The 243,793-nt window shown below is 36.8% G+C and overlaps 6 protein-coding genes and 1 long non-coding RNA gene across 11 annotated transcripts; 4 read left to right on the top strand and 3 right to left on the bottom strand.

The window, feature by feature from the left end:
- The first annotated feature begins 489 nt into the window (after nt 1-489).
- Nucleotides 490-35,464, top strand: SLC35A3 (solute carrier family 35 member A3). Of its 2 annotated transcripts, XM_060139514.1 has the most exons (8): nt 499-968; nt 14,061-14,265; nt 16,847-17,001; nt 17,079-17,201; nt 19,391-19,562; nt 23,553-23,671; nt 25,480-25,613; nt 30,990-35,464. In XM_060139514.1, the coding sequence occupies exons 1-8, from the start codon at nt 696-698 to the stop codon at nt 31,078-31,080; spliced, it is 1,272 nt and encodes a 423-aa protein (XP_059995497.1). In that variant the 5' UTR covers nt 499-695; the 3' UTR covers nt 31,081-35,464. The 2 variants fall into 2 exon arrangements, with proteins under 2 accessions (XP_059995499.1, XP_059995497.1); XM_060139516.1 differs by lacking the exons at nt 25,480-25,613; nt 30,990-35,464 and adding an exon at nt 23,983-24,293 and having other exon boundaries at nt 490-968.
- Nucleotides 35,465-43,558: 8,094 nt separating this feature from the next.
- MFSD14A (major facilitator superfamily domain containing 14A) lies at nt 43,559-82,132 on the top strand. Its single transcript, XM_060139510.1, has 12 exons — nt 43,559-43,787; nt 57,298-57,393; nt 64,627-64,689; nt 65,421-65,548; nt 67,566-67,680; nt 70,677-70,895; nt 71,183-71,296; nt 72,038-72,109; nt 77,060-77,172; nt 78,322-78,419; nt 79,495-79,658; nt 80,750-82,132. The coding sequence occupies exons 1-12, from the start codon at nt 43,704-43,706 to the stop codon at nt 80,954-80,956; spliced, it is 1,473 nt and encodes a 490-aa protein (XP_059995493.1). The 5' UTR covers nt 43,559-43,703; the 3' UTR covers nt 80,957-82,132.
- Nucleotides 82,133-82,142: 10 nt separating this feature from the next.
- On the bottom strand, nt 82,143-134,289 carry SASS6 (SAS-6 centriolar assembly protein). The gene is made up of 19 exons (XM_060141904.1): nt 134,227-134,289; nt 134,000-134,118; nt 128,246-128,306; nt 126,456-126,535; nt 125,945-126,049; nt 123,062-123,233; nt 122,107-122,172; nt 120,925-121,044; nt 108,707-108,898; nt 105,704-105,898; nt 105,483-105,572; nt 105,225-105,404; nt 104,751-104,832; nt 103,915-104,051; nt 102,935-102,970; nt 101,989-102,117; nt 86,284-86,381; nt 84,424-84,518; nt 82,143-84,319 (listed from the first exon to the last, which is right to left on the bottom strand). The coding sequence occupies exons 1-19, from the start codon at nt 134,287-134,289 to the stop codon at nt 84,213-84,215; spliced, it is 2,127 nt and encodes a 708-aa protein (XP_059997887.1). The 3' UTR covers nt 82,143-84,212.
- Nucleotides 134,290-134,312: 23 nt separating this feature from the next.
- Nucleotides 134,313-159,943, top strand: TRMT13 (tRNA methyltransferase 13 homolog). Of its 3 annotated transcripts, XM_060139511.1 has the most exons (11): nt 134,313-134,557; nt 138,613-138,659; nt 138,747-138,813; nt 147,071-147,133; nt 147,309-147,378; nt 147,535-147,641; nt 147,991-148,158; nt 149,889-149,961; nt 154,178-154,252; nt 157,055-157,487; nt 157,815-159,943. In XM_060139511.1, exons 1-11 carry the CDS (start codon nt 134,411-134,413, stop codon nt 158,008-158,010), a joined length of 1,446 nt encoding a protein of 481 aa, XP_059995494.1. In that variant the 5' UTR covers nt 134,313-134,410; the 3' UTR covers nt 158,011-159,943. The 3 variants fall into 3 exon arrangements, with proteins under 3 accessions (XP_059995494.1, XP_059995495.1, XP_059995496.1); XM_060139512.1 differs by lacking the exon at nt 147,991-148,158; XM_060139513.1 differs by lacking the exon at nt 157,815-159,943 and having other exon boundaries at nt 157,254-157,434.
- LRRC39 (leucine rich repeat containing 39) lies at nt 157,528-177,913 on the bottom strand. The gene is made up of 9 exons (XM_060139517.1): nt 177,794-177,913; nt 172,425-172,612; nt 168,852-168,957; nt 167,529-167,685; nt 166,824-166,960; nt 163,814-163,959; nt 162,744-162,896; nt 161,666-161,802; nt 157,528-158,292 (listed from the first exon to the last, which is right to left on the bottom strand). The coding sequence occupies exons 2-9, from the start codon at nt 172,535-172,537 to the stop codon at nt 158,237-158,239; spliced, it is 1,005 nt and encodes a 334-aa protein (XP_059995500.1). The 5' UTR covers nt 172,538-172,612; nt 177,794-177,913; the 3' UTR covers nt 157,528-158,236.
- Nucleotides 177,914-195,401: 17,488 nt separating this feature from the next.
- Nucleotides 195,402-238,092, bottom strand: DBT (dihydrolipoamide branched chain transacylase E2). Of its 2 annotated transcripts, XM_060139508.1 has the most exons (11): nt 238,030-238,092; nt 229,594-229,717; nt 226,352-226,427; nt 224,619-224,800; nt 210,007-210,128; nt 207,179-207,395; nt 206,022-206,188; nt 201,685-201,762; nt 199,594-199,785; nt 199,384-199,455; nt 195,402-196,089 (listed from the first exon to the last, which is right to left on the bottom strand). In XM_060139508.1, the coding sequence occupies exons 1-11, from the start codon at nt 238,078-238,080 to the stop codon at nt 195,922-195,924; spliced, it is 1,449 nt and encodes a 482-aa protein (XP_059995491.1). In that variant the 5' UTR covers nt 238,081-238,092; the 3' UTR covers nt 195,402-195,921. The 2 variants fall into 2 exon arrangements, with proteins under 2 accessions (XP_059995491.1, XP_059995492.1); XM_060139509.1 differs by lacking the exons at nt 226,352-226,427; nt 229,594-229,717; nt 238,030-238,092 and adding an exon at nt 225,207-225,340.
- Nucleotides 238,093-238,329: 237 nt separating this feature from the next.
- LOC132516058 (uncharacterized) lies at nt 238,330-242,478 on the top strand. Its single transcript, XR_009539243.1, has 4 exons — nt 238,330-238,476; nt 238,758-238,848; nt 238,968-239,079; nt 242,293-242,478. It is a non-coding gene; the product is annotated as an uncharacterized LOC132516058 (long non-coding RNA).
- Nucleotides 242,479-243,793: the final 1,315 nt, after the last annotated feature.

Below are 243,793 nucleotides of genomic sequence, written 5' to 3'. Positions count from 1 at the left end.
AATCTTAGAATAGTGCCTAGCTATTATTATTATGCACCAGGCACATTATACTTCCAAAATATATGGACAAACATTAAGATCTGATATATATTCCACCATCCGGGGAATTTCTCAAGATCATATTACAGAACAGTTTAAAGCCAGTTATTCTACTCTAACACAGTTATTTAATTTTATTTTACTGCTCTCTCTCCGTTTGTGTTTCTTGGACGTAGTTTTACTCATTTGCAATATAAAGCATTGTGTTAAGAGGAAAGGGACAATCCTACTCTATCTACTATTTGGCTGCGCTGCTTTGGGCGCGGCTCTGCCTCAGGGTCTAAGCCAGGGTGGGAGAATTGGTTGTTTCCAACCGAACTAGCTTTCCAGATGACTGGGTGGCAGCCTGCGCCACAGCGAATCTCTTTGGTTTTCACTGTCAGTGACAGTCATTTTTAGAAGCGGGTTTGTTTCCTTCCCGAATCCACCTCCTCACTCCCTCTCCGGGTCCTTTGCCCCAAAAGGAGTTTGACTTTACTTTCGCAGTCTGACACCCTGGCGCCCTCCGCCACCGGGCAGCCCGGCAAAGGCCCGCCACTGGAGTTACTCTGTCCGCCAGGTCCCCTCAGGACACACCCAGCAGGAGGCACTGCCCCGGACGGTGAAGCCGGCACCGGGGGTCGCCCGTGGGGCCGCCCGGGTGCCTCGCCTTCGGGATGGAGCCGGCCAGTGCAGAGCTGCGGCCACCAGAGCGGAGCCGGGAACGGTATTCGCCCGGGTCGAGGAGGAAGCCGGAGCATTTGGGGGACTGGACCGCGGGAACCCGGAAACGCCTGGGCCGCACCGGGCCGGCGGCAGCGACGGCGGCGGGAGCGGGCGCCGCTGCGCTTCTGGGGTCGCGGGGGACCCGGCGGGCGCCGCAGCCTGGGGGGCCCGGCGGAGCTGAGCCGCCGCCCCCAGTGCGCGCAGCCGGCCGAGCGGCGCGGGAGGTGAGTCTGGCGCGCTCCTGGGCGGCTGCGGGCACGGGGAGGCCGGTGACCGTGGCTCCGGCCAGGGCAGTGATGTGAAATCCGTCTGAGTGAAGGGGACGGTGTGGATAGACTTTAAGTACTAGCTAAGTAGGGGTGGGAGTGGATGAAGTGACACGTTGTTAAGTCCGAGGGAATATATGAGGAATGTGCTGGGTGGAAGAGGAAAAAAGGGCCCGGGGAAAGGGGTGTGTCAAGCGAATGAAAAACGCAGTGTTTGCCTTAGAGGCTGGGGCGTGGGGAGCCGCGGCCGGAGGGCCAGGCTGGCGGTCATTCCGTCAGCGAACTTCCCCGGAGCTCCTGCTCGGTGTGTGGCCCTGTGGCAGGTACCGAGCCACCAGACGGGGACGCTGCGCTGAAGAAGCCGCAGGGACTTCAAAAAATGGAAAAGCAGTCCTTGGTAAGGCTAATACATAGGCAAGGGCTGTCTGAGGCCAGGTGGGATTCCTATCAGAACAGGTGTGTGTGTTGGGAGAGGGTTCTGAGTGTTTAGGAAGGGAGCATTTTAATTAACATTTATTTAAACCAACTAAACTCCGGGGAACGCTGGTTCAAATGAATTAAAGGATAATAATATTAAGTGTAGTACTGGGCCTTGCTTAGTAAAACACGTGTCATTACTTTATGGTAGAAGACTGAGTCTTTTATTATGTTCTGTTACATGTAGTCTTTGAAAATGGAACCAGAGTTAAGTTTTTTGTTTTCAATCAACATTCAACTTTGGTAGTTAAAGATGAAATTTTGGTACAGTTTCTCACTTCGTGCGCTTACTCATTTTCACTGGTGAACTCAGGTTGTTTCCTTTAAAGGCATGACTTCTAAATTTATATTTCTGGTCCTAACTTTCCTCCCAAGTATTGATTCTACTTTTTCAGCATCTCAATTTGCTTCTTCCCTTTTTCATTCCTGTGCTTAACGTGGCTTCTCTTTCCTCTTCTTACTTATGCTATAGCAGTGGCTAGACTTGCTGCCCTCAGCCTGTCTTCCTTCCAATAACTCCCCCGCCGATACTGCTTTTTAAAGCCAGAGGTCTTGTGTATTATTTTCCCTCACAAATACTCGGTGACTCTCTATTGAATCCAGAATAAATTTAAAATTATTTAGGGTAGTATCCAAAACTCTTCAAAATTTGTAGCTGTCCATGGCTCCAATCAGATCCAAAATCAGAAATCAGTATCATTGGGCTGATATCAAAGTGTCAAAGGGACTATGCGCCCTTTGGAGGCTCTAGGAGAGAATCTGTTCCCTTTTTCATCCAGCTTTGGTGGCTGCCAACATTCCTTGGTTTGTGGGTGCATCACTCCAGTCTTCAAGCCCAGCATCTTCAAATCTCTTTTTGCTCCATCTTTACATTGCCTTCTTCTCTTGAGTATCTGTATTTTCCTCTTCTGTCTCTTATGAGGACACTTATGTTGGCGTTTAGGCCTCACTTAGCTAATGCAGGATAATTTTACCATCTCAAGATCCTTAACTTAATTTCATCTGCAAAATTCCCTTTTCCAAATAAGGTAACATTTACAGGTTTTAAGGATTAGGACCTGTTGCTCAGTAGGGTTATCAGCAGTTGGGAAGAGTTGACCTAAAGCAGGGAAGGGAGGATAACTGGAACCTGCCGGCACCTTTGCTTCTGTTTCACCACATTTAACTGAGAATCGTCTGGAGTAATGGCTGTTGCTTCACTTCTGCCTTCCAGATCTTGTGCAGGTTTTGTGTTTAGCCAATTCTGACCTGGCACCATATAGAGAAGGGGATTTGCGGAAATGTGTTTGAGTTTAACCAAATTGATGCAGTAAATACAAGGACCATAATAATACAAGGATCATAATTTTCCTATGATATTTTCCTGTTATACACCATGTCATAGCAGTTTACACCCTTATACTGTTTCTTAAATTATTTGAATAATATGTGTCTTCCATGCTAGAGGATAAGCTCTATGAAGAAACAGATTATATTTGTTTTGTTCATCATTGTGTATCAGTGCTCATCATAGTTCCTGACCATAGTTAGTATTTAAATATTGATGGTGAATTGTGTGATACCTTTATTTTCTACTTCTGACCGCATCTCCTGAATCTTGAAACCTTACTAATGGTTAGTGCCTGTGGACCTGTCATGGAGGAGGAATTTTTCCTCTACTCTTCTAGGTTCTTCTGGCCCGTCTAAGAATTAAGTTGACATGAGACAGATTGAGGAGAAAAATCACACAAAAGTTTAATAACACGGATACATGGGAGAGACCCAGGAAAACTGAGTAACTTGTCAAAATGGCTGAAACCCTCACCTTACATACCATCTGCAGCTAAAGACAAGGATGTTGGGGGTAGTGGTTTGAGGCTTCAAAGGGGAGGAAAGCAATTGACATGGAGATGTAAAAGCAAAAGTTTGATAAATAAATATTTGCTGGGCCATGCAGAGACAGTGGGACACAGAGTGGACTCTGATCTCTAGGCTCTGCCTAGAGTTTCCCTCCACTACACATAGCCCATATTCTTAATTCTTTGCAGATATCTCTGGTGATACTGTGGGAAGAGGCCATCGATCTAATTTTTTTTTTTTTTTTTATCAGTTAGGGGAAAGGTCAAAGATCTTGCTGAGTCTTTAGGGCCTTCACTGTTTCCAGCTTGAAATAACCCACATGCCAAAGAGATATTTTGGCATGACAAGTTTTGCTACCCTACAGATCCTACCCAGATTGTACAGTAGTCTCTGTTCTTTATAGAATACCTTTAACATCAGCCTTTAGCTGTAAGTGGTGGGAAGTGACCATAGCAGAGTGGTAGAGCAGAATGGCACAGGGATGGGGAAATGAGAGGGTGAGAAAGGAGTACGTTTTTACATGACACCTCACATTAGAAGGGGATCTTAGGGCTATATTTATTAGGTCTTTATGTTTTCCCAGTCACTGACATTATGTAAAGAGTACAATAATATTGAACAATTTATAATCTAAAAATTAGAATGCAGATAGGTTTTATGTTTGTTAAGTTGAAGAAATATTTGAGTACTATTGATTTTATCTGAATGTAGGAGTGGAAATTCTGCAGTCTGTAAAAGAACAAGTTAAAAATTGACACAGTACTCTAACTTACATACAAGTGATATTGTCTTATGTAAACAGATACCTGATACCTTGAGGAAGAAAAGGAAGGAGAAACAATGAAAAGTTGTTTAACTTAGAATGTAATAGGAGTCATAGAATGTAAAGAGTCGGTTGTTAAGTGTTGTCGAGCAGGATTTTGCTTTTCTTAAGCACTTAAGAGTGAACTTAAGTTTACTAACTTAGTGGAACTTATTATTTTTATCATAGAAACAAAATTGACTATGTCAATAATGTAAAGTACCTTTAATTCATATTTCTTTCGCTTTTATAAATAAGATTTTGGGTTTTCCACAGGATTATTATGGACTTCAAGTACAACATATTGTTGCTACTTTTGGAGAATACTGTCTCTACTTCTGAGATAGTTTGGCAGGAAGATATATAAATGCCAGTGTCAGAAGTAAAGCCAGTTGTGATGAATTTTGTCATTATTTAGTACACAGTTATAGGTTGCAGTTTTAAAGTTTTGGCATCATGGAAGATAATGAACAAAAAGTTGCAGCTGAGGTCAGCATTACTTTTTCTGTTCATTTACTTGGAAAAACTTTAAAAGGTTTGTTTTTATACCAATAGCTGTTTCTGACTAGTGTAATGTGAATTTATATTTGCATAGCACTTTAAAATGTGTGTGTTTTCATATGTACTCTGTTGCGTCATTAACCTAAAATAGATTATAATATTATACTTAGGGAGTATATTTCAGAACTAATGTTTAGAAAATGTAAATATAGCTCACTCTAAAAACCTTAAGTTAGAAATTTAACCTTTTGTTTTTATAATAGAAGGAAAATTGATTTGCAGAATTACTTAGGTACTTAGTAGTCTTTAAAAATCTGTATAAATTTTTTTTTTTTTAAGTTGCTAGTCTCTTTCCTGCCTAAAGGAGTTCCTTTAGCATTTGTTGCAAAGCTGGTCTGGTGATGCTGAATTCTCTTAGCTTTTGCTTGTCTGTAAAGCTTTTGATTTCTCTGTCAAATCTGAATGAGAGCCTTGCTGAGTGGATTATTCTTGGTTGTAGGTTCTTCCCTTTCATCACTTTAAATATATCATGACACTCCCTTCTGGCTTGCAGAGTCTCTGCTGAGAAATAAGCTGATAACCTTATGGGAGTTCCCTTATATGTTATTTGTCATTTTTCCCTTATTGCTTTTAATATGTTTTTTGTCTTTAATTTTTGTCAATTTGATTACTGTGTGTCTCTGTGTGTTTGTTTCTCCTTGGGTTTATCCTGCCTGGGACTCTGTGCTTCCTGGAGTTGGTTGACTGTTTCCTTTCCCATGTTAGGGAGGTTTTCAGCTATTATCTCTTCAAATATTTTCTCAGGTCCTTTCTCTCTGGCTTCTTGGTCTGGGACCCCTATAATGCGAATGTTGGTGTGTTTAATGTTGTCCCAGAGGTCTCTTAGGCTGTGTTCATTTCTTTTCATTCTTTTTTCTTTATTCTGTTCTGTGGCAGTGATTTCCACCATTCTGTCTTCCAGGTCACTTATCCATTCTTCTACCTCAGTTATTCTGCTATTGATTCCTTCTTGTGTATTTTTCATTTCAGTTATTGTATTGTTCATCTCTGTTTGTTTGTTCTTTAGTTCTTCTAAGTCTTCGTTAAACATTTCTTGCATCTACTCAATCTTTGCCTCCATTCTTTTCCCCAGATCCTGGATCATCTTCACTATCATTATTCTGTATACTTTTTCTGGAAGGTTGCCTAACTCCACTTCATGTAGTTGTTTTTCTGGGGTTTTATCTTGTTCCTTCATCTGGGACATAATCTTCTGCCTTTTCATTTTGTCTGACTTTCTGTGATTGTGATTTTCATTCTGTAGGCTGCACGATTGTAGTTCTTGCTTCTGCTGTCTGCCCTCTGGTGGGTGAGGCTATCTAAGAGGGACTGGGTCTTGCTCTGGTGGGCAGGGCCATGCTCAGTAAAACTTTAATCCACTTGTCTGCTGATGGGTGAGGCCATGTTCCCTCCCTGTTAGTTGTTTGGACTGAGGCAACCCAGCACTGGAGCCTACAGGCTGTATGGCAGGGCTAATGGTGCTCTCTGGGAGGGCTCATGCCAATGAATATTTCCCAGAACTGCTGCTGCTAAGTGCCCTTGTCCCCACGGTGAGCCTCACCTGCCTGCCGCCTCTGCAGGAGACCCTCCAACACTAACAGGTAGATTTGGTTCAGTCTCCTATGGTGTCACTCCTCCTTTTCCCTGGGTCCTGGTGCACACATGAGTTTGTGTGTGCCCTCCAACAGTGGTGTCTCTTTTTCCCCCAGTCCTGCATAAGTCCTGCAATCAAATCCTGCTGGCCTTTACAGTCAGAGTCTCTGGGGATTCCTACTCCTGTTGCCAGACCCTCAGGCTGGGAAGCCTGAAGCGGGCCTCAAAACTTTTGCTCCAGTGGGAGAACTTCTGTGGTATACTTGTTTTCCAGTTTGTGGGTCGCCCACCCGGCGGGTATGGGATTTGATTTTATTGTGATTGCACCCCTCCTACCATCTCACTGCAGCTTCTCCTTTGTCTTTGGATGTGAGGTATCTTTTTTGGTGGGTTCCAGTGTCTTCCTGTTGATGGTTGTTCAGCAGTTAGTTTCGGTGCTCTCGCAGGAGGAGGTGAGCACATGGCCTTCTACTCCACCATCTTGAGCCAATCTCTCTATATAAATGTTATTACAATTTAAAGACATTGACTGAAGATTTAGTTTTGTGGAACTTTTAGTGGCTGAAGACATAACAGCAAAATACAGATATTATTGTCTCAGTAGAATAATGGGCTTCATACACAGACCTAAAGATTATACATGTAACCTATTGGATATAATGTAGCCAGACTGATTTTCAGGTTTACCTTCAAGTACCTATCTCTGTTTGAAAAGATAAATAGAAATTATTAGTATATAGTGTTTTGAATATTTCAGAACTTAGTTAATGCATATCTAGTGCAATAATGATGGTATAAACAACTAATTTCTCACTAACCCTGATTAATATAAGGGTGGAAGTAGTAGTAGTGTGCATTAATGATATATATACTTTGTGTAATATATATTTTTTAAATGTTTAAGGCCTGTAAAGTATCTCAGAATTGGCTGACAAAGCATTGTAAAGGCAGGGATCTTAGGGAGCGACTTTAATGGAAATGAGGGATATGTAATTAGCATATAAAATGTACTTAAATGATACCTTCTAGCATGTTTGAAAAACCTTTTTTTCCCCCTTAAGAGTAATAAATAATTACTGAGAAATTTTTTGAACTCTTAATAAGCTTACTAATATTTTTTGCACACAATTCTAACCAAGTCATCATCAAATCCAAATGAATGGAGCTTATTAGATGAATGAAGTTTTTGTTGTACATTTTTCTTTCAAGAGGTGAGATGGCATTTAAAAATAATAAAATTCAACTTTGTAAATACCAAACTTATCTAACAATTCAGGAGAAAAATAATGATTGGAAAGCAAGTACAAGATCTTTTATAGTGACTAACCAAATCCTGAAATATTCCTGTGCAAAGGACTTTTAGAAGTACTAGCAGTGTGACTGTATCGAATAAGTATGATTATAGTATACACACACATACACAAAAATTATAATTATACATTATTATTATGCAATAATTATACACTAATAGTTTTACAATAGTTAATGATTATATATGTTATGTATTACTATATGTATACTCAAAGTTTACAATTTAAAAATTGAGACACTTTTAGATGAAAAAATTGAAATTACTTTAATAAAATTGTGTGTGTGTATTAGAATTGGAAGAGACCTGAGAAATCATATACAATATTAAATTTTAGCAAAATGGCTTGAAATATTTGTAGCTTATATATTTAGTAGCTACTTGTTGAAAAATTTTAAGAAAACTTTTAAATAAATCTTTAAAAGGAAAAGAAAGGATCTTAAATGTTTATCAGTAGGAGAATGGGTAAATAGAAGGTCTGCTTATTTGTTGGAACAACAGAGTTATTTTTTTTTTTTTTTTTTTTTTTTTGTGGTACGCGGGCCTCTCACTGTTGTGGCCTCTCCCGTTGCGGAGCACAGGCTCCGGACGTGCAGGCTCAGCGGCCATGGCTCACGGGCCTAGCTGCTCTGCGGCATGTGGGATCTTCCCAGACCGCGGCACGAACCTGTGTCCCCTGCATCGGCAGGCGGACTCTTAACCACTGCGCCACCAGGGAAGCCCCAACATAGAGTTATTAAAAGCAATGAACTAGGTCTGTATATCAATGTAGATGGCAAAACAATGCTGAATAAAGTAAGGAAGATGCTGAATAATGTATACAGTTTGATACCATGTATGTATATTAAAATATTTAGGCTTACGGATATTTCTATATAGGTGTATAAAATTTTAAAAGTGCACTGAAATACATACTCCAAATGTATGATAATAGGGGAGGGGAAAAGGAATAGGACTTAGAATTTGGCTTAAAGGGGACTTTAACTGTTGTGTTTTATTCCTTTAAAAAAGGAAAGGTAAGCAAATGTGACAAGATTGACAATTGTTAGTTCTGGGTGGTAGAATCATGGATGTTTGTTATATTCTTGGTACTTTATTGTATTTTTAAAATCCATTTTTTTCCCTCAAGAAAGATCTATTATTTTTCAGGAGAATTTGGAACTTTGTGATTACAAGACTAGTTTCTATATAACTAAGAATTCCCAAAAGTTGCTGAAATCCTTTCAGTGGGAGTATGAAATGGTCTAGGTACTTTATTTTACCTTTGCTGCTAGTGTTCTTGAGTTTAGAGATTTCCAAAAAACTTAATAAAAATTGACAGAATCTATATCAAAATATTATTAGATGTCTTTGAGTGGTGAGATTATGGTTCAAATTTTTACTTATTAATATAATTTTTAAGTTTATTAATTTTTTCTCACTAATAATATGCTACTTTTTAAAGTAAATAAAATAATAAATGCTTTTTTAGAAAAACCAGAACAAACGAAAACAAAGGAAAGCAATCCGAATGAAATAGTGCCATTTACTCTAGTGACCAGGAAGAATACATTTTTCAGGTCTTAGCTGTTAAGGTAGAAGTGGAGCATCTAAGCATCCTGTCTCTTTGACATTGCTATAAATCTGAGAGCCTCACTGAACTCCAAGTGGGTTTACGGAGCTTAGTAATCGGGGTCTTTAATGGAACATGGGTAGTAATTTGTGGACTGGTTCATGACGTTTTTGAAAGTAAACTGAATGAGGCTCCATTTGTGAAAGAACCTAACAGTTTCTTATTATTGATATAAAAGTTTCTTGGATAGGAAATTTTTATGAAACAGAATAATCTGGAAACCAGAAGATTGGCAACACCTGAAAGGATAAAAGAAGGGGAATTCAGCGGTAAGAGAAAAAAATGTAGGAGAGACTGAAATTAAATCTTAAACATGAAATTGGTAAAAGATTGTTTTCAGTTATAATGAGAAAATATTATAGACTTTACAAGGAAGAAAATGTTACTCTTGTAAATTATAGAGGTGGAACATAATCTTTTTTTGGTCTATTTCGTGTTTATGTATTTGCTTTGCATTTAGGGGTTGTATTAAGTGAAAGTACTAACTTTTACCTATATTGTACTAAGTGAAAGTACTAACTTTTACCTATATTGTACTCCAACCAAACTAAGTATTTGTATATCTTAGAAATGCTAGTATTTTGAATTTTTTCATTTTGAGTTTTTTCTTCCCTTAGGCAGAATTGTAAATTAAATTGTAATTCTTTACATGTGATCTAGTGCAAATGAGCATGTGTTTGCATGTATTTTACTTCTCAACTTCATATTAGAAAAGCAACGCCGTTCTTTCCTCCTGTGTGTCTCCTCTACTCCTCATACAGAATACTTCACTTCTGACACTTCTGGTCATCACATGTATGTGAGGTTTTTCCCCACACCAAGCAATTCTCTGCAACACCAGCTGGATGTCCTACTTCAATTCTCACACTGTCTGTCTGGAGATGGTATCAGATCCCACACGTTAAGGGCTCAGTCCCACAAGACTGCTCCCACCCCACGTCATATGCCAATCACAAGTAGTAGGTCCTCAGGTTATGCACAACTTCTGTCTGACTTGGACTTGGCTACAAATCAGAGGTTCTCACGACCTTCTCCTCATGTTTGATTAAATTGCTATAGTGGCTCACAGAACTCAGGGAAACACTTATGTTTACCGGTTTATTAAAGGATATGATAAAGGATACAGATGAACAGTCAGATGAAGAAATACATAGGGCAAGGTCTGGGAAGGTCCCCAGCACAGGAACTTCTGTCCCCATGGAATTGGGGTGCCTCACCTTCCCTGTGTGGATGTGTTCACCAACTTGGAGGCCCTCTGAACCCTATAGTATTGTGATTTTATGGAGGCTTCATCATGTAGGCAAAATGGATCATTAACTCCATTTTCAGCCCTTTTGCCTTCTCAAGAGATGGGGAGTAGGGGAGCTTGGGGGATGGGGCTGAAAATTCCAAGCTTCTAATCATGCCTTGTTCTTTCTGGTGAGCAGCTCTCTTCAGAAGCCATCCAGAAGCCTGCCCAAATTTGCCTCACTAGAACAAAACACACTTCTATCACCCAGAAAATTACAAGGGTTTCAGGAGCCCTGTGTCAGGAACTGGGGTCAAAGACCAAATATTAGAACAAAAGATGCTCCTAGTGCTCTTATCACTTAGGAAATTACAAGTGTTTCAGGAGGCCTGTGTCAGGAGCCAGCACCAGAGACCAATATATATGTTTTTCTATTATCTCACAGACTTAGAAAAACAAAACAAAACATTGTGAGAGACTAAAAATATTACAAACTGTATTATCACAGTGAATGTTTATATTGATGTTGTATGTACTTGGAAATGGAAAAGCAAAATTGTACAAATAGTGTATCCTGGCTTAGAATCTGACCTTTAAATTTTCATTTGAAAAGAAATCAGAGTATTGCTGTTGTAACACATACATTATGGTCTTAGTTGTACAGAATAAACAAAAGACTTTCTTGAACAGGTTTGAAATAATTGTTTGACATTTCCCAGGAAAATCAAAGGCATGTGCTAAATGCAGATTGCTGGCAACTTGTCCTCCTTTTATACAGAGATAAAGGCCACCGGGAAGTCATTTGAAATTCTACAGTAGCTTGTAATGGGATCTGCAGAACTTGATATTTAACTTTATAACTGTTATTTTCAATTAATAATTATAAGACCTTGAACAAGTCATCTAACTTCTCTGTTCACTATTTTCTGTATTTTAAAATGAAGATATTGTACTAGATGATTTCTAAAGCATCTTCCACTTCTAAAATGCTATAATTTTATTTCACACTAGGATTCTTCTGCTAATGCAGATTTATAAAAATGAGATAGTTGGTTGATAAAGTGGTTGTGGCATTTTACATTCCCACTAGCAAAGTTGAGAGTTCTATTTGCTCTAAATCCTCTTCAACACTTGGTAGCATCAATTTTTAAGATTTCAGCTATTCTAATAGGTGTATAATGTTATCTCATTGTGACTTTAGTTTGTATTTCTCTAATGACTGTGATGTTGAACATCTTTTCATGTGCCTATTAGCCATTCATTTATCTTTTTTTGGTGAAATATCTATTGAAATCTTTTGTCCATTTTAATTTGGGTTGTTTGTCTTCTACTCATTGTGTCGTAAGAGTTCTTTATACATTCTAGGTACAAGACCATGGTCAGATTTTTGTGTTGAGAATATTTTCTCCCATGATGTGTTTTGCCTTTCATTATTTTTACAGTGTCTTTGGAAGAGTAGATTTAAATTTTGATGATGTCCAATTTTCCCATATTTTTCTTTTGTGGTTTGTGCTTTTTGTATCCTAAGAAATCTCGGCCTATTTTTATTTGGCTATGATTTTCTCCTATGTTTTCTTCTTGAATATTTATAGTTTCAGCTTTTTTAAAAATAAATTTATTTAATTTATTTTTGGCTGTGTTGGGTCTTTGTTGCTGTGCATGGGCTTTCTCTAGTTGCAGTGAGTGGGTGCTACTCATTGCGGTGGCTTCTTTTGTTGCGGAGCACGGTCTCTAGGCGCGTGGGCTCAGAAGTTGTGGCACATGGGCTCTAGAGCACAGGCTCAGTATTTGTGGCGCACAGGCGTAGTTGCTCCACGGCATGTAGGATCTTCCCGGACCAGGGCTCGAACCCGTGTCCCCTGCATTGGCAGGCAGATTCATAACCACTGCACCACCAGGGAAGTCCCTGTTCTGGACTTCATTCTATCCCATTGACCTATTCTGTCCTTATGTCAATATCAGTCTTAATTACTAGGGCTTTATAGTAAGTCTGGAATTTCAGTAGTTTAACTCCTTCCACTTTATTCTTCCTTTTCAAAATTGTTTTGCTGGTCTAGGTCCTTTGTATTTTCCTATAAATTTTAAAATCAATATCAATTTCTACCAAAAAAGTCCTTCAGAGATTTTGTTTGAGATTGAATCTTTAGATGAATTTGAAGCAAAGGATGTGACCTGGGGTGGAGAGGCAGTTGAATGATCATGCACACTACATTTAAGTCCTTTCTTGAAGGAGGATCTTAGTGGAGCATCTCCAAGTCTACATACAGTGGTTGATAGTGTTGTTCAAATCTTCTGTATTCTTACTGGGTTTTGTGTGTGTGTATATTCTATGAATTACTGGGAAAGGTGGGTTAAAATCTCACATTCTGACTGGATTTACCTGTTTTTCTTTTTAGTTGTCAGTTTTTGCTTTATGTATTTTGAAGCTATGTTATTAGCACATATACATTTATAATGGTTATATCTTCCTGATGTGTTGATTCTTTTATCATTACAAAGTGTCCTTTAATTCTAAAAATAATTCTTATGTAATCTGTTTCGCCTGATATTAATCTAACCCCTCCAACTTTCTCATAGTTATTTTCCTCATGGCTTTTATCATTTTCCATACTTTTACTTTTTAACATATTTGTATCTTCATATTTAAAGTGAGTCTCTTAGAGTTAATATTAAATTGCTTTAGGAAAAATACAGAAACTTTGCTACTTTTATTATTGAGGGAAGCCAGGTGGAGGGTACATGAGAACTTCTGTTCTATTTTTTTCAATTATGTAAGTCTAAAATTATTTCAAGAATGTTTATAATTGCCTGTTGGTTGCTGCATTTTTGTAGTAACTTCTCTAAAATTCTTGTCTGATAATTCCAACATCTGTATCAACTATATGTTGTTGTTGTCTGTTGATTTGTCCTTATTCATCTTAGTTGAGATTTTTTTTCCTGTCTTTTGGAATGATGAGTATACTCATTTTGGATTGTATCCTGGACATTTTGAGTGTTATGAGACCTTGGTTCCTACTTAAATCGTCTATATTAGTAGGCAGCCACTGGAGAGGGAGGAATGGTGCTGACATTCACCTTATGTAGGGCAGGAATGGTTGGCAGGGCTCTGCCCCCATAGTCTTTGTGGCTGCATCCTGGTGGGGGATGGGAGGGCCACCACCTCTGTTGTCATTTTTGCAGGGTTGGGATGGTCAGCAAGGCTCTGCCCCATAGATTATACAGCACCCATTTGGGAGGGTTGCATCCTTCAGGGCTGCTGTCTTCCCAGTCCTTTGGTTGGAGACAGTGGGTTTTTTCTTATGGCTTTTTTGTTGTTGACCTACACCTGTTGGTGGTTCCAGGTTGTAAACTGCTGTCACACCCAGGGTGAGATACATGAATGGCAAAAAATCTCAAGATTTTTTAATCACTCAAGATCTGCAGTCTCTAGCCAGTCTCTTTTCTACAAGAGTCTCCTTGTAGTTGCTTTGTCTTTGGTCCAAGGTTTATAGTTGTAATTAGCAGGAAGAATAGGATGGAATGCACTTTATCTTGTTTGGAACCAGACATCTCTTACTGGTTTTTTTTGTTGTTGTTGTTTTTACTGGTTTTTAAAATATTTATAATTTCTGTATTTTCTATTTATTTGCCCTGTGTATTTTGTTTTTCAGGCAAATGAAGATAAAACAATGTCAGCCAACCTAAAATACCTTTCCTTGGGAATTTTGGTCTTTCAGACTACCAGTCTGGTTCTAACGATGCGTTATTCTAGGACTTTAAAAGAGGAGGGGCCTCGTTATCTGTCATCTACAGCCGTGGTTGTTGCTGAACTTTTGAAGATAATGGCCTGCATTTTATTAGTCTACAAAGACAGCAGTAGGTATCTAGGTTTTTTAAGTCATTGCAATTTATTTAATTATTTTGGAGTTATTCACATGTGATATATATATATAGTATATATGTATAGATACCTATATATATGACATATATATATAGGTAACTACACATTTGAACACTTGCATTATTGAAGAACATTTCAATTTTCATTTTATTAAGATGGTTTTAGTCTAGTAATAAGGGTATTTTATTCTTATCTATGTTATGATTCATGTCCTCTGGTTAATGCTGTAAATATGAAACAAAGTTTCTTGCATTAATAAAAATTTGAGAATAAGTAATTTAGAGGAGTAATAATTTTTTACTAAAGTCAAGGCTTTTTTATTTTATTTGCTGCATGATTAGTCCAGCAGTGACTAATTTGATATAGTTTTTTTAAAAAAAAATCTTTATTGAGGGAATTCCCTGGTGGTCCAGTAGTTAGGGCTCCATGTGGTTAGATTATTTGGGGGTACATTAAAATGAAAAACAGACTTTTTCATGTTTTTATATATCAAACCAAATGAGAAGACAAGCAACAGATTGAGAGAAGATATTTACATCACAGGTAATCACTAATAATTAATATCCAGAATGTACAAAGAACTCCCACAACTCAATAAGAAAAAGATAAGAAACTCAACAAAAAAAGGGACAAAAGATATAAATAGGCAACTCACGGAAGAGAAAACCTGGGTGGCCAATCAATGTATAAAAAGATGTTCAACCTCTCTAGCAATCAGAGAAATCAGATTAAAGCCACAAGACTCAATTCTACTACCCTCATACTGCTAATGAGAAAAATATGTGACAGCATTAATTATTTAAAAATTTAATTTTAAAGATGAGCTTATATTTTATATTTTTTCTGCTAAAACTAAAATAATCTTTTGGTAAATTTTGTTTTACTTACATAATTTTTTTACCATTATTTTAGTCAGGAAAGGCTGAATATCAAGTAGCATTCTTTAGTTATTTTCATTTTGGAAACTAACACAACATTGTTACTCAACTAAACTCCAATAAAAATTAATTTTTAAAAAGGTATTTTCATTTTAAAACAGTTTTCATAAAGTTTGCAAGTTTTATGTTGCGAGAGAAAATCATCTGTGAAGTGTATTGTTGGTAAGGTGGTAGGGTTCCTTAGAATTTCTCCCTTCTTTGGGGATTTATATATCTCTTAAAGTTCTTTGGACATTTTTTTGTGATTGATACTGTGGGTTGGCTAGCTCAGAGTCCATTTTTAACTCCTTTCTCACTTTCTTATATCTAATGTGGAGAATATAAAAGAAAAGAATTGATTTTCCAGCTCCCTTGCAGCAGGGAGTAGTTATGCAACACACAGTCTTGGTCAGTGAGAGGGAAGAAGATGCCTGCTAGGCCACTGTTTCCTCCTCCTCTTTCTTCCTTCCGGAAAGAAGAACCAGAGGTGCATCAGTCAGTTGGCAATCTGTAGCAAAAAATCACGTAGACAATACATGAAAAGCATGAAAATAAAAAGCCAATATATATACAGAGAGAGCTAGGTCCCTGATGTCATCACGGAGCTGCTGTGGCAGCTTTTGACCTGAACTCATGACATGTGAGACAAATCCCTATGGGTTTGAGCCACTGTTGGTTGGGTTTTCTGTTGTTTGAGCGAAACCCACCTCCTGATATCCTTCTTTTTATGATTAAAGTCTTCATAATTATTAATTGGCATTAATGGCTGATGATAAAATACATTATAAAATACAAGGTATCAATATTATAATATTGCTATGATAAAGTAAGAATACTTGGTTGACAAATGAATACTTTGAGGTTTTGGTTATCATAAATACATATGTGTATATATAATCAATTTGATTTATTTCCCAATGAAATATATATTTAATATTTGAAATATTAGCATCATTAAAGGTATAGGTATACCTTATTTTACTGCAGATATTGTGTTTTTTATAAATATAAGATTTGTGGCAACCCTCCATTGTCAGATGATGGTATTTTTTTTAGCAATAAAGTCTTGTTTCGTTTTGTTTTTTTGCGGTATGCGGGCCTCTCACTGTTGTGGCCTCTCCCGTTGCGGAGCACAGGCTCCGGACACACAGGCTCAGCGGCCACGGCTCACGGGCCCAGCTGCTCCGTGGCATGTGGGATCTTCCCAGACCGGGGCATGAACCCATGTCCCCTGCATCGGCAGGCAGACTCTCAACCACTGCACCACCAGGGAAGCCCTAAAGTATTTTTTAATTAAGGTATGCACATTATTTTTTTTATACATAATCTTATTGCCCAGTTAACAGACTACAGTAAAGTGTAAACATAACTTTTATATGCACTGAGAAACATAACTTTTATATGCACAAAAAAAATTCTTGTGACTCACTTTATTGTGATACTCACTTTATGGCAGTGGTCTGGAAATGAACCTGCAATATCTCTGAGGTACGTCTGTATATTTTAGACCTAAAAGGATCTTAACATGTAGCCAAATTTTCATTTTTTACAGGTGAAAAAACTGAGGACTTCAGAGAGAGTATGTAACTTATTTGGAGTTACTTAATTATTGATTTTGTCCATTTCATGTTTTTTCTAGAATGTAGTCTAAGAGCACTGAATCGAATACTACATGATGACATTCTTAATAAACCTATGGAAACACTTAAACTTGCTATTCCATCAGGGATATATACTCTTCAGAATAATTTACTCTATGTGGCACTGTCAAATCTAGATGCAGCTACTTATCAGGTATTTAGAATACATTTCTAGTAGTGTTTCTAAGAAAGAAAGAAACAAACAATAATATTAGCTGTTTTCTTTTTCAGGTCACATATCAGTTGAAAATTCTTACGACTGCATTATTTTCTGTGTCGATGCTTAGTAAAAAATTAGGTGTGTACCAGTGGCTCTCCCTAGTAATTTTGATGTCAGGAGTTGCTTTTGTACAGGTAACTATTCAAGATAAGTATAACTTTTACTTTTATCACAGTTTCAGACCTCATTTTGGAAAATATGGTTCTGTTATTTGTTGAAGAAAATGCTTATTCTTACAACTGACATTTTTTTTTTTTTTTTTTTTTTTTGCGGTACGCGGGCCTCTCACTGTTGTGGCCTCTCCTGTTGCGGAGCACAGGCTCCGGACGCGCAGGCTCAGCGGCCATGGCTCACGGGCCCAGCCGCTCCGCGGCATGTGGGATCCTCCTGGACTGGGGCACGAACCCGTGTCCCCTGCATCGGCAGGCGGACTCTCAACCACTGCGCCACCAGGGAAGCCCAAACTGACATTTTTTGAGGGCTTCCTTTGAGCAAGATACTACATTGGGACTATAAATGACACAAAGAAGTAGAATCAAATTATCTGACGTAAAGAAATGAACAGTCTATTTAGGGAAATAAGACACTGTATGTAAAACAAAGCTGTTTTTTACTGAGTATCTGGACATTTGAGATCAAACACTCCCTTCCTATTGTCTCTCAGCTTCCCTGATACCACTCGCTCCTGGTTCTTTTCACATCTTTCTAATGATTCCTTATTGGTTTCCTTCCTGGGGTCCTCTTTCTTGATATTCCCATTAGATATTGTGTTGTTGATAGGCTTGTTATTTCTCTTAAATTATTTCCTTATTTTTGGAGATTTCATTCTTTCTGAAGGTTTTTATTAACACATATGCTGATAGCTTCTTGGTCTGTGTCATCAGCTCTGGTTATCACCTCTAGTTTCAGATTTATATATCTAAAAGCACATTGGACATCTTTGTTTGGTTGTTCAATAGGCCTTATAAACTCAGTGTATCCAAAGCTGCACTTTACCTTTTCCCCACCAAACCTGTTCTTTATTTCTGTTTTTTCCAGTCATGATTTACTTAGCCTGAGAGTTGTCCTAGACTCTTCCTTTAGCCTGTACATCCAGTCAATCACTAAGACTTTCTGATTCTGCTTTCTAATACTTCTTGATTCTGTCCTTGTCTATCACTAACACTTCCACATTTCATGCCTTCTTTGTGTCTCAAGTAATCTTTTGCCTCCTAATTGATTTTTTTTTTTTTTAACTTCTGTCTTACAATTCAGCCTCCACTTAGTCACCACTGTGGTCTATCTAAAAGAAATCCAATCATGTCAATATCCTGCCGTCCAAAGCCCCCCTCCCCTACAATCACTTTCCTCAGAGTGTGGTATGTACATTTTGAATAAATATTTCTAATAGTTATTTAAGTGGTTATTAGAAAAATATAATTGGCATATCAAACCCATATTTTCATAGATTCTGCTTAAGGTAAGGTAAAGTTGGTATTCCATTTTTAAAAGTGAGGTATTTTAGGGCTTCCCTGGTGGCGCAGTGGTTGAGAATCTGCCTGCTAATGCAGGGGACATGGGTTTGAGCCCTGGTCTGGGAGGATCCCACATGCCGTGGAGCAACTAGGCCCGTGAGCCACAACTACTGAGCCTGCGTGTCTGGAGCCTGTGCTCTGCAACAATAGAGGCCGCGATAGTGAGAGGCCCGTGCACCGTGATGAAGAGTGGCCCCCGCTTGCCACAACTAGAGAAAGCCCTCACACAGAGACGAAGACCCGACACAGCCATAAATAAATAAATAAATAACTAAACTCCTACCCCCAACATCTTCTTTAAAAAAAAAAAAAAAGAAAGAAAAGTGAGGTATTTTAAATTAAAATATCAAGTAATAGTTTAGGGAGAACATACATTTGACAAAAACCATGAAGATGATAGGGAAATAAGTGAAGTTTTAGGAACACTGATCTACAGAATAAAGCTCAGAATGGTTAGCATGAAATGGACCTTCCATAATGAAACATCAGCTCCATACTCATTTTTGCTGCTCCAACACTTCACACTCTGAATTTCTACAACTGAACTGCTTGTGGAGGCTATTTTGTGCATCTGTGCGTTTATTATACTTGTTCTCTTTTTTAGGGTATTTTTGAAATTATAAATTACAACAGTAATATCACTATGGGAAAAAAAAAGTGATTCTAAGTTTTTCTTTCAAAAGCTCTTCTCTGCAATCCCCCAGAATGGTATTGGCTGTATTTTTACCTTAAGGTCTAAGAGTGGACTCTAAATGTGTATTTTGTAAAATATTATAGGAATTAAACTTCAATTTTTTCTTTTTGTTCAGTGGCCCTCAGATTCTCAAGAGCTTAATTCTAAGGAACTTTCAGCTGGCTCACAATTTGTAGGCCTCATGGCAGTTCTCACAGCATGTTTTTCAAGTGGCTTTGCTGGGGTTTACTTTGAGAAAATCTTAAAAGAAACCAAACAATCAGTGTGGATAAGAAACATTCAACTTGGTAAGTTTTAAATGTTTTCTAATATTATTTTTAAAGGATTATATTGTTATGTTTAAAGATTTCTGTGTTTTCCTGTTTTTCTTAAAAATTTTTTGGCCACACCGCAGAGCATGCAGGATCTTAGTTCCCCAACCAGGGATTGAACCTGTGTCCCCTACACTGGGAGCACAGCATCTTAACCACTGGACTGCCAGGAAGTCCTATGTATCTTTAATTAAATAAACCTTTTATAAAAGCTGCTGTTGATGCAAATATCTGTCAGGGTTTTTGCCTTTTGAAAAACTGTATTTTAAATGAATGTCTTTTCAAGAATATGGAATTTTGGGTCTGTGCTCATGAGAATGTATGAAGCCTGTTTCTGTCCTCACCATTTGGAGCCTTTGTCTTTGGTTGCTGTGTTTTCCACAGATGTTGCAAATAACTTAACATATTTTCCTCCTGGAAAAAGAGATTAAGATAGTAAAAAAAAAAACAAACAAAAAAAGATAGTAAATTTAATTATATGATGCAGTGTTATCAGCTACAGTCACCATGTTGTATATCAAATCACCACAATGTACACTTCAAATGTCTTAGAATTCTACTTATCAATTATACCTCAGTAAAGCTGAAAAAATAGATACTTAAATGGAGCAAGTTTGAAATGAAGAAATTTTGTCTCTTTAAAATCTTACTATGCTTTTTTATTTCAAATTGTTACATTTTAGCTTTTAAATACTACAGCATTTTTCTAACTGAAGGTGAATAGTTTAAAAGAAAAAAGAGATTGCCTTTGAATAGATATTTAAACTATTTGTATACAGTATTGTAATATTTAACTCCTCATACAAAGATTTCAGAATTTAGTATTCTTGTCATATTCATTTTGGAAGATGCTACATGTGAGAAGCAGCTCAACTGCAAATCAACATGTTCTGTTTTAAGCCTCTGTCCCTGTGACTTTGGAGCTCATCTTTGAAACCATTGTTTTTTTCTTTGAAGCCACTGCTCTTTTCTTCACATCAGCTTAATAGCTATACCATGTTTCCTGATAGCAGTCATAACAGGCCCTTCCAGGCCCTATACAGTGAATTGTCTGTAATCCTAATGGCCTGTATTTTAAGACAAACCTTCAAAATTTGATTAAAGTCCATCCTTTCAGCTGTTTTCACATAATATGATGACAAACAGACTGAACCTTCATTTTATCTCATAGTATTTATTTGTTTCTCTGCAAAATTTGTAGAAATGTATCGTGTTTTTTTTTAAGAACGTCAAGGTAAATATTTTTGAAAACAAAATTAAATTAGCTTCCCTTTGTTCAGTTTGTCTAGAAGGCAAGTTCAGACTTGAAAAGCATTCACCATTTCAGAAAGAGTATATCTATAGCATAGTGGTTAAGAACTCTTGGTTTGGTAGTCTGACCACTCAAATCCTGATTTTTTTTTTTTTGCGGTACATGGGCCTCTCACCATTGTGGCCTCTCCCGTTGCGGAGCACAGGCTCCGGACGTGCAGGGTCAGCGGCCACGGCTCATGGACCCAGCTGCTCCGCAGCATGTGGGATCTTCCCGGACTGGGGTACGAACCCGTGTCCCCTGCATTGGCAGGCGGACTCTCAACCACTGCGCCACCAGGGAAGCCCCAAATCCTGATTTTATTACCTACCACGTGTGTGGCATTACAGAACTTACTTAACCTTCCTCTCTGCTTCCTCATCTATAAAATATACTTAATTATGGTACTTATTTCATATGTTGCTATGTGGATTAAATGAGATAATACACGTAAAGTGTTTAGAATAAAGTGCCTTGTGCTTTATTAGTGCCTAAGCACTTATGTCAGCTATTTATATTAATACGCAAATATCAGAAAAGAAAGAAATATTCAGGTTTGTATGAGTTACCCCAAATTTTCTCAATTTTAAGATAAAAATGAAAGGTCAGAATTCATGACTGTGGTATTTCATGGATTTCTTATTCTTTGGTTTGACCTCATAACACAATCTAATGGTAATAACTCAAAGTTTTGAAAAGGATACATAAATAAGTTATAGAACTCGAGATTACAAAAACAAAACAATGTATAGAAGTTTTCAAACATCAACGGTCAAAGATTAGCTAATTGATAAGATCCAATATTAGCCACAGAATGGAGAAGCAGGAACTCTTGTTACCTTAGGTTGCTAGGAGTACAGTCTTCCCTTGGTATCTGTGGGGGATTGGTTCCAGGACTGCCGTGGATGATCAAGTCCCTTGTATAAATTGGTGTATAGTGTTTACATATGACTTATGCAGTCTTCTCATATACACTGAATCATCTCTAGATTATTTATAATACCTAATACAGTGTAAATGCTTTGTAAATAAGTTGCTGTGCCAGCAAATTCAAGTTTTGTTTTTTGGAACTTTCTGGAATTTTTTTTTTACATTTTTGATTCACGGATGGTTGAATCTGTGGATGCAAAACCTGCGAATATGGAGGGGCAACTGGTAGACTGAAGTAACCTTATTGGATCTCAATTTGGGAATATATAACAAAATTTTAAATAAATTACAGCTTTAATGTAAAAATTCCATGTCTGGATAAGAATTTATCCTACAGATATAAATATTTATACAAGAGAACAAAGATAAATGTCCAAGTTTATTCATTTCAGCATTGGTTACAATTGTAAAAAATAGAAAACATTTAGAACACTGGTTAAATAAATTATCAGTATGATTAAATGGATCATAGACTTCAAAACCTCTCTGCCTGGATTAAAATCTTGAATCCATCACTAACCAGCAACATGAGTTTGGGCAAGTTTATTTAACCTCTCTTTGCTTCAGTTTGCTCATCTGTAAAACGAACTAGAAGTGTCCACCTCATAGGGTTGTTATATGAGTTAACATACATAAAGCACTTAGTACATTTTGTTGCATGTGGCGTTATATGTGTATTTCATACTGTTATTGTCCGTACGATGGAATATTACACAACTGATAGAAAGAATGCAGTAGATCTGTACATACTGACATGTGTATACTCTTCTGTACTCTATACATTTTTTTAAATTATCAAGTGTTATTTTTATAATTTAAAAAGATATGAATAATACCCTTGGAAGTGTTTATTTTTGTGATTTTGTATTATACCAGTATTATTTTCATGTTCTAAATTAGACATATTAAAATAATAGAGTTGGCATAAATAAAATTTTAGAAAGAACATTTCACATCCCTTTTAGTTCTTTTTCACTGTGGAATACTTTGAGTAGTTGCGGCTTTATAAAAAATTGCTTTACCCTGCACTCTTTGCATATCTTACTACAGACTGCCCCAAAGAGATGACCCCTGTAATATCCATTTCTTTATTCATAGTTTAGGATTGCTCCAGGAAATCTTAGATCCAGTAGTCATGTGATAAGCTCTGTGGTAGAAGTAAGGGATTCAGCAGTGAATAAGACACATTTCAGGCTCTCACTGAGCTGACTTTCCCTAACAGTGAGACTTCAATTACAACATTCTGATGTTGCCTATGGCTGACTGTTTCTTAGCTCTAATTTTTTGTTTATTAATTATTGTACATCCAAAATTTCTAAATAAAGGAAAATGCTGGACCACATACCTGAGCTATTATATCTGCATGTATGAATGTGAATATATGAAAATCTAGATCTAGCAATAGGAAGATATAAGATACAATGAAATACACCAAAAGTGAGCATTTTAGAAATATTTGAATGGGAGAGCCATTTAGTCCTGGAATGTATACATTATATTTTTTCAGTCCTCCAAAGTTGGTAATCTCTGTTCTTTTATATATCCCATGTCTATATTACAGTCATAATATAGTACTAAGTATACTTTTCTTAAGTTTATATAATTATACAAGTAAAAAAATTTTAAAGTAGTCCAATTTTATTGAAAAGGAAAAGTTAAGTTTAAAATTATTTGGAATGTTAATAGAAAAATATCTCTCCAGGCAAACTAAATGATGTTTGACATAGACTTTACTTTTATTTTAGGTTTCTTTGGGAGTATATTTGGATTAATGGGTGTATATGTTTATGATGGAGAACTGGTATCAAAGAATGGATTTTTTCAGGGGTATAACTGGCTGACCTGGATAGTTGTTGTTCTTCAGGTAAAGCATTTAAAGTCTTACATTTATGCTAATAAATTTTATTTTAATATAGAGAATCAAAGTAGCTATGATATACTGATATGAGGAAGAAGGGTCCCTCCTATCAGTACTCTCATTATCTCTAGTTTATTCAGGGAAGTTAAAATAGAACTGATCTAAATGCTGTAATGAAAACTTATTTGAAAATGAATCATGAATGAACTTTATGGTATTTAAATTTAACATAACAAAAATGCAAGTTTAAGAATAAAAGTTGAAAGCTGAGGACAAATATAACTTGTAATTTTTCTACTGTTCTGATCATTTTACAGGAAGTCTGTGGTCAGCTATTTCAGGCTTAAGAAGCAGATCTAGATATTTAAATCTGTAACAGTTTATAGTTTACATTTTGGTTACATATTGGAGTACTCCTATCAAATTACCTCGGCTTATAACTTGAAATTATTCAAGGGTTGAGTAATTTCATCTTCAAAAAATACTTACTGAGCACTCTGGAGGATACAAAAATGAAGATAGAAGTCTCTGCCTTCACAAAGCCTTTCTCTAGAGGTATTTGAAGCTGTAAGAAACAAGGTCCCTTAGGGAGGATGGGTGAAGGTGGCAAAGGATAGTTGTGTTTTGAAAGCAGGAAGGATACTTCTATTTTTAATATAGGAGAAAAGGAGACAAGGGTAGTGAAAATTCAGAGAAAATTTGAGGTAGAGATAGGGTAAGTCAGGAGAGTTTATGTATGATGGCTTTTATCCTTTCAAGGAGGGAAGCTCTCTTTCCTTAAGAGGGGCTAAAGACTTGAGAAAAATTTAAAAGGTTTGGTACAGTTGGTATGAGGGAGTAAATAGGGGAATGAGAACACTGCTAAGAAATACCAGGACTCAAACATCAATCTGTAGTGAGCTCACTTGGCATAATTTGTGACTTTCTCTCATAAAGCTTCTACCATTTGAAGAGGTACAGTGAAAGTGGGTAACCCAGACTTGGGAGCTGATATGTAGGGTTCGGTAGAAAACAAAACTATGAGATATGGTAAAACTTTGTTATTTAAGTAGCCACAATTTGGAATTTGAGAAGGATTTGGTAGAAAGTTCTTCACTCTTTTTTTTTTTGCGGTACGTGGGCCTCTCACTGTTGTGGGCTCTCCCATTGTGGAGCACAGGCTCCGGACGTGCAGGCTCAGTGGCCATGGCTCACGGGCCCAGCCGCTCTGCGGCACGTGGGATCTTCCCGGACTGGGGCACGAACCTGTGTCCCCTGCATCAGCAGGCGGACTCTCAACCACTGCGCCACCAGGGAAGCCCAATTCTTCACTCTTAAAGAGAATGATTAAAGTGCTTTAGGAAGAGTAATCTGACAGCAATGAAAGGTAGATTAGAATGGGAAGAAACTAGAGGAAGAAGTCCAAGTTAGGCTATTAAAAGGCTAGTAAAATAACTTTCAAGTTACAGTTTATTTTTAATCAAAAGTAAAAATATTTCACTAATCAGTGTGTCCAATTTTCCCACATTTGTCTGAACAAGTGATGTTTAATTACTAAATTGGATGAGGATAGATGTTTTATTCATAATATGGTCAAACTCCATTATAACAAACTTCAGATTATGCTGGTAGTTACTTTGTCAGATACCTTTTGAAATAAGGGGGCTACTGAACAAAACCTATAATATGTCCATTTGTTATGAGATGTTTAATAAAAATCACTTACTTTAATGGGATTAGGTTATAGGACAAAGTCTGAAGGTTCATTGAGATTATTTTGAAAAGCAGTTTTATATATGTTTATTTTTTAAAATAATCTTTTAAAACTTCTGCAGGCACTGGGAGGCCTTGTAATAGCTGCTGTTATTAAGTATGCGGATAACATTTTAAAAGGATTTGCAACCTCTCTGTCCATAATATTATCAACACTGATATCTTATTTTTGGCTACAAGATTTCGTACCAACCAGGTAGTGTATTCTTTTCTATTTCTTTAAACCTCCAAAAGTATATAGAAAAATAAGAGTCCTTCATAAGATCTAATCTGAAAAATTTTGTTCTATTACAACTTTTGAAGAAATATAGTAAGATTCATTTATCTTTTTTTATTGTTGTTGGTATGCGGGCCTCTCACTGTCGTGGCCTCTCCCGTTGCGGAGCACAGGCTCTGGACGCGCAGGCCCAGCGGCCATGGCTCACGGGCCCAGCTGCTCTGCGGCATGTGGGATCTTCCTGGACCGGGGCACGAACCCGTGTCCCCTGCATCGGCAGGCGGACTCTCAACCACTGAGCCACCAGGGAAGCCCCCCATTTAACTATCTTTTTAAAAAGGTTTCAAACTAAATGCATGCAAAAAAATCTAACACTGGAAAGCAATTTATACAATTTGGCTCGCCAGAATTTTCTCAATAGATCTGAATAGGTTTTTTTCCCCAAAGTTACAAGTCATATTTTTAAAAGTTAATAAGTCATAAAAGTCATAAAATAAGTCATATAATTACATTTTTAAATGAAGAATTTATATAGCTAAAGCCAAGAGAGAAGGTGACATTCTTGAAGAGGATAGTTTGTTTATATAGAGAAGGTGGCTCATGAGAAAATTCAATTAGGTGGTGGCAGGGAGAAGAATAGTCTGAAAAAGAATTGCAAAAGGAATGATGGGTGAGGCAGGAGACCCAGGATCGTGTAGTGTCATGGATGCCAAGAGAGAAGACAGAGTGAGGAAGAGTAAAGTGTAATAAAGTTCTATTTTTTTTACAATTACTAATTTGTAATCCCAGAGTAATGAGATTATGTTTTAATGGATTCCAGGTTTCCTCTAACTTCACTCCCCTCCTTATCTTCTCATTCTCTAAACTTCGGGAGTACTCTCTTCATCTGTCCTTGGACTTCTTATATCTGCACTCACTCCCTTGGTGATCTCTATTCTCACGGCTTTAAATACCATCTATAGGCTAATAACTCTCAAATTTAAATTTGAATTCCAGGCTTTTATATCTAATTGTCTGTTTGACATTTTCTTCAATGTCTAACTCATTCCCCATCTCTGTCAGGGTTCCCAATTTAGTAAGTGGCAGCACCTTCATTCTTTCAGTTGCTTAGGCCAAAATCCTTTCTGACTTAGATAGGAACACAGTATATCCACAGTAACCTCAGAGAAGGCAGACTCTATAGCTATGGATATAGATAGCTTTATAGGAGGAAGTTAAAATGTAGGGAAATTTTAAATTTTCTTAGTGAAGTAAGGTCGTCAGTTTCTCTTTACTATTCTCTCACATGTCATTCTAATCCAGAAGCAAATCCTGTCAATTCTTCCTTTTTAATATCTCCAGAAGCTGATCATTTCTCACAACCTCTACTGCTACCACCACGATCCAAGTCACCCTCATTTATCGTCTAGATTAAGGAAATAGTCTCCTGACTTATCTCCTTGCTTCTTCTCTTCACCTGTGTCCCTGAATTTTCTCCATTCAGTAACCAGAATGGTTCTTTTCAGTGTAAATCAGATCAGACTCAGAAACCCTCTAATTGCTTCCTGTGTCACTCAAAAGTTGTCACCATCGACAGCCTATCTGCTTTGGCTTTATCTACCTTTCTATCCTTACCTGATATTACTTTCCTCTTGTTTACCTTTTTTTAATTTTTTAATTTTTTTTTTTTTTTTTGCTATTGTAACTTCTTTGCTATGGGCTTTGACTTGCCCTATTTTTCTTGGAAAACGCATCCCCTACATATTCACATGGCATACTCCCTCATGTCCTTAGATCTTGGCTCAAATATCCCTTTATCAAGAGATCTAAGAAAAAGCACCCCCTCTTCCAACATTCTTTCCTCCTGTCTTCAGAAGACTTACCACCATCTGATAATAAGTAAGCAAGGCTGGAGTTTGGCACATAATAGATACTCAGTATGTTTGTTGAATGAATGTTCAAGACCTTAAAATTTTAATACAGTTAGTAAAATTAATTTGTGTTAGTGAGAGTGAGATAGGATTGTGGGTGGAATTTGGTAGTAGAAAAATGTAATATGCTCATTCTGTTTCTATATTGAACATTTATGGTTTGGTTCTTCTCTAGCAACTTGGACAATAGGTCTGGGACATGCATGTTGAAATCTGTAATTTTTCTGAGGCATGAATTTAAAAGTATTTATGTTTTTAACTTGATACGGGAATGAATTACTTACATTGAGACAACCGTAATAATTAGCACCTATGTCTTAGTGATGCTTTATTCCCTACGTATTAAATGGGGAAATTACATGCTTTAATATTATTTGAGAATGTTTGGAACTTGTATATTTTTAGGGTAACTTAAAAAGGCATACCTTTTTCAAAAAAAAAAACATCAAATAAGGCCAAAGTGTTAACTTTAAATCTTCAAATCATGCAGGGAATAAAACAAGTAAATGATCACGTAAACCAGCAGAGGGACAAAAGAGTAGGAGTTTTTCAGTAAGCTACATACCTGTGTTTGTAAATCCATGTTTCTGAGGGAGCATGTAAGGTATGTTGGGATGAAGCTAAAAAGAGAAAAGACAATGATACTGTTATTATTGAATGAATGAATGTTTTGAGAATATGCATAGGACACCAAGTCAGATGGAGAAGACAGGTTATTTTTCCTAAAATAGATAGCTAAGCCCTCCATCTTTATGTATTCTTTCTTTTGTGGAGAACTTCTATTATCCAATAAATGCAATGATCTATATTGTGAATATAATATTTTCCTTTGTTATACCCATTTCACCTCCTGAAAGTTTTTTGGTTTTTCAGACGTAGTACCCCTGACCCCTGTACCTGCCTTTCTGATTGTTCCTTTGGTAACTGTCAGTCTTCACTCACTCTCTTATCTATCTCATCCACTGCCATGTCTTACCTGTCCTCTCTATGAAGATAACTCTAGATCCCTATTTTCAACTGACTGCTAGACATCTCTATTGATATATTACCAGTATTCCCTTTCCTATTTTTTTTGTGCTCATTATTTTGCTTATTGGTATTACCATCCTTGTATTTAGGCTTGCTTATTCTTTTATCAAAAATTTATTGTGTCCACTATATGTCTGCCTGCCAGTGTACTAGATCCTGGAAAAACAGGAATGCCTGAATAAGATATGATTTTCTATCTTCAAGGAGATCACAGTGACTGGAGAGACGGGCATGAGAATAAATTATAACTATGATCAATGCAGCAATGGAAGTATATACACAATTCCATTAGAAAGAGGAGGCTCAAATCCTTGAAATATTAAATTCTGATAGCTTTTTCCTTAACAAAATTATTTCTCTCAGAACCACCTAAAAAATAGCTGGCTTGGGAAGCAGGGGTTTCCTGACAGTAGATAGTCTAGTACAGCGGTCCCCAACCTTTTTTGGCACCAGGGACCAGTTTTGTGGAAGACAGTTTTTCCACAGCCTTACGGGGAGGGATGGTTTCCGGATGATTCAAACACATTACAGTTATTGTGCACTTTATTATTATTACATTGTAATATATAATGAAATAATTATACAACTCACCATGATACTGACAAGAGGCAGAGCTCAGGCAGTAATGCAAGTGATGGGAAGCGGCTGTAAATACAGATGAAGCTTCGCTCACTTGCCTGCCGCTCACCTCCTGCTGTGCGGCCCGGTTCCTAACAGGCCAGGATTGGGGACCCCTGGTCTAGTAGATCCTGTTAGAAATATCATACAATGGGTTCCTACGGTGGGTAGAAAGTTGGATCAGACAACTTTCCAACTGAGCATGTGATTCTATGCAATTCCAGATTTCTGGAAAGTTAAGAGAAACTCATAATGATTGACAAAGAAAGTGCTCAGTCAGAAGCTTATGCAGCCTAAATAGTTACCCAATATTCCTGTGGTAGTAATTTTCTTCAAGATATTTACATTATAGGAAGTTTTATGTTCTCTTAATCTTATATGTATATATGTATTCAAGGCGTTTGAAAAGTTACACATCTGCATCAAGTCAACACTAGATTTACCATAACAGATAATGATTAAGCTCCTTATATATGCTAGGTACTAGGAATATAATGATGAATGAGGAACACATGGTTGAGCAGGGGAGCAGAATGTAAATAACACATTATTTACTACAGTGTGATAAAGTGTTACCATAGAGTAACTCTGCTTAAGGGAGTTAGTCTTGGAGACTTAAGACCTGAGTTGTTATGAATAAGCAGTTTTCTTGGGAGGGACACTGCAGGCAGAGGAATAGCATCTACAAGGATACTGCCTTGAAAGGCATGTTGTGTTCACTAAATGGAGTGGCTGAATTATAGATGGGGTGGGGTGGAGTGTGGGAGATAAGGTTGGAAGGACCATATTATGAAGGGCCCTTTAACTCATAATAAGGATTAGTGATCTTTTTCCCTTATAGAACATTTTTTTTTTTTTTGAGGCAGGGGAGTGATTTCAAACTGTTAATAAAAACTGTAAAAGCACGACTAATTCATGTCCCTGTAACAGCACTTTGAAGAATATACATGTTAAAAGTTAAGACTGATATTCCAGTTTACATTCAGTTTGAGTTCCAGTACCAGTTTAAATTCATTTCCTGTTTATAGTAAGGTATATTATATATATGGATAGATAAACTAAAGAAGAAACCAAGTCTTCCTGCATTCAGTCTTATTTCCTTTTGTAAAACATCCTATAAAAATCCTGAGTTTTGCTTATTACTACCTTGTATTTTAAACTGAACTTTACTGTGGTTTGAAAAGAATGCAATTTTCCCTTTATATATTCAAATTTTTAAAAAAATCGAGATCTCTTATTATTCAATGTATTATAGGCAAAAGGCACATTACAATGAAATACTATATATACATATATGTATAACTGAATAACTTTGCTGTATACCTGAAACTAACACAATATTGTAAATTAACTATACTTCGATTTTAAAAAATGGTTTTGAAAAAAGATGAAATACAACCTTTTATACATCTTTGCTTTGGGAGACTACAGTATAGCACAGTGGATGAAAGTGCAGGCTTGGCTCTAGAGTTAAACATACCTGAGTTTGAATTCTATCTCCCACTTCAAGCTGTGGGACTTTAAGCAAATTATTTAAATTCTCTAAACCTGTTTCCTCATATATAAACAAATGAGGACAGTGCTAGTCCTTCCTTATAAGGTTGTTGTGAGAACTAAATGAGATAATGCATGTAAAACACTTAGCTAAATATCTGGAATGTAGTAAGTACTCAGTATTTGTTAGCCATGTTACTGGAACATTTTGTCCCAAATTATATTTGTTTTTATAGTAAAGAAATATAACTTGTTTTGTTTTTAATCTGATTTTCTCTTTTTCATTTCTTCTTCATCTATTTAGTGTCTTTTTCCTTGGAGCCATCCTTGTAATAACAGCTACTTTCCTATATGGTTATGATCCTAAACCTGCAGGAAATCCCACTAAAGCATAGTGGTAATACTGTCTTTATCTGGTTTTTCACAATGGTGCACTAGGAATCTCAACATTAATCCTGCACAGAGGACTTCTACAGATTCTAAGAAAAAAATCATCATGCTGAATCTGATCATAATGTTCAAATGGTTTGAAAATATGAAAGTTTAAGGATAAAATATATGTATATGTAACAAAATGCCTATTGCATCAAGAAATCAAAACTTGAAAGTATTTCCAGGGATTAGAATAATTATTGGAGGAAACTTGAAATCTGAGTTTAAAAAGATTTTATGTTTTTGATTGCTGCAGAAATATCCTATGCATTCTTTGCAAGAGCACACAACAAATGTCAGACATCAATTTTGCAAATTAGATATATTTAATCTTATTAAATGTTTTTTATCTTACTCTTTCTGTACAGATATATCAAATAACATGGATATTCAAAGTTTGAAAATTATAATTACCTATAAAGCTGTGAAGAAATAGGATGATTTGAAAAACATTTTCATGTATCTCAGATTTTTATATTTATACAGAAGATTACTAAACAAAAGATTGCTATATGTTGCAAATGTTCAACTGCATAAAAATTGATAAAGTAACATTCTGGGTCTGATTTGTCAGACAATAAAATTCATATTTAAATTTAATGTAAAGAAATATACACATCTATTTCTCCATCTACATTTTAAGATCTTTTAGTGCTTCAGAACTGCTGGAAGCAAGCAATCCAGTTGTTCCTGTGCTAGATAGTAGCCAGTTACTTTTACACTAATGGAGTTTTGTCCTTAATCTCTTAATTGTATTTCTTTTCTGTAAATCAGATAAATCCTTAATATTACTTTAAAATAAATTTCTGTGTGTGTTAATTTCCATTAAAGTTTTAAAATGTAATTTAAATACTCATAATAATTTAAAATAATAATTATTGTCTAATGTCTCCATTTGGAGAATTTTGAACTATCAAAGCATATACTGTATAATAACTAGAGCATTTTTAGATGAATATTTTACTCATTGATCTGTAAAAACTTCTTTTAATGTACAACTGTTGACAAAACCAAAAAAATAGTAGTACAGATGTCAATAAATTGAGACCAAAATGACTTTTCTTGGAGACATTCCAGATTGCCATGATATTACATTATTTTAAATGGCACTGTAAGTATAAATTCAAGGCTGCTCAGAAGAACTTTCTAGGCCTCTCATAAACCCACCATTCCCAGGAATTCTCTGATGCATGTCTGGGAGAGGCAGCTGAATTCTGAATTCCCTTTCTGTGACCCTACAAAAGCTGCCAGGAAGGAGCCACAGCTTTGCTTTACAATAGTGGTTTCCTTTCCCTTTGATTAGCACTGGAGTTGAGATTGCAAATTACATGAGTTATTTAATAAATTGGTTCAGGGAGAGAAAATATAGCAGAAATGAACAGGTGGGCACAAATACTTTCTAAAATTGGAATATGGGTTTAATTTAATTATTGACTAGAGACAGAATTACCTATTATGTATAGGAATTTATTTTTTTCTTTCATACATTATATATTTTTAAAAGTCTCCTGTTCTAATAGTATAAATCTGTAAAAAATAAATATTTTTATATAATTCTAATGGATTTTGTTAAACAAAATTTGGCTGAAAAATACTATGTTACAAACTGTTGGCTATTGGCTAATTAGGACTGGCTGTGTTACTTTGCTGAGGCAAACCTAGCCTCTACAGGACAAAAGCCTAATATATTCCATACAGAGTTTTAAAAAATGCTTAAAATCACAAAGTATTTTAAATTGATCTGCTGGTGATTCCAAGTTGGCACCAAGCAAACTTTCTGGAACTCTGACTTATGACTTTCAGTGACCACCTTTTAGAGTATTTATTTAATAACTTTACCACAATTTGAGAATGGTGTTTTTAGACTGTAACAACATTCAGGCTTACATCTTATTACTTACTTCTAAGGGAAATCTAAATCCTATAGTGCACAGAATTCAAGACTAAATATAAAGATTTATGTTCAGCTCACACTGAAGTACTGGTTGGGTACTTATGTGTTAATTCAGTGTGCATTCATAATTAATTGTTAATTCAGGTTTAGTCTCAATTTTAACACTTCAAAAGATGATACAGCAAATTATTGGACATCAGACATGTTAGTTACAATAGTAATATATTTTCAGGTGTCCAAAATAACACAATTTTCAAGATTCCCACCAAAGTTTATAAAATATAATCAAGAGTTCTGAGAAAGGGCAAAATAGTCTATTTGCAAAGCAAACTTTTATTAGGCATAATTTATATTTTGCTTTTCTAGTAGGTTTGAAAACGTTATTAGAGATTTGGTTGTGTAGTTTGTGATTCATAAAGAAATAATCATATTTGAGAAGGTGGACCTGTATCCTAGATCATGTCATATATACAGATAATGCTGTTTTCTTCTGTGTGTGCTGTATATTTTGATGACCTCCAGAAGCCTTATTGTATCAATCTTTTATAATGATGACTCCTTGATTATTTAAATTCTTATACTTTTTAGAGTTTACATGTTACTACTTTGTTCATTATAAAAATGTGCTAACTCATGGGAGAAGAGTGCCAACTGATAGTTCTATAAAACTTAAGAATATGGTATTTTGGAAGAAAATTTTGAAATGCAACATGTAGATGTATCAACACAGTAATATTATCAATTCTATAATAAGTGATTTTTAGAGACATTGTAGACTACTTTTATGGTGGAAAATGTAGTTTAGAGATGCAAAACTTAAATGTTTACATCAATTTATATTGAATGTCACAATTTCATAGAAGGAAAGGTGGTTTGATATTTAAACTAGAATCTAAAGAGACAGAATCTGAGTGGAAATTAATTGACTTTGTGCTCAGTAGACTTAGTGTAATACAAACTATCCTTAAGAATTGATACACTTTTCCTACATATCAAATTATTAGACTTTTAAAATGTCATTGTATAGTCACCTGAGTTGTTTTGTTTTTAAAAACAGGGTTTAGCATCACTCATTTTATTTACACTTTCGTTGTCATAATATTTAATTACATATGAATGTATGCTCTACATAAGAAAGAGTTTATGAAAGTTATTTATGCTATATCGAAAGTCATCTTAAGGATCTCCCAGATATGTAGCATATTTAAAGTAATTATAGGACCAAAGAAAAAGCACCTTTATCAAAACCTGGTCCTATGTGCCTTGCTTTACCAAATACCTGACTTTTCTGGAGGACATTACTGTAATTCACAATTTTGGACACATAGGCAAAATTAGGATGTTTTAAGAATATAATTCAATTTTTTCATTGTTTCAACATTTCCTATTTAAATCCATTATCTAACAGAATATTAAAATAGGTATATTATACAAGTATTAGTGAACAGAACTTATTTAAATAAATTATGGTACTATTGCTCCATCATTGAAATTTTGAAACTTTAACAATTGTATATAATTGTCATTTTGGTTTTTTATTTCTTATTATAAGATATAATTTACTGTGATTTTTAAACTATTTTTTTAATGATTTGGATTCTGAATTTGTCTATATGTGTATTTCCTTTGTTTAGGAAGATTCTTTTGGGTTTGGGGCTGTGATTTGTATATTTAAATTTTTTATGGACATAATTCAAAGGAATCTGTAAATTGGTCTTTTGTTAAATGGCTTTTTAATTGATAAATTTCTCTTTGTCATTTTTTGGTATCCAGTTATTATCTATTCAGTAGATTTATGGAAATAGATTATTTTCATAACTATGTAAATTTTTTCCTATATTTCCTTGTTTCCCTGTTCACCTGTGCTTGACTTAACCATGAATTAGTTTCCTCTCTATATATCAAAAATGACTCACTGAGCCTTTCCCTACCTCTCTAGTTACCTTTATCATGTGTGTGATCTTCCTTTTTACTAGCCTATGCCTTAGAATGAAAGACTGGATTTTATTTAAACTCGTTAGAATTTCTCTACCTGTATGATGATACCAGTCTAAAATTTTTTTGCTTTAAATAAATTATCTCTTTGCTAGCCTCAAAGTTAAGAAATTACAGTAATCAGTATATATTTTTTTCATATTTGTTTTTTGGCTGCACCGCATGGCTTGGAGGATTTTAGTTCCCCAACCGGGGATCAAGCCTGTGCCCCCTGCAGTGGAAGCACGGAGTCCTAACCACTGGACCGCCAGGAAATTCCCAGTTTTCTTCATAATTTGAATATAATTGTTTCTATTGTGACTATCAATTCAATGCATAGAGATCAAATGATAAGCAATATAAAGGATTTTATTTCCACCTTTATTACTGAAGTAACCTTGTACAAAATGCTGTTTTAAAATGTTACTAAAATAATATCAGCATTAAAATGTATACCCTTCTTTGGTATCTTCTCAGAAGCACTAGCTGAAAATCTTTAAATATTTTTTTTGTAATACTTTCATTGAAAGTATATCAAAATCCTTGAATCCTGTGCTATGCAAATACACCTCATAATCTAAATCTTATAGATACCACTGCCGTTCAACACAGATAGTGACCAGTGTTAGTAATCATAATTGTCTTTCTTACTGTTCTTAAAAAGAGAATTTTTTCAAAGCAGGATTGATTACATACACATTCCAGAGGAGAAAATATCAGAGGAAATAAATTGCCGAATTTCAAATCCCAAAGATTTGAAATTGTACTATAGTAGAGTGTCTTGGTGACTATAAATTCAGAGGTTTCCCAAATTCACCTTCAGGTTCAATAATTCACTAGAAATAACTCACTGAAAGCTATTATAATCACATTTATTCCAGAGAAAGAATACAAGTTAGAACCAGCCAAAGGAAGAGACACATAGGGCAGAGTCTAGGAGGGGTCCAAACTCCAGTCATCCTTTCCAATTGTCCACTCCCTGTGGAGTCTTAGACAACGTTATATACTCTGGCCACAATTTATGATACTACACGCAAGTACTGCCAATCGGGAAAGTTCACCCATGCTTTGGTGTTCAGATTTTTACTGAAGTTTTATTACTTGGCATGATTGATAGATTCTTTGCACACATGGTTGAACTCACTCTCCAGCCCTGACCCTCCCTGGAGAACTAGCTGACATCAGGCTCTACGGGCTCATGTTAGCATAAATTATAAGATGTGATTTGAGGAGCCCAATATGAATAACAACGACACTCCTCTCACTGGGACCTCCTGATGATAAAGGCCAGAACTCTGGGTAAGGCCAAATTCCTTACACAGTGGCCATTCGTCTCTCATACACATTCTTCTGAACTGATGAGGATGACACAAGCAATGACAATTGTTTATGGAGACATTTATACATTGTCATTTTTAATTTCAGAAATTTTGTGAAATGATTCTGAACATGACTCAAGGGCAGAAAAACATAATCAGATACAGTGCTAAGTAGCATATGTAGTATTTATTTAGTTTTCAGTTCTGATATTTAATTACAATTTTATTAAATGTTGGAATACTTTAAAGACATTTAAAAATTAATTTATAAAATTTTAATCTGTGCTGTATATTAACATACAATTTTGAGCTAATTTTATTTATTTAGAAGATCTAATTGGCTTTTTTGACGATTCATGAATTGGGCAGCATCCCATCTAGCAACTAGAAGGGTGCTCCCTGAGCTAACTGTAAATTACCAGTAGCCATCACTTTAGTTTGGCTCATAATAGGCCTTCACTGTTAACTGACAGCTCCACATTTCCAGTCATCCTTTATTGGGGTTAAGTATCAGCCCTCCATTGGATCTAATCAGGTTTTTTCATTTATGCATTTATTTACATTTATTTAGGGTTTCTAATATGTTAAAAGTAACTTCTTTAAAACAAACAGTAATGATACTCCTTTGGGAATAGTTTACCTGAGATACACACGTTCATCCTTTTTTAACTTGAACTTACTGAGGATTTAAAAGAATAATGAATGCTGTTACAGTGTTTTGGGGTAATCATCTGAAAATTCACTCTAAAAAAATGTACTTTAAATGTAAAGTATTTAAAAGGTTTAGTTAAAATGTGTTAAATCAGACTTCACTTGTATATTTTAAACAAAATCTGTGGATGTGAGTTTATGTTTGTTCTTTTAAAAAACATTGTATATACAAAAACAATTTCTAATAATTGAGGGTTTAAGTTTTCTCCTTTAGGCTGAAGTTTTATTATGTTCCATTTTATTCTATTTTGCTTGGATAGTAAATACAGCAATTAAAAATTATGATGCTAAGTGCTTTTTCTAATATATGCAAGCTGCTTCAACAGGTTTTTAACGATAGCAACAGTAATATTTCTTGGATGCTAATAGGATTACAGAAAAGGACAGAGGTCAGTTTATGTTTCATTTTACGGCTGTTTCAGAATACTGCTATGAATTCTAAACTTTTAAAATCTGAAGCTTACTTTGGCTGTTATATATATATAATGCCCCAAATTTTCATTACTTTATATTTGTCTCCATTCACCTTAAAGGCCTTTTTGCCGCGCCGCACAGTTTGCGGAATGTTAGTTCCCTGACCAGGGATTGAACCTGGGTCTCGGCACTGAAAGCACGGGGTCCTAAGCATTGGACCGCCAGGGAATTCCCCTGTTTTTGCTTTTAATATTTCGTTTTTATACTGTTATTGCTGTTTTAATGACTTCAATCATGCTATGATTGTCAGCTTAGTTTTGAAAAATTCATGGGTCATCTCCGTTTACTCACAAAGTAAGCATTGTTAAAAGACCTTTTTTTTTAATTTAAATTTTCCCCAGCTTCTCATTTTGAAAAAATTTTAAAGTATATAAAAGTTGAAATAATAGTATACCCATTTGCCCTCCACCTGAATTCAACAATTAACATTTTGCCATACTAGCTTTATCAGGACACTTCTAAAAATATGGACATTTTTCTAATTAAATTCAATCCCATTATCGCACTTAAGAAAATTTAATTTTATTGTATCACCTACGTTCATATTCAGATATTTCCAGTTGTCTCAAAAAATGACCTTTTACAGGTTTTTTTGGCTTTGATCCAGGATTCAGATGAGGATCATACTTTCTATTTGATTGTCTCTTTTAGTCTAGAAGATCCTTCCCTGTACTCCAATGGCTTTTTTTTCCCCATGATGTGACTTTTTGAAGAGTGTAAGTCACTTGGCATCCATCCATGATCTGTCAATATCCTTGATTTGTTCCCTTTATTCTTTGCATTTCCTTCAAACTGAAAGTCTGTAGGTTTGATTAACTTCAGGTCAAATGTTTTGGGAAAGAATATTTCAGATTATCTTTTACGTTTTATATTGTATCACATTAGAAGACACATAATTCTAGATTGTCTCATTGATGATAATCATTCAGTCAAGGTGGTGACTAACAGATCTTTCCATTGTAAAGGTCATTTTCTCCCCTTAGTAATTAGTATTCTTTAGGGTAGTATTTTCTCTAATTTTCTTCTACATTTATTATATAGTTTCTATTCCTCTATTTTCAAAAGACTATTTTCCCTCCTTTCTTGTTCCCAAAGCCCTCTTTTTTTCCCCCAGATCACTGTCCTTAATCTTCAATGTAAACATTATAGCTAATTACAGTCACAGTTTTGTTGTTTTGTTTTGTTTTTCTGTTTGTTTTTTTAGCTGTGCCTCACGGCTTATGAGATCTTAGTTCCCTGACCAGGGGTCGAACCCAGGCCCTCAGCAGTGAGAGTGTGGAGTCCTAAACGCTGCATCTCCAGGGAATTCCCCAGTCACATTTCCTTTTGATGTTCATATTGTAAGCCAGTAGCCAGTGGAGGTCACTAGAAGCTAGCTTCTGTTCTGTTAGACATGACCACATTAGTCTCTGAGGTCCTCCTTGCTTCAGGTACAACAATATGTTCTAGACTTGCCTCGTACTTGTCCTGTTCCAAAGCTGGGGAATATCAGCTATTTCTCCAAGGAGCCCTATCTATTCCTTTTAGGGGGAATGGAATTTGAACTCCATTTACTTATGAGCCATATATCAGTGGGCAGAGCTAGGAAATAACATTTTTAAGAGTTCATGAATTTAAATCAATGTTTACAATTAAAAATTAGTATTACAAGCTTTTTTCTTATTTTATATTTGCCTCTCTTTTCTCTTACAGTGAAAATATTGGTTCTGAGTAACATTAGCATATTTGCTTATATGTTTTATTATATAGCTTATGTTTCAGCACTACAATACCAGTATTACTAATGGAAAACATATTGAATAAAATTTGCAGTTCTCTTTGTCCTTAGAATAGCCCACTGAGAGTACATGTTCAAAAGTTAATGTAAATTACTATTTTCTCTACATGGTTATGCTATCACTGTGATATAACTAGTTTAGTTTGTTTTTGTTTGTATTCAATTTCATATTTAATTTAAAAATTTTATTGCTTTTGAATACGTGAAGCATTTACATGGTTCAAGGTTAAAACTATATAAAAAGTATACTCAGATTAGCCAAGCTGCCATGCCTATGCCTCCAGCCCATTCCTAATCACCTCCTATAGATAATTATTTTCATTAGTTGCTAGTTTATCTTTCCTGTGTTTCTTTTAAAAAAATAAAGTGTGTACATTGCTATATTTATTGCATTTCACCATGTGGAGTGTGTTCCTTGCTTTTAAAATTTCTTTTTATGTTTAGAAAGGGTTTTCTGTTCTAGTGGTTACCTTTTTACTGATAACATTTTATGTAATGCCATAAAAGACCTCTTTTTGCTTGTTTAAGCTTCTACTATTTGCCGTTTTAAATGTTCTTTGACTCCCATCTAATTGCCTTTGTGACAACCAATGAACTTATTCTACTCCTTCCATCTTCTCATATTTTTTAGTTGCCTTATTTCTATTCGAAATGTTTTAGAACATATAACATTTACACACTATTTTTTCACCCTAGTCCCTGCATTTGTTATAAAATTAAATATATTTTAAGTATATTTAATACTCTTCACCAGTACTTTAGCTGAAGGCTCCCCAATCAACTCTTGGCTGGATGAAGCTCTTCTAGTAGAGTACTCAAGGAGGGCTTGTAAGTACAATATTCCTCAAGTTCTAGCATGTTTAAAATTTCTTCTAGAGCCTAGATACTTTAAGTACAGCTTGATGAACTATAAAATCTTTGGCTCACACTTTGAGTTTTTTTGAAAATGCTGCTCCATTGTTGTGTTGCTTGGTGTTATTGTCAAGAAATCTGGCACCATTTGATTTTTTTTCCCCCTTTGGAAAAAATATTAACTTTGTTTGTTGTTGTTGTTGTTTTTTCCTGGAGGCCCAGATAATTTTTTCCATGTCATTTTCTCTTTTTTTCCTTATAGCTGATTTATTCCTCTCCTCCATGTTCCTCATTTTCATGTGTATCTGTTCTCTCTTAGGAACCCTGTAATTTAGTTTTCATTTTTTAGATGATTTTACTATTTCAGTAAATTGCCTGAGTTTGATCAACTCTCATCTTCCTATTGAGTTTTTAACAGTTTGTTACATTCTTTCACATCTACAATTGCTCATTTAATGATATTTAATTCATATTGGAGTGATGTATATAGTTTTCCTCTGCTTCTTATTTTCTAGAGGGTAGTATTTTCTATTAATTTAAAAGTTTTCATTTTCTGTTTTCCTTTTATAGTAGCCTTTTATGGGGTTTTGGTGGCTTTTTCTGTCCCTCGTAAAACATGTAGGATTTTCTTGGATCAGCAAGAACAGATTGTTCTACAGAAGGAAGGGGTGAAAGAATGTAGGTGACTGTTTCATAGTTAAGGAGGCCCTCTTCTGTTTGTATGGTAAAGTGCAGTTTCTTTAATAAATGGCACATTTGGGGGGATTGGATTCTGCCATACAATCTTGTTTCTTTAGGAATATTTAGCTTCAGCCACTTGCCCTTCTCTCCAAGGGATTTCTCTCCCTTCCAAAGTGCCTCATGAAGTGTTCTCCTGAACTTTCCAAATACTGGTTCTTGCCTGTTTTCAAGCCTGATTATTCACCTTCTCATTAATTTTGGGAACTTCCAGGATCCTTCCAAATCACTCCATTTTGCTTATGTTAGCTAATGCTAGTTTCTGTTGACTATAACCAAAGAACCCTAACTGACACATCAACCTCTTAACTTAAAGTTTGTGAATCTTCACAACCCCAAATCACACAGAAAGCCACAAGTATATGCACAGTAAGTCTGTTACAAGAGTCATCTCTTGTTTACTATTGCAGCTCTTCTAGCACAATGCCTGGGACATTCTGGACATTCAATATATGCTAAATTTCTCTTATTACCTTTTTTACAACAGCACTTACACAATTTGTAATTATCTTCATTTTGTGTTTGTTTTATAACTCTGTCCCCCAGTATAATTAAGCTCTACGTACATAAATATCATCTATTGATGTATCTCCAGTGTCTAGTAAAACTGTGGCAGACACTTACAGGCACTCAAATTTTTTTTTTTTTTTTTTGCTGTACGCGGGCGTCTCACTGTTGTGGCCTCTCCCGTTGCGGAACACAGGCTCCAGACGCGCAGGCTCAGCGGCCATGGCTCACGGGCCTAGCCACTCTGCAGCATGTGGGATCTCCCCGGACCGGGGCACGAACCCGTGTCCCCTGCATCGGCAGGCGGACTCTCAACCACTGCACCACCAGGGAAGCCCTCAAATATTTTTTTGAATGACTAAACAATAATCAGTTGTTAAGGATGATAAAGCTGGTGCAGCTAGATGAAGTATGATTTTGAAAAAGGTCAGAGTAACCACACAATAAATGATCTTACCAGCCCTCTCTATCCATCCAAAACAAACTCCTGGGGATTTAACCATGAAATCTATCTCATCTTACTTTCTCTAAAGAACTTCAAGTCAGTTTCAGTAAGAGAATATTTTAAAACAAATGTTGAGTTTACTTATTGAGGAAACATGTAACTTGAATTATCAGGCTAAAATGCCTTTCTTCTCCCTTCCATGGAAATTGATTTGTTTTCTAGGTCTAGTCAGTTATCGAAATAGAAAATTCAATCAAATTTATTTTTTAACATTTTAAAATAATTTCAAGCTTACAGAAAAGTTGCAGTAATAGTACCAAGAACATACACTCCCTTTACCCTGTGTATTAGTTATCTATATAGCTGTGTGCCAAATTACCCCAAAGCTTAGTGGCTTAAAACGAGTACTTTTTATCTTACAGTTTCTGAGAGTCAGGAAACCAGGAGTGGCTTAGCTGGGCAGGCATTGCTCAGGGTTTCCTGAAGTTGCAGTCAGGATGTTGGCATGGGTTGCTATCAGCCAAAGCCTTGAGCAGGACTGGAGGACTGGCTTCCAAGATGACTCACTCATATCTGTTGGTGGAAGGCCTCAGTACAGGCTGCCTAAGTGTCCTCATGACATGGCGGCTGGTTTCCACTAGACTTGGGTCCTGAGTGAATGAAAAAGAGAAAGCTAGCGGGAAGATGCAGAGCCTTTTTATGACCTAGCCTAGGAAGTCAGATACGTCACTTCTACAATATCCTATTAGATAACAGAGCCACTAAGCCCAGCCCACACTCCGGAGAAGGGGAATTAGACTCCTCCTCTTCCAGAAGAGAATATCACTGAATTTGTGAAGATATCTTAAAACCACCACACAGAAATTCACTATTTTTTTTATCACCTTGCCATTTTGCTTTATCACTCTCAACCCCCTCCTCTCACATACATACATGCTATTTCCTAACCATTTTAGAGTAGGTAGCATGCATCACATTCCTTCACTCCTTAAGACTCCGGTGTATATTTCTTAAGGAAAAGGATATTCTCTTACATAACACAGTAATCGCACATTTAACATCGTGATACTTTAATTTGAAGTCCATATTCCACTTGTGACAACTGTTAATTAACAGCGTTAATTAACAACGTTAATTTTTAAACAACACGGTAAAACAGGTAGTGGCCTAGACTATGTAAATTTTTATTGGCAGGGATTAGAGAAAAGATCCTGCCTGGGGCCAGGGAGCTCCTGGAAACAGGCGGGCTTCAGCTGAGCTCCAGGCTTTCTCTACCCCCGCCCCCGGCACCAGAAGGACAAAAGACTAGGAAAACTCAGTTTATCTTTACTCCTTCAGTCACCCACTATTTCTGTAAAACTATTTCAACCGTTTCCTTCGGTTCCGGTGTTGGTTAGAACACAGTTGGAGACAGCCCTCATAGTTGAGGACACCTGGTTAAAATTCCAGTGCAACCGTTTATCAGCTGTACTTCCACTAGTAGGTAACTTTTAGAAACTTAAATTCTTCCTCTGTTTAGGGGATCTATAACCGTCCCCAGCGCCCAGGGCTGCGGTGAGGGCTGAGCGAGCTGGTGAACGGAGAGCACACGGATCTCTCCACACGCCGCTTCCTCCACCGGCTGCCTCGAACGCGCGCCGCCCGCTTCCTTCCGGGCTTCCCTTCGCGGGCGCAGACTGCCCAGCGGCTGAGCGGGCGGGGCGCGTCACGTGGGCGGGGCGGGCTGGTCGACCGATCGCACGATGTGACGCGCCGCCGGAGGCAGGCCGGGCCTTCAAGATGGCGGCGGGCGCCCCGAGCGGCTCGGCCCGGCAGTAGTGGCGGGACGGCACTCGCCGCTGGGGCCGGCCGCCCCGGGAGTGGCTGCAGCAACGCCAGGAATCGAGGATGGTAAAATGACCCAGGGGAAGAAGAAGAAACGGGCCGCGAACCGCAGTATCATGCTGGCCAAGAAAATCATCATTAAGGACGGAGGCACGGTGAGCTGGGGTACCGCGCCGGGTAGGGTCTTCTGGGGCCCGGATCTCTTTCTGCCCCTAACGCTGACGCCTGCAGCCGCCCCCGACTGCCCCTGCCCTCCCTCACCCCTCCCGCGGTGCCGGTGTCTCGGGCTCCCGGGCCCCCAGTGCCTGTGCTCCAGGGGCTTTCCTCCCTCGCCCTGGCCTGCGGCCTCCGGGGCCCGTCCTCTCGAATGGAGAAGCCGCCCGCCTCTCCCGCACCTGCCACCCTTTCCTTTGGCCGCCCCTGGAGGCCCTGCGGCCTTGAGCCCACGAGTGCCTCAGCCGCGGGGAGGAATCGACGCCGGGCTCCGCTGCCGGCCGGTCCGCCGGGTCGTAGCTGGTTCCGCCGTCCCCTTCGCCTCCGCAGCCTCGCCTGCGCCGTCCAGGCCCCGCGAGGCCGTGGCCGCGCTCTGGAAGCGGCCGGGAGCAATCCCTGCCCTCCCATATGCTGCTAACCGGGTGGCATCTGGCGCGGCGACCCCACTGGGGCCCCGTAGTGCGCTCGCTCCCTTCTTCCACGGCGTTCTGGGTCAGTGCTCCTGCTCTTGGCTGCTTCCAGTACGGTAAACACTGTCAGAAGGTGGGCTTTGCTCCTCACTTCCCGCAGTCTGGAGCGTGACGGAGGACACCTGGGGCCTAGACTTCAATCTGCTAGTTTTCAAAGAAGAGTCATCACCCTGTTGTTTTAAAATCACCTGGTGTATTTTAAAACAAAAAATACTAGGTAGAGTTGATCATGGCCTGAGGATTGGAAGACCTTTGAAAGGAAGACAGATTGAGGGCAAGGAAAAAAATTTTGCTTTTTAGAAACAGTTGTCATCACAGTCAACTTTATGCGTTGTGCTGTTAACCGGCAGGGGACGTAGGCCTTTTAATTGACAATAACTCGCCTATACTTTTTTTTTTAGCTGAAAATTCTCCGTTGCTACACTCTCTGGTCTTTGTTGCATTCTTTGATATCACGTTCCGAAATAGAATGCAAAGGTGAAATACATACTTCACTTTTCCTAGAAATGGTTCCTTTTTTCCATATTTGTTTGTGTTTTGTTGGAGCCCTCAGCTACTAGCATAGTGCTAAATATGTAATTAGGTCGCCATTGAGGATTTGCTAAATTCATTTGAAATCAGAGACAACTTTCTTTTGACATTTCAGAATACGGCCCAGTTAGTTATGCTAAAATTTAGAAAGCTTGGGACATATGTAGCAATTTCAGAATATACTTTTAGTTAACTGTCAAATCCATAGATGTCATAGCTTTGACATTTGGTGAAAAAAGAAACTTTGAAATTCAAGTCTTCAGATCTTTTTGTTGTATTTAATTTATTATTTAATTAATTAAAACATTATTTTGATTAAGTCAGTTATGAATTGTCATGGCTCTTTTGACCAAGTTGGTTAGAACTACTATGTGGGGAGAGAAATAGCTTGAAAGAATACTGGTTGCCTTTGTCAATCATAGGGATTTGATATTTTAAGTTCATCTACAATCTAAAAATTGAAGCATCAAAGAATTGTATTTTGTAAAAGCAAGTGATATTTAAGATTAGTAATTTTTAAAATGAATTTATTTATTTATTTTTGGCTGCATTGGGTCTTCATTGCAGCGCTCGGGCTTTCTCTAGTTGTGGCGAGTGGGGGCTACTCTTCCGTTGCGGTGCACGGGCTTCTCATTGCGTGGCTTCTCTTGTTGCAGAGCAGGGGCTCTAGGCGCGCGGGCTTCAGTAGTTGTGGCTCGCGGGCTCAGTAGTTGTGGCTCGCGGGCTCAGTAGTTGTGGCTCGCAGGCCCTAGAGTGCAGGCTCAGTAGCTGTGGCGCACGGGCTTAGCTGCTCCGCGGCATGTGGGATCTTCACGGACCAGGGCTCGAACCCATGTCTCTTGTATTGGCAGGCGGATTCTTAACCACTGCGCCACCAGGGAAGCTCCTAGTATTATTATTATTATTTTTTTTTATAAAAGATAAGAATGAAGCTGTTTTCAAGAAACACACCTTTTACCTTGTAAAGTTCAGTTTTGTTACCTCTGACTTTTTAAATTTCGCTTTATAGCAATTAAATCCTGGGCGATTTGGAAGAGGATTTTTTTTTTTTTATCTTGATATTTACTGAAGTTGTAGTGAATTCATAGCTTGCTTTTGGACACAAAATACAGTTTTTACCCCATCATAAAATAAATGAAAGCTTCTTTTGAGGGATGTGGGCATGGGGGTATTATCATTTATCATCTTTGTACACTTATGCTGAACTTTCCATTCTAAGAGCACTGGACACCTCTTTAGAATAGGGACTTTGTTTACGCATCTTTTAATCCTACAGGGCCTACTATGTGAATTTAAAGTGATAAAAACACATTTAAAGTGATTTTTAAAAATGTGTCTAGTAGCACATTCTTAAGATGATTTTTTTTTGCGGTACGCGGGGCTCTCATTGTTGCAGCCTCTCCCGTTGTGGAGCACAGGCTCCGGACGCACAGGTTCAGCGGCCATGGCTCATGGGCCCGCTCACGGGCCCAGCCGCTCCGCGGCATGTGGGATCTTCCCGGACCGGGGCACGAACCCGTGTCGCCTGCATTAGCAGGCGGACTCTCAACCACTGCGCCACCAGGGAAGCCCTTAAGATGATTTTTTAGTGTAATTTTATTTATTCCCATATATAATCAGGAGATATTTATATTTCTAGAAGTGCCAGGGTAATATTTTGCAGTATTTGTATTTTAATCTACTCTAGCTGTAAGTGAAATGATAGTAGTCATAATTATTATAGTCATAAAAATAGTTTTAAAATGACATTTACTTCTCTACCTCTCTACTTAAAAATTGGTCAGACTACTGTTATGAACATCCATGTGTCTAAGGCTATATGGTCATACATGACAGGCTCTGAACAGTATTTCACATCCCTGGCCAATGGTACTGACCTGATCCCCTTCCATTTTCTTCCTAGTGTTCAACAATGTTAAGATTATTTTGCTTTGTCCTTCTGCTAATGGCATCTTTGTAAGCTTGATCAACCAGTTGTAATATTCATAAACAAAATTAGTAATGAGCTGTTAATTTGTCAAAAGCTTAGCACATACCTATTGTAGTTTTTAACAGTTTTGAAGAAGTGAACCCTTCTAAGCGAACCAGGTTAATCATAAGTAACTAAATGTTTTTTTCTTGAAATTGTATTTCAGTTGGCGCTGAAGCCAGGGTAAGGCTGACTATTATGTTGTTCATTTGAGTAGTACACAATTAAGATAAATTACGTGAAGGTGTGTGATTCTGTATCAGGAATTCTTAACTTGGGTCTGTTCACCCTGAAGTTGTTTGCAAAATTTTCTTTGACTACACATTTTTCTAGGGAGATTCCACAAAAGGATCCATATTTCCTGAAAGTTTAAGAACAGTTGTTCTATATGAAAACAACATAAGTAACTAAAGAATAGTTTCACAGGTTAAATTCAATAAATATTTACTTAATCATCTACTTACACCATTTTACTGATGAAAGTAGCTGTGACATTATTGGTGATTTTGCTTTTTGAAGCATCAGCACATAGGATTACAGTGTTTAATTATGTTTTAATGTATGTAACATTTTGCTACATCTCTTATTCATTGCAGACCATTTAGGACAGTTGAATTGAAAGTGCATTCTGACATTTTAGAATATTTCGGGTTTTGTTGTTAAATCATTACCATGTATTAGCAGATAGCTTATAAGTATTCTTGGTAGAGGCTAAGAGCCAAAGAATTACTTACACGAGTTATTTGTATTATCAAAGATAGAATTTTCCTTATGATTTTTTAAAGTTTTCTTTGTTTTGTATTGTGATCTTTATTGTTTTGTGAATACAGTTGTGAGTCTGCGTCTCTGACAAAGTGAAAAATGTCCATTTTTTTCACAAGTGAATTGGTAAAATGACTTTAAAAATTAGATAGAAAGCAAGGCATATGTGTATTGCTTTATTGGAAGTACCTAAAAAAAGTAAAATTGGCATTTCAGATATGCCCAGAGATGCAGAGCACCAGATACTTATTCCTGATATCTCTGATTTTAATCAGAATAAGTAGGAGTCAAAAATCATTTCAAATGTCTGGACCTAAGCTCTGATCATTTGCACTCTTCACCTGCTAGGATGGCTGAAGGAGTTGCAGAATAGCTCTTTGTAGCCCCCAGAGAGCAGCCTCTGGTTCCTAGAGTGCAAGCCATGAAGAGGGCCATGGTACCTTTCAAAAAGCAGCTGTTCTTTGAAATCAGTAGAGCATGCCTAGAAACATCAGGATGTATATATGTCCTTGGCAAGCTTGTGGCAGGCAGAACCATGAATGACTTACCTCCTTACCTCCTTGAGTCAACATTTGCTTTAGGTTAGTGTGTTTGAGGGTAAATTAGTAAACAGTTTTCTCAGTTTATATTTCCAGTTTGTCTTACTATAGTTTGAAGACCTGCTTTCCAATATCATCTGTGGAAATTCACTTACGGTTGAAGTGTTGAAGTTAAGTAAAAAGAATAGCTTTTCTCAAGTATCATTCTGATAAGTATATATGATTTAAATTTTTCAGTTATTTAAAAGCTTGAGTTGTCTTTTGGCATTTTTTTGAATTAGAAGTGTCAATTAAAGTAACAGGTGACCATTTCAGCCAGGGCGCATCAAGATCCCTGAAATGGGTTTATTTCTTTCAGAGCCAGATATAGTAGCTTATTCTTAATAATAGGTCTACTTTCTCAATAGTGTATAAATACAGTTATGAATTCTACCACAGGAAATACTTCTTAGGGAGTCTTTTTAAAACAAGAGGTGGTCTATATTTTATCATTTAGCTCTATAAATTGAGTAATTAGAGATTACCCTAAGACCGGTCTTGAGCTTAGGCTCCGTCTTAGACTTTGGTGACAGTTTGATTTTTGTGTTGATGGGGCTTTTTAAATTTTATTTTACCTTTTTAGTGAGTTTAGTTTGTAGTCATATGAACTGTGTAACCAATTCGGTGTTCATGGGGATAAGCACTTAACGTAATGATTTAACAGTCAGCCGCATATTTTCCCCTCAAGAATGGAGAGGGATGCAATAGATTGTCATGTTACTTATCTTTTCAAAATTTACCTCAAAGCAGTACAATCTCAAGCTGTAAGCCTTCTTTATTTTTTTAAGAGTAAAACTTGATCTCACTATACTGTTTTTTTTTTGTTGTTGTTGTTGTTTTTGTGGTACAAGGGCCTCTCGCCGCTGTGGCCTCTCCCGCCGCGGAGCACAGGCTCCGGATGCGCAGGCTCCGCTGCATGTGGGATCTTCCCGGACCAGTGTATGAATTCGTGTCCCCTGCATCGGCAGGCGGACCCCTAACCACTGCGCCACCAGGGAAGCCCCTCACTATACTCTTGTTGAATATTTATAGGAAGTGTATTCCACTCTGTTTAGGGGCAGTCTAACCAATACCTCTTCACTTCTGTAATATACAAATATTGAATATCTCTTTTAAATTGATCCATAATGTATCCATAAAATAATTCTGAAGTCTCGCTGCAAATTAAGCCAAAGTGACTTAATTAGTATAATGGTGTCTCTACATGTTTATGGTGATTCATACTTTCAGGATATAAAGGATCAGTTTTCTTTTTGTTCACAAATGTAGTAAACCTTGCCTTGCCTGATTAAGGTCATAGAAAATAAGAAAACACCAGCTGACTTTGTGAGAGAGGAAACATGATGCCAAATACTAGTAGTAAAGCCTTATTTCCTCCAGTTATTCCATAATGTGTCAGGATCCCAGGAAAGCAGCTCTGTAGTTACGGTATTCTCTATAGAAATTTTTGTTTTAGTGTTCTTCCATGAAAAGCTCCAGGTCTTAGATGTCTATAATTAAGAATCTTTGTCTTTTTTTTGTGTAAGACTTTTACATTAAATTATTTTAGTAAACTTAGTTATATATTGTTCAGAGAAAATTCAGTGTTTCTTTCTGAAGATTTATTTTATCCTCATTCTCGATTGATAACTTGTCAGTATTAAATTCTAAGTTCAAAATTATTCTCCTTTATACCTTAATATTTTCGTTGTGTTTTTTATTTCCCCAACTTTTATTTTGAGAATTTTCAAAACTACAGAAAAGTTGCAAGAATAGCATAATATCTATTTGCCCATCCCATAGATTTGTGATTCAGCAATTGTTTAACATTTTGCCACATTTGATTTTCCTTTCTCTATATATATTTTTTCATTTTTTTCTGAACCATTTGAGTTAGTAGTAGACATCATGACACTTTATCCCTAGAACATTCAGGATGCATCACCTAAGAATAAGGATATTCTCCCACATAACCACAATATAATCATTATATTCAGAAAATTTAACACTGATACAATAATATTGTGTAATATATAGGCCAGTCACATTTCCCCAATTTTCCCAATAACGTCCTTTATAGTCTTTTTTTGGATGCAGAATTTAATTATTACATTTAGTTGCCATGTCTCTTCTGTCTAGAATAGCTTTTTGTTTATTTTTGATAATATTGACATTTTTAATAGTCTAAGCCTTTGTTTTGAAGAATGATCCTCAGTTTGGCTTATTCTCATGGTTTACTCACATGATAACATTCTATTTAATAAAAAGGATTGTAATGCCCAGTTACTGGTGGAATTACTTCTTTCTCCTGGCCAACAACCCATGTAAGTCCCTGATTCATTGATAGGAATATAACATAAGTTATTAAAGTCCATATTCCCCACAATAACTGCTGGATTCATAAACTCATATTGATTGGACAATCATGGATGTGGAATTTGAGAGTTAGATGAGGATTTAGGTAAGAAATTAATAGTTTACCCCTAACTGCTAAGAGAGGTAAAGTGACTTAAGTCATTTAACAGCTACTGACTCTCATGACAAGGGTTATCAGTCAGTCCATGAGCATGAAATACCCTTTCTATACTAGGCATTGAGCTATGCATTGCGATACTAAGATGGTTAAGATTGGATCCCTACTCTTAAGTAACAGTCTGTGGTAATATATGCAGTGTAACCACTGCAACGAGTGTAGCTCCAGACTTGGGTGGGCTTTGCAGTTGCCTGGATTGACTGATCCATCTCTTATATGCTGTATTGGACTGTAAAATGGAGATAACAGTATCTAACTTGAAAGGTTAGAAGGGGTAAATAAGATTATGAATTTAAATCATTCTAAGTCTTTAGTGATTTTTTTATTATTTTAATCTCATGTATGTGTACAGTAAACCCATGTGATAGATGATACAGTAGCAGACAATAAGAGTATAGAGGAGGGAGTTAATAGGGGAAGTTGCAAATTTAATTAATGAATATATTGCCCTTTTAACAATATTTAAATACAGTAACCATATACTGAATGCCTAAAGTGATAGGTAGAGGAGACTTACAGAGTAATTCATTTCAGTTCTGCAAACACTTATTAAACCCTTTTGTGCTATGCATGTACCACATGCTCCAGATTGTAGAAGAATAAAGCATAGGGCCTGCCTCAGAGAGCGTGAGCTTGAAAAAGGTAAATTTAAGTTAAATAAAATGAAATAGGTACTTTACAAAACAAAATATAACTTTGTAAAAGTTATCTAGTGTTATAGAAGACTAAATAAGTAGATTTTTAAAAGGCTTAGCCAAAAGCCTAGATGATGAAACCAAATATGTTAGCAATGGAAAGTATGCTTTGGGAAATGGAATTAGATTGGAGGGTGGAGGTGGGGTTAAAGGAGATTGTCCCTGACTTCTGAGCTTGAAGTTAGAGGTGACTGCCATGGAATCATCTCTCATGCCTCCATAAGAGGGAAATTACTCAGCTGAATGGACTTTTGGCATAGTAATTATTACGCTTTTAGGCGGAATATCTTGGCATTTGGGGTTGGGTACGTATTAGTTTATGTTCAAATTTGTCTCCTTCAGAATTTTCCACTGTGTACCTCTTAATTCTTTTGAGAATCTTCAAATGTCATATGTTGATATGATCTCATTATGCTGAACTTTCTACTCTTGATGCTGTAAACCACGCACTGGTCAAATATTTGCCCCCTACCTGTCTGTTAACCCTCTTCCTTTAGTCTTTCTGCCCAGGCCATGACCCTTGTATTCTTCCCAAATTGTCCTGGAATTTTGATTATGGATCGGTATTCCGTTAAAACTTAACATCAAAAGTCCTGCCTAGAAGTTTCTGTAATTCCAGATTAGTAAAATATTTTAAAAATTTGTCAGTTTTATTAAGATCTTGTATTACTTTTGAATTCATTTAAAACAGGATAGATGACTATGGATATAATACAACTCTCAAAATTACTAGTACCTTAGGGCAAGCAGCTGTCTCTCTCCCTGCCCTGCCTTAACACACACACGCACACACGCACACACACACACACACACACACACACACACACACACACTTTTATTCCCCCAACTCTGGGAAATATGAGAGAATGGCTTAGGAGGGACAAGCATATGCAACTACCTATCTTTTACATAGTTTTTCTCTTAGATAAGTAAAACATTTTCCTCTTATTTATTTATTTTAAAAAAATATTTTATTTTTATTTATTTTTTAATAGATCTTTATTGGAGTATAATTGCTTCACAATACTGTGTTAGTTTCTGTTGCACAACAAAGCGAATCAGCCATATGCATACATATGTCCCCATATCTCCTTCCTCTTGAGCCTCCCTTCCATCCTCCGTATCCCACCCCGTAGGTTATCGCAAAGCGCCGAGTCCATCTCCCTGTGCTATGCTGCTGCTTCCCACCAGCCAACTATTTTACATTCAGTAGTGTATATATGTTGATGCTACTCACTTTGCACCAGCTTTGCCCTCCCACCCCATTTCCTCAAGTCCATTTTCTGTGTCTACCTCTTTATTCCTGCCCTGCAACTAGGTTCATCAGTACCTTTTTTTTTTTTTAGATTCCATATATATGCGTTAGCATACGGTATTTGTTTTTCTCTTTCTGACTTATTTCATTCTGTATGAGACTCTAGGTCCATCCACCTCACTACAAATAACTCAATTTCATTTCTTTTTATGGCTGAGAAATATTCCATTGTATATATGTGCCACATCTTCTTTATCCATTCATCTATCAATGGACATTTAGGTTGATTCCATGTCCTGGCTATTGTAAATAGAGCTGCAATGAACATTATGATACATGTCTCTTTTTGAATTATGGTTTTCTCAGGGTACATGCTCAGTAGTGGGACTGCTGGGTCATATGGTAGTTCTATTTTTAGCTTTTTACGGAACCTCCATACTATTTTCCATAGTGGTTGTATCAATTTACATTCCCACCAACAGTGCAGGAAGGTTCCCTTTTCACCACACCCTTTCCAGCATTTATTGTTTCTAGATTTTTTGATGATGGCCATTCTGACCGACGTGAGGTGATTATTTTATTTTATTTTATTTTATTTTATTTTATTATTTTTGGCTGTGTTGGGTCTCCGTTGTGTGCGCGGGCTTCCTCTAGTTGCAGTGAACAGGGGCTACTCTTTGTTGCTGTGCGCGGGCTTCTCATTGCTGTGGCCTCTCCTGTTATGGAGCATGGGCTCCAGGCGCTCGGGCTTCCGTAGTTGTGGCTCACGGGCTCTAGAGTGCAGGCTCAGTAGCTGTGGCTCACGGGCTCCAGAGCGCAGGCTCAGCAGCCGTGGCGCACGGGCTTAGTTTCTCCACGGCATGTGGGATCTTCCTGGCCCAGGGCTTGAACCCGTGTCCTCTGCATTGGCAGGCGGATTCCCAACCACTGCGCCACCAGGGAAGCCCCTCTTATTTAAAGTACAGTCATGACTATTAGAAAAGATTTAGAAAATTCAGAACAACATAATAAACAATTTTATGTCACTTAAAATCACTACCTAATATAACTGTTGTTAACATTGAGGTGAGTTTTTATTTTGTTCTTCATAGTTGAAATTACACAATTTTATATCCTCCTTTGATTTTTTTAAATTTAACATTGCCATAAACATTTTTACTTGTCATTAAAGATTATCAATAAACAGTTTTTGGCTGCATATTATTCTAATTTATATACCATGATTTGATTATAGGCTATGTAACTAAAGGTTGAACATTTAGATTTCCATATTTACTACTATAAATGATGCTGCTGTGAACATCTTTGTGGTGGAGCTTTTACTGAATGTTTGGTTATTTCCATGATAGAATGTTATGAGCTATTTTTAAAATTATTTGTTTATATTCTGTATATTGTTATAGCATCATAGTGCTTTTGTATTGGTTTTCATGAATGCTTTACCTAGTTAAGATATTAATCTTTTGCTATTTCTTGCATAGTTTACTCATTTTGTTTTCTTTAAATTCAGCTAATGCTGTACGTGTTTTTCTCAAACTAGTATGCCTAAAACTAATCTTTTATTCTTTCCCTTTTCTTCACTGTCCAGCTGACCAAGGCAGAAACTGAAATCTTTTCATCTTTGATCTTCTCTACCCTCCTCTGCTACATCTAGTCATCCACTGACTGAGTCCTTATTCTACCTCTTAAATATTTTTTTGTAGCCATTCACTTTGCTCCATCCCTACTCCCTCTATGTTATTAATTCCTTTGCAAAGCTTTCCCAACACTGTCCTTGAATGATTAAGTGTTCTTCACTTAAGCAGCCACTTCCAGGCTTTTGGCTCTATGTGTATATTTATACACATTGTTATGAAATTATCATCTTACTTTTTATCAGTATTCCTCAGACAGTTTTCCAAGGAACTCAAGTGTTGGTGAGATACTGTCTCTTATATGACAGAGGATTTCATGGTTAAGTTTGGAAAATAATATCTTCTTGGAGATTCATAATATAAATAATATAATATAAATTAGCATGTTAAAGGCCCTGAGAAGTTCTACTTGGCATTTTAATAGATGCTGAGTGTGTGTGATGGTGAACAAAACTAGTTTGGAGCTTAACGAAATCCTGTGGACATTTGTTTTTACCTTATCTATTTGGTACTGGGCATTACCCCTTCCTTCCTAAAACTGCTGCTTTGTCATGTGACACTGTATTCTCTTGATTCTCCTGATGTTTCTCTGATTGTTCCTTTATCTTCATGGGTTCCTTTTCTTCTGCCCACTGCAGTTGACCCATGAACAACATGGGTTTGAACTGCCTGGGTCCACTTATACATGGATTTTTTCAATAAATACATGCTACAGTACTACATGATCTGCAGTTGGTTGAATCCACAGATGCGGAACCTGGATACGGAGGGCTGACTGTAAAGTTATACATGGATTTTTGACTGTGTGGGGCTCGGTGCCCCTTAACCCCTGCATTGTTCAAGGGTCAACTCTACTTAAATTTTGGTGTTTCTTGGGGCTCTGTCATAGCCCACTGCTCTTTTCACACTTCATCTCACCTACTCTGGTGGTTTCAAATATCACATTTGCTGCTAACTAATTGTTTTAATCAGCCCTCAGAGGACAATAGAAATGTTTTAAGTACAAGGGTTATCTTGTAGATGGAATCTGAAGTAAATCTGAGCCTCATGGGGAAAAAAGAGCTAGGAAGCTACCAGCTTCCACTAGTAGACAACCAAGCTAAAAACTTGGAAGTCTTCTTGACTCTCCCTCCCACATTTATCAGATTCTTTCAGTTTCAAATCCTAAATTCTTATTTCAGTTCCCTCCCCTCCAGCATCCATGCCACTCCCCTATGTCATGCCCTCATCACCTTTTGTTTGAACTGATTCTAATAGCCTGCTTCTGCGTGCAGTTTGCTCCTGTTACATCCTTTAGGAAATCATCGTGATGTATTGAAAATTGCAGGTCTCATCACACCATTCTCTTGCTTAAAACTTCAATGGTTTCCTGTATCTCTAGAGTGAAGATGAAAAACTCCTTACCAAAGCTTAGAGGCTACTTCTTCTGCCTTCCTTTCAGCCTTAAACTGTTATGGCCGTTGTCTACTTCGTCTGGTTTTTTTTCTCTGATTATCCACACTACTTCATTTTCTTGCAGTAACCTTTCCTTGCTTCCTAACTTGTATATATCTCTTTTACTGCATTTACATATAAGCAGATGATTATAGTGAGGCCTCTTCCTCTCTAAACTGTGAGCTCCTTGAGATCAGGGAGTGTGTTTTACTGGTTTTTGTAATCCCAGCACCTCTGGTACTCTGAATGTTTGTTGAATGAATGAGGAGAATGAATACACTCATTCCCAGCCACGGTCCTTCAGCTCTTATGTCTCCCAGCCCCTACCCCACCTCTGTTGTCTCTGATTCCTCAACTGCAGGTTCTCCTACCAAGGGGGTTTTCAGGTACCTGTATTCTGCAGGTTGGGAGAGACATCTATTTTTATAAAATGATGTAGCATCGTTTTTAGTGTATAGAGAAATCCAAATACTATTAATATTTTGCACATAAGACTACTGAATATATTTTTAAAACTTAAGTATGACATTGTTATATGTATTCATTAAAGTTGTCTTTCTGTTATATAAACTTGTTAGTGGAGACTGAGTTAATGTTATTGGTCATTTGCTTTTCTATCAATTTAATATTGCCCTTAGAAATATAAAACCCAGCAACTGAAGTAATTCTTAAGATATCTCTAGCAGCAGTATAAAGTTAATTTTGTAATGTCTTTCTTGTGTATATCAAGATCTCTCATATACTACTCGGGACTTTTCTGCTTTTGAACCATGTTGGTGTCTATTACCATTCTTGCCACATGATTCATTTATGTTTTGGGATCAGTGCAGTAGCCTCTTAACTTTCCTTAGTTTTGCCCCCTTTTAATCTATCTGTTACATCTTTGCCGGAATGATCTTTCTTAAAACTTTCATCTGATCACATGAGTCTTACTTAACATCCTTTAGTGGTTCCCCATTGCCTTCAGAATTGAACATAGACTCCTTAGCATGGAAGTTAGCCCTGTGTGCCTCTAGCTCATCTCTCAGTACTCTCAGTGTGCAGCCCGTGCTCTAGTTGTACTGAACTGTATGAGTCCTGTAATGCCTCCTGCTCTCAAGCCTTGCCACCTTTGTGCAGGCTGCTTCCTTGACTTCTGCTGTCCTCGTTCCCACTCTTCTTCTTTTTTTTTTTTTTTTTTTGCAGTAGGCAGGCCTCTCACTGTTGCGGCCTCTCCCGGGCCCAGCCGCTCTGCGGCATGTGGGATCTTCCCGGACCGGGGCACGAACCCGTGTCCCCTGCCTCGGCAGGAGGACTCTCAGCCACTGCGCCACCAGGGAAGCCCCTCGTTCCCACTCTTGCTCCTGGCCTACTTCCTTTCAGCCTTCCTCCTGGAATTCTGATACTCCCCACCCTACTCTGGATTCTGTGTTCCCATTGCACACGGTGCTTATATAATGTATGTATTTGTTTCCTTGTCTGCCCCCATCACCTTGAGGACAGGGACAGTGAGTGTCCAGATATTTGGCATAGTGCCCAATACATGAATGTTCTCCATAAATATTTATCGACTGTTGTCATTGTTAGTAATTCTGGAATGCACCATTAATGTTTTAAAACTCTGTTTTTGTAGCCTCAAGGAATAGGTTCTCCTAGTGTTTATCATGCGGTTATCGTCATCTTTTTGGAGTTTTTTGCTTGGGGATTATTGACAGCACCCACCTTGGTGGTAAGTAATCTTTTAACTTATTTATCACTGACTTTAAAATTTCTTTTTCTTCGGTTTCAGGAGAGAAATAAGTTTGGGGAGGAAAAAAAGGCTCTTTTTCCTTTCCAAGGTTAATTCTCCCACCAATATCGTCCGCCCTTTAGTACTGTATTTTACTGGTTTAGTTGTCTTTTCCAACCTTTACTTCTTCCTTACTTTTTAGCAGGGCTTGGGCAGGTGTGATTCTTCTGGTGAACACTGGACAAGTTTAAGCAGGGCTCAGTCCCCCCTCTGGGGAAGGTGGAAAGGATTCTTATACTGACAAGCTTAGGAAGAATGGTGTCTGTGCCCTGAATCACTCAACATTATTATTTTGAGATTCATTCCTGCAGTTGCATTTTCCAAATACAAGTTTCTTTTAGTTTAGGCAGAGGATCTAGAGGTAACCATCTAGAGAGGTCATTCTTTTCATAGCTCTAAGCTGATTTTACTCAAATATTCCCAGGTTTAGAACCTCACAAAAAGACCTCCCTGCCAGACCAAACATCTTAGGTGATAGCTAGTTTTCTCCTGTCGGTTTAGATGAGGGGAATGGAATGAAGGAAGGAGTAATGGTAGACCTCTATGATATCTTGAAAGGTGTAATCAGGATAAATGTACAGCTTTCTAAATCCCAGAAGAACAGATTTTTAAAGAGATATACTTCCTTGTTTTTTCATGAGCTTGTTTGTTGATACACAAAAAAGACTTTTATAAAAAGTTCATAAATTGATCATATATAGATAGATTGAACTAGTCTACTAATCATTATGATTATGACATTTGTAACCACATTATACTGTAATAACCTGATGTCAAGGGGCTACTGTGGTGTTATAATAACTGTGTTCTCACACCTTTGTATTAGCTTTCTAATATTAGAGTGTGCTTATTTATAATCTACCAATTTAACATATAAATCTGTCTGGTGGATCATTAGTCCTATGGTTTAAAGTACTTGAGCTTTGTAATAGCAGTTTGTATATATTTATATAATGATGAGTCCAGGCACTGTAAATACGTCTAAGCACTGTAAATACATTACTTTAAATCCTCAAAACCACTTTATCAATGAGGAATTAGCCTCATAATGATGCCGAAAGCTCAGCCTCTCTGTACACTGGTGCCGAGTCAAATCTTGGAGGCAGAGTTGTGGGTGAAGTAGAAGAGAATAGCTTTATGGCTTTGCCAGGCAAAGAGGAACACAGTGGGCTCCTGCCCTCTGTGAAACTATGAATATGTGTCCCAACCTGGGAGGATTTGATGAAGAGTTTTATAGCAATAGTTCAAGGGTGGAGTTGCTGATAAGATTAGGGAGGGTAGGTGTAGGGCCTGCACTCCTTTAATCTCTTCTCAGGTAATCTTGATGAGCTTCTCTGGTTCCTTTAGTCTGGCCTCAGTTGGTCTTCTCTGGTATGGAGAATGCTGACATCTTCCACTTGTTGGTTTTAATTCTATAAAGGGGCTTAACCATATTGTTATGTGTGTCCCTTGAGGTGGAACCAGGATCCTGCCCCAAGGCTGCACTATTGTTTCTTTTTTTTTTTTTTTTTGCGGTAGGCGGGCCTCTCACTGTTGTGGCCTCTCCCGCTGCGGAGCACAGGCTCCAGACGCGCAGGCTCAGCGGCCATGGCTCACGGGCCCAGCCGCTCCGCGGCATGTGGGATCTTCCCAGACCGGAGCATGAACCGGTGTCCCCTGCATCGGCAGGCGGACTCTCAACCACTGCGCCACCAGGGAAGCCCCTGCACTATTGTTTCTTGACTGTTCCTGCCTTGACTCTGCATCCCTTCCCTTCCTGGATTAGCAACTGTTCAACTGTTCAAATCTGCCCTTTGGAACTCAGGGAAGGTCATGGAGCTGAACAGAAAGGCTCCCTGTGCCCAGGAGACCCTACAGGGTCCTCCTCATTTTCAGTAATACAGATGAGGAAATTAAGGTTTAGAAGAGTTAAGCAACTTGTTACTCTGATAGTAAACTGCAGTTTTGGTTTTAAACCTAGGCTTGTTTTGTTCCTAGTGCTCAGTCTTGGAGAATACTGGTAGCAAGTGGTTCATACCCATGTTTTAGGTAGTTGAGTTTATCTGCAGCGCAACTACTAGCTAAGTAGAGAGATTAAAATATTGGGTAAACTGTGAGCAAGCCATCAAAAAAAAAGCTTTTTATGATGATTCCATAATTTGTCATCATGATTTGAAGTGCGTGTAGCTGTTTTTTAAATTCGTATCTCATTTATATTTTTTAGATATCTCAACTTTTTGTCTAACTTTGGTATCATTTGTTCTAATTGGACAAAAAGAGATTGTCTTCTTTAAGAACAAGGAAGAAATCCAGTTATTTAGATATAACTGCTTGCTTGTTAGTTCATTTTTCATAGCTATGGGAAACCTGTGTGCTTAATACGTTCTTAACTATTTTTTGTTGATTAAAAAATGGATAGTACCTTTGATTTTTCTTTTTCTCTCTTTTTTCTTTTACTTTTTAGAATACTGAATTGAATTATGGTCAGGAAAATGAAAAGTGCTAATTTGGGACTTAATGAATTATTTTTCTATTGCCAGCATAAATACATATCTTAGAATAATTGCTATAACATTGTTGCCAATTATTTTATTTATGGAAAGACTTCTTTCGCCCCATTGTTGTTGTAACAGTTACTCTTAATTCCCATGTTTTTTTTTAATACTTGAATTTTTAAAAATGGTGAAATGATGAGGTGTTACATGGGGCAGTTGTCCATAATATTATCATAGTCATAATTCTTTACCTTTTTCAATTTTTCACTTCATTATTTTTTTTTAAATCAAGCTTTCTCTCATGAAAAATAAGTTCAAGTATAAATGAATGTTAAGCTCAGAGTTTTATTTTTCTGATTCTTTTCTCATCTTTAATGTATACACATTTTAAAAAATAATTGCAGTGTTTGTGCTCTACATTTTTTTGCTTGATGGGGAAAACCTTGGGTGGTTTAGGCAAAACAAGGATTGAATTGTAGAGATTAGATGTATCTAAGTGTTGAGATTTGTTATACTCTTGGTACTTACTGGTGTTTTGGCCTTTGGGCATTGGAACAGCAAGAATCTTTGAAACATCATTGAAAAATAGTTGTGCATGGGAAATCTATATATATATACAGTTCTCTCTCTAGATGTTACATATGTTACTTTTTTAGTAATTAGAAACACACTGTCTGACTGTTGCAGACCATTAAGCAATGTGAAATGTGTAAGAACAGGAGAGTTCTCCTGCAGTCTTACTCATCCCTCCAGGCAACCATCAGTTTAGGAGATTTTGGCTTCGGGGTAGGCTTTACCAGCCCCATTAGGACAGATTGGCCAACTGGAGATGAAGGTTTCAGCTGTTAGAATGTGGTATCTATTAAGTCAGTGATTTTTTTAAACCAGAGGTGAATATTAGTGATACCTGTTTTTGTTTTTTCCCCCAAATACCTAGGCCTTACAACCTTTCTGGCTGAAATCAGAGTTTTCAAGGGGGAGGCTCAGGCATGTATATTTTTTTAGAAGTGATTCTCATATATCTAGTATATATCACTAATTAAGAACCAATATACCAATTCACTGTGGGCTTTTAAAAAAGGTTTTGCTCATTTTGAGACTTTCTGCTTGCAATTTTTTATTGTTGTTGATTTTATTAGCAGGCTTTTTCTCTTTGTTTTGAACTCCTATACTCCCCCGTGTTGGGGTGTGAGGAAAAGTGAGTTTTGGGGTAGAAGGCACCAAGTTGTAGCACTTTGCTCTCTTTTCCAAAAGTCTGTTAACCTTTAAACATTTTATTTCTGTCTTACGTGTTTTGAAACTGATTATAAATGGTGCCTGCTAGAGAGTCACAGCTCTTATTCATTTAAAAAGGGAAAATGAGGATGAAGATATATTTGAGTTTATTTGCATTTTATGTATCTCTCTCTTCCCATACATAGCTCTCAAAAATTATAAAATTTAAGCGTTTCAGTTTTCAAAGATACTCTTTGAATTAATTCATTTAACGGATAACCAAATTTAAAACATATTAATTATAATAAATGTTTGGTGTTGGATTTATAATAACCTTCATTTTAAAAAGTAATGTGAAGTTAAATTAAAAAAAAATTTCATGTGGTTGCAATTATCTTTGAGTTTTAAGCCCATAGAGCTTCCAGAACACTGTTCTAGAATACAGTAAAAGAACAAAGGCTGCGTTCTATGTAGAGGACCTGCCCAGGGCAGGATGGTGAAATCTCCAACAAGGGGATTTACCTTAATTACACAAAAGAATTTTATATTGACATTTTTAAGGACAGTAATCTAACACTTTGAGAGGTTATGACTATATGGTTGGTTCATAGTGGGTGTTCAGTCAGTGATTATTGATTGACTAAATAATATACATTTACATAAAGAGAATTAATGACAGTTGGACTAAGGATCTATAATGCTAGGAACTGGCTTCACTTTTTGACAGACCTATGGTTCTAGAAATACTAGGCCAATATTTGACGGTTCAGGTTGCTAGATGCACAATCCATGTTATGGAGCAAGACCCTGCACTCCAGTCCTCCAGCATCTCTTCTATATCAATGGCTTAGCATTCTTTGCTCAGAGATACTCCTGAAGCATTTAATAGTTTAAGGACTATTTACTCTCAAAATTTTTTAAGTTCTTAAAAATTTTAAGATCCATAAAATTTATTGGAAAATGACACATTTTTTTCCTATTCAGCCCCAGTGCTTAAGGGTCCCCCAGGATCAAAAATCTTTACAACCAACATTTTAATTACTTCTTATATTAATATTTGTCTCTGTGTTAAAATTTTTGTTAAAAAAAAAAAGTGAGGGTTTGTTTATCTTTAGCTATACTCCTTTGGAGGGGTTATAAAAGTTTTTATTTTGTAACATTTGGTTAAATCAATTTGCATAATTGTCATGTTATATTAAGTCATTTTGAAAGCAGAATTTATAATCTGTTAATTATGAACATTTGTGAACGGTTAATATATGAAGGCACTCTATTGATGAGGCACTAATAGAAATAAAAATATATTAAATGCAAAGTGTAGTAGATATAGTGCCTGTCTGCCCTTAAGAAGTTTGAAATATAATTGAAAAGAAATATTTATCAAATACCTGAAAAGATGAAAAATACAAGACCTAAGTAACAGAGTACTGTAATATAAAAAATATTAGAAAGCTATATGTGATGACCAAGGGAGTGCTGTAAATCACCCATTATATGGTCCTAAAGGAGAAATTGATTGCTTTGGACAGGGAAGTTTGGTAGCAAAGGAGCAATATGGAAGATTTTGGGGTCGACTAGATAGGGAAGATAAGGGGAACAAACATTTATGGTAGATAGGATATCATGTGTAAAAGTATGAATATTGGAAAGCATAGGAATATTTCTAAAGTAGTGAAAAGACCAGATTGATTGGAATGGAAGATGGCTTGGCAAAGTGAATTGTTAGAAATAAGATTTACAAAACTTCTTGTAAGCATTCGTTATGTCCTTCTTTCTTTTTAACACCAAATCCATTCTTTGTCCCTAGAAAGAATTGGCCCTTAGTAATAACTGGAACAAAAGCAGATTTAAGTTGTTAATGAAAGGTTTGGGGATAAGGAGTTTAAATCTTTTTCTCTAGTACAAGAACTAGCAAACTATGGCCAGAGCAAATACTGCTAGTACCCTGTTTTTGTAAATAAAGTCTTATTGGAACACAACCATGACTATTCATTTACATATAGTCTATGGCTGCTTTTATTGAGTTGAGCACTTGTGACAGAGACTGTATGGCCTGCAAAGCTAGAAAAAACTGAAAATATGTACTGTCTGGTTCTTTACAGAAAAAGTTTGCACCCACCTTCTTTGGATCCATGGGTCTTCACTATAAATAATAAATAATAGGGTTTTTCAACTACCGAGATTTGGGGCCAGATGATTATTGTGGGGGAGGGCTGACCTGTGTATCGTAGGATGTTCAGCAGCCTTCCTGACCTCTACCTCATAGCTGCCAGTAACATATTTTCTTTCCCCTGACCCCCGCCCTCCCCGATCCCTCATGTTATGATAAAAATGTCTCCAGACATTTTCAGATGTCCTCTGGGGGTCAAAATCACCCTCCGTTGAGAATCACAAAATATGTGAATATCATAAATATGTGATTTTCCCCATATTAGTGATTTTCTTTGAATACTAAACATTTCTAATTTTATTTTTACATAAAAGCTAATTTTTGTTAAATTTCTAGTTATTGGCAGAAGAGTAACTGAAGAAAAGCGAGCCTTCTAATCCTTCTAAAGGTTTTACTTGTAGGATGTTAGAAAGTACAACCAGCATAGTTTTTCTTCCTAAAGAGAAGATTTTCCGACCTGTCTCATTCCCCACATTGCCATTCTCTATTGTTTTTATTGAGAGACAGTATGCTATAATGGAAGAAGCATTGGCTTTAAGTCAAGCAAGAACTCAGTTGCCACATCTGTAAAGTGGTAATATCTAATTCATAATATTGTTAGGATTAAGTAAAAGTATATATAAAGCCTCTGATACATAGGCTGTGAAAATGGTGGTTGCTGCTTTTTATTTTTTTAGTTACCTTTCCCGCAGTTACTTTCTCAACCAATGAGTTCCCAATGGTTCACGTGTTACCCAGTGAACAAACTGATGCCATGTGGTTTGAGACCAGGCCTTGGAAAGGATAAAGAAACTTGTTATACATTTTCATGGGTTGGGATTTTTTTTTCTTTCTTTCTTACCTTATGGAATCTCTAGGTCCACTTTTTGGCAATTAAATTTTCCCTATTTGTTCTCCTAGTCTCCTATCTTAGATAATACACCTGTCTGTAAAGGGAGTTATAAGTCAGTCGGTTATATGTTGGAAGCAGGATAGCATAGTGATTGAAAGCATGGACTTTCAAGCTTGACTTCCTGTGGTCACTTTCAGTTTTGCTACTTACTATGTGATCTTAGATAAGACATTTAACCTCTCTGTGTATCAGTTTTCTAATAGGGCCATTACGAAGAATGAAAGGAGATAATGTGATAAAGTGCCCAATTTAGTGCCTTGTGACATAGTAAATGCCGTATAAATGTTTGGTGTTATTAGTATTTACTCATATGCATAGTGTCATACAAACCTGAAAATTTATATGAAATAAAATTGGGATGTTTTACGTTTTAGTAGGACTAAAATGTAGCATGAGCTTTTCATTTTGTTCTTATTCTTTAGGTATTACATGAAACCTTCCCTAAACATACATTTTTGATGAATGGCCTAATTCAAGGAGTAAAGGTAGGATCAATCATATATATATATATATATGCATGTACACAAACATGCACAAATATACTTATGTAAATATATGTAATTCTGCCAGTTTATTAAGTTAGTTGATCAATCTCCTAAGTATTAATTTTTACAATTGGAGTATATCTTGGGGGATTACTTAGCACTTTTTAAATGAACTGGGTTTTAAATATGATTTGACTTACATATAGCCAACTATGTATAATAATGATAAACCACATCATAACAAATTTCCCCTGTGTTTTATGTGTTGGCACTTTCATTACAAAGATCTGAGTGCTTTTTGTAAACTAGCAACAAGAATATAGATTGAAGAGAAAAGAACTATTTAAAAAATGCATGAGTATAAAATATATCAATATGGTAAAGTTTTGATTATTCTACATATTCTTTACTCTTGGTTCCATTTGATCAACAAGTTTATAAACTGATAATTAGCATATGATATTCCTTCTAGAATTGCTAGAGTTGTGGTTGAGAATTCATTAGAACGTTTTGTGTTTAATATGCTACCACAGCCCGCAGATGGTTCTGTATGGTCTTGGGAAATTGAAAAATTACATACAGACAAGAAACAAGTTGTTTATCTAAAGTTTGGTGATATACTTATTTTAGAAATAAACTTGTTTAAAATTCTTCTGTGGTAGTAAAATGATTTATTTTTGGCTCATCAGTATACATAGTATATGTATTTTCTTCATTTAACTTTTTTTTAGGGTTTGTTGTCATTCCTCAGTGCCCCACTTATTGGTGCTCTTTCTGATGTTTGGGGCCGAAAATCCTTCTTGCTGCTAACAGTATTTTTCACGTGTGCCCCAATTCCTTTAATGAAGATCAGCCCATGGTATGTGCACATTCAGATTATAGCAACTAAATATTAACTGTTAATTGTTTTCTGAATATTCCCTTATTTCTTCCACTTTTTTTCCATCTTATCTATGTAGGTTTTTAATTTATTTTTCTAATACATTTATTCTTTGATACAGATAAGAGGGCCTTTAAAAATATAGTAGCTAAGTAATATAACAGTAAGTAATAAAGTTTTTTGAACTAGATGCCACTATAGGAAGCATGTAGACTACCAGCTAATCTGCTTTTGGATTTCACAGCCCAAATTTCAAAACAATATTTTAGGTACTGGATAGGGTTGCTAACTTTTTATTTTCTTTTTTTTTTTTTTTTGCGGTACGCGGGCCTCCCACCGCTGCGGCCTCCCCCAGTGCGGAGCACAGGCTCCGGACGCGCAGTCCCAGCGGCCATGGCTTACGGGCCCAGCCACTCCGCGGCATGTGGGATCCTCCCGGACCGGGGCACGAACCCGCGTCCCCTGCATCGGCAGGCGGACTCCCAACCACTGTGCCGCCAGGGAAGCCCTAACTTTTACTTTCTTAAGTAGGATGTTAAACACAACGTTTATCATCATTATCTATATTAATTAGGAATAGATTTTGTTTTATATCAGTAAAGTCCCAAATAATCGTTTCTTAAAAACAAGGAAATTCACTGCTAATTTCTCTCTCCATATAAAAGAAGTCTGGAGTTGAGTAGTCCAGAGCTGGTAGGGCAGTTCCCGGGAACCACACTTTTTCTATCTTCATGCTCTGCCATCCTCCACTATCACCTCACTGTCCAGATGGCTGCTTAAGTGAGCTCCAGCTTGTGTCACCTTCAGGTAGAAAAGATGGAAGGAGTGGCTACAAAGAGCATACTGCCTTCCTTTAGGGAAACTATGGAATTCCCACCCAACCTCTGCTTGCGTCTGTTTGGTCAGATTTCAGGCATACGCTGCTCCTAGTTACAAGAGGCTGGGCTCTTGGCCACCCTGATTAAAATCAAGTCTTCCACTGAGGAGGAAGGGAGGGAAAGCTCACAAAGAGAATGATTTTCCCAAGATAATAGAGCCCAATTTAGTTGTAGATTTTTTAATTCTTTGACTAATATTCTACTCCACTTGAATATTAATGTTAGTTAATTCTATATCATAGATCGGCTGTATTTCCATGGTGAATCTAGAAAGGTCAGGGCTATTTATGAGGCAGGATCTTCCTTCCTCTCATAGGTGAGATATAACTCTGAAGGCCAAACCCTTGATGAATGCTAATCATTTAAATGAAATCTTACCAAACAAATCTAGGGCATGAACAAGTTATTTGCTGTGGAAAGCAGCATGTTAGAAAAAAATTGGTAAGCAGTAAAGTCCCGGTGGCATGATATTTTGAAAGTGCAATATGATTTCACTTGATTTTAAAAACTAAACATCAGCATTACAATAGAGACTTCTTATTCTCAGCCAGGTATTTTTGAATCATGTATAGCGAAATGTAATTTGCTTTTTAAAATAGCTTTTGTTCATTTTATTTTGGACACTGCCATACAGGTTGTTTTGCCAACATTTGAAGAACTAAAGATAGCTTATGGAAAAACATCTAGTTTCTATATATAGACTCAAGATAAATATAGACTGACTTGTCCCTCAGTTTTATTTACTGGATTTTGTTTTTTTGTGTAGTACTGTGATGGGAAATTGTAATAGATGAATTATAGTAGACTCTAGTTTGTTGCTATTTTTAGTAGAAACAATAACAAAGCCACTTAACAATTGGGTAAAAAATTGACCTGAATACATTTTCTAATTTTAAGTATTCCCATACAGTAGCTGAGTTGCTATCGAAGGCCCACATCTAGCCCTGTTTACATAATATCTGGGGCTTATGATTTATAGAAGAATTAATCTATGAACTGTCCTAGTAAGCTGTTGACTGAAATTAGGTATACGTACATTAGTTCACTTATAAAAATGAAGATTAAGGTAATAGTAATTGTCTTCTAACCATTTCTTGTCAATTATCTTTCAATCCTAGGTGGTACTTTGCTGTTATCTCTGTTTCTGGGGTTTTTGCAGTGACTTTCTCTGTGGTATTTGCATATGTAGCAGATATAACCCAAGAACATGAAAGAAGTATGGCTTATGGACTGGTATGTATTTTTAATCTGTACCTTTGTGTCTGCTGAAAAACACCGTGTTATTGTCTTTTATTACAAGGAGTGCAAGCCTTTGCATTATAAGATTTATTTTTGCATAAGTACATTTTATAATAAAATCATCCATTAGACTACATTAAATTTTTTTTCAGTACAAAGCCATGTAAGTTTTGATATTTTCATTCAGTCAGTATTAGTCACACATATCAGATTTGAAATTACAGTGGAATATTTTTACCTTATACAAGTTCTTTTTAATAGAATACTAAAAGAACTATTTAATATGTAATGAGTTTTAAAATTACTATTATTTAATGGCTAATCTAAAATATAATAGGTTAACACCCATCTCAGGGATCCCAAACCTTCTTGGTGGCTTTCTGGGCCACACAGAGTCTCTCTCATATTTTTTCTTTTTTCTTTTCTTTCTTTTTTTTTTTTTTAACTTAGCTTTTTTAATAATTAATTTTTATTGAATAAGTCTGACATAGTAACATTATTTAACTTTAAGGTGCACAAAGTGTTACTTTGATCCATTTATATATTGTAATATGATTGCTGTTATAGCTATATTTATCACATTACATAATTATAGTACAATATTGTCTATATTCATTTTACTTTGCATTGGATCTCTTTGGCTTATTTACTACTCCTTGCAAGTTTGTCTCTCATATTCTTTTGTTTTTGCTTGTGGACATGTGTTTATATCACTTTTAACGTGGAAGAATCATTTATAGCTAGATTCAGCCCACAGGCAGTAGTTTGCCAAATTCTGGACACTTAATGTCTATCGAATCTAGAAATAAAATAAGTTAACAGATCACTGTTAGCCAGAAGTAGGACAGTGATGAGCTTCAGCAGATAGGGAGCAAGCATCTTTTGTTAAATAAGGACTGAATATTGTGTCAGGTTGAATCTTACTTTTATGAGAGTCTGTTGTCTTTGATTCAAAGATCAAAAAATATAACAAAGAATCATGGAATTAAGAGGATTTGGAGGGAAATACCTATAGTGAGAAACATACCAAAAAAACTAATGATCAGTTGTAAACTCAAGAACATTAAATGATATGAAGTTAATGATAGCCAGGATGTTTTAAAACAGCTTTATTGAGATATAATTTACATACCATAAAATTTGTCCATTTTATGTGTATAGTTAAATCAATTTTAGTAAATTTATACAGCTTTGCAACATGCCCACAGTCCAGGTTGTTTCTGTTTTTGCTAAGGTAATTTATTTTGTCATAGCCAAATCTTTGAAATTAATAGTTTCAACCGGGAAGCTTTATGTATTGAAGGCACATCTAGTAAATGACAGTTTCAATCTTCTAGAAATAATATGGCTGCAGATAAAAGGGAATAAAGTGATCTTTGTGGTCATCTTTCTGTCTGGCCAGAAAAAAATAGCCACCAGGGAGGAGAATCGAGGAGAAGGGAAATGACATGAAATACCTGCACTCTGATTAGACCTTTGCTCTCTCCTATTCCCAGATACCTCACTGACGCTTACAGTGAGAACCACTGCCCCTTTCCCAACTCCAGTGCCAGAGCTCTGCTCATAACCCAGGTCTCTCTGAGACCACAGCCCACTGTAATGAATTTCTAGAGCTACTGTAACAAAATACGACCACAATACAGTTTTAGAACATTTCCATCAGCCCAAAAAGTTCCCTTGGGCCCATCTGCCATCCGTCTCCACTTTACCTCTGACCCCAGGCAATCACCAGTCTACCTTCTGTCTCTGTAGTTTTGCTTTCAATAGAAATTTCATATAAATGAAATAATGCAAAATGTAGTCTTTTGTGTCTGCACTTAGCATAATCTTAGGAGGTTTATCTATGCCGATACATATATCAGTAGTTCCTTTTACTGCTGTGTAGTATTCCACTGTACAGGATATACCACATTTTGTTTATCCATTCACTAGTTGATGAACATTTGGGTTGATAGCTAGATGTTTATAGTTATTAGAATTTCATGTACTTGTCAAATAAGTGCTTGTGTAAATAAGCACTCCTGTGAAGTTTAAATCCTCCATGCAAAAGTCAGAAAGAGCATACAAACAGAATAAAGCACAAGAGTAGGGAGCAGAAGCTCATGCACCTATAACATTAATTTCTAATTATCCTCTGAAGAATGTGGTCTCTATCATTTGTTACCTGTTGTCACATCTATTGTTGATTTGCAGGCCACTGTCCAGTAGGCCAGATATTTCTGGGATTAACAGTTTTTCTCCCCCTGTTTTCTATACTTTAATCTGCATCTTCACCAGACTTGTATGGGCTTCCTCAGGATGTTAGAGAGACATGGTTAGAGATGGGCTCAATGCCAAGGATGGATGATCTCCTTCTTCCTAACCCTGCCACCTAATGATGACCAAGTTCAGATTTGTGCTGCGGCTTAACACTATTACTGCTGAAAAGATAAACTTTAAAGTCTTTAAGCTTTATTTCAGCCAGCTTTAAATATGTATCAAAGTAAACATTCATTTAATTTTAACTTTAATATTGGGGGAAAGGTCCCAGTGGCATTGGATTTCCTTAGAGTATTGTTTTAGACTCGGTTCACAGAGCACTGTGGGATTATGGAGGCACCCTAGGGGCCAGCATGCCTGGCAGTCGGGGTGGTCTGGGTGTTTGGATGGTAATCCAGGCCCCCAACCCTTCTTCAACTAAAACAGTTTTTTATTTTTAAATCTGTTTTTACTTACAAGTTTGTCAGTAGGATTTATTTAAACAGAGGGCTCCAAGGCTTAAAAGAAAGTTTGAAGCCACTATCTTAGAGGTTATTACATATTTTTTAGTTAAGAATCTAATTCTTTTCTCTTTCTGCAAAAGAAGAAAGTATAAGAAAACTGGCACAGGTAGGAGGAGGAAAGGGAAACTGCAGCAGGAGGACTGACATAAGTCAGAGTCTCTGTGGTGTGGAAGTAAAGGAGCCAGATGTCCTGCCTAATCTCTTTCTATTGATCTTGGTTTGTTGCAGGTTTCAGCAACATTTGCTGCAAGTTTGGTAACCAGCCCTGCAATTGGCGCTTATCTTGGGCGAGTGTATGGGGACAGCTTGGTGGTGGTCCTGGCTACAGCGATAGCTCTGCTAGATATTTGTTTTATCCTTGTTGCTGTGCCGGAGTCATTACCTGAGAAGATGCGGCCCGCATCCTGGGGAGCGCCCATTTCCTGGGAACAGGCTGACCCCTTTGCAGTAAGTTTATGCTTTTTCATTCACTTTGACAAAAAAATGAATGTGTGATTCAGCGCAGCATTAATGTTTTGTTGTGGATGTTTCTTTGGGGAAAACATCGTGATGGATTTTTAAAAATATTTTGAAATACTTTTCAGAATACTTTTGGGGAGGATGAGAATAAACTGGGGGGAAAAAAAGACAACTAGCTATCTGTATATACACTGCCAGAAGATATCTCTGCATGTTCTTAAGAATAGTTCAGTGTTTTGATATAAAACCTTGTATTGGTCTGTTTCTTCTTCTAGTCCTTAAAGAAAGTGGGCCAGGACTCCATAGTGCTGCTGATCTGCATTACGGTGTTTCTCTCCTACTTACCGGAGGCAGGCCAATATTCCAGCTTTTTTTTATACCTCAGACAGGTAAAATTCTGTTCTACCAAGGTGGACTTTTCTTTCATTGTTGAGTGCCTTAATACAAAATATTTAATCTTGAGAGAACTTTAAGAGCAAGGACTTTTAGAAATGACTATCATTTAAAAAATAATGGCTCACTAGAATTAACCTCCTGTTCAGTGTGGCTGACGTTCCTTATGCATTTCTATGAAGACTTTTGGCTTAGGCAAAAAGAGATGATTTTCCTGTCAAAGTGTGTCATTTGAGCTTGTTTATGTTATGTGTAGCTTATACGGGTGATGGGATGCTTTAATCCATTCACCTGCTCCAGTCTCTTTGTGATTTAGAACATATATTTGTAAAGCAGCTAGCCAAAATAAGAGCATTAGTTCTTTTCTCCTTGACACTAATCTTACTAGGCAGAGATTTACGCCTTTATCAGTACTTGTAAAAAGCACAAAATGGTGCAATATTTATTTGTAAAATGGATTTTGAATGCTTGATAGCGGTCTCCTATTTAGGAAATCAAAATTACGGGATTTAGATTTACTTAATCTAAGTTATGTAGCTATTATTTTCAGTATCTAACACTTATTATAATTTTGGTCCTCAGTGAAAGCCAGATTCTTCCTCTGAGGAGTTATTTGGTTACAAATGAATTGCATTTTCTTTTTCTGGCCGATTTAATGTTAATATACAAGTAGTTGCATTAGTATGGTATTTGTTATGCTTATTTTATTAATGTTACTTTTTCTGGAAACCTTCTAGATTATGAAATTTTCACCAGAAAGTGTTGCAGCATTTATAGCAGTCCTTGGCATTCTTTCCATTATTGCACAGGTGAGTTTCTTTTTAATTAGAGGGAGAGATGTTCGACGGTTCGGAAACATAATTCTGTTAGTATAGGTAGTATTGATTAGATTTGGGGGACTGATACGAACTAATCAACATACGATGTGTAAACCAGAGACAGTTTATTGATTTACACTAGCGTATTCACCTGCATAAAATCAGAAATTTTACGTTAGTCTTGTTCTACTGTTGATTGATTCATTCAGTAAATATTTATTGAATACCTATCATGTGTCAAGCGCTCATGATCCCTGCTGTTGTAAAGTTTGCATTCTTGTGGGATAAGAGAATGAGTAAGCATGTCAGTGTAAACATATCAGGTGTAATGAAAACTATAGAGAAAAAGGGCACAAGGGATGTAGAGCGTGGCTGGGGGCAGGGTGTTAGAAGGCTTTGCTGATACAAGTGACATTTGAGCAGAGAACCAAAGGAATGAGGAACAATCGACTGGAATACCTGGAGGAACAATCCACTGGAATATGCCAGAACAGAACTACAACTCTAAAGACAATTCCTGGCATGTGTAAGAAAGAGCCAGGGGACAGTATGGTTCTGGTGGAGTGAACAAGGGAGAGAGTGTCAGGAGATGAATTCTGAGAGGTGGAGAGGGACCAGATCGTGTGCGGCCTTCTGGGTCATCATAAGACTTGACAAGAAGATAGGAGGGTTTTGAGCAGAGAAGTGACATGAAAATATTTTTATCTTGGAAACCCAGTTGGTAGCTGGTGGTTGTTTGATGAATAAGATATTAATCAACAGAAGAATCTGGATTTTCTTAGGAGATATTTCATCTGGCCTTCAGACTATCTCAGTTCCACTCTTTCTCCTTTCTGTGGAAAAAACCCCTCCCATTTCTTTCTGTTGGGCTTTGTTTTTTCCAGACTCTGTAAGCAATCTACTCTAACACTCTTTCCCACCTTAGATCCAATCTACTAGGTTGCAGCTTTTTCTGTTTTATTCTACTCTTAAAATGGAAAGTAAAGTCCATTTAATAGTACTCTTGGATGTTTCACCATCTTGGAGGTAGGATTGCTTCTGCAGATCTCATCATTTATGAATTTCTGGTAGATTTAGTGATAGGCTTCAAATTTAAATTTAAATTGTATAATATACTTCCCCCAAGGCCTCAGAAATATGCTCTTTAGCTTTGGGGGGAAATATATTGTTGCCCATATATAAAAATAGCTTAAAAAAAAAACCTTTCTGAACACAAAGGAAAGTGTACTAAGACTAGAGCTTGATGAATTATCAAATGTTAAACTGACCTTGAATCCTGAGATAAATCCAGCCTGATCATTATGTCTTATCTTTTTCATATATTGCTGAGATTAGATTTGCTACTATTTTATTTGATTTAGATCTTAAAGAGAACAGGCTAACATTTACTGTAATGACACTTAAAGAGGTTAGTAGTTGTAAGGTCTTAAGTTCCGTTTCATACTTAACTGAGCAGGCAAGCTGTAGGTGGGCACCTAATAAATTTGGGCACACTGTAGACTGCTTGAATGATGAGTTGAAGGTGCTTTAGAGGAAATCTTCCCTCTGCTCAGTAGATTGCATCAGGCACAAAGGAATACAGGATGGAAAACAGTCCCTAAGAGCTCAGAATTCAGGAGGGCAGACATGTGAACGCAGGAGGGGGCGTGGTTGGGTTTGCATTGGAAAGAGCCCTGCAGCAGCAGGGTCATGAGGGCTGTGAATCTAGAAGGAATGAGCCACGACCCAGCCAGCGTTGCTAGCACAGCAGATACTGTAAACAGAAACATGGTCTACAAGGAATACAGTACTTAAATGACCACTCAGCTTTTGGGGCCTACATAGAAGCATAGTTTTTGAGATGTAAAATCACATTTCTCAAAGTGAGAAAATTAGTTGAACTTCAAAAATAGGTGAATAGGCATATGTAGTCTGCATGTAAATATTGATAATTAAGTTTATGTCATTATATGAATTAAAATATCAAGTAAAATTTATAGCCCCAAAGGAAGAAGCATTAGCTTATGCTCTCATTTATGGCAAGTATACAGTTGAGAATGACTTCTCCCCTGTTGACCTCTAAGTGAAAGACTAGTGTCTTTGACTCTCCTCTCCAGTAGCACAGAGCCTGCCTCTCTTTATTTTCTTGCTTGCTCTTGTGCCTTTGTTCCTGCCGTCCTTACTGCATCCCCCTTTCACCCCCTAAGTATACCTTCTCTGAGTTCTCATATTAACTTGGGTGTATCTCTATCATGGTACAGAATACACCATATTATGAATTTTACCTCTGTTTACTATTTTTGCCTCAGTAGCTTTGTGAGCTCTAGTAGAGCTCCGAGAGGATTGCGAGGTCAGAATTATATATTTGTCTTGGTCACTCTAAGACCCTGCACTGTGCCTGCAGCCCAGCAGGTGCTAAATTAGAGGTCATTGGTTTTTTTCCCATAGTGATTTTAAAACTTTAAAAAGTAGTAGTAAGCATTTAAAAATTGGGAGGTGTGATATGAAAATATGGAAATGCAGCTTCTCCCCCAAATGAGGAGATGTGGTAACATGAATGTGACCTTCAGTGGAAGCCCCATGGTTGCTGTCCCCTTCGGGCCTTTGCTCTCTGGTTTGCCATAGGCCCCATCACTTCCTTGGCACTAGCAGGCACGAGTTCATAACATTTGCACTCAATAAACATTTACACGAGTGCATGGAGATAGTTCTACACATTTCCTCAGTGCTGTCACACACCTGGTGGGCATCTCACCCTTGACATGGCTGTGACTGCAACCTGGCTTCCTTCCACCTAGTGCTGTTCATCTCGTTCAGTGGCATCACCACTCTCCTGGCTGTTGGGGCCAGGAACCTTGGTGCCATTCTTGATTACTTTTTTTCTCCTTCTCCCACACCCGGCACATCAGATGGTATCTCCTTTCACTTCTCTCCAAAACATATTTTGAATTGAAGCACTTCTCACCGTCTCCATTACTAGGAGCCTAGTCTAAGCCAAGACCGTAGCCTCCATCTGGTCTGTTTCCATGTTTGTCTCCCTACGGCTTGTTTGCCACTTGGCAGAGGAATTGCTGTAAAGTGGGAATTGAGCCATAGTGCTCTCTTGTTTAATATTCCCTTCCTGTCACGACCAGAATGAAATCTAGGCTCTCGACGTAGCCCCCGTTTCCTCCGTTCTCCGTGTTGTTGAACACACTCCAGCCCAGGGCTTTGTGCTTGCTTCACCTGCAGCCGCGCGCTCTTTGCCCAGATACTCACATACCTCCTCCTCCTCACTCAGCTCTCGCCTCAGATGTCGCCTCAGAAGGGCCTTCCCTGCACATCCTGGTTGGAGCAGCACCTCTATCACATTACCCTGTCTTATTTTCTTAGAACAGCTACAACCTGGAATTATCTGGTTTGATAAGTATGCTTACCTCCGTTTTCCCTCTACTAGGAGGTAATCTTTTTGCTGACCAGTACTCTGACCTGGGTCAGTGCCCTCAGACCTAGAATAGCCATTGGATACAGTAGGAACTGGGCAAATATTTGTTGACCGAGTGACCAAAGTTGATGTCAGTTAACTGTTAATTAGCTGTGTCATCTTGGTTAAGTCATAAGTCATTTTAACCTTTACGACTTGGTTCTCTCTCTTGGTTCTCTCTGTTCTCTTTAAAATTTTTTTTTTTTTTTAAAAAAAGAACTTATGCTAGGTGCTGGGGATACAAAGATAAATGAGAAGGAAGTCCTTGCCCTTGGGAGAGAATCGATGTCCCAGTTAGAGTATCATATACACAGGAAGTTTTTCTTCTCTGAGTGCTCGCTCTGGGTGAGTTCCCTTTCATAGCTGTGGTTGTTGAAGAATGTACTCCAGGGCTCTGTGCTTTGTGGAATTCAATCTCACGCTCACCCGATTTAAGGGAAAATCTCAGAGAGGAAAGCTATGAGTGTTAATTGTTCAAGAATCCTTAAAAGGATCTTCATTTGCTTCCCGCTGGCTTATTTGTGATTAAGCCTGATTAAACTCTTAAATGATTGTCTCAATTTAAAGAATTTTAAACTTACACTTGATAATTCTGAGTTTAGAGTATCAGCCAGTCATCAAGTAGTGATTTCCTGAATTATTTTCACTTCTTCCTCTATGGACTTAATAGCTATCTTAAGGGGTATGTTTAATACTAATGTCCCCAAATGATTGCTGAATTTTTATTAACTTTGAGAGAAAAGCAAGAAAACCCAATTCATAATGTTGTTTATTAAATGTGCCAGGCACAATGCTAAGTATATCATTTCATCTAACTCACATGACACAGTTTTGAAATAGGTACTATTATCACAGTCTTTTAAGAGACCAAACTCAGTTTCAGAGTGAAGTGACTTGCCCAGGGTCACATGGTTAGAGCCAAAATGATGATTAAGGCTGTGTTCTTAGTTATTAGCCTACACGACTCCCAAGTCATACTTGTTAAACTGATCTACTGTTCATAAAAGCATCAGCAATAGGTTAATTTAGGTGAAGGATATATGAATAATTGTACTGTTTCAGCTTTATTTAGTCAGGAGAATAAGCGTTTTGGATTAACTTGGACCTGTAAAAACTTTTTTAAAGCTATTACATAACAGGGATCTCTAAACCATGAGTTAGAACCTTTCAACCCTACTGTTTACAATTTCTGATTTTAAGTGGTCCTCAGTAGAAATGTACTGAACATGAAGTTCACCTTTTCTATTTTCAGTTTTCTGACTTTTCCCCTGAATCTGGATCTGTGTCAGCAGAGGCACCTTTCATCTGCTTATATGACCTGGAGTAATGGTCTCAGATATATTCAGGGCAATTGTTGCTGAAAAGCCAAAATGTAGAAAAGTGGTAATAGTCCTTTTATATTATAGATTGAAATAGGTCACCAAATAGCTTTTTTTCTTTTCAGTATTAAAAAGCTTATTCTATTCTAATAAGCCACTTTGATTTTTCGTATTTTCTAGACCATAGTCTTGAGTTTACTTATGAGGTCAATTGGAAATAAGAACACCATTTTATTGGGTCTGGGATTTCAAATATTACAGCTGGCATGGTATGGCTTCGGTTCAGAACCTTGGTAGGTACAAATATTTTAATTTTCTTAATTTTGGTGTTTGCTGTGTTTTTGTTTTTTTCAGCTTTATTGAGGTGTAACTGACAAAACTTTTATATTTCTTAATTTGCTTCTCAATTAAGGCTTAGACTTTAATCTGTCTCTTAATATGCTTTTTTTTCTCTCAAAGTGTATATAACACAGGTTTCTCACTTGTGTATTTGTATACTCTATAGTGGCTTGAGGATAGCAGAGTGACATTTTGTATCTAAGCAACAGGTTGGGTTTTTGAATGAGATGGAGTTTTTCAATTTCTAATGAGCATTTAATCCAGTTTAGTTTGTCAGAAAAACACATGTAATCCCAAAGCAGCAAGGTTAGGAAAAAAAAGTTGAGTAACACCAGTGATCATTACTGATGGCAAACCAGAAGTCCAGTTGTTTTGGTCCCGGCTTTATGCTGGGAAAGCTCTCTGCTTTTCTTGCCAGTCTGGTTTCCTGCAGGGAGGTGATGGTAATAGTGCTGCTGTCAGGTTGCGCATGCACACCTTTGTGCTCAGGTATTACAGGACTGAACTCCACAATGTGCAGTAGTGTTTCATTCAACTGAACACATCATCTCTGTTTGGACTTGGATATGAGTAAGCACCAAGAGTGTGTTTTGATGGATGTTTTATTTTTCTGTCTAGCCTTGCAAAAGAGGTGCTCACAATTTATCGAAAACATTTCTTTTAAACATCAAGCCAGTAGCACATGTAGATCTAATTAGTGATTTCTTCGCACTGAATCACAGGTCTCTGGGAACCCTGCCGTTCTACTAGTGAACGTTTGGAAACATTTAATGATGTTTCTCTACATTCTCTCCCCACCTGCCCAAGTCCTGTAGAAATAATACCCAACACACTTTACAGTTTAGATGTGATCCCAATTCTACATTGAAACCCACAGCATTCTTGTGAATAAGTCGTTGTTTTTCTTTCTAGAAGAGTAAACAGGGTTAGACTTTTAAGTGACTTGTCCAGTCACATAGGAAAGAAGGAAGAGCAAGTATAGTTCTTTTTCCTGTACCACAGCCATTTCTCTTACTTGATTTTAAGTATGTATTTTGACTTTGACAGGTACAGTGGAGAATAATAATAACATACCATTTTTGTTTTGCTGCTTTTGACTGCAGGATGATGTGGGCTGCTGGGGCAGTGGCAGCCATGTCTAGCATTACCTTTCCAGCTGTCAGTGCACTTGTCTCACGAACTGCTGATGCTGATCAACAAGGTGAGTTGATAAGACCCAATGATAATTATTTAAAAATACAGAATATTCTAATCCTCTGTTCTGTCTCTTTCCTAAGTTCTGAAACATAAGCGTATCTTCAGGGTAGAGAATTTTAAATTGCTTTCATTGTACTCAGTACTCTGTAATGGCCCAAATGGGAAAAGACTCTAAAAAAGAGTGGATATATGTATAACTGATTCACTTTGTTGTACACCTGAAACTAACACAACACTGTAAATCAATTATACTACAATAAAATTTTTTTAAAATAAATAAATTGTTTTCACTGCAAAGAGGAAAATTAGGTAGATAACCTTGTCTCTCACTGTGAATATGTGGCCCTGTCTGTTCTTTTGCTAGAAAATTTAGTGATGAAGGTTAGTCACCTTATATTCACTAACCATTTATTTATTACATAAACAATATGCTATGATGTTCTAGACATCTCAGGGATACGCAGATAACCCTTTCATTAACACTGTATGTTTGTCACCTAAAGACACATAGAAAATGTATTTTTATTGTCTTACACTTTTGTGGCAGGAACACTTAATTCTTAAAATACTAATAGGTGAGGAATAATTCTTTGAAAAGCCTGTTTATGTCAAAAGGAAAAACAGGGGCATTACAAAAGAGTGGCAGAGGTCCCTTAGTTATAAATAAGGAAAGGCCTGTGGCCAAATCAAGCTGCATTTTAAATTTGGGATAAGATCCCAGAGGTAAACAAAAATCAAACTCTATAAAAAGGGGCTATATTTGGGGTCTTAAGTAGCTGCTTGGGGACAGAATTTTTAACAGCTGTGCTTATGAACTCATGCTGATTTTGAGCCAACATATTTTTTTTTAAAGGAAATACAGTGCTTTTGCCCCCTTGTTTCTACATTAGACCTGAGCTTACATTTGCATCAGATAGCTCACTATACTTTGTAGAGCTTCTAAGTAATTTTGATGCCACTGCAGTAAGTTGCTAGTGTCTGGTAAGTTTTGCCTTTAGAATAAGTGATTTCATGTTTGTATCGGTTCTAGGGTAGGAAAAAATAAGTGGTAAACTAAATAACTTGTTTAAACAATTCAGGTGTCGTTCAAGGGATGATAACAGGAATTAGAGGATTATGCAATGGTCTGGGACCAGCCCTTTATGGATTCATTTTCTACATATTCCATGTGGAACTTAAAGAACTGCCAATGACAGGAACAGACTTGGGAACAAACACAAGCCCACAGCACCACTTTGAACAGGTAATTATAAAAATATAGTTCATTTGGCTGGATTGAAAGGTGATGTTTTTTGGTCACTAAAGCTTTTATTTGAGATTCTTAGATTGAATAAAAACACTTAAAACCAAAGCCTAAGGGACTATGTCCTCCTATATACGTACTTCTTTATAAAATTGGCTGTGTGTTCTTTTCTTCCCTTGATAATTAAAAAATTATTTACGTATTCTAGTTTGTCTTAGTATACCTAGTGGCATAGGTAACAGCCATTTGTCTATACTACTGTTTGTCTTTCATCTGAGGCTTCTGGAATGTTAGAGGTTCCCTGTATCAGGTCTGCCTTCTGTAGAAGAATCAGTTAGGTGCTGGTAAACATCTTTGTTCACTTGCTCGCTATACTCCCCTCCATACAACTGAAAACATTAACAGCGAAACACATTATTTTAGCCAGTACAAACAACTCATTAGTTCCCTTGTATTTAGCAGAGTTCTACACTAATCTTCTAACCAGTTAAGACTACTTTTAAATAAAAACGAATGTTTGTCTGTGGGCTCTACACAGGCAAAACTGGCAGTGCAAGGTTTTGCTAAGAATGAATGTGATTTGGGGCTAAAACACAGGTCTGTTTGATTCTTCTCATGGTAACGACATTATCTGTGTTTTCCTTACTTTGTCACTAGAGAATGTAGTTACTTTTTAACAAAGAAAATGGTAATTGATTCTGCTACTGTAGTTAATATTATATACTACTTGATTTTACTTGTGAGATCTCCCCGTTTTCCTCTTGAACTAACAAATTAAGTGAAGGTTCATAGAATGTGTTCAGATTTTATGCTATAAATGACAATATATTTTTGCATGTATTTGTTTTTAAAAAATCTTTTGGCTGTTTCTTGGGTCAGCTGTTATCCCCCAGAATTTTATGTTGAGAGTGTGACAGTGTTTCTTTTCCCCTTGAAAAGGGAATGTTTTTTCTAGCTGTGGCTTTAATGAAGAAAGAGAGGAGTCATTGGCTTATAATTCACAGCAATCAGTTATTACTAAAAGATAAGCAATTTCTTGTTATGAACAAAGAAGTCTTTGCAAAAATCCTAATTCTCTTTTCCTTCCTCAGAATTCCATCATCCCTGGCCCCCCCTTCCTCTTTGGAGCCTGTTCAGTGCTGCTGGCTCTGCTTGTTGCCTTGTTTATTCCGGAACATACCAATTTAAGCTTAAGGTCCAGCAGTTGGAGAAAGCACTGTGGCAGTCACAGCCATCCTCATAGTGCACAAGCACCAGGAGAGGCCAAAGAACCTTTACTCCAGGACACAAATGTGTGACAACCGAAATCAGGAAGATTTTTCTATCAGCACCCAGGTCTTAGTTTTCACCTATAGTTCTGGACGTACATTCCATTTCCATCTACAATGTACTTTAAGATTGTCTTCAGAAATGTATCTGCATGAACTCCGTGGGAACTAAAGAAAAGAACTGGACAGTTTTCCAAAGATGTTACAATTTCTTTTGAAAAGAAACCTTTTTGTTTATTAGCACCAGTTTCTTGCCATTAAGCTTTTTGTTTTATTATACATCCTTTAATTAAAATTTAAAACTATATATGTAACTTCTTAGATACTAGCAATGTCTCTGCTACCATTTCCTTCAGGTGTTGAGCTTTAACTATTTATGCTGACTCGCAGTGAGACAGAGTAGGTAGTATAGTGTGGAACTGTTCATTTTAACATCATTGTAAAATCGTGAGTCAGATTTTAATATTGTAAAATCTTGGGTCAAATAATTCAAAGCCTTAATGCAGATGCACTAAAGTAAAGAAATGGTAAATGAACTGTTTGCATTTAAAAAACAAAACTCTTAAGAAAACTATATTAAATCTGAATCATGTTTCAAGCTTGTTTGTAGTAATTTTATTTTAAACATTATTCACTACTGTTTTTGAAATGAGAAAATATCAGCCATTTAGAATTTAAATTGGGGTGTCTGGAGCCTGTAAATCTAAATGCTGGCTCGCATTTGTTCCCCAGCTACTTATACTATACCACTATTCTTTTAATGTTTGCATAATCATAAGAACCTCAACACTTGAATACATAATCTAAAAATTATATAGTAAAGCTGGTAGCCTTGAAAATGTCAATGTGATATCTATATGTAGATAAATATATATAGTGGCCTTTCAGGACTGTCACAGTAACACTTTATTTACAGAGCTAATGTTTGTCCTAAATTTTCAGGACCCTAGAAGAGAGCTTTATACAATTACTGATGTGAATTTCTCTAAAGTGTATATTTTTGTGTCCAGTTATATTATTTAAAAAAGTGTTACTTTGTAAAAAATTGTACATAAAGTATTGTATAGTTTACACTGTTTTCATCTTATGTGTGGTTACTGCTTAATGCTTTTTAAACTTGGAACATTCACTATGGTTTAAATAAGGTCTTAAAAGAAATGTAAATATTCTGTTAATAAAATTAAATATTTTAATGATTTTTTTTTAAAGAAAGTCTTGACCTGTGATTCCCTTATGAGGCCTGTTTTGGCTTTGTTACTATATTTTTACAGTAACAAATCAAAGCATTATACCTTCTCCCTTTGAATCCATTTCATTTCCCTCAATAAAATACTGTTGTAGGAAGACAAAAGCAAAGAAATGAAAACTTAATTCATAAATTAACTGTAAGTACTTAATTTTCTAAGCACAGGTGTTGTAGGTCAGTCCTATGTTTGTTTTTACATACTGTTTACATGTCAGATTCCCAAAATATTAATACTTTATTAACAAAGATCACAGTTTACAGAAATACATTAAATGCAATATTTTGATTATTAACACATGTACAACTGCACACAGCAAAACAATTTCAAATAAAAGTTTAAGAGGTAGAGCAAATAATTAGCACACTCGAAAGTCTGTGTATATATATTTAATACCAAAAAGTCTTTAGCAAGTTTGATATCAAAATGATCTCTATATCTTTTGGGAATTCTCCCAGTTTTCCATGTGTGGATATGGAAAAAGGATATCTATATTTAAAAAAAAGAGCTACCTGTATGTCATTTATCCTATCCAAACCCTTGTCACAAAGTTTTATATTACATACTATTTACAGGAAAGATTCCAATATTGCCAGAAAGTTTCTTTCCAGATTATTAGTGCTTTCAAGTTATTATAACTGAGTATTCTTACTAATATAGTATATCTAAATGACAAAAATATATATATAAAAAGTGACTACCTAATAACAGTTATTAAATTTTTTAGTTTAAGACAGCTTGTGGTTACCAGCAGTTTCAAAAGTATCATAAGGAAAGACTCAATACTGTGGCTTCATAAAAAAATTAGCAAATATTTTTTTGTCTTACCATGGAAGCCAATAACATTAGTAGGTCCATCAATATCCTGAAATGTCTCTCTTCCTCATCTGTGTAATAAGGTCCTTGAAAATATTTTTTTTTAAGTATCACATGAGCATGAGCAATCTCTGCAAACAAAATGATTTAGTTTTCTTAAGAGAATGCTACTCTACTGGATGGTTGTCTGTAAGAAAACAAAATGCAACCCTGTGATCCTGGGTGAATTTTTTTTTAATTACCTCATTTTTCCCAAGGAACAATTCTTATTTGAAACTTTTAATTATAGGGAAGAGAAGAAAGTTGTAACTTCTAACATTATTCATTTTGCCTACTTTACTAATAAGCAAACATGAAAATGAACCTATTTTGATATAATCAAAATGAATATTCATGATGCTCTCAGTAATTATTTTGTGTAAGTACTAATTTTTAAAACAAATATTCCACTAATACAGATTTAACTGCATAACAAACAAAACTCCAAATGAAGGAGAAAAACTGGATGACTGTAGACTTCCAGGATCCATAAACTGCACCTCAAATGACTAAAAGCACTTTATACCTAATCTGGTCATATAATTAGACTGTCCAAGATTTTCTGTACAATAAATTTATCAAAATTACTTAACAGACTTATTCAAAAGATAATTTAAAGGTTTCAAGGAAAATATTTACTTGCTATGAAGAATTTATTCATTTAAGGTAATTTCAGGACTTTTCCCTTTACTGTAAATATCAATAATATACCTCAAGAGCTAATTATTTTCCCTTAAAATTCTCAGGTGGCAAATTTAAAACTTTTATTGTACTAATGAAAAGGATAAAATGAATTGATAGCATTCTTTGGTTTCATACTAGTATATATATCTGAGCAGGTTTTAATTAACTGAGTTACTGAATATGATTAGAATGTCCCCTTACAAGGATCAACTCTTTCCTTAGAACTTCTGAGAATTTCTAAGGATTAGTTTAATAAAATTCATACTATTATTCTACAAAACACCATGTTCCAAACTAAAAAGAATCTTCACCCATTCCCTAGTACAAATATGCCCCTCTAAACTGCATAAACGACAGCAGTGCTTAAAGGATCCAAACAATCTAATACAGTAGCTCAAGTAAACTTTGAAACTTGCTTATTCAGAATTTCATCTGTGTTGTTTCTATATTAAAACCATGCTGAATTTATAAAATTTCAATAAAAGTAAAAGATGACACTAGGATTAACTGTTTGGTAGCTGCCCAGGGAAATATGCTGAAGATGTAGAAGGGAGGACTACGGGTTTGGAAGATGTCTGTAATGCTCCTAAAGTGCCGTCTTTTTGATGGTCTGCAAATGAGGACAAAAAAAGATTATCTGCATTCACTTAAGTCTTTATATAATACATTTAATTAAACCACAGTGTACAATCCACTTCAGAAATGTCTTCTCACCTGGATTATTGAATAGATTTTGGTTGAGCCCACGTAAAGGAATGCTGTCTTCCCTTTTCTTCAGATATTTGGATTCCAGCCCTAAATTTTCAGCACTTGAAAGGAAAATAGTAATTATTTACTTATTTTAACAAAGTCTTACTTTCGCTTCAGTAAAGTTTGAATGTTTAATCTATATACATACATATACTATGTATGCAATAATATAAGTTATATTTATAGCTTTGTTTAAAACAAATCCCATTTTTCACTGGGTTCTTAAGCAAATAATTCATCTATTCATAAACCAAAGTATACTTCTTCCCAGTAAAGAGTAAGTTATCTTTTTCCTTTGACCAAAAGCTCCTCAAAATTTTGTTATGCTTCAAAGTTGTCATTATTAAACATTAATACACATTGTACAATAATGAATTCTGGTCAGATGAATACAAATATGAAATTTTGAAAAAACAAAGGAGGGGATATTTCTGTAGTTGTATTTTTCCTCTTTCAACCACGATATTCCTTCTTTCTAAATCTGTCTAGTATTAACAGTTTCTATATTAGTACACCTGCAAGAAGTTCAGGGCTCTTGCAAAACAATGACATTTTATCTTTAAGATTAAATGATGGTCTTTTCCCAATTTTCAGAAAAGAATTAAGTGGCTGAATAGGTGTCTTTTCCAATTTAAAACTTTTTCTTTAACCTTTGCCACTTGTTACTAGCTGACAACAAAACAAACCAATTCTAAACAAAAATCTCAAAATAGCTGAACAGTCCCAATTTTATGGACACGATTATGTTTGATTTTGTACCACAAATATGATCTGTAAGTAAAATTGTTCTTAGTGTGGTATGATGGAGTTAAACAAATAAACAACATGGTGTTCTACCATTAATATGAATTCTAGGTGCTCTGCCACTAACAAATATGAGCTTAAATATAACAAGCACATACATTTCAGGACTTCAAAGAATTCTCACTTTTAAAAAACAGAGGCTCATAAACATTAACTATTTTAATACTCATCTTGGTACTAATTTTAGAGGAGCCAATGAGTGAAGAGAACTGGAGTAAGAAGCCTCTTTGAGCCATGACAGTAATTTTTTAGTTTGCAATATACTGGGGATGGTGACAGCTCATGATAATGAGTGCCAGCAGACAGGCCTTAAAGCGATTACATTTTAAGTAAATAAAGGCACAATAAGAAAACAGTATTACAAACAAAGACTACCCAGAGAGACAAGTTTGCATCTATAAGTTGTTTACTCTAGCTACAACTCACTGATTCAGCAAAACTTCAGTACATAAAACCTGCTTAAGATCTAAAAAATAGGCAAAGAATCTCTGAGTAGGCAAAACAGAAGTCACAAATTGGCACTAAAGCTTATTTATGTTAGCTTGGCTAGGGGGCAACCTCACAAACCCTTTTACTCTTATCTACCCCAGAATTCTAACAGTTTAACCAGCTGATTTCTCAGTTTACTTTACACCAGAAGCAATTACTCAGAAAAACAAAGAGCTTCTAGAGACAGACACAGCCATACAGGAAAACAAAAGCAAAACAGCCAACTCTGAGGAATTTAAAACATTTCTATCTATTTGCCCAAGAATATATGAAAGGGTGTTCTTCAGTTATGTAGGAAAATCCGTTTTAAAAAATTAAATTTTACTATATGTCTATCCTACAGTTTTAAAAAATGTGAGAAACCTCTCTCTTATAGCTAAAAGGGACTAAGTCAAATCCCACTGATCAGCAACTTAAAACGTTACATAAATAAGTGGTCATAATAGCTTTCAAACACTGATAAAAACTCCCTTTCAAAATTACAAACATTTAAAAAAATTACAAACATTAAATTTTATTTCAAGAGCTTACTTTTCCTTATCAGTTGAGCAAGGCATACTAACAGTTGTTCCTGATTGAACATCTCCTAGTGATGTACTTGGTTTTGTAAACTGCAAGTTAAACTGCACCTGTAAAGAGGGAAAACATGTAACTGAATTAGTGAGAACTGAGACAGTTCTATATGGAGATAGGTGGTTAAATTTTTTCTCTGATGAATATAGACCACAGAAGTTCAAGCTATATAACACAAGCACATTTTATTGAGAAGATTTAATTTAAAAATCCTATTTCTCCTTGACAAAAAAGTTCCTGTCGTATCAGCAAGATGAAAAGCACAAATTATCTTAATTATTCTGAAACAAAAACATGAACACTAATACATTTAAATGTTATTGATGCTAAAAGTAACCAAATACCACGATGATGCATTTACCTCATGCATTCTGAGAATTCTTCCCTTTTCACGAACTTTAAGCCTGTCATATTTAAGGATTCTAAATGAGTGCTAGGAATCTGAATACTGAAATAGTCAAAAGTAATCCAAGAATCTATACAAAAGTCCAAACTAAAATATCAAGCATATAGTATGTAGTAGTTTATTTAAAGTAATAATGACTATGACTGAGGGGGTTTCATACCAGGAATGGGTTCTATGTTAGGAAGTCTATAAATGTAAGTCACCATACTAATAAATCAAAGAAAAAAGGTATGATGACTCGCATAAAGAAAAAAAAAGAAAGAAAGAAAAAAGGCATGAGAAGATAAGAAATATCTATTTTTGGTAAAAAAAAATCATAATAAAATAGAGAAAGATACTAACTTAATAGGATAAAATTATAAATGAGAAAGGTATATGCTGCTGTCCTTGGCTATCAGGGTTCAATATTCTAAAGATATCAGATCACATTAAATACAAAGAGGATTTTTAAAAAGTGAGATAAGCTGATTTTCATATTCCTTATAGAAAAATAAACATGCAAGAATGAAGAAAATTTAAAGAGTATATTAATACATAATATAGTTTCCAGCCACCAATAATTAGAAAACCAGACAAAATAAACAAAAAGAATGGTCCCCAAAACTGAACAACTGGTAGGGCAGAACTGTGATCTCTAAGAAAAATGTGATCCCTACAACTGACCCAGCTTTTTAATTAGAGGCACTTCCTGACTATAGGTACAGAGAAAGAACATAATTGCTAAATGGAGGAGATTAAAATCAGTTCAGGGAGGATGAGGTGCCTGGAGGCTGCAAGGCAGTATTCTGAAGAAAAGGGAGCTATAAAGAGAACAAGCTCCAGAAATCTACACATGAATCCCCTTGAGTTTTTGCTGAGTACTAGGAACAATGCATAGGGTAAAACTCCACAATGCTGGGCAAATAAAAATGGGAGTTTCAAGCTGAACAATTTCCAAGGTTCATAATCATGGAGACAAAGTGGACAGTCCTTGGTAATCATTTAGGGCATTCTGTGGGGAGCTTCGTAACAGGGCTGAACTATCCTTGAGTAAAAGCTACTTTAAATGCATCCTAGTAAAGCTAAAGGAAAAAAGAGAAAAACAAAAAAACTCAAAAAGGACCAAGGGATCCACAAGCAACTTAAATAACTGCCACCCTTTAAAGGAAGATAACAAAATCCAGATAATCAACAATGTAACATTAACAATGTTCCACATCCTATCAGAAATTATTAGAGGACTTCCCTGGTGGTCCAGTGGTCAAGAATCTGCCTTCCAATGCAGGGGATGCAGGTTTGATCCCTGGTCGGGGAACTAAGATCTCATGCCATGGGGCAACCAAGCCCATGTGCCACAACTACTGAACCCACGCACCTCAATTAGAGAGCCCGCGCACTGCAACGAAGAGCCCTCACTCTGTGGAGCCCATGCACCGCAAAAAAGATCCCGTGTGCCACAACTAAGACCCGAAGCAGCCAAAAATAAATAAAATAAATAAATATTTAAAAAAATTATTAAAAATGACAAGTAGGAAAACATGAGTCATACCAAGAAAAATCACTCAACAGAAACAGATCCAGAGATGATACAAATGATAGAATAAGGATGCACATGTTAAAACAATTATAACTATGAACAAGGATGTAATGGAAATTAAAAGTATGAGAAAAATGCAAGATATAAAAAAAGAATGAAATGGAACTTCTAGAGATGATAAATATCTAAAATGAAAAGTTCTCACTGGACAGAATTAACAGCAAATTAAACAATGCAGAAGAAAAGATTAGTGAACTTTAAGAAAGCATTAGAATCTAATATATATACAATGAAGCAAATAAATGAACAGACTCAATGGGACTATATCATGTGATCAACCATGAGTAACCGTAATACTAAAAGGAGATAATAAAAAAAGTGAAGAGGGACTTCCCTGGTGGCGCAGTGGTTAAGAATCCACCTGCCAATGCAGGGGACATGGGTTCAAGCCCTGGTCCAGGAAGATCCCACTGCTGCAGAGCAACAAAGCCCGTGCGCCACAACTACTGAGCCTGTGCTCTAGAGCCCGCGAGCCACAATTACTGAGCCTGCTCTCTAGAGCCTGTGAGCCACAACTACTGAGCCTGCGTGCCGCAACTACTGAAGCCCGTGCGCCTAGAGCCCGTGGTCCACGACAAAAGAAGCCACTGCAATGAGAAGCCCACACACCGCAACGAAGAGTAGCCCCCGCTCACCACAACTAGAGAAAGCCCACGCGCAGCAATGAAGACCCAACACAGCAATAAATAAATAAATAAGTAAGTAAGTAAATAAATAAATAAATGTTTTAAAAAATAAAAAAGTGAAGAAATAATGGCCAGGCCAAAACTGTTCAATCCAGGCAACTATGGAATGATGGCTTCAAAATGCTGAAAGGAAAAAAGAAACTTGTCAACCCAGAATTCTAAATGTAGAGAAGATAAATTCAAAATAAAAATGTTATGAGATTTTTATGAATTTCCCACAGACATGCACTATAAGAAGTCTTAAAGAGCTGCACTGTAAGAAATCTTCATTACAGGAGAAAGGAAAATGATACCAGATGAAAATGTAGGTCTACATAAAGGAACAGAGTTGTGTAAATAGTAAGTATATGGGTAAAAGGACTTTTTCCTCTCTGTTTAATTTATTGAAAAGATATCTGATTGTTTAAAAAAAAAGTGGGATTTATAACAAATGCAGAAGTAAAATTTTGACGGTAGTTAGCAGGACAGGAATGAGGAAATGGAATTACTGTAGGGTTCTTACATTATATGGAAAGCAGGATAAAATTTTGAAGATAGATTATGATAAGGTGAAGATGTATACTGTAAACTCTAGAGCAAACAAAAACTAAAGCCAATAAGTAGAGACAAAATAGAATGCAAAATAAAATCAGCAATTAATTGAAAAGTCAGGATTAAAGTAGAAAAGAGGGACAAAGAACAGATGGGATATATAGAATACAAACAGCAAGATGATAAAACGTATGAATATATACATTAAATTTTAAATTGTTAAAGACAACATCAGAATGGATGAAAATGTAAGAGTCAGGTATAGAATATCTAAAAGAAATCCAGTTTAAATATAAAGGCACAGATTGGTAAAAGTAAAAGGAAAGAAAGTGATACATCATGTAAACACTAAGAAAGCCAGAGTACAATATTAATATCAAGGTATAGTCTTCTTTCTGTTCTGAGAAATGAAAAAAACAAATTCCTAAGGGTCAAAGAGAGTGAGGAAAACCCCCCTTCTTTCACAGTTGTCTTCTGCCCCAACCCTCAGGCAATTCAGTGGAAACAGAAGCTACAGGGGTAGTAATGATGATAACAGCAGTGGCCAAGCAGGCACCTAAAACTCTGAAAGAGGGGAATCACACCCTCTGACCAGAAGTGCTGTGGTCTCACAAGCATGATACAAATTCTCATTATATTTTTTCTCTCTCTGTCCTCCCAATGTTTGGCACCAGACACAGACACAATTGCAGGAACTGCGTCTTAGACCAAGGGAATTTAGGTCCATGATTTCTAGCCAGTTTTCAGGAAGAAGGACTCAGGGGATTCTGAAATCTGGGGGGAAATCAAAGAGACAAAGGAACTCAAGAAAGAGATCCTATAAAAGCTGTATATGAACTACTGGGTTCTATTCTAAGCTGAACATGCAAGATCTGACCATAGTCACCATACCAAAGGCTCTGAGAACTGAACTATGGAGTAAACCACCACCCAGGTCACAGAACAGGCACTAGATGGTGCACACACAGACAGATCCAAATAACATGGGCAAACTCTTTAAGGACTGAACTGACACAGAAACAGCAGCCTACAAACGGTAAGTCAGAATTTGCAATTTGAACATAACAAAACTATTTGCTACAAAAAACAATTTTTTTAATTAAAAAAAATTTTTAATTCACATTCTTAGGATTTAAACAAGATCTAGAGTCTCATAACATTCAATACTGGATCCAGACAGAATCCAAAATCACTCAAAAAAGAACCTGTAAAATCTAACTAATCTGCAAGGCAAAAAACAAGCCAACAGATGTGAACTCCAAGATGGCAAAGATAATGGAATTATCAGAAAGGCAGTTAAAAGTATCTATTATAACCATGTTCTAAGAAGTAAAAGTGAATACTCTTGAAATAAATGTAAAGAAAAAGTCTCAGTAAAAAAAAATTAGGACATGTAAAAAAGAAACAAATGGAAATTTAAGAACTGAAAAAATTCACTGGATGGACTCTATAGCATTAAACTGTAAGATCAATCATTAGGAATTATCATATCTGAAAAACAGAGAAAAAAGAAAGGAAGAAGAGAGCCTCATAGACCTGTGGGAAAACATACATGGTCTAACATTCATGTTGCCTGAGTCCCAGAAGGACGGGGGAAGAGTGTAGGGCAGAAAACATTTTTAAGAAATAATGGTTGTTGGGCTTCCCTGGTGGCACAGTGGTTGAGAGTCCGCCTGCCAATGCAGGGGACACGGGTTCGTGACCCGGTCCGGGAAGATCCCACATGCCGCGGAGCGGCTGGGCCCGTGAGCCATGGCCGCTGAGCCTGCGTGTCCGGAGCCTGTGCTCTGCAACGGGAGAGGCCACAACAGTGAGAGGCCCGCGTACCGCAAAAAAAAAAAAAAGAAAAGAAATAATGGTTGAACACTTCCAAAATTTGGTAAAAGGTATCAACTTAGAGATTCAAGAAACCTAGCAAATCCCAAAAAGGATACAAATAAATTCATGCCTAGACACATCAGACTCCTGAAAACTAAAGGAAAATAATAAATCTTGAAAGCAGCCTGAGAAAAAGGATGCATTATATATAGTTGAACAACAGTTGGAATTTACTGCTGATTTCTCATCAGAAATCATGGAAGTCTGAGGGAAGTAGAATATTTTTAAAGTGCTTAAGAAAAAAAACTATAAATACATTATTCTATGTGCAGAGAAAATATCATTCAGGAATGAAGGTGAAAGAAGTGTGCTTCCAAGATGAAGAAAAACAAAGAAACTTCTTTGCCAGAAAACCTCCTCTAAAACAAAAGCTAAATAATACTCTATTATTCAGGGAAGTGATATCATGGAAAACATGGAATACCAGGAATAAAGGAAGAGCAACAGAAATGGTAAACAGGGATAAATATAATGGACCATGCTTCTCCACTCAAGTGTTTTATACATATGTATATTGGTTAATAGTAAAAATTACAGCACTGTCTGATAGTTTCCAATGTATAGCTGTAATACATATGACATACCAAAACAAAGGGGTAAAGGTAAAGGGACTATACACGGTAGTAAGGTATTTATATTCCACTTGAAGTGGTAAAATATTAATTCTATACATACTGTGAAAAGCTAACTATGTTTATTATGATGCCTGGAGCAACCACTAAAAAAAAAAGTGTACAAAGAGATATAATAAAAAACACACCAGAAGAACTAAAAAGGAATATTTTTAAAATGTGCAAATAATCCAAAAATGAATTCAAGAAAGGGGAAACAAAGGAATGAAAAATAGAGGGAACAAACTAAATATGCCCTTTACCTGAAAACCATTTTAAATAGGATATACACAAGTTTAAAGAAAAAGGTTGGAAAAAGATACTCCATGGAAACACCACTCGAAAGAAAACCTGAGTAGCTATATTCATATCGAACAAAGTAGACTTCAGAGCATGAAAAATTACCAAAAATGAAAGAGGAAATTACATAATGATCAAAGGGTCAAGCAACCAGGAGGACATAACAATTATAAAGGTGTATGCACTGAACAAAAGAGCTTCAAAATACGTGAGGCAAAAAATGATAGAATTAAATGGAAAACTGATAGAAATGGAAACACCCATAATAATAATTGGAGATATCCAATACTGGAGATACTCCTCTCTCAGTTAACTAATACAAAGTCAACAAGGATATAGAAGAACTGAACAAAATCCACCAACTGAATTTGACTAACATTTAGATCAGTGAAGTTTATCCCAAGAATGCAAGGCTTATACAATATTTGAAAATCAACATAATACATCTTAATTTAACTGATGAGAGAAAAATCACACAATCATATCAATGCATTAAAAAGCCACTAGTAATGAGTTTAACAAATGAGTAGAGCAAGTTTTCAGGATACAAGGTCAATATACAAAAATCAATTACATTTGTATACAGCATCAATGAATATTCTGAGAAAGTAATTAATAAAACAATTACATTCACAATAGCATCAAATGAGTAAAATACTTAGGAATAAACAATAAAAGAAATGCAGAATCTGACATTGAAAACTGTAAAACACTGATGAGAGAAATTAAAGGATACTTAAATAAATGGAGAGGCATATTAGCATTCATGGATTTAAAAATAAAATGTTGTCAAAATGACATTTATTCCAAAATTGATCTATAAATTCTATATATCCTATCAAAATTCAAGCAGGCTATTTTGTAGAAGTTGACAAGCTGAATCCAAACATTTATATGGACATATTAAGTATCTAAAATAATAAAACAAGTTTGAAAAAGAAGAGAGTTGGTGGATTTATACTACTCAATTTCAAAACTTAATATTATTAAATCACAGTAATCATGACAGTGTGGTATTGGCACAAGAACAATCAATGAAACAGAATTAAGAGTCCAGAAATTCTTACATTTATGGTCAAATGATTTGCCTAAATCAACAGGATTTAACAACTGTTACTGAAAGAACTGGATATCCACATGCCAAAACAAAACAAAAAAACCCAAGACCCTTACCTCATTCCATACATAAAACTCATACTATACATAAAAAGTAACTCACAATGGATCACAGATCTTATTTTCCAACTGTGGTTGCACAGAGTTCTTAGATACAACTCCAAAAGCATGATCAACTAAAGAAAAAAATTTGATAAACTGGACTTCATCAAATTAAAAACTTTTTGTTCTTCAAAAGAGAAAATAGAAGCCACAGACTGGAAGAAATATTTGCAAACATTTAACTGATAAAGGACTTGTATCCAGAATATTTAAAGAACTCATAACTCAAGAGAAACAACCTAATTTTAAAACAGGCAAAAGATTCAAATAGATATTCCACCAAAGCAGATATACTGATGTCAAACACACACATAAAAAACTGCTCTCAACCTCATTAGCTTTTAGGGAAATGCATGCTAAAATCACAAAATACTTCTACACATCTACTAGAATGCCTGAAATTAAACAACTGACCATATCAAATGTTGATAAGCATACAGAACTTGAACTCTCAGACTGCTAGTGGTAAACGGCACAACCACTTTGGAAAAGTGTGGTAGGTTCTTAAAAATCAAATATATATTGACAGCCAATCCATTCCTAGGTACTCACCCCAGAGAAATACAAAGACTTGTACCCAAATGTTCATAGCTTTATTTGTAATACCCAAAAGCTGAAAATAACCCGAATGTTCATCAATTGATGAATGTATGGATAAGCAAGTTGTGGTATACCCATACAACGAAATACTACTGAGCAATTAAAAGAATGAACTACTGATACACACTACCACCTGGAAAAAGCACAAAAAAGTCATGCTGAGTGAAAGCAGACATAATGTATGACTCTATTCATCTGAAATGCAGAAAGGCAAATTTATAGAGACAGAAAGCAGATCAGTAGTTGCCTAGGGCTGGGGGCAAGAGTGTGGATTGGCTTCCCTGGTGGCGCAGTGGTTGGGAGTCCGCCTGCCGATGCAGGGGACACGGGTTTGTGCCCCGGTCTGGGAGGGTCCCACATGCTGCAGAGCAGCTGGGCCCGTGAGCCGTGGCCATTGGGCCTGCGCGGCCAGAGCCTGTGCTCCGCAGCGGGAGAGGCCACAACAGTGAGAGGCCCACATAACACACACACAAAAAAAAAAAAAAAAAAAAAAGAGTGTGGATTAACTGCAAAAAAGCACTAAGGAACATTTTGGGGAAATGTAAATGCTCAAAACTAGACCATCATGATGGTTTCACAACTCTATAAACTGACTGAAATTACTGAACTGTAGACTTAAACATGGGAGGATTGCAAGTATGTACTATAATAAAGTTTTAAATTTTTTCAAAACACACCTTAAAAAGAGTAAAAAGATAATCCCCAAATTGGGAAATAACAGTTAACATATAAAACCAATAGCAGACCAGTGAATGTTCAGAATATATAAAGAACACTTATGATGTCATCTTACAGGGGTTAAACATCCCAAACAGAAAATGAATAAAAGAAATAAAGAGAAATTATACAGAAGAGTAAACATAATCCATAGATACACAAAAAGATGTTCCTCACTTAATAATCAGGGAAATGCTGATTAACATCAGTCACTAGATAGGCAAAATGCCTCTGACCCAGTTCTTTTAAAGAATTTGTCCTACAGTAAATACATACACACCCAACATAGGTACACCTCAATACATAAGGCAAATGCTAACAGCCATAAATGGGGAAATCTACAGTAACACAGTAACAGTGGGGGACTTTAACACCACACTTACACCAATAGATAGATCATCCAGACGGAAAATTAATAAGGAAACACAAGCCTTAAATGACACATTACAACAGATAGACTTAATGGATATTTATAGGACATTCCATCCAAAAGCAGCAGAATACACTTTCTTCTCAAGTGCACATGGAACATTCTTCAGGATAGATCACATCATGGGTCACAAATCAAGCCTCGGTAAATTTAAGAAAATTGAAATCATATCAAGAATGTTTTCCGACCACAATGCTATGAAATTAGATATCAATTATAGGGAAGAAAAGTGTAAAAAACACAAACACATGGAGGCTAAACAATACATTACTAAATAATCAATGGATCACTGAAGAAATCAAAGAGGAAATAAAAATATACCTAGAGACAAATGACAATGAAAACATGACAATCCAAAACCTATGGGACGCAGCAAAAGCAGTTCTAAGAGGGAAGTTTATAGCAATATATCCTACCTCAAGAAACAAGAAAAATCTCAAATAAACAACCTATCCTTACACCTAAAGCGACTAAAGAAGAACAAACAAAACCCAAAGTTAGTAGAAGGAGAGAAATCACAAAGATCAGAGTAGAAATAAATGAAATAGAGACAAAGAAAACAATAGCAAAGATCAATGAAACTAAAAGCTGGTTCTTTGAGAAGATAAACAAAACTGATAACCTTTAGCCAGACTCATCAAGACAAAAAGGGAGAGAATCCAAATCAATAAAATTAGAAATGAAAAGGGAGAAGTTGCAATGGACACCACAGAAATACAAAGGCTCATAAGAGATTACTACAAGCAACTACACGCCAATAAAATGGACAACCTAGAAGAAATGGACAAATTCTTAGAAAGATACAACCTTCTAAGTCTGAAACAGGAAGAAATAGAAAATATGAACAGACCAATCACAAGTAGTGATCACAAGTAGTGAAATTGAAACTGTGATTAAAAATCTTCCAACAAACAAACGTCCATGGCCAGATGGCTTCACAGGTGATTTCTATCAAACATTTAGAGAAGAGTTAACACCTACCCTTCTAAAACTCTTCCAAAAAATTGGGGAGGAAGGAACACTCCCAAGCTCATTCTACAAGGCCACCATCACCTGATACCAAAACCAGACAAAGACATCACACACAAAAAATTACAGGCCAATATCACTGATGATCACAGACACAAAAGTCCTCAACAAAATACTAGCAAACTGAATCCAACAACACATTAAAAGGATCATACACCATGATCAAGTGGGATTTATCCCAGTGATGCAAGGATTCTTCAATATACACAAATCAATGTGATACACCATATTAACAAATTGAAGAATAAAAACCATATGATCATCTCAACAGATGCAGAAAAAGCTTTTGACAAAATTCAACACCGACTTATGATAAAAACTCCCCAGGAAGCGGGCTTAGAGAGAACCTCCCTCAACATAATAAAGGTCATATACAACAAACCCACAGCAAATATCATTCTCAATGGTGAAAAACTGAAAGCATCTCCTGTAAGATCAGGAATAAGACAAGGATGTCCACTCTCACTACTATTATTCAACACAGTTTTGGAAGTTTTAGCCACAGCAATCAGAGAAGAAAAAGAAATAAAAGGAATCCATACTGGAAAACAAGAAGTAAAACTGTCACTGTTTGTAGATGACATGATACTATACATAGAAAATCCTAAAGATGCTACCAGAAAACTACTAGAGCTAATCAATGAATTTGATAAAGTTGCAGGATACAAAAATTAATGCAAAGAAATCTCTTGCATTCCTATACACTAACAATGAAAGATCAGAAAGAGAGATTAAGGAAACAATCCTATTTACCATCACATCAAAAAGAATAAAACACCTAGGAATAAACCTATAAGGAGCCAAAGACCTATACTCAGAAAACTATAAGATACTGATGAAAGAAATCAAAGATGACACAAACAGATGGAGAGATATACCATGTTCTTGGATTGGAAGAATCAATATTGTGAAAATGACTATATTACCCACAGCAACGTACAGACTCAATGCATCTCTATCAAATTACCAAGGGCATTTTTCACAAAACTAGAACAAAAACTTTTACAATTTGTATGGAAAAACAAAAGACCCAAACAGCCACAGCAATCTTGAGAAAGAACAGAGCTGGAGGAATCAGGCTCCCCGACTTCAGACTATACTCTGAAGCTACAGTTATCAAACAGTATAGTACTGGCCCAAAAACAGAAATATAGATCCATGGAACAGAGAGAAACCCATGCACCTAGGGCCACCTAACCTATGACAAAGGAGGCAAGAATATATAATGGAGAAAAGAGAGACTCTTCAATAAATGGTGCTGGGAAAACTGGACAGCTACATGTAGAAGAATTAAATTAGAACACTCCCTAATACCACACACAAAATTAAACTCAAAATGGATTAAGGACCTAAATGTAAGACTGGATACTATAAAACTCTTAGAGGAAAATATAGGTAGAACACTCCTTGACATCAATCACAGCAAGATCTTTTTTGATCCACCACCTAGAGTAATGAAAATAAAAGCAAAAATAAACAAATGGGACCTAATGAAACTTAAAAGCTTTTGCACGGCAAAGAAAGCCATAAACAAAACGAGAAGACAACCCACGGAATGGGAGAAAATACTTGCAAACAAAGCCAACTGACAAGGGGCTAATTTCCAAAATACACAAACAGCTCATGCAGCTCAATATCAAAAAAAGAAACAACCCAATCAAAAAATGGGCAGAAGACCTAAACAGACATTTCTCCAAAGACATACAGATGGCCAAACAAACACTTGAAAAGATGCTCAACATCACTAATTATTAGAGAAATGCAAATCAAAACTACTATCACCTCATACTGGTCAGAATGGCCATCATCAAAAAATCTACAAACAGTAAATGCTGGAGAAGGTGTGGAGAAAAGGGAACCCTCCAACACTGTTGGTGGGAATGTAAATTGGTACAGCCACTATGGAGAACAGTATGGAGGTTCGTTAAAAAACTAAAAATAGAGCTACCATATGACCCAGCAATTCCACTCCTAGGCATATAACCAGAGAAAACCAGAATTCAAAAGGATGCACCCCAATGTTCACTGCAGCACTATTTACAATAGCCAGGACATGGAAGCAACCTAAATGTCCACTGACAGAGGAATGGATAAAGATGTGGAACATATATAAAATGGAATATTAGTCAGCCATAAAAACGAAATTGTGCCATTTGCAGAGACATGGACTGATGTAGAGAATGTCATACAGAGTGAAGTAAGTCAGAAAGAGAAAAACAAATATCGTATAATATCCCTTATATGTGGAATCTAGAAAAATGGTACAGATGAGCTTATTTGCAAAGCAGAAAGAGTCACAGATGTAGAGAACAAACTTATGGTTACCAAGTGGGGAAGAGGGGGTGGGATGAACTGGGAGATTGCGATTGACACATATGTACTCTTATGTATAAAATAGAAAACCAATGAGAACCTACTGTATAGCACAGGGTACTCTGCTCAATGCTCTGTAGTGACCTAAATGGGAAGGAAATCTAAAAAACAAGTGGATATATGTATACATACAACTGATTTACTTTGCTGCACAGCAGAAACTAACACAGCGTTGTAAAGCAACTATACTCCAATAAAAATTAATTAAAAAAGAAAGAATTTATCCTACAAATCTATTTGTACACAGACACAAAGAAGTATATACAAAGATAACTACTGAAACATGTACGACTATCTAGATTGAAAACAACTTAATCATCCATTAACAGAGCACTATTAAATTATCGTACATCCATATACTGGAATACTTCTAAGTTATTAAAAACAAACACGCAAGGAAAAACTTACATTCTAATACATGAAAATGGACCTGTACCATGATAATACTGTTAAACAAAAAAAGCAAGGTATAGAACAGTGGGCATGTACTATTTATGCTTATCTATACCAACACTCATGTATACAAACATACAGACATATACATATATCCTTATATATATTTTAAGTATTTTTCGAATATATCACAAAAAACTCTCTGGATTTCTTCTCTGAGGAGGAGACTAGGGACCACAGGAGGTACATTTAGACAATACATCCTCTTAAATATTTGGGAGCTTCCCATGCTTATATATTTTTATCTATTTTTTAAATAGTTAATACAAAAGAAATAAAAATTAATTTAGAACCATCTGTGGAATGAGATGGTTAATCAAACTGAGAAATGCTATCTCTAGAAAAAATCTGTCTCTGAATAAACACTGTGGGCTAAATACTATCAAAAATTAATCATCAGATCTCAGTTCCTTTCTTATTGCAGAAAATCCCTCACCTACTGCATAATCTCCAGGATGAAATCTGATCATGTTTGACTTTGTGAATTTATGCCACACAAAAAGAATCAGAATCAGATATTCTAAAGTTTTTAAGAGATTCTGTCACAAGTACTTTCTTTGACATCAAATAACATCTCCTCTTTAATAACAGGTTAGTCTGAAAGATACTACAGTTTACCATCATAATGTGTTTTACCACAAACTGTACTTTGTCTTGTTCATTGTTATACCTCTTGCAACTAGAACAATGTCTAGCCATAGCAGACATTCATTAAATATATACCAAAAGAATGAATCCTTAGAGATTACTGTTTTCAAAAATAAAAGTGAAGAAACAAGGTATTTTGTCTATTTTGCTTTAAAAGTATCAAGTGATCTTTCTATTTGTCAGCATGGCACAATCTTTTAAAACACTCCTATGTATTTCCTTCAGCATGATTTTGTTTCTTTCTTAATTTAACTCATGTTATTCTACATCCTCACAGTTAAACAACTACTTGAATGTACTAAATCTTGACAGTAACATTTTAAGAAATTAGGTATATCACAGATTCAATGTCATTAAATAATTTAATTTTTTTTTTTACTGCAACTAAAAGGAACATGTTTTAATCGCCATAGCTGCTAGCACAAGACTACCTAGATTAGTGGTCTCCATAGCAGGCAGTGATTACAACCGCCCATTGGGGTATGAGAAGAAAATCTTTTAACTTTGATTTATATATATTTTTTAATCTCATTCTTTAATTTCTATTTTGGAATACATTTTACTATTAATAATAACAGATAACATTAATGAAGCACTTATGTATCAGGAACTATTCTAAGCAAATGCAGCTGCTCATTTTAATATTCACAAAAATCCAGTAAGATAGATAAAATTATTGCTCCACTTTACAAATGGAGAAACTGAAACACAACAGTTGGATATTGTTTTTTGTTTGTTACTGGCTTGCCCAACTTTATACTGACAGAGGCAGGATTTAAACTCTAACAACAGATTCCATGTTTTTAACCATTATAATTGAGTAGTATATGCATTCAATTCACAAATAAATAAATATTCATGTATCAGAGATTCAAACTCAAAGTGTTTTGTTAGTATTAGGGTTTTTTGGTTGTTGTTGTTAGGGATGCATATCAAAAGAAGATGGAGATCAATAATATAGGAGACACTGAAAGTCTTGAGTCAGTATTTAAGAACAGGATTGTTAAAATGATTCCTCTGATTTCAGAAGAGCTATAAGAAAGGTAATCTTCTAAGTCATATTTAGTCCTACCAACTAAGCAATTATCTGTAGTAGTTCCTGTCCTCATTTTGGACATTATATATATTCCTGGAAAGCTGTTTAAAATAAAAAAGCAATTGTGAATTTGGTAATAATTCTCAAGAAAAAACTGTTATCAAGACATAAGCACACTTGAGCATACTGATATTTATTTTAAAACAACAGTATTCCTTTGATTACACATATCTAATTTTCAATAAGCAATATAAGAAAAGCCAATTAAATGCAACTAAATACTCTTTACATAATAACATTCTAAGCATAAAAACTCAGGCTTAATTCTCATTTCACTGAGAATTCTCAACGGCTCCAAATAGTAATTAATAAGGTTATGGTTAAAAAGAAGTACATGCCTAAGCAACAAAGCAAACTTATTTTTAGGGCAGCCCAAAACTAATTTGAGAAAGCGTTTATAACAGCAGTTTCAAAGTCCTCAATTCTACATTTTATAAAATATTCTTTTCAAAAATGTTTGTCCCCATGATTTAGGAAAAAATCAATTTGGACCTTAAGTTAGGAATGAAAACAGAATCAGTGGCTCATCTGGGTGGATTAAATTACAGTGAAAATAGAATTATAATACATGTGAAAACAGTGTATATAACTAAGACAGTAATAACAATGATGAAAAACTCCAGTGAGCAGAGAAAAGCCTTCGCAAATAAATCAAGGTTTGGAGGGATTGCTAAGCATGTGCTATTTGAGATAATGTTGCCAAAACTACATTTTATAATTTGTAATAACCCTGCCCATCAGACCCTTAAATTCTGACAGTGGGATCCAAAATGTCACCACAGCTAATATGCCAGCAGTATGAAGTCACTAATCCTAGATAAGTTTGAGAGTTATAGAAGATATAAGTAGAAGAATGAATAAAAATGGAGAGGCTGAACAGGAATAAAAAATGTTTAAACATACTGATACCTAGGTTATTATAAATTATAGTAACTCAAAAAAAATCATATAATGTAGATAATATTTCCTGTAAGCATATACACTAGATATTCAGAAATATATTCATCTAATACATCACCTAATACACTTAGCAACTGATCAAAGAATAAATTAATTTAATTAAAATTTAAATTGCTTTTTTTTTTAAAAAAAAGGTATTAGAATTGGCTACCTTTGGTCCTGAAACTGGGTGGATGGTATTTTTGGCAGCTATAGGATGAGGAAAGGTATTCTGGAATGCAAATGCAGAGGAGACAGGATAACCAATCCCACAAGTTGGGTAAGTCAGTCTACTATCAACCTAAAAATAAAAGCATAAAAAAGGTTAAAGATAAGAAATTAGTTCTAAATGGTATTTGGTGATCCAGGAGGCATTAGCATCTGTTATAATAACTAACAGTTAAGGACACTATCCCAGAAGCCGATTTTGTTTATCATGACACTACAAAACTCTGCTTCATTATATAACATATCATGAGGCTGGAATACCTTTGGCCCAGAGGGCTTTTCAGAGTGGCTTTGCAAGCTTAGACAAAACAAAACCACTGGACCTGCCTTTGAACTGAAGTAAAACAAAGACCTCTGAACCATCTTGGTTCCCTCGAGGCCTCAAATTACTGAAAAGGGGGTTGAGGGGTAGTCATAGATCAAAAGGCCAATAAGGGATAAATAAAAATAATTTTCTGCCAGATTGAGTAAAAACAGTATTTGTGTTTTTAGAAATAATTTGCTCTGCCACTAATTTTCAGTATAGTGACACCACCATTAACGAACATCATGAAAAGTTTGTTTTTACAAGAGGACAATTACAACACAAATCTTAATAAGCACTCATGTACAAAAGTGGCTGTATGACAAAAATACCTTTTACACAGCTATTTATCATCAGTCATTGAGGTTAATTAAGCCTGTCAAGTTTTTTCAAGTTTGTAATTCAGTACCAGGCACTTCACTCTGCACCTTTTCCCAAATTAGCACAAATCCTTTCCCTTTAAACATCAAGTACTATCTCATTTACTAGAGTAGATTAAAAATTCTATTATGGATTTGCATTTTAAATCCTCTGCCAATGCCCTCCAGTCAAAGACCACCAGAAACATATCTAGAGGTGTACTCACTCTTTGCAACAAGGAAGACTGAACACCACGTGGAACCTAGCAAGAGAGGTGTCTCAGTAAGACAGTGTTAAAAGGGAGTTATTTATTGGACTTAGTCATGTGTTAGGTGAGTTAAGGAACAGTTTAAGAACACAGGGCTTTGCTGTGGACTGGATGCTATCAAGAAACGGGGATAACTATATGACTGGGTATCTGAATAAATCTTATCTAATAAGGCAGGATGAATGTATAAAGGCTGAAGCTATAATTAGTAATGAGCAGCAGTCACTCACTTTAGCCAGGATAGGATACTTGCCCATTTTTGTGGTTTGGCAATGTCATATTCTTGTCTGTGTTCAGACATGATTATGAAGTGGTCTTGTTTTTGTCTTGATCCATCACAGAGAGTGGCCTTGCCTGATGCTGATACTCTGTGAAATTGTTTATGATCAGCAGGAGAACCCCAAAACCTCGCTCTGAGTGCAAGGTCAGTTCCCAGCAATCCCTAGACCTAGCTGATATTACCAAGCCAGATCCAGGTACTCGGAGCTAAAAAACTCTAACGAGTTTCTTCCAGAATCTAGAGCTGACAAGCCTGGTAATAGGGTTTTTCTTTCTCTCTTTTTCTTCTAATAGAACTCAGATTAGGCTCCTCCACTACAGTGTCAAACTTGAGCCCATACCTTGTTCTCCCTTACTGAGGCCTCCTAAATACTTTGTGTGTGTGTTAACAGTTTTTCAGCACATTTGGCATTAGTTAATACTGAGTGATTTCAATATCCATTAAAACCTTACAAAGAAGTGTACCCTTAAAATATAGCCTCTTTGTTAAGAATAAGTGTACCTTTATGTCCCACTTCCAAATGGAACTTAAACTCTACTTCAGTGCTAAAAATTGTAGGACTCTAGTCATATTAGGTACCAGCACCTAACAATCTGGAAATATGTTTGTTTTAGAAAATTTACTAAGACCACTCACAACATCTTAATTTAAATCTTACCACATTAGAGTTAGGAGAAATTCCACTTCTGATGGTGTTGCTACTAGAATGTACAGGTGGAGTGGTTGAAGGTCCCAATACATCTTGCTTTCTCACTAGCTGATTTTCATTTAATTCTTTATTTAACCATGTGATTACTTAAATAAAAGAACAAGTAACAAGGTAAAGAATTTTGAATATTTTTATTTTTCTAATAATTTTAAATATTTAAAAATTATATTGACATTTTTTAATTTAAAGTTTTTAAAACTACCTTATATCACAGGAGAATAACATAGGTTCACCTAAATTTTTGTCATTAAATATTCTTATTTTAGCAACTGCCACATAGGACTCCTTATTCTTTTACTATCAGAAGCACATATTTCTGCTAGTCAAGGATCTCTTTAAAGGCTTTCATTTCCAGAATGATACCTTCCAGTTTATTTAAAATTCAAACTGTTATTTCTCATAATCAGTATCAGAAACTGAGAAAATGTTAAAGGCCTAATCTCATATTTTTGTTTCAAATAGTTCATACTATTACCAGTAGGTAAACACAGCAATTATAACAAGTAGTAGTAAAGAATTTAAATAGTAAATTACAGTTAATATTTTCAACACTTAATTTTGGGTTACTGACACATGTAATAGGGTTTTTTAAAATAATGATGGTAACTGTTTTACAGGACAGTTGATATAATTTACTACAACAAAAACATTAAGATGGTACATTTAAAGCAGATTATTTGTATATAGCAGTACCTCGATTTACCTAGTCTTATGAATTCAAATAAAAATTTCAGGTTAAGAATAAAGCTACAAACCTCATTTACATAAAAAGGTAAAATACTTACACTTCTCATTATTTTTTAGAAGCTGTTTGCTTTCTTCAAGTTTTTGAACTGTAGCTTCTAATTGTTCTTGTAATTTGCATACCTGAAATATGTTAATCCTTATAGTAAGCATAATAAAGAGTAAAATAAAGACTGAAGAAATGTATTACTATTCATTAAATAATTAACAGCTATTAATTACTATTAAATAAGAAAGGAATTAGCTCAGCAGTGAAATAAAATATATAATTACATATATACACACATATACATACACATATATACGTATGAACACTCAAGGTATCTGAGTCATGATAACTAACTTTTCAAACTGAAATAGGTTATTAAATTCTATTGATTATAGTCACGTTCTTTTGGGGAAAAAAAGCCAAAACTATTCTCTGATATAACGAAGTAGAAGTTTTAAAAATACATGAGGAAATTCATTATGCTTTGCAAATAGTCACACACGCAAAAATATAAAATATTAACTACCTCTTGCTCTTTAATTCGGAGAGACTGTACAACATCTTGTAATTCTTTTTGTTCCTTTTGTAATTTTTCTTCCTTCTCAGCCAAGAGTTTCTCTTGCTGAATAGTTACTGTATTCTTCAGTTTCAATTTACCCATTAAGGTCTTCAGATCCCCTTGCAACTTTTTGATAATTTCATTTGCCTGTAAAAGAGCTTTATATGTACATCTCTACATAATCCAATGAAATATCAATATTCTATTAAGTTTTTAAAAACAAACCTTAAGAAGTTCAGCTGATAATGATTTTATTGTAGCTTCAAGTTTTCCTAGTTGTACCTGATTTTTCTCACCATTTTCTTCTAAAGCCACCTGATACATATTTTTAAAAACATGAATAATTAGGAAGTCTGTGTTTATTTAGGAAAAGTATCATTTATAAACGTGATCATTTATAGATCATTTATAAACCATCAATTTGTTTAGAAAATTTTAAAACAGACCTTTTGTTCCTGGATTGTATCAAATGCTTCTTTTGTTCTTAAAACAAGCTGATCCTTATCCTTGATTTCCTGTTCTAAAACAGCCACTTTTGTTTGTAGATGATTAATATGCTTTTCTTTTTCATGGCACTCAGCATCAAGTGTAGAATTCTCTCTTCGCAAAGAGAGGACTTCTTGCTTAGCCCGCTGGAGCTCCTAGAGGAGGAAAAAAAAAAAGTTGCATTATGAAAAAGGAAAGTTGGCTGGTTCGGTAATTTATAATTAAGATATTTAAAACAGAAAAAATGTCTTTAATAACTTTAAAGTTCTAGTACTGGTATTCTTTTAAAGAAATGAAGGTCTCTCTAAAGGCACATGTAACTTGTAGATCTGAAATATAATTGTAAAATACACTAGTATCTAATGCAATGACAAGGGAAAATAAAACAATCCTTATTTATGAATAAATTACTAGAACTTTTGAAAACCAGTAACAAGAATTTTCTGATGTCTTGAAATCTACAGTTTAAAAAAAATCACTTAGGTAATAAATGCTCATTATAACAGAATTTCAAAATACATAAAATATATAAATGAAAAGAAAGCCCTATCATTCTACCACCAAAGCAGTGACTCTCAATCTAGTCTACATATTGAAATCACCCGGAAAGCTTTAAAAACTACTGATGCCTGGTACCATGCCCAAGAGATTCTGATTTCATTAGTGTGAGATATGGCCTGAGTTCTTCAACTGTTTCCAAGGGTAGCCAAGGAATCATGCATGAGATATTGTTAACTGACAATAATTGTTAATTAAAAACAGATTATTATACTAAGTGAAGTCAGAAAGAGAAAGAAATACTATATGATATCACTTATATGTGGAATCCAAAATATGATACAAATGAACATATTTACAAAACAGAAACAGACTCATAGACATAGAAAACAAACTTATGGTTACCAAAAGGGCAGCCGGGGGGCAGGCTGGCTATAAATTAGGAGTTTAGGATTAGCTGATACAAACTACTATGTATAAAATAGATAAATAACAAGGTCCTAATGTATATCACAGGGAACTATATTCAATAACCTATGATAAACCATAATGGAAAATATGAAAATAATATTTAAAAATAATTTTTTAAAAAATCTATACTAGATCACATCTCAATCAGCTAATATCAGTCCAAATGTTGCCAGTATACTATACTAAAGCCCAGTATGTAGTATTCCTAATTAGTTTTCGGTTTTAACAAAAACTTTACAAAATAATTTTATAGTATTATACCATAGTGGTTTTAGAAACACAGACTCTGCTATGAGGCAGACTTAGAATACAAATCCTGGCTCTTCTGTGTGACCCTGGGAATTACTTAACCTCCTTAAATTTCAGTCCCTTATTTGTAGAATAGAAACAACACCTCATAAATTATTTAATTTCATCTTCACAAAAACCCCCCTTACATAAACTACTTAGCATATTGCCTGGCACATAGTAAATACCTGATAAACGGTAGTAATTACTAATTTTAGGGTACTAATCTCTAAAAGGTATAATTTAACATAATTAGGTAACAATACTCAGAAGTTTAAAAAAGAAAATTCCCAGGACTCATAATTTGCAAGTCTTATGCAAAGCTTGGAAGAAATATTTTGATTACATTATATGAAAATCAACATAACAAAGCACACTGTTTATATACACTGGCCAGTGTCAGTGCTAAAACAGAAGAAACCACGTAGCATTATAATGAAGTATTCACTATCCAATGTACTATGCAGGCTGAAATGTTTTACTAACTGATGTGAAAGGTGAAGAGGGTAGTGAGAAGGACTGAAGACATCTAATTGTTAGGACAGAATGCTGTGAGGATCTGAACATAAAATCAGTCAGGCTTTAGGGCTTCCTTCGTGGCGCAGTGGTTGAGAGTCAGCCTGCCGATGAAGGGGACGTGGGTTCGTGCCCCGGTCCGGGAAGATCCCACATGCCACGGAGCGGCTGGGCCCATGAGCCATGGCCACTGAGCCATGAGCCTGGGCGTCCGGAGCCTGTGCTCCACAACGGGAGAGGCCCAACAGTGAGAGGCCAGCGTACCGCAAAAAAAAAAAAAAAAAAAAAAAAAATCAGTCAGGCTTTAGAGTTTCTAAGCATAACAGACTGGTCAAATGGAGTTGGATGTCTTGTGAGCTAGAATAACACTGGAGATCTTTACATTCAAACATGACAGACTTAACAAAATCTACATATGGTTTCTAATAACTCATATGACAATAATGTATAATAATGCTAGGAAGGAGTCATCACTGGCAAAGTATCAACAAAAGTACCACTATAGCAAAATATTTTAAATGTCTCTGTTGCCTAAAAGAACAAGGTAGTACTAGAGACAGGTAAATAAAGGATTTCAATCCTCACTTTTCTACTTATGGCCATGCCAACTTGGGCAAGTTACTTAAGTTCTCTGTGCCTTAGTTTCATCATCTGTAAGATGGGGATAATAACAGTACCTTCTTTAAAATAATTGTTATAAGAATTAAATGAGTTAATATATATGCAAAGCACATAAAACAGTGTTCAGTAAGCATTAGCTATTATCATTTCTATTATCATTATTATTTCTAGACACTAAACTTCATATAGTTGTTTAATATGTTGAGTAGACTGAAAGAAAGAACCAGCCCTGCCAACACTGAGCACCCTGAGCCACAGACACTGTGCTGATGTTGAAAGTACACTGAAAGATCTGCGGGCTGTGCCAAAGAGCTGCTACTCAAGGCCCCAACAAAAAATATCCAAGTTTACCTTAGCACTGTTCTCAATTAGTCCATTTTATTAGATTTTCGATTCTCCATTTTTTTCGTATTGTCTGAACTGACTACCCTAAAACTACAAGAGATCCTTGCAGAGCATCCAGAACACCACCCGTACAAATAATAAAGTAAACAAATTAAAATCAAGTCACCAAATTAAACTGTGCTTTTAAATTGGGGGGGGGGAAGACCAACCCCAACGTTCCATACCTCTTCAACACCAGACAGTTTTGTTTTAAGTTCTCTGATGGTAGAGTCTCCTTTATATTTCCTTTCAGTGAGGTCTTTATTAGCAGATTCTAACTCAGACAATCTGTTTTGTAGCTGCTGGATGTTTCGTTGATGGAGGATTTCTAAATCTTTTTTCTGTTGTTCATGCTGCTGTTGGTATCGAACCTGTGCCTATTATATAATAAAATACAGTACCAAAATTCAAAGAAAAAAAAATACAAACATGAGATTGAAGAAAAAAAATCTTAATTATTCTTCTTTATAAGATTTCCTTGCTTTTAAGAGAATCTATTTTCAATTATGGGTTTCATGAAAAAGAAATGTCAACGAAGTCAAATTTACCACTATCATCTTGTTCATAATTTCTTCTTCTCCTAAACCCACATGTTTACACATAATGGTCTTCAAATTAAGGGAAGAATGATATAGGATTAAGTTAAAAAAGAAAAAAGCAAATTGCAAAATAGTATATATAGTGTGAACCTATTTCTGAGAAAACAAATGAGCATGTACATAAGGAACTTTCAGTGTTTGCTTTAAACCACATTATACTGTTTCAGTTTTTTACAACCAGTATATATGTCTTCTAATGAAAGAAACATCTAAACTTATAAAATTGACATTACATTTAGTTGTTACATTTCACCAACAATAAAATTTGAACATAGTTGTAACTATGAAATCTCTGGTACCTCTATGAATCATACCACTAATCTATCTTAATCATTTCTGTTGTTGGACTTGGAGGGCGTTATGCTAAATGAAATAAGTCAGAGAAAGAAAAATACTGTATGATATCACTTATACGTGGAATCTAAAAAATACAACAGACTAGTGAATAAAACAAAAAAGAAGCAGACTCACAGATACAGAGAACAAACTAGTGGTTATCAGTGAGGAGAGGGAAGGGGGAGGGGCTATATAGGGTTAGAGGATTAAAAAAGAGTTATTATGGGATTATATAAAATTATGCATGTGAAACTTTAAAAACTGTAAAGCACTACAGAATTTAAAGAATCTTTCATTCAATAACAAATTTTAAAAATGTTAAATAATTTGTTGATGAACACTATCAAATCCTAAATACATTTTAAAAATAAAGAGTATTTTTCTCATTATGAAAGTTATACATTCTCTTAAAGGCATAAAGAAAGAAATCACAAATAACCAATGATCTCATCCAAGGAGTCATTCTAAATATTTAGGAATATTCCTTTCGAGTCATTTATACGCTTATACTGACACCACACATACACACATAACACACATAGTTAAATTTAACAAAACGAGACCAACCTGCTTACAGAATTTAATCATGCTTTTTAATCCTTTAGCATTTGCACCTCCTCACATCATTAAAAAACTCTTTGTAAATACTTTTAATAGCTGCACAATATTCTATCCCATGGCTATACCATAATGCAATTAACCCCTGTTCTACTACGGATACTGAGTTCCCAATTTTTCACAATTACAAATAAAACTATGGTTAATATTTTTGTACATAAGCATATATCCAAATTCAGATTATTTCCTTTCGATCAATTATAGGTCAAAAATATGTAAACAAATATAAAGCTTGATACTAGTTCCAAAACTGCATTCCAGAAATGTTGTACCCATTCAAAAATTCCTACCACAAAACCAGGAGAGTGTCTCTCTCATAAAATACTTTGGGAATTTTACGTAAGTATTTTAAGAATTCCTCATTTCTGGAAAACTAAAATTGAGAGAAGAAGGAAGAAAAAGAGATAAAACAGAAAAAAAGAGTCCATACAAAACTTAAAATGCAACCTTGGAAGAAAACACTCAAGGAGCAATCAAGAAAAAAATAACAATGAGCAAACTGGTACAGATGCTAACTGTAACTGTCTAAGAGGGTAATTAAACACACTGAAGGCAACAGAGACCAAAGATTATAAACATAAAGAACTGGCTTTAGGGCTTCCCTGGTGGCACAGTGGTTGAGAGTCCGCCTGCCGATGCAGGGGACACGGGTTCGTGCCCTGGTCCAGGAAGATCCCACATGCCACGGAGCGGCTGGGCCCGTGAGCCATGGCCGCTGAGCCTGCGTGTCCGGAGCCCGTGCTCCGCAACGGGAGAGGCCACAACAGTGAGAGGCCTGCATACCACAAAAAAAACAAAGCAAAACAAAACTGGATTTATCCCAGCGATAATCAAATTTTGGAGATTTTGTTTTAAAAAGTGTAATGGATAGAATTACAATATTTACATTTTCTACTTTGTTTATTTCAGGTGATTGTGATGTACACTAAAGTCTTAAAATCACTGCCCTATAGACTATCTATCAGCAGGAAGAGAAGAGCGGCTTGCTTGGTTTTAAAGTCTCAAAGGACTGATTCACAATCCTATTAGAAAATGCAGTAACGAATGCAAACAAATCCTTCAGTCATTTTGGTGTTATAAACAAATATACTTATTATGAGACTTTTAGAACCTAACTTGTTTGAAAATAGAGGCAAAAAAAAACTTTAGTAAACAATAGAAATTAATGAAATCGGGGTGGGTGGGGAGACAGTATAGAACTAATTAATGAAAGAAAAATCTGGTTCTTTAAAAATACTACAAAAAACCAGACAAACAATCAAGTCTCATTAAAAAAAAGACATTAAGAATGTAAGAGAAACGGTATGAAGACTTTAAAAATCATAAAACAACATATAAGATATTTTACTAATACATTTAAACACAAAGATGAAATACATGGCTTTTTAAGGAAATATAACTAACATAACTCAAGAAAAAACAGAAAATCCAAAAGGACCAATAATCATGAAGGAAATCAGAAAAGAACCTAAAGAAAAATGCCTTAAAAAGGCATCAGACCCAAGCACACGGCCCGCCTGAGCTGAGGTGCTAGCGGTAGCCATTCCACACTAGGAACTCCGGTCAGAAGAGCTGGGTGCAAGGCCTCTGCACGTGGCCCCCTGTGAGCAAGTGAAACCCAACTAAGCACAAAGGGAAAAAGAAATGAGTCTTAGAGCTGTGACTATTTTCAAGGCTACTGTTTTTCTCTGTGGAACACTGCCTTTGGGGCAAAACAAGGAAGAAACAGGTGATTCTAATGTGTAGCGCAGAAGGAGAACCACTGCAGGCCAGCTTCTCCTACTGTCAAGGTACTCCAGCCGTGCAGCGGACAGGGTCTTGGTGCTCCAGCAGGGGGTCAGGCCTGAGCCTCTGAAGTGGAAGAGCCAAGTTCAGGACACTGGACCACCAGAGACCTCCTGGCCCCATGTAATATCAATCAGCGAGAGCTCTCCCAGAGATGTCCATCTCAACACTAAGACCCAGCTCCACTCAACAACCAGCAAGCTACAGTGCTGGACACGCCATGCCAAACAACTAGCAAGACAGGAACACAACCTCACCCATTAGCAGAGAGGCTGCCTAAAATCATACTAAGTTCACAGACACCCCAAAACACACCACCGGATGCGGTCCTTCCCACCAGAAAGACAAGATCCAGCCTCATCCACCAGAACACAGGCACCAGTCCCCTCCACCGAGAAGCCAACACAAGCCACTGAACCAACCTTACCCTCTGGGGGCTGACACCAAAAACAACAGGAACTACGAACGTGCAGCCTGCAAAAAGGAGACCCCAAACACAGTAAGTAAAGTAAAATGAGAAGACAGAGAAATACGCAACAGATGAAGGAGCAAGGTAAAAACCCACCACAACAAACAAATGAAGAGGAAACAGGCAGTCTACCTGAAAAAAAATTCAGAGTAATGATAGTAAAGATGATCCAAAATCTTGGAAATAGAATGGAGAAAATACAAGAAATGTTTAACAAGGACCTAGAACACTAAAGAGCAAGCAAACAATGATGAACATCACAATAAATGAAATTAAAAGTTCTCTAGAATGAAGCATAGCAGAGTAACTTAGGCAGCAGAACAGATAAGTGACCTGGAAGATAAAATAGTGGAAATAACTACCACAGAGCAGAATAAAGAAAAAAGAATGAAAAGAACTGAGGATGGACTCAGAGACTTCTGATACCAAAACCAGACAAAGAGGTCACAAAAAAAGAAAACTACAGGCCAATATCGCTGATGAACACAGATGCAAAAATCCTCAACAAAACACTAGCAAACAGAAGCCAGCAGCACATTAAAAGGATCATACACTATGATGAGGTGGGGTTTATCTCAGGTTTATCCCAGCAGCACATTAAAAGGACCATACATCATGATCAAGTGAGGATTTATCCCTTCATTGTATGCAAATCAATCAATGTGATACACCATATTAGCAAATGAAGGATAAAAACCATATGATAATCTAAATAGATGCAGAGAAAGCTTTCGACAAAATTCAACACCCATTTACGATAAAAACTCTCCAGAAAGTAGGCATAGAGGGACCTTACCTCAACATAATAAAGGCCAAATACGACAAACCCACAGCCAACATCGTTCTCAATGGTGAAAAACCGAAACCATTTCCACTAAGATCAGGAACAAGACAAGACTGCCAACTCTCACCGCTATTATTCAACATAGTTTTGGAAGTATTAGTCACAGCAATCAGAGAAGAAAAAAATAAAAGGAATCCAAATCGGAAAAGAAGTAAAACTGTCACAGTTTGCAGATGACATGATACTATACACAGAGAATCCTAAAGATGCTACCAGAAAACTACTAGGACCAATCAATAAATTTGGTAAAGTAGCAGGATACAAAATTAATGCACAGAAATCTCTTGCATTCCTGTATACTAATGATGAAATATCTGAAAGTGAAATCAAGGAAACACTCCCATTTACCATTGCAACAAAAAAGAATAAAATACCTAGGAATAAACCTACCTAGGGAGACAAAAGACCTGTATGCAGAAAATTATAAGACACTGATGAAAGAAATTAAAGATGATACAAACAGATGGAGAGATACACCATGTTCTTCGATTGGAAGAATCAACATTGTGAAAATGACTATACTACTCAAAGCAATCTACAGATTCAATGCAATCTCTATCTAACTACCACCGGCATTTTTCACAGAACTAGAACAAAAAATTTCACAATTTGTATGGAAACACAAAAGACCTCAAATAGCCAAAGCAATCTGGAGAAAGAAAAATGGACCTGGAGGAATCAGGCTCCCTGACTTCAGACTATACTACAAAGCTACAGTAATCAAGACAGTATGGTACTGGCACAAAAACAGAAATATAGATCAATGGAACAAGATAGAAAGCCCAGAGATAAACCCACGCACGTATGGTCACCTTATCTTTGATAAAGGAGACAAGAATATACAATGGAGAAAAGACAGCCTCTTCAATAAGTGGTACTGGGAAAACTGGACAGCTATATGTAAAAGAATGAAATTAGAACACTCCCTAACACCATACACAAAAACAAACTCAAAATGGATTAAAGACCTAAATGTAAGACCAGACGCTATAAAACTCTTAGAGGAAAACATAGGCAGAACACTCTATGACATAAATCACAGCAAGATCCTTTTTGACCTACCTCCTAGAGAAATTGAAATAAACACAAAAATAAACAAATGGGACCTAATGAAACTTTAAAGCTTTTGCACAGCAAAGGAAACCATAAACAAGACGAAAAGAGAACCCTCAGAATGGGAGAAAATATTTGCAAATGAAGCAACTGACAAAGGATTAATCTCCCAAATATACAAGCAGCTCATGCAGCTCAATATCAAAAAAACAAACAACCCAATCCAAAAATGGGCAGAAGACCTAAATAGACATTTCTCCAAAGAAGATATACAGGTTGCCAACAAACAAGTGAAAGGATGCTCAACATCACTAATCATTAGAGAAATGCAAGTCAAAACTACAATGAGATATCACCTCACACCGGTCAGAATGGCCATCATCAAAAAATCTACAAACAATAAATGCTGGAGAGGGTGTGGAGAAAAGGGAACCCTCTTACACTGTTGGTGGGAATGTAAATTGACAGTCACTATGGAGAACAGTATGGAGGTTCCTTAAAAAACTAAAACTAGAACTACCATATGACCCAGCATTCCCACTACTGGACATACAATCTAAGAAAACCATAATTCAAAAAGAGTCATGTACCACAAAGTTCATTGCAGCACTATTTACAATAGCCAGGACATGGTAGCAACCTAAGTGTCCATCGACAGATGAATGAATAAAGAAGATGTGGCACATATATACAATGGAATATTACTCAGTAGTAAAAAGAAATGAAATTGAGTTATTTGTAGTGAGGTGGATGGACCTAGAGTCTGTCATACAGAGTGAAGTAAGTTAGAAAGAGAAAGGCAAATACAGTATGCTAACATATATATATGGAATCTAAAAAACAAAACAAAAAAGGTTTTGAAGAACTTAGGGGCAGGACAGGAATAAAGATGCAGACTTAGAGAATGGACTTGAGGACATGGGGAGGGGGAAGGGTAAGCGGAGATGAAGTGAGAGAGTGGCACTGACATACATACATTACCAAATGTAAAATAGCTAGCTAGTGGGAAGCACCCACATAGCACAGGGAGATCAGCTCATACTTTGTGACCACCTAGAGGGGTGGGATAGGGAGGGTGGGAGGGAGACGCACGAGGGAGGGGATATGGGGATCCATGAATACGTATAGCTGATTCAGTATGTTTTACAGCAGCAACTAATACAACAATGTAAAGCAATTATACTCCAATAAAGATGTTAAAAAAGAAAAATTGTCAAAAAAAAAAGACATCAGACCCAAATGATAAAAGGCTAATTCTATCAGGCCTTCAAGGCACAGATAATTCTTCATTATTTGACTGTTCCAAAGCATAGAGAAAACCAGAAAATGTTTTCATACCTTTCCTGACGCTAGTATAATTCTAATACCATAGTCCAAAACCCATAATTTTAATTAGCAGACTAAGACAGAGTGCAGGATAATAGTAATCTCAGACCAATCTCATGTGTGAATATATATACAAATGTCCTAAATTAAATATTAGCAAACTGATTCAACAGGATATTAAAAATCTTTGACTAAATATTATCCTCTGAATTAAAAAATGGTTCCACTTTTGGAAATCTATTATTATCATTATTTTACTACTAAAGTGAGAAAAATGATTATTTGGTTAAATCCCCAAAAGTCACTTCATCTGACTTAGCACTCTTTGGAAGCCAGACAGAAGAAAACTTTCTCAAAAGCAGAGCAAACATCATTCCTACTGGAGAGGTATTTCAGCTATTTACCAAAAAAGATTAACTTACCAAAATTAATACCCAGAAATCTCTTGCATTTCTATACATTGACAGTGAAAGATCAGAAAAAGAAATTAAGGAATCAATCCCATTTACCATCTCATCAAAGAATAAAATACCTAGTAATAAATCTACCTAAGGAGGAAAAAGATCTGTACTCTGAAAACTATAAGATGCTGATGAAAGAATCGAAGATGACACAAACAGATAGAAAGATATACCATGTTCTTGGATTGGAAGAATCAATATTGTCAGAATGACTATACTACCCAAGGCAATCTACAGATTCAATACAATACCAATCAAATTACCAATGGCATTTTTCATAGAACTAGAACAAAAATTTTACAATTTGTATGGAAATACAAAAGACCCCAAATAGCCAAAGCAATCCTGAGAAAGAAAAATGGAGCTTGAAGAATCCAGCTCCCTGACTTCAGACTATACTATGAAGCTACAGTCATCAAAACACTATGGTACTGGCACAAAAACAGAAATACAGATCAATGGAACAGGACAGAAAGCCCAGAAACAAACCTGCACACCTATGGTCAATTAATCTACAACAAAGGAGGTAAGAATATATAATGGAGAAAAAAAAGACAGTCTCTTCAATAAGTGGTGCTGGGAAAACTGGACAGCTACATGTAAAAGAATGAAATTAGAACATTCTCTAACACCATACACAAAAATAAACTCAAAATGGATTAAAGACCTAAATGTAAGACCAGATACTATAAAACTCTTAGAGGAAAACATAGGAAGAACACTTTGTGACATAAATCACAGCAAGATCTTTTTGGATCCACCTCCTATAGTAATGAAAATAAAAGCAAAAATAAACAAATGGGACCTAATGAAACTTTAAAGCTTTTGCACAGCAAAGGAAACCATGAACAAAATGAAAAGACAACACACAGAATGGGAGAAAATATTTGCAAATGAAGCGATTAATAAGGGATTAATCTCCAAAATATACAAACAGCTCATACAGCTCAATATCAAAAAACAAACAACCCAGTCAAAAAACGGGCAGAAGACCTAAGTAGACATTTCTCCAAAGAAGACATACAGATGGTCAAAAAGCATATGAAAAGATGCTCAACATCACTAATTATTAGAGAAATGCAAATCAAAACTACAGTGAGGTATCTATCACCTCACACCAGTAACAAAAAGTCTACAAACAGTAAATGCTGGAGAGGGTGTGGAGAAAAGGGAACCCTCCTACACTGTTGGTGGGAATGTAAACTGGTACAACCACTATGGAGAGTAGTATGGAGGTTCCTTAAAAAACTAAAAATAGAGCTACCATATGACCCAGCAATCCCACTCCTGGGCATATATCTGGAGAAAACCATAATTTGAAAAGATACATGTACCCCAGTATTCACTGCAGCACTATTTACAGCAGCCAAGACATGGAAGCAACCTAAATGTCCATTGATAGAGGAATGGATAAAGAAGATGTGGTACTTATATACAAAGGAATCTTAGCCATAAAAAAGAATGAAATAATGCCATTTGCAGCAACATGGATGGACCTAAAGATTATCATACTAAGTGAAGGAAGTCAGACAAAAATACCACATGATATCACTTACACGTGGAATCTTAAAAAATGATACAAATGAACTTATTTACAAAATGGAAACAGACTCACAGACTTTGAAAACAAACTTATGGTTACCAAAGGGAAAAGGAGGGTGGGTAGAGATAGATTAGGAGTTTGGGATTAACACACACACTACTATATATAAAACAGATAATCAACAAGGACCTACTGTATAGCACACAGAACTCTACTCAATAATTCTGTAATAACCTATATGGGAAAAGACTCTGAAAAAGAATGGATATACATATATATATATAAAAAACTGAAATCACCTTGCTATACACCTGGAACTAACACAATACTGTAAATCAACTGTACTTCAATATAAAATAAAAATTAAATTAAAAAACACTGAAACAAGATAAAGATTCCACTATTATTTATCATTTCTCTGCGTAAGAAAAAAAATGATATAAATCTTGGAAGAGATAAATTACCGTTTTGTATAGTTTACATATCTACCATAAAAACCTAAGAGAATCTCCAAAACTATTAGAATATGTAAATTAAAATGCAAATCTGTAAATATAACCTAGAATTAATGGGTATGACATTAATACACATTAGCAATAAACACTTAGAAATTATCACAGTAGAGGGGTGTGATAGGTGGTCCCATTTATAGAGCAAAAATCCATAAAATCTCTAGGCAAAAACATTTAACAAAAACTGTAAAAGAAAAAAAGAAAGAGAAAAGGAGGTAAATGAAGAGTAAACTATAAACCTGTTTTAAACAAATAAGACCTGAATAAATGAAGAGATATTTCTCTACACTGGACAAGAAAATTCCAAGGATATCAGTTCTACCCAATAGTCCAGAAACAAGACCAAATAATTAAAGGAATTTAGTATATATTAAAGGTTGCATTTTAAACCACTGGGAAATATGGTATTGGAACAACTCACTGACTATATGCCAAAAAAGATCCATCTCATACTCCAGAAAAATATACTCCAAACAGATTAAAAAGTTAAATTCAACAAGAAAATTATAGAAGTATTAGAAGAGAATACCAGAGAATATCTTTCATAACCTTGGGGTGGCAAAGGCTTTCCAAACATAAAATGCAGCCTTATATCATAAAAACACAGATTGAAAGACTGGATGACAATCAAATAAAAAGAACTATAGGGACTTCCCTGGCGGTCCAGTGGTTAAGACTCTGCGCTTTCAATGCAGGCAGCGTGGGCTCGATCCTTGGTCAGGGAACTAAGATTCTACATGCTGCACGGTGCAGCTCAAAAAATAAATAAACAAAATCTTTAAAATAAATAAAATAATTTAAATTTAAGAATATAAAAATTGGGCTTCCCTGGTGGCGCAGCAGTTGAGAGTCTGCCTGCTGATGCAGGGGACACGGGTTCGTGCCCCGGTCTGGGAAGATCCCACATGCTGCGGAGCGGCTGGGCCCGTGAGCCATGGCCGCTGAGTCTGCGCGTCCGGAGCCTGTGCTCCGAAATGGGAGAGGCCACAACAGTGAGAGGCCCGCGTACCAAGAAAAAAAAAAAAAAGAATATAAAAATTAAAAAAAGAACTATATATGGCAAGAGATACTAATAAATGCAAATGACAGGCTAAAATACAATGTTTATAATATACATAGTAGGTAAAGGTATAATATCCTTACTTTACACCAGAAATAAAAAGGCAAGCCATGGACAAAAAATATTCACAGTGCATGTATCTGACAAAGGACTCAGGTCCAGAATATACAAAGAACTCCTACAAATCATTAAGAAAAACACGGACTGCACAATTAATAAATGGGCTGAAGACTCAAATGGGCACTTCACAAGAAAATATCCAAGCGGTCTTTATACATATGAAAAGGTGTTCATTATGAGGTACTACCATACACCCACTGAATGGCAGTGTGATCTGACATATCCACTTCGGAAAACTGTTTGACAGTTTCTACTAAAGCTAAACATATGCCTACACTAGAACCTAGCCATTCTAATCCTAAATATATACCCAAGGAAAATGAGTACATGTGTTCACAAAAAGACATGTACAAGAAAGTTCGTAACAGTTTAATAATAGCAAAATGTCAGAAACAATTCAAATGTCTCCCAACAGGAAAACAGATAAGTTACTGCATGTTCATATAATAGAATCCTACACAACAACAAAAAGAAACACACAAGAATATAACTGAATCTCAGAGATATTATGCTGAGTGAAGGAAGCCACACACAAATAAGTACATACTGTATGTGTCCATTTATCTAAAGTTCAAGAACAGGCAAAACCTGTTTTGAAGTGATGGGCTTCCTGTGGGAGTATGAAATGGATTGAGAAGGCACACAAGGAAACCTAAAGGGGTGGTACAATTTTCTGAATCTTAATTTGGGTGAAAGTACACATAAACTGTTATCAAGCAGTACCCTTAAAAGCAAACATTTAGTAAGGTGCTAAAAGCAAAAATAGAATTTTATATTAAAGAATAATTTAACATTAATTAAAGAAATTAATATGATATAAAAGGTATAAAATACTATAAATCCACACTACAAAGCAGTAGAAAATGAGAGTCACACAGGGAAAGCAAAAGATATTAAAAGAAATAATCCACAGAAGAAATTAAAATGGCCAAAAGTCATATTAAAAGATACTTATCTTCACTAAAAATCTAAGAAATATAAACTAAAATTAATACTACTATAATACCTGTCAGGTAGCAGATATTAAGAAGGTTAATATTATCAGGAATATAGGGAAGTAAGTATGATCATACACTATCTTTGGGATTCCATTTGGTACATTTTTGGGTGGCGAATTTGCAATATCCATTAATATTTTATATGGGTATATTGCAATCTCACTTCTAGGAATAAAAATGTTCACTGCAGTATTATTTGCAATAACCAAGATCTGAAGCATTTAAATGTCCATCAGTTAGTAAGTACTTAAATAATTTATGTCCAAGTAATGAATACTACTCAGCTACTTCTGAACTGATAAAAAAAAAACCAGTATCTATGATATGAAGTTAGGTGGAAAAAAGTTACAATCAATATATACATGAGGACCTTGTTAGCTTAGAACAAAACCAAAACTCAGGTGTGTGTACATATCTCCCAATTTACATATTTCTAAATTTATAAATATAAACAATTATTTATAAATTGTATATTATTTACATATATAAAGTCTGGAAAAACAAATACCAAAATGTTTATAAATTATCTCTGCGTAGTAAGATTTTTAAGGATAGACTTTTAATTTTTATATACTTCCGCACTGTTTGAAAATGTTAAAGCAAGCATGTATTACTTTTATAATTAACAAAATGACTAACGGCAATAAGATATTTTTCCAGTTCTTTTTAATATTCATACCTGCAAAGCTTTTTCCTTCTCATTTGTCAGTTCTTGAGAATGCTTATTTGACAATGTTGCTGTGTGTGATGCCCATTCATTCCGTAACTTATCTAATTCTTGGATTTTTTCTGATAATGTCTGTAGTAGAGTTCAATATGAAATATTAAAATTCTTGAATATGTTATTAGATTGGAACATGAAAATATTTGCAAAGTATATTAAAGGAGATGGAATCACAGCTTTTTAACACATACTCAAAGCCTTTTCTTACACAGATTTTTTTGTATTTAAAGAAATCAACATTAGAATAAAAGCAATTTTAGAGTTAAAATGGTCCACAGTTTAACAATCACTAACCTTTTAGTTAAATCTGGCTCTTCGCCTCTCAATCCTCTCCTCTGGCATTAAGAAAAAAAGAAACCCAGGGTAGACCAAGTCATAAGTAGTACAGATGACCTTAAACAACACAGGTTTGAAATGCACAGGTATGCTTATACTCAGATTTTTCTTCAAGAAATATGTACTACAATACTACACAATCCACGGTTAGTTGAATCTGATGATGTGGAACCATAGATACGGAGGGCTGACTATAAACTTATGCAAGAATTTTCAACTGTGCAGGGGGCCGGTGTCCCTAACCCGCGTGTTGTTCAAGGGTCAACTGTAGTTTACTTATACACCTAAAACCTAGAAACACAGGTTCCCAAGATGGGCCACGTGGTGCAGGACAATTTTCTACCTGAAGCCATGCAGCTTATCAGATACTTTGGTCCTCAATTTCAAGGAGTAGTTATGACTGAAATGATGATAAGCCTATCAGAGGAATTAATTCTAAACTTAACAGAAGGAAGGAAGGGAAAGATTTAGAAGACAGGAACTGAAAAGCCATTTAGACAAGAGGAATGAGGTGAATTAAAGAGGAGCAGAACATATGACAGATACTATACATTATTTAATGAAGACTTGGAGAAAATGTGTCATATACTGGGGATAACAGAAATGTTTGGATAGAATAAACTATCAAGAAGAAAAAGCATCAGATTAAGACAACTGGTAAGGGAAGGGTGGCAAAAAGGAGGGGGAATTCAATGGCAGTGTGCTTTGAAAAAAAATACACAAAAGCCTAGATTTGATTCAAGAAGCAATTCAGAACCTATGTTTGGATGACTTACAAAGACAAAATGAAATTTGAATTACCTTTTGTGTGAAATTCAGTTGCCTGGTAACATCATCTAGTGATTGTGTCAATGATAATTTTTCTTCCTATTTATAAAAATAAAAGTATGCAGCTTATAATTTAATTTAATCATCTGTAGCTGTGCTACTCAAAGTGCAGCAAAGTAAGCATCAGTACCACCCTGGGAGTTTGTCAGAAATACAGAATCTCAGGCTCCACCTCAAACCTTCTGAGTTAGAATCTGCACGAGCAAGATCCCTAGAAGATTTGCCTAACCCTTAAATCTTGAGATGCACTGATCCATAGTGTTTGACTAAAAAGACTTTCTGAAAACTCTTACAAGGCATCCCAATGTTGTTTCCTTGTGCTACATACCTTATATAGTTATAGAGCACTTTCTAATCTTCAAGACACTTCCATATATTTTATCTCATTTAAGACAGCCTAGAGAGGGTACATATTTCCATACATATCTACCAGCTGATGAAACCAAGACACCAAGAGTTTAAGTGACTGCTCAAGGTCACAGAAAATCAGTAAAAATCCTGGGACCTCAGCTTCTCAATTCCTGGTCCAGTTCTATCCTGTTGTACCTTAACTAAAACAATAAAGTCAGTACATGCTATAAAAATTTCCTGGGGGCTTCCCTGGTGGCGCAGTGGTTGAGAGTCCGCCTGCCGATGCAGGGGACATGGGTTCATGCCCTGGTCCGGGAAGATCCCACACGCCGCAGAGCGGCTGGGCCCGTAAGCCATGGCCGCTGAGCCTGCGCGTCCAGAGCCTGTGCTCCACAACAGGAGAGGCCACAACAGTGAGAGGTCTGCATACCGCAAAAAAAAAAAAAAAAAAAATTTCCTGTACATCTTTAAAAGAACTTTATTCAGAAAACAAAATCTAATAGCAATATAGCTTTTCAGTGGTTTACCAGAGAGCTCTGGGACTTATTTAAAAGATTAACTTAAATTTAAATCTTACCTTGCTACATTTCAAACAGTCTGCTAGAAACTTCTTTATTTCCACATCATTTCCAGGTAACAGTTTTAATGAAAGGTGTGTAAGATGCTTAAAAGGATTTGTCTCTACCACATTTAAAAAAGCAGGTGAGTTATCCAAAATAGCTTCTGGAGAAACTAACTGTAGCAAAAACCTTTGAAAACAAAGTGTCACATAACACATTTATGAGACAGTGAAACTCTCCCATTGAATCATGAGCTCTATTGGATCATCAATGATTAAAAGGATCAGAAAAGGGAGCATACTGGAATCATAGGAGCCAATATGAAAGGACTCCCAATGGTAAAACTGGATTAATTAGTGTAAACAGTAAAATGGATATTTATCTATTGATTGAAAACAATGAATATATAAATGTCCACAAGTTCACAATGAGAAACAGATGAGAAGAAAACAAAACACTAAAAACAAAAACAAATCAAAAACCCATTGAAACCACAAAAGTAACTAGAGTAACAACTACTTACTCTGAAAACTGACAATTTAAAAGTAAGAATTGAGCATTTATCCTTTCCTGTATGAATTTTCAGAGTAATCAAATAGCTCTAATTGATAAAGAAAAGTTCTTCTTTATAGAAGAATTATATCTAATAAATATAGGAAGAATGATGGAACTGGAAAAGCATTATTTTATAGTTGCTAATTAATTCAAACAAGAATCGTCAATTGATGAAATTTATACATAAAAGGTTTGGGAGCTTTACAAGGAAAGGATCAGGTGTTACACTAAACAAATACAGATATACGTGCACACAAAATCTTATTCTTCCCTTTTCCCAAGTTCATTACAAAAACATATACTTGAACACTAGCAACAAAACTATCAAAAAGAGAAACTAAGGAAACAATCTCATTTACAACTGCACCAAAAGGAATAAAATTTCTAGGAATAAACCTACCTAAAGAGATAAAAGACCTGTATTCAGAAAACTGTAAGACAAGACACTGATGAAAGACATCGAAGACGATACAATCAGATGGAAAGATATACCATGTTCATGCACTGAAAGAATCAATACTGTTAAAATGACCATACTACCCAAGGCAATCTTCAGATTCAATGCAATCCCTATCCAAATACCACGGGCATTTTTCACAGAACTAGAATAAAAAAATGTGTTAATTTATATGGAAACATAGAAGACCCTGAATAGGCAAAACAATCTTGAGAAAGAAGAACACAGCTGGAGGAATCATACTTCCTGACTTCAGACCATACTACAAAGCTACAGTAGTCAAGACAGTAGTACTGGCACCAAAACAGACACATAGATCAATGGAACAGAACAGAGAGCCCAGAAATAAACCCACACACTTATGGTTAATTAATCTACGACAAGAATATACAATGGGGAAAGACAGTCTTTTCAATAAGTAGTGCTGGAAAAACTGGACAGCTACATGTACAAGAACAAAACAGAAAATTCTCTAACAGCACATAAAAAAATAAAACTCAGAATGGATTAAAGACCTAAATGTAAGGCCGGAAACCATAAAACTCCTAGAAGAGAACATAGGCAGAACACTTTCTGACATAAATTGTAGAAATATTTTTTAGATCTATCTCCTAAAAGAAAAGGAAATAAAAGTAAAAATAAACAAATGGGACCTAATTAATTTAAAAAGCTTTTGCACAATGTAAGAAAACTATCAACAAAACAAAGAGACAACCCACTGAATGGGAGAAAATATTTGCAAATGTTACGACCAATGAAGGACTAATATCCAAAATACATAAACAGCTTATATAACTTAATATCAAAAAAACAAACGACCTGACAAAAAAATGGGCAGACGACCTGAACATTTTTTCAAAGACATACCGATCGCCAAAAAGAACATGAAAAGATGCTCAACATGGCTAATCATCAGGTAAATGCAAATCAAAACCACAATGAGATATTACCTCACACCTGTCAGAATGGCTATCATCAAAAAGAACACAAATAACAAATGTTGACGAGCATGTGGAGAACAGGGAACCCTCCTACACTCTTGGTGGGAATGTAAATTAGTGCAGCCACTGTGGAAAACAGTAGGGAGGTGTCTCAAAAAACTAAAAACAGACCTACCTTATGACCCAGCAACTCCATTCCTGGGTACATATCCAAATCAAACAAAAACACTAATTCTAAAATATACACGTACCCCAATGTTCATAGCAGCATTGTTTACAATTGCCAAGATATGGAAACAACCTAAGTGTCCATCAACAGATGAATGGATCAAGAAGATGTGGTATATATACACAATAGAGTACAAAAAAGAATGAAATTTGTCATTTACAACAACATGGATAGACCTAGAGGGTATTATGTTAAGTGAAATAAGTCAGGAAAGACAAATACTGTATGATATCACTTATACGAGGAATCTAAAAAATACAACAAACTAGTGAACATAACAAAAAAGAAACAGACACAGATATAGAGAACAAACTAGTGGTTACCAGTAGGTAGAGGGAAGGGGGGAGGTGCAATATAGGGGTAGAGGATTAAGAGGTACAAACTGCTATGTATAAAATAAATAAGCTACAAGGATATATTGCACAACCCAGGGAATATAGCCAATATTTTATAATAACTATAAATGGAATATAACCTTTGGAAAAAATATATATTTGATGCTGTTAAATATTTCAGGTAACTTTAATGGCTTTGCCAAAACATGAAAATTAAGGGGCAAATATTTCTGATTTTATAAATTTGAGATTTATGAACCTCTCACCACAGCTTTGAAAACAGACAGAGGTACTTATATAGAATATTTTCCCATCAAGTTGTCTCACAAAGAAGAGTCTGTCTTTAGGGAAGTTTAATGATATAGTGCTCTCCTGAGACTTACCTTGGAATTTCTTTGGCATGTTCTTGAGTACACTGCTGAAGGAGATCTATGAATTTTTGTGGGAAAGCTGAGAAATCTATCAGAAGACCTTGCTGGAATTTTAAACTATACAGAAGACAGGAAAAGAAATTCTTTTAGAATTTTAATTACTGTATTTAATTACAAATAACATCCTGAAAGACTATTCTTTTATTTACTGAACACACATTATAATCAAGAATTAACCTAGGGAACTTTGATTTTTATAGAGTTTATTCAATGGGAGGGAAAAGGTCAATAAATCTAGCTAAAGCTCCAAACTTCTGAGCTGTTAAGCAAAATGCTGATAACCTATCAAATATTTATTTTCAAAAACAGCCTGAATAATTACAGTATAAATAGTCCAGTGTTCCCAAAATGCCTAAATGTTTCTAATAGGTATGTGTTTCAAAGAGGATAGTACCGATACATTCACAAAACTTAAAAATTTACTTATTCCTAGATCAAAGACCAGAAAAATAAATATAGTTACCTCTGAAAATCTTCCTCTGATATAACAAGGTTATACAGAAAAAATGGATCAGTATCATCAGTCAGACGGATAACTAAATCCTAAAAGAAAGATTGTTATTTTTAATGTTTTCAGTAGATTTGGCTTTTAGAGTAATTTCTTCCTTCTTGGAAGTGAAATCATCTAGTATTATCAACATATCACTGTTATAGTTCAGACAGCTCTGTCTTCTGGTGCTGCTGGGTTTTCATTGGTCTTTGGAGACTTTAGCATCTTAAATAGGGTTAAATATTCTGCTCCTTGAGAGCCACATGGAGTGGAAGGTGGGAAGGAAAGGGGTCTATAAAAGCTAATTAAATGCTAGGAGTTGTAAGTTGAAGAATATATCATTCTATCAGAGGCTTAAGAAAGTTTAGACCCAGCCCTTGCTGCACTATGATACCATAACAAAAGTATTCTTTACCACTGATCATATCATAATCAATTATATTTTCAGTTTCCCTCAAGTTAATTGTCTGGTATTTCCGAAGTGGTAAATACATCAGCAGAAATGACAAACAATCATCTACCCTAGATAAGAAAGGAACATTTGTCTCTCAGGCAGAGGACAGGGGTATCAGGTGACAGGCTGCCAGGGCTTCTTCCTAAGAGCCTACCTATTCTCTCCCACTCTTAAGTGGCCACTGATGTGGAACCCCATCTGTTTTCAGTTTCAAATGAAGTGAATACCTTTCATAAAGACCATTTTATCACAGAAGCTAAAGCTGACAGAAAAGTACACAGAAATCATGTATTTCAGAGCACACTGACACAAGGAAAACAGGACTAGCAAGATGATGGGCTAACAGAGGTTAAGATTAAGTTTCTACTTAGAAATAATATCTACTTGTGGCTACTGAGGAACCACTAGGGTCCTAGAAAAATCTAAACCACTTTTATGAGTAGAGCTGGAAAATGAAAAGGTACAGCAGGCATAGGAATAACATGTAAGAAGTATAATATATAATCTCTACCCTAGAAAATTAGCAGCCTAGGTGTTTGCTCTGCTTCAGAAGGCACTGTTCTTAAAGCAGCTTCTATTTAAGTATTTCTTGAAATCCACCCCAAGATGCTATAAAAAACTGAAGCTGCTACTAACACCATTAGATCCTTGAATATGTACAGGGAAAGCTATGACAGAGAAAACAGATGTATTTCTTAGCCCTCCATTCTATCTCCTCATTTCTGTTAATGACTCATACTTTTAAATCAGATTAGACTGATGTTCTAAACACCTCTCTTCAAAAGGCAAAAAGATTCAAAACTATCTCCCTGCAGTGCTTCAATTCATTCTGTTCTCACATTTACATGAAATGCCAATTCTACAGGGTAGCAATATATATTCTAGCAACTTAAAAAAGTGTAATGCAGGAATTCCCTGGAGGTCCAGTGGTTAGGACTCTGAGCTTCCACTGCAAGGGGCACGGGCACGGGTTTGATCCCTGGTGGGGTTTGATCCCTGGTCCGGGAACTAAGATCCGGCAAACCACAAGGGGTGGCCAAAAAAAAGTGCAATGGGGCAAACCTAAGGAGACTGTTGTCCCAATCCCCAATTCTTGCATGCTTTAGAAATATATGATATAATAATCTCTCAGTTGTTGTCTTAGTAGGTTCTACCACCCCAGATCTGCAAGCTATAAAATGGCCCAAAATTAAAAAGATGATATAACAAAAGATCTCACATTCTTAAAGAACAAAAATAATTATAATGTACAGAATTACCATATCTCAAAAAAAGAAAAATATTTATTTCAAAAGAAATAAATACCAACCTTTCTGTGAACTGGATTAGAAACTGATTGTAGTTCAATGCTCAGTCTAATACTCACTCTCCTGTATGAAAAGATATGCCCAACTATCAGAAACATTCACATGAAATGAATTATTACTACCATTTGTATAGCTAACATTTTCCATCTTAAGCCACAAGATCCTCCACAGGTTGTCCCTAAATTATGAACAGATGTTTGGAAAGCACCCTGGATTTGAAGTTTAAGTTCCTATTTTTCTACAAGTAAGCAATGAGGTTTTTAACCTGAGCATAAATTTTTCTCTCCTGTAAAAAGAGGTTGTCGTGAGGATTAAATGAGATAAATGATGTGGAATGCCTACTGTTAGCCTGGTATACAACCTTACTGGCCTGATTCTCAAATAACATCTACTGAAAGACAAACCATCAGTTTTATAACAATTTTTCACATTAAAAAATACCACCTGAAATGACCAAATTGATTTATGAGAGATTTCATTTGAAAATTTTAAAGTGTGAATAATATTAAAATACTTTAATGTTTACAACAAAGGAAATAAGAAAACATGTTCGCTTCCCTTATGCATACACACAAAATTTTTTTTTCAGATTCACAAACTACATCTGATCAATAGACTCTCTATGCAATATATCCACAGAAGTATGGTCAACAAGTTTATTATCTATCTAATCCCAGAGTAAATCTAAACCCTAAAGGGAAAAAACCATAGTGTTACACATTCTATACTGCATCTTAGAAAACCCAGTATTGAACAGAGGCATATAAATAAAGGTGCTCATAAACATTAATTAAACTGAGCAAAAATGTTTAAATAATTCAGGAAACAAAGGGGAAATGGTGAAAAACATCTCTGCACAAGTGCTTCTCAAATTATTCTGCTAGAATTAAATAACAATGGTCTTTCCCTAATGTGAAGGGAAAATAAACTAACAAATTGAATTTGTTCAGTTTTAAGTTATTCTTTTAAAGATGTTTTAAACTTTTTCCACATTCTACTACTTCTACAGAAGTACACACAGAGTAACCGAGTGTTGATGGAAAAACTTGGTAATAGTTGACTAAGGCTAGATTCAATTGTTTAGATTTTTTTATGCTCTGACTTGTAATTTATATTGGTTAAATACATGTCATTTTAGTTAAATTTCTTATTAAACATATGACTGGATATTAAATCTTAGTTCACATGACGAGGTTACCATAACTTGTATATTATCTAAAAAGGAACAAGGAGCACTGGTAAACACCACAAAGGTAGGAAGAATTACCTTTAAAACAAGAGAATGTTTTGTTTCTGTCTCTCTAGTATCTAAATCAATGTATGTGAAACAGATTAAACTCCTACTCCAATTCCACTTAAATTAAGTGTTCTTGTGGGGCGGGGAGAAACCTTTCAATTCCCTAACTTATAAAAAAAAGTGGAAAAAAAGTGTACTGAGTTAGGTTTGTGAGGGCCTTTTCAGCTCTACAATGTCATTATGTTTCGTTTTCATCTTCTTAAGTTTTTTTTTTTTTTTTTTGCAGTACGCGGGCCTCTCACTGTTGTGGCCTCTCCCGTTGCAGAGCACAGGCTCCGGACGCACAGGCTCAGCGGCCATGGCTCACGGGCCTAGCTGCTCCGCGGCATGTGGGATCCTCGCATGTGGGATCCTCCCGGATCGGGGCACGAACCCGTGTCCCCTGCATCGGCAGGCAGGCTCTCAACCACTGCGCCACCAGGGAAGCCCCTTTTTAAGTTTTTTTCTAGTACATACTGCCATAGTGATATGACACTGTGGTTGATAACTTTACACTTTTAAAAGTGTGTCACACGATAAATTTGTAAAAACATTCAAGAAGCATCCATTAAATAAAGTATTCTCTACATAATACTGGAAGTTTTATTACTATGATAAATTTCCAATCATATTAATGATTTTGTTGCATATATTCCAAAAGTCTATATGCATTAGATGCTGGGGGGAAAAAGAGGAGGAGAAGCCCATAGATTAAAACTATTCCCCACGTTTACTTCAAAAACCTCCAGAGAAATATCTTGTAGAAAAGCATGAGCTTTCAGAGGATCTGAAATCACAAATCTTACTTCCTCCACTGTAATGGTTAATGTCATAGGAACAATATAAAACGAAGTTTAAAAAACAATTTTAAAAATGCTATTTTTCAAAATAAATGTCACATTCTGAACAATGCATAAATCTGCATAACATTCTCCCTGTCAGTTAGATTCAGCAGAACTGGATTCTAGCCCACGTCTGCCACATAGTAGCTGTGACCTTAAACTCTCAATTCAAACAAAAGCTACTCTAAGCCAGGTACTATGCTGGGTGCTAGGGATACAAACAGAAATAAACATGGTTCATGTCCTCAAATTGAGATCAGATTAAATGACTTTACCCTAGGTTTGCTTCTGATTGTGTTTTAAAGCTTCAAGAGAGAGGAGGGAATGGTTACTAGCACTTACCAATTCATTCACTACTGAGTGCCTGCTAGACACTTTGCTTATATCGTCTTATTTAACAACAATAATGCCAAGTAAATATTATCTCTGCCTTACAAAGGAAGAAGCTGAGATGCACAGACTTACAAATTTCGTTAAGGTCACACTGCAGAGCCCAAATTAGAACTCAGACTTTTCACCTACACCATGCTAATAAATGATTAAGGACAATTAATATCAACTTAGGCAACTTTGAAAAGGTCCCTATAGCAAAAGAATTTAAGACAGACCTAGAAAGTTATGAAAGAAAAAGCATTTGAGGTATCAGGGAAAAACGGAGTAAAGGTATGATATTGAGAGAGTATCGGGTACACTCGGGATAACAAGTAGTCCTGTGTGACTACTATATTGGACAGAGGAGCTTAGGGAAAAAAAAAATGAAAAAGCAGGTTGGTGTCAAACCGTGGGCTTCAAAATTTTGCATCACTTTCCTCCAGACAGAGTTCTCTGAGCACTACCACGTCCTCAACTGAAGTCCCTTTTTCTCTATGACTTTAATTCATTTACATTACTTCATGCATTAATCATACTTTAATAATAGCTTATGTTTACTGAATGCTCATTAAGTTCCAGGCGCTGTTCTAAACACTTTATATGTATTAACTTATTTAATACATGCTCATAATAATCCCACAGGTAGGTACTTTTATTTTTATCAATTTAAAGATGAGGCACAGAGAAGTAAGAAAAATTGTACAAAAGCAAGCAGTAAGTGGTAGAACTGGAATTTAAACCCAGACAGGGACTTCCCTGGTGGTCCAGTGGTTAAGAATCTGCCTTCCAATGCAGGGGACATGGGTTAGATCCCTGGTCAGGGAACTAAGATCCCACATACTGCGGGGCAACAGAGACCACACGCCACAACTAGAGAGCCCGCATGCTGCAACTATAGAGCCCATGAGCCACAACTAGACAGCCCGTGTGCCGCAACCAAGACCCAACGTAGCCAAAAAATAAATTAAAAAAAAAATAAAATAAACCCAGACAATGTGGCTCCATAACCTGAACTATTTTTTTAATGTACAAAACAGAGGGATTATATATCCTTTTTTTAAATTGAACTATAGTTAATTTACAATGTTGTGTTAATTTCTGCTGTACAGCAAAGTGATTCAGTGATAAATACATATATTTTTTCATATTCTTTTCCATTATGGTTTATCATGGGATATTGAATATGGTTCCCTGTGCTATACAGTAAGACCTTGTTGTTTATCAGAGCCTGAACTCTTAACCAGTGCTATGCTGCCTCTCAAAGGAAGATATTTTTGTTTCCCCTGTTAAAGTGTGAGTTCCTTGAGGGCTAGAATGAAAATTGTTTTTTTGCTCTTGCTGCCGTTGGAGGAAGGTGGTGAGGAGGAAGGGAGCTTCTCAGCACCTAGGACAGTGCCTGGTACACAGTAGGCATTCATAAATATTTGTTGAGCTGAACTGGCCTTGACTACTTTTAACTAAAGAGTCTGGACTGTTTTTCCTATAAGTCAAGGGTCAGCAAACTTTAGTTGTAAAAGGCCAGATAGTAAATATTTTAGGCTTTGCAGGCTATAAGGTCTGTCACATTTATTCATTTCTGCCCTTATACCACAAAAGCAGCAACAGACAATTCTTAAACAAATGAGAATAGCTAAATTTAATAAAACTTTATTTACAAAAAAAGGTAGTGGGCTATCTGGCCCACAGGCTCTAGTTTTCTGACCCCTGCTATAGGTGATACGAATATACGAAAAGTTTCTAGACAGAAAGTCTAAAAACGCTGAAACTGTGTTTTAAGAAGACAACTGTGATGACAATGTAGTGAGATGGAGAAGAGCTAGGAGTTTCAACATTGGGATCAGGAATTACGCCCTCCCTTTCTTTTATCTTTCTGTAATCATTCTAGAACACAGCTGTCCACAAATATAAGGCATGTATGTAATATTTAATTTTCTAGAAGCCACATTAAAAAATTAAAAGAAACAGATAAATTAATATTTAATTAACCCTATATATCATTTTTGTCACCTTAACACATAATCAATATAAAAACTGAAATATTATACGTTCCTTTTTTCTCCTAGTAAGTCTTCAAAGTCCAACATGCAACTTACTCTTATGCACATCAGTTCAGCTTAGCTCCATTTCAAATGTCCAACAACCACAGTGGCTCCCATACTGGGCAGCACAAAAGAATGATCAACTAACCTATAGATCTGCATTTACAGCTGCTGGTCTTGGTACCATCTCCTTGCCTGGCCTGCCAATTGATTCTGAATCGAATTCTGCACTATATACTACTTTCACATTACTGGCAACTCAATATAAAAATGTCTTCATTTTTTATATGTCACATTTCCACACCATTTAGTCTTCACACACATTTTCACACCTGATCCTCCTAACAACCAACCATGTAGGTAGGCCTGCTATATCAGCTTTACAAAGGAGGAAACTTACAGTTCAGAGAAGTTAAGAGACAGCTGACACTCAGTGGTGGAACTGAGACAAAATTGAAATCTCCTGACTTCCAGCCAGATCTCTGTATTTAAGCCTCAACAGCACCACCTCTTTAGTCAGTTGTAATTTCGCATTTACCTGTGAGACTGGCCTTTACTTCCTCCCCCACTGGACTGTGAACTCCACGAACACAAGGACTTTTTCCTGACCATTGTATCCCCAGGGCCCAGCAAGGCGTTTTGCAAGTATGCAGTATTTGTTGAATGAAAAAATGAATGGATGAAATTGTAGTTTTCCCCAACTGTCTTTAGTCTATTAAACGTAATCTATTTTTAGTAACTAATGTGAAAAAAAGGCAATATACCATAAAGTTGATTTTTTTTAAGTCGAAGCTTAAATTTACTTCCAATATAATTCAAAGAAGAAAGAAAAAAAAAAAAAGGCTGGGAGCCAAGGCCTGAGTTCTAGTGCCCGCCCTGCTGTAAACTCGTAAGCCCTCGAGTAAATGAAGTTCTCTGGGCCAGAGTTCTTACCTCTCAAAAAGAGAGAAAGGGGCTATACTGTCCACGAGAATGTTCAGCGATAAGATCTTTTTTTTTTTTAACTTGATGCGGGTCAGCGTCCCATTTCTCACACCCTTCCCTCCTCAGCAACGGCGGACTTCGTGAGAGGTAGCCACTAGGTCCCAGCTAGGTCTCCCTCCACGTCCCGGGGACTCCTGCCAGACACCCAGCCGCACGCCGGGGCCCACTGGCTGGAGCCGCCATCTTTCCCCCTTGGCCCGACCCCAACCGCCATCCGCGGGCACGGGGTAACGCTGACCTCACCTCTCCTCGCAGTCTTTGCATTTCACTTGCAACGGGACGAGGTGCTGGAAGAGAACCTGGCTCATGCTGAACCGCTTCCCCGGCAGGTGTGCGGGAAACTCCAAGTGCGGCCCGCAGCACTAGCCTAAAAGACGTCCGGGTCCTGTTAAAGTTTGAGTTTGGCGCTCGGTTTCCGCGGAGGAGGCGGGGAAAAAATAAAACAGAGGGGCTAGGCAGGAACTTTGGACCTCGCCAGCCACCATCAGCTTCTTCCGGTTATTTTCGGCGGATGGGGCGGTAGTTCCGGGCATTATCCTGCGTGGCTGGACCCGAGGCAGACATATTTGTTAAGGGAAGGAGACCCGAGAGAACCTGACAACTTTTCTTCTCTTCACCCGATCAATGCTTGCCACCCAAAGTGAGACCTGAATTATGGCGGCTTCTGCGCCGACGCCGCACGGAACTGGCTTTCCAGCAGAGGGGCGATGTGGCTACTATGTGGAAAAGAAGAAGCGCTTCTGCAGGATGGTGGTGGCAGCAGGAAAAAGGTTCTGTGGTGAACACGCTGGAGCCGCGGAGGTCTGGTATCGCCTTACCCTCTCGAGAGTCGGAAATAAGTTTCCTGGTCCGGCACCTCCCCTCTGACAGATTTCTGCTTCAGTCCCCTGGATTTTCCAGCTTTTCCTGCGATAAACGCAGTCCTGGCCTCCCTAGGGAGAGATGATGAGCCGTAGTGAAGTGCAGTGTTTTCTTGTACTAAGTAAAGCGCCAGCAGTGACCCGTTTATCTTGATACCAACTCATGGTAATGCTAGATTTTAGTTTTACGGCAGACTACCGCTTCTTGCCCTCCGCTCACTCTCCGCCTTCCTGATGGGAAATGGTGGTTTAGAAAGAAGAGTGATCAAAGAAGCATCCCAAGGTTTCACTAATTGTGTTTTCATTGTTCCGTGAGTGATAATAACTTCTTGTCAATGCGGTTGAGAGAAACTTTTTAAATTTTTTATTTAGACGTACGGTCTTTTGAAAGCAACTAATAACTACTTTGCTGAAAAGGGGAAGGAAAGATTTAAAAACATGTAAGAATTGACTCTCCTTTTAAAATTGAGAACAGAAAGTGTACAGTTTTGTTCAATTATACTTATGATTGTATTGTCAAACAACATATTTTTAGTATGTGTGTTTCTTTAGGATATATATGATAGGAAATTTAAAAATCAAGAACAGTAAAATGCTAATAGAAAAAGAGCATGTTTAATAGGTTTTAGAAAGATTAAACCAAAGAGACAAGCATCTGATTTTACGCCTTCTGAATGTCCAGTATTATTTACATTATTTTTCTTTGTTAAATGGTTTATCCTTCTAGGCAATATCCAGTACAGATAACCCCAGAACCCCTTCATTTCCTACTGTCCCTCATAGCTATAGCTCTGGTTCATATTTTGATTTGGCTAATATTTGCCTAGGGTGAAGTGTACTGAAACAAGCTTATTCTTGTTTTGGAATGTGAGTGACCTGTGATTTATGGGAACTCTTTGAAGTACACTCTTTGTTGTATTGGCTGGTTTTGAGAGCACCAGCAAACATCCCCTGATTGAAAAATGAACTTTCTGATAGGAGGAGGATTTTGTTTTCACTCTAAGGCCTTACACTTCACCTTAATCAGACACCCAGAGGTGACTGCAGACGGTGACAGTGGTAGAATATGAATAGATCCTTACGGGGTGATCCATATTCCTGGAGAGGAATGACATCGTGTTATTAATCCCTTGAAAAAAGACTGCAAAACACTAAGTGGAAACAGTTTCCATGACTATGATTTGGTTTTCAATTTTGGGCATCCTACTGAATCTGTAATTTATGTTATAATTGGATGTATTGTTTCCGTCTTTTTTTTTTCTTAAGTGTCATATATGGCTGAGATCACTTGTACTCAGTTTTACCCAGTGGTTCTTAAATGGGGCTGATTTAGCACCCCCAGACAATGTTTGAAGACATATTGGTTGTCACAACTGAAGAGTGTTTCTTGCTTCTAGTGGAGAGAGGCCAGAGATTCTGCTAAACATCCTACAATGGACAGGACGAAAAAGAATTATCCAACCTGAAATATCAGTAGTGCCAAGGTTGAGAAGCCCTGTTTGTAAACCCAAATAATAAATGTTAAAAGTGCTTTTCTCCCCTAGTCTATCATTAAGCTTTGGGAGGTTAGTATAGAGTCTTCTCTTTCATGGAGGTTAGACTTTCAAGTCAGCAAATAGGGAAGAATAATGTACTATATTTTCAAAAGATACTGAAAAGTCTCTTAGCATGTTCATGAAATTCTGTGTACATAGTTTCATGGATATGCTGGGAGGCAGATCAGAACTGAAATAAACTGAAAAAGGAATTGTTAATACTAATCGTGAACACTTAGCATTTACTGTATGAACAGCACCATGCTAAGCAGTTTTGTTTTATTTTTTTAACCTATTAGCTCACTTAATTTTTACAATCCTTAGGAGGTAAGATATATTATTCTCATCTTTCAGATGAGGCAGTAAGACTACCTCAGATTGTAGAGTTAGGAGCTGATAGTTAGGAGCCTGATAGATAGAACTGGGAGTCATACCTAGGTAGTCTGGCTGACCTTTGGTTTTAACTGTTATGCTATCCTGTTATATACAGATTCATGTCAGTGTTGGGTAGACTTGCCAACACTATTAATTCCTTTTTTTTTTCCTGAGTATATGTAGTTAAATCCATGTAACTTAGAAACGAACAGGATGTAACTCTTCTATACTAAAAAGTTGCAAAGCTAGTAGAGTAAGGCCACATACCAAATGGTTAAAATACAATATAGACAGTCCCCAACTTACAATGAATGGTTCGACTTACGATTTTTTTGGATTTATGATGTTGCAAAAGTGGTAGGCATTCAGTAGAGAGCGTACTTTGAATTTTCATCTTTTCCGGGGCTAGCGATATGCACTGCTGGGCAGTGGCAGGGAGCCAGGGCTTCAAGTCAGCCACGTTATCATGAGGGTAAACAACTAATATGCTTACTACCATTCTGTACCCATACAACCATCTGTTTTTCACTTTCAGTACAGTATTCAATAAATTACATGAGATATTCAACACTTTATTATGAAATAGGCTGTTAGATGATTTTGCCCAACTGTAGTCTAATATAAGTGTTCTGATCACATTTAAGATAGACTAGGCTATGCTACGATGTTCAGTAGGCTAGGTGTATTAAATGCATTATTGACTTAAGATATGTCAACTTATGATGGGTTTATCAGGTTGTAATTCCATCATAAGTTGAGGAAGATCTGTCTTTCGTTGTTTCTGAGATACTTTTTTTTTACTTTTTTTTTTCACATTTTAACATCTCTGAAATCAAAATGCTTCTTAAAATCAATGACATGTTATAATTTAAATTGGCAACATTTTTCCTTTCTTAGTAATACCTAAAATAATAGTGTATATTATAGTCAGTGCTGTCATAGATTCAAAATTCCATATGTAGGCCTTTTCTATAACGTGTTTGAAGCTATAGACCCTGGTCCAAAGCATTATTTGCTCAGATATACATAAATGAGCAACACCAAAGGTGTTTTTTTAATTGAAGTGTAGTTGATGTACAGTGTTATATGTTACAGGTGTACAATACAGTGATTCACAATTTTTAAAGGTTATACTCCATTTATAATGATTATAAAATATTGGCTATATTCCCTGTGTTGTACAATATATCTTTGTAGCTTATTTATTTTATACGTAGCAGTTTGTACCTCTTAATCCTCTACCCCTGTACTGCCCCTTCCCCCTTCCCTCTCCCCCTGGTAACCACTAGTTTGTTCTCTATATCTGTGAGTCTGTTTCTTTTTTTGTTATATTAACCAGTTTGTTGTATTTTTTTAGATTCCACATATAAGTGATATCCTACAGTATTTGTCTTCCCTGTCTGACTTATTTCACTTACTATAAAACTCTCCAAGTATATCCATTTTGTTGCAAATGGCAAAATTCCATTCTTTTTTATGGCTGAATAGTATTCCACTGTGTGTATATGTGTGTTTGTGTGTATATATATATATATATATATATATATATATATACACCACATCTTGATCTATTCATTTGTTGATGGACACTTAGTTTGCTTCCATATCTTGGCAATTGTAAATAATGCTGCCTTGAACATTGGGGTACATGTATCTTTTTGAATTAGTGTTTTTGGTTTTTTTGGATATGTACCCAGGAATGGAATTGCTGGGTCATAAGGTAGTTCTGTTTTTAGTTTTTTGACATTCCTCCCTACTGTTTTCCGCTGCACCAATTTACATTCCCACCAACAGTGTAGGAGGGTTCCCTTTTCTCCACATGCTTGTCAACATTTGTTATTTGTGTTCTTTTTGATGATAGCCATTCTGAGAGGTATGAGGTGATATCACATGACACTGGAGATTTTTGTTGTTAAACTCTATGACCTGATTTTGCCAGTGTTTTGTTAATGTCCTTGTAAGGTTTCCTTACCTTGTTTTGGGATAGCATAAGCTTATGATTACACTGAAGTTGTATCTAGTATCTGTAAGCAGTGAACTTGATATTTTATTCAAATAAATATGCCTTTTTTTTTTTTTTAATTAGGAAGAAAATGCTCGGAAAAGAATCCTGTGTCCTTTAGATCCAAAACAGTAAGTATGGGTCAGAGAAGGGTTTTTCTGTGCTGGAAACAGTGATTATCACAGTCTTATTTTAAATAATTTTCTCTTTAAATTTAGCACAGTATATGAAGATCAACTAGCAAAACATTTGAAAAAATGTAACTCAAGAGAGAAGCCAAAACCTGTAAGTGTTTGATCAGTAAAACTGAATGGTGAAATGTGTGGTATGTAATGTTTATATATACTTAGTAGATTACAAATGTGAATTTTTAGCAAGGCTCTTGCCTCAGGAGGCTTAAATATGGCAAGTACATTTGACTGTATATAAGACATCAGATTGTGAATCCACTTAGACTCCTAATTGAGATAACAGAATTTTATGCAAGAAGAGTGGTATTCAGAGAATAATTCCACAGTTTAGTTATTCAAAAATATTTACTTAGTGCCTACTAAATTCATTTCAATAAAATATGATCCCAGCCTTCATGGAAATTACTTGAGACTGGTAAGTAACTTGTAAATAATGGGCATTATTTAATAAGTTCAATGAAAGAGGTAAGTACACATGTGATAAGAGCACATACTTGCATTAAAATTAAATCCAAGGGGTCAAGAAAGGCTTCCCAGAGGGAATAACACTTGAGCTAAGTCTTGATTTGGCAAAGAAAAGAAAGAAGAATCTTTCTAAGTGGAAGGAACTATATGTGCAGAGGCAGAAATTGAGAAACCACTTGAGGTTTTCAAGGAACTTGTACTTATTCTAAAAGATACAGGGAACCATTGAAAGATTGCAAGTGAGGAAATGGTGGGGTCAGATTTATCTCTTAGAAAACTTTCTCTTAGAGCAATGTGGGAGGATAGCTTGCAATCAGAAGGTCTAGTTAGGGGGGCATTGCTGCAATCCAGGTAGGACATGATAAGAGACTGAATTAAAGAGGATTGAAAGAATATAGATAAATGCAAGAATTATTTAGGTAGCAGAATCAATAAAAGTTGTTGACTGATTGGAAATTCGGAGTTGGATATGTGAGTCCAAAACTCAGTAGAGGGGTTGGGCGAGTAATAAAGATTCAGAAGTCAAATACATACAGATCATAGGTGAAGCTTTGGATTTTTAAGTTACCCAGGGTAAGAGATTAGTTAGAACTGGGGGGAAGTTGGGGGACTTGTTTATTCAATAGATATTAATTGAGCACTTATGCCAGACATTGTACCAAGCACCCTGCTTAAAATAACATGAAAATCTAGTGGAAGGGATAGAAAATACAATATTATATGTGTTAAAATAGATTAAGTACAGAGTGCTATGGAAGAATAAAGGAGAAGAGCCTAACCCTTTTGGGGGAGGACATAGGGGTTTAGAGAGATGGGAAAGGAGTCAAGGAAGCTTTTCTGAAGGAATGTCATAAGATGAGACCTAAAGGTCAAAGGAGAGTCATCCAGACAAGGAAGAAAACATGGGTAACTCACATGACAAGTATGAAATACAAGGGGAGAGCTGAATAGAAGATGAGAGGTAGACAGGAATTAGAGCATGAGACCAAGGACAGAGCTCTAGGTGACACTGACACCTAAAAGAAACGAGTGATCAGCTGTGTCTAGCATCACAGTGGAGTCAAGTAAGGTAGGGACAGAAAAGAATCCGTTGGGTTGGCAATATGGCAGTTGTTAAAGATCAAAGAGTTTAGCAAAATGCATGTTAAATAGAGTGGAGTGGGCAGAAATCAGACTGAAATGATATATGAGTAAATGGAAGACAAGGCAGTAGAAATCTTAAGTGTCAACTATTCTTTTAAGAAACTAGTCTATGAATGGAACTTGAGAGGTAGAATAGCAGTCAGAGAGGAAGGTAGGACAGAAGGAGTGTGTTTTAAAATGGGAGGGACTTCCCTGGCAGTCCAGTGGTTAAGACTCCATGCTTCTAATACAGGGGGCATGGGTTCGATCCCTGGTCAGGTAACTAAGATACCATGTGCCATGCGGTGTGGCCAAAAAATGAATTTAAATAAATGATAGATAGATAGATAGATAGATAAAATGGGAGAAAAGAGTTTTATTTGTATGCTTAGAGTAATGAGCCAGTAGAGAAGAAGAAGTTGGAAATAGAAGAGGGCATCACTCTTAGTGTGAGGCTCCCCAGGAAGCAGGCAGAAATAGGGTACAAAATAGAGGTCGAAGGGAAGAAATAGCTCTTCCACTTACGTAGATGGGAAGTAGTATAAGATGGATATCAGTTCAGGTAAATTTGAGCTAACAGGATGTTAATTGAGAAAGATGTCATTTGATAGCTACACTTCCTTGCTGAAGTAAGAGTTAAGGTGATTAAGGGAGGTGATGGTATAGTAGGAGATTTGAGGAGAGAGGTAAAAGTTTAGAATTAGAGTTATGCAGAATAATTGCTAGGCATCTTTGAGAGTCAGACTGATGGAGATACTGAATTTGAACTGGCACCAGTCCAAATGACTGAGGAGCTTTGCTTCAGCAGTGTTCAGCAGTTTTAACTTTCAAACTATTGGGAGTTAAAAGTCATATTAGGGCTTTCCTGGTGGCGCAGTGGTTGCGAGTCTGCCTGCCGACGCAGGGGACATGGGTTCGTGCCCCGGTCCGGGAAGATCCCACATGCCGCGGAGCGGCTAGGCCCGTGAGCCATGGCTGCTGAGTCTGCGCGTCCGAAGCCTGTGCTCCACAACGGGAGAGGCCACAACAGTGAGAGGCCCGCGTACCGCAAAAAAAAAAGACAAAAAAACCCCCAAAAAACGTCATATTAATGCAGGCATTCGGTTTTGTAAGGGTGGGTTTGACAGAGAACCAGATTGTGAAAGATAATGATAACAATGGTACTGAGTGTCCAGACTGGGTGGCATGAAAGGAAAGCCAGAAATTAGCTGAGAAAAAATAGACTCTTTAAAAGGTGAAACTCTTTAAAAGGTGAAAGAATATGATTAGGAGCAAGAGAATCACTGTACTTTGTACTAACATAGTACAAAGTTATAGTCAAAGAATGGGCTAATGAAGTTTAAGGTTTCAGAGGTTAAATGGTTCATAGTAACACCAGAATCTAGAAGCCCCCTGAGAGTAGTTTGCCAAAGTGGAGCAAAGGTCATTAGAATTAAAAAGGTCAAACAGAGCTGTTTGTTGGATGGCTTGAAAACATAGTCAGATTGGCTGAACTTAGTGGAAAGAACAGCTTGGTGTCAAAGTTCTTAATGAATATTGGATAATGACCAACAGATTGATAGTTGACAACTGCTGGGAGAATTAGAAGATGTTTAACAGCCCACTGTTTCTCAGTGGGGGCTTTTGGCATTTCGAGTGGGACAGTCCTATCCTGTGCACTTTAGAGCATCCCTGTTTTTAGAATTCCTGGCTTCTGAGTGGAAGATGACAAAGGCCCTTGTCAAGAAGTATGAAGGATTTGAAATTTAATCTTATTTTCAAGCTAACAAGTTAGCCTACCATAGGATTGTGGATGCTGGAAGAAGATATGAGACTCCTGGGTCAGAGACAAAGGGCTTTATTACTCGCTGCACAGCAAGCAATGTGAGCTTCTTGTCTGCATCAACTCCCTTTGATCCCTAAGTGCCCTGAAGTTGAAGTGGTCTTGGTGGATGCTGCACATGTTTGTGCACAGCTTGTGTCATCGCTGAAGAAGGCCAAGCTTAGGAAATACATCTTTTTAAATGAGCAGTAAGGAAACCTGCCTCACCTTTGTTCCATAAGTAGACATTTCTTTATTGTATTGTACAATAAGCAGGCCTGCCACTGCTCTAGAAGGAGACACTACTTCTGTCTTCCAAGATTGATTGGTATACAAATGTCCTTGCAAACATAGTCTAGAATAGAGGGGGGTCAGTGCCTTTGCTTATAAGACTTACAGAAAATTGAGAGACCTGTAGATAATTGTCTCCCAATAGCACCTCTCAGTCATTTTGAGAACAAAATATCCCCATACATTTCCAGATGCCTCCCAAGTGAGAGCTAGTAGGACAGATGGCATAAGTTTAAAAAGAAAAATATTTTTACATAAAGATGTGTAGAAGATTGTTTCCTTAATTTCTCTTTCTGACCTTTCATTGTTAGTGCATAGGAATGCCAGAGATTTCTGTGCATTTATTTTGTATCCTGCAACCTTACCAAATTCATTGATTAGTTCTAGTAGTTTTCTGGTGGCATCTTTAGGATTTTCTTTGTATACTATGTATATATCATGTCATCGGCGAACAGTGACAGTTTTACTTCTTCTTTTCCAATTTGTATTCCTTTTATTTCTTTTTCTTCTCTGATTGCTGAGGCTAGGACTTCCAAAACTATGTTGAATAAGAGCGACAAGAGTGGACATCCTTGTCTTGTTCCTGATCTTAGTGGAAATGCTTTCAGTTTTTCACCATTGAGAATGATGTTTGCTTTGGGTTTGTCATATATGGCCTTTATTATGTTGAGGTAGGTTCCCTCTGTGCCCACTTTCTGGAGAGTTTTTATCATAAATGGGTGTTGAATTTTGTCAAAAGCTTTTTCTGTATCTATTGAGATGATCATATGGTTTTTATTCTTCAGCTCATTAATATGGTGCATCACATTGATTGATTTGCGTATATTGAAGAATTCTTGCATTCCTGGGTCAAATCCCACTTGATCATAGTGTATGATCCTTTTAATGTGTTGTTGGATTCTGTTTGCTAGTATTTTGTTGAGGATTTTTGCATCTATGTTCATCAATGTAGTTTTCTTTTTTGTGTGATATCTTTGTCTGGTTTTGCTATCAGGGTGATGGTGGCCTCACAGAATGAATTTGGGAGTGTTCCTTCCTCTGCAATTTTTTGGAAAGGTTTGAGAAGGATAAGTGTTAGCTCTTCTGTAAATGTTTGATAGAATTCACCTGTGAAGCCATCTGGTTCTGGACTTCTGTTTGTTGGAAGATTTTTAATTACAGTTTCAATTTCATTACTTGTGATAGGTCTGCTAATATTTTCTAATTCTTCCTGGTTCAGTCTTAGAAGAAATTAAGGAAACAATCTCATTTACCATCTCATCAAAAGGAATAAAATACCTAGCAATAAACCTACGTAAGGAGGCGAAAGACCTGTACTCAGAAAACTATAAAACGCTGATGAAAGAAATCAAAGATGACATAAACAGATGGAGAGATGTACCATGCTCCTGGACTGGAAGAATCAACATTGTGAAAATGACTATACTACTCAAAGCAATCTACAGATTCAGTGCAATCCCTATCAAATTACCAATGGCATTTTTCACAGAATTAGGACAAAAAATTTTACAATTTGTATGGAAAGACCCTGAATAGCCAAAGCAATCTTGAGAAAGGAAAATGGAGCTGGAGGAATCAGGCTCCCTGACTTCAAACTATACCAAAAATCTACAGTAATCAAGACAGTATGGTACTGGCACAAAAACAGAAATATAGATCAGTGGTACAGGATAGAAAGCCCAGAGATAAACCCACACACACATGGTCACCTAATTTATGACAAAGGAGGCAAGAACATGCAATGGAGAAAAGACAGCCTCTTCAATAGGTGGTGGTGGTAAAACTGGACAGCTACATGTAAAAGAGTGAAATTAGAACACTCCCTAACACCATACACAAAAGTAAACTCAAAATGGATTAAAGGCCTAAATGTAAGACCGGATACTATAAAACTCTTAGAGGAAAACATAGGAAGAACACTCTTTGACATAAATCTCAGCAGTATCTTTTTGGATCCACCTCCTAGAGTAATGAAAATAAAAACAAACAAATGGGACCTAATTAAACTTAAAAGCTTTTTCACAGCAAAGGAAACCATAAACAAGGCAAAAAGACAACCCTCAGAATGAGAGAAAATATTTGCAATTGAAGCAACAGACAAAAGATTAATCTCCAGAATATATAAGCAGCTCATGGAGCTCAATACCAAAAAAACAAGCAACCCAATCCAAAAATGCGCAGAAGACCTAAATAGACATTTCTCCAAAGAAGATATACAGACTGCCAACAAACACATGAAAGAATGCTCAACATCACTAATCATTAGAGAAATGCAAATCAAAACTACAATGAGGTATCACTTCACACTAGTCAGAAGGGCCATCATCAAAAAAATCTATAAATAATAAATGCTGGAGAGGGTGTGGAGAAAAGGGAACCCTCTTGCACTGCTGGTGGGAATGTAAATTGATACAGCCACTGTGGAGAACAGTATGGAGGTTCCTTAAAAAACTAAAAATAGAACTACCATATGACTCAGCAATCCCACTACTGGGCATATACCCTGAGAAAACCATAACTCAAAAGGACACATGCACCTCAATGTTCATTGCAGCACTATTTACAATAGCCAGGACACGAAAACAACCTAAATGTCCAACGGTGAATGGATAAAGAAGATGTGGTACATATATACAATGGAATATTACTCAGCCATAAAAAGGAACGGAAGTGGGTCATTTGTAGAGATGTGGACAGACCTAGAGTCTGTCATACAGAATGAAGTAAGCCAGAAAGAGAAAAACAAATATCGTATACTAACTCATATATGTGGAATCTAGAAAAATGGTACAGATGAACCTGCTTGCAGGGCAGGAATAGAGACATAGACGTAGAGAATGGACATGTGGACACAGGGGAGGAAGGGGAGAGTGGGACGAATTGGGAGATTAGGATTGACATACATACACTACCATGCGTAAAATAGATAGCTAGTGGGAACATGCTAATAAAGCACAGGAAACTCAGCTTGGTGCTCTGTGACGACCTAGATGGGTGGGATGGGGGGGTGTGGGAGGGAGGTACAAGAGGGAGGGGATATAGGTATACATAGAGCTGATGCACTTCCTTGTATGGCAGAAACACAACATTGTAAAGCAATTATACTCCAATTAAAAAAAAAGAGAAAGAAAAAAACATGTAGAAGAAAAGTGATGACTACCCCAGTTAGCCCCTCAGTAAGAAGAAAGAATGTTGCCTTTACTTTCAGGTATGCATGGAGGTTATCTTCCTTACCTAAGTGTCAGGCTTTAGTTAAAGCAAGCAGGTTGAATACGTGTTCTGGAAACAGTTTGAGAGAAGAAATGAATTTATTAAAAATGGAATACCCCTGTGAATTTCCTGGTGGTCCAGTGGTTAGGACTCCGTGCTTTCATGGCCAGTGGACTGGGTTCAATCCCTGGTTGGGGAACTAAGATCCCACAACCCACATGGCATGGGCAAAAAAAAAAAAAAAATGGAATACCCCTGCACAGATTCCATTGCATGCTGGGACACAGTGGAAAGGAAGGGGAGAAAAGTAGTGGGATGACGAGATAAGAGGAAGGAAATGCAGAACAGTGTTTAGTACACTATGTATAACATGAAACCCAGGTAAAATCTTATCACTCGTTTGTTTACTAATAGTTATAGTTAATTTTCTCTTATGGTTTTGCCAGTCATCCAACAAAATATTCTAATACCTGCTTTGTTCACCTGTTCCACTTAATCACTGGTTTCCGTTATTACCCATATAGGTAAAGGTAGCAGCATACAATCCACATGTTACCTTTCTCCTATCTGCGTAACTAAAGCCCATTGCTATGCATAATGTCCCAGGAGTTGTTTTCACTTTCAAAACAGAATTTGTAAAAATTGTGCTATTTCATTCATCTATATCTACGTGGTCTAATATGGTAGCCACTAGCCATTAACTATGGCTATGTAACTATTAAAATTTGAGTCAATTGAAATTAAATAAAATTGAAAATCCAGTTCCTCAGTCACACTAGCCGTATTTCAAGGCTAATAGCTACCAAGTTGGCCAGGGTAAATGTAGAACATTTTCATTGTTGCAGAAAGTGCTATAGGACAATGCTAATCTAGATCCTTACCTAGAGTCTCTCTCTCTGAAAATGGACTATAAATATCTCACTATGTTAATTTAAACAACATAATATCACAGGACATTTCTATTTTAATTGGTATTTTAAAATAGAAGAAATCAGACCTAAACCATTGTAATATTTTTTCTTATCTCTGCTTTTGACCCTGCTGCCTATCTGATAAACAGCCATTTGTAGTTGGGTCTTTGTTTTTGCTTTAACCATTAGCAAAAATGACACAGTCCTCAGTCTATGCTGGAGACAGGTAAAAAGTTTAATAAAAATTACTAATGAATTTCTTCAGACTATAAATATTTATTCAAATAGCCACCTCACTAGAATGTAAGATCCGTGAACACAGAGATTTTTGTCTGTACTGTTCTCCACTGTGGTAAATCCTCAGCACCTAAAGCAAGTTAAGGACCATAGTAGTCACTCAGTAATTATTTAATGAATAAATGAACGGGAGAAAGGGAGGATGGCAGGTACAAAGTATTGGAAGAAGGCACGGATCAGTTTTTCAGCTTAATTTTTGTGAACTCGTCACGTTAATAACGGTATTGTTATGGTTTGGTTTTGTTTTTATTCAGGACTTCTTTATTCAAGATATTAATGCAGGCTTAAAAGATGAAACAGAAATACCTGAACAATTAGTAAGTACTTGACTTTTTAATTTTACAAAGTATTAATGATCATCTCCACACTGTAAATAAGCTGTGTTCCAATTTTTGGAATAAATTAACTATTTTGATTTAGAATGCATTTTCTTATAGAATCAATGTTATTTATTAGTTCCCAGACCAGCTCACGCCCCATTTTTGTATATAGGTTCCAATTTCTTTTCTCTCTGAAGAGCAGATGGAAAACTTAATTAAGAAACTGAGAAAAGCAAGTGAGGGTAAGTCTGCCTAAATTTGCAAGTTAAACTTTTTTAGAATAATCAGATGGTATATGAGTTAATTCCACTGTGGTTTAAGAGATATTACTACCATTGTTTAAAGCCCTATGGTTTCATGTTTGGTTGTTTAAGCTTTTGTGCTTTTATTTGGCACAGGTTTGAACTCTACACTTAAAGATCAAATTATGTCCCATCCAGCGTTGCATGATGCCCTTAATGACCCTAAAAACGGTGATTCTGCAACCAAACATCTGAAACAGCAGGTATGTTTAGCCATAGTAACTCTACTAAAAATGGCCTTTTTGTTCATTTGTCAAAGCTAACATTCTGTTGTTTCTAAATATAGTTATTAATGAGATTTTGTTTAGATTATCTTTCAGGGTACAGAATCCCCATTTCAAAAAATGTATATAAAAATATATAAAAATCCTTGGAATGGATATGGTTCTCAGTATTACATGTTAAATATTTAAAAGCAAGAGAAAAGCTTTAAAGCCAAACAAAAATTATCAGTGTGAACATGCTGCCCTATATAGAAATTATCTTGCTATTTTCCCATTTGAGCCGAATGTTTTTGCTCTAGTTTATAAAATAATCTCGTGAAGTTTGCAGGCTTCTATTTTAGGTAACATTGAAAAATTAAAGTTACTTGGTCCAAGAAGATGCTTTGTTGAGTTTGGAGCAGGAAAGGGAAAATTATCTCATTGGGTTGATATTGCCTTAAAAGATGCTGAAAAAGTTCACTTCATCCTAGTAGAAAAGGTGACCACAAGATTCAAGGTAAGTGAAATCATTGTAGTATATTGGTAACCAAACTTTGTTTGCACTTTTCTTGTTTGGAAAAAAAAAAATGATACTCAGAAACAGGCCTCTTAAAGAAAATGAATTTTTTTTGTGTTTATTTGATTATAGCTTTTTATTCTAATTATATTGATGATTTAAACTGAAGGTAAATTTTTTAATCTAAATTTTGATAGTTCATTGATCTGAGTTCTTAAAATATTTACAGAGACAAGAAATTATGTGGAAAGAGCCAAGCTCAAGCTAGGAGTTAAAAGTCTTAAGTCCTAACCTACATCTGAAACTTACCAACTATTTGTTCAGTAAACATTTATTGAGCATACCGCAAGCACCTTGATAGATATTGGGTAAAGTCAAATAAGACAACGTCCCTATGTTCTGTTACTTATATTGGAAAGAAGAGACAAACAGATAAATGATTATAGAAAAGGGTTAAAATATGAAAAAAGGTCGTACAGAGTACAGTGTAGGTTCAAAGGAGGGAGTGACAAGTTTTACTGCAGAGAAGGGATGGTGAACGGCTACACAGAAAAGGTGGTGCTTGAGCTATATCTTGAAAAGTGGGTATTTGCTAGATACAGGGTTTGAGAAGCATTCTAGGAAGCAAGAAGTGTGTAACTAAATGCCTGAAACGGCAGGGAGGCATGGAAACATTTCTGTGTGATGGAAGTCCATGGTGTGAAGTAGAGTTCAGCAGTGATGAGATGGGAGAGGAGGCCTAGACTCTGGAAGGGCTCATATTTTATGCGAAGGGAGGAGTTTGACTTTATCCTGCTACAAGCTGGGGGTACAGTGGAAACAAGATTTAATTCTTGTCTTCAGGAAGCTTAAATCTAATGGGACAGACTTACAAGTATCTTGGCTCAGTATGCTAAGTGTCTTATGATAGTGATAAGTACCAGATGCTATAGGAGTGTGAAGATAGAGTGCCAGCCTCAGTCTAGTGTGGGTCACTGAAGTTTTCCTGGAGGAGGTGGTAGCTGAGAGTATATAAGAATTAGTGAAGTAAATAGAAAAGGGTTTTAAAAGTTCCTCCTAGCAGTACCATTGAAGCTGTGTCAGAAGAGTGTGAACCTTGAATTAGGGAGATTAATAATAAGATCATTGTTATCCAGTAATCCAGGTAAGAAATGAGCCAGAGCTAAGGATGTTGCAATGAGATAGAGAGGAGGGAAAGAGTGTGAGAAATGTTATGATGTTGGAAGCCCCGAGACCTGGTGACTTGTTATCCATTAAGTGTGAAAGAGGAGTTCTTCTGGTGACCTTTTGTGCCTTAAGTGACTAAGTGGTGTGCTTCCCTCAGATAGGGAATACAGAAGAAGGAAAGGGAAAAATAGTTTGGAGGGAGAAATAATGAGTTCAGTTTTGAATGAACTTGCTGTTGAAGTAGAGCTTTTTATTAACTATGAACCTTAATTCCTTCATCAGTGAATTGGGAATTTTTAGAGTTAAAGGAAATAATGTGTACATAATAATTTATAAAATGTTAAAGTCTTATAAAGATGTACAATATTGTTATTTTGGAGTTTTCATCACAGAATATACAATCTTAAATTTTTTAATTAACAATTCTACTTTTTAAACACTAAAAACTAAGATGGAAAATTATTTGCTCTGAATTTTGAAAACAAATAGAAATCTTTTTTCATAAAGCTTTTGTTCTTTTTTTACATAAAAGGCATTGTTATAATAATGTTCTGTTTGCGCAGGTAGATGGCAAACACAGAAAGAAAAATTCAGTGTTTGAGAGACTTCAAATTGATATTCAGCACCTGTGTTTGAGTAAGTTGCATAACTTGCAGTTGCTCGTCCATAAATCATAGAAATTTCAAACTCTGAGCGTTGCTTAGAAATCCAATCCCACAGAACACTGCTTCAGGGAAAACAGAGATTAATCCTTTGTTAATATAGAATGTTATATCTAACATTTAGGTAAATATAAATGGAATTAGGGTTGAAGCTTTAAGAAATTGTTTTTCACTATCAACTAGAAATGAAGTATCATACTAGGGAATAGCTTAAAAGTTTTGAGAATATGTCCTTATGTTGCTTCTTTATCCTGTTTAAATTAATTACTGAGTCTGTTCATACCATACACTAGCCTTCTGCCTATAGTTAAGATGGCTTTAGCTAAACTATTACAGAAATGAGATAGTTCTCTGCCTAGCTAATATGTAAAAGATACTTTCTGCCTAGCTAATATGTAAAAAATACTTCCTACAATTTTAAATTGTACCAAAGAAAATAACCCATCTCTATGGACCTCATATTTCACACACACACACACACACACACACACACACACACACACACACACACACACACACACACACACACACACACACACACACACACACACACACACACACACACACACACACACACACCCCAGTCATACTCTTTAATGCCCTTTCTGTACCTTTTAAGTTTTTCAGGGTTTCCCTGGTGGCGCAGTGGTTGGGAATCCGCCTGCCGATGCAGGGGACACGGGTTCGTGCCCCGGTCCGGGAAGATCCCACATGCCGCGGAGCGGCTGGGCCCGTGAGCCATGGCCTCTGAGCCTGCGCGTCTGGAGCCTGTGCTCCACAGTGGGAGAGGCCACAACAGTGAGAGGCCCGCGTACCACAAAAAAAAAAAAAAAAAATAGTTTTTCATATTATTTAAAATGAAAATGTGGGCTTCCCTGGTGGCACAGTGGTTAACAATCCACCTGCCAATGCAGAGGACACAGGTTCGAGCCCTGGTACGGGAAGATCCCACATGCCACGGAGCAACTAAGCCCGTGTGCCACAAATACTGAGCCTGTGCTCTAGAGCCCACGAGCCACAAGTACTGAAGCCCGTGTGCCTAGAGCCTGTGCTCTGCAACAAGAGAAGCCACCACCACAATGAGAAGCCCACACACCGCAACAAAGAATAGCCCCTGCTTGCCACAACTAGAGAAAGCCCGCACACAGCAACGAAGACCCAATGCAGCCAAAAATAAATAAATAAAATGAAAATAATGCAAACATATGCCAGCAACCTCTTCTGCTAATTTAAATTCAGCCCTGTGACGCAAACCACAGCTGGCCCATGTAGTAAATAAAATTTGTTTATTGAGTTAATAGTTAATTTAAAATTTTGTTTACTTGGTCTTTTAAAAATGTGTTTGTTTTAAGGTCCTATTGTATAGCACAGGGAATATTCAGTATTTCCTGGTAAACCATAATGGAAAAAAATATGAAAAAGAATATACATATGTATAACTGAATCACTTCGCTGTACAGCAGAAATTAACACAACATTGTAAATCAATTATACTTCAATTTAAACAAAAAGGTATAATTTTAAAATTTGTATTTGTTTTAATACATTTACCAAGTATTCTGTTAGTTTCTATCTTCCTGAAAAATTCTCTCCTGGATCCTTCAGATACATTGCAACGTAGACTGGGTGCCCTCTGTTCCTGGAGCACAATTGTCAACCTTAAAATTCTCTTCATTTTCATCCTGGGGATTCCCTTCACTCTCCTAGGTTGGGATTTATTTTTCCACATCTTATCACATATCTTCCTCTATTGATTTACTGTCTTTGGGGAAAGCACCTCCTCCTATAGCTTCCTGAGAAACAATTGGATTAGAGATAAATTTGAGACCTTGCATTGTCTGGAAATATCTTTTACTTTACCCTTACACTTGATTTGTCTGGATATTTCTATTTCTAAGAATTTTGAAACTATTACTCCACTAGTATTGTTGTTCAGAAGTTCAGTGCCATTCTGAGTCCTGATCCCTTGTGTGTCATCTGCTTTTTTCTTTACAGAGATTTATAGGTTCTTTTCTTTGTCCTCAGTGTTGTAAATTCTCACAGTGATGTGTCTTGATGTAGTTATATTTTTATCTGTTGTACTGGGCACTTGATGGACTCTTTTGTGTATAACAGTGATTCTCAACTAGAAGCAGTTTTGGCCCTCAGGGAACATTGACAATGTCTGAGACATTTTTCGTTGTCCTAAGAATGCACATGCTGCCAGCATCTTGTGGATACAGGCCAGGGAGCCTGCTAAACCAGAGACCTGCTAAATACCCTGTAAGGTACAGTATAGCTCCCAACAACAAAGAATTATTGGGGCCGAAAGTTAATGATGGCAAGGATGAGAAATCCTGATTGAGAGATTCCAGTATTCTCAGCTTTCTGGGAAATTTCCTTGCATTCTTTCTTTCATAATTTTCTCTGCTCCATTTTTTCTTTTCTCCCTTAATGGAAGAACTTTTATGATTTAGTTATTAGACCTCCTGGAATGGTTCTCTACTTTTCTTGACTTTACTTCTCTGTTCTATATCTTTTGCCTTTTTTGTATACTTTCTCAGATTTCTTCAACTTAATTTCTTCTGTCATAGTTTTAATTTCTAAGATATTTTTTCCTCTGAATTTATCTTTGTAACCTGTTCTTTTTTCATAATTATACTATCTTTGTGAGGATATTAATGATTTTTTTAGAAGTATCCTCCCTTCATATTCTATTTTCACTCAGTTGCTCTTTTCCATTTGTTTTGGTCTGTCTCTTTCAACTTAGAAGCTCTGCTCAAACATCTGTGCTTTTTGATGGTGTGTTCATACTGAGGACTGAGGGACTTAGAGCTCTGAGCCTTCAGGTGGAGTTGTTGCCTCTGAGCTCCAGTTTGGAATGATCTGTCTAGAACATGATCTTTCCTCTTGGGCTGGTCAGGTTCCCCAGAAAAGACTCTTCTGATCACCTGCCTAGAGGGTAAAGGTCTGATTACCAACATTCTGGGACCCAGTGACAAGAGCTTAATCTATACGCATACTCACTTAATCCTGCTATTTTACCACACTTCAACTTTCAACTTCCTATTATCCTTCAACCCAGTGACCTCCTGTTTTACTTGCTTGAGAGAATTAACCTACAGTTTTCCACCAGTTGGTAAAGAGGTAGTCACCAGGTGGCTATGAGGTGAGGATCTGATTACTTGTTAAACAGACTTTGTGCAGGCACACTCTGTTATCAGTAACTAACTCAGCTCTACTTCCAAGGTTCCTGATGCCCCCAATTCCATAAGGGCTTTCTTAGACAACCTTTCTCTTCACCCTGATTGAGGATAAGTTTCTTGAACCACCTTACACAGGCAAACTATTCCAGTTGGTACCAATTTCTTCTCCTAGTATGTGATATCATCTGAAAGCAAGCAACAAAGAATTTGAAATATTTACTAAGGACCTCCATTGGACAATTCACTGTGCTGGGCGCTGTAGCTGGATTCGTAGGGGGAAACATACTTTTCATTTCAGAATCTTAGAAAAAGGAAAATGAATAGGGAGGAAAAAATGGAAGCCATAACTGTGATATACTACATTTTACTGCATTACCTTGTAGATGTCTTTTTTTATTTTACTTTTATACTACTATTATGAATATTTTCTTTTATTCATATTCAGAACAGTGTGAAAGCTAAAATATCTTATCCTTGATTATCAAGATATAATGAAAGCTATATCTTTAGTTTGATTATAATATTGAGTATAGTATTCTATAATATAAAGTGTCGGTTGTATTATATGTATTTATCATATATATTAGTTATGCAAAATAAATCTAGTAAGGAAACTTTTGAGTCCTTTTATCAATGGGTAATAATATTTAGCAAAATAAGGCTTCTACAGGGTAAAGTCTTGAGTCAGTATAGAAGAAATAGCATTGGCCTAAAAGTCAAGAAATTAATTCGGGAGTAAAGAACCAGCTGGGGGCGAGGTGGGAAGAAAAGGAAGACAGAAAAATTTTTAACTCTGATTCTGGCTATGTCCGTAGCCATCTGTGTTACTTATCAAGTCACTACATCTTTGAGCCTCTTATTCCTAAGCTATAAAGTGAGAATTTTTTGTCTGTGTCTCTTTCAGCCCTAAAATTCAAAGATTCTAATTAGTTCTCTCTTTGGGAGGCCACTTAATGCCTTAATTCACAAGAGAGCTAACTTAGTTCTCATTTCTTTTTATTTCAGACAAGATTCCTTTGCTAAGCAAAGAAAAACTACCTGTGGTAGGAATTGGAAAACATCTGTGTGGTGTGGCAACAGGTATGTAAACATACTAATAATGTCGAGACGAACACATTAAGTTTTAGCTTAACATGGTCTCAAATATTTAAAGAGTCTCTTTTCAGTAGTTTTTATCCTTTGTTTGCAACTGATTAATCTTCATAGTAGCACTGGCCCTGTATTATATCAGATTTAGAGCTTTCCTACTTATCTGCTCATTTTGGCCATTTTGCAGGATGAATTAAAGAGTTTTACGTGTAAATACTGTGTCATATGGAACCTTAAAGTTCGTTGGGTTATACTTCAACCAAAAAGGAAATAAACCATTTATGGAAACTGTATGATTCTATCCCAGAAGCTACTCATTTTTTTAGAGGAGTTGCTTGGGAAGGACTCTGAAACTTCTCCCACTAGAAGATGATTATGTATCAGGATTCTAGGGAAAACAAAAACGGAAACATTAAGATGTGCCTTAGCACTTGGATCCATCAGATGTAGCATGATAAAGTAGAAAGAACATGGGCTTTGAAATCAGATAGTACAGGGTTCAACTTTGCTGTATAACCTTGGCAGATTACTTAACCTTTCTGAGCTTTGGTTATCTCGTCTGTAAAATGAGGATAACAACATATAATTTGCCAGTTTACATATAAAGTGTCTGGCACATATCAGTGCTCAATAAATGTTAACTATTGTTATATCTTCTTCTGGCTTCTGCTAATTTCATGTCTACCCATATGGGGAACTTGGAGTCTCCATAAGAGTTATTCAAGTTGGCTGGAGATGACTTTAAGTATTATATATGTGTTGTCCTTCATAGTTTTTAGATGATTTTCACGTACCTTGTCTCATTTAACTCTCATAAAAGCCTTCTGAAGTAAGCCAGTTCTATCCTGGGGAGGAAACAAAAAATGCTCCTTTACTCCTACCCATCTAACCCAAGTTTCTCAGAAATCTTATCTACACTGGCCATTTCTCATTGTTCCACACTTTTTCCCTCCTTGATTCACTCTATCTGAATTCTCCCTTCATCACTCTATCATCATCTTAATGAAAAATCTCTGCTATTGTTGCTTACCCTTCTGGAAATTCTGTTTTCTTCTCTTTTGTGACATTCTTCCCTGGTTCTTCCCCTACATCTGTGCCATTCTTTCTGTATATCTCATGGTGTCTTTCCACTACTTGTCCTTTAAATACTAATACTCAGACCCATCTTCCACACACCTAATGTGTCTTTCCCCTTCTTAAAACTATTCAGTAGCTCCCAGTCACCTACACCTTAAAGTCTAAGCTCTTTAACATGACATCCTAGTCTTAATCTGGCCTCTGCCTTCCTCTCTTTGCCACTTTCTGCCTCTATATCTATTGGTCTATACATTCTAACCCTTCCTGTATACTATAATGTGTCCATTTCTAAGCTGATCAATTTCTACTCCTTCTTCAGCTCATTGTCACCACTTTCAGGGAAACTCCCTAAATAAGATACTCCTCCTTAGTGTTTATCATAGTTGCCTCTGCATATCTGGAGCTCATTGTATATTAATTTTCTGTTTATATATCTAATTCTGAATGAATTTGTTCAGAATTTATTTATTTATTTATTATTTGAATGAATAAATAATCTTGGCCACAAATGTGCTGTGTTTCCTTGTCCCTTTCTAGGTACGTGGCTTTGTCCCTCAAGTTCTCTGTAAAGGAGGGGGTTGAGATGGATTGCTAAAGCTCCTTCTGATTCTAAAATAACTTCATTCTTTTAATAATTTTTCTGATTATCCCCATTTCTGAAAACCATTTACTTAACTCCAATATAAGTAAAACAGTGACTGAATATCTTTTGTCAGAAAATAATAGTTTATAAAATAATAAATCAGCTATCGCCTTCTCCAAATAACACGTTCCTGATAGTTTGTTGACTTAAATTCATATATTGTACTATATATACTAGTAAAATATCAGATCATTTACTATTCATTTGTGACATCTTGGGATAATAAAGTTTAAAAATACATATGTTTTTGATTGATCAAACACAGTGTGACATTCTAATCAGACAGAAAATGTGGATTTTACAGCGTATATTTGGAGTCTTTCCAGTATTGTCAATAATAGAGCAGTCGTCAGTGGGAAATTATCATAATCATCAAAAATCCATTTGTTTAGTTTTTAAGTGGACTATAAATTTTTCATTTTAATATAGAGTTCACTTTTCTCTAAGTTTGTGTTTATTAATCATCATACATCCACAAAGCCTTGCACATGAAAAGCATTCAATAACTATTTGCTGAATGAATGTATAACTATAGTAAGGCTACTCAGCAAGGCCTACTTTCCACCTTCTGACTCCACTCTTCTCAACTCTTCACTATTTGCTGTGAACATCTTACATTTCAAGACTGACACCTAACATCAACTTAGCAGATGCTTAGCCAATGCCTTTCCTCTTTCTTTCTTTGGGTTCTTTAAGCTCAAAACTTCCCTGGAATGTTAAATATAGAGACATAAATTTTTTCTATACAAGTCGTTTCCTTAACAAGGGTAGGAGAAATGAGAGCAAATTTGAGTAGTTGGACAAAAAGTTTTACAAATTTTAGATCTTAAGCTTCACACAGTTTTTTGGGGGGAAGTTGACTTTATGCAGAATAAATCATTAGAGAAAATGGTACAATAATGAGAAAAGGGCAAATATGAACAAAGTTGATAATATATGAAAGAATTAGTACAAGTATAGAGCTAAGTAAGTTTTTGTTGGGCTTTTAAAAACCATACTGCCTAATAAATGTAAAAAATACTTATTTTTAAAGATGATGTGGTTTGGGGGGGGCCACATAATTGTGTTTGCAGATCTTGCATTACGATGTTTGGTTGAAACCTATGCTGCCAGTTGTGAGGAAAGGAATGAAGAACCTTTAGCCAAACGCGTAAAGAATGATAAAACAGAAAAAGAAATTAACACTTTGGCCAAGGAAGGAAATGAAAAAAATATCCCAGAGAAGTGGACCCCTGTGGCTGGCATTGTTATTGCACTCTGTTGTCACCACAGGTGTGATTGGAGACATTATGTGGGCAAAGAATATTTCAGGGCTCTAGGCCTTGGAGCAGTGGAATTCCACTATTTCCAGCGAATGAGTAGTTGGGCGACTTGTGGGATGCAAAAAACATCTTTGGAAGCTTCAAATATCTCCACAAAAAGAAAAGATAAACAGAATGATGGCAGTGAAGAGCATGATGATGGAGGATACAGAATCACAGATGACAGCACTGAGAGTTTGCCTGGGTAAGTGACTACTTTGAAATGCACAACACTAGGGCAGAAATACTTTATTATTACTATACTTTATTTTTAGATGAATATTACCAAAAATTCATTCATGAAAATATATTTTACTAAAAAAATATATATATATATTTTACTAATTTTAGAATAAGTTAAAATATACACACTTTAACTGTGGCATTAATAAAACATATCTTGGGAGCATGGGACATAGCACATAGTATGTTGTGGGTTATTTAGCAGCTTATCAATGAATAAGACTAAAATAATTTGTTATAAGGTTTTACAGAATTTTAACAATGTGTTGTGTGTGTTTATTCAATTTAGGTTTCTTAATGTTGAAGAAAAGAAGAAAATAGGGCATCTTTGTAAATTGCTGATTGACCAAGGCCGAATCAACTATTTACAGCAGAAAGGATTCAATCCCGCTTTACAGTACTATACAGACCCTCTGGTGTCTTTGGAAAATGTATTGTTAACTGCTTTACCAAATCATTCTTCATCACCAGAAACAACTGCTTAATGGAAAAGAAATTTTGAACAACATCTGTCTTCCACCAAAAAAAATTTTTTAATTGTATTTTTATATTCATGAAAATATAATTTAAATAGCAGATAATATGAACTTTAAAAAATGTGGCCTCGTTGAACTTTGGTAATGGCTTTGTTTTTTACTTTAGAAGTCCAAACATTAGAGAATTCACCAAATTCCCAAAGTAATCCTCTTCAGCAGGGCATCTTGAATTATATTATCCATCAGCATTTATAGAGTTTGGTAAAGTAGTAGAGCAGTTGACTTGGTTACCTGAAACACACATAACATGTCAACATGTAACTAGCACATTAACTTTCTATTTGCATTAATTTTGGAAATTTACTTTCCTTTGGTTTTATTTAATACTTTTTATTTTTCAAGTTCAAGATGTAATAATCAATTGTCAGTTTATAACAAGGACCAATCTGAGAAGTTGGTTTATGTATGGATTTTTTGTCCAGGCAGATCTAGAAAGAATATTTAATTGTGATTATTTGTTTCTACTGCAAACAAATTCAGAGATGTTCACAATCAATTAATGAATTCACCTTCAGATTTCAAGAGCCATACCTGTGTTTAAATATTATCAGAATTTGTCCATGACAGACACCAAAACTAAAAAGATATATATATATATATATATATATTTTTTTTTTTTTTTTTTTTTTTTTTTTTTTGCAGTACGCGGGCCTCTCACTGTTGTGGGCTCTCCTGCTGCGGAGCACAGGCTCCAGACGCACAGGCTCAGTGGCCATGGCTCAGGGGCCCAGCCGCTCCACAGCATGTGGGATCTTCCTGGACCAGGGCATGAACCCGTGGCCCCTGCATCAGCAGGCAGACTCAACCACTGTGCCACCAGGGAAGCCCCTAAAAAGATATTTTCAAGGAAAAAAACTATTTCACTTCATTTTTTATATTAATTATCTAGTGAGAACTTCTAAAAAGATACTTGTAAGCCTAATTCACAAATTAAATTGAAATTTGCAAATAACTTCTGAAGTTAATTAGGTGTCATATCTTTTAAAAGGTCGTTTTTACATATACAAGAGCAAATATATTCTCTCCTGTTTGGGAAAATAACTTGGAATAAAGTAGAAATTAGATAGTGATACCAAAAACCTCACTTTCAGGCCTCATTTAGCTCATAAGCAGTTTCTATGCACAAGAAAACATTAAACCAAACATATGGTAAGACTGTTAGTCTTTTCCTCATCTTATCCTTGGTTTATTTCTGCCTTATTTGTAAAACTTATCTTAATCATTGTACATTTGCCAAGACAAAGATACAGAATTACTGATTGTAGATATTTATAATGATATTCTTAGGTAACTATTATTTGTAGGTCTATGATTACCTTAATTATAAATTAGAAGTCTAGCTCATTTTTAGTTTCTGACCTTTCTACTTTAATCTTACATGTCTTATGAGACTGCCTAGGTTCAAATCCCAACCCTACTACTTGATCTCTTTGTGCCTCAATTCCCCGCTTAAAGTGGGCGTGATGAAGATAATAATAATACCTCACAAGGTTGTTATGAGCATTAAATGAAATAACACATTAAAATGCTTAGAACAGTTCTAAGTACAGAGTAAGTACTCAATAAATATTAACCGTTTTTAATAGTAGTAATTCATAACAATATTTTTAATGAAATAGGCAGACTTGGTTTTATTATCTCTGTTTAAGTTGTAACCTTTTTTCTCTTGTTATAAGTTCTATGTCAAATATTATTAAAATAAGGTAGTTTGTTTAAATTAGCTACTCATGCCCCCAACTCAAGAGAACATAAATGAAGATAATAATACGTCGTTCAATAATTAACCTGATTTTACTCAGTCAGTCAATGCTAATTTGTGTTATACAGTCTGTTTTGCTTCATTCAACAATTTATGCCCAGAAATAAAAGCTATGCTACAACAGGCATTATCTGTGTTATATTTCATAAAACATACACACACACACAATTATACTGATAGAGTCCTGTGGCCCAATGAATGTTTCTGACAACGATACCAAGTCCTCTATGGGAAGATAAGGTTGTTCTTCAACATGCCAGCTGTACCAAGATTATTGTTTTCCCCAACCTTGCTTATTTCCCTTAAGATTACATGAGACAGTGAATACATGGGATATGCATTATAGCTGTTTCTCGACCTGCAGAATTTGCAGGTTCAGCAAACTCCTTGAACTTTAGATTGATCTACACAACTACCTCTTCCTGCATGTCCCACAGGTATATCAAATTTACTGTTAAAACTGAAGCTCATGTTCTACTTCTACCACCAAACCAGCTTCTATATTTCATTTCCCCATCTCAGCACCACCATTCATCCAGTTGCTCTAACCAAAAACAGATTCATCCTGGACTCCTCCCTCTTCTCATCTTCAGTCATCAATTCTGTCTCCTACTTGGCTTTTATATATTTATACTGTACTTTTCAAACCTAGGCCCCAAACTATTACAGCTTTTTTACATATCTTCCTCCAGTCTAACCTCCATGTTACTGTTTCTGTGACCTTGCTACAACAGATCTAATGACCTCTATTGGATGTTGGTAAAAATATTTTCTCCAGCTGAAAATACTCTATCTTTGCTCAGATTCTACCTGTTCTTCAAAGTAACTATTTGAAGAGGTAACTAAACTCTACCTTTTAACTCAAAAATTCTTCACATTTTAGTGAATTATAAAACCATGTTTTCCATTACTATACTATTTATTTTTTTTATAAAGCTGTTTTTTTAAAATTTATATTTTATTTATTTTTGGCTGTGTTGGATCTTCGTTGCTACACACAGGCTTTCTCTGGTTGCAGTGAGCGGGGGTTACTCTTCCTTGCGGTACACATGCTTCTCATTGAGATGGCTTCGCAGCATGTGGGATATTCCTGGACCAGGGATCGAACCCATGTCCCCTGCATTGGCAGGCGGATTCTTAACCACTGTACCACCAGGGAAGTCCTATTATGTTTTTTATTAACAGAAAGTTATGCTGTTTGTCCTCTTCCCCTAATCTTGGGTTAAGTTAAAGTCATTTCTTCCTTAGTTAAAAAAACAACAAAAAAGAGGTTTTAATTCTAAATTATCAGAGATAAAAGTGATTGAAGCCTATATATCAAAAACTCACATTTTAACTGTCTCTATCTACTGTATAGTTCTCATCATCATCTATGTTCTCTTGATATTTTTCATTCCTAGGCACAGTAGCAAAATAGTTTTCATTCCTAGTCAAAATATTTCTTTTTGCTATTTGTGGATTATTGTAGACAAAGAGGAAATGGCAGGGAAGGTAGTGTTCATGAGTAAACTGACATGACAAACTGATAGAATGAGGTAATGAAGCTTTAAGAATTACATCTTCATTCACTTGGTCGTGCTTCAAGTGCTTGACCAAAGAAGTTTATTTCCTGACTCTACTTGAAAGATTTTCAGTATCTTTACAACCTTTCTCTCCAAGCCTTTATCAAAATCGTGAACAGATTAGAATTTCACTTTTTTTTGCTTCAACAATGTTAACGAAGAGACCAGAATTTGACAAAAGGTAAGATGGAACGAAAAGTCTATAAAGGAATTTATATATATATATATATGCGTTCCTCTATTAAAAAGAATTCTTAACCTGTGTTATGTACAAATCTCATACCTGCTCTCCGTGACTCCTGTATGTACGTGTGCATAAACTGAAGGCCGAATAATTCCCTTTCCTCTTCCTCATCTGTGTTTTCTCCAGGAGGAAGTGTTACTTCCAATTTCAGTGGGTTGTCTCGGAAGTTGACAAACCTAGCAGTTCACCAAAAAACAGTATTTTTATAGGTGCCATAGAAGTGTACATTTATTTTCCTGGAGAAAGATCAAGTGGTAATATACTAAATTACTCTTTTTTTTTTAACTGGTTTCAGTAACTGAACATCTTGGTGAGATGTGATATATCCCAAGAATCTTTAAATTTCTTGCCTAGAAGAAAAAAATATTAGCTTTAGACAACTTATTTTCCAAGCTTGTAAAAGCAACTATTAGTCCATAGCATATGTGTAATGTGGTACACTTTAACTTCCAAGAGCAACCCTAATGCATCTCAAATATACAGTTAATGCTATGAACTTAAATTTTCTGCATATTTTATAAAGCATGTCTTATTTATCATTGTATCGTCACCATCTAGTACAAGGCTTAGTAGTTGCTGAATAAGTAAATGAATGATTTTGTTATGAAAGTTGTGGGATTTGGTGTGAATTCTCACATCTTATGCTCACTGTCAGGAAATTAAGTTTTGGAAGTTATTTGAGGGAGTTCTGTTAGTAATTAACTTAGTAAAAAGTTATATTTACCTCTAACGTAATTGCCTTGTCCATTTGTAGTTATTTAGGAGGAAAATAATCACTATTCTTATGGTTTTGGTTTATCGTGGATAAAACTGTATCGTGGATAAAGTTTGTTAGCAGTTATAGAGATGATTTTCAGGAAAATGTCACCAACACAGGGCATTCCTTAAAGCTGATAAATCCCAGTACAGCTTTAGTTTCAAGGATTCTTTCTTGAATAATTTAGACCAGTATTATATTTATCCTCTTTATAAATTATAGAATTTCAAGGTTGGAAAAGATTTTTAAATGTATTCATTTATGTGAATGAGAACTCAAATCTGTTAATAACAATTTCTTTATATTACTTTGTTCTGCAGCCAGAAAGGAACATGTCAGTTCTGTGTCTACAACTTTTACCTTAGATTGGTCATCTCTTCCATGCACACTGGAATATCTTTCAGTTTATTGTTGCTGAGAACAAGAGTACCCAGATTTTTCATATTGCTGATTGTTTCTGGCAAGCATGTTATTTTATTCCGTTGGAGCCATAATGTGTGTAGACTTTGCATTCTGAAGAATTAAGAGGTTCCTGTGATTAATCACATACAATATGAAAACCCTGGTTCTTATTAACCCAAAATATTTTTAAATGTCATCTTGTATAACATCTCCTTTAACCAGTATACATATTGAGTTAACTGACTTCACATTACCTGATTTTAGGGAAACTATAACAAGGGAGTTAATCTCTATCTACTGTATAGTTCTCATCATGTAGTGGTAGAAATTAAATCAATGTATTCTAGAATTCTTCACTATTCTCATAGGATTTCTTGCAGAAGACCTGCTAAAAGGCTATCTAATCTGAATTAGAGTCTTAAGAGGAAACTCAGAAATTATTAATACGCCCATTTAGGGCAAGGCAAGTATGCATAATGGTTAACAGCATGGACTCTGGGGCCAGGGTGCCTGGGTTCAAATCCTAACTGGCACACTTACTAACTGTGATCTTGAGCAATTTACTATCATCTCTACATTAGTTTCCTCAATGTTTTTAAAGTGCACAGAAGTGCCTGGCATGCACTAAGCAATGTGGTTATTGCTGTGGCCTATTCTTGTCAATTTGTTCAAGTCAGATAGCCAGTTTTTCTCTCCCAAACCGGCCCCCCCCTTTTCTTTTTTTGGCTGTACCACGTGGCTTGTGGGATCTTAGTGCCCTGACCAAGGATCAAACCCAACCCTCTGCGGTGGAAGCGCTGAGTCCTAACCACTGGACCACCAGGGAATTCCTCAAAACCCTTTTTTTTTTTTAAAAATTTGGAGTACATGGATATATTCTATTAAAAAGTAGCATACATTATTTGGAACTAAATGGATCTATTGTGATTGATTATGCTTGGGGTCCCCTGTGTTTTGTTTATTCTTTCTTATTTATCATAGAGAGCTTCAACACGTCTCTTGGTAGCAAAAAAAGTTATTTATGTTACCTTTCTACAGTATCAGGAAGTTGTTCAAGTCTGTTGCTTCCCATATCAAGCCACTCAAGGGCAGGCATGTTCAACACAGCAGGAGGGATTGTAGTAAAGTGGTTCATACTCAGATCAAGGTGAGTAAGCTTTAACAAGTTGCTGAGCTGAAGAGGAAGGCAAGGTTTTTCAAAATAAATGTCAACAACGTAAACTACTAGAACACCCACAATGGTAAAGGAGATATATCACATCAAGGATTGTCTACATGATGCTTGCACTTTATTTAGTCACAGCAGTCCACAACAAATTTGAGATAACAATAATGCTAAATAACCTCCAGATAAATGAAAAACTCTCTCATAGAAAGTTCATCTATTCAAAGAAAGCTTATCTTCCAAAATAACCAAGCTCCAGGGTTTATAGCACCTGCCTGGCAGAAGCTTTTTTTTTTCTTTCTGGGAGTAAATATATGTTATGTTTTCCTTTTATCTAGTAGTTGAGATTTTCTTGGGAAAACCCAAACTTCAGAATAATAATTACTTTTGTTAACCCCCTTTCTTTGTGCCTGATGCTTTTTTTTTTTTTTTTTTTTTTTGCGGTACGCGGGCCTCTCACTGTTGTGGCCTCTCCCGTTGCGGACCACAGGCTCCGGACGCGCAGGCTCAGCGGTCATGGCTCACGGGCCCAGCCGCTCCGCAGCATGTGGGATCTTCCCGGACCGGGGCACGAACCCATATCCCCTGCATCGGCAGGCGGACTCTCAACCACTGCGCCACCAGGGAAGCCCGTGCCTGATGCTTTACATAACATTATCTCAGTCATAGAATTTACTGTTTGGTAATTCCATTTTTAAAATGAAAACATCAATAAAACATTTATTAAGACTATATAACAAAACCAGTGTGCTCAGCTTAAGAAAACAAATATATCAATATGACTGCCCTCAATGTACTTCTTCCTTCTTCCTCTTTGAAGATAACTCTATCCTGAATTTGGTATCTATTATTCCCCTGCATTTTTTAAATGTTTTTATTACTATGCATAAATACATGTTTTCTATATAGTTCTCTCTATATATTACTATTATGTGTATTTTTCATAAACAAAATTATCTTTATATGTTTTTGAATTTTATTTAAAGATGATGATACTGTACTTATCTTTCTTTAACTTGCTTTTTTCTCTCAATCTCAGTCTTTATATGTATTCACATTGATGCATATAGCTCTAGTTTATTCATCAACTTTACAAGGTGAGTACCTTTTTTCCCTTTTATGGACAAAATGGTTTAGAGAAGCCATGTGACTAGAAATGATGGAGCTATGATGTACACTCAAGTTTTTGTGGACCTAAAGCTGCAAAATTTCTAAATTTCTCTTTCCTCTGTAGTGAAAATTTCAAAATGTAAGAATTTAGTTAACTTTTACAAAAGACTCTCCATTTAGCTAGGCAAGTTCTATGTTTTATTTCTATCTCAGGGCACATTCAGATTCATTCCACAACTTTAACACCTCAAAAAATGCACAAATACAGCGTTTTATGGGTAATGCAAAAAAGAAGTTTTCCATTTAGTAGGTGATATTTCTCTAGCTTTATAATTCGTCATGAATGAAACACTTTTCAAAACTTGTCATCAGACTTTTAAAATTTTCAAATGAGTCAGAATAGTGTATAAAAAGATTGTTTTTACATTAGCATAAATTTGTTTGTGTGTTACAGTGTGTGCAATTTAATGGCTGAGAGTTAAATCTCCTGTTGCAGATTTCTCAGTGGGACTAGAACTCTTTGGTTTTAAAAGCTTGAAGAAAGATATTAAAACCATTATAATCTAAGTCTTAATTTTGCATATGTGAAAATTGAGACCTAGTTATGTAAAGTGGTGTGTTCAAGGCCTCACAGCTACTTAAAGGCCACACTTGGAAATAATTCCAGGCTCAAGATCTCAGTTCACTATTTGTTCCTGTAAAACGTATTTCTTTAAGTAGAGACATTAAGGTAAAGACAGGTTAAGAGACATGCCCAAATTCACATAGCTTTTTAGTGACAGAACCAAAGCTAGAAACAAAATCACAATAATTAAAAATTAGAAATAAAATGTTTATTGGCCCTCTTTTAGGTATAAAGAAATTGTCCCCGTGATCATGATTTTCATCATAATCAAGTGTATACATTTCACTAAACTGAACTATTATAAGATCAGATGGATATAGCTATAGAAACTATGTTTTACTTGCAAGAGCAACAATAATGGGTGCATGTTTACTGGTTTGGGGAGGAAAGTGACATTCTTACCAAGATAAAGTGGGAAAGGGGAATAGTCTTTTATTTTGAGTTTTATTATTTTTCTTAACTTTTATCTTGCAAAATCATTGTTTTCAAGGCAAAGCACCAAGGAAATTTCCTTTGCTGATTCTAAGAGCCTTAAATATGCTTGAAAAATGATAGGAATGTCTATATCTCTATGATCAGTTTGGTCTTACCAAGAACAAGATATACCAAATCAAAGTCTGAGGGCTTTCCAAGCCCACTGCCTTGCTTTACTTGGTAGAGCCTAGGAAGCTAGCAGACACTTTTCCTAAACTGAAGAATTCATGTCTTTTTACTTTACCTCTATCTCAAAAGCTGATCACCTATAAAAACTAACTAATAAACAAAAGAGTTTTTCTGTCACCACATTGTGCTTTATGATAATCATTTATTCATTCAATAGGCATTAAGTAACATCTACAACCTAGGCTGTACCTTCAATTCTGGGAAGTGAAATAAATAAGATTCTCACTCTGGCCTTCAAGGAGATCACTAATGATGTCAGTACTGTAACAATAATAGAAATAGCTTTTTATGCTAAATAAATCTTTCTCTAGTTAAAAACATGCTTTATAATAATAGGAAATGGTTTTCACTAAACATTTTCTGAAATAAAATTTACAGCATTTTTCCATTAGTGTTATTTTTAATGATCACGCAGTGGAGAGGTAAACCACCAGTAGAAGGAAAATAAAATCATAAGTATTTATATCATTCTGACCTCTTGTGGAAGATCACATATATCTCTGTTAACAGCAAGTTCAAGTTTCTCCAGTCTGGCACAGTTACTTAGTTCCTTGGGGACAGTTTTGATTTTGTTGTAACTAAGAATCAGTTCCTGAAGTCTAGTGAGCAGTCCTACGGGAAAATAATACACAGTAGAGAGCAGAGGGATATAAAATAATGTTTCCAGTTATTAAGTATTACAGCATAACTTACTTGCCCGTTTCATATTGGCAAATTCACACTTAGGCTCTTCCCTTTTCCCACTGTGTGTCTTGCCCCTTCTTCAGATAAAGAGCTGGTGATTTATCAGTGCTATAGACAAAAATATTTTTTTCATTCTGTTTTATCTATACTATATCCTGACTAGTTTTCCATTTGGGGATTTTTTTTTCCTCATTTAAGAAATTATTTCTAATTTTCTTTCTTGTCTTCAATTTGTTCCCTTCTAAGAGAAATAACCAAACCAACAATATTGTTTCCAGAATCTACACAATATTATTTCCAAAGAGACTTCTCTTGCATTGAAATCTCATCTTGAATCACCTCAGTAAATCCAGAAGCTTGAATCCCCTGGAAGCTTCAGTTTAGACTAGATGTTTAAAATTTTAAGATTCAGGACTATATAAAGATGAGATCTTTATTCCATGTATCAAAAAAAATTATCAGTGAAAAATACAGGAATAAAAGCAATTTTCCTTACCAATTCCTCGAGGTATGTCTGAAATTGTGTTTCGAGATAAATCTAACACAATAAGGTTCTGGAATCTTCCAATGAACTCAGGAATTTTCACCAAGCCAGTTCTATGAAGTTGCCATTCCTGTAGCTGATTTAGTTTTAGTAGAGAAGAAGGGAGGGTCTAAACTCAAGTAAAAAAAATGAAAGTTACTATATTACTTAAATTATTTTAGTATCATGACATACAGAAATATGACTGTAGAGATACTATTTGATTTGTAAAAGAACTTAGGAATATTTTTTTTAATGGGTTATATTTCCAAATACTTTGTGCTACTTCTAAGTTTTAAGAACTTTCCTTTTTTGGCGGGTGCTAAACCTTCAAACCCCAATCATAATAACATAAACAGAAATAACATATTTCAGTCAATATTGCACACACATAGAGCTGTGTTCTAAAGATTCTATTTTATTAGGCTTAACTAGAATACATATGTTACTGAACATGAGAATATGGTGGCTAATTGAAATTATAGAGAAACAAAAAGATCATTCTAATCAATTCAAACTTCTCTTCCCATTCTGTTTTGAAATAGTTTAGTTTTTTTAAGCAGATTTTCTTTTAATTTAAGAATTTTAAAAGTTTCAACTATACTGAACTCTATGCCTTTTCCCTTTCAGCCTAAAGTAGCCAAAAGACAAAATACAGGAGCTAACCCCCTAGCTAAATATACTGATATGTATGAAAACAAACACTGACTCAAGGGATAGAGGTGGCCTTTGTCAAACTTAGAGTAGGCCTAATGTAATTAAGCAACTATGTTTGTGTGTGTGTGAGAGAGAGGGAGAGAGAAAGAGGGAAAGAAAGAAAGAGGAGATAATGTGAATTTGGTTGTGGACCTAAGAAAAAAATTAATATACATTTCCATTTTGTGAAGTTTTAACTGAGCATTTGCTGTTTTTTTTACTTTAAGGCCAAAGCTTTATTTAAAACACCTTCCGCTGTTTTTAGTTGAGCATTTGCTTTGAAAAAGCTACACAATTTTTGTTAAGCAGATGGTCACCTTTTTATGGAAAATGAGAAATTACTTATTAGAAGGATTAGTGGGAGAAATATTACAAATGACTTAAATTTAGGCAGAGTTCAAGCACATTGGTTGAAGTTTTGCAATAAAAAGTTGTGAAGTTACATTAATTTTCAGTTCATGTTGCCCAAATTCATTTGGTACATTAAAATTAGAATTCCTAACTATTCCAGACTTAAGCACATAATTTAAGAATCATTCTCTCAACTCTCCCACAAAATGCGAAATATAAAAAATCAAATATTACTTCTATAAAGCTTACCTTCCATTCCTCATTTTCTATCTTCAAAATGACCCTTCCATCTTCCCTGGTGACCTTTTCTCTTAGCTTGGTTAAGCTCACTCGTTCTTCCCAGATTCGCACTAGCCTAGGAGACCAGGAAATCATTTTAGTTCACAGGTAATGACATAGGTAGCATTCACTTTTGTATGAAAAAGTGACCCATCAAAAACAACCATTTGGGGGCTTCCCTGGTGGCGCAGTGGTTGAGAGTCCGCCTGCCGATGCAGGGGACACGGGTTCCACGGGTTTTTGTTTTGTTTTGTTTTGTTTTGTTTGCGGTACGCGGGCCTCTCACTGTTGTGGCCTCTCCCGTTGCGGAGCACAGGCTCCGGGCTCGCAGGCTCAGCGGCCATGGCTCACGGGCCCAGCCGCTCCACGGCATGTGGGATCTTCCCGGACCAGGGCACGAACCCGTGTCCCCTGCATCGGCAGGCGGACTTTCAACCACTGCGCCACCAGGGAAGCCCGAGGATTTTATTTTAATGAACAGAAAACCAAATAAAAGTATATTTGCTGTCTATATATGTTTGTGTTTGCAAAACATTTCTATGGAGTCTGAGTATTTTTATCCACTGCTTGTCTGAAAGTTAATTAATCTGCTAACAAGTGCACTGTGGCAATGGCTATGTGTGGTCTTCTAGACTGAACAGCTAAGCTTCCAACAGGTGTGGTTAAGTGAGACAAAGTGTATACTGCCATCTATTCAATTACACCACGTTTTATAAAAATAGAACTATTTAAACAGTAGACATAATGATTATTAATTACTTATTACTTACTGAAATATACGTATTTCAGAGCAAGATTTAATGATGGGCAATGAAGTGTGTTATTCCCTAACGTTTAATTTCAATTAAAGAATTCATCAAGCACCCATTATATGCCAAATACTATGCTGGATATTGTGGATACAAAAAGCTCTGTCCTTAATGAGTGGGGCTAACTATTATTAAACAAGTTTATTTCCATCTCTTAAATGATTCATTAATTCTTTCTGGCTCTGTATTACTATGATCTAAGTCCAGAATGTATCACTTAATTTGGTGACCATGGGCAAGACATCTCACCTCTAAGGACCTTGCCAATAAAACATGGGGTTTGGATTAAATAATATCTAAGGTCTCTTCTAGCTCTAGTATTCTATAATTCCTACACTGTTTATTTTAAGCTTGATGTTCTTTCAAAGTTTTGAACAGAAATTTTCTACCTCCTCTAAAACCCTTTTATTATAGCCTAAAGACTTTCTCCAATGTTGTTATACCAACTCTTACCCAAGTGCTTGCTTTCTTCAAGGCAGCTTGGCATCCAAAGACAGAACAATTTCTGTTTAAACTTAAGGCTTTTTGAGCTAAATCTTTAGCCTCTTTTAGCTGAGAGAAGAAGCATTAGATTACATTTTTACCCCTTGCCTGTTTTGTACAGAGAAAACTTAACGCTGCTGAAATTAAATGATTCTTAACTAGACACATATAACAGGTGAAATTCAAGAGTTTAGAACCAACTTGTGATTTCTGACCACAGTTTTTTAAAAAGTGGATAGGATTTATGAGTACTCGAGTCAATAGAGAACAGAGAACAGACTTGTGGTTGCCAAGGGCGGGGTGGGGTTTGGGATTAGCAGACGCAAACTAGTATATATAGGATGGATAAACAACAAGGTCCTATTGTATAGCACAGGGAACTATATTTAATAGCCTGTGATAAACCATAATGGAAAAAAAAATATATATGTATACACATATAACTGAGTCACTTTGCTGTACTGTAGAAATTAACACAACATTGTAAATCAACTATACTTCAATAAAATTTTTTAAAAAATAGTACTTGAGTCAAGTTTGTCATAATTATATAATATAAACATAATATGTGTCATAAGAGTAGTTTTACACATTTCAGTCTAGGGAAATTTAAGACCTAAGGTGAATATAAGCTTACTGAATCACATTGCTTAGGTATGAATACAAGTGAATACCAGTTCCACATTTATTAGCCGTGTGATCTTTGACAAGTTACCTAGGCCTATCCTTCAGGTTTTCCATCTTTAAAATGGAGAAAATAATATCACCTATATGTGGCAGAGACTGCTTATCATTCCCCAGTATCTGTTACTCCTCTTCTTCCTCAGTAACAGATCCTCTAAATTTAACTGGGCACAAGACTTAGTTTAGCCATCCTCCTTTGCAGTTAGGTATGGGTCATATGAAGCTTTGGCTAGTGAGATGTTAGCAGAAATAGTCATGTGTGCAACTTCCTGCTGGCTAGAATCAAGTACATTGGCCACAGTTGGTGTATCTATGTATTTGGGGCCATGAGGTGACTAAAGTCCATTCCTAAAGGAATGGAGACTGTGCACAGTTGAACAACAAGATAAAAGCCTGAATGTGTGACGCAGTGCAGTGCTGTGCCAGCCCTCTTCTTTGCTGGGAGAATGCCAGTTATTTCTAAGTGTTTACACTTCCTCCAAGTTACCCAAGTCTAAATCTTAATTTGTCTAAACCAATCATACAATCTCATTTCCCTGGAAGGTAATTGGATTAGGGGTGTACTAATGACCCAATTCTGGCCAATGAGAGGTGATGGAGACGTTTGATGGAGACCTCAGAAAGGTTTTCTCATTCTTAAAGAAGATACAGAAATAAATAATTCCTGCTCTTCTGATAACATAATGATGCCTGGCTGTGATGCCTGGACGTATACCAGTCATCCTGTGACACTGAGAGAAGCTAACCTGAGGACTGAACTGACACACTGATAAAAAGAAGCTGAGTCTTTAAAACTGTTGAAGCTTTGGAATTGCCTTACCTCAGGACTTCCTTATTGTTTAACCCATTTTTAGTTGAGTTTTCTGTTATTTGCTGACACAAGACCATTTTTTTAAATGAGATATAACTGACATATAACATTATATTAGTTCTAGATGTACAACATAATGGTTTGATATTTGTACATATTGCAAGACTATTTAATGTTTAGAAAGAGACCTAACAAATGATAACTGTAGGGGGCTATGTGGAATCTATGAGGAAAGGGGCTATCCTTGCAAGAGTAGTAGGATAATTTGGAGATATCCAATGAGGAAGGTACGTTGGTATCAATGAGGCAGAGGAAGTGAGAGCCGAACTATTTAAGTATAGCCCAAATAGAGGAATCAGGTGATCCACAGGGGCCCTGGCTGGAACTCACAGCTATTTAAATAGGTGAGAATCTACCGTACCTTCTACTGCCAGTTGTTGTTTTAGATCCCAGGGAATATAATGTTGAACAAACAATCTCTGAAAAGTAGACTAAATGATACTAATCAAACTTTGATGAAGTTGAACAGACTCCTAGGACAACTACTATTTTCACTTACAGACACTTGTATTTTTTGTGGCCCCCATCACATGGCCACACTTAATTGTCAGGTGCTTCCTTTAGTTATATTTTGGGTTTTCAGTAAACAGAAACCTCTATCAAATTCAATAATAGGCATTTAATAAATACTATTTTTAATAATAAGGATGTTATGAATTTTTGCTAATTCAAGATAATAAACATGTTATAGCATACTTTTGTCGAAATTCCTTCTCTCGCTTCAGGTCTTCATTGTATTTCTTTATTCTTTTCTCCCAAACTTCCTTTACAGCATTGACAGCCCCAGTACAAACCACATTGTCTGACATGACTTCTCCACATTGTCACAGAGTCACCAACTTCATTTTGAATAGCTGAATCACAGATGCCATCTCAGAAAGGGCCTGATTGTACCAGAGGAAAAAAAAAAAACAGTAATGTTTCAGAATGTTTACTGAGTACCACAATGATCGTAATAGCTTTTTATTGAACACATTCCATGTTCCCAAAACTATTTTATGCACTTTACATGCCATATTTCACTAAATAATTCTCATATAAATATCATGACATGGGTACTTTTATTGTCTCTAATACACATGAGAAAACCGACCCCTAAAAAAGGTGGGCAATTGGTTAAGGTCTCATCTCTAATAAGTGGCAGAGGGGGGAACTGATGCCAAGTCTACTTCCTTTGTTACTATTAATTCACAATAATGAAAAACTGCAACTGGTTTATGTGTCCAATTATAAGGAAATGTTTAATAATGGATAGACAAGATAAGCAGGTATCTTGGTATATTTGCTTAATCTAAATGCTATATGTACAAGCTGGAATTTAGTTAAGTGGGATATATTGGTATTGTTTTCTCTTGTGTAAAATAAATTGCAAACCGGACTCATCTAACACTGAGGATTGTGATGTGAATCTCAGAAATGAGAGGAAAATAATAATAGGGGAATGGTTATGTAAATTATGGTAGATCTATCTGATGGAATGCTCTTTGTCTTACAAATAATAGTATTGATTTTTCACCAGATTATATTAGTAATAATGAAAATATTTGATTCACAATTAATTTAACTATTTTGTTCAAAATTCAAGAAGTCAAAGATGTCCACAATTACCACTTCTATTCAACATTATACTGGAATGCAATAATGCAAGAAAATTAAATAGAAAGGTATAAAGTTTGGAAAGGAAAAAGTGAAATTTGCAACAGTATAGGAAAAAAGGTACTCTCATGCACTAAAGGTGGCAGTATATATTGTTATATTCTCTATGGAGAGAATTTTAGTGATATCTATCAAACTTACAGAGCCACATTCACACTCATAAGAATATATACTGTAAATATTTTCAATTGTAAAGTGACATATTACAAAGTTATTCACTATGGTGTTTTTCATAACAGCAAAAGATTGGAAACAACATACTTTCCACCAATAAATTATAGTACATGCATATCATGGGAAATTATATAGCTCCATAAAGAAGGAAAACCTTTTTTTTTTTTTTTTTTTTTTTTTGCGGTACATGGGCCTCTCACTGTTGTGGCCTCTCCCGTTGCGGAGCACAGGCTCTGGACGCGCAGGCTCAGCGGCCATGGCTCACGGGCCCAGCCGATCTTCCCGGACCGGGGCACGAACCCGTGTCCCCTGCATCGGCAGGCGGACTCTCAACCACTGCACCACCAGGGAAGCCTGGAAAAGCATTTTATATACTGATATACCATGATCTCCAAAATGTATGACTATGACAGTTTATTGTCCATTCTAATTAATATGGATACTTGGGTCCCAGATTTTTGCTATTATGAGTAATACCGTTTCTAAAATTCCTGTTCTTATCTTCTTGTTGCTCAAGTGGTATTATTCCTATTGTGTATATACCCAGGACTAGAATTGCTAGATCACTGTGTATGTGACTGTTCAAATTTTTAAGATACAGCCCAATTGTTTTCCAAAATGATTATGCCCATTTATACTCTTACTACAACTGTATAAGTGTCCCCACTGATGTATATCCTCACCAATATACTACTACATAAAATGATATCTCATCATTGTCATCATTTACGCTTTCCTGATTAATAAATGCTCCAGGCTACTAAACAAAGATTGTCCAGTTGAATAAAAGACAAAATCCTGCGTATTGTTTACAAAAGGCACACCTAAAACATAAAGATAGAAAAAAATGGAAATACAAAAAAGAAAAAGATCACTCCTAGGTTTATACTCAAGAGAAATGAAAATATATGTTCACACAAAAACTTGTACATGAATGTTGATAGTAGCATTATTCTAAGAGCCCTAAAGTGGAAAACAAATGGCTATTAACTAACGAATGGACAAACAAAATGTGGTGTATCCATACAATGGAATGTTATTCAGGCATAAAAAGGAACAAAGCACTGATACATGCTACATCATGGAGAAATTTTGAGTAAAATTATGCTGATAGAAGGCAGACACAAAATACCACCAATTGTATAATCCCATTTATATGAAATGTCCAGAATAGGCAAATCCATGAAGAAAGAAAATAGATTAGTGATAACCAGGGGCTTTGCAGAGGGGGAAATAGGAGTGATTGCTAAGAGTACGAAGTTTCTTTTTTGAATGATGAAAATCAACTTTTTGAAATAAATCAACCTATGATAAAGCAAAGATTTATGGCTAACAACCAGAATGTAATAAATGTGGTATATCTTGAAAATATAAAAATAAAAGTACTTTTAATAGAATGTGGAAGAAGGAAATGGGGAAGTAGAGGGTAGGAGAGTCAAGAGATACTGTCTATACTTTATGGAACAAGAAATAGAGATTTAAGTTATAAGGCAATCAAAAGAAATTAAAATAGGGATATAACTCTATGGGGGTGCAAGTGAATTTAAGCATCATCTTTCATAATGAAACTCCATAGATAATGTCTAAAGCTGAGAAGACACAGCATAACTGCCTTTGGAAAAAAAAAATGTATTATGGAGATAACCACTGAAAACTAATCCTGAAATAGTTAAAATGGTTACTTCACAACAAAGGAGGCAAGAACATACAATGGAGAAAAGACAGCCTCTTCAATAAGTGGTGCTGGGAAAACTGGACAGCTACATGTAAAATAATGAAATTAGAACACTCCTTAACATCATACACAAAAATAAACTCCAAAAGGATTAAAGACTTAAATGTAAGACCAGACACTATAAAACTCTTAGAGGAAAACATAGGAAAAAACACTCTTTGACATAAACCACAACAAGATCTTTTTTGACCCACCTCCTAGAGTAACAGAAATAAAAACAAAAATAAATAAATGGGACTTAATTAAACTTAAAAGCTTTTGCACAGCAAAGGAAACCATAAACAAGACAAAAAGACAACCCTCAGAATGGGAGAAAATATTTGCAAATGAAACAACAAAGGATTAATCTCCAAAATATACAAGCAGCTCATGGAGCTCAATATCAAAACAACAAACAATACAGTTAAAAAATGGGTGGGGGCTTCCCTGGTGGCGCAGTGGTTGAGAGTCTGCCTGCTGATGCAGGGGACACGGGTTCGTGCCCTGGTCCAGGAAGATCCCACATGCCGCGGAGTGGCTGGGCCCGTGAGCCATGGCTGCTGAGCCTGCGCATCCGGAGCCTGTGCTCCGCAACAGGAGAGGTCACAACCGTGAGAGGCCCGCGTACCGCAAAAAAAAAAAAAAAATGGGTGGAAGACCTAAATAGACATTTCACCAAGCAAGACATACAGATGGCCAAGAGGCACATGAAAAGATACTTAACATCACTATTAGAGAAATGCAAATCAAAACTACAATGAAGTATCACCTTACACCAGTCTGAATGGCCATTATCAAAAAATCTAGAAACAATAAATGCTGGGAAGGGTGTGGTGAAAAGGGAACCCTCCTGCACTGTAGGTGGGAATGTAAATCGATACAGCCATTGTGCAGAACAGTATGGAGGTTCCTTAAAAAACTAAAAATAGAACTACCACATGACCCAGCAATCCCACTACTGGGCATATACCCTGAGAAAACCATAGTTCAAAAAGAAACATGTACCACAATGTTCATTGCAGCACTATTTACAATAGCCAGGACATGGAAGCAACCTAAGAGTCTGTCGACAGATGAATGGATAAAGAAGATGTAGCACATATATACAATGGAATATTATTCAGCCATAAAAAGAAACGAAATTGAGGTATTTGTAGTGAGGTGGATGGACTTAGAGTTTGTCATACAGAGTGAAATAAGTCAGAAAGAGAAAAACAAATACCGTATGCTAACACATATATATGGAATTAAAAAAAAAAAGGTACTGATGAACCTAGGGGCAGGACAGGAATAAAGAGGCAGACATAGAAAATGGACTTGAGGACATGCAGTGGGAGGGTAAAGCTGGTGCGAAGTGAGTAGCATCGACATATATACACTACTGAATGTAAAATAGTTGGCTGGTGGGAAGCAGCAGCATAGCACAGGGAGATCGGCTCTGTGCTCTGCGATGACCTAGAGGGGTAGAATAGAGAGGAGGCGACGGAGACTCAAGAGGGATGGGATATGGAGACATGTGTATGCATATGGCTGAGTCGCTTTGTTGTGCAACAGAAACTAACACAGTATTGTGAAGCAATTATACTCCAATAAAGATCTATTTTAAAATATGGTTACTTCTAGGGTGATGGAAATGGGGTGGATAATATTGCTTTTCATTATTAATCTCTAAATTACTGATTTCTTTAAACTAAAAGTATGCAGTGTGTGTGAGAGAGAAGGACAGAGACAGAGAGTGGGAGAAAAATGTGTTGGTATTACAGAGGGAAAAAGTTTAATGTTTCAGGATGAATGTATAAGTGCCAATACGCAGAAAATTATTAGGAGGAGGTCCTTATTTTAAGCAATGCATGTGGAATTTAAACAGGAACAGATCTGCAAGATCTTTTTGCCATCAAGAAACCTTGGGATATTTATGCTAATAATCCAACCCCCTGTCCAGTTACCATTTATTATCTCAGATGTAAGCAGGTTTGAAGTAGTTATTTATCAAATAATAAAGTTTAAAATCTCAAGTATCTACATGTAAATGTTTATTTTACTGGACATATATAACTATTCATGTGCTCATTCATGTCCTCGCTTGCCATTAAACTTTGGTCAACCATCTGTTTTTCTGTAATAGCGACCAATGCCCCTTTGAGGAAAACAAGTCAGTAGTGATATGTGTGTGTGTCTGCCTTCAGCATGGGATTGTGTTCTCTACCTTGATTACCACAACAGAAAAGCACATCGCGTGGCAGTGAAGTAGGCATGGCTGTGACATGACTCAGGAGTCAGCTTCCCAGAGTCAAAAGAAAACAAAAGAAATACAATCTCAGAAGAAATACTTCTTGACTTCTGGGGAAATCAATCTTCCTGAGGAGGACAACTACATGAATGACTATGAACCTCCAAGAGACTTTTAAATTCAATTCCAATTTTAGTTGTACATTCCAGCAAATACTGACACAGTATAAACATCAACAGCAATTTATTTATATGTCAAGAGTGGGAAAGAATGTTTTTGAAAAATACTTACCACAGTCGGTAGATGCAAACGCTGACATGCCCAAAGTTAGTGCATCAGCTAGGAGTGGATTGCTGGGAGAATTGTTTTCAGTGTGACTCCGAATGATTAAAATCCTCAGTCAGACTGTAACCAAGTGAAATGTAATGTCAGCCTAGTTCTAATTTTAGCTCATGGTCAAAGCTGAGAATAGCAAAAATCACATGGAGCTTCTGCACAAAGGATCAGCTGATAAAGTATGTGAGTGCATTCCGTACACTGCAAAATGCTGCACTGCAGGTATTATAAAACCATTAGGCGTAACTATTTCTAAGCTCCTGAAAAATAATTCCTATTGAAAGTCCTTCCACTTTTCATGATTTATACCTTTTGAGTATTTAATAGAATTTAATGAATCTGCTCCAAGCAAAGAAATTGAGAAATACACAGATGTATGGCATAACAAAAACCCTACCTAGTAAGCCATCGATATTTAAATATTTAAAGTTTCAACTGCTTCAGAAAAAAAGAAAAATGAAGGTGTGGAGAAATTCAGGTAACAGATGAGCCCCAAGCTTCTGCTGCACCCAAGTTTCAGATTTAATTATCTCTTAATTCTCATCTCTTCAGACTTCAAAAATAGGAGTTAATTCCAAGTTCTTTAAAAATACATGTATTTATTTTTTGAGTTGGTAATATATGAACATGGAACAAAATTCAAAAGATGATGAACACTTCTCACCTCCAGCCATTAAGTTCTCTTCTCTGAAGGCAACCACTATTGACAGTTACTTGTGCGCCCTTCCAATGACGGTCTGTGAATTTACAAGCATGAATATGTCTATATTCTTTAAAAGCGCACACACATGCTGGTATGCACACACACACAAATGGTAGCATACTATATACATTGTTCTATACCATGTTTTCTTACTCAGAATATCTTGAAAATTGTTTTACATTAGCATATTTAGAGTTACATCCTTCTTTTTAATGCCTACATAGCATTTTGGTGTGTAGGTTGGTCATCATTTGTTTAGTCACTTGGACACTTCCAACAACCTCAGTGCTTTTAAATGCCTGATTATTCCATAGAAATTCTCTAATGCTTCTATAGTGAATAAGCTCAGAGAGGTTGCTCAAGATTACAGAAAGAGTAAAGAAGATCACAGAACCTAAGCTCTAGTCTCCCAGTCCAGAGAGTTTGCACCATCCCCCATGTGGCTGCCTTGAATATGTTCATAAGTCAACACTGAAGTTCAGGGAGGAGTTTTGTTTCCATTTAAAAGACGACTAGGGCTTCCCTGGTGGTGCAGTGGTTGAGAGTCCGCCTGCCGATGCAGGGGACACAGGTTCTTGCCCTGGTCCGGGAAGATCCCACATGCCTCAGAACGGCTGGGCCCGTGAGCCGTGGCCGCTGAGCCTGCGTGTCTGGAGCCTGTGCTCCGCAACAGGAGAGGCCACAACAGTGAAAGGCCCGTGTACCGCAAAAAAAAAAAAAAAACCAAACAAACAAAAGACTAAATTGTCCCTGTGGAAACAATTTAGATTTATTTCTGCCTTTGGCATTGTCTACAATTAAATTTTAATTTGACAATGTTTATAGAAAACCCATAAATTTCAAAGCTTTTCTCTCCTCTTATCTAGCCTCTTATTTTCCATACTCAGATCTAAGAGTCAACACTGCCAGAAGGGAGACCAGTTGAGAAGTTGTTAAAGTGATCTACACTAGAGAAATGGCAGGGAGAGTGGGGAAAAGTGAACAGATTTATGAGCTATTTATGAAGGAGATTACAGTTTTAGTGATTTGAGGACAACAGGGGATTAGAAAGAAGAGATAAGGCGTGTATAGTGAATATCTGTCATTCATGGCTGCCCCAAATCTTGCAAACACCTTCTCCATAGTTTGATAACCCCCTCATTGTGAATCCCACTTTACCAAGATAGAATTAAGGGAAAAAATCCCAGTCTCCCTTGCTACTGGATTAGGGAATGTGACTGAGGTTCTGCTAATCATATACTTTGATTTTGACGCAAAGAATGTGAGGAAAGAGGCTGGGTGACTGCAGTCCATTTTTGCTGGTATGCGTACAGCAGACAATATATTCAGGGGTCAGTTTTGGCAGCAAGAGTTTCCTGACCACAGTAGACACAGCTAGCTCTGGAGACAGCCTCAGCAGCACCCTTACTAGGCCAGTTCTGTAATGTAGCTCCAGGAGTTGTTTTGTGAACTAATATCCCTTCCTTAAACTTGCTAGGGAAAATTTTGTTATCTGCATCTGAGAAAATGACACAACTATTTTAACGGTTTCGTGTTATGTTTCCAAAAATATTCTTACATTGCTATTTCTTCATATACCAATTTCAGAATCACCTATTGACTTTGTACCATGAAAGATGAAAATTCTGTGGTCTCAAACCACCCACTCATTATCCTGTATCTCTCCTCCTCCTGTCCTCACAATCTAGTTCTATCACAATTTTTGTTAAGTCAGTAGTATTCATTATTATTATGAAAATATTATTCATAGATGAACTAAATAGTGGATATGATTACATTCCTTTGCTTTGGAACTTTGTTTTTTCTGGAGTTAAGTGTACTTTTTAAACTTGCTTAATTTTCTGTGTACCTATTACTATATCTTTATATACTTGAATATCCCAGCTCCCACTTGTACCTTGGACAAGTTATTTAATTTCTCTGTGCCTCAGTTCTTTATTGGTAAAATGCAGATAAAAATTAGGGCTTCTCATGGGCTTTTGTGAGTATTAAGTGAGTTAACATATGAAAGAGCTTGGACAATGCCTGAACGTAATAAGTACTCAGTGAGGGTTTGTTATTATTTTCACCCTCCAGTAGTGGAGCCAGGAGAAGGGAGAAGCTGGGTGTGGATTTGAATGCCATATGATCATAAGAAGATCGGCTAAGTCTAAAGGCATTTTCTTCTGTGACTGAGACGAAATTAAGGAGAAGAAAGCTTTACAGTGAAGGGGAGATAAATGAGCTCATCTTAAGTGGCTTCACTCTTCACACAAAGTAAGTATCTCATTTTACATCGTTGCACACATTGGTTTATCCTTTCCTGTCATTGTGTGTTTCCAGCTGCTTGGTGCCCAGGTTTGCATTCTGAGGTCCCTCAGGGATATATTTCACTGGAATCTATGGCCCTGACTTCATTCAATTGCAATGCTTGTGTTTAGAAAAAGAAAACAAATCTAGAAGAGGGCCAAGTGGGATGGCCAGGTGAGAGAGGGAATAAAAGCACATTAAAAATATAGCATCATCCGAAAGAACTCAAAGCAGGACTCGAAGAGATATTTGTACACCCCATGTTCATCACAGCAATATTCACAATATCCAAGAAGTGGAAGCAACACATGTATCCACTGACAGATGACTGGATAAAGAAATTGTGGTGTATACCTACAATGGAATATCACATGCTACAACATGGATGAAACTTGAGAACATTATGCTAAATGAAAAATTTTAAAAAGTCACGAAAGAACAAATTATATATCATTCTACTCACATGAAGTACCTAGAGTAGTCAAAGTCACAAAAACAGAAAGTAGAAAGGTGGTTAATAATATGAGGAAATGTTCATGATACCAGTTACAAGAAATAAAACGTTACAGACCTTTTGTTCTATTCAGGTATTCACTTGATTGGATGAGTCCTACCCACATGAAGGGGTGAAATCCGCTTTACTCTGTCTACCTATTCAAATGTTAATATCATCCAGAAACACTGTCACAGACATACCCAGAATAATGTGTGACAAATGTCTGGGCATCCTGAGGCCCAGCCAAGTTGACACATAAATTAGCCATCACAGTAGGCATCCCTATTGTACGCACAAAAAATCCAAGGTTTAGAGAGAGTAAGGGACTTGTCAAAGACACAGCTGGAAAATAGCTGAGCTAAATTCCAACTCAAAGGGATCTAGCCCCCGAATCTTGATCATTGGGCTATTCTGCTTCCTCTTAAAAACAAGGTTATGGAAGTTACACAGAATTATATTTGTAGATGGACACAATATCAAAGCAATTTCTTTTTATGGCTGCTTAATTTGTCTATTGAGAGGCAGTGAATGAAGATGGGAGAACACATGTAAAAGTAACAGGGGGCTGAGAATAGTTCATGCTACCTCGTTCTATTTCCTTTTCACCCTATTCCACCATAACCTGTGTTAATAAATACAGAAATTTAGAGAAAGATTGTAACGTTTTTAAACACATAACACCAAGTAAAGCAGTTATTACCTTGTTTTTTTTTAAATTGATTTTATGAACCTAGAGTGTCTTCTTTTACAAAGTATAATAAAACAATAGGATTAATAGTTGTTTAGTCAAACTTCTTCCCACAAATTCTGACAAGACTACAGTACTATAAGTAATCATATCAAGCATACAAGCCTCTATTTTGTGTGTGACCCATTCATTCAAATAAGAACAGGAGAAAATAATGGAACACAGGGGAAAATGGAAAATAAGAGTGTATTACCTTGGGATTTTTATTTTTATTATTAATTTATTAATAATTAATATTTGGCCGCGTTGGGTCTTCGTTGCTGTGTGCGGGCTTTCTCTAGTTGTGGCGAGCGGGGGCTACTCTTGGTTGCGGTGCATGGGCTTCTCATTGCGGTGGCTTCCCTTGTTGCCGAGCACAGGCTCTAGGCGTGCGGGCTTCAGTAGTTGTGGCACCGGGCGTAGTTGCTCCACAGCATGTGGGACCTTCCTGGACCAGGGCTCAAACCCGTTTCCCCTGCATTGGCAGGCGGATTCTTAATCACTGCACCACCAGGGACGTCCCTACCTTGGGATTTTGATCTGTAATGCTCTTTTTATGACTCCCTAGAGTCCTTTAATAAAACAAGTAAACTATTGGCAATTTGTCAGAATGCAAGGCTTTGAAACAGAAACACCATATAACTCTGGAGAAAAATAAATATATGAGACCCTCATTTATCAGATCAATAATTTTTCAATGTTAAAAATTCTATCTTGCAAAGATAGAATTTGAAGGCTCTATAACTGCACTTCAAATATTTGAAAGACAAACAAGAATACTTTAAAAACTGATTTGTTCAGCTCTAGAACTTTCTGGAACACTGATATTCTTTAATGTGGAAATGTTCCAGTAAAAAAGGTTGGATGAATGTGTGTGCATGTGTGTGTGTGTGTGTGTGTGTGTGTGTTTGTGTACCCAAAGTCCTAAATAACAGATCACATACCTGCCCAATATTAGGGAGTTAGCTCTTCTCCATATTTTGATACTTATATTAGAAAGTTATAGGCTACATACTAACTTGTTCCACTTTGTCTGACAAAACAGCTATTTCCTCCTGAGATGGTAGGAAATACCATTAGGCACCAAATGTCTTTCCCCTGGAGCTCCGGCTCTCAGATTCTAGCCAGTCTCAAATGACTTCTGCCACATTACTCCATAGAGTTGCAATGTTTTAATAACTTTAATAGTGAAGTTACTAAAATGGCTGAGAAGAGTATTTCATTTTAACTGTTAATGATTCCCTTTTCCCTATTATTAAGTAAGTGTTTTGTAACAAAAAGTTTATGTATTTCACCAGGCATGTACTTAAAATGTACTTCTGACCTTGAGACTTTTGTGCTGGTTGTCATTTTTGATAGATAAACACACACCCACCCACACACACACACACACACACACACATCATTTCCCTAAACCAATCAACGGTGGAGACACAAGAAAATACTACATGAAAACCATTTATTCTACAGCCTACGGGGGATGGGCCAAAAATTAGAAGGTCATGGAAATGATTTAATCTTCATCTGTGAAAAGTATGCTGTGAATCCAGGTAACAAATATGTCACTTAGCCAACAAAATACAAGTGAACAAAACATAATTTCTCTTATGAATGAAGTGGTTGCCATATTTTTTCCCTTAAACTGTCTTTCTTATGTAAAGATAATTCTCACATGAAATATAGAACCTAGGCAATAGTACTCAATATTATGCAACTTCCTTGGGCAATTTAAACCTAAAATCAGATGAACACAAAATAAAAGCCATTATAATCTTGCTTTGAAAGAAAAAAAAATAGGAAAAACGATACCCCTTCCAAATATTGACACAAAAATTGCACTGGCTTCCTATATGTTGAATATTTTTACCTCATAAAAAACTGAAAAGATATGCTCCTTCTGCTTTTATTTTTATGCAATGCTTTTTAGTTCTATGGAAATAAAAGTTACACAAAATTTTAAACTTTTCACTGGATAATTTTGTATGAATTACATAATCCTTTGTTTCCAGGATATTGACCCAACTTTTGAGATATTGTATACATTTCAAAGGGGAACTACAAAAATTATTTTTTCATATGTCCACAAATACCATGCAGAACATTTAATAGCTAATAAAGATAGAAACTATGAGAATTTTTATTGTATTTAGAAAGTATTATAAACTGAAAAGAAACATCTTATGGAAAAAATGCTATTTTATTGAAACTGGAACGCACTGCATTTATAGATCAATATTTTTAATATTCACAAACTTATTTGGGAAACTAGGGCAATAAATGACAGTGGTCGTTTAAAAAATTATGCCATGTCTCTGACAATTCGTCCTGCTCTGTCCAAGCAACACTTGAACCAATGCGGCCCTTCTAATCTTGTGCCAGAAACACAATAAGACTAAGGCCAGGTTCTGGTGCAATTCGTGAGCCTTTGGCTTGCAGAGTTGTTAGTCTGATGGCTTAGCCTGTGGATTCCTCTCCATCACATTTGAATATCTAATGTTTCAAATTGTTATAGTCATGTTCAGATTTATAGTCATGTCTGCAGTTTCCAATTACTTACTTAGACCTGCCATCAACTTAGTTAACTTGCCTTGGTTACTGCACTCTGAACTCTGGCTGCATTTTTCAAGGAAATTAAACGGCTAAGTTTTTCCAGATAATTGCACTCTGTACAGGCTTTATAACATTTTTTTTTTTTTTTACTTTCCTTTTCACCATATTTTTAGAACGATCTACCACATACTTAGAAGCTTCTTGCAGCAAACTGGAAGTTAAATAGTTTACTGCAAGTTTAACCCAGTCTGATGGCTTCCCTGGGAAGGCGGGGGGCGGGGGGGGGGGCAGTGTGCTGCCCGTGAGAGGAGGCTGCCACCCGCTCAGCTGAGAAGGTGAGCCCACCTTTAACTGTCCTGACTTCCCCTGTGTCTAACCTAAATTCTTGATCTCCCACCTGTTCTCATTTCTTCCGTCCTCTTAGTAAGACCCACACAGCTGTTCTCCATGCTGGGCGTTGTCACATTCCACATGGTAAAAGCCTGATATAGATGGCTTCTTCCTAACAGAACTGCCATTTTTCTTGTCATGCTTCGGTTGTTTTTGTGGCTCCCCTCTGGACCGTCTCCAAATTCTTCTGCTCGGTTTTAGCAAGCTGGCCTAGAGTTCCCTCACAGGGCTCTGACTCGCATATGAATTAGCTTGTGGTCAGAGCCCTTCTGCTCAGTACCGGGACTGCCTCCTCCTAATGAATTTATTTCCTTTTAATTCTAAGCTTGCAAACATCAAGGATTCATGATACCTTCAGTGTTCGTCTAAATGCGAATGCGTTCTGTCACACTGAAAAGCCTGCAGTTATTTTGATGGGGTAACAATGGTAACATGACCCATCTGTGGTTTGGCATAAATAGTTCAGAGTTGACCTGGTCTGTCTGATGAGATGTCACTGAAACGTGTTGTGACCTTGAGTTGCTAAAGAGTGAAAATGAGCTTAGGAGAGAAGTGGATCCAGAGAGAACTATTTAGGAAACATTTGGGAGAGAGATGTGGCCAGACTTTTGCCAAGCGCACAGGTGAGTAGTAGGGAAGGGAAGCCAAACTGCAAGGAGTTCAAGACCACCCATTCAATTCTAATTGAACCCAAGTTAGGCAAAGGCAGGAAGGAGCAGGACGGAAGCTTGTCCATTCAGTGTCAGGCAGAGGTAACAATGTGAAAAATGAGTGTTTTGAGTCTTCTTTTAGGCAGAGGGAAATTAGCCATTAAAGAGGTAGGGAGGTTGCTTTTTTTTTTTTTTTGGTACGCGGGCCTCTCACTGCTGTGGTCTCTCCCGTTGCGGAGCACAGGCTCCGGACGCACAGGCTCAGCAGGCATGGCTTATGGGCCCAGCCGCTCCGCGGCACATGGGATCTTCCCGGACCGGGGCACGAACCCGTGTCCCCTGCATTGGCAGGCGGACTCTCAACCACTGTGCCACCAGGGAAGCCCGGTAGGGAGGTGTTTTTGTTCGTTTGTTTTTGTTTTGGTGGTGGTGGGGGATTATTTTAAAAATAAGAACAGTTTTCTCTATATGTTTATTTTATTAGTTAGGGCAGCACTGTCCGGCAGAATTTTCTGTGATGATGGATATATTCTATATCTGCCATGTCCAATATGGTAGCCACTAGCCGCACGTGGCTATTTAAATTTAAATTTATTAAAATTAAAATCAGTTTCTCAGTTACACAAGCCACATTTCAAGTGTGCAATAGCCACAATAATTAAAACTTAAATTTAAATAGTCACATTCGGCTAGTAGGTATTGCACTGGACAGCTTAGAGTTAGGGCATTATTTTGAGATTAGTCTCCAGATAGTGTCTTAAAACAACAAAAGTTTATTTTTCACCTGCATTACATTCAAACCAATCAGTGCTAGCATATGGGGGATGGGGGCTTTGCTGGTGTCCCCACTGTGTGTAGCTGCCATCTTCAACATGCAGGCTTCTCCACAGTGGAGAGAAAGGAGAGTGTGGAGGAGTTCTTGGGAGGTTTAATGGGCCACATCTGGAAATGGCCTACATCACCTCTACCCATATTCTAATGGCTAGAAATAGATCACACGGCCCTACCTAACTGCAGGCTAAGCTGTACATATTTAACTGTGTGCCCAGAAGGAAAATGTAATGGCTCTATGGACATTCAACATTAAACTTCCACATTTATCAACAATAAATTTTTTTAAATTTAAAGTGTTCTGAGTCTCTAATGACTTAGCTATGAAGAACTGGAAATTAATCTTAACTAGTGTGCCAAGGGAATCTTAACTAGCTTAATTGAGGAATGATTGGGAGAGCAGAGGATCAAAAGGGAGCAAGGCCAGGTTTCCCCTGCCCACTTGGGCCCCCGGGAGCCTGCTGAGATTCCCGGGCCTGAACCTCTGCCCACCGAGGCCCCCTCCAGCCAGCAGGTCCTGAGGGAGTGGGAGGGAGGGAAGGGGGAGCAAAAGTAAAGGCTGGACCCCGGGGACCGGCACCCCTGAGGGGCAGCTGGGGGAGGGGAGGAGTTCCTACACCCAACGGGACGCACCCACGGTTAGGGGTCCAGCAGGGACGGGGGAGACCCTGGGGGAGACAGTGGGGGAGGGGCACGAAGGAACGGAAGGGAATGTGGCCAGTGCTTTCCCTGTCCACTTAGGCACCAGGGAGCCTGTTGGACTCCTGGACCTAATCCTCTAACCTCGGAGCCTCCCTCCTGCGGTGCAGAGCCCAAGCCCTGCTCCTACACCCTCACCCAGGGCCCTACCTCTGAGACGCTCTCCAACACGCTGGGCCTGAACCCCACCCACACACCCTCAGGGCCCTACCTGCAAACTCGGGAACTCCACGCTCCACAGGCCTCCCTTTCCACGTGCTGCCTCTCCCCTTCTGTGCAGGTCCTAAGCAGAGGCCCCGCCACACTCTTGAACGCGGCCCAGCCTAGGCTCCGCCCCCAGGGCCTTTCCCTGCTGCGTGGGTCCTGAGCCTAGGCCCCGCCCCATGCTCAAACATCACACCCCCACCAGCCTAGGTCCCACCCCACCCTAAACCCTGGCCCTACCTAAGTTCTACCCCCGCCTAAACTCCGCCCCCATAGCCAAGGCTTTTTCTTTCTTTTTTCTGCTGCAGTTTTGTTTTACCTTGTTGCAGTTGTTTCCATTATATTTTTATTTTTCCTAATATATTTTTTATGTTTCTAATTTTATTTTGTTTTTTATTCTTTGATATCATACTGCTCCTTTTTTTCTTTCTTTCTTCCTTTTTTTTTTTAACCATGCCACGAAACTTGCGGGATCTTGGTTCCCAGGCCAGAGGTCGGGCCCAAGCTCCTGTGGTGGGAGCTCTGAGTCCAAACTGCTGGACTAACAGAGAACCTCAGACCCCAGGGAATATCAATCGGAGTGAGGCCTCTGGGAGGTCCTCATCTCAGCACCAAGACCCAGCTCTACCCAACTGCCTGCAAAGTCCAGTGCGGGACGTCTCAGGCCAAACAACCAGTAAGACAGGAATACAGTACCACCCATCAAAAAAAAAAAAAAAAAAAGACAAAAAAATTTGTTATGGACGAAGGAGCAAGGTAAAACCTACAAGACCAGGTGAATGAAGACGAAATGGGCAACCTGCCTGAAAAAGAATTCAGAGAAATGATAGTAAAGATTATCCTTGGTCTTGGAGGGACAATGGAGAAAATACAAACAACATTTAACAAGGATCTAGAGGAACTGAGAAGCAAACAAACTGATGAACAACACAATTACTGAAATTAAAATTGCTGTAGAGGGAATCAATGACAGAATAGCTGAGGCAGAAGACCGGATGAGTGAGCTGGAGGATAAAATGGTGGAAATAACTGCCAGGGAGCAGAATAAAGAAGGAAGAGTGAAAAGGGTTGAGGACAGTCTCAGAGACCTCTGGGACAACATTAAACGCACCAACATTCGAATTATAGGGGTCCCAGAGGAAGAAGAGAGGAAGAAAGGGTCTAAGAAAATATTTGAAGAGATTGGAGTCGAAAACTTCCCTAACATGGGAAAGGAGATGATTGGTCAAGTCCAGGAAGCACAGAGAGTACCATACAGGATAAACCCAGGGAGAAACATGCGAGACACATATTTATCAAACTGTCAAAAATTAAATACAAAGAAAGAATATTGAAAGCAGCAATGGAAGTGCACCAGGTAACGTTCACGAGAATCCCCATAAGTTTAAAAGCTGATTTTTTGGCAGAAACTCTGCAGGCCAGAAGGGAGTGGCAGGTCATATTTAAAGTGTTGTGGGGGGGGGGCTACAACCAGGATTGCTCTACCCAGCAAGGATCTCATTCAGATTCAACGGAGAAATTAAAACCTTTACAGATAAGCAAAAGTTAAGAGGGTTCAGCACTACCAAACCAGCTTTACAAAAAATGCTGGGGGAGCTTCTCTAGGCAGGAAACACAAGAGAAGGAAAAGACCTACAATAACAAACCCAAAACAATTAGGAAAATGGTAATAGGAACATACATATCAATGATTACTTTAAATGTAGAAGGATTAGGTGCTCCACCAAGGGACATAGACTGGCTGGGTGGATGCAAAAATAAGATCCATACATACGCTGTCTACAAGAGACCCACTTCACACCTGGGGACACATTCCGACTGAGAGTGAGGGGTTGGAAAAAGATATTCCATGCAAATGGAATTCAAAAGAAAGTTGGAGGGCTTCCCTGGTGGCACAGTTGTTGAGAGTCCGCCTGCCGATGCAGGGGACACGGGTTCGTGCCCCGGTCCGGGAAGATTCCCACATGCCACAGAGCGGCTAGGCCTGTGAGCCATGGCCGCTGAGCCTGCATGTCCAGAGCCTGTGCTCCACAACAGGAGAGGCCACAACAGAGAGAGGCCTGCATACCGCAAAAAAACAAAAACAAAAACAACAACAAAAAAAGAAAGTTGGAGTAGCAATTCTCATATCAGACAGAATAGACTTTAAAATAGGGACCATTACAAGAGATGAGGAAGGACACTATACGGTGATCGGGGGATCAATCCAAGAAGAAGATATAACAATTGTAGATGTTTGTTCACCCAACATAGGAGCACCTCAATGCACGGGGTGGATGCTAACAGCCAGAGAAGGGGAAGTCGACAGTAACACAATAATAGTAGGGGACTGGGCTTCCTTGGTGGTGCAGTGGTTGAGAGTCCGCCTGCAGATGCAGGGGACACGGGTTCGGGCCCTGGTCCGGGAAGATCCTACATGCCACGGAGCAACTAAGCCCGTGCGCCACAACTACTGAGCCTGTGCTCCAGAGCCCGCGAGCCACAACTACTGAAGCCCACACGCCTAAAGCCTGTGCTCCGCCACAAGAGAAGCCACCGCAATGAGAAGCCCAAGCACCACAACGAAGAGTAGCCCCCGCTCTCCACAACGAAGAGTAGCCCCCGCTCTCCACAACCAGAGAAAGCCCGTGCACAGCAACGAAGACCCAATACAGCCAAAAAATAAAAAAACAAAGAACCCCCCCAAAACCCCAACTCCATAGAGCTTTAAAAAAAAAAAAGGGACTTCCCTGGTGGCGCAGTGGTTGAGAGTCCGCCTGCCGATGCAGGGGACACGGGTTCTTGCCCCGGTTCGGGAAGATCCCACATGCCGCGGAGCGGCTGGGCCCGTGAGCCATGGCCACTGAGCCTGTGCATCCAGAGCCTGTGCTCCGCAACAGGAGAGGCCACAACAGTGAGAGGACCACATACCAAAAAAAACCAGAAAACAAAAAACATAAAAGGATGTGTGGGACCATGTTCCGATAAAACTTTATTTATAAAAAAATTATGTAAAGGTAGCTATAAACAACAACACAACAATGATAGTTATACTGTTCAAAAGTGGTGAATATGACTATGGACACAGTTGCTTTCTGAAATTCTTTCTGAAAGTGGCAGGGCATAAATCAATAAATCAGTAAGTCAATAAATTAAGTAGTTTCTACTTTTTTGGCATAGTAAATGCAACTGTAATGTGGGTATTGTTTTCCCATATAAATAACATTGGAGAATTTGGCTGTGTTATTTCCTGCTTGGCCTCAGATAAGTCATTGCTTTGCTTAATCACATGGTGTAGTGGCATAAATGAATCATTTGTAAACATTTTAAAAAGCAAAATAATGATCCAAGTTCTATAAAATCTAAAATGAGCTTGAAAGCACTAAACATTCTGATTAACTGAGGAATTACAATGAACTATGAAATATACACAACACATAGAAAATGTAACTGTCTTTTGTTCAAAATTTAAAACAAATGTCTTACCAATTATAAGGAGGTTTGAACAGATTCCTTTTCCTCTAGATACTTTTCCTTGTAGCAAGCATAGCCATTCAGAGTCATTCCATAGATACAAGAGCGGCCTCATGGCCATGGTTGCTTCACATTATACTTTTCTGGGTCATTGGCAATGCTTCAATGCTACATGAGGACTTCATTAAAAAACGTAATCAGATCCAGGGCATGGATTTCTTTTGAAGTCAACCAGCACATACTGAGTACTAGTCAGTTGAGCTGGGGCTACTGAGAGGGTTCACAGGCCAGCAGTGAAGACATACTCCTCCAGCTACATCACTGCATGAGTCCTGTTGGAGGTGTGGACAAAGAAGGAGAGAGAGAGGAAAAATAAATATTGATTCAAATGTAGGGAGGCACAGTCAGAGGAGGTCTAAAAAAGGAAGTGACTTTTGTTCTGGATTTTCTTCTGGTGGAGAACAGAGTGGAGAAACAAGCCCAGCAAAGGCATGGAAACATGAAATACACTGCATGTTGTTTTCAGGGAATGGGGACTAATTCATTGCGATGGAAGCTTAGGACAATAAAGGGCATAAGAGGATCTTCTAAAACCCAAATTCTGTGCTTACCTCTTTCTAGTTTTTGAGTGCTTGTACCTGGGGAAGATAAGGAACTGTCTGCAAGGACTGAGACCCCAATCCTTTCCTCTGGAAGCCTCAGGATTTTCCTTCGATCATCTCTCGAAGCACGTGATATCGTCTTCATGCTTTGCTACAGGCCACCAGGAACAACTGGGAAGTCACTGCAGGCAGCTTCAGGTTTCACTCTCATGCCTAAAGGAAGCATCCTGTATTCTGAGAATCCCCAATGGCCAGCTCTTCTACAGTTTGGTTCTGGTGTGTAAAGTCTGGCTCAGTAAAGAGAACAGGAGGATGTTGGTAGATCCGGTTTTGAGGTGAACTGACATCATGCTTCTCTCACAAACTACTGCTGCGGAGAATTCATACCACCAAAACTCCTTCCTTTCGGTGCCTGGAGAACACAGGGCCTTCAGGGAGTATTTCAAACTGCTAAGACCCCTAAGACAAACAAAAACTCTCTTTCTTTTAGCTCAATAATACCAGTTCCTCAAACAGCATAAAATCATGGACAATCCTGGCATTTGGAACACGAAGTGAGGTATAGTAGTTTAGCTTTGTATACTTCTTTAGCGTATGTTAATCCACACGCATCTAAGTACTTAAACTCTGTTTCTTCAAATGGGGCTAATCATTGCACCTACCTCGCAGTGTTTCTGGAGAGACGAAACGAATTAATATATGTAAAGCATTAGCGGTGCCTGACACTATTATAATTATTGTCTCAAATTTTACTCAATTTTTCCCTCTCTACCACTATTTCATGAGCATAGAGGCTAGATGACTCATTAATTAGAAGCTCTTTTATGTGCGCTCTGAAAATATTATGCTCAGATGGTACAGCCCTTGCATATTGCTCCCTAAGTGTCTGGGCTCACGTAGGTCCCCTATGTTGCTTGCCTCATGAAAAGCAACACCAAAACCATAACCTGAAGAGCTTGAATGGCCTGTGTCTGTGTGAACTAAGGACAGAGTCTATCTTATTATTAGGTGTACGGTTTGTGAGGCAGGATTGATGAGGCAGGCCTAGTGTGTAAAGGAGACACAGTGAGCTAACCTCAGTGAGAAAAGACAGTTTATAGGGAAGGAGCAAAACCACCATGAAGAACTGACTGGAGATACAACTCAACTCTAGAAGCACTGCTCTCCTCCAAGTTACTGGCACAGACCCACTTCCGGTGAAGGCTTTAGTCACCAGCCAGAGTTCTCAGTGTGAGGTCAGAAACTTCATCTATCTTCTTCATCTGTATCCACAGTGTATATCCCAGGGCCTGGCACTGAATACATATATTCAGTAATAAATATGTGCAGAATGAACTAGTTAATCAATTACAGGGTGAATGTTAAATAAGTCTGAAGACTTCAAGGAAAGGTTTGTACTTCGGGGCTGCAGGGTAGTGCTGAATGAGTTCCATCATCTTTCTCAAACCGTAGTTTACTTAGAAGTCAGCAAAGAAATCCATCAAGTGATCTTTGGGACCCACTTTGGAAAGCCATGGGAAATGCCGAAACAGGCCTGTGGGCTCTCTTTTCCCTACGTAACCACTTCTTGGAATGTTTCAAGATTTGGTACATTTTGATCTCTAAAATGGAAATTAATACCAATCTGGCTTCTGTCCTTCAAACTTCCTTCCCTATTGTGCTTCCTTTTCAAAATCAGAGGAACGCCCTACATAATGAATGGAACATTGATTTTCTTGTTGGGCGCTCCCAACAATAATTTGGGGCCAATAACTTTGGCTTCTCCCCCATGGACATATAGTACCTTCCAACCTCCAGACATACTAGTGACGGACTTGAATTTTCTGGCTTCTTCCCTTTAATTTCCACCTTTAGGAATACGGCTAAGGCCTTGCTCTAAACAATTCCCGCCCTATGATGTGTGGAGCCCTGTGGATCAGCTACTAGGGCTGTGCTCCTGGCCCCCTCATCCCTCCCAATGGATCCTCTTATCTTAAAGGTCCAACACACAATGGGAAGCAAATCCTTTGCTGAATCCTCAAAGGATGAGACAAAAGAGAAGGTGGTAATGGCAGGGATTTGGGATACAACAGATAGCTCAAGAGTTTATTCTGAGCCAATGATGTTGGACTTTTAGGGGAACATATTACATACTTATTTCAAAGCTCCTGTTCTCCTAGTTTTCACATTTCTTTTTTTTTTTTTTTTTTTTTTTTTTGTGGTACACGGGCCTCTCACTGTTGTGGCCTCTCCCGTTGTGGAGCGCAGGCTCCGGTCGCGCAGGCTCAGTGGCCATGGCTCACGGGCCCAGCCGCTCCGTGGCATGTGGGATCTTCCCGGACGGGGGCACAAACCCACGTCCCCTGCATTGGCAGGCGGACTCTCAACCACTACGCCACCAGGGAAGCCCTCACATTTCTTAAGTGAAGAGGACATTTTTACTGATCATGTCATTCTTCACTTAAAATTCTGTAAATGCCATCAACAGGGAATTGGTTAAATTATGGTACATCCTCTCCTCATCTTCCCAGACAGGATCAGTAACTTCTATTAGATGCTCTTATAGCACCCTGTTTTCTCCTACTTAGAAGTTAATTATATTCTTATTTTTATGATTTTTAAATATCTGTCTCGCTCCCTAGACTGTAAGCCCAATGAAGGCAGGAACCATGAGGATGGGCATTGTGTACCCACTGCTTAGCACCACACTTAGTATACAGTAGATGTTTGCATTTAATAAATGCAAACAATAGAATATTATGCAGCCATTTAAAAGTATCATAATGTGGAACTGTTTATTGACTCATAATGTTAAATTTAAAAAATCAAACTATAAAATAGTAGATACAGCACAACCTTATTTTCATAAAAAGAATAGCTATGTATACAGATACCTTGATCAAAATGTTAATAGTGGTAGGATTATGGTTGATTTTATTTTCTTTGCAACTCTTCATATTATCTGAATTTAAAAAATAACATTCAGTAGATCCGTTATATTCTGAATTATACATCATTTCCATTTTGAAAAAAATCAAGTAGACATTAAAACAACTTTTTCTGTCACAAAACTTCACTTGAACATACAGTATTCAATTAGACAATATTAGAAACAACATGAATTTCTGATTCAAGTGGGCCTCTAACAAAATGATCATGACCTTTATTTCTGTGCAAAATTTATTATTTTATTTTAATGTCCATAATTACCCATTAGTCTTCTCTCTCCCCTTATTCATATTCCTTCTCAGGATATGAAGAATAGAATAGACCCTAACTTATTAATCTATCCTATTTTTTTAGCTGAAGACCAAGAAAGTAAAAAAAAAAAGTTAAAAGGCAATGGACTTCTGAATGTAACACAATGTCAGTGGTTGCTACATTTAAAGTATCTTCCTTACATTGAAGCAAGGTTGTAAAGGTGAAGTTTTTCTCAATAAAACACTAAACCATTACCAAATTCTAAAAGTATATCCACTTTAAACAAATACTTTTAGTGGCCTTACTGGCTATAAAACTATAATTGGGCATTTTTAAGATTAGCTTATAATTTTCCCTTTTAAAAGATATTAATTTATACAAATAAGATATTTACAGATGATAATCTCTACAGAGCAACACACTCCAGGATATCTTAAAAGGTAAATACAATTGCACTTATTTTATACAATAATTTGCATTCTTGTGGGGAAATAGAAAATACTTCTGCATATAAATTCCTTTTCCCAACTAAGTATAATTGAAAAGTTTCATTAAGAATTAGTTTAGAGACTTCACTGATGGTCCAGTGGCAAAGAATCTGCTTTACAATGCAGGGGATGTGGGTTCAATCCCTGGTCAGGGAACTAAGATTCCACATGCCCAGGGCAACTAAGCCTGTGAGCCACAACTACTGAGCTCACGTACCTCAGCTAGAGCCCGTGCGCCGCAAACTACAGAGCCCACATGCCCTGGGGCCCGCACGCCACAACTAGAGAGAGAAAACCCACACGCCACAACTAGAGAGAAGCCCGCATGCCACAATGAAGATCCCGTGCCGCAACAAAAGATCCCGCATGCCTCAACGAGTATCCCACATGCCGCAACTAAGACCCGATGCAGCCAAAAGTAATAAATAAAATAAAATTTTAAAAGTTTATTAAAAAAAAGTTAGTTTAAAATAAAAAAAGAAAGAAAAAAATAGGGCAAATACTGTATATGGCGGTCTGTCTTTCAGTAATATTCATTTTGTTGTTCCTGCCAGTTTCAATCCATTGACACAAAGACCTCAGCACTATATTAAGAAGGCGTACTATGACCTATAAAATGTGACAGCCCAGGAGAACTATTATACCATTATTCCTTTCCAGTAAAATGTCTAACAGAATAGTGATACATATTGTGTCTCAGAACTGTAATCATACATTACAAATCATTTACAATACAAACTGCAATGAGGAACGTGTGCTGCACAGCTGGGCTCTGCATTTTCTTTTGAAGCTCAGAAAGTTCAAGGATGTCTTATCAATCTTCATTTCAGATCTAGTAGCATAAAAGCTGGGTTTTCTAAGTAGGATTTCCACAAATTGGAGAAGTGTGACATTGTAGCACCATCAATAATTCTGTGATCAGCTGACCAGCTCACATTCATTATCTGGGCCTTATATACTTCCCCTTTCTCGTTAAATCGGGGAAGGGCCTACAAATAAGGAAAAGGACAGAGTCAGCCTTCACTTGCTCAAAGCAAGCTCTCGTAAAAACAATGGTGAAAGATTAGGCGAATCTCCCTCCCTATAATAGAGAAGAAATGGGCATCCCAAATGACTTTTGATAATGCTAACTACTACTCTTCCCATCTTTGTGAGTGTGTGCTTCAAGGTTTCAGAGTTTCTCCAAAGTATTTCCTGTCGTCTGTATAATTTCCGTATGTACAGTAAACTTCGTTTCAGATTTCAATTATTTAACAGCTATTTATTGAGCATCTACCATGTACCAGGTACTCTGCTAGACTCTGGGGATAAAGCAATGAACAAAACAAATAACAATCCTTGCCCTCTTGGAGCTAACATTTTAATGGGGAGAGACAGACGATTAAGATAAATAAGTAAAATATATATAGTGTGTTAGATAGTGAAAAGTGCAAATGAAAAAATAAAGCACTTTGGAATGGAGATAGAGATTATACGCAGGAGGTGGAAATAGGGGAGAGGTTGCATTTTCTTTTTTAACAGGTGGGCAGGGAAAGCCTCACCAAGAAGGTGTCCTCACTGAAGGCAGTGAGGAAGCAAGCCATATGGACACCTGGAGAAAGACGGGGGGAAGCATGGCTGGAGTGTTGGAGGACCAGCAAAGTTGGCAGGGAGGCTGCATTGGAGGGGCCGGGGTGAGAGGTGGGAGATGACACAGAAGGAGCAGGCTGAAGGGGGGCATGTTGCTAAGACAACAGTTATGCTTCCCAGTCTGCCTCTGACTTTTCCAAAAACAGATTTAAAAAAAAGCGAATTCATTGCAGGTTATTTTTTTTTTAATATATCAAAAGTGAATATATATCAAAAATATATTATCTTTTTATAATGATATAAAAAGATATACAAAATGCAAGCTCCACCTCTTATCGTTAGGTTCAGTAGACATAAAATCACTCTGTCAAAGGGCAACGAAGGTTTCTGAGCCCTACTCTCCCCTTCTGTAGTTCTCCCCTCAGAGCCCGGATACAACAGTCACAGCCTGATGTGGGTCCCAGTCACACTGAGTGGCCCCAGTGTAGAGCCATGGTAGGCCGCTGCAGCTAGTTTGCCTTTGATTTGGAGTGAGGTGAGAAGCTATTGGAGGTTTCTGAACAGAATGGCCAGTCACTGAAAGGAGAAGACTTCAGGTGAGAGGGTGTGGTGGTGAGGGAAGGGGCAGGAAATTGGAGATGCCTAGTTAGACTTCTGAGTAGGAAATAAGAGTTTGGAGTTCAAAGGAGAGGTCTAGTCTGGTCTGGAGATATAAACTTGGGAGCCATCAGCATATAAATGGTATTTAAAGCCATGAGACTGGATCAGATAAAGAAAAGGGCAGAACTGAGCCCTGGGGTCCTCCAATGTTTAGAGATGGGGAGATGAGGAGGTACAGGCAAAGGAGACTCAGAGGGAACAGGCACTAGGTAGGGGGGAAGCAGACTAGCGAGGTTTTCTGCAAGTCGCAGTGAAGAAGGTTTTCCAAAGAGGCAGTATTGATCAACTCAAGCGCAGCTAATAGGTCAAGAAAGATAAGGACTGAGAACGGAGGAATGTGGAGGTTTTAGTGACTTAAGACTATTTAGTGACAGTGTAAAATTTACAGTGAAAACAAAAGATAGCAAAGGAGAGATGACCCAAAGGGAGAAAGGAATGAAATACTGTCCCTACCCAACAAGGATTAACTACATTAAGTCACTATGCAGATTTATACTTTAAGAACTATGCTTCATAACCTGAAAAAACCATGAGTGAGATGATTCTGAAAAAATGCATCTCACACAGATAATTGTACACCAATGTTCATAGCATTATTCACAATAGCCAAAAAATGGAAACAATCCAAATACTCATTAGAGATGAATAGATTAACAAAATGTGGTATATATTGTACACACAGAGTCTCAGTTTGGGATGATAAAAAAGTTCTGGAGATGGACGGTGGTGATTGTTGCAAACAGTGTGACTGTACCTACTGCTGCTGAACCATACACTTTGATTAAAATGGTAAACTTTGTCATGTATAGTTTACCACAATTATATACCTATATGTACAATTCAGAAGAAAACAAACTGCTTTCAGGAAAAGGGAAAACAAAACTTTGTTAAATAGGTATGATGGTTTGTTTGTAAGCTGCAAGAAGTCAGAATTCTGTGAGAATCAAATGCTGAATGCTTGTTGGGGGCGGACGAGTGATAGAGAAGTTAATCCCTTAGAGAAACTTCCGATTTGGACAGAACAGTGTCATGCTATGTGTTCTTATTTTTCTTCCCTGTCTCTTCCGTGGGCCAGAAGGGAAAGTAGAGCTAGAAGAGGGAGTAACTTAGCAGCCAAAGTACCAGCTGCTAGAAAGCAAATCAAAGGCTGAATGAAAGTATCTGTGAAGATTTTGGATGCCAACATGAAAGTAATAAACTCATGAAAAGTAAGTCCCAGAGATGTTCCATGTGGAAGCATTATAAATACAGAGAAGAAGAAAGGTTCTTCTGAAAACGTGAAGATCAAAATCAAGGTTAATGTAGTGACAATGACATTTAATAACGGTGGTATTGAAATGGTATCTATGAACTTATTTCTTTAACTTGGGTGGTTCTCAACTCTGAGTTAATAGGGATGCCCAAGCCCCAGCCCCACCCCACCCCACCCCAAATTCTGGTGCAGTTGGTATGGGGTGAGCTTGGGCACTTTTTTCACACTCTCCAGATGATTCTAATGTGTAGCCAGGGTTAAGAATCACTGCAACCCTTATTCTAAGTCAGTCTCCTATAACATGGCCACATGGGTTGTTGTTTAATATGTAAATTTTGGAGGTTCTGTCCCCAAGGCCAAGAAATCTGCATTTTTAACTGCACTCCCAATGATTCTTGAACAGAGCAACGTTTAAGAAAAACGCTCTCAATGGTGTTTTACCGTTTTAAATAATAATTTGGATTGGCTTACTATTATTCTTTGGTATTCTGAAATAAAGATATTTTGATAGACTCAGATTGGCTACATTTGTGATTATTCAGAAAGGCTCACACCTGTGCCTGGCATCATCCACAGTGGTTGATCCATAGGGAAACAACCCAGATCACAAGCATTTACTCTACAGAGAGGCAGCCACCGGAGTTACAGACCTAGTTCTTAGGAAGAAGTAATTGGCTTACTAAACCCAATACCATACGCAAACCTACGAAGTGAGGGGAAAAACCTCAGAAACGGTTACTCTTCTTTGTTTTTCCTATCCCAATTTGCTTAAACTCTTTTTTCAACTATGTAACAAACATACCTTAATTTTTCCCAGGGCCCCAATTGCCACTTCGGGTGGCAATATCACTGGTCTGGCGTAGGTACCACCAATCTAAAAAACAAACAAAATAGAGTAGAAAAATTAAGCTTCTGAGGAACAAATGGCAAATTAAAGTTTATATTTTTAACTGAGCATATGGTCACAAATCTTAAGTTATGGTTTATGAACTTGAATATTACTATTACTCACTGATCCAATGTTGGAAAGAGTAAATGTTCCTCCTGTAAGGTCAGTGGTGCTGAGCTGACCTGCAGAGCCCAATTTCTGGAGGCGGTTCAATTCAGTGGCGATCTCAAATATGGAGCGGACCTGAATATTTTTCACATTAGGTACAATCAAGCCCTGCTCTGTATCCATTGCTATCCCAATGTTATGAGAAGCCTAAAAATAAACAAACAATTATACAGCAGCCTTTTCATAAGCTAGCAGAAAAGAAAGTCTCAACTTTTACTGCCTTATGAACTCAACTATAGAAAACTATTTTCACCATATTGGTGATGATTTAAAAGAAATAATTTTAAAAGATTTTTTTGAAAAAGATAAAATTTTTTTGGTAAGAATATAGGGCAATAGATTATTTCCATCCATTGTTAGTGGAAGTGTAAGCTGGTATATACTTTCTGGAGAACATTTAACAGTACATACCAACATTTACAAAAACGTGTGCTAAGGAGGTAAATGCAAAAGTATGTAGAGATGAACAGAGATGCTGAGTCAGATTGTTTATAAGATTGAAAAAGTGCAGATGATCAAAATGCTTATCAATAAGTCACTGGCTAAACAAATGATAACAAAGCTATATTTATTGACATGTAATGATGTCTAAAACATATTAAATAGAAAATAGTTAAAAGAAAAACGTTTTAAATTTAAAAAGATATATGACATTTTATATATATATATAATATATATAATTCCATTTTTTTTTTCTTTGCGGTATGCGGGCCTCTCACTGTTGCGGCCTCTCCCGTTGCGGAGCACAGGCTCCGGACGCGCAGGCCCAGCGGCCATGGCTCACGGGCCCAGCTGCTCCGCGGCATGTGGGATCTTCCCGGATTGGGGCACGAACCCATGTCCCCTGCATCGGCAGGCAGACTCTCAACCACTGCGCCACCAGGGAAGCCCCATATTTTTTAACTGTGTAAAAATAAAATCCTAGAGAGATGTACATCTCAGCATAAAGTGAGTTATCTTAGGATTATGGGACTGAAGGTAAGTATCACTATTTTCTTGTCTGAATTGTTTGCAACAAGTATATACTTAATGAGGAAGTTGTATTAATAACATGGAAAGATTTTAGATCCAACCCCCCCAGAATGTAAAGCTCACTTTCTGGTTATATATTTCTAATAAGAAATATAAGTAAGGGCCGCATCCTCAAAAGAGTTCTCAGCCTTAATGAACTTTCACTCCAAACAGAAGAGTTCACTCAACGAATTCAAACTTTCAGTACTTTGCTCATTTAAATGATTCTTGTTTTATTTTATTTTTAAAATTTTAAAAAATATTTACTTATTTTTGGCTGCACCAGGCCTCTAATTGTGGCACACGGGCTCCACAGCGCTTGGGGCTTAGTTGTCCTGCGCCATGTGGGATCTTAGTTCCCCGACCAGGGATCGAACCCGCATCCCCTGCATTGGAAGGCGGATTCTTAACCACTGGACCACAAGGGAAGTCCCTTTGTTTATTTTTTTAAATGGGTATCAATACACAAGCATGTGATTTTATTCAATTTTTAAAAAAAAAAAAATTTATTTGGCTGTGCCGGGTCTTAGTTGCGGCACGTAGGATCTTCGTTGCTGTGTGCGGGATCTTCTTGCGGCGTGCGGGATCTTCTTGCGGCATGCGGGATCTAGTTCCCCGACCAGGAATCGAACCCGGGGTCCCTGCATTGGGAGCCTGAAGTCTTAACCACTGGACCACCAGGGAAGTCCCTAAATTATTCTTGTTTTAAAAACTGCAGGAATTCAATTTTGAGAGAGCTCTTCTGTTTGCAGAGAGGATATGTACGATGGGAAATGTAAACCATTGCCTCACAGCTGTATATTTCCATTATTTTAACCAGAAAACCAAAAGGCGTTAAAAATGGCAATCTGCATATCTGAATAGCATTATGAACCAGTAAAACCAACATCAATAGCAACAGATTTATCTTCAGTTTAATGTTTTACCCCATACTTTAATTTCCAGTGTGAAGAAGATCACCACTTGAGGTATAATAGAAGCTTCTTTAACCTACAAGCACATTTGCACTTTTATTTATCACAGCACATAGCCAACCTTATATGTTATGTTCTGGCAGTTTTCATCCACAGAAGCATTAAGGATAGGAAACTGTAGTAATCCCAAGGAAGCAGCCTGTTTAGAGAGAGAAATACAATGTTAGCACTTTTAACTTGGAAAGGATAGGGGATTTGAAGCAATAAGATGGAAAGAATGGAAGGAAAGAACTCTTATTTAAGCTGAGTTTAATTGCAAGTCTACATGTACCAGGCATATTACTCCCTATGTTACCTCCCAGCAATGTGGAACTAGGTTACCCTTATCATTTAAGAATAAAAGATAAAGTAATCAGGGAGCTTGTAAACATCAAGGAGATTTTCAAAGTAACTATGCAGACTGACCAAAGTACCAAAAAAAGGTCTAAATTCTACGTTTTCCTCACTTACATGTAGAGTCTTAAGGTTTCCATGAGAAGCAAACCTGTAGTTCAAAGAAACACTTTGAATTAAAACACAAAAAGGCAAGGCTTCCCTGGTGGTGCAGTGGTTGAGAGTCCGCCTGCCGATGCAGGGAACATGGGTTCGTGCCCCAGTCCGGGAAGATCCCACATGTCACCGAGCGGCGGGGCTCGTGAGCCATGGCCGCTGAGCTTGCGGGTCCGGAGCCTGTGGTCCGCAACGGAAGATGCCACAGCAGTGAGAGGCCCGCGTACCGCAAAACAAAAACAAAAACAAAAAAGTAGTAAGCTATTTTCCTGTGTAGAAAGAACAAGTGATAAGGATTTGAGAGGCCAGTGTTCCACCTGGTGTCCTTGGCCAAGCGAAGGGCAGAGCTGGTGCAAACATTTACTTTAGAGCCTGTTTCCCAGAATTGATGGCATTTGTGCCTTCTCCTGCCTTAATCTCTCCCTTTCCTTTTTCCTTTTTTTCTCTTACTACCATTTCTCTTCTGTCCATGTTCAGATTTACCTGTCTCCAAAATATTCTTTATAGCTGTTTCTCTGCCCATCCAGGATCTAATCAAAGTTCACACACTGCGTTTGGTTGTCATGCCTTATAGTCAGTTTAAAAAATAGGAAAATAGGGAATTCCCTGGCAGTCCAGTGGTTAGGACTCCACGCTTTCACTGCTGTGGACCCGGTTCAATCCCTCCTGGCTGGGGAACTAAGATCCTGTAAGCAGTGCCAAGTGGCACAGCCCAAAAAAAAAAAAAAAAGAAAATAAAAATGTTTTAAATTGTCCCTAAAAAGAATTCCCTCTCCTACTGCCTTCATCTTGTCCAATTAAGAGTTCTTTATGTGCATTGTGTTAAGTGTTATTTTTGTCTGTGGGTCAGTGGTCTTGACAGAAAAAAAGAAATCATATCCTTGAACTAGACAGTTAAGGAAAGTTTTATTAAGCATTTGATTTGATAACTATAACTTTAATCTTCTTTATATAAAAATCCATAACTAAGGTTAAAGTATTATACATTAAAAACAGTATTTTGAGTATAATCCAAATTTTGTAAAAGGAAAAACAAGGTGTGTGTCCACAGATAAGAAGTCATTTTTCCCCCTGTACAATATTTTGTAGTATTTTCCAAATGTTCTAAAATTATATAGACTGGAAAAAAATGTTATTTTAAAACAAAGCATATTAACTTTTATTTTCAAAATAAAGATCAGATATTTCATTCAGACTGGAACAATAAAGAAAAACAATCATGAAATAAATTTAACATATTAAAAAGCTGGACTGTCCTTGCTGCAAAACAGACTTGTCACAGGAAGCAGTAAGAGGAGCCCAGTCTGAAACAAGAAGGTGGCACTCTCTTCTCCTCCCCGTGAACTTCTCCACCGGGGTCTTCAACTCATTCTGCCCTCATGCTCAGGCATTGTTCTAACAGTGCTTCCCATTCACACATTTTTTTTTTTTTTTTTTTTTTTGCAGTACGCGGGCCTCTCCCTGTTATGGCCTCTCCTGTTGCGGAGCACAGGCTCCGGACGCGCAGGCCCAGCGGCCATGGCTCACGGGCCCAGCCGCTCCGCGGCATGTGGGATCTTCCCAGACCAGGGCACGAACCCGTGTCCCCTGCATCGGCAGGCGGACTCTCAACCACTGCGCCACCAGGGAAGCCCCCCATTCACACATTTTTAACTTTCCATTTTCCAGCTCTTTCCCTCAGCCTACAGACCTGCTCAATTTTTCCTTGAGGGTGTGCAGGAGGGGAGGGAGCAGATGGAAACTTTATTCAATCTACTCCAACCACCATAACTGTCACCTGCACCTATGCCCTGTCTGCCTTTCTGCATATTTTTTCAGGTTTCTCCTCTTCCTCAATTTCTTTCATTCCCCAACTAACTGCAACCAAGCTTCTACCTCAACAATACTTTATTCAGTAAGTTCTGGCTGAGGCCACACATGACCTCTTCATTACCAATCCAATAGCCTGTTCCCATCCCTTATCCTATTTGACCTCTGTAATGCATATAACCATTATCTATTTTCCTCTTAAAACTTTTTCCTTGTCTCTCGGTGTGAGAGGCTGAATCAAAGGCCCCAATCTGTAAGGAGCCTCCTTATCCAAGTCCCTTGGTAGTGCTCTTGCAAGCTGATTCTGAGCTTAGTCATGTGACTTGCCTTGGTCAATGAGTTAAAAACAAACTCAGTGCAGCACAGCTTGGGGAAAGTGCTAACATTCTGCTTCCTCTGTTCATCCCCGGCAGGACTGAGACCATGTGCAGGCTAGCATACTGGGCAGATAGGAGAGACATCCAGAAGAGAAATGAGTCATCCTCACTGAGGCCACCCTACACCAGCTGGCCCCTAGCCAATCTAGTACCTGTCTATAGACATATAAATGAGCTCTGCTAAGATCAGCAGACAGGTCCTGCTCACCTGTAGATTCATGAGAAATAATAAATGGTAATTGTTTCAAACCATGAAATTTGGGGGTGGTTTGTTATACAGCAATAGATACACTTGGCTATTAAGTGACTCTTTTCTGGTTCTCCTATTGTCAAACCACTGACCCCACTCAGCCTCTTCCATTGCCTTTGCCAACTCAGTTTCTACCTACCCCTTAAACACTGATGTAAAACCCTTAGCCTTCTTTTCTTCTCCTTCACACATAATTTGGGTGATCTCATCCACGTGTTTCAATTGCTGTGTCTCTACAGATGACCCTGTATAGCTGTAATATAGTCCAGATCTCTCATTTACTGGCACCTACTACATCTCATGTTTATAGACCATCTCTTTCCCTGTGAGGGTAGTTGTTAAAAAGATGGACATATAGGAGAACAGCTTCTGCCTTACAAGACTCAGCATCAGTGAAGAGACAACTGAGTATAAACACTTTCAAAACATTGAGACAAACTGCAATGAGAAACAAAAGGCCATTTAACTCAAACTGTGACAGCCACTGGCTTCTGTAGGAGGAACCGGCTTTTGTACCCTGTTCTACACTGGAGCAAAATTTGGTGTTTAGGATGCACATGTATTTGATCAAGGGAGGAGGCGGCATTCCAGGTCAAGCTGTGTATTCCAGCAACTATGTGTAGCTTAATCTGACTGTAGCGGAGAGAGTGACTGTGAGAGAGAAGACTGGAGAGGTGGGTGGCAGAGACGCATAGAAATACTTTTTTTACGCCACGTTAACGCATTGAGAAACCATCCTGAAGGCAATCCTGAAGGGGAACCGTTGAAAAGAACCATGGAAAGGGCTGGTAGGAAGCCACGCTGGATTTAGAGACAACAGTATGCATTTTTTGAGAAAAATGGACCAGAACCGAAAACTTAGCTTCTCCACTTGTTAGATGTAAATTCTTGACAAGTTTCTCCACTTCTCTGAGTGCCAATTTCCTTCAGTGGAAAATGGGGATAGCAGTATTTACATGTTAGCATTATTCTGATCATTAAAAGAGATACTGTATACAGCGCGCTTGGTACGGGGTCAGGCATATGGCCGCTGCTTTCTAAATGGTGGTTAGCGGGCTGCTCAGGGTCAGCTGACGGCCTTATGCTTTTGGTACTGGCACCAAGGCCTAGCACTAGAAATGATTCCCAGGGGCCTCAATGTAAGTTTGTTGAACAGTGGAAGATCAACACCAAGTCTCACTTTTCTTCGAATCAGGACTTTGCTGGAGTGATCCTTTCAGAATTAAAGGCTTTACCTACATGGCAGGACAATCCTCACCTAGCTCAAAGAGATAAGTCGATAAAAATCTGACACAGAAATTTCAATTTTATAAACTTCCATGAAACAAAGAGAGTGTCCATGTACATTTTTCTAACTATGTGATGTTGTGAGAAATATATTTTTATTCAAACCCATAGTTAACACATTGCATATTTGCAAAACAAAATTTAACCGTCTTACTCGAGCCTTGTTTGAAATGACTAAAATCTTACCTTTAAGAAGAAGGGCATGAAGGAGAGTTTAATTCCACGAGCAAAAGCAATGGGTTTTAATTCTTCTCGTAGCTTAACCAGTTCAGTAAGGTCAACATCATCACAATACCCAAAATGAGGTATCTTCAGGGCTGCAGACATGGTCTTGACCATTGCTTTGTGAAAGCCTGGAAAACATTAAATATACATATATATATACGTATATATACATATATGCATATATATATGTACTTTATAAAAATTCTTAAATCCTTTAATCCCTTTAAAAACTAAAATAGAAGGTTTTCTAATGTTACTTACTCTTAATTAAACTCTTCCTCTTGGAGCTACCATCTTCATTACATAACTTGAAAGCCAATAATTTCAATGCTGAAGAATTGACTATAGCACAACACCCAGTGTCAACTGTAATAATATAACAGGTAACTGCTTTCAACACTGTGGTATATAAAAAATTCAAAAGGTGGCTTCTCTGGTGGCACAGTGGTTAAGAATCCACCTGCCAATGCAGGGGACACGGGTTTGAGCTCTGGTCTGGGAAGATCCCACATGCCGCAGAGCAACTAAGCCCGTGCGCCACAACTACTGAGCCTGTGCTCTGGAGCCTGTGAGCCACAACTACTGAGCCCGCGTGCCACAGCTACTGAAGCCTGTGCACCTAGAGCCTGTGCTCCACAACAAGAGAAGCCACTGCAATGAAAAGCCCTTGCACCGCAACGAAGAATAGCCCCTGCTCGCCACAACTAGAGAAAGCCCGAGCACAGCAATGAACACCCAATGCAGCCAAACAAAAAAAGTAATAACAATGCCAAAATAATAATAATAATAATAAATTCAAAAGCCATGTATTTACACAATGACTTCTTGCAAAGCCACTCTTCTGGAAGTTAATTATCCTAAGAGTTTGTAAATAACAAATCAGAAGTAGTTGTTTTGAAAGCTAACAAAAAATAATATTTAAAATATACCAAGCAAGTCTTCAAACAGAAAAAATATCTGTACGCAAATTTATACTCTAAGAAACCTGCTAACATGTTACTCTTCAAAAATTATCAGTATATATTAAAGCTTTTCCTAGAAAAACTGTAATTTCGTCATGTTGAAGTAGCTTCCCCCCAAATAATTACTCTATTACCTTACATTACTATTATTATTACCTTTTATGGGTTCTGTTCTGTCTTTGCCTGTGAATACTGGAGGTTTTGATATTGGTATAGGAATAGTTCTCTCTTTTGGTTTTGGTGGAGGTGGCATAATTTCAGCTTTTGGTGAAGGAGGTAGTATAGCTCCTGTTTGCTTTTCCAGATAGCTGAGAATATCTTCTTTAAGTATTCTGCCATCTTTTCCAGAGCCAACAACTTCACTCAGCTTAATCTAAAAAATGACACATTTTAATGCTAAAAATAAAACTACCTAAAAATAAATAAACCCATCACTGAGGTCTCTAAGTGAAATTAAATGAACTGAAGGTAAAAAAAGTATCTCTGCCCAATAAATTAGTATAAGGAAATAACATTTTAATTATCTTAATAGAACACTGCAAACTATAAATAACATTTTCATCTTCTCAATAGAATGCTATAAACTATAGCTACTCTTCATAAGTGATCATTTGTTACTTTTGTACTTACTGTTCATTTGCCCATGCGGTAACAATGTAATACCTACATTGTATATAGCTATTTATGAAAACACATTTTTAAACAGTCAACTATTTCTAAATTTCTTGCATAATTCTTATTTGATTTTTTTCTATTCTTGGAGACTACATAAGAAGAACTGAAAGTTTAAACAAGAGTTAAACACTGTAACAAATGTAGACCCCTGTTTCTGACCTTGGCTACCAGTAAACATGTAATGGTTAAAGTAATCATCCTATAAAAGCTCTCTTGAATTGGTTTTTTTTCTGATGGCTGTTTTAGAAAGATCAGTACAAAACACTGAAATTAACTTTACTGAGGCATACTTGGAATGTGAGTTCCTTGGTCCAAGTTAAGGGTCAAATAGTTAAGTTTTATTATTGCTTTCCACAGAACAAACAACAGATGATATAATTCCACTTTCTACTGGGCACTCATGATACTTTTTGGAAACATTTGTGATCTGGCTTTATTTAATCACTTCCTATGTTTGGTAATAGAGATAAAATATTTCACTAAATTGAACTGTATTTAAATAAAAAGACACATTAGCTTGGATGATATCCTCACGCATAGTGTACATTAGTTAAACTCTCAAGGTTAAGTCCTATTTCATTTGTATTAATGCTTCTCTAAGAATGACCACAAAATAGTAAAGGGCTTTATCACATCAAACATTTAGTTTATAACAAATGAACTCTAAGAATTTAAACATAATTTTTAGGTAATTACAAACAACTGTAAGTGCCATTGGTTTTTAATTTTAGACAAACTCAATAATTAATATACAAACTACAAAAAAAAGGGGGAAAAAGGTGATTTTATAATAAATCTGTTATTTAATATCTAGTAATTATACAAATGCTCTAATTATACACATCTTTAGGAAAAGGAAAGCCACATCATATATTTCTACAGGTAGTCCTTTTATATAATTTTTAAAAAAATGGTAAAATGTTTATAGCTTTCAAAGTAATATATAAGAGTGTTATTTCATCTGCTGCCCTTAACAGTGTAGTGTTCCATATTACTATTTCTATTTTTCTGTTAAGCTAAATCGTCTTCATGTTTAAACACATTCAATGGCTAATAAATTTTCATTAAGGGTTTATAACATAATTTTCCTAAGCATTTCCCTGATTTTGAACACATGTGTGCCTTCTAATTTTTGGTTATATAAAACACTTTAATATATCCTAGATTATCTCCCTGGGATAGTTCCCCAATGGTAGGATAACTAGCTGAAGGAGAATGAACATTTTAATGACTCTTATTACCTATTCCCAAAATGTAAACTTTTCTCCCCCCAACTGTAATTTAACTACTTCTCTCAAAAACAGACAGACAAACAAAAGCCTGCATTGTGAGGCATAGTGGAAAGAACTCAGGCTTTGGAACCACACAGATTTGTGCTCAAATCCCCAGTTCAGCTACTTACTTGATTTTAGGCAACTTAATCAACCTCTCTACCTTTTCTCATCTGCAAAAAGGGGATAACCCAAACCAGTCTGCAAGGTTACTGTGAGGATTAGCGATAATGTATGTATAGTGTCTGGCTCAGAAGTGCTCAAATAATGGAGGCATCAATTGTTGAGACACTATTAATGATTAAGAGCACTGGTTTTAGAGTCACAGAGACTCTCACAGAATCCTGGTTCCACCACTGGGTTAGCTGTGTGACCTTGGACCAGTTATTTGACCTCTCTAAGTCTTAGAAGGGCCCTTTGTCTCAGAGTTGTGAAGATTAAATGAGATAACATGTAAATAATTAGCACAATGCCTAGGAGCCCTCTCACTTTGGAGGTAAAGCAGCAATGACTGTCAGGTAAGAGGGAAAACAGGCCAGGCTCCTTGACTCAAGTCAGTATAGCTCTATGGTTTTCCCTACCTCCCTGGGATCAGGCAGATCCTTGGGACCACATCCTTGCCTGGCCCATTTCCCATCCCTTCCCTGTATGCCTGCCTTCATTCCTAGTAAAGATGATCACTGTCTCAATCAATCAACCATGTGTTCCCAAACCCTTGTCTCAAGCTATGCTTGTAGGGTACCTGATCTAAGACACTAGTATTTACAAGTGCTCAATAAATGGTAGCCCTGACTGTTATTAGGATCTCAGGAAGAATAATAAATCCACACTTCTCAATTAACATGAATAATAAGTTCACAATTTTCTTTTCATTGCTCGAGAGGACTTTTATGCAACTATCACTTTTTAGTAACAGACATTTTCATGTTTCCTTTAATCCCAACTTGAGCCATCAAGTTGGGATAGCTAGGTAATTCTTCATAGATACACATGTATACCATCTGTGTGATCTCACACTTAAATATTAAGAAAACTTACATTGTTTTCCATTGCAAGGCGACGAACTGCAGGAGTTGCCAGTGTTTTTTGGCCCTTTATCTCTTGGTGTGTGTGTTCATCATGGGACACAGCAGGAGTTTCAACAACATCTTCTTCTGAATCTGGTAACAAGGTAAAATTTTACTCTTTAGTAGAAAATATTGAAACAACTAAAACAACAAGCTTAGTGTCTTATATAAATAAATTCAAATTAAAGTATACAGTCAAAAAGCATAATAGATGAGCTACTTCAGAATGGGAAAACACAACTGTAAAATGGAAAAACATACAAGGGTACTAGAGTGAGTGAGAGGGGTGTACGGGTACCAGGTACTGTTTAATGATTATTATTGCCTGCTGTTTACTTCATTTCTGTTAAAATTATGTAGCAGCTACAAGTTAAAAAATGCAAGTTTCTTTCATAAATTTTAAAACACATTGTATTGTAAACATTTTCCTAATAAATTTCTCATATACATATGAAATGAGAATCAAATGTGAGGTAAATTACATGAATCATGTAAAATCTGTGACAATCTTAAATGCTTTCCTAAGATAATATAGCATTTAAATTTTTTCTTTGCTTTGAATATGGCTTAAGGAATGCTGTGGAAGGTTTTATTTTCATGGCTAATACTAATTTGGTTGTTTTATTCTCTAACTGTAGAGTAGTGATATAAGAAAAACTATCTTGGGCTATTAGCATGTATTTTTGCAACCAAAAAGAAAAAGGTTTTAAGAGCATTTAATTGTCAAAGTTGGATGTTAGGAAATCAGTGCTATAGTACAGCAGAATCTCTGTGGGAATAAGTAAACTAGAGCCAACCTCTGAAAATCAGCAGAAAACTGAGTTAGCTTTGACATTCTATTCTAAGCAAATAAAAATTTTCCACTGCTAGAAAACTATGGAAAGACATTCTATTCATTCATTCCTCCTCACTAGTCTATGAATTGGTCTGGTGGAGCTCTCAAAGTTCCCCTACGGTTAAGGAAGAGAAAAAACAAACACTTTGTATTGAACATGAAGAGTAGTAGAATATTCCACTCCAAAATGTGATTGTAGGAGTTCAGAACATACCACCCCAACATATGCCACTTTGGTGTACTGATTATTTTCAAGAGCTGTACGCACTTGAAAAACAACAAATGCAGGGAGAGGCTTACTCTGAACTCTCTTCATGTACCTAAAGACATCCAAAAGGAACTCAACTGTCAGAAACTCCCTCCCTAGGAGTTTCATCCAACCACGGAAGATTGACTCATCACAGGAGAAGGGACTAGAAATCAGCAACACATCCATATAAACTTTTGTCACAAACTATCATACCTCCCATATATTCTTCTAAGAGCCAATTCATCCTTCCTAAAAATCACTTACTCTTCCCTAAGAGGCCTACATCCCTCCTCCCCTTTCCCTATTAAGAAGGTATTTAAACCTGAATCTTAAAGCCACCTCTCTGAGTTATTCATTTTTCCTGGGTATCTCCCAGGTATACATGACGTCTACATGTTAATAAATTTGTTTTTCTCTTGTTCATCTGTCTTTTATTACAGGGGTCTCAGCTAAGAACTCAGAAGGTACAGGGAAAATTATTCTTCCTTCCCACAATCACCTAGTATATATCGTATACTGCACTACATATGTAATAGCTTAATCTTCACTCCAGTGTGTAAGATAGGTGTTATTATCCCCATTTTACAGATTAAAAAAAATGAGACTTGAGATGAAGAGACTGGCCCATGGTCACACACCTAATAAACTGTGAAGAGCTGGGATTCAATCCTAGGGCTGACTCAGTTTGTGCTGTTTCCTTTAGTTTATGGCTGGCCCTAGTAGATTTTCTTTCTGGTCAAATAAGCTGGAATATAACTTCTACAGCTCCAGGCATAATTTTATTGCATAAAATTGCATAATTGCATAATTTATGCATGATTGCATAATTTATGCATAATTGCATAATTTTATTGCATTTTGAGAAGCCCATAATTTTATTGCATTTTGAGAAGCCCTGGGCTTCATCTGTTGAAGTTACTGGAGAAACTAGCAAGAAAGATTAGCATTAGGAACTAAGATCCAAAGAAAAATCAAGGGGGTTCAGCTGTAGGAATCCCAAATACTAACTTGAATAATGCATATTTGCTACAGTTTGAGAAATGCATAAATGCCCAGACATATCATATACAAGTTATTATATAACAGTTCCAAAATATCATGTTATTTATTGCTACTCACCTTTCTGGAAAACAGTCTATATATCACCAAGTAGTACTGCCTTTTGGAATAACTTCGGTGTAAGTATTAAGTAATAAAACAAAGATTTGCAAGAAGTCACTCATATTATATATGAGTTGTAGTTGTCATGTAGTTGTGGGCAGAAAGTTCTCTTAATACTAAAATACTACCTTGCTAAGGACATTGGAAAGCCAGGGATGATTTAACAGAGATTTAACAGAGAATATCTACCAGAAAGCCATTTCCATGATCCAAGGGTTTCCAGTCTTTTTGTTACCTTGATCATAGAACTTATCTTAAAAGTGACCCAGTAGAGAAGAAGTAAATCATAAGGAATGGAGGGAATGTCATTTTCTAAATGGATGAGTGTTTGTGGCATGATGCCAAGATAAACGGAGTGATCAACATCAAATCACAATTTCGCACAGATACAAAAGGATATTTGGTTCAGAACCTAACAACTAGGAAGAAGATCTAGGAAGATGACCAGATCTTTCAGGCAGGAGAGAAAAGAACGGTTTCTAAATTCAACTTAGAGAGCTAGCGGCCACAATAACTTCTATTAGCATTTGATTCAATAACCTTAGCCCTGATAGAGATTGCACATTAGAAAAAGTTACAGTTTTGGAGAAAGTTGCTGCTGGTTCAGTTTTGCTGATGCAACAATCTGTTTCTGTTACCGTGCCCTGTTACCTCGATGAAATAGAGATTGCAAGCTATACAACTGGGAAACCAGCAAAGTCAAGCTGTCCTGGCTATTCTGGTTCAGCCTTTGAACTGTCAGCTTAGCTATAAACTGCGACATGTTTAACACAGGGGGAGGCCCATATTGCTACCCCCCAAATGTGGAATGCTTATTACTTTTTCCAGATTTAATTAAACATATGATTGTTCTATGCAATAAGAAGAAAGTGTGGACAGTAAATCAGAGGATGACTAAAATAAAACCATGGTGATCTTGATGTAAAACCAGAGTTTGTGTAACAGAGTGGGACCTGGCAGTAACTCCTGTCGTTTTTCAACTTTTTGAAGAGTAAGTCCTAACATTTGACTCCTTCCTATTGTACTTCACATAGATGACTAAGATGATGAAGAAATTATTAATAGTAAATTCTAGTTTGTACTTTCCCCTGAAGCTATTGGACATAATTGTTTTCATATCATGAGCTTATAAACAGGAACCTAGTATTTTTATGATTGCAACCGATCAGACTTTGAAAAGCAGGAAGTTTTTTATTGTAAGTTAGAAAAAATATTCTTTTCAGGATTGTTTTTGGACATGTGTATGGTAAAAATACAACTTAAAGTGTTTTAATATAAATGTTAAGTATTTGGCACAATATTTTGAGGAGCTTAGTTAAACGTAAAGGACTTCTGTGACTTTTCACATTAAAATGTCAAATTCTTTTCAAATGAGGCTTCGGGGAAAATGATCTTGATCATATTGGCTTTGGTTATAATTCCATTCATTCAATGTACTCTATTCCTTGCCTTTTAAAATAACTAATTTTGATTCTGAGAAAATTAAGAATTCCAGTGTGATAAAGGCAATTTTTCTTTTATGCAAAAATGAAGTCTTAGTAATTTTCAACTTAGTTTTGTATTCCAGGTATGAGGTTGCCTTAAAAAATCTTTTGAAACTTGTTTAAAACATAAATAAATAAAAATAAAATACTACCTTGTTAAATAGCACTTGAAGCAATTTTCTAAGTTTTTTTATATGATTATACTTATATAAAGTATACTTTATATACTTATTTTCTCCTTTGATGTTCACAATAATGCTACAAGAATGCAGGGCACATTCTTGATTTTACCAAAGTAGAAACAGACTCTAAGGGGGATGGAGTTAAGACTAAGCTAAAATTTCATGACTCTCCCCAGCTGATGTGATTTTCACTGTTCTTGCACTATACTCTAATATGTGGGATTTTATTCCTTCAGTAGTAGATTTAGATACAGTTTTTAAAACCTTAATTAAATTTTAAGAAAGAACAAAAGGACTCTGGTAAATAAGTTTTTATCATGAAGACTGTCAATTTAGTGTTGCTGGAATTCATCATGTGAAGAAAATTATAATAAAATGATATTATTTCATATTAAATAAAAGAGTAATTTGAATTAGTAAAAATATTAAAACTGTGTGATTGCAATGGGAAATACTTTTGAAATACCAAAGCACTCAAAGGTTTTTGAAAGAGTTGTTTTTGTAAGAAGCTTTAAACTTTTCCTCCCTGCAAAACTTCTTAGGAAGACCTTTCTTCATAGCACAAATCTAAACCTTAGTTTAGTTTCTGCTCAAATCATCATAAATTGAGAATTAATGACGTCTAAACCAATGAGATTGCATAGCATTTTCTTTCTCACTTCAAATTACTGAAACAGCTAATTCAATCAATTCAGTCTACAATTAGCTATACAAAATAAGGTTTTAGTTACGATGATAGGTGTTCATGTTAAAGGGTAAATGCAATATAACAGCAGAATAATATAAAAGTATTCTGCTACATCTTATGTCCCTTCTGCTATAAAGTATTCTGCTACATCTTATGTCCCTTCCTCTCTTCCCTTAATACTTCCCCATGGTGGCAAGACTCCTCAATTAGAGCTAATTAGGTATAGTAACTCTCCACTTGTCTGGTGGTCAAGCATTCTGGCAACTTAATGTTGTACACAGCTGTAGGTGCAGAACACCTAAAACCGTGCCATGCAGCCTCAGTATTAAAACCATACACTTGCTCCAGAGAAAAGTCATTTAGACTCTCAATCACAACCTATTTTCTCTTCTTAGCACATATTTCTTAACAACTTGGTTATCTGTATTGCCAGAAAGTTAGGAAGGAGAGTGATGGCCTGGCACAATGACAAGGCTAAGGGGTAGGCTGAAAAAACAAAAATCAGAGGCAGAATTGTGTTTTTCCCAGAAAAATGAATGTTCATTAACATGCGTTTGCATAATCAAAAAAGATTTTAGGTTATACCCAATATCCTCCCTTTAAGAAGGCATAAAATATGTAGGTTTAAAAAATAAATAAAACTACTGATTCCCATTAAATAAATGGTTTAGAAAAGTTTGGGTTCAAAAAGCTTTACTTGTTTAGAAAAGTGAGGAGTCATCCTACTTTTTAAAATAGAGGTTAGAGAAAGCCAGGTTAGCTGTAAAGAGAACTCATGGCAATATTCTTAAAACTGAGTTCACAGCAGACAACATACTGAGACGTGGATCAGCTTTGACATAATCTTGATAATATTAATTAACTAAATTTCAATTTGTAATTTTTTTTTAAAACACCATAAATGAGTCTAGTAAGCTCTTTTCAAGTAGAGTCTACCTACAGTCAGAGCACTCAGAGATAGGAGTTGGAGGTCACAAATACTTTTTCCCTCATCAGAATTATCATGACACTCCAGTCTTGAAAAGCAGGCTACAACACCATGTTACAAAGAGAGTACCATAGAATATTATTTAAACAAGCATTAAAAGACAGGATTTAATTTCCGTTACTGCTATTAAGACGTCTACTCTTGATCCCTTACACTCTTGATGGTTCTATGCTACAATTATTTCCCACCTGTAAAATGGACATCATGTGTCTTATACTTCTAAAAGACTTTTTTAGGTAATTTTCTATTTATAGTATAATTGGTTTTCTTGGCACTAAAACGAGGAACAGTATAGACAAATTCAGTATTACTACAAATTCTTGTTTAAGACAGGTACACAAAATATTTAGAAACTTTTCCTGTTTCCAGAATTTAAAAAGAGGCACACATAAATTTCTTAGTAAGTTGAACCTACTATTCTATAGGCTTGCTTATTTATTTTATGCTTCATAGTCATTCTTACAGTAAAAAACAATAAAAATTACAAGAAAACATAAATATAAAAGCAAAAAGGTACACACACAAAATAAAATTAGCATGCAAGGCAATTATTCAGAATACACTTTGAACTGCAAATGAAATAGAAGAGCTAACAATGATCAGTTCTCTATGAGGAAAATTATCAGATAATTTTTACTCTGAACATAACCTATCCAATCCCATTAAGTTTTTACAGACATATAATAAACTGCACGTACATAAAATATAAAATTTCATAAGTCTTGAAATATATATATACCCATAACTATCACCAAAATCAAGATAATGGACATATCACCCCCCAAAGTTTCCTTATACTCGTTGGTAATTCCTCCCTCCTAACCTTCTGCCTCCTTCCTACCCTATCAGCAGGCAACCACTAATGGGTTTATTGTCAAAATATATTAGTTTGCATTTCTAAAACTTTATATACATAGAATCATACAGCATGTTCTCTTTTATGTCTGGCTTCTCTGACTCAGCATAATTTTTCAAGATTCATCCATGTCATACAGGAAATTAATTTTTGTAAAAAATTATCTAGAAAAAATATAGCCCCTCCTGAAAAAGTTCTATGATTTTATAATTTGCTATATCAAGACTTATTAAGTTGGATTTCATTGGAGATACCAAAAGAAACTCTAAAAAATAAAACTCTAAGAAAGAAAAGGAAACAATAAAACCCCCCACAAATCCCAATTGTTCACTTGTTCATATACAGTCAGCCCTGGGAATCCACAGGTTCTGTATTCATGGATTCAACCAACTGCTGATCGAAGATACACAGAAAAAAAATGTATGTAGGTTATATGCAAATACTACACCATTTTTTTTTTTTTTTTGCGGTACACAGGCCTCTCACTGCTGTGGACTCTCCCGTTACTGAGCACAGGCTCCAGACGTGCAGGCTCAGCAGCCATGGCTCACGGGCCCAGCCGCTCCGCAGCACGTGGGATCCTCCCGGACTGGGGCATGAACCCGTGTCCCTTGCATCGGCAGGCAGACTCTCAACCACTGCACCACCAGGGAAGCCCACTACACCATTTTATACAAAGGACTTGAGCATCCGCAGATTTTGGTGTCCCTCTCTGTGTGTGTGTGTGTGTGTGTGTGTGTGTGTGTGTGTGTGTGTGTGTGTGTGTGTGTGTGTGTGTGTGTGTGTGTGTGTGTGTGTCCTAGAACCAATCCTTTGCAAATACCACAGGATGACTATAATTTGCTTTTGTGGACAGCCTAGATAGGTATCTAAGCTGGTCTACAGCACTTGACTGGGTATTCTAATTTACTAACATCCACAATAATGTTCAGCATCTTTGGTTGTCTCAGTTTATGCCAAGAGTATAATTCTTTCCTTTCTAGGTCTTAACTGAATGAAAGAAAAATCTATACCTATTATCTTGTTGATCCATCAAAATAATTCTGTGTTTATTTCAGGTAATTTTTAAAGGTAAATTCTTTTTTGTTTTTAATATTCCTAAATCATGCCTTTCAATAGAAATTTGGAGTCAAGATAATAGCACCCCTAGTACCCAGATTATGGTCTCTTATTTATTCCACATTAAAAGGAAAAAGAGGCCCTCAAGGAATGGATAATTCCAGGTCTGGGGTAGGAAAAGTATCAATATAAGGTGAGTCCCAGATCATCTCCTTGTGCCAAAAGCAAGGAAGGTTTTGAAAAGTAACAGCGTCATGTTAAAAGAACACACAGAAGCCACCTTGAAATGGTCACCACTATTAATGATTTGAGCATTAAAAAGAATTATAATAAAAACATCAGGTCAAATGAAATATAAACAAAGAGAATGTTGGAAAAATTAATATCACCATTTGAAGGGCCTATTAAAGTAACTCCTTATTTTAATAATTGGTAAAGAAAGACTGGAATGTCTTTCCAGTAGGAACTGTATTTCATAGTAACAAATAGCCCCAATTGATGAAGGAAGGGATAGCTCCACTTTACAGAATAATGCCACCTAATAATGTTAAAGGAATCCAAAAATCATCATTCTACAACCACTAAAATAATTGTGGTATGGTTATGGCAAGGGTATGGTTATGGTTCCATGTTTAAACTTAGCATTATTACACCAGGTCATCCAGACGTTATTTGTGTCCTGATACGGAGAAATATGAAGTACATAATATTTCCATGATGTAGATTCTAGCCAAAATATTTAACTGCAACCTAGCCTTTAAAACTTACTTCTAGTTTACAGGAAATATAAAGAAGAGAGGAACAAGTCAAATACCACCATGAAGAAGCAACAAGTCTAAAAGATGTGACATTCTGCAAAACAAATGCTACCATCTCTTCAGCAAGTCAGTGTCATGTGGGGAAGTAGGACCTAGATTAAAAGAGACCAGGTGCAATTTGTAGTCCTGTACTAGACTCTAGCTTGAACAAACCAATTGAAATTTCAAGGACGTTTTGGTGGCAACTGGGGAAATTTAAATTTAGATATGGTGTGACCACCAGATAAAATGAAAATGTATTGTTATGAAAACATGTAGAGTCATTAACTAAGCAAACACATTAGAATGTACCAAATACAAGTCTGGTTAAAAAAATACCAAAATGCAAACAAAAATTAAATTCAAAGAAAAAATATTAAAAACAGCAAAGAAAAAGCAAAAATAACATACAAGGGAATCCCCATAAGGTTACAGCTGATTTCTCAGCAGAAACTCAACAGGTCAGAAGGGAGGGGCAGGATATACATAAAGTGATGAAAAGGAAAAACCTACAACCAAGATTACTCTACCCAGCAAGGATCTCTTTCAGATTCTATGGAGAAATCAAAACCTTTACAGACAAGCAAAAGCTACAAGAATTCAGCACCACCAAACCAGCTTTACAACAAATGCTAAAGGAACTTCTCTAAGTGAGAAACACAAGAGAAGAAAAAGACCAAAAAAACAAACCCAAATCAATTAAGAAAATGGTAATAGGCACATACATATTGATAATCACCTTGAATGTAAATGGATTAAACACACCAACCAAGACACAGACTGGCTGAATGGATACGAAAATAAGACCCTTATATATGCTGTCTACAAGAAATCCACTTCATACCTAGGGACACATACAGACCGAAAGTGAGGGGATGGAAAAAGATATTCCATGCAAATGGAAATCACAAGAAAGCTGGAGTAGCAATACTCATATCAGATAAAATAGAGTTTAAAATAAAGACTGTTACAAGAGATAAGGAGGACACTACATAATGATCAAGGGATCAATCCAAGATGAAAACATAACAATTATAAATATATATGCACCCAACATAGGAGCACCTCAATACATAAGGCAAATGCTAACAGCCATAAAAGGGGAAATCGACAGTAACACAGTAATAGTGGGGGACTGCAACACACCACTTACACCAACAGACAGATCATCCAGACAGAAGATAAATAAGGAAACACAGGCTTTAAATGACACAACAGACCAGATAGACTTAATTGATATTTTTAGGACATTCCACCCATAAGCGGAAGAATACACTTTCTTCTCAAGTGCACATGGAATGTTCTTCAGAATACATCTCATGTTGGGTCATAAATCAAGCCTTGGAAAATTTAAGAAAACTGAAATCGTATCAAACATCTTTTCCAACCACAATGCTATGAGATTAGAAATCAATTACAAGAAGAAAACTGTAAAAAACACAAATACATGGAGGCTAAACAGTGCACTGCTAAATAACCTAGAGATCACTGAAGAAATCAAAGAAGAAATTTAAAAACACCTAGAAACAAATGACAACAAAAACACAATGATCCAAAGTCTATGGGATGCAGCAAAATCAGTTCTAAGAGGGAAGTTTATAGCAATTCAAGTTCACCTCAAGAAACAAGAAAAATCTCAAATAAACAATCTAACCTTACACCTAAAGCAACTAGAAAAAGAACAAAGAAAACCCAAAATTAGTAGAAGGAAAGAAATCATAAAGATCAGAGCAGAAATAAATGAAAGAGAAATGAAGAAAACAATAGCAAAGATCAATAAAACTAAAAGTCAGTTCTTTGAGAAGATATACAAAACTGATAAACTTTTAGCCAGACTCATCAAGAAAAAAAGGGAGAGGACTCAAATCAATAAAATGAGAAACGAAAAAGGAGAGATTACAGCTGACACTGCAGAAATACAAAGGATCGTAAGAGACTACCACAAGCAACTATATGTCAATAAACTGGACTACCTGAAGTAATGGACAAATTCTTGGAAAGGTACAACCTTCCAAGATTGAACCAGGAAGAATTAGAAAATATAAACACACCAATCACAGGTAATGAAATTGAAACTGTAATTAAAATCTTCCAACAAACAAAAGTCCAGGACCAGATGGCGTCACAGGCAAATTCTATCAAACATTTAGAGAACAGTTAATTCCTATCCTTCTCAAACTCTTCCAAAAATTTGTGGAGGGAGGAACACTCCCAAACTCATTCTACAAGGCTACCATCACCCCAATAACAAAACCAGACAAATATCACACACACAAAAAAATTACAGACCAATATCGCTCATGAACATAAATGCAAAAATCCGCAAGAAAATACTAACAAACAGAATCCAACAGCACATCAAAAGGATCATACACCATGATCAAGTGGGATTTATCCCAGGGATGCAAGGATTCTTCAATGTATGCAAATCAATGTGATACACCATATTAACAAATTGAAAAATAAAAACCATATGATCATCTCAATAGATGCAGAAAAAGCTTTTGACAAAATGCAACACCCATTTGTGATAAAAACTCTCCAGAAAATGGGCATAGAGGGAAACTACCTCAGGATAATAAAGGCCACATATGACAAACCCACAGCCAACATCATTCTCAATGGTGAAAAACTGAAAGCATTTCCTCTAAGAAACAAGACAAGGACGTCCACTCTCACCACTATCATTCAACATAGTATTGGAAGTCCTAGCCTAGGCAATCAGAGAAGAAAAAGAAATAAAAGGAATACAAATTGGAAAAGAAGAAGTAAAACTGTCACTGTTGCTGATGACATGATATTATAAATAGAAAATCCTAAAGATGCCACCAGGAAACTACTAGAACTAATCAATGAATTTGGTAAGGTTGCAGGATACAAAATTAATGCACAGAAATCTCTTGCATTCCTATACACTAACAACAAAAGTTCAGAAAGAGAAATTAAGAAAACAATCCCATTTACCATTGCAACAAAAAGAATAAAATACCTAGGGATAAACCTACCTAAGGAGGCAAAAGACCTGTACTCAGAAAACTATAAAACACTGATGAAAGAAATCAAAGATGACATAAACAGATGGAGTGATATACCATGCTCCTGGATTGGAAGAATCAATATTGTGAAAATGACTATACTACCCAAAGCAATCTACAGGTTCAATGCAATCCCTATCAAATTACCAATGGCATTTTTTACAGAAAAATTTACAAGAAATTTTACAATTTGTATGGAAATACAAAAGACCCCAAATAGCCAAAGCAATCTTGAGAAAGAAAAATGGAGCTGGAGGAATCAGGCTCCCCGACTTCAAACTACACTAAAAAGCTACAGTAATCAAGACAGTATGGTACTGGCACAAAAAGAGAAATACAGATCCATAGAACAGGATCGAAAGCCCAGAGATAAACCCACACACATATGGTCACCTTATCTTTGACAAAGGAGGCAAGAATATACAATGGAAAAAAGACAGCCTCTTCAATAAATAGTGCTGGAAAAACTGGACAACTACATGTAAAAGAATGAAATTAGAATGCCCCCTAACACCATACCCAAAAATAAACTCAAAATGGATTAAAGACCTAAAGGGTAGGATAGGGAGGGTGGAAGGGAGACACAAGAGGGAGGAGATATGGGGATATATGTATATGCATAGCTGATTCACTTTGTTATAAAGCAGAAACTAACGCACCCTTGTAAAGCAATTATACTCCAATAAAGATGTTAAAAATAAAATAAAATAAAATAAATAAATGTAGGGCCAGACACTATAAAACTCTTAGAGGAAAACATAGGCAGAACACTCTATGACATAAACCACAGCAAGATCCTTTTTGACCCACCTCCTAGAGTAATGAAAATAAAAACAAAAATAAACAAATGGGACCAATTAAACTTAAAAGCATTTGCACAGCAAAGGGAACCATAAACAAGATGAAAAGACAACCCTCCGAATGGGAGAAAATATTTGCAAAAGAAGCAACTGACAAAGGATTAATCTCCAAAATATACAAGCAGCTCATGCAGCTCAATAGGAAAAAAACAAACAACCCAATCCAAAAATGGGCAGAAGACCTAAATAGACATTTCTCCAAGAAGATATACAGATGGTCAAGAAGCACATGAAAAGCTGCTCAACATCACTAATTATTAGAGAAATGTAAATCAAAACTACAATGAGGTATCACCTCACACCTGTCAGAATGGCCATCACCAAAAAATCTACAAACAATAAATGCTGGAGAGGGTGTGGAGAAAAGAGAATCCTCTTGCACTGTTAGTGGGAATGTAAATTGATACAGCCACTATGGAGAACAGTATGGAGGTTCCTTAAAAAACTAAAAATAGAACTACCTTATGACCCAGCAATACCACTACTGGGCATATACCCTGAGAAAACTATAATTCAAAAGGAATCATGTACCCCAATGTTCATTGCAGCACTATTTACAATAGCCAGTACATGGAAGCAACCTAAATGAATGGATAAAGAAGATGTGGCACATATATACAATGGAATATTACTCAGCCATTAAAAGGAATGAAATTGAGTTATGTGTAGTGAGGTGGATGGACCTAGAGTCTGTCATACAGAGTGAAGTAAGTCATAAAGAGAAAAACAAATACCGTATTGTTAACGCATATATATGGAATATAAAAAAGTGGTACTGATGAACCTAGTGGCAGGGCAGGAATAAAGACACTGATATAGAAAATGGACTTGAGGACACAGGGGGAGAAGGGGAAGCTGGGACGAAGTGAGAGAGTGGCATGGACATATATACACTACCAAATGTAAAATGGATGGCTAGTGGGAAGCAGCCGCATAGCACAGGAAGATCAAGTTGATGCTTTGTGACGACCTAGAGGGATGGAATAGGGAGGGTGGGAGGGAAGGCTTAAGAGGGAGGGGATATGGGGATGTATGTATACATATAGCCGATTCACTTTGTTGTACAGCAGAGACTAACACAACATTGTAAAGCAATTATACTCCAATGAAGGTGGGGAGAAAAAAAATACCGAAATGCATATGTACATGTGTCTAGAAAAATGTCTGGAATGACATACATTAATGTGTTAAGGGTGGTGATTAATGAGTTGTAGGAATGTGTTTTCATTTTCTTATTTTTGTGTTTCTGCATTTTGTAACTTTCTACAATGCACGCATCCTGTTTTTATAATAATAGAAATTAAATAAATAACAGGAAGGCTTTAATAAGTTACCTTCCAGCTTTTGGAGGCAACATGTTATAGCTGAAAATATTCTCGACAAAGACTCCGGACATCCGAGTTCTAAATTTGGCTTTGTCACAGCCATTGGGCAAATTACCCAGTGATTCTTCATTCATTAAACTGGAATACCTCACAAATAAGAATAAATAAAATACTAAGTGTGAAACATTTTATAAACTATAAAGTGTGACTATGATATTAGTTATTATATTATTGTACAGACTGCAGGACTAAGAGTCAGCCAGCCACTCTAATTCAGACTCCTTCTAGACTTCCAAATTACACTACTGAAATGTCTTTATCTCAGCACTTCTAGATAGATCGTGGGCTTAGGGTTGCATCACAGACTCTGCTCCCCCTGCCCCCACATCAAAGCTTCCTAGATGACATAACCTTGGTGTATCACAACAATGCCAAAGGGAACTTCTGATGTAGAGAGCCAGCTATTTGCTACCATAGGGACAGCGCACTGTTTTAATTTTCCAGTAAACTTCTCATAACGAATTCCCTTTTGTCAGGACATCTACTGCTTATAAGTTCTATGGTTGCTGCTGCTTCTGAATGCTAGTTTCTTTGCTTCTCATTCTGATTTTCCTCCTTTTGTCTTCTACTTCTCTTTAAGAAATTTCGCTTTCATAACCATCACCAATGAGTGTGTTTCGGTTTTCGTATCAGCGGCAAACAAAGCAATCCCATTATGTGAGATTTAATCTTTGCATATTCCACGTTTTATTAGTGACCAGTGTTTAAAGCTTGAATCTTTAATTCCCAAGAGAGCTTGTTGCTTCTTTGAACACCAAGGTTTCCAGAAGGCAGGCCTCCAGATAAATGAAGTATTACTGTACATGTTTTTAACATGGTAACATGGTCAAAAGGTAATCATGCATCACAGAGTACCTTTCCTATTTTCCTGATTTCAGCTTCTAAACCCCCAAATCAAATCCTGTAAGTTGTTAAAAGTAAACTCCAGTTTCAATTGGTACCCAACGACAAAAGGACAGCAGTAATCAATTTGGCAAAATAGATGAACATATATATACAGTACCTTTTAAAGCTTCCGTTTCTATGTCTACTAATGGCTTTCCCACGTAGGCAATATCGTCTAGATTATAATATAGTTTTTTAATGACTCCATCGTAACGACTAGTGATAGTAACAGAAGCTTTATCACTTTGAACTTCACAGATGCTATCAAACTGAGACACTGTATCTCCTTCTTTTACATACCTAAAAGAAAAAGATGCAAGACACTTTTACATGAACAATGATAATTACAGATCATCTTAACAATATAAATGCTACACTGAATTAGATCAGTATCCATCGAGCCCAGCATTTGGTCCCAGATAGTATACCAAAGAATGTTTTAGAAGATACTACAGTGGCTTCCTGAGGCTCTTTGATGCCCCTTCAAGAAATATAAAAAATTTCAAAATAATTAAAAATTCATAGATCTATAATCAAAAATTTTAATTAATTTGTCAGGTTTTCTGCCTCAAACATGAAAAATGTATTTTAAAAGTGTTATTTCCTTTTATTGTCTTAGGCTTTATCAAATTTTAATAATGCCTATTATTTCTAGAATTAATTTTTTTTTTTTTTTTTTTTTTTTTGCGGTACGCGGGCCTCTCACTGTTGCGGCCTCTCCCGTTGCGGAGTGCAAGCTCCGGACGCGCAGGCTCAGCGGCCATGGCACACGGGCCCAGCCGCTCCGCGGCATGTGGGATCCTCCCGGACCGGGGCACGAATCCGTGTCCCCTGCATCGGCAGGCAGACTCTCAACCACTGCGCCACCAGGGAAGCCCTAGAATTAAATTTTAAAAATTGATATCCTCAATATAATTCCTTTTTAATTTCATGAATTTTAGTTTGAGTTCTTAGTCTTTGTTTCTAAGATGGCTGATAAGTTTCAGATTCAGGTTCTTCTGACCTGAGGTCATTGCTCTTTCCTTGATCCCACAATGCAATAGATACAAAATCATAAAGTACATTTATGTTATTATAGTCCTCTTCTAACCTACAAAGCAATTATAATGAGAACTGCAGGGAAAGAATGTTCAGGTGGCTGAATCAGATTTTTGAAAGGATCTTTAACAGTATACAATTGTGGGAGAGAATCTACTGACTCACCTTAACTGTTACTTCTAGAAATCTTTGAAAATTATTTCAGTACCCAGAGGTGTTTCCTTTTTTTCCAGAAAGGGAAAGAAAGAAAAGGGATAGAAGGATGACTAAGTAAAGAGCTTTTTAATTTTTGTTTCAAGCCTTATTTTTTAACCTTTCAAAAATTATATTTTGATTCATGTCTTTTGGTTTAATATTGTAACCTTTTCTAAAAATATAGGCAAACTCTCAGGTAATGGTGAGTCAAATGTACTTGCATTCTTACTGAAGTCATTTTCGGTAAAGAGACCTTAGACTACATGATTATTTTAAAATAGTTTGGAAAAAAGCTCTAAGTTCATACATTAAATGCTTTTCAAAACACATGGTCATATCAACTTAATATCTTTTAGAGGCAAATTTCTCTTTTTTAGCTGAAGTGAGGGGTGGATAGTGAAAAAATTTTTTAAATGAGGAAAAAATAATCCTTAATAAATTACATTGAATAAAATGCCATACTGTAGGATGAATTGTGCCACCAGCATATTGGCAACACAAACTAGATTACCTTATTGCTTTAAAAAAATCATATATGTTACAGAAAGAGATGTCTCAATTTAAATAGATTTCTACTTATTTTTATACTTACTTAAAAAAATTTTCAGAATAACTTACCATTCTTTAACAGTTACTTCTCTAATTCCTTCACCAATGTCTGAGAGTTTGAACTGAACAATCTGTCCCTGTAGAGCTTCGAAGACAAATGAGAAATGATCTCATTAAATATGTAATGTATCGCTAATAGACAGATGCTTTGACATCTAAAATTAGAAAATATTCTCAAGCAGAGGCAGAAATTATTTCATTTTTATAGATTTTAAAAAGCATTTTATGTTTATAATCTCTTCATTATTCATAACTACCCAAGATTTATATAAATTATTCAGTGACACAGACCTATTGATATTGCCACTGAACTGACATTTTCCTATTTCCAAAATAATGTTCTTTTACAAGGGTATAGGAGGCCCTTCCAACAAATGAGATTTTGCAATAATAGCAATGAACAGAAAATAGAACAAGATATTAGACAAAGGGAGGTTCAGCTGGATCTCCTTGTTGCATGTTATGAAACTATAATAAACATCAATGGCCTGCTCTTAAATCTCTTCTGACTTCATACCACTCTTCTCATTCCCGGTGTCTAAAAATCAGGCAGATCCATACCTAGAAGGCTTGGAAAATTCTTATTCGCTCAAATGATGTTCTACCAACTTCTTAAATTTTAGTCTTCTATTTTCTCTTAGCACTTTTTTTACTCCTTTTCAAATTTCTACACCCTCTTTATAACACTTAGATGCCAATGATAATTTATGGTAATTATGCCCAAGACAGAAAGTATGTATGGATCCTCTCACTTTTCCAAATTAACAAATGGCTCCGAAGTGACTGAAGAGCGCTCCTCTATCTTTAAACTACTATTAATCAAAATTGCTTATAAAATATACAACAAGCTGATTAAGGTAGGAAATTTTTCTTTAATAAATATGAGGAGATTAGTAGTTAAGAAATACGAAATACACTTTTGATATGGAGGTCTTAAGCACCTCTTGTTTCCTCTCTAGTAAGTGGGGCCTCTCACAGCCTGCTGCTCAGAGTATAAACTGGAACCTTTCTGAAAAATAGTTTGGCATTAAGAATCAAAAACCTTAAAAAAAAAAAAGTCTGTTTCTTTGACTCCGTAGGTAATTTTACTTTTAAGATTTTTTTTTTTCCTTGAAGAAATACAGAGGTACACGAAGATTTCTGCTCAGGAAGAGTTATCATAGAGTTATAATAAAGAATTGGAAACCAACTGAAGTAATCAAAAATGGCAAGTAAGTACACCATGTCACCTCTATACAAAGCAATATTATGCAAGGACCAGCATGTGAAAGGGCATGGGAATATGATACTATGCAGCGTGGTTAGGGAATGACAAACACTTCCGCACAGCTGAGGATAGGCTACGTGGCAAGAAATAAGCCCAGATTTAAGGCTTTGTGCCATGATGAGGTGAGGTGTTTGGAACATATCCTAGAGGTAATTAGGAACCAGTGGTAAATAATTATGGTCATTAATTCTTTGCAGCTGTTCCCATTAGAGGTACAGTTTATCTTACCACTAGTTAAATCTACACTGGCCTATGACTTGTTTTGACCAATAGAGTACAGCAGAAGTAAAGTTGCAGGTTCTGGAGCGCAAGCCTCACAGGACCTCGCAGCCTCCACTTTCTCCCTCTTGGAATGTGCCTTGAGATCCCCATGTAAGGAAGCTGTTCTAGTCTACTGGAGGATGAGAGACACCACATGGAGGAGAAATGAGATGCCCCAGCTAAAAACCAGCACCAACTGTCAGACACATGTGTAAGACCATCTTGGACCTTCTGACCCAGATGACCTTGTAGCTGAATCCAGTCACATTAGTGAGCCCAGGTGAAACCAGCAGAGGAGCCACCCGACCAACCCACCCCCAGAATCCTGAGGAACAATAAATCATTGTTCCTTTAAGGCACTAAGTTGTGGGGAAGGTTATTATTCAGCAATAATTGGCTGATAGGAGTCCCATCTACAATTTCAGACCTATAACTTTATATCTATAATTTTAGAGAAAAATATCTCTGGCAGGAATGTGATGGAAAGGACTGGGGGAGGGGTGGCAGAGAAAGCAGTTAGGAGGCTATTGTAGGTAAGAAACTGAAGTATAGAACTTAATATATTTAAATATTTTCAAAGCTGTCTGAAAAGGCGAAGACAGATTTAAAAACATTTAAGATGTAATATTACCATATCTTGGTAATCAACGTGATGTGAGACAAGTATCGAGATGGCTTCAGGTTTCTAGTCTAATTGTTTACTGAGTTAGGGAAGAATTGGAAGAGGATGTATCCCAAGTATGTAGAACAGTGCCTTGGGATTTGCTCTCACAAGAATACAAAGTTGGATACTATGTTACTCCCATTTTCCAAATGATGAAACAGAGAGAAATTAAGTAACTTGGGTCAGGTTACACAGCTAGTAACCCAAAGCTCCTTAAGTGTTTAGACACTAGGGTAGGAAGTTGGAGTTTCTGCTTGAATGGCCTCTATTTTCTCTGAGAAGTAAAGAGAAAAGATCAACTTTTGAAAATAGAAATCTTTTTTTTTTTTTAATGGTGAAGATAAGGTTTACATATCTTAGGGTGATGCGGAAGAAGACATATACAAGGCATGGAAGGACTAATTGATCTCAGGGGTTGGATCCGCCTGGAATTCCGTTATTCTTCATCACTAGCACAGATTAAGGCACTATGTATCTGTCAAAAGCTTAACGTTGTAACGGAAGTCTAGGGTTCTTTACCAGGGTTCTAAATAGAACATCAGGAAAAAAAAAAGTTTTAGTGCCTTTGCCAAATCTAATACTTAAGTCTCAAGTTCTTTGCAAGGTAGAAAAAGTTGGGGGAAATGTAATTAAGTGGTAAAAGCCAGAGAACTTTGTATTTACACAAGCACCTCATCACACTATCTTAACATGACAGATTAAGTGCCTCATCCAAAAAACAGTAATACAGTGAGTACAAGGATACAATCTACTAAGTCAACAATTTAATCTAAGTCATATCAATGCTGACTGTTGCACTTAGGTAAGTCATATGATAAAGAACAGAGGGCCCAAGAGAACCCAGTCCCAGCATTATGAAGACACAAGTATTAAGGGAAAGTATGTGAAAGGGGAGTGGGTGCAAAAAAAAGAAAAGAAAATGAGAATTGGATAGATGTGGGGAGAGCAAGGAGGGCCAGGCTAGAAGCAAAAGGTCAACTTTTTTACTTTGATAAGTCTTCAGTTACTGAATAAATATAAAACACTATGCTGTACAGGCTATTCTGAGATTATACTTACCAGCAGTTGTTTTCAGCAGCTGATGTGGATGATTATACTTGAATGAAGGATAACCAAAGAAAGACACATAGTTTGGTTTCAAAACATGAGTATTACCACATGTTTGAAAGTAGCGGACACAACTCTAGAGATGGGAAAACAAAACAGTAAAAGGTTTTATAAATGATCTTAATGGCGTATCTCTAAGTATATACTGAATTTCAAGTCTATTCTAAAAGTAGAACAATCATTATCACGATATAAACAATATGAAATTAGGCTGAAATCAGAACACTTGGCATCAGTGACAAGTTTCTGGTTAAGGAAACAAAGGAATTCAAACCCTAGCACACAGAATATTTTCTTGTTCTTTTGTTTATTTATTTATTTTGGCCATGCCGCGAGGCATGAGGTATCTTAGTTCCCCAACCAGGGATTGAACCTGTGCCCCCTGCAGTGGAAGCAGGGAGTCCTAACCACTGGATCGCCAGGGAATTCCCTTGTTTAGTAAAATTATATCCTGATTTGTCCACATGCTTATGATCCTTGCCTAAAATTCCCTACGGAAGTAAAAAAGTTTTAACAATGTTTTCTATATAAACACAACAGCCTGTAGGTGTATTTGAGTCATTAAAGGCTTCCTGAAATAAAACAACTAAAGAATTCAAAAGTGACTGCTAGCAGGCTTCCCTGGTGGCGCAGTGGTTAAGAATCCACCCGCCAATGCAGGGGACACGGGTCTGGGAAGATCCCACATGCGGTGGAGCAACTAAGCCTGTGTGCCACACTACTGAAGCCCATGCTCTAGAGCCCGCAAGCCACAACTACTGAAGCCCGCGTGCCTACAGCCTGTGCTCCGCAACAAGAGAAGCCACCGCAATGAGAAGCCCACGCACCACAATGAAGAGTAGCCCCCGCTCGCCGTGAAAGCCTGAGTGCAGCAACGAAGACCCAACGCAGCCAAAAATAAATAAATAAATAATCACTTCTTTATTCTTAAAAAAAAGTGACTCCTTTAGCATCTAAAGACACTGAAAAACACACATAGTATTGTCCTCAAAGGTTTTCTTATCACAATTTATAGATGACTCTTTAGATTTAACTATTGATATTTTATATAAAATCCTAATATAATAAAATACAATATTACAGAAATAAGTAAGACTGAATGTATTTCATTTGGTATATCAAAACCTAAGTGTGTGAAAGGTACAATATTTTATTTTGAAAGTTAACATTTCAATGTTATTAATACCTGATAAACTACATCACACTTTTTTTAAAAAAAATTATACAATTTTTAAAGGTTACAGTCCATTTACAGTTCTTACAAAATTTTGGCTATATTCCCCATGCTGTACAATACAACCTTGAGCCTATCTTACACCCATAAGTTTGTATCTCCCACACCGTCACCCCTATATTGCCCTCCCTCCTACTGGAAACCACTAGCTTGTTCTCTATCTGTGAGTCTGATGCTTTTTTGTTCTATTCACTAGTTTGTTGTATTTTTTAGATTTCACACATAAGTGATTACATACAGTACTTTTCTTTCTCTGACTTACTTCACTTAGCATAATGCTTTTCAAGTCCATTCATGTTGCTGCAAATGGCAAAATTTCATTCTTTTTTATGACTGAATAGTATTCCATTACATACATATAGATAGATACATAAATATATGTATGTATATCACATCTTCTTGATCCATTCATCTGTTGATGGGCACTTAGGTTGCTTCCATATCTTGGTAATTGTAAATAATGCTGCTATGAACATTACGGTGCATATATCTTTTCAAATTAGTGTTTTGTTTTTTTTGGATATGTACCCAGGAGCGGCATTGCTGGGTCATATGGTAGTTCTATTTTTAGTTTTTTGGAGAAACCTCCATACTGTTTTCCACAGTGGCTGCACCAATTTACATTTCCACCAACAGTATACAAGGGTTCCCTTTTCTCCACAACCTTGCCAACGTTTGTTATTGGTGTTCTTTTTGATGATAGCCATTTTGACAGGTGTGAGGTGATATCTCATTGTGGTTTTAGTTTGCATTTGCCTGATGATAAGTGGTGTTGAGCATCTTTCATGTGCCTGTTGGCCATCTGCATTTCTTCTTTGAAAAAATGTCCATTCAATTCTGCCCATTTTTTAATGTTGAGTTGTATGATTTGCCTTGATCAAATTTATCAAAGGGAGCAGTGGAAGGAGCTCAAGGACCAAACTGTTGATGACTGTAAATGTCAAATTAAGGAGTCTGAACTCATACATTATGGGTTATTGAAGAAAAAGGATTAATCGTCCAACAAACGAAAGTCCAGGACCAGATGGCTTCACAGGTGAATTCTATCAAACATTTAGAGAAGAGCTAACACTGATCCTTCTCAAACTCTTCCAAAAAATTGCAGAGGAAGGAACACTCCCAAACTCATTCTATGAGATCACTATTACCCTGATACCAAAACCAGACAAAGATACTACAAAAAACCAAAATTACAGACCAATATCACTGATGAATATATAGGCAAAAATCCTCAACAAAATACTGGCAAACAGAATCCAACAACACATTAAAAGGATCATACACCATGATCAAGTGGGATTTATCCCAGGGATGCAAGGATTCTTCAATATACTCAAATCAATCAATGTGATACACATATTAACAAATTGAAGATTAAAACCATATGATCATCTCAATAGATGCAGAAAAGCTTTTGACAAAATTCAACACCAATTTATGATAAAAACTCTCCAGAAAGTGGGTATACAGGGAACCTACCTCAACATAATAAAGGCCATATATGACAAACCCATAGCAAACATCATTCTCAATGGTGAAAAACTGAAAGTATTTCCTCTAAGAAAAGGAACAAGACAAGGATGTCCACTCTCACCACTATTATTCAACATAGTTTTGGAAGTCCTAGCCACGGCAATCAGAGAAGAAAAAGAAATAAAAGGAATATTGGAAAAGAAATTGGAAAAGAAGAAGTAAAACTGTCACTGTTTGCAGGTGACATGATACTATACATAGAGAATCCTAAAGATGCCACCAGAAAACTACTAGAGCTAATCAATGAATTTGGTAAAGTAGCAGGATACAAAATTAATGCAAAGAAATGTCTTGCATTCCTATACACTAATGATGAAAAATCTGAAAGAGAAATTAAGGAAACACTCCCACTTACCACTGCAACAAAAAGAATAAAATACCTAGGAATAAACCTGCCTAGGGAGACAAAAGACCTGTATGCAGAAAATTATAAGACACTGATGAAAGAAATTAAAGATGATACCAACAGACAGAGAGATATACCATGTTATTGGATTGCAAGAATCAATATTGTGAAAATGACTATACTACCCAAAGCAATCTACAGATTCAATGCAATCCCTATCAAATTACCAATGGCATTTTTTACAGAACTAGAACAAAAAAATCTTAAAATTTGTGTGGAGACACAAAAGACCCCGAATAGCCAAAGCAGTCTTGAGGGATAAAAATGGAGCTGGAGGAATCAGACTCCCTGAGTTCAGACTATACTACAAAGCTACAGTCATCAAGACAATATGCTACTGGCACAAAAACAGAAACATAGATCAATGGAACAAGATAGAAAGCCCAGAGATAAACCCACACACATACGGTCATCTTATCTTTGATAAAGGTAGCAAGAATATACAGTGGAGAAAAGACAGCATCTTCAATAAGTGGTGCTGGGAAAACTGGACAGCTACATGTAAAAGAATGAAATTAGAACACTCCCTAACACCATACACAAAAATAAACTCAAAATGGATTTGAGACCTTAATGTAAGACTGGACACTATAAAACTCTTAGAGGAAAACATAGGAAGAGCACTCTTTGACATAAATCACAGCAAGATCTTTTTGGATCCACCTCCTAGAGTAATGGAAATAAAAACAAAAATAAACAAATGGGACCTAATGAAACTTAAAAGCTTTTGCACAGCAAAGGAAACCATAAACAAGACAAAAAGACAACCTTCAGAATGGGAGAAAATATTTGCCAATGAACCAACAGACAAAGGATTAATCTCCAAAATATATAAACAGCTCATACAGCTCAATATTAAAAAACTAAACAACCCAATCCAAAAATGGGCAGAAGACCTAAATAGACATTTCTCCAAAGAAGACATACAGATGGCCAAGAAGCACATGAAAAGCTGTTCAACATCACTAATTATTAGAGAAATGCAAATCAAAACTACAATGAGGTATCACCTCACACCAGTTAGAATGGGCATCATCAGAAAATCTACAAATAACAAATGCTGGAGAGGGTGTGGAGAAAACGGAACCCTATTGCACTGTTGGTGGGAATGTAAATTGATACAGCCACTATGGAGAACAGTATAGAGGTTCCTTAAAAAAGTAAAAATAGAATTACCATATGATCCAGCAATCCCACTACTGGGTATATACCCAGAGAAAACCATAATTCAACAAGACACATGCACCTCAATGTTCATTGCAGCACTATTTACAATAGCCAGGTCATGGAAGCAAACTAAATGCCCAAAGATAAAGAAGTGTGGTACATGTATACAATGGAATATTACTCAGCCATAAAAAGGAACGAAATTGGGTCATTTGTAGAGACGTGGCTGGATCTAGAGACTGTCATACAGAGTGAAGTAAGTCAGAAAGAGAAAAACAAATATCGTATATTAACGCATATATGTGGAACGTAGAAAAATGGTACAGATGAACCGGTTTGCAGGGCAGAAATTGAGACACAGATGTAGAGAACAACCATATGGACACCAAGGGGGGAAAGTGGCGGGGCGGTGGGGATGGTGGTGTGATGAATTGGAAGATTGGGATTGACATGTACACACTGATGTGTATAAAATGGATGACTAATAAGAACCTGCTGTATAAAAAAATAAATAAAATGAAAGCATAAAAAAAGAAATTAATCTAGGGGTGTGTGTGCATTAGATTATAACAGGTAAAGCTTGGAGAGAAAGGACAAAGTTAAGGAACAATTATTGTATTTGAGGCATGAAATGACAGGCTCCTGTCTGAGAAGATTTAAAGTAGAAAAAGAAAGCAAGCAACATAAGTGCAATAGGCATTATGTGATAAATAGCGATTGAGTGGCTATTAAGAGAAAGCTAAAACACATTAGTGAAGGTGCCGACTAAAGGTATAAAAAGGAAAACAGAAGGATAAAAATGGAAGGGAGGGGCTTTGCTGGTGGCACAGTGGTTAAGAATCTACACAGGTTCGAGCCCTGGTGCGGGAAGATCCCACATGCTGCAGAGCAACTAAGCCCGTGCGCCACGACTACTGAGCCTGTGCTCTAGAGCCTGTGAGCCACAACTACTAAGCCCACGTGCCTAGAGCCCGTGCTCCGCAACAAGAGAAGCCACCGCAACGAGAAGCCTGCGCACTGCAACTAAAGAGTAGCCCCCGCTCGTCACAACTAGAGAAAGCCCACGCACAGCAGTGAAGACCCCACGCAGCCAAAAATAAATAGATAAATAAATTTATTTTAAAAAAATGGAAGGGAGAAGGAGAAAAAGATAATTTTTCAAGTATGAAAGACATTGTCTTCTACAAACAACACACAAAAAAATACAAAGTAATGAAAAGGCGGTTTAGCAGATTCACATAGTAAGGAAATAAATTAGTAATAATTCAGCAGGCAGTTGTTGAGCATACCTAAAGACAGGATTGTTCTGTGCTCGAGAATTCAAAGCTAAATAAGATGTAGAATACAGTCTCTGAATTCAAATTGCTTACACTTTACTGCAGGAAGACAGACAAAATAGAAAAATTCAAGATAATACGGTAAGTTAATCAAGAGTCAAATGCATGATGCCGTAGGGGAGTATAAACACAACATAATAAGGCTTTCTTAATAATTTACTATAGGTGATAAGACCTCTTGTTGCTTATGATTTTTTATAACATATGGAAAAAATAGACTTTTTTTTACTGAGTCGTTCAACAAATGTTTATTGAGTACCTACTATGTGCCAGGCATTTAGGATTAGAGAACAAAATTGATGTGATTCCTTCCCTTATGGAAGGTATAGTCCATACTGTGAAAGATAAAAGCAAGTAAACAGATGATTACAACAGTGTTATAATGGGGGAGATAGTGTTAAGAAAACACAAAGGAGGGCACCTATCTGGAGAAAGTGAAGTAAGACCTAAGGATGAGTAGGAGTCACCCAGGGGGTGAGATGTGTTGCAGAGAAGTCTATAGGGGAGTAAGGCAAGAGTCTTTAAAGCAGAGGAAATAGACGTGCAAAGGTCTGGAGTCAAGAGAGAGAAAAGAGCCTGTGTTCAATTAACTGAAATTGTTCAATATACTTCTAGCGTAGTTTAGTGTGAGCTAAGGTTGAAGTGTCAGAGTGGGGACTGGGTAGTTAGGTTTTAGCAAGGAATGAAGCTGGAGAGTTTGGAAGGATCCAGATCATATATTGCTTCATAGTCATTTGAATTCTGAACATTTTGCTGAGAGCAGTTTTAAGCAAGGAAATGACATTCTCAAATTTGTGTCCTACTTTATAAGATCACTCTGGCTACACTATGGAGAACGGGTTAGAGAGGCACAAGATTAGAGGCAGAAAGTCCAACTCAGAAGGTCCGGGATATCTGCAGCTGGAGAGAGCTTGGAGAAAAATGACTAGATTTTTGAGATTTACAGGCTAGAATCAAGAGAAACAGGTTTGAGGGTTTAGTTCCAGAGCCTAGAGTCTGATGTTCCTCGGAGACATTATAACAGTCACTGTGAGGTGGCTGAAGGCTAGTCCTTCCAAGCTCCCTTGTGCTAGCAGTGGCCATGTAACACAGTTCTAGCCAGTGAGTCTGGATGGTACCACCACTTCCTCCTTACTGCCCTGAATACGAAGTTGTGGCAGCCCTCTTGTGACCCTGAGGGAAAGGCCAAAGGAATTGCTAAAATGACAACCCTGATAACGATAAGCCACTTAATCAATCCCAGCTGCCATCTAACTTTCAGATGCTTTGTATACACAGATACTTGATTTCCTACTTATTGGTTGGGTTTACTACTTACAGCTGAAAAACACCTAAACTACATGCAATTTGAAGATTTCCAGGACAGTGAGATACATGGGTCTGCAGTAAAGCTGGCTGGAAGACTGGGGAACTTCAGGAATCATCAGCATATAAATGGCAACTAAATTTGAAGAAGTGGATGAGGTAACCCTGGAAGCGCAAGAAGCACAGAGAGGGGCAAAGTCAGAACCCTTAAAAACACCAATATTTAAAAGTTAGGCAAGGAAAGAGGAGGAGGTTGGGATAAAGTGTTCAAAGATGTAGGAAAAAGAATACCAGGAAGCTGGTGTCACAGAAGCCAAGCATGGAGAGCTTTCCAAAGAAGGGAGGCCAATACCCACTAAGGTGCTGCTGAGAAGAGCTTTCTTCTCTTGGTTACCTCCTACTTAGCTTTCACAAATCTCAAATTATACAGTATCCTCTGGGAACTCTCTGACCCCCCAAGATCCCTCCTATGTGTCTCTGTAGCTCTAGGCACTTGTTCCGTCTTCTCATGCTGTGCTGTAATTGCTTGTCTTGTCTATCTCTGCCTTTCTTCCCCGTGCCACACCACAAGGCTGTAATTAAACCCTGAGGGGGCAGAAATCAGTGTCTGTCTTATTCATATTTGCACCCCCAATTCCTAGCACAGTACCTGGTACATAGCAGGCTCTTGGAAGGTTTTGTAAGATCAGGGGCCCAACACTGTAGGAAAATTCTGAAGAGGGGACCCAGGAAGAAAAACGCTATGCAAATAGGATGAAACACTATGATTATTGGGATGTTAATCGTTTGGTGCTAGAAGACTGTATGAAAGGGGAGAAATGAAGGAAAAATGGTGGTGGGTCTTAGCTCTGGTGATTTAAAAGGTTGGAAAGATACTGGTGCAAATGTAGGAGATAGGTTTAAACCCAAAGAACAAAGCTCGAGCCTCTCAGCTGCTTGCAGGCAAGGACCTATGGTGTTACGCTTTCCTTGCCCAGTCTCTTTCTCTAGACTGTAAATGCCTTGAGGGCAGGGGTCGTATTATCAGTGTCTGAAACTAAGGGGTGCTCAATAAATGTTTACTGAATATAGTATATCTCTGTTTCCCCAGTGCCTACCACAATGCCCGGTACCCGGATGGTGCTCAATGAAAGGCTACTGAACGAAAGGATAGCTGGGCTTCGGGTGCAGATGAAGCGGGAGGGCGACCGAGTCACGACGTAAGTGCGCCCAGGTAAGGAGAGAGAGTGGGTTTCCAGACAGGTTGAGCGCCACCTTCGCTGCCCTTCGTTTTGCATACATCCCTCCACCTCTCCATCACGCGAGCCCTGTACGCGAAGCACTAGGAGGACAAAGTAACACACCTCTCCCGAGTGACTCCGAACAAATCACTCCTTCCCGACATCAGATCTGCCCAACCTGCTTACCAGACGCCCGGCAGTCCGGCTCCAGGTCCTCAGCACACACGCTGCAGCCATCTTACTCCGGAAATGACAACTGCTCTGAGGTTGGAGGAGTTGCCTGCGGGGGACCTATTGGGAGCCGGGAAACGAGCCTTCCCCTGAGGCCTGAGCGGCCAATGGAGAGCGAAGGAACGAGCCTCCCACCCAACAGCCAGTCAGGGAGCGGGGCGGGGCTGAGATAACCGTTGGGGTGGGGTGGGGAAGCCCTGCGGAGTGGGAGAAGAGACAAGTGGGGAGGAGGGCTGCCCAAATTTAGTTTCAGGGACAAAGTTGGGTAAGGCACAGCTGTGTAAGTACATGTGCGCCAACGATCATATTTTCAGTGCAAGTAATGGGGGAGATGGAGTATGTTAAGGAAACAAAGGAAGGGCACTCACCGGGAGAAATTTACGTTGACGTAAGATCTGAGGGGTAAGCAGGAGAAAGCAAAAACAAAAACAAAAACCTTCCTTCAGCTTGTATTGTAACTGCTTGATTACAGAAAATGGGACATTTCTATACTTTGTAGCAAGGATCTGTACCGTTAATCGAGTCAAGTCTATACTGGAATACTTTCCAATGACGGGCATTTCTTACTCGCATTGTGTTCTTGGTTACCGAAACTGGCTTTTCAATTATTTTTTTCATGGAAGATAAACAAGGTTACCATAATGTCTAAGACAAATGTCATCGCCATTATCTTTCCTTTTTAGGGAATCTGTCAGAGGTAGCTGCCCAGCATATGCAAGAATGTCAGACATACTACCTGTATTTATTTGCCTCTTGGAGAAATGTCAAATTGAGGTCAGTGGAACTGGTAAAGAAAAGATCAGAGCTCTAATGGTCAATCCTCCTCACAGCAACTAAGAAACCAATTTCTAGAAATGTCCACGATGATATTTGTCTGTTCTTCCTCTTATAAGGGAATGAAAATCTGTACAGATGTCTAAAGAATTACAGAGAACAAAACCGGAACAAAGACAAAATCATAAATTCTCAACACTGAAGATTAGTGGCCGTGAAACAAAATCTCAGGTACTTCACAAATTCACTGTCGGATATTACTCAAACTCACACTTTTTATTTTGCTTTATTTGCCTTTCAGTGTATTTCACACACACACACACACACACAAACTGTAAGCAATAGATTTAAATCATAACCTTTATAAGAAAACCTGGGATAGTCAAAGAACTTTGATTTTTTTTAACTTTCCCACTAACAAAACATTTTATAGGCACAAATAATAGATTTCATAATACTACATGCATGTGTTTTTATAAAAAGATTAAGTAGCTGTGCCTTTGAATTGAATTATTTTTCTTCCCAGAGCCCCTATACTACCTTCTTCCTCTTAACTTTCCCTTTGACTCTACCTTCTCTTAAGGAAATGTCTAGTTTACTTCTTTTCTTTTATACTCTTTACCTCAACATGATTACTGCTTCCAAATTCAGTATGGTATGTTTCCTTATCCTTCCTTCCGACATCAAGAGATATGCCACATATTCACTAGTTAATCCTTTCACTTGAGCTCGAAAGAACCAAATAACCCATTTCTTCTCTTTTTAAAAATTTAATTGAGGGAATTTCCTGGTGGTCTAGTGGTTAGGATTCTGAGCTTCCACTGCAGGGGGCCTGGGTTTGATCTCTGGTGGGGGAACTAAGATCCCACAAGCTGCGCCGGTGTGGCCAAAATAATAATAATAATAATAATTGAATGATTGTTACCTGGAAATTCTACTCTTAGGTATCTACCCAAGAGAAATAAAAACATATGTCCACATAAAGACTAGTACAAGAATGTTCTTAACAGCCTTATTTATATTAGCCAAAACCTAGAAACAGCCCAAATGTCCTCCATACGTAAATGAATAAACAAACTGTGGTGTATTCATATAATGGAATATTATTCATCACTAACAATGACTGAAGTAATGATACATGCTTTAACATGAATGAACCTCAAAAATATTATGCTAAGTAAAAGGAGCCAGATCCAGAAGGTCACATATTGCCTGATTCCATTTGTATGGAATGTCCAGAGAAGGCAAATCTATAGAGACAGAAGGCAGATTAGTGGTTGCCTGGCACTGGGGGTGAGAATGGGGAATGACTGCAAAGGGGCAAGAGAAAGATTTTTGTGAACAATACGGAGATTTTTAATATATTTACAAAGTTGTAAAACCATTACCACCATCTAAATCCAGAACATTTTCACCACCTCCCGAAAGAAACGCCATGGCCATTAGCAATCAATTCCCATTCTGGAACTCCCTCCCACCCCTGAGTCCCTGATACTACTCGTCTACTTTCTGACTCTATAAATTTACCTGTTCTGGACATTTCATATAAAAGGAATCATACAATATGTGGCTTTTATGTCTAGCTAATGTTCTCAGGGCTCATCTATTTTACACATGTATTGGTGCTTTACTCCTTTTTATGGCCGAATAATATTTCATTTTGCAGATATAAATATTTTTGTTTATCCACTCATCAGTCAATAGATATTTGGGTTGTTTCCACTTTTGGGCTATTGTGAATGCTGCTATGAACATTAATGTGCAAGTTTTTGTGTAGATATGTGTTTTATTTTCCTTGGGTGTATACCTAAGAGTTGAATTGCTGGGTTGCACGATAACCCTATGTTTAATTCTTTGAGGAACTGCCAGACTGTTTTCAAAGGTGGCTGCACCATTTCACATTCTCACTAGCAGTGTATGAAGGTCCTGGTTCCTTCACATCCTCATCAACTCTTGTTATTGTCTGTCTTTTTCATTATAACCATGCGAGTGGATATAAAGTGATATTGAAACGGAGCAGGACCCTACAGTCCTTGCCCCCCGCCCCCCCATATCCTCAGCCTGCCTTTTGTCTGTGGAAACACTTTAGCCAAAGAATAAGTTTAATCAGAGAAGTGAGAAAATGCAGAAACAAAGGAAAACAGTCAAAGGAGACCAAATAATAATAGTTTAATCATTAAGCATAGTCAAGGACCTTTATTTCCTCCTTAAGGGCTAAAGATAATATTCTGGGCCATATCCTGTGAGCTGTTTTGCAGCTACTGAAGCCCCCACCAGGTGAAGGAGGATGACTACATGATGACCAAACTGAAGCCATGACATAAGCTTCCACAGTTCTGAGAACTGGCCTCAAAGAAATGGGAACAAACCCTGGAACTAAAGATTAATCAGTAATCTTGAAACAACCAAGATGATGCTGATCAGACCACCACATTACTTATTTCAAGATGACTGTCAGAGCTGACTATGCTGTTCTGCTCCCTCCCTCTGCCTATACAGCCCTGAAACTCCCCTTTAAAAGCCCCTGTCCCCTGAGCAACAACCAGGAGCTGGTTCTCTTGCAGGAGTCCACCCCCCCAGTTGCCGGCCTCCGAAATAAAGCAACCTTTCCTTTCCTACCAACACTTGCCTCTCAAGAATTGAGAGAATTGTCTTTGAATTATCTTTCAAGTGGTGTTCAGTAATATTTCATTGCGATTTTGATTTGCGTTTCCCTAATGACGAATGATGCTGAACATCTTTTCATGTGCTTATTGGCCATTTGTATATCTTCTTTGGAGAAATGTCTATTCAAATCCTTTGCCCATTTAAAAATTGGGTTGTCTTTTTATTTTGGCATTGTAATAGTTCTTTATATATTCTAGATACTAGACACATCAGATATATGACTTACAAATATTTTCTCCCATTCTTTTTTCTTTTTTTTGCGGTACGCGGGCCTCTCACTGTTGTGGCCTCTCCCGTTGCGGAGCACAGGCTCCGGACGCGCAGGCTCAGCGGCCATGGCTCACGGGCCTAGCAGCTCCGCGGCATGTGGGATCTTCCTGGACCGGGGCACGAACCCGTGTCCCCTGCATCGGCAGGTGGACTCTCAACCACTGGGCCACCAGGGAAGCCCTCTCCCATTCTTTAGTTTGTCTTTTCACTTTCCTGATAGTAACCTTTGAAGTACAAAAGTTTTTTTATTTTAATTAAATTGAGGTCCAATTTATTTTTAAAAAATTGTGCTTCGGGTGTCATAGCTCAGAAACCATCAACTAATCCAAGGTTATGAAGAGTTACATCTATATCGTCTTCTAAAAGTTTTATCTCTTACATTTAGGGCTTTGACCCATTTTGAGTTAATTTTTAAAATATTATGGGAGATATTAAATCTTTAAATCATCTTGAAATGGTTTTTGTGTATGGTGTGAAATACAAATCCAATTTCATTTTTTCTTACAGTTAACCTGTTGTTTCCACACCATAAACTGAAGAGTTCTTCTTTTCCCACTGATCTGCCATCTCATCTGTCAAAGAAATCAGTTTAAGGGCTCTAAGTAATCTATTTATCACTGTACCAATCTCACATTATCTTAATTACTTTAGTGTAGAGAAATAACTGAGGACATGGAAAGGAGACTTGACCCATGAGCCACACACACACACACACACACACACACACACACACACACACACCGGCAAACCGGGGGCGTGCGAATAAGCCAGAACTGCAAACAGTCCTGGATGCTTTGGGCACTGATCCATGAAATGTCCTCGGTATAATCAGAATAATGGGAACACAAGGAAATGTCCTTGCGCTGCTTTTGAGCTCAAGGACGAAGCACGGCACGTCTTCAAGAAAGCCCATTGTTGCTTGTATAATCAGTGAAAGCATATGTAGCTGCTTTGGCATTTCTGGAACGTTAAGAAAACAAATCTTAAGGTGTAAACATAGATAATGCTTAAATAAAAGTCACCACAGCAGGATGAGACGGCGCTGTATTGCCTGAGCGAGCAGCAGCCCTCTACTGTTGTGTTTCTGCACAATTCATCTCGTGTGATGAGCTTACTTTCAGCCCTGTCATAAGAAACTACAACATTTGGCGCCCGAACAGGGACCTGAAGGTAAGTCTCGAGGTCACGCGGGGCCGAAGGGGATTTTTGTACGCTAAAGAGTAAAGCGAAACCTTCGGGAAGAGTAGAGTCATGGGGAATTCTCCCTCAGTGGAATGTCACTACATAGACTCCTGAAACAGTTATTACGGAGTTCTGGAGTGAAAGTGAAACAAGAATCTTTTGATGAATTGTTTGCGGAGATTCGTAAACATTGTTACTGGTTTCAACCTACTGGTCATAACCAGTTGAATTTAAAAGTTTGGAAACAGGTTATGCGAGCATTAAGAAGAGCTCATCAGTATGGAGACCCTATATCTGTCCGTGTCTGGTCTCTCTGTAATCTAATTTCTCTTGCCCTGGAATCATTACAATCTGAGACTGAAAGTGAAAATGGGGCGCGCCCTCAGCGTCCGAATTCTGCTCCCGATCACTCTGCTACTTTTCGTACTCTGTCCCGTGAATCTCCTATAGAGGACCTTCCTCCGCCTGCTCCTCTTATGTCTGAGACAGGAGAGGATTTTTCGGGCTCCAGTGATGAAGGGGCTCTTTCTGATGATAAAGGTCGGGAGCAAGCTAGTAAACAAAATGAGATGCCACTTTCTCAACAGAATGAGATTTCTGATATACTTTCAAAGTTGAAAAATTTGATGGCTAAATTTCATATCAGGAGCCATGTCCTACTATTCCTTCAGCTCCTCCTTTAGAATTAGCAGCTTATCCTGTTGGAGCCTCTCGTCAGTTTCGATTTCCTCTAAAACCTGAATGTAATCAACTTTTATTGGAAGAAGAGATGAATAAGGAAGAAAAGCAATATTCTGAACCATTTTTTGCTTTCCCTATTGTTAGA

The sequence above is a fragment of the Lagenorhynchus albirostris genome, chromosome 2 (assembly GCF_949774975.1).
Source record: "Lagenorhynchus albirostris chromosome 2, mLagAlb1.1, whole genome shotgun sequence".
Classification (NCBI taxonomy): domain Eukaryota; kingdom Metazoa; phylum Chordata; class Mammalia; order Artiodactyla; family Delphinidae; genus Lagenorhynchus; species Lagenorhynchus albirostris.
This window is presented reverse-complemented; position numbering and strand designations above follow the sequence as displayed.

Excerpts from the sequence above, each read along its gene's own strand:
- SLC35A3 (XM_060139514.1), top strand. The coding sequence starts at position 696 with ATGGAGCCGGCCAGTGCAGAGCTGCGGCCACCAGAGCGGAGCCGGGAA. Across the intron at positions 969-14,060 it reads CCGGCCGAGCGGCGCGGGAG|GCAAATGAAGATAAAACAAT; the intron begins GTGAGTCTGGCG and ends TTTGTTTTTCAG. Across the intron at positions 25,614-30,989 it reads CAAGATTTCGTACCAACCAG|TGTCTTTTTCCTTGGAGCCA; the intron begins GTAGTGTATTCT and ends TCATCTATTTAG.
- MFSD14A (XM_060139510.1), top strand. The coding sequence starts at position 43,704 with ATGACCCAGGGGAAGAAGAAGAAACGGGCCGCGAACCGCAGTATCATG. Across the intron at positions 57,394-64,626 it reads TGACAGCACCCACCTTGGTG|GTATTACATGAAACCTTCCC; the intron begins GTAAGTAATCTT and ends CTTATTCTTTAG. Across the intron at positions 71,297-72,037 it reads TTTTTTTATACCTCAGACAG|ATTATGAAATTTTCACCAGA; the intron begins GTAAAATTCTGT and ends GAAACCTTCTAG.
- SASS6 (XM_060141904.1), bottom strand. The coding sequence starts at position 134,289 with ATGCCCGGAACTACCGCCCCATCCGCCGAAAATAACCGGAAGAAGCTG. Across the intron at positions 126,050-126,455 it reads TCAGAGGAAGATTTTCAGAG|TTTAAAATTCCAGCAAGGTC; the intron begins GTAACTATATTT and ends TCTTCTGTATAG. Across the intron at positions 121,045-122,106 it reads AACTGAATTTCACACAAAAG|ACATTATCAGAAAAAATCCA; the intron begins GTAATTCAAATT and ends ACTCTACTACAG.
- TRMT13 (XM_060139511.1), top strand. The coding sequence starts at position 134,411 with ATGGCGGCTTCTGCGCCGACGCCGCACGGAACTGGCTTTCCAGCAGAG. Across the intron at positions 147,379-147,534 it reads ACTGAGAAAAGCAAGTGAGG|GTTTGAACTCTACACTTAAA; the intron begins GTAAGTCTGCCT and ends TATTTGGCACAG. Across the intron at positions 147,642-147,990 it reads CCAAACATCTGAAACAGCAG|GCTTCTATTTTAGGTAACAT; the intron begins GTATGTTTAGCC and ends TGAAGTTTGCAG.
- LRRC39 (XM_060139517.1), bottom strand. The coding sequence starts at position 172,537 with ATGTCAGACAATGTGGTTTGTACTGGGGCTGTCAATGCTGTAAAGGAA. Across the intron at positions 161,803-162,743 it reads GAAGAGATGACCAATCTAAG|GTTTGTCAACTTCCGAGACA; the intron begins GTAAAAGTTGTA and ends GTGAACTGCTAG. Across the intron at positions 158,293-161,665 it reads ACAGGAGTCACGGAGAGCAG|GTAACCAAGTCAACTGCTCT; the intron begins GTATGAGATTTG and ends TGTGTGTTTCAG.
- DBT (XM_060139508.1), bottom strand. The coding sequence starts at position 238,080 with ATGGCTGCAGCGTGTGTGCTGAGGACCTGGAGCCGGACTGCCGGGCGT. Across the intron at positions 199,786-201,684 it reads GCCAGAACATAACATATAAG|GCTTCTCATAACATTGGGAT; the intron begins GTTGGCTATGTG and ends GTTTATTTTTAG. Across the intron at positions 199,456-199,593 it reads CTCTTTCCAACATTGGATCA|ATTGGTGGTACCTACGCCAG; the intron begins GTGAGTAATAGT and ends TTTGTTTTTTAG.